This window comes from Agelaius tricolor, unplaced genomic scaffold, assembly GCF_023055355.1.
Source record: "Agelaius tricolor isolate 1412-34295 unplaced genomic scaffold, bAgeTri1.0.p SCAF_5, whole genome shotgun sequence".
Lineage (NCBI taxonomy): Eukaryota > Metazoa > Chordata > Aves > Passeriformes > Icteridae > Agelaius > Agelaius tricolor.
In genome coordinates this window covers 35,024,820-35,271,476 of record NW_027269265.1, presented here as the reverse complement: position 1 = coordinate 35,271,476, position 246,657 = coordinate 35,024,820, and the positions used below count along the sequence as shown (strand labels likewise).

Genomic DNA, 246,657 nt, shown 5'->3' with positions numbered 1-246,657 from the left:
TACTAATGTGAAGCATAACATGGAATAATGGCTTTTGTCAGATGCTTGTGCACAGCTTGAAAACACCTAACCTTTTCTAAAAAAATTAAGGTGCTACAAAGAATGATAAAAGCAAATAGATGTACACTTATATTATCCCACTATTAGGATCAAATGGCATGGGTCATGGAGGAAACAAGAATGAAGTGTCCCCAATCCCCCATCCATGCAACGCCTGCAGCAGAAGCTGGCACTACAGAGGTCTGGGCTGCTCCTCTGGGCAAAGCTGGACTGAGCCAGAAGCTTTGTAAGAGGAAAAGCCAGGCAAGCACACAGGGATTGTTTCTGCTGTGTGTGGGCAGACACCTCCCAGGCATTATCCCTGGCACATTGCAATTTGGGCATGACATAGCTTGTTCCTTCCATACAGCAGAAGTGATCACTGAGCCTCCCAGCTCCAGCTAAGCAAACTCCTTATGGATGTGAGATAGAAAGAGATGCAAATGTGCCTTGGTTCCTTTCACAAAACAAGTGAGCAGTCAAGCTCTTCAATTTTCAATTCAGCCAAGTTCTTCAGTTGCTTGACGCAGTCTTGCCTTTCAGCTCAGCCACAGGCAGACAGCTTTGCTGCCAGGACCATTGGAGCAGCCCCTCTTCCTGCATCAGATCCCGAGAGCAGAACAGTGGTCAGCAGCCACCAGAAAAAGTGAACAAACTGCCGGAAAAGTGCAGGAGAGGTGGGGGAAAACAAGAGGAAAGAACAGAAATAAGCTTTTAAACAGCTCTAGGACAATTCCCTGGTTTTTTGCCCCTGTGGTGTGAAATCTCGTTTTAGTTACTAGTTGGTGGCATTTGCCACTGTCACAACATGAGGTTAGGAAACTACATTTAGTCTTAGTCCTGGAATACATCCTTGTTTCAGTCTCTGACTTCTTTGCATGCCAGCTGAGAGGCTTCTTCAGCTGCCAGGAGCATCCTCTGCCCGCAGCTGTGGCTCCCCAGTATGTGTGTCCTTCTTACAGGCAGCACAGAGTGAAGGACAACCGGGGGCTCAATCTAGGCCCTGAATCAAGCATGAATAAGCAGTACCAAGTACAGAAAAAAGAAATCCCTAGAAATTAATCCGAACTGGACTGTAGGAAGTTGATTAGTGGAGTGGAGCAAACAGTACTTAGCATCCACCAAGCTGCAGGCTTCTCCTTCCTGCCAGGCTCACCAAAGGGAAAATGGCAAATGTGGGTGCTCTGCTGCTGGCTGCAGACAGAGGACATGCTGTGGACTTTCATGGAGGGTACAGACTCCTGTGTCAGAAGCTTTTAGAATGTAGGCAAAACACAGCCTGCATCTGCTGCTGAGGTTACATCTTTCTTCTAATAACCCTGAAAATAGAAACCAAAGTAATGCTTTGCCTAGAAAGACTGTGCATCTCCATGCTCAAAGGTTTTTCTTCAACTCAGCTAGGTAAAGTCCAGAGCAACTGGCTGGACAAGAGACATCCTGAAGATCCTTCTAACCTGAGTTACCTTGTGAGAGATCATAAATTCTGCAGCCCCCAGGCCTGCAGTTTGGTAAGGATGTACAGATTACTGCAGCACACTGGTTTTACTTCCCATAGGAGTTCTTTAATTGTCCACACTTTGCTGTGCCACAGACAGCCCAGTCCACTTTAAATCACTGACACAAAACATTGGGGAAAACACAAGTAGGTTGTGATACTTAGAAATTACCTTCTGAAAGGAGAAAGGTCCATCCATGCAAACACAGGAAAAGCTGATCAGAGGAACTTGCTTCCTGAGACCTTACTTACTGAGAGGGGCAAAACCCTAAAAGGTCCCCAGCAGCTCTGTGTCCTCAAAGCTGACTGATTCCTCAGGCTGCTGCTGTAGAAAGTGTGAGAGGATCTGCCTCTCCCAAACAGTGGCTGCAGCCAGTCTTCCTTACAGAAAGGAGACGTAAGTGGCTGCCATCAGCCACAGCCCGTCTTGGGGCTCCAACAAGTTCAACTCAAACTCCCAGCCCCACTCCCCTCATGGCCAGCCAAAGCTGCTGGGGGAAGGGGATCTTACTGCAGAGCTCTGAATATTTCTATGAGCTTCTTTTCCCCCTAGCATTTCCTTAAAAAGCCCAGTAAGGATTTCCTGACCACTGCCATTATCAGGAAGAGGTGAAGGCATCTGTACAAGCCTCATTATCTCATTGCTCAACTTGCCTCCATTGGTAACTCCCTCAGCACAGCCCATGTCTGCTCCTGTGGAGAAGGGACAGTATCATCTCTCTTCCAAGGAATCCAGCTTTGGATGCCATACCAGTAGATAAACTGCAACCTCCTGTTCCCCTGCTGTGTTGCAGCAAAGCAAGTTGCTCACATACAGGACTAACAGCATGCTGAATTGTCTGCCAGGAGAGAGGTGACTGCTTAAAAAGAGGATTTGTTAGCTGTCAGCCCAAAGGAAGGCACTGAGAGATGAGAGAATTACATAAAGGTTTTAGAAGCAAACCAGTCAATCCTCCCAGGCTGTGCCTGGTTTATGGGGACCTTTCCCTCAAAGAAAGAACTGGGGAAAAGGCTCTCACACTACTTTTTCACTGAGTTGGAACACACCTCCCACAGAAACAAGAAGCTATCATACAGTAACCACACTTTCAGATGAGTGAAACCTGAATGTTTCACCCCATCTCCTCTCCCTTAATCCCATAACAAGCTCCCCCAGGCCCTTTCCCACCAGCCTCTCCCCTCACAACCCCTGCTCCCGTGTGCCTCACAGCTCACTGCTAACCACACCCAGTTACCACCCTCTGGCCTGTTAGCCATGCCCAGCACCACTTTTGGGAAGAGTATTATCCATCATGCAGGCTGGAGCCCCTCTGTGGTGACATCCCCACACCCTGACTGGGGGATTTTGAAAGAAAGTAGATTGCTGCTGCTGTACCAGCCACATCCGGCTATCCAAAAATTTGTCACAGGGAAACAGCATCTTTGCACTGGAACGTAGACAAGGAATAGTAAATTGTTTCCAGAATATAAAACATGGGAGAAACAGGAAGGTTGTCCTTATTACCCACACTGCTCCCACAGCCACCCACCTTCTGCTGAGGCCAGTCACTGCTCCAGCTGCAAGGAGATGCCTGCCAGGTGGATCCTGCCCTGGTCTAGCCTGACCTAGCACTGTGTGTGGTGGAGTGTGGGAACCTCTAGCATAAATTCATTATGAATGTGGACAGGGCAACTCCTTGACCTGAAGGAAGCTTTCTCCTTCAGCTCAGCTACCAGGATCCAATTACAAATGATAAGACAGCATCTAGTTTTCTTTCCAAGATTCAACCTCAATTTTTCATCAGATGTTTCTATTTATTCTTGCTGCTTCACAGCTCTCTTGGTCCAGTAACTTCATGCTAGAAAGAGATGAATTTTCTTTCCCCACATGCCTTGTAGGGATTTATTCAGTGAACTGGAAGACACTTTGCTGCAGACTGACCTAGTTCCACATTTTTAAGTTGTGTGGAATGCTGATCCAGTGGGCCAAAACCACATCTGTTCAAAACACTTCCAAGGTCATCTCCCAGGTGAATGATGGAGATCTGGAAAACAAAACAAACGGATTATTTGCCCCACCCTCCCAAACCTAAAACCTGATGTTGCACACTTGCAGGCTTGGCTCTGGGACACTTAAAGTTCTGTGTGCCCTTAGGCAGATGAGCTAGAACAGTTTGGTTTTCACCTAAATTAGCTTCAGTCCAAGTCAGTTCTAAAATCCTGATAAATTTTTAAAAAACCCACTGCCTCTCCTTTATAACACTCTGGTGAAGCCCGTAGCAACTGTTAAAGGTAGCAAACCCTAGTACACCGGGGAAGAAGATATATTTGTGCAATGATACAAGTAAAAAGACAAGGGATTAAGTGTTTTTTACTTACCAAGTAATGGCCTTCAAAGGGATAAAAATTAGGAATCTAATAGAGAATGGAACTCCTGTATCAATAAGTACTGAGGAAAGTGGTACATGAAGAAAACAGGAAGAAATGGACACTCTGGAAAGTCTTAACAAATCCAACAAAATCAGAAAATGGTTTAGAAGAACCTTTAAAATGAGTTTTATTGTCAGAATTTTACAAGTAGCCTTCAGTGGCATCATACAAGAAGAACTCTGTTGCAAAACTCTAATAAATAGTCTGCCCCAAGTCCCAAAATATTTTTTGAAATAAAATAAAACCAAACTTAAAAATAAAAGAGAATAAAAGCAAGACTTCAGGATGCTCAGAGATGTTAGCAATATTTCCCATTTACAAATAATATCAGGCATCATATAAATCTCCTTCATACAAGTCATTAAAAAACCCAAGACATTCTAAACCTTTACAAAAGCACTCCAGAAATAGTTCCAAAGAGATCCATTTCCATGACAAAACATTAGAGAAGAACTCCATGGGGATTAGCATCACAAATGAAGTTTGAGGTTGAAGTGTAGTGTGCAGCAAGATTAAAGATCGTGAAAAAGGGATTTGAAGAAAGCATGGAAGTCTTTGACAAGACTGTGCCAGTGATTTTAATCTGTTTATTTGAGAATGTGATAAAAGGGGAGTGAGAGGATGCTCTCGAAATTAACCCCCAAATACACTGCACTTTATGGAAGGCAATATTTACTAAGGTAGTAACTAGATCCTCAGAAGGGAGTAGAAAAGGTTTCTCAGCACACTGCACAGTTCAATGCCTGTGCAGACCCCGGTGCTTAAAAGCTGTATTTTGACACCTAAAAGGTATTTTCTGTAGAGGTAACATGTTGTGGCAAGTTAGCTGTTCCTTCAAAAAACAAGAAATCAACTTTGCTGGCATGAAGCAGTTTGGGAAATCTCGTGAGAGACAATTTCACTGGGGACTCAGGATTTCAGAGCTCCAATCCTGTCCCAGTGCTTTGAAAAATACACTTCTCTAATTCCCCTTTACATATTCCTCTATCTTCCATAGTAAAGGATTTATAAGATCTCTCATGCAACAAAACACAACTTGAATAAACTTTTCTCAAATCTGCTGTGATTTGAGAAAGCAAGGGAAACAGAATGGGAGGGCAGGTACACAGTGGTAGTTTGTGTGGTTTTTCATGGTAACATTTCAGGGGGGAGAAAAAAAAAATCTTAATCTCTTTACAACTTCAGCTTAAGTCTCCTGCACGTATGCAAGCACCAGACTCCCCTGGAAGGGGGCAGGGTGCTGTACTTAACTGAGCACTGTTGCTGGATTGCTGATGTCTCAGCCTGCCTGATGTTGTATGAACTGCAGCATGCCTAGTTTTGCTGTTTGTAAAGGTACTTGCAGCCATTGTTTCCACAGGAAACAAAGGCCACCAGAAATGCTAATGCAATCGATGTGTGATAATATGCCTGACCCATGGCTCACCTCTCTAGTCTCTCTCTAAGCTGTGATGCTGGTTGTACTGTACCATACACTATGGACACGCGCTCTCTGCAATGTATGGGAAAGTAGCACTAGTAACCAAGCGCAAATTGCTAAGGAGACACCTAAAACATTGCATTACATCCCCCTGTCTGTGGCATACTTCAGAAAACAATGTTAGAAGAGCAGTAAAGTAAACATTTCTTTCTAATTTTCTAGATGTCATAATATTTGCCAAAGCTGCAAGGAAAAGCAGATTATCTGAAACAGAGAGAAAGGAGTTAATGGAAACAGAGGCAGATGGAACAGCAAGCCTGATCCTGGCCTCCAAATCATTTTGTACATAACAGATAAAGAGACAATGTGCAAAAAATAGACATTCACATTTTAGCAGTTAAACTTTTATTTTTTTATTTTACCTTTTTAAAATTATTTACTTTGTTTTTTCTACAAAAGGCAGACATTGATTGTTGATCTGCAATTGTTCTGAGTGCGCGCAGAGATGCAAAAAAGGGTTATTGGAGGATGAAGAACAGGGAATTGCTCTGACTATACTTTCACATGTCATAATTAAGGTGGCATTAAAGCTTAAGTCCCAGTAATAATATTCATAACAGATAGTTTCCTTCCCCGTACACCGTTCTCAGTTCATATCAATTGTGTTGAAAACCCATTCGGTGAATTTCTTCAGCTTTTCAGTTGCATTCTGGGATTCCTCCTGTAACCTCAAGTTGTCTTCCCGCAAATGTTGCACTTCAGCCTGAAGGCTGGCCTTGTCCTCTTTTTCCTTAAGCACAAGGAAAAATACAGATATTAGTAGAAATTTCCGGTCATGCTTCCTATCTATCTAGAGCAGCAGGAATCTCTTAAGAGAGCTTAAGTCTCGTTCTTTTTAAGGATTTTATGTGCAGTAGCACGCGGGTTTACATCCAAGGGACTTTAGTGATGTTTCCTTGCCCATGTTTTGATTGCATGAACAGGATTTCTTTCTATTAGATCCCAATACAGAAGCTGACTCCCTAGGTGGTCCAATAGAATTGGCCATGAGCTGTTCTGTATGTACAAGTGCTGATGGTTAACTAAGTAAAGGGCAGGGAATCTTCCTGCAAACACTTTCCCAGCTCAGAGACTTCATCTCACTACTGCAGAGCCTTCTTGGACCAAGTAAGTATTGAAACAATACAGGAAGTTTCCACAGCAGAAATTACAGGTTTAGATAACACTGCCAACTTTTCATCAGCAGGATACATTTTTATGGACTAACTTCAAGCCTTTTGCAGTGTCACCTGAATTAGGAGTGGAGGTACTGTGAATCACCCTCCTAATTTAAGCAGAGGAATCAAACGCCTACAAATTCAGACACCCTGTCCCAGCCATGCATAATTAGAAGCCTGAGAAAAGTAGCAAAGAAATGTCTTTTTCTCATACCAGGATGAGACTGTCACAGGCTCAGGCATGGCAAAGCAGGATTACACAGTTATTAGCACCACCAAGCACCAACTAAATACATGTCATATAAATCCTTCTGTAGATGAAATGCTTACCTTCCTTAGATCTTCTTGCAGCATCTTCAGCAAACCTTCCAGTTGGTCCACTTTAGAGGCGAGAGTTGGAGGGGATTCTTTACTGTTGAAAGCAGGAAACAAGAATAGGTATCGATATGATTTCACATGGGGTAGCTAGAAGCTTTGTCTATACCAAGTGCCTTTATGAAGGTATGCATTTGTGTGCACCAAGGGGTCACAAAATAAACATAATAAAGAGTATATGGAACACATGCAGCACATTAAACAACAGAGCAAATTCAACTCATGATTACTTGGGGTCATCCCATCACTTGACTTATTTCTACTTGAAATCACTGTATATGCCTTGAATTAACCATTGCTTTGGACAGTTTCATGAACATCTCAGACAAGAAAAAAACCTGCAGAAAGATTCAACTGGACTTACAATTCTTTTATTTTCACCTCCCAACTCCATCTTCATGAGAACTTCTGAAGAGTTACTGCATGAAGCCTGGAGATGGCTTCCAAATGAAGACATACCTACTCTTTCCCTTGGTTTGTAGCTGGGAAAGCCTGCACATCTGGTGTATTTACTTACCCTGTATAAGGCTTTATCTGTGCAGTAAGCTGGTCCTCAGCCTGATCGCTGCTGGAAGCAGCGCTCACAGGTCTGTGATTTTCATCAGCAGCAGCAAAGAATGAAGCTCGCTGAACTGAGAAGACAAACATACAGAGAAAAACAATGGCAGCAGTAATGATTATTTGCTCATGCATAGCACAACAGCTACACTGCAGCACTTCAGCAATTTCAGTCTGTTTCAAGCAAGGTAAAGTGATGATATGACATACCAATGTCCACTTGATGGAAGCAATCTGGCAGTGCAAGTGTTTGCACCAGGTTTGCCACTGTACTGGAGTCAGGAAGTACTGGCTCTGGCACAAGCAGCACTGTGCAGATCATCCTGGGTATGACTGCATGATACCACCCAATAACTTAGCAACTATATTTCACTTCTTTCACTCTATAAAGAATAGCTTTATCTTGAGGAAAGAAAAGCTCACTGTGTGCAATTTGACCAATGTAATTTTTCAGAACCTGAAATTTTTTCCTTAAGTTTTATAAAACATTTTCAGATTGAAACATGAAACCTCTTTCCTGCCATTTGTGTATTTCTTGTCCTGTAACTGTTCAAATGTTCTTACACATCTCTAAAACACTGTCACATGGTGTGACAGACAGCAGTATAAAAACCTTAGCTTAATAAATTAACCTCAGCAGCTGTTGGGCTCTCACTGGAAACAGAAGAGTATTGTCTTTTTCTGTTTGGCAAATTTTTATACTACAGGTTGGTGTAGCTCAGGCATCCAGGCAGTTTTTCTTTCAGCTGGTACAGATACCACAATTTGTAACTTCAGGGGCTTGTGCTGAGGACACCAATCAGTGGTGGAGAGGAGGTGTTCAGGATCACAAATCAGAATTTAGGTTCCATGGTATGTGTCAATCCCTACTGGCACCTGCCAGAGACTGGGATACTGAGACCAGACAACCAAACACCAATGGAATTATATTGAGATCCTTCTACAAGTCAAATTTGAATGTATTTTTATAGCAGTTAGATGAAGCTGCCAGCTAACACATTACTCCAGCTTTTCTTCATCTGAGCTGTCAGTTTGTTATCTTGACCACAGTGACTGTGTTCACACTTCTGAAGAGAAACACAAGTGAGTCTGGGGCCTACCAAGTGAGGGATTCAGGTTAATGAGGACAGTCAAATAAATCTCACAAAAAATGAGGGGATCCTTTAAAGAGAAACTGCCAACCAGAAGGAAATGTGTTAAAACCTGAGTTTCACCCATATGTGGTGATGAAAAAAAACATCCCTACAAATTCATCTTCTCTTCAGGGCCATTGAATACTCTTCTCAAAACTGTACAGCTCAAATATGAGCCAAGCTGCTCCTACAACTCCTGTGGCAACAGAGCAGAGACACGAGTACTCTGAACACTCAGAGACACCCACTGTCCTAATGATATCTAAGGCTACTACCAGAGAATAGCCAAGAAATCAAATTACTTCACAGACTTCAACTATGTTGAATAAGGTCTAAAAGATTCAAGATAAGTGAAAAAACACTTCCATGAAAGTGGGACATCATTTATGCAGATACTAGGAATGGGCACTTCTGTTTCACACACTTAGAAGATTTTTCCATTGGATTGTAAATTCTAAAGAACATAAATTCTCTTCAGTCTAAACTGCATTTTAAGTTTTAATTTTAAGTTCAAATGTATCTAGACAGTTTGCAGTTCTCTTCAGTTTACCAAGAGTCATGGAAATGGAAAATGCCATAGGATGAAACAACACTTACATGCAAATCTACATCTTCAGGGTATGCAGAGGCAATGAAAAAGTATTTACCAACAAGGCGTATTTCCCAAATTATCTTGTAGCAAACTGCAGCTGCGCAAGATGTCCTTCTCACTAGTGCAGTAAGCAAGCAATCTTTAGTGTGCTTTTCCCCTACTATATGACTTTATTTTTGCACTTTTGTGCCCTTTCCCAGACCAGCTGCCTGCAACTGTTTTACATGAAATGAAAAGTGACCAGTTTCACAAAGATTTGGCCAAACCATACCACTGAGGAATTCCAGTATGAAGAAATGGTATCTGACTATTACATACGAAGTTTCAGGCTCTTGACACTTGAGTCAGTATTTTAAATGAGTTTAAGCTTCAGACTAAGAAGAAAATTAAGAACAAAAAAACTAAAAGTCAGGATTAAAATAAACCCAAACAAGCACAAACCCCACAGTCCTTAATGAAGTGTGCACAAAGACCAGCTTCCTAAGTGTTGTATTGTGAAAACTTACCTTCAAAAGCTTTGGCAGCATCTACCAAGTTTGACCAGTCCAGATCAGAGGCAGAATCAGGCAACGGCATAAGACCAGGGTCTGGCATGGGCTGCCGTCTTTGCTCCTGGATATCCGTGAGGGAGCTGTCCGAGGCAGAAAACTCTCCTGGAGCAATGCAGAATAGATTATAAACTCCATAAAAATACCTGAAAATTCCTTTCTTAATATATTGAATACCCTGTTCTTAACTTTTCTGGTATAGCACTTTTCAAAATCAGCCAAAATTCAGAAGAATGTTTGATCAACTACAGTTCACCAGATACAGCCCTTCACAAAGCAGTTTTCTAAAGCCAGCACATTCAGCTCCTTTCTAACTTGCCTTAATCTTTTCAGCTGAGTACCCCCAAAAAACCCCAAAACCAACCCAAAACTGTGAGGTTTTTTCCTTCCTCTTTACAATCTTGTAAACCAATGGAGCTGAATTAAGCCTACCAAGATGAATCAGAACAAGAAAACCCTTAAAATTACTTCCAGAGCATTGCCCATCTCTCAGCAGTTCAGTGAAACCTTCAGATCTTTACTAAAAAATAGCCACACCTATCTGCTGTAAGCTGTTACACGGCTCACTATGAAAAAAAGCATTGGCAAGCCTGAAAGAAGGATTCAAAATCCCTGTAATTTTTGCACAAATTAAAATAACAGAAGTGAAGCACTTAGATTTTCACCACTAATTAGGGCAACACCAAACTTTCAACCAAGAATTACCTACTTTATTTCAGTTTACTGGCTGGACAACCAAAAAATGTGCAATGCCTGGTCACATGTGTGAGCTCAGAAGCAGCAACAACTTCCTTTCTCATGCCCTCTGTCAAGACGTAAAGAAGTTTTGAAAACTTTGTAGGAGTATTAGAAGAGAAAGATGTGAGAAGATGGACTGGGCAATTGGGAGGAAGCTGCTGAGAAGATAAGGGAAAAGAGTCTGCTTGGATCATACAAAACGGAAAGACAGTGTGACAGGCAGGATACAATCCCAAAATGCCTGAGTTGTGTTGTTTATTTCCCCTTCTCCCCCCTCCCCTTTTTTTTTTGATAGCCTAATAACCATGTAACTTCAATAACTAAAATAATTCATAAAACTTCAGCAAATCATATTGCTGCCTGGGGAACAGTGACCAGAAAAGCTACACTGCATTCACTTCTCGGCTCAGAAATCTTGATTTTTTTTGTGTCTGCGTGTATTTACTTTTTTTAAATGCAATTTTGTTACATTTTATTTTGTTACATTCAGTATTATTAACACTGAGGATTCTTGGCTTAGCTCTCGAAAGGGTTATTTTGGAGGTTGTTAACATGAAAATATTTCCAATTAGTGAAAAGACACATGCAATTAGATGAAACCTAAGTATTTGAAAAGCTACCTGTTTTAAAAATGTTGGATTGTTAAGGCAGATAAACAAATGCGAGCATTTTTAGCTCAACATATTTCCTCTAAAAAAATGGATGTGCTCTGGAATCTTTGAATTTAAAGAATTTTGAGTAACTGGAAGCCAACAAATGCTTGTGATACTAAATATCTAGCTTATTTAATCCTTTTCTCAGCAAAGTGTGTGTGGGAAGACAATTTGTGTGCCAATCAAATAGCTGGTCCTTTTATCATGCAGCTCCTACGTTTTATAGAAAATGGAAAATCTTGTTTTGTTGACAGAGGTAGAAAGGTTATGAGCTAGGAGGAGTTATCAGTTTAGGGTGGAAGAGAACATGATAACAAAAGAAGGTTTTGCAGTTTTCTATTTGGAAAATACAGCATTTAAATGAAAAGAGACAAAGTGCTGCTTTCCACTTGTACTCTAGTGGCATCAATAATCTTCTGACCCGAAGCCCTCAGAAACCAAATCCTCCATCCAGTTACAAGCATAACCAAGTCTACAAAGTTATTTTAGTGCATCTAAAAAATAGAAATGAAAAGAGCTCAGTTTCCTAACTCTTATGCAAGAAACACGTTATACAGACACAACAGCTCAGGAAAATGTCAGGTTCAACACTGAAAACTGATGCCTGGTGATCACAGTCAGATGAAAAGAATTTAAAATAGATTTCTTCATCAGCCTTCACTGTCAAATGCATCCTGTGTAGCTAAATACAGACTGTGCTTAGGGCCCACTATAGTGAGTTAAATCTATTGATAGCCTTGCATTTTCCTCTTGAAACATACTAAAACATGAATAAATCAGAGCAGATATGTACTTCTTCAGAAAACATTGCAGAATCCTACCCTGAGATCTACCTCTATTTCTGGAAAACACACTCAGTTATGAAGTACAGTGGGAACCTGTGAAAATTCCATTTCTCACTGTGACATTCACGTGCAGCGACACACAACCCGTCAAATAATCAGACTGAGACTTTTCAGTAAACTAATGGGAGAAAGCTGAGTGTCTTCTTGACAGCACTTTACAAATAACTTTTTCTGGTTAACTGTGTGACTAAAATAAGTAATTCATGTACTGTAAAATAAATTTGGTACGGGAATTAATTTAAAAACAATTGAACATTTGGCACAATAAAAGCTGTATCTGGTATAGCTGTGTATCTAAATATCACTACTATTTACCCACTTCTCTATCATTTTCCTAATCAAATTTTGTTCCTGGAATCCCACAGTAAGGAACTGACACCTGAAGTTCTCTCTGGTAGATAACCAAGCATACATTATTTGTCCATTGGTCTAACTGATCTAGGTGACTCTTGGAAGAAATGAGAGAAACTTGCAGCCAGTGAGGCAAATTTCTGTGCTCCCTCTACAAGGCAAATGCATGACAAGTCATGCCATCTTACACCCACTGAAGTGGGGGAAAAAAATTAAAAAATTAAATTCCTGTCCTTTTTTACATTTTCAGTCATGTGACTGGACTCTCCTCATCAGAGCAAAATAAAGATGGAACTACCAATTGCTGTGACAAACATTTTCCCCCAAGATGATTCACAAAGAATTCCTCTGGAAGTCAAAAAATGGGAAATCCACTTACCATGCAGTGATTTCATTCCCAAAGTATAGGATGGTCTCCGTAAGGGCAGTGACTTTGGGAGAGAAGGGTAGGTGCTGGTGAACAGAACATCATTTGGCATGGCTTGGTCCAGGAGCGAGGCCCGCGAGGTGAAGAAGTGGTCCCTTTGACCACTGTAAATACTCTCATCTGACAAAGTCCTTTGCAAGGCACGCCTTGTGGTAGGAGTGCTGGGAAAGGGAGACTGACAGGACAGAGTGTGTGACTATACATTCATAAACACAAATAAAAAGAAATGAGAAAAAAATAATCAATAAAGAAACTTGAAATAATTTTTAATTTTTTTTTTTAAGTGAGAAACCAAGTGTTTATATAGCATTTTTCCAGAGTGGACAGGAAAAAGAACTGAAGGAGCTGGCTTTTAAGGAGGTTATAAGTAGATAACATATATAGATTTTTTTTTGCCTATCTCACACTTTTACCTTTAAACACTCTTCAGACTTCTGGAGTGGAAATCTCAGGCAGCCCTTGCTGACTCCAGAGCTGATATGTAGCAGAGAAACGGATACAGAAAGAGCCTGAATGCTGCACAAACCAGAGTTCCCCCGTTGCACAGTACTGGCTGCCTTATTGCAGGCCCAGCACCAGCAAATGCCAGCTAATTAGAAGTCTCCTGTTACTGAACAACAAGGAATACCCACCACTGCTGTGGGTCTTCAGAAGTATTTGAATCAAAAGCACTCCCATGAATAAGAGAGCTTGTGTCTTACCTCCACCATCAGCCCAGCTTCCTCTATGCCCCATACAGGAGAAAGCAGTGCTGGGGTAGCCAGGAGTTTTGCACTCTCAGGCCAGTGCCAGAGAGCTGCTATCATGACCATTCCAACCAGCAGAGACTCTGATTTTCATGAAGCCTATAGCAACATAGCTGTCTTTAAGGTATAACATTTCTTTACCGTTTGGTTGAAATTTGGTCAAAAATTTTTTAGCTGTAAGACTTCTGTAAAATGAAATCTAATTCATACAGTGGGCAGAATTAAGTTGGTTTTAAAATGCCATTTTAGTTTTAAGATGCAATTTATTGGTGTGACAGAATGTTTTTGACTTGCTGAAATTTATCAAAAGTGTGATCAGGAAATAAAGATCGGGGTAAGAACTGATTCATTAATCCCACAGCAGAAAAACAGCAAACTTGGGAAGATATTTTAGAATGAGAACAATTCTCTTGCTTAAAACAATCAACAGGAGGTGTTTGCATCACTCATGTCCCAGTTCCCCTCAGAACTACCACAAGCCTAAGAAAAAGTTATCTTGCCAATAACAAAGCTTTTTTATCTCTGGCCTCAAATGCATCATCTTAAATAATCTGTGCATGGAAGCCACACTTACAAACTTTAACAAGCCACTTCAGGTTTTTACTAGCAAAAAATGAAGTTACAGCTCTCTCTTCTGCATGGTTGCTGTGGAAACAATGTGGGCTCTGGATGACAAGCACTGGCTGTACATGAAGACTAGAAATCAAGACATTCTCTTCTGGATTATGGATTCTAAAAATTAATACATGCACTTACATGTTATTCAACGTATTTTGAAACACATTAGGAAATGTTTCTAACCATTCTGCAAAAAAATAGGCTTTAACTTTAGGGTAACAGGATTAGTGAAGTATAAAAGTGTGCTTTTTGCAAGGAATTTCAGTACTGTCAGTAAGTCACTGTCTAGTGATGCAATCAGAGAAGAACAGTTAAAATACGTAAGACAACACTAGAGGATTTTCCATAACCCAGCAGTACTAAATGTTCTTTGCAAGTTGGCGTATTAGTCTCTTTAAATCAGCACACAAAGTTGTAATAATATTGCCGAGATTGTAATAATGAAACTTTTCAACAAATCGGCTCCCCAGTAATCAGCTACACAGAGATTATTTTCTGTCCATGGTAAGAATTCAGGGATTGCCTTGCATTTTATTTTCCTGCTATGGATGAGAATAGAAAACATCCTCTCTCTCTCTCTTTAACATACCTTAAAATTCTTCTGGGATTCAGGTGTTGGGCTATCAAGATCTATCAATTTCTTCAGCTCTTCTTCGACAGTGGACTTGGACGCTCGTTTTGGGGATGCCCGCAGGTCTCTTGCCGATGCCCGCAGCCGAGGGTGGGCCATTTCATTGCCATCACTCTGGTGACGTCTTAAATGAAATGGAACAGACACATTCAGGTCTCAAAACCCTGGGGCAGGAGGTATGAATGAAACAAGAATTATAGCACCCTCAAGTTTTTAAAAGAAAATATCTAAGTAGAGGGCACAGAGGATGGAAGAAGTTTCACTACTATAGCAGAGACTCACCTTAGTGGATACCTGTGGAAGCACAAAGCTTGTTTAAAAGCATCAACTAGCAATACAATTAAATAATTGAAAGGTTAACGTAATACATTTTCCCAATAAGGGACTGAATCCGTTAAAATAACATGTATTCTATACAAACATAAAAACACATGTCTTCAGTAAACCCATAAACAGCAAATTACCAAGTTTCTTTAATATTTCAACTGGCTTTTTATAATGTAGTTATCACAAAGTTTCACCATTTCCTTTTGACAGTCAGCTATTGGTATCATCTAGGGATACTCTGCCTGACTCAGTAACAGTCAAGGAGGTTTGAATAAATTACTTTGAAATAGGCTTTCTGAACTACTTGCTTTTTGAGTCATACTTAACAATATTTTCACCAGTAAGTTGTTTCTCAATTTCTCTTCCAAAAGAGACGCTTGCATATTGTAAAGCTGAGATATCTTGGCTTGCTTTAAGCTTTAAGCCAGTTAGACTGGATACTGGCAGCAATTTTAACAAGGCAACGTGGAATGCCAGCGTTAATGCACAACATGCACGGTACTACTACATGCATGAGAGGTTTAAGTAAAACTCAGGCTCTACAATAAGAGGATTTTTGATATTTGTTCAAATAGCATTTTGAGTCACCTTTAAGTAGTCCCAAGAAAAGATAAGCTTTAATAGGACTGAAATCCATAGAGCTTTCTAGAAATTATAAAACCCCCAACTTTTACAAGTTAACAGGGAATGAGATTAGCCAACTATCAAATACTTAAACCATACTCCAAGAAGACTAGATTAGAGATTAAGTTCTACAGAAGATGAAGCATTGTATTAAATAGTCTTGAGTTCTTCTCTAAGGAGAACTGTCACAGACCAAAATGTTTCTTTTACAATTAAAGCAAATGATCAAACAAGAAAAGAAAACAGTCTTACTTTCTTGAATCCATAAACCCCACTGAGTTTATCGTCCCTTCTGGCTTTTTCCATCCAATCAGATACTTGCTAGTAGCACCCTGGCGAGGGTAGAAAGTCCTAGGACCAGACGAGGAAGAAGAGGAGGAGGAGAAAGAAGGTGCAAGCTGGGGAGAAGTAGCAGAATGAAGCTCTTCTTTAGGTGAGCTTCTGGCACTGGTGAAAACAACAGGGCTGGCAGAGTGTCGTGAGCTCATGGTACTAGGAGAAGAACATAAAGACAAAAATTGCCTCAAATCTATGTATACAGGCCTGGTTTAATTGATTTTAGAGCAGAACTCTGGGCACAAGAAGTTATTCTTATCAACAGCAGATAGAGTAGCAAAACCAGTCTGCTCTTCTTAAGGGCCTTCCACCAACGTGTCATTAAAAACACCTCACATAGTAATGGAAAAATTTTGCAAGCAACCTTTGGGGATACAATACAACCACCCTTCACAAAATGGGAAACTGGCATTAGGCAGTTTAAAAGTAATACATGAGATTTTAGTTGAATTAGCAAAAAAGAATCGAAGTCTGAATTCTTGCTGGAATTCCTGGCTTTAAAAGAAAACATATTTTGAGGGAATTTAAGCAACAAGAAACATCTCTTTAAAACCCCAAAACAAACTAAAGAAGAAACCAATACAGCTCTCAAAATAGGGCCTCCTGAATTTTACCTCAAAATCATTTATTAAGCATTTGCAAGAAAAAAAAAACCAACAAGCTTAAATTGAGAAGTTAGAGCCAGTCTCCAACATATATTACCATTTGTCAAGACAGAAAATGGAGCTGGGAAGACCAACTGCAGCTTGTTGGGAGAAGGAGAGGGACTTGAGATGGAAGATACTCTTTAGTTATGCTGATGCTCAAATCTGATGAAACTTGTTTCCTATCAGGAGTGCTAGGCCTTGGACAATATTTACTATAACAACCTTAAAAGGTCAGTCATCTATAAGCACAATAACAGGAAATCGTTGTGTACAACTTTAATACTGAAATAACATTATATATCTGGAGATCAGTTTTCTACCAGCTCTCTACACAACTTAGCCACATTTTCATCCCTGGATCCAACACTGCAGTGAAGGAACTTGAAACAGATGGCCCCATGGTAAAGAACAGTTTCTGACTGAGAAATAAAAATTAGCTGGAAGGCTAAATAAAGTCACTGAATAATCTCTTCTTTCTTTGCATAGCAGGAAATTCATCATCAATCTTTTCATAACTTAATAAAACAATGCATTTTAACATCTATCCCTCTTACTGAAACAGAAAAAAAGAATTTAAGGTTAAATTTAATGTTGCCACCTGGGAAAATAATACCACCTACGTTTAGTCTTAAGCAGTCAGTTACCTAATCTATGCCACTTGTCTGGCTCCTGCTCTAGTAGTCCATGAAGAAATATCCCAAGGAGGCGGTTCTTCTTGTCTTAAATTAGAGATCTCAGATATGCAGGATGAATTAATGGTTTGGAGTTTCTTCTGTCTCTTCATTGACAACAGATGGAGTCAAAAGAATAACCCTGAAATCTGTTTCATTTTCATGTGGCTCAAGTTAAGCACCACAATTCCCAGCACTGAAGTGCTGTTGGCTTGATGAACAGTCTGGGGGCACTGCAGTCCAGGGGCATCACAAGAGGGGCAAGATGGACCCTCTCCAGTTCCATACAAATTAAATTGCAATAATACAGATTTTGTATTAAAGAATTATATTTCTTCCTTCCCTCCATCTCTACATGTGAAAGGCCTATACAAAAGACAGCAGACTGAGAAAACACAGGAAGATATTTTCCTGTCCATCAATCCCATATATTTGGTGCTGCACAGCCCAACCTTCATATTTGTAACAGATATAAGCAAGCATAATTTATAGCAAGAAAGCAGAGAAAATTAAGAGCTAGGGGAATAGGCAGTAAATATTTCTCTATTTCCCCTTTGTCTCTTCCAATACTGAAAATATCTCCTACGCATGCTGAGCAAGCCAGCCTATCTGTAAGGTATCACTACCACAGCATAAACTGCCATTTTTACCCCCTCCTAAATACTCTCAAGAAGTAGAAAAGTCTGCTTCAGTGTAGGGAAAAAGGAGAAAGGAATCTCTGTCCACATTTCAGAATTCTTCAACCCATCAAGTATTTCTCAAGGAAGTGCTAGTTGTGACAAATAATTTGTTAATAAAAACCAGTAAAAATAAATATTCAGCTCCTGGATAGGCTACTGGTGTTGACCCTTAATGTTACTGGGGAAAGAAGGCAACAATGATGTTAATTATGCTTGACATAAAATTCATATAAGATGCATATATATGTATAATATTTATTATGTAACATACTGTAAATACACATTGTGCATTTTAGGTCTTATTATTTGAATATTTATTATAATACGCATAATAGGTGCCAAGAGCAGCCTGGTAAATGCTAGGAAAATTAGCATGCAATTTAAAATATGGTTTTCTTGAAGGGGCGTTGCATATTTTGAGGTGTGGTTTTTACAATATAGGATTTTTGGGAGGATATTCTGCTTCAGGACTATGCACAGAATTGTGAATATGACTGAAGCTTTTCATCCTACCAGTAAACACAGGCAGGCCAACAGGATACTGACAGGTATAGAGACACAATTGTTAAATGAGAGCATATTTGGAGAGCAAAAGGCTTTGGATATACTCTACAAAAACTAAATCAGAGCTCAAGCACTATGGTAGTGATGGGAAGTTATTAGAATATTTGACACCAGGAAGCATGCAGAGAATTCATCATACTGCAACAGATGCCTAGACCAGGTTAGTTTTATCTGCAAGAGATTGAGTCTTCTTTCTCAGGACACAGAGATGGTCACTATTGGTCCCTTATCTCCCACTTCAATTATTGAGACACCAAGGACTGAATTATAAAAATCATGCAAATACTACACGACTGTCTGCAAGAATTTCAGATGAGCCATTCATAAAAGCACTCTACAATAAATAATATTTTAAGTATCTTAAAATAATCAGAATTAATAAAAAATGTACTTGATTACAAATAGTCAAGATTATCCTTTTACTTTTGGTAAGAAGACCATAAGAAACTGTATAGCTTAGGTAGAAATGAAAGTTTGATTTCATTTTTTTTTTTTTGTAAGGAACTCATGCCATCAGCACATACTGCTTCATTTAATGACATTCAGCTATAATGATTCCGTATAATTACTGGCCTACATAATGCAGTTCTCCGGGGATGCTATGAGAAATCTGCACAATCATCAGGAAGGACTTTGGGAATGGGGGTGGAAAAGAAAAATAAAACCCAGCCAGAAGCTCTGCTATAAAAGTTAATCACTATAATTTACATTTTGCCACCAGTTCTCAGGTACTAGTTCTTTTATGCACCATTAAATGATCTGAGCAGTAATTATCACTCTTGTCTTCTACAGACACAAACACTCTAATTTGTAGTTATTTTCTTTTCTTTTGTCACAGAGATCTTTTTAGGGCCATATTCCTTTTCTTCTTGCTCAGAAACCTAATTTTAAAGACATTCCAGACATTATGGCATCCACAGGCAAAAGATAAAAAAATGAGAAGCAACAAAGGATAGCAATTTAGAAGCTGATAGAGAAACACACCAATTAAGCTGTTAATTTCTCATGAAAAGTAGCCTGTTCAGAATCTTTCTTTTGTCTCCCCTCCTTCACCTTCGTGAAGCAGGCATCTTCATAATAATCTCCATAATCTGTGCTTGTCATTTGGAAGTGCCACTTTAACCAGCTTCCAGCTCCAAGCTTTTGTGCCTCCACAGAGGAAGCAATGAGAAAGGAGTTGGGAGCAAACAGCTGGATGACCTAGGGTTCCACTGCTGTTCAGTGTGCAACCAACTGAGGATGCCACAAGAAACAAAATCAAAGCTTTTTATCCTAGACTGTGCCTTTGTTTGATTGTGAGGCATCAAATACATCCTCTAGTCTTCAAAATAAGAAGTAATAAAGAAGGAACATGAGTCAATCTGTTTATAATCTGCCACAACAAACGATGTGTGTGCAAGTATTTCTGCATTTCTCAAGTATCATGTCCCACGTGTTCTACAAACTGCTACTACACCTTTTTGCAAAGAGTTGCATTATTAACATCTCAGTTTTAAATGAAACTTGGCCAAAAGAAACCTCAGCTATTTTCTCCAGAATAAAGCCCAGGAAACCTGTATCTGGAAATTTCAGTGACAGCCCCAAATGACAAGGAGAATAATTCCAAAATTCCAATACAATCAGAGAAACATCACGTTAATTAATCCACACCAACTAGAGAAAACACTGTGTTTGGAGACACAATGTTATAATATAATAAATAATGAGACAACAACCTAGACACCAGTTTGCAGGCATGTTGCAAAGTATATTATATATGGAAGAAAAGAACTGTCATGGTGTGCCTGCCCTGCAAAGTGTTTCTTTCTATAAAATTTTCTCAGCTTTTCTGGGGAACTAACCCTATTTGGTGCTTGAAGAAGAAACCAGAATCACAGATATACAAAGATGCCATTCCATTAGGCTTTACAATAAAGTTTCCATGACTTATATACATTTTCCAGGATTCTTTAAGTGGCTTCAGAAAAAATCCTTCCAAATGACAATGCTACTAACTTTATTGCAATCAGCATTTTGTATAATAATCTCAACACTTGATGTCACTTCCAGTTACATTCAGACAAGTACTGCAGGACATGTGATAAATTCTACTGAGTGTTAAAAAATGCACATAAAACATGCTTATCTTAAAATAAAAGGTGTAACACTGCAGACAATCATATAGACTTTTTACCTTCAAGAAAGGGAAACACACAAACATGGCAGAAATCTAAGTAAGTCCCTCTGCAGAGTGTTTTCTCCAGACTTGCTCAAGTTCTTCATGCATATGCAGCTACTGGAAACACACCAGTCTCAAACATCTGGGTGGGATTTCTATCAATTGAGCATGAGCTTTGGTGCCAAAAATGGCCAATGAAGAGAGGCAGTAAACCAGAGGGGACCACCATGAATGGATTATTTAGTGAAAATCACCATGACAAAGCACATGGAGAACATTACAGTCTCTATGACAACCCTTTATTTACAGCTACTGTATGAGGAATTAGTGAACTGTTCTCAAACATCTAGTCTTGCACAGTGGCTTTGTTCAACACAATTACCAGAAATTGGTTTGGACTTCCAGTCTACAGGTATTTTTGCTACACACTCAAAACAGAGGTGTCTTGAAAATAAAAATGCAACAGTCAAGCTCCACAAGGCAAACAAATTATGATGATCCCACATCCTCCCTGAAAGACCTATGGTTTTTTTTCTTGCTGCTAGTATGACAGAGTAGGAATATTTTTTGAAAGCACACTGAATATTTCTTGGAAAATGCGTTAGGAAAATGGTCTAGAATATTTTCTGGTTGTAATAGCACCAATTAACTTGTAAAGTGTGTATCTTCCATTTGAGGTGTTTAAGCACATTACAGATGTACTTGCTATTGCTGATTTTACAAGTGGCAAAACTGAGGGAGAGAGGGAAGGTGACTGTAACCTGTCATACCCACAAGCCTGCAGCAGAATGAGAATTATCTACAAGTTAGCACTCCCAAGCAAATTGCTCTTGCTATTGATCATACCAACTGCGAGCAGATTTCCAAACACAAAGCCTGGGGGAAAGAAATGCAAAACATCTGAAATGAGTACTTACAAGACTAAGAATAAATTCAACATTAAGCTATTCATTAATAACAGGGACAGATCTCCTTTCTGATCCATACATGAACTGCAGTTGTTACAAGATATTCCCCATGAACACATCAGACATGTCTGTCTTACACATAGTTCAGTAGCAGCAGTTTAGTACAGAATATGCTCTTAAAGACTTTTAGTACTGTAAGGAGTAGCAGATGCGAAGACTAAAGATGGTCTTAATTTCAAGCATTCTGCACAGTGAAATCTTTCAAAACACTGATTAACTTAAGTAGAACCTCTTCTCTTCAACATCCACTTCTCACTTTTGATAGGTTAAGAGAGTGAGAATGGGAAAATGATGGGGGAGCAATCATACAAGAGGTGAAATTACCTTGTATGTGAGACGGCATCACTTAAACTGTAAGCACTGTTCTCCCTTGTGAGAGGGTTGGAGGCAGGCTGACTCTTGCTGTGAATATCCAGGCTGAGTGAAGATTCAGCTTTCCGGTCCATGTGGCTGTCCTTTTCCAGTGTCCTGTCTGCAATGGAGACCACTTCACTGGAGCTGTGCCACAGCGGGGCCACCTTCTCCTTGGCCAGGCCTGTGCGGGGCGAGGTGGCAGCCCCCAGGGAGGCGGTGCTGCCGTGGCTGGGCCCATAGGAAGTGGTGTCGATGCCGCTGTCGGCTGACGTCCCTTGAAGGTAGTTGTAGCTGTTGAGCTCTGACTCCGTGCGCTCTCCACTGTCATACCATTTCTCATCGCTGTGAGCACTGGAGGCATTGCTGGAGAGTGTATTGCTGCTGGAATGGCTGGAGTAGTGGCTGTCAGACTACAGAAGAAACAACAAAGTTATGGCAATGGAGAAGAGAAAATAAAGGGTTACAAATGTCACCACTGTACAGTAGGAGCTCTCCTCCCTGGAGGTACTGGATAGATACATTGAGGAGACTAATAAACTCTAAAAGTTGGATTCCAACACAATGCACATCCTCTGTGCTGGGTGCACATAAAAAATGTTTCTTATGGATTTGGAAAGTAGGGAAAGCCTGAGTCTATTATATTTTGTCCCAAAATATCTTGTGGTGGTTCCTTTCAAGCACAGTTCTGCTCAGTCCAGTCCAATGAAAGTGGCTGAACTAGGTCGACTTTGACTTGATTTATAACTACAATAATTAAAAATATTCTAATTTTAAGACTGTAATCTTTTACAACATGAAGCACAACCAATCCACAGAAAGTGAATGCTATTTTAGCAATCCAATTGCCTATCAAAAAGTCAAAGAAGAGCATAGCCACTTCTCTTCCTCCTCTTGGCAGTAGGGTGTCTTACCTCCTCAACAGGAATGTCCTTTGCGAATGACCAGTGAACCATCATTTAACTAATGTGAAACTGCTTTCCAAAAAGCAGAGTTGCATGAAAAGCAGCTTTAATGTAATGCTTTTAAATTATCCCATCAGGTCATGCCAGTGCCTGGCTGGTTTCTATGTCCTGCCCTTGGTCACAGCCCACTATTACAAAGAAACTGAATGTCCTTAATTTCATAGTGGTGGAATATCCCATTTCAAGAATTTCTTTTGTCAGACACTTACTGCTCAGTAGCTCATCTACCTTTGGGGCATTTATAACCATTTGAATTCTACTGAACTTAGATAAGTTCTCATCTACAGAAATGAAGTAGTAGGCAACAGACCTGTTGGATGACCACATGGCCTGGGAAAAAGGGAATTGATGGAAAGGAGACTTAAAAGTTTTCTATTTGTCTACCATTTTACTGAACAGACACACAGTCCTAGACAAATATAAGAAACAGATACTGCTTCTGTTTTCACAAGGAAATAGGGAACAGATGCATACTGAGAACAAGGAATCATCAGTATCCATGTCTTTATTTAATATAAAGAAAGAATTGACAGGAAAATGGGAGAATATGAAGTTGATCTGGACTCCTAGTTATCTCCAATTAAAGTTACTTTTCTTCATTAAGAACTTCATCACTTGCCCATCCATCTGTCCATATAATAAAGACTTACTTTAACAATGACTAAACCAGAATAATGCAAGCATTAATAAATCCAGTGTTTCACTTGGCACTCAAGCTAATGAGTTATGTACTACATCACTATGCAGTCAAATACATCTCATGAAAAACAGGTCAATCTAAATTTAAAAACTAGTCTGTGCTTCTAAGAATACGAAGACAGGTGTGTTACTCTTCGGGTTTCTTTGGTATTTTCTTCTTTAAATAATACATGTGATGCTATGAATTAATAATCTAAAAGCAACACTGCCAATTTCATTGAAAGAATAATGGTGGCAAGCAGGAGCAAATTAAAGACTGGAACCAATTAAAGGCTTTCACACATCTAAATAAATGCAAGTAATACTTTCAGTAACATCATGCAAGACAACTCTGTATTTTAGCCTGCAGTACAAACAAAAAGAAGTAATACAGCTTATTGAGGATTTTAAAGCTTAAAGTGTACTTCTTTTATTACAGTGTCTTCAGTAATTTTCAATACATTTTAAATTTATGAACTTTACTGTATTTATGTATCTCTCTGTATGCAAATTGGGCAGTGACAGTCTCCACAAAGGTATAAATAGTTAACTCTGCAGAGACAGAATTTACTATTTAGAACTTCAAAACAAATAAACCAAGTAAGGTTTTTTTTCAGCAGGATTCCAGGAGACAGACTTCCAACAGTGTATGTTATGAAAAAAGAGAAAATACAAAACAAAAATCACCAGTCTGTCTCAAAAGCAGCAGCTTTCTGGCCATTGCATTAGAAGATACACTAGTTAAACTGCAAGTCTTACATGTGAAGTCTAGGAATAGCTTTGCAAATTTCTACTAATCCTTTACTTCTTACAAGATAACAGACAAGAGGTTGCTGTTCAACTGGCAGCAAATCTTTATTAACTAGTAAATATTACAGTACACAGTGCTGTAAGGATTTAGGCACCAACAGGCCTGCTCTGCTGCATTCTCCATGTTCCAAGGAACAGAATTTTTTTTTCTTTGCTTTTTTTAAAAATTGACATTCTAAATATAACTTAGAAGAACACTTTTGGTATCAAGAGCTTGTAGAGCAAAAGTGACACATTAAATAATTCCTTTTTTGGAATAACTTACATGACCCTGCTTATTTGGAGACAAGTGTACCACAGGATCCTGTCTCATCAGTCTTCCACTGGGGCTCTCTCGGAAGGACGGCAGCACTTTTGAGACTGCTGGGAGATGGCACGTTGGCTCTGCAACACAGCACACACCATGGACTGAGAGAGCAGTGCTACAAGCTAAGAAAAAATCTAACCTTATTTTACACTGCAATTCTTCCAACACTACCTTAGCCAAAATCAGGTACATATTGTGACAGAACACAGGGAAGGAAGTAGGGGCCCATTCCTGCCTGGTGTAAATCATTAAGGCTTCATGAAAAACCAGCTGCCACCATTCTGACTTTGGTTAGAACAACCTGAACAGTATCATGTCCCCACTGTCCAAGAGCACTATATCAGAGCATTTAAACAGCAGACTATTCCCTTTCACAGGGTACTGACATTGGATCTCTAAATGCTTGACACCTGCTGACAAGAGATTTAAAAGACTCAACACCCACATTTCCTTAAATGGCATTCTATGCAAGGCAGGACAATAGCAAGTCTACAGTGATCACTTGAATGAATCCATTTTCCCCAGTACAACTACTACACATATTTCTTACCAAAGTTGAGTTAAAAAAACGTTTTCTATCTTAAACACTGCTGGCTGTAAATGTGGAAACTGCATAGATGTACGAAAGGAATACTTACTAAACTAAACCTGACAAGAGTGAATGGAAGTCAAATCACTCATCTTACATGGATACTCAGAGGAATACACTTCGCCAATAAAACTTATTTTCCCAGGAGATAACTGTGAAGTCTAGAGGGTGTTCAGACACAGCCTGTTAGGTAGGTAATTGCCTTCTCAGAGCCCAAGGTCAGTATTTTAAAAGAATCTCTCTCAGTTATGAGCTTTTACATATACTTCTACATATATTCTGCTCTTCTAAAAATGCTCCTTTTAAGTAGAATATGTGTTGACAAACATCAAGTACTTAACAATATCCATTGTAAATAGTAGTGTTTTCTCCACCACAGCTACAGTTTGTTCATCTTGATCTGCAGCATCATGAGCTTTTTAAAAAACAAATAAAAGCTGTGAGGTTTTTTTAAAAGAATAATAATCATAATACCAGTAATAATATCATCAAACTTGATTTCCCCTCGCAAGTGGTAGCAAGCAGTGTTGGTGAACACAAAACAAACTGCTCTGTAGCAAAGGATAGGCCAGGAAGGTGTCAGTGTGTGGATTCACTACAGCTAAAGCCTTATTTACCCTGAGACAGATTATCCCAAGTGGAAACGTACTTATTTGTCAAAAAACAAACTTTCACCTGGATTCACCAAATTGACAATAAAGTCTCCGATCAGAGATGCAGCTTCCAATTCTATGAAAGCAGGACAATACACAAGAGATAAAATACAGGGATTTTACGTCACTGTGCATTTCTCATCCTTTTCCAAATGCTGGAGTCATCTCTCCTACCATGTAATTTTTCCTGTTCTTTCTGGCTTTCTTTATTTTGCTAATATGTTGACACCTGACACTATAAAACAGAACTTGTTGGCAGCTCCCTCAGTGCCAGCACCAACACCCAACTGTTGGTCTGCAAAAGTAATGCTGAGCAAAAAGATAATTTTTACATGTGTCATTACCATCACACAGCTTCAAAACATATGTGATTAAAATTGTTCTGTCAAAACGAGAACTGCAGATTAGTTTAATCATAGTTTTTTACTGTGAATATGGGGGGAGTTGTGAGGGAGGGACTGACAGATGGCTTTGATGACAAGGCACAGCTTACTGAGGTTGTGAAGGTGTGTGAACCAAGAACATCTTCAGAACCAGAGGCTGGCAGCGTATACCTTAAATTCCTCATGTCACTGAAGCGTATTCTCCCTAGAACATTAGTCCATTTGTACAGTGATGCAATAACAAAGTATGGAATTGTTTAATCTAGGATAAAAAAATTTAGAGAAACACAATCTAGCAACCTTGGCCAGGGTCATCATGTTGGAAAACTACTGTTTGTAGATAGGACATTTTCACTGGTGTCAGTCTTACCAGTAATCCTTTCAAGTCAAGCCATAGTTGTAGCAAAAGGCCTATGTGCAAGAACTTCAAATGAAGGCCTAACAGTATAAATTCTCAGTACCTAGCTGTTTTATGTAGTTAATGTGTTCCCTCAGCTGACAGCTTAATGGCTACATGCAATGAAAACCTATACATTTGTGAAAGGTGATTACCTACTTATAGATTTACTTCACTATTTAAACTTTAATTGCATTTTTTCCATTTTATACATGGTGTTTTTATAGCTTCAATGATCAAACAATCAATTTGCATTTATATAGCACCATTTGAAAAGGAAGCATCACAAGTACTTTAGCTAACTAAGGAAATATTGAACTAAGCCAAGCCACTCAGGAGAGCAGGTAAGGTCAAACAAGTCCTCGGCAGCAAGACAAATTTATAAGTGTGTCTGCTCAGCTGCTTCTAAAAGGACAGAATGTTTCAGGGTAAGAGCACTAAGGCAGATTTAATCCCACAGTCAAATAAGGAAATTAAATCAGTTCTTCCTCAGGTGATTCTCCTAGGTCTCCAGGAAGCAGACTGCAGAAGCTTCAGTGCATGCTCCAGACCTAATTATTCATCCCGATGAACAAGGCTAACTTTGAAAGGCGCTGAAAGCAGCGTCCTTGAGAGGGCTCAGCGTGTGCCAGGAGAGGCAGGGCCAAGGTCAGAGCTCCGTACGTACCCAGCTGGTCAGCGATGCTGTCCTCGCTCCTCTGCCAGCTGGGCGTGGACTTGCCGCTGCCGCCCGTGTCCGACTGCGTGCTCTGCCTGTCAATGGAAGCGGGGGATCTGCGGCTAATTCCAAACCTGTTCTCCCCAAACACAAAGCAGATAAGCATTTTAAATATACATAAACCTTGCACAAGGGGAAAAAAGAGCACTTTTAAGAAGCCAGTGTCAAACAACAGGGCAAACCAATGCACAGCACAAATCCTTGAGGGATTTATAATGCTTTGCCATTTCATTTTTGCGGTAGCTCTCCAGACCCTTTTACCAGCTTTAATGCATACGATTACAATATACATTAATTTATTGAGCATCCTTGGGCAAGAACAACTGGTTACACTGCTACAATTGAAAAAAAAACCAGATCAAAACATCAAGAAAGAAAATTATGCATTTTTATTTACACAGATGTTTACATGAAAAGGTGACCAGACTGTTACATGGTAATAGAAAACTCAACATAGTAAGTAAAATGTAAAAGTTTGGATAAAAACCACATAGGGAAATGAGGTGTGTTTATTGGGAAAAGATCAGATCCTTTCAACTACCTCAAAGCACTACCTCAAACTAGTCAAAGAAAGCATCAGAAAATTTGTTGGGACAATCCCATGTATCTCAGCCACTTCCCTGGGTTCCAATCAAGAGAGTAGTAAGGTCATACCTCTGGGTGATGCAGACATATATGCCAACAACATGGATTTCTTTGGGACAATATTAACACTGCCAAACACGTTAAATAAGCCTCTATAAAGTCGACTGTTGAATACGGATTCCCAAATCCTGGCGTTTGTAAATTCTTAAGTTATTTGATCATAAAATGATTTGAGTGGATTAGTGCAAATTAAATATAGCTGTAATAAGGTAGTGAGACATACACCTATTGCTGTAAAAGAAAGCATACAGGGAAAAATGAAAAGTTCAATGGACTTTGCAAATCCTGTCAGAATAGGCATATGGATTTCAGAAAGATCAATAAAGACAGAATAAACTCAAGGAAATCAAGCTAATGACAAAAGAGACACACAGGGCCCATGTGCCACACTGAGCCTACATGCCTCATATGCCTAAAAGCCTGTAAGACTTGAAATCTACAGTTCTGTATTACATATAAATCACTTATAAGTCTGCAAGAATTATAGCTTGGTTCAGAAATAGCAAATCAGTCATTAAGAATTCATCAAGAACAATGTATTTCTGAGGTTTTTATTTTAATAAGATATACCCTGAAAGAAAAAGAAAATCCTTCTACTTTATGTGCACAGAATAGCACACAAAATAATGATAAGCTGATATATCATCCTTATATCAATGAGTTTCTCTATCTGTAATGTCTAATAAAATGAGAGAAAATGAAATAGCCCACCTGTGATGTCTACTCTATGAGCTACAGACTGCCCTACACAACCTCCAATGTAAGACACCTTCCCAGCTGTCAGAGCTAGCTCAGTGTGCTTATCCCACTTGAAGTTCACACACTTGGTAACTCAAATGAACCCACCACAGCAACATTAATTATATGGCTCAGAACAACAAAATCCCACTCCCATCCTCAAGAACAAGCAGCTGGAACACATTTTTAATGTGCAGCAAACATTGAAATTTCAGCCTTCTAAAAATTCACCCGAACGTGATCATACTCCCCTTTTGTTCACTGCTCCCACTGCTCCCTGATGCAGCCAGCATACATTTTGATGAATTAGGAAAAGTAAGGAAAACCTGTATATATCTGCCTTCTGAATATAAACAATTTACATTGAAATTATGCAAAAAGTAACATTTTTCCTTTTCTATTCACACAGACTAAGTAGGATTTCACTGATCGAATACCTAAATTAAACATGATGATTTCAATACCAATTCAAGATATGTAAAAAACGTCTAAACACAGCATTTCAAAGGTGACTGATTTCTTAAACAATGATCTTTGGTATAACTTTTAAGATTTGTAAAACAAACTCTCATGAGAAGAATGTATTTTCATGATAAAATAACTAGAAGCTGGTATCTAAAAGAAAAGGCCAAAAGCCCAAACAAATCTTGGTGCAATGAAGTTGCACTGCATCAATATTTTGTTTTCTCTTGTGATGTCCTCTTACCTAACCTCCATTATGTTCATATGTATATAAGCTGTCAATCTCTATATGATTAAATTTTACTTTCTACAATAATTTATTGTCAGTGCAATAGCGAACGCACAAACACAGCGTAAGTGTACAGAACACACATAAACACATCAAGATCAATGTGGATATTCTTGAAGGCAGGGAAGTTTTTGTCTAAACCCAGCTTAGTATATGGATCAATAATCTAGAGGCAGCAATTACTGCTTGTACCAATGTCTGACAGAGGCTGGACTCACCATTCTTCTGGTTAGTTAAATTTCACAAACCTTCCAATTGTCACACTGTGTAACAACAAATAAATGTATGCACAAATGGTGAGGTTGAGATTTCCTGCACTGGGAAATCTCAGAGAGTAGTGTACCTAGAGCAAACTGGAACTTCACCTTTGGAAGATGACCTTCAGGACATGGCTCCCTCTTGGCCCTTATTTCAGCCCATCATTCTCTCTAACATCTTAGCAGCTCAATGTTACAATTTCTCTCCCCTACTTTAACAACCTATCCAGGGTAATGGATACCAGCCCTACCTGGGATACCAAACACAGCTGCAGAGCTGCCCTGAACCTGCTCTTTCAGACCAATCTCAACAGAAGATGAACATGGAACTACATCGGCTTTTAGTAAAGGGACAGACATTTAATTCCTTCTTGAGGCAAGGAAAACATTCCTTCACAATCATATTTTTCATGCTTTCCATTTAGTCTTTACATGCTTACCATTCAGGTACATGCTTGGGAAATCCTGAGTAAGTATGATTGATGTGTACAAGGACAGTATGAGAGGCAAACTGCTTTCTTATGGGAATAGAACAAAACAGTAAAATAACCGGAGTCAAGAAATTGGGGTTTTTCTAAAGAGCATCCAATAAAGAATATGCAAAGTTCACCTATTAATTGCTTCTTTCATTATTCCGTTTAAACTGTGTTTCCTTGCACAGAATTAAAACTTCAACTCCAAAATGACAGTACAGCCAATATTTCTAGGACACATCTCCTTGCTGAAATTTCAAAATGCTTGAAGAATGGCATAGAGAACATATATTTATAACTAACTTAAAAGATGGAAAAGGGTTGGGACGGGTACTGGTCTGCTCTGAGGACAATTCAAAACAAACCTTCAAGTGTGCCTGAAAATCCCTTCTTACGCAAGCAGTTTTGCTTGTGGTGGTCAAAGGACATATGGCAGCAATACCTCTTTTGTAGTGCAAATGACGTAGTTGGAAAAGAGCAAACAATAATGGGAGCACAAGCTACTCATCAGAATTCAAGGTAACACAGAAATGCTGCTGGTGTGATGTGAATGAGCCAGAAAGTCTACAGAGGATAAAGAGGTTAAGTGCCTTTTTCCAGCTGCAGAGCCCTGGATAACCTATATCTAGTGTTTCCTCACAGCAAAGTTTAATAGGCTTAAGGGCAAATCTCCTAAAGTCAGTAGGACTTAAGCATAAACATAAACAATAACCAGAAGAGGCCTGATAGTGTCACGAATCAAAGCCTTCATGAAGGTGGGCAGCAGAGAAGAGACTGACTCTTCATAAAACCTCAAACTGAGCTGCAGGAAGGACAGGGGAGGACAAATCTTCAGTGCTGTGGAGCAAGAAGCAGTACTTTTTCAAACACGTGCTCAGAACAGTGTTCTCTGGGATGACACAGAGCACCTAGAGGCAAAAGACAGTGCCCTTGTACTAAGCAGTTCCGGACAATGGCATTTAATCCCACTAATAATGTATCTTTTAAAACAAAGATATTTCTACTTTACAGAAGACCCAAACCAAAATGAATTACACACAATGACCTGGCAAAGTACTCAAGAATACTCCAGAGGCAAGACTTGCAGTGTGAACTATCAGCAGTTTTGTCCTTTTATCTTCTCTATAGGAAGTAATTTGGAATGTAGTTAACAACTCTTCTGCTGCCAATTATTTTTTTTCTCTACGTGGTGATCTTTGATTTATTGGTCCTTTCGATGCTCTCTGAATATGATACAGATTTAATTTCTTCCTCTGCAAGTTGCCCCTTACATTGACACTTCAGAGAGTTTGAAGACTTCTGGAAAGTTGGAAGCTTTAAGACAGAATGACTGTGAATATGTGAAAAAGAAGCTAGCTGTGGATTAATTAGCACTTTTGTGCCTACACATCTTAGCTGCACTCAGTACTACTTTGCTTCAACTATTAACCAACTGCAAAGCCCCAAACCTATTACTTCTTTTCTTTTAGAATCTAAACCTGTGAAAGGAAGCAATTTGCCACGTGAAACCAGCACCTTTAATGAAGGTTTTTAAATATATAGACGTCCTTCTGTGTAGTGACCTGAGCAGCTATAGACTAGGAACAGAGAGAGCAGTTAGGCTGCAAGGTAAGAGTGGAAGCAAAGGATTTTTAAAACTGGCTTTTTCAAGAAGCATGACAGTGTTATTTGAAAACAGCCATGGTTTCATGCATGTAAACAACAGCTGACAGGAGCCTGTGTAAGCACTCCTTGAGCACACATTACAACAAATGGAACAGAGAAGAAAAAATCTGCCGAAACAGAATATGTAAAAAGTCTAGTGCCTACCCTTCTGGCATAGATTTTTGTCTGTACGTGCCCCCAGTAGAGCCGGTGTCACTGGAGGAGGATAAGTTGCTTGGAGAGTTGCGGCACTGCTGCGACCTTGCTAAGGCAATGGAGGAGACGGTGACGTAGACATCGGAGCCAGGGGACAGCCTGTGAGGGACCAAGGGAAGCCTCAAATCAGCAGGGTAACACTGCAAGGCACGCTCAAAAACACCCTGCAAACTGCCACAGCTGCAAGCAATGGCGTCGTGGAGACAGCAGAAATCCCATCAGCTGAAGGATCAGACATTTCCCCCTTATTATCTACTGGAAACCATAAAAATCAACTGTAAAACCCTGGATGCATGGGAAGAAATAAAGGCAATGTGGGAAGAAAATTCTGGCATACATTAGGAAAAGATTCTGGTTTCTAAAGTCTGTTGTTACAGATTGATTGTAAAGACTAATGAAACATTACATTCCTCATCAAAATAGCAAATAGAAGAAAATATTCCTAATTCTCATAGCAAACTCTTGCCTAGAACTTAAACTAAATGTAGCGAACTGCCTATGCAAACTCTTCCAAGAGTATCAAGTTTACCTCTACGCCACCAAACTTGTCCACATTAAAATACAAGGACTAAAAAAATGCAATGAAATCTATACATACCACCTTAAAGCTTAACATTCTAATACAAAACTATCTCAACAGATCAAGAACTCTGTTTGAAAACACAGACCTGAGTCACATAAAGCCTTCACCTGTCAGAATAACCATACAGCAAATAAACAGTCTAGAACTGCAATACATGAAGCTGGGCAGAATGGCTGGAAGCAGCAAGCTTATACTGCCCAACTCATATCCTGTTCTGTAGTCAAAGGCTTTTGTAGATAACTGCTAGCTTTGTGCATTTTGTTTCCCAAACCCCAGCAGAACTCACTGCTGTTAGCTAGTTCTTTGTTCTACTCAGTTGTGACTGAAGCTATTCAAAAGTTTTACAGTGATTTAAGCGAAGTTTGAATTATGCCATTCACAAACATCCAACTCCTACTGTGAACAAAAGCCTTTATTCATTTTATCTAGGAAAACAATAATTTGCACAAGCTAAATAATTTAATATTTGAAAAACAGATAATGACTTCAGTGAAATATATAGATAAATTGCCAGCACCCAGCTCGGGTCTTGGGCTTTAGAAGATCTTAGCCTGGCGATTTAATCTGGATGTCTAAAGGAGTGGCAGATTTTAAATTAGCTCTCACCACAGTAATGTAAAAACTTGAAACGTTTAAAAATCTTTTGGAAATGAAAAACAATTATTGAAAAACAATTATTGATTAATTGTACTTATGTATGCACTTATATCAAAACAGTGTGTGTACATATATTTATATTTACATTTATATCAAATGTGCATTGTCCTCCTAAGTACTTTGCAAGACAGCAGTAAACAAAATCTTAAAATGGAAAGAGCAGTATGACTGGATCAAACATTTTTGCCATCTGGAATTTCATGAAGTGCATATAACTAATAGTTACTCTTTTTCTGAGACAAGAAAGTAATTATCTAAGGCCTGACCATGGTAAGTGCTACACCAATTCCAGTAATGCCTTCCTAGTCTACCAAACATATTTTAACTTATCCCACATTTATCAAGCAACTATTGTGAAATATTTGCTTGCAAAGAACATGGCTGAAGACTTGAAAACTTGGGGACCCATAAGCCAAGCAGTTTATTTTCCCAGAAGCTCTCCTCTAAAAAGAAGAAAAAATCGTTTGGCCACACAAAAATGCACTTTCATTAGCATTCGCTCACATATAAAGGTACACACATTTAAACTCAGTTACACTTGTAGAGCAATACACAGTTTAAAATTATGACCTTTTTTCCCAATGCTAAATTGGAATTGATGGTAAGGAAACCAATTACTTCTCAAATAATTTCTTTGAAATTTTTTCTGTTGAAAAATGCTTACATTTTCATTTCAGATTCAGCTATGCCTTTCTGTTTTCTTCCTAGGCCTTACCAAAAAGTGACAGCACTGTTCAGAAGGAACATCAAGATTTCAGAACTCTATGTCATAGAGTTCTAACTCATTTACAAAGAGGAAAGACCTTGAGGGCAAACAAAATTGTATTAGATATGTGGTCTGAACAATAAAGATGAACAACCAGTGAGGTAGGACATTCTTTTAATTAAAGCAGAAGTATATTTTTGTTCGTACAGTTCACAGTTGCACTAAAACACACTAATGCTATATGACATTTCATTTTGTGAAACATATAAAAGAATTTAAGAGCAAATTAGTTCAAATTGACTTTTTGAACTGCTTTGAAATCTTTTGATGAAAGGCACTTCCCAACACAAGAGGTGCATTGTGTTGTGTTAGCAGTATGCCCCTATAGCTAAAATAATCTGAGCCTGTCTTTTGTTTCTAATTAAAAACCATACTAAAGGAAGCTCTTATCTATTTCAAAAGAGAGTTTTAAAAAGAAATGCCAAAATTGTTAAGTGCATGAGTCCCACAATTGAATTTAAAAATAGGCCAAGCGTCCATTACATTAAACAGATACAATTACATTGAAGTCAATTGAACTGGGATTATCCCATGCATGATTTAGTTCTAACAGATCTAGTTCATCCTGAAAGAACTGGTTGAGTCTTGCCAAATATGGGAAGAACATCATCTTTTGTTAAAGCAGTGAGTGGAATGGGCATACATTTATTTTGTTTAATATGACAACGCTGACATTGAAAGCATCTTATAATAAATTAATTTCTATGTCATTAGCTGTCATTTTCCCCACGTATTCAGGGCACATAGGTATGTAGTACACACATCAGAAGAAAAATGTCAGTCTAGGTCACTTTGTGCCTATGGCCTAAGGCAGTCTAATTAAAAGATCATACACAGGTGCCTTTTCCTGTAAAACTGGCACAGGGCCTATACTGTGCTACAATTTCTCCTGCAAGAGCTGCAGAGCCCAGAAACAAAGGACGGTCAGGCTGGCAGAAGAGGGAAAATGGCCTTACAGTCATTGCTGACTCGGCAAACTGAATTCTTACTTTGCACTTGCTGGAGCACTTGATGTGACCACTACTGTATTTGTTAATGACAATTTTTCATTTGTTGTTGCTAATTTTAGTTTTTCAAAAGGCCTTATTTGATTCTAAGGCCCACTATATCTCTGAGCTGAAATCTTCCTAAAGCAGCTGAAATCAACTGAGGCTATAATTTGAATATACAAAGTATTAACAATGCTGGGTACACTTCCAAATATGAGATGGCCAAAATAAGCAGAACAAATAATTAGAACATAATTTATCTCTTTACCTTTGTTCTAATCTGAAGATGGCGGAAGACATCTCTTCTCACACAGGAATTTTGAAAAGTAAGTTTTAATTAATACCCATGAAGCATTCAGGAACTATAGTAATGGGCACCACTGTAAAGCTTAGAGGGGAATTAGTAATGGCATCTTTACAACAGGATTTGAATGTCATCCAGTAAATAAGGGACAGAGTAATGAAGAGGAAAAGAAAAACTAAATAGCTCTTCTTTAATGAGCTGCATCCACTGTGTGAATTGAATGAGGCAGATGTCCTCTGTTAGAAGAAATTCTTGTAATTTAATCAAAAGAAGCATCTGATACACAGTTACACAAGAGTTCTGAAAAAACAGCAGAGCAAATCTTAATTCTGGCATGCTTACCTTCCATGTGTTTGAGTTTTACCATCCTAGTAATACTGCAAGCCACAACAATTTGCTGCAAACACCGTCTCAAATGCTCTCATGTTTAAAGGAAAACAATCCATTCCATTCAAAAAGGAAAAAAACCCACCAATTTTGAAGAAGGGGATAGTGAATGAAACAGAAAAGGCAATTATGCTGTCATGTTGTACCATCTCAAGTTTTTGGGTTTTTTTCAAGTTGATCATCACCTTTCAGAAAACACATATTGTAACAAGAAAAGACACAGAGGCAGGCAGTGGGACACCAGATGTACAGAAGAGTTTGTGTATGAAGACACACTGAACAAGCCCTGTGGCTCCAGGGATTATAGAGAAACTTATCCTCTCTGCTTCACTTCATCCAAACATAAATTACACTGGACCAAGCAAGCAGTGATTACTCACTATCCCTCATGACAAAAGAACAAGTAGGAGGTCTAGAACTACCAAGAGACCAATTAGCAGGAACCTGGATGAAGAGATAGCAGCCACAGCAGTACAGGTGCACCCAGCTCCAGGCAATCTTACACAGCAGACAGCCAGGGGACTGTCAGACCTGGTAAAGAGTTCCTTTACACTTGTAAGCATTTCTTATGCTTGTCCCTGGTCCCCACTGATGGCCCTTGTCAAACAAGAATGACCAAATCTTGACATGACACAGCATGGCTCTTCTCAGATGCTTTTACTTTGCAAGAGTTTGGCTGCACAGGCATGCATACCAACAAACCTCTGGTTTTTCCACTGCTACATCCAGCTCTAGGTCTCGGAGCTGGTATGAAGTGTGTGGTATATAATTTCATGTTGGTACATGTTTTAATTTGAAGAATGTAATGAGAACATTTAAATAACAAATCTGCAAACCCTGTGAGGTAGGCAGTGCGTGTACTACAATGCTGACTTGACAGGTAGCAAATGAGCACAGACACCTGTTTGTTTATACTTGGAAAAATGTCACTGATGCAAGATACACAGCAGCAGATGAGGATTTTTAGGTAATACAGGAACAGTTTAAAATAGAATCTGCCTGCAGGAGTTAACCTATAAACTACAACTGGCATAATTACTATCACTGACTACATGGGCATCATTCCAATAAGTATGGAGTCTTAGGGCAAGACGGTGCTTCAAAGTCCTCAATGTGACACAAAACCAATCAATGATATTGTTCTGGTACTTCCATACTGCAGAATTTTACTGCCAGTGTGTGTGACTGCAGTCATGCTGTAATTCAGTTTTCCACTTGGTTTAAAATATTGACTGTGCTCAGAAATTTTCTAGTTAAGAGCCTTGAGCTTTCATCCAACAGTACTCAACTACAGACTGAAGTGCTCAAGTTCCAGACCTGAGTCTTCAACATGCTTTCATCACTGATTTCCACACTTTTTCAAATGTCTGTCAATCAAGTTTTAGTGAAAACTGGTTCCAGATTAATTGACAAATCAACTAAGAACAGATAATTATCTGCCATTATCTCCTCTCCTCCTTTCCTTGCACATTGTTTCTTAATAGAGTGTGGAAACCAAGTGTACAAAAAACCTGAAAATTGTGAGGAGGGGGAAAATAAATAAAAAAATCAAGTGCTATAATTACATGTTCTCCAAAAACATTAGCTCTGGTTTACTTCACACATATGTGGTTTATTTTTTTTTCCTTAACCTATCCTGATATTCATTCTGGGTAATAGGCTATATAGTATCCCACATGGTAATGAATATTGTGAAATAAGCCATAACTTGGGATTTATTGAATTTATATTATTAGATTTTGTAGCCTTAATGTTGGAGTAATATTAGAGATTTATTTGAAGATTGATAAAGTTCTGGCTTATTTTTCCTGTCTACAAATACCCACATACCCACTCATATCAATAATGACTGCATTCAAGGATCCTAGTACTGTGAAGATCAGGGAAAATAAGGCAGTAAATTGGATACATGAAGATAATGCAAAGAACGCAAATTCAAGTACTCTGCTGGACTGGGCATCTGTCTGCCTTCCCAGAATGAGGAATTGTCAAGCAACATACTCTCCCATCTGCAATAGCAGTCTCTATGGGGAGACAATGTTTGGATGAATATGAAGTGAAATTCCCCTGTTCTCAAGACTGCTAATGCAGATTTTATTTATTTCCAACATACTTAAATGGACTAAAGGGAGCAAAGCACAGCAGAGCACCATCACTGCTGTCTGCACCAGAAACACGCACAGATTTCAGCACCTCCTCCTCAGTGTTCTTTAGGGCAAATATGAAAACTAGTGGTGAAAAACTAAATGAGATAGCAGTTAAGAGGTCTATGAAAAACCCACCTTTGTTGATTTTAAGACTTTACACAATAAGTATCTGAGCTTTCTGAAATGAAAAGCTTTCTTTTATCATGCAGAGAAAAGACAAATGAGTCTTGCTTATTGTTGAGGTTTTCCTCCTCCTGTATTTCTTTATAATGAAAAAAAAATATTTCCTCCCTTTAACTGGAAAGACATTAACCTCATGCAAGTGATGATATATTTAAACTTGATTTACCCAAGATTAACATGTTTAGCAGACCAGAAAGATGACAGAAGACATTCCTCAAGCATCCAGAAAAATTCCCAGTGAAATTTAGAAGCTACTTTGATAAAATACTTTCAAGGATGAAAAATCCAATAGAACCCTTTTCGAATAATAATAAAAAGAATACTTAAAAGAATGCCTAGAGGAGAAAAAAAAACCACAATCAAAACCAGCTACATGCCCTGAAAATGAAGGAAATGAAAAGTCAAAGTTTCACTTTTTGAAAACAAATACTGACTAAGAAAATGTAATTTTCACTTTGCAAACATTTAGCAGGCCATAACCCCCCTTCTAGAAGCCTCCAGAGACTGGATAAATCTTGAATGCCTGTGTACAATTTTATGCACAAGGAACATACAGTTGTTAATACCCCTTCTCCCAGGGCAGCCAAAGGCTCTTTTTGACATGAGCCAACTCCAGACTGCAGCCAAGTTCTCTGGTTAATGCCAGGATGAGATGGAAGCATCTGGAAAAACTGGCAACTCAACAGAATCCAATAGTCTGTCACTGCCTTAAGCTTTTCCCAGGTATTACTGTGCCTTCTGGAACTACATAAGGAGATTGTTCAGCACTGGAGAGAGCAAAAAACACCACCAGCTCAGCTGCTCTTCCTTCCAGTTCAGCATCTGCCTGTCTTTAGCTCTAAGAGGCAGATATAGCCTGTAGCCATGAAATTTTTATGTTGGTCTAAATACATAATTCGAGAATCAAGTCCAGCATTTCAGTGACCTCTGCAACCTTTTTTAACTGACAGACAATCTAGTCAGGTCATCTATGAAATTATTAGTGCTTTCAGTGTTGCACCTTTTTTCCAGCTCCCACAGATAGGAGCTTTTTAAGTATATATTTAAGAAAAAGAAAGTAAGACTATTTAGTCCTTAGCAACCACTGTAATTTCCTAAAAAGGTATCCAACACAGAAATTCCAGTGTTGGTAGGTCCTTGGTCTTGGCTGTACCATCTTTGAACATGTTTTTCCATCCCCAGTGTTCTTCAAGATGTGAAAAAGATTTTAAGCTGTTTCATTAGAACTCCTACATTTTCCACAATATGCATCTTATGACTACTGCTTTATATTTTTCACCCAAAAAGATGATCAGAACCTATCTAAAGCTTTTTTCCCTAAGAATTGTCCAAAATAAGAAATACAAGCTATTAACTTGCTTTCCTCCACAGATGTCATTGCAAATGCAGAGACAGATTTGTATAGATAATCAAACCAATGACAGTTCATTTGAATGCTATCAAATACATATTTTTCTACAAAAGAATAAAAGCATTGTTACATGATGGACCTGATACCTTTATGCTAACAATCACTTTCTTGTTTAAAGAACTTAAAACAACAAAAAACCCCAAACTACCCTGGAGAAATCCAAAATTAGAAGAATTTCTCCTCTAGCCTAAAATGTCTGAACACTGAACACTCCCCAGTCAGATAAATTTCCTTTCTATACTAGTCAGAATTCTCTTGCTAAAAACCCTGTCAGATACTATTTTTGCTTTGGGAGCTTTAGGCAATTCCACCAAGCCTACGAACAAGATAAATTTTTGATTTACTTTTTCAAAATGCTGACGTTCATGAACACTTAGCTCTAAAACTCTGACTGTAACTCTTTTAAAACTTAAATAACATCACAGCAGTTTCAGAGTACCATCCAACACAGAGAAACATTCCAGCATACTTAGTTTTGTGGTTAATTATGCCAGGAAACGTATTTCCTTTTGATTATTGTTTCACTCATAGTCATGCTGTCTTTTGACTAATTAAAACCAAGATTAAAAGCAGTTTTCAGATACTTAGATAAATTCCTGTGAATTTTCCCAGGCAAGACTCAGAGCAGCAATGAAAAACCATTTGTGAAGAAGACACGTACCTCCGGCTCTCCAACGGGCGCCCATCACTTGAGATGCTTCGGGGAATGTTTGCTCGTTCTGGGGGTGGCATTTTCCCTTCTCCTTTTCCAGAGCTAATCCTAGATGGTACTGGGCTTTGGATTTGAGATGGCACCTGAGCCACATGAGGTCCCTGTCCTTTGCTCGCATTTCGCTGCCATTTGTTATTATTTCTGAAGGGAAACTTGAATTCATACGACATTCCTTCATTCACTTTGTACTCCATCACTGGCATACGGTAGTTTTCTGAAGAACTCCTGGAAATTAAGAAATTAATATGTAGCTGTAAAAAATAAAAACATGTGATATGTTCACAAGAAGAGAAATCTGAAGACAGAAGCTGAACCAATTCTATGAAGTATGAGATTTTAAGAAACGTTTATTTAACAAATTTTAGAAGGCTCAAGAAAAAGGATTAGTGATGTTGAGAGTCTGTCTCTTCATCCTGGTGAGTGATGCACAACAGACTACCATGGACTCTGCCTTGTTGGCCCTTCCCCTGATTCTCACACATTAACAACCCTGTTAAATGTTCCACCATCACTAAGCCCTAACCCAATGCCTGTCCTAGTCAATCCCTCCAGAAGAGTTTATAGCCATCCATTCCAACATTCCAGTTGGTCAAGTTGATACTCTCCATCTGATACTGGGCTAGAAAAACTAAAGATTTGTGAGAAGGGTATCTCCCCTTCTTAAAGCCATGTGTTTTAGAACTTACCTGCACCCAGACAAATAAGACCTGAAATGTTTGTTCTCTTTGAGACACAACTTTCTGATGTACAGACATTAAAAGACAAGAGTCACATGAAATAAGGCACTAGACATAACTTTCAAATACCTTTGGCTTTGGAGTACCTCAGATGATAAATCTGAACATTATGAAAAGACTTGCTAGAAACTGTGTATGCCAAACCCCGAAGATGCCCGTTGCTTCCTGGGGAACAGCACAGCATAAAAATCTGACTAGAACAGGATGTAAGCTAATGCAGCCCACATAAGAAGCAGAGCAAACATCTGCATATATTTCAAATGAGGCACTTGGAAAAAAATTATCTTCTGCTTTAGTAAGGATGAGGCATTTCTCTTGACAAATGTATATATACATCTGAATGAACACTAGGTATGTTTTATCATAATTACTATCTAATTTATCTACATACATCACTCTCTAATGGAAAGAAAAATAAAAAATCAGTGCAAAATTTTGAACCCATAGCTCCTCCTCTAAGCAATTAAACCATTAGGGGTGAAAAATATTAGTATATCTTCCCTGCAAAAAACAAAAAAGAGAACTTGTTATCTGGCCATGCTGACATAAGGAAGTTGTACGGTCTAATAAGAACAGACAAAGTGAAACAGTCAGTGCTGAGGTCTTGCTGCCCACAGTATACATATTCTGTAGTTTTATGCTGGTCTACCCTCTAGTCTTAATGTCCAAATTAAATTATCTGTTGGAAGGCATGAGATGTGCTTCTGAAGCACAAGTAGGTCAGCTTCACCTGAAAGTCTCCCAGGCCCCTCTGATATGATCCACTGCATGCTAGACAGAGATGAGCAGGAGATAAGGCCACTCACAACTGAACTACAATATTGATAATTGATATCCTTTGTTTTTTCTTTTCTCTTCATATTTTATGTCCCTGCTATTCTTTCCCCAGTGCTTAAGTACTTAGTTTGGGTTTCTCTTTTTCCCCCTGCAACATATCTACAATTTAACAAGCAGGAATGCACAATTTCCTCTTAAGGCTGTGTCCTTAGTTTCAAAGTCAGCAATCAGCCCACTAAATGAGTTCAGTGGCAATGTTTTAATAACCATGGTTTAGTAGAGACTTAACCATAACAAGGCCTGCCTCTGCATAGGGCATGAGAATTGGGGTGAATTGGGGTGTTTGGATCTATTTATGAATCTCCTATTGACCTTGTACATGCGCCCATTGCCAAGTCAGCTTATCTAACTGCACCCCAACTTCATGCCAACCAATTTATTAGGATAGGGACTGCTTCTCATATCAATGTAGTATTTCAAGCAGAATGCATCTTCATTTTAGTTATGGTCTGCAGAATTTACTATAGTAGAAATACTCAGTGACCTCCACAGGACATAACGAAAGGACTCCAGTTGCAGAAAATTGATTGTCAAAAGAGAAACTCCTTTGCACAAATATTTAACTGAAGTGTCTAGTAATACATGTAGGATAGCTACAAATTCAAGACACAGTTCTTGAACTTTTATGATTTTGGATAGAGTAAATGGGGGGGATCAAGAGTTGCTTTATGGAATTTTATAGCTAGTAATAATCTACCATGAAGATTTGCTCACTAGACAGCAACAACAAAACTCTGAGTATTTCAAAAAGTGCAGTCATTTCTCTTACTGCTATGGGTTTGGATGCAGTAAAAGTAAGCCTGTTTTTGGCTGTACTTAATTTAGTTCAGAAATAATAGGATCTGTGCTTTTACTGATTTTTCTGCTCTAATCCTTTCATGATGATTGCAGCTGAACTTTCCATTTGCTCGGGCTGCTAAATACTGCTCAAAAGCTTTCCAAATATCTCATGAGTGACCTTATGCCACTCATCATTTTAATCCCTAACATGTATTCAATTTTCCACTGACAGCTGAAGGACAAAAAACTCCTTTTCTCTCTGCTCCTCTTTTGCTAGCATTTACGAAAGGAGTTCATGTTGCTTACAGTAAAAACAAAAACAGATTTTTCTTTTACACAAGTACCGGGTCTTTTCTCAGACACACAATTTCATATATATATAATAAATATGTGTTAATGTTCAGCTCCAATCTTAAATATACAAAGATTTAGCTATTACATCTACAAAGTTGTAGACTGATTAAAAAAGAGCAGTGCAAAAATGCTCACTTAGTCTCTTATTCCAAGGAATCCTCTGAACTTTGGTAACTGTACTTGCTTCTTGGAAAACCTATCCTAAGCCTTCAGCTAGCCTGGGGGCAAATTTATTCTATTATACATCATTCCATTTTAATCATACAGCAGCATTTCCAGGATACAAATACAGGATGTCAGGAATATGCGATGAAGACTTAGCGATGTGGCTGAAGGCTACAGACAATGCTGAGAATTCATAAAAATTATAAAAGCTTTAGTGTGAATTCAGGAAAAATGGAGGGACTTAATGTCCAGTTTAAGAAAAATGCACATATTACTGCTTATTTCTGATGAAGCACCAGTTTTAAACTATAAAATCAGCAATATAAGTGACATGAGCTTCAGGCTTAATATAGATGACAAGTGAGAGAGATGCAACAAGATCTGTGGAGTAAAGAAAAATTTGCAGCAATTTCTCTGGCCAGATCCATACCTTTGAAAAACCCTCATCATTTACGGCCTTACTTATTGTGAAAACAGAAGCATCTAAGTCTATTCCTAGCTTTCAAGAATTATATCCACAGGCATTACAAATTACCAGCAAATGGGAAAGCTGGCAGCAATGTGTACAATCAATTTTTATGCATGCTAAACACACAATTATGACTAAGAAGTTGTTTGATTTCTGTGTTCAATTCCGTGGTTCCATGAACTTCTTCACACATGTTATTATATTTTAGTATTCAACAAATATTTGGGGGGCATGGAGACTGAATGTGGGCAGTTTTTCCTGCTCTCATCTTCCAACCTTAAATACTGGATTCTGTATTATAATTATACCACTTTTTTTTCGAGGCTAACACTCTATGGTGGTTCTCCCCATAAAACAAGATACTATTTCAGAGCAAACACAGCGACTGCAAAATACCTGCGTGGTGTGCAGTCCTCATAGGGAGGGACAATGACGACCTTGACTGTGACTGATGTCCTGAGCAGATCAATCATTTGCTCGTGGCTCAGGGTGGCCACAGCCACCTTGCAGATCTCCACCAGGCGGCTGCCCTGGCGCAGCCCTGCCTGCCAGGCATAGCCATAGGGCTCCACGTCGGCCACGATGCCCTCGTAGTTCACGTGGAAACCCAGCTGGCCCAGGCCATTCCTGCGCAGGGTCATCTCCACGGTTTCACAGCCCTTGGTCACCAGCTGGGAATTGAAATGCAGACAGAATTTAATGCATTCAAACACCTCTGAGGCTAACAGAGGTTTAGGGGCTCAAGTTTTGCACAACCGACTCCCAAGGATCATGGTAGGACACAATAAAGGGATATATACTGCAGTCCTAGGTACATAATCAGCTGAAATGAGTCCTGTTGCTCAAACTAAGATTTTCAGTAGAATCTGGTTACTCAAGTTCTGCCTTGGAATTTTTATTGCAACCACAGGAATTTTAGAAGATACATGGCAGCACACAACAGAAAAACACATGGAGTTACACAGGCATGTCTGTCTTTTACACTTTAGTAACCAACAAAACATTCTCCATTTCTGGCTGTTTCAGGAAATGGCAAAACTACTTCTGTCAGAATGTGGTAACATGCAGCTACTAAGCACAGTAAACTGGGAACTATGCCAACTCTTCCATGTACCATGAGCATCAATGTCATCAAGAGGAATTTAATAGGACCTAAATTTCCTTCTTTTCTGGTAGTTATACAACCACAGTTGTGAAATTACAGGAAAGAGAGTGAAATGTAGAACATTCTTTCATAACTTAATTGGATATAAAATGAGCATGGACAGTATTTTATAGGGAGATACCATGATTCACTGCCTTTTTACTTTATCAGACGCATTCAGAGTATATCTGAAGGTTGCAGTGGGGATTGGCACTGCACTCTGCTGGCAATATAATAAGTTAGTCCCAAAGACATTGCAGATTCATTTGAAACAAGATACTGCAAGTCTATAAAATAGAGAAAGGGAAGGAAAACAAGGAAAAGAAGTAATGTGACACTTCTGTACTTGTTGTGTGGGAGTAACTTATGCATCTGAAGGACCTGGTCTTTTTAATAGATTAATACATTTTTCACACACACACAGCCAGCTGAGACTAGTTGATATCTGATAAAAGTGAAAGCAATATTCAGTTTTGAGAAAGAGAAGCAGGGAAGTCTTCATAAATTTCACAATAAAAAATTTAAACAATTTTAGGAATCCCAGGCATTATTTAAATTGAAGCTTTACCTGGCCAACGGGTGAGAGGAGAAAACAAAGAAGGGGAACCAAACAAGAGAACACATTCTAACCTCCAGCCTTTTGACGATCTCTTTGATGTCATCAATGTTGCTGATGAAGCTCTCCAAAGAAACACATTCACCTCTCTCATAGAATATTTTGATATTTGTGTCTGTTGAAGTCCACCCTATCACATCTCGACAGGAGCAATTGAACACCACGCTTTTTGTGTCCTGTTCAATGAGGACCACAAACTCATTAGAGATGCCTAGGAGACAGTCTATTTCCATACCCTTGCTGTAGTCTTTTGCATGGACACTCCAGACAATAGCACCAGAACTGTAGATCTCTGCTCCTGGATATGGTTTGGACTTTTCCTTCTTTTTTGAAGCAAGTGAGATGAAGGGGAACTTGCCAGAAGGGTCAATGGGTGTGTTGGTGACATTCTTCTCTGCCAAGTCTTTCAAGTACTCTTGCCGGGTCCTGGTGGCCATCGCACGGAACTTCTCTGATTTATGAGCAGCATTCTCTGCATTAATGACTTTGGCCAGTAAGAAGTCCCTGAACACATTTGATTTAGGAAATGTCACACCTTTTGGAATAGGTGGGCCAAAGGATGGTACATCTCTGGATCTTGTCACAGCAACACTAAATGAAATAAAAGAATTCAGAAACACAGTGTTTCACTCTAGGCAAATTCAGCAGTTTTTGCTTACGGACAATACATTCCCTCAATTTTTCTTTTCTCAGCAATATGCCTAAATTTACATATTAATGTTGCCAGTGTGGAGGTTATGCCCCCTTTACTGTATAAACAGAAAGCCACTTTTTTGCATATAGGCATTTTTGACACGTTCTCAGTCCACAGCTTATAAAGAGCTTCAAGTACAAACTGTAGGGCTGGGGGTTTTTTTTATAAGTAATCATTCATGTATGGCAGTTCTGAATTCTGTTTGGTTTTGGTATAAAAAGAAAATTTCTAACTTACACCATGAGAAAGGCTAGCTTAGAATGTAGCTACTTAATGCTGAAAGGCTCATCTGAAAGCAGTGCCAAGTGTGTGATCAACACTAGAAATATAGATTAAATGAACACATGGAAAAGATAAAGGCAATGAAGTCATCTCACTAGGCCAGTTCCATTGAGAAAATGATTTGGTGACTGAATGCATATATACATCACATTACTGTTTTACATTTCTGGACTGAAAACCTCACTAGCTAATATTGCTTGACTCCAAAAATAAAAAACTTCTGAGAAGCCCAGAGATATATAGTAGAAACAAATATGTTCTTTTTCAACTCTTCCTTTTAGTTCCTGCACCAAGTGATGGACTGACAATAAGATTGCCTTAGGCAACAGGGACCAGCTTAGCTATTCTCAATTGTCAATTCTCTTTTGCTATAAATCAGATGCAAGTTGTTTAGAACCTCTGAAGATCTGACATTCCAATCCAGTATCATTCACTTGGCGAACTATCCTAAGAGACTGAAACTCTACTTCGATAGTTTTGTGACAAGAAATGTCCCAACAGTCCAAACAGGACTTAGCACATATCTGTAACTAGATCTGAAAAAGGACTAACTAACTTTGGCAAAGATACCATGGCAATGGAAATAAAGAAGAATAGGATAAAACTTGATCACATTAGGAAAGCATGTGGTGTTTCACTTAGAATGCTGACTGGTATTATTTTCACATTTTCATTTTACCTGAATTCTTAAACATAATCAGAGAACTTCCCCAAAAAAAATCAGTAACTAAGATTTCAGAGTAAATCTTTTGAAGAAGCATATAGGAACACCAAAAATAAAAATTAAGTCACCCAATCTACAGCCATATCTTCTGGTTTTGAGTGGTAGGGTGTTTTGTTTGTTTGTTTTGCTTCTGCTATTCTGAATTGCTTGGGGTGTTTTTTTCCTTTGGTTTTTTGTTTGTTTTTTAATTACTGTATTTTCTAGCAACTTTGAAAGAGGTCATTACTGTCATATTTCCTCCAAAAGTATACCAGTATATCTTAAAGTATGCAACAGGGGGTGCTCATGAAGCAAGTGACTCATCTCCAGTGGTCCTGAAAGGTCTGTTATTAAGAAATGGAAGCCTAAGCATTAAACACAATTACTGGATGCAATGAAAAACTACCAGAAACTACCAGTAAGATTTTGTTTGGTTCAGTTTTCAGTGCCATGAATCACAGGGATAAGAATTCAATCTTTAATACATGCTAGAGAAGTTTTAAAAAGTGAGCAATGCTCAGAGATGCCAGACTTTTGAAATATTGTTTATCTTAGTTGGGAGAGAGAATCACTGGCCAAGACAGTGCTCGACTTTATTCCTTTTATGTAGTTTTTAAATATAAATTCCAGTACATTTTTATACTATATGGTTTCCTGTTTTGTCTAGAATTATGAATCCATGAAACTGTTCCAAATAATTCAGTGAAAAAGAGGTCCAACTTACTTTGAAAAGTCTCCTAGAGAAACTTTTCATAATAGAATTCTACAAATCTAAATCAAGTGTTTGCACTGAGAGGACAGGAAAAAATAGTACCTCAATTTTAAAGACAGTACAGAAAACATAGAATGTTCTGGTGGTCTTGTGTATCAAAATGAACACTGACATTCTCCCAACCATTTATCATACTGTTTCCCCTCCCCTTAAAATTTAAGCCTGTACCATCACTAAAGCCAAAATTACCATTAAGCAACCAATGAGGTTCCAGCCCTTATAGTTATAAACACTTGAAAAATGAGATGATTCACGAGTCTGAAGGTCAAAAATAGAACCCTCAGATACTTGAACTTATTACAGTTTAGCAAGTATCAATCTTTCCCATGCCTTTTTAAAAGGAAGAAAATATATACAGTCATATTTCTTAAAGTAACAGACAAAAGCAGATCTCTGCTGTAATATGCAATTCAAGTGAAAGATGCATCTGCAGCCCTTGTGGATGCATTTCGTACACTCCCTTCAAAATCACTTTCTGTACAGGGTAAGAGCTGAAACATATGTCTAAGAGTTTAAGAACAAGCTGTGCTCACATAAATTATGCAACAGTTGAATTTTTCAATAAGCATCCTGAAAAAGAGTATCCACATGAACATTCTTAGTCCAGGAGAGTTAATACATATACAAAGTTCAGCATCAATTTTAGAAATGCTCTGTGAACTTTACCAGAAACTTCTTAGGAGAGGAAAGCCTTTAACCCATCTATATGTACTCAAAAAATAAAGAATACACCAACTCATACACAGCAGTCTTAGATTTTCCTCTAAATAAGCACTCACCTTAATAAAATACTTAAATGAATATTTGTATTTCAGCAAAAACAAGTTAATTCAAAGGCTACCTCATTTCAAGATACATGCTCTAAATCCACTGGTCTGACATTTCATATTTTAAATGAAACTGCTTTAGAGAAGTTTTCTCAAATGAATCAACATTTAAAAATGAAAATAGTAGAAGAGTTCAGTATATAACAAAGGTAAGAATTTTCACTGATAGTAAAAAAGCATAACTCAGAAATATTTCTATATGCTTGCAATTTAGTTTTAAAAATTATACTAGTAGGAATATGATCTTTCAAGTCTTTATTACATGTTACTATCAATTACCATTTTCTATTTTAATCATATTGACCTTAAGGTCACATTACAACTTTATTTTTTGCTGCATAATTCTGTAATTTCTTTGTTGGACTGAAATGAGATAAGAAATTGAGATATTTCCAAAAGCTTAGCTTCTTCCTGGAAGGCTAAGTCATACTTTTTCACTGTCTTAATTTCAAAAATGGAGCATAAACTCAGATGACCAAATTATCTAACCAAAAAGTGGAAGTGTTTTTTTTCTCTTTGTTCTATTTCTATCGATGCCAAAATGGTCTTCTAGCATTCTCTTAAAGAAGAGAATAAAAAGGAAGTGAGAAGGCAATTCTAAAATAATTTCCAAGTGCTTGATATGCACGTGTGTGTGTCTGTGTGCTGCTGTGACCGCAGCAGCTTCCTCACTGGGCACGTTTCATCTACATATCCGTGTGTCTATTTACTCTTTTAAAGAGTTCTAAATTCACATGACTCAAAACCTCCTTGACCTGCATCTTTCACTACATCTCCATACTGAGAATTTAGGAGGAGAATGGCAGCTGCACTCCAGTTCCCTGTGTTCAGTGGGTGCAGCAGCAGGTACCTGTAACAAACGCTGTCCGTGCAGGGACCGTGCACCCTCACGATGACAAAGACGTGCTGGAAGTGGGAGCGGATGTTTTTTGGGCTGAATGGTTGTGCTCCAGGCTCCTGGAAAACTATTGTCACAATATCATTTCCAATATGCCGTTTTCTCAGAAGCTTTAATGAGGGAAAAAGAAAAAAAATGTTAAATCAGACTTTTCACAAATTTCCAATCATTTATTTCTCATTATTATAAATTACTATTGCTCATTTTCTTTCCCCAAGTGATACTTCAAACTGAAAACTGAAACAATTGGGTGTTCTATAACAAGTACCAGAATTAGTTGTTCACCTAATAAATTTCAGGCATGGTTGTTTTCATAATAATTTCATTTCTATATGTAGCATAGAGGGTCAACTTACAAGGGAAAACTTAGCTAATCAAAGGGGAAAAACAAATCCTGTGAGTATCAAGAGAAAACAGTAATACATGGAAGCAGGAAAACATCCCCCATTTCAAACATTTTTACAAGCCAGTGGTAGGTCCTATTTAAAGTTGAAAACAAGTTGTTATTGTCCTTAAGACACACTATAAATAATTTCCTGGTAGGCTTCTTTTAGTAAATAAAGCAGTTCTGCCCAAACAGAACTGTTTAAAACAGTTTAAAAAAAAATCTTGACAAGATTTTGGCTCATGTACTCTTGTGTAGTGTGCTGGACCACCATTCATTATCTCTCTCATATTACAATGTGCTGAATGCAAACCTTAAAGGGCAATTGACTTAGCTGTAGAAGGTTTAAAATTATTTAAAATCATCAGATACACTAAGGTCCTTCTGACATGTACTAATGACATTACTGCATACTATTCACATCAAAGTAATGCACAATTAAATGGAAAACAATGGAGCAAAATCTATGATGTACCTACAATCATCTACTTTGTTCATCTCCCTGACACAGAGATTGCTACCTTTACTTTTGATTCTTTAAGTGGTTTTTTGCTAGTAATGAATAAAAGTTGCCATAAATACTCAATAGTTCATCTTATTCTGAGCCCATCTTACCTGCTGCTTGTTGTTTGGAGTATATGGCAACATAGTAGAAACATGGAACATGATTTCATAGTCCTTGTATGTTGTGTACAGAGAATGAGTACCTGTTGAATCAGCTGGAGTTAAAGAAGACAAAATAAAAGTATTATTAAAAAAAAATCAAAACCAAAGTTTCATTATTATTAAGAAAAACATCAGCCAAGACAAGATTTTTTATCATCCTCAATCCTAGCTGAATTTTTTTTGCATATAGGCATTTTTGAGTTGTTGAAGTTCTTATACTTGCTGAAATATCAGCAAGTAAGAACTTACTCACAGTTTCTTCACCTGCCAAAGCAAGTGTCACATAAATACAGCCTGTGCACTTTTGCATACTTTTCCCAGACAAAAACTTGTTATGAAGAGGGAGGTGATACCAGAAGACCCTGAAGAAAGCCCACCTAACGTGAAAAGTGAGAACAAAGTCCAAGATAACTTTCAGTTATCAAATATCCACCCAATACCTCAGAGTGAAACTGAACTGTAAAGAATGTGAAAAAGACTTCAGCAAGGCAAGCAGACAGATACTGAAAATGAATACCATGACCAAACACATCATAAACAGCAAAGGACCTATAACCCACAATAACAACAGGATGAGTTCTCCTAAGCATAAACATCGGGACTTTAAATTAACTGTAATGAAATCAGGTAACACCTTCATTAGAAAAACTGCTTTATGGACAGGAACAGTCAAAACCCCAAGTAGGATGCCAGCATGCTTATAACTGTTGATGAAAAAAGCCCACAAAAATGACATTATGATGCTGGTATATTAATCTAAGGTAATCTCACCTGTTTTGATTTCTGGCCACCCTATTTCAAAAGTTATAGAAGAAAGAGAAGGGATCCAGAAACAGGCCACAGAAATAATTAAATGTGGATGGAGAGACTTCCATGTGGAGAGAAAACAATAAAAACTAGGACTATGAAGTTTAGAAAGAAAAAAGAAGAGGGGGATATTACTCAGTTTAAAAAGTGATGGTTGAAAACAACACTTGATTACAGACAAATTGTGAACTTGTTTTCACTTTCTTTCACTCTAAAAAGTGACCTTGAAAAATATGCCATTCATTTAAGCAGTAACACGTTTAAAGATAAAATAGTGAGTATATGCTATTAAATACAACTTATATCCACAGTGCAAAAAGCCTGCTTTCAAACACCACTTGAAAAATAGCCAGTTTTATAAATGGAACAAAACATTCTGGCTATTTGAAGTTATATAAACATGCAACAAAATTATATAATCCCAGTTATTTATAACAATGTATTTTAAAAAGCTGTTAAAAGCTGTATCTTGGCATTTTCATTAGCAGCGAGATCATGTTACTAAGAAGAGAACAGATTTGAGAGTTGTGGTGCATTTACAGTAAAAAATATACAGTTTATTTATCCAGATTTTGAGTATAAACTTTGAGAAGTTTGTTCCCTGTCAGATTCAGAGTAATAAAATAGAGGTAGCTTTAATGTAAATGAAGCACAAAATGATCTATAAAATGAAACTGAAAGTTTTCTACATTATAGCCACATAGAGATTTTGTGCTTCCAAATGACCTATCTATAATAAAATGGGAATCAGAAATAAAAGATTCCTACAATCTAAATATTATTTTAATAATTTAATATTAATATTAAATATGCTAATCGATTTCTTTTAAGTGCTAATTAGAACAGCAGATAGCTGAAAGGGGATCATTTCACCTTGCACTGTTTTCACAGCAGCCTCTGTCCTCTGCCTGATCACTGCAGTGCACACCCAAGGAGGCAGATACACCCAAAAGTCACCTAAACATCAATGCAACTTCCTAACAGCTTTATCTGCTGAACAGTAGATACTTATTTGTACATCATCTTTTAGAAACAGAGCATACAAAAATATGACAAATAATTGGAAAAGGGGAGGAGTAGGTGCAAAAAGATTGGAACGTGAGACAGGGAAAGGCAGGCCCCAAAAGAGGGGAAGGGGCTCAAAAGGTATTGGAATAGAATAAAGCAATTCTGACCAAAAATATTCTAGAACACCTACATATTTAAGCCAAACTTTCAATTTTCCTGGCAGGATTTAATTTTAGGCAGAAAAATGTTTTCTGAGAACAGCACTGATTCTGCAAACGAAATAATCAGGCTACAATCCAAATGACACATTTAATAATTCCAATTATTTCCAAGCACTTTACAGTTAAATATCTCTTATTCAAATCCAACTTCCAACAGAAGTCCATATGCACTATGACTGTGCATCTCTCTCACCATTCAGCTTTTCTGAAGTCCAGAATACTCTTCCTGAAGTACACCACCATAACTGCAGGTGTTTGTTTTAAACCAAATCACAGCTATTGCAATAAAACCCAAGACTGTGTGCTGGAACAACATCCATCATTTCAAGGTCAGAACTGCAAGCCAGCACTGCAATCTACTTCTCTTTAACAGAGGCCTGAGGGATCTTTAAATTCATTAGCACCTTTTTACACTGAAGACATCTCCTCTGGCCACCAGTTTATGGCACAGCTACTCATGATGCTTTCCCAGCCTTGCCCCATTACTGGATCTGGGCACTTAGCTGGGTAGCTGATCCTTTTTCCCTTCCACCATTAATAATCTCCAAAAACCCTCCTTTGTCTTCTGTCCTTCCAATGATTCTCAGCTGTATTCACAAGGATTAACAGACTCACATTTGAAGTGGTTTTTTTTCTAACACACTACTGATAGTGCTCAAAACTGTGGCAGACAACCACCAACATGCTACTGACTGAATCTACAGGACTTTGTCAGCCTGCCTCTATAGCAGTTTAACCTCTGTGCTAGAAAACTCTATAAAAAACCATTATGAGTAGAGAATCTGACCCCCTGTTTCAAAGAAAAACATTCAAAGGAATTGTAGGAGACTGAAAAGTTACACTGATAAGGCAGGACTACCATTACTACAAACTGCAGTAGGGCTCACAATAAAAAGCATAAGAACAAATACTTTCAGAGCTTAATGTTGCTCTCCCTCTACCTTTGCTTTGTCAGCAGCTGTCAAGACTGCTCTTCTGTCATACACAAGGATTATACCAAGCATTCATGATCAACTTCTATAATACCCAAGTTGTTTTCAGACAGAAATGAGGAGGACACAATCTTTTATTTTGTACCATACAAAAGTACATGTGTAACACAAATGCAGAGAAATGCAGATGGACTTCTGCCCACCCTTATTTCTGCTTCTTAAGCAACTTAACATTTTAAGATTTGTTGGTCTCCCAACAGAAGGCTCAGACCCAAGAGTAAGTCTATCATTATTTCCACAAGGCTGGAAAGCTTTTATATAGTGCAAGTTAAGAAGGCAATCTATCTGTATTATTTCTTTACAAACATTGGGGTTTCTTGACAACGCCTAAATGAAATGTCAATTTGAAGTCCATTCATTCCCTAGATTTTATTATCTACTTAATAGCTTATGGTTTTATATTCTTCTGATGTCTCAATCAGAAAATCATGCAGAATATAAATATTTAGTACAGAAACCTACCATTATTAGCTTAGTTTATAATCTTATCAAATTGATAAATTGTGAAATTCCCAGCTCATATTAATCAACTTCCTTTATTTCCCTCATCAACCACACTACCATTCTGTTAGACCCACAGTCCTTGTTACCAGGCCTAGCATTATCAAGCTGATCCCACTTACCAATGTAAAATAAGACTAAGTGAGGGGGAGGGAAATAAAGCATACATTACAACTGGAAAAGAAAGTAAATTGACTGAAGTTATAATTTGAAAGATCACTGTGATGTTTATTACTTTAAAGTGATGCCCATAATCTTCCTAGTCACTGTGGGATAGGTGACATTTTCAAGCTCTATTTCCTATCCAAAGTCTGCAGGCTGCCAGGAGATAGACTGTTTCCCCTCTGGTAATTCTAGAAATAAACAAACAAAACTTGAAAAGTAGCATCTCTTTTTCACAGTGGTACTGGCAGAGATCCAAAACTAAAGCCCTTGAAGGATGCAATACACTTAAACAGGCTTTCAGTTACTAGTATACATGAGATTCCTCCTTTTAAGGAATTGGCTCTGTTATGGACACGTATAATTAGGATCCTAGCTCTAAATTTCTAGTAATAACTGTTCTAAAACTGCCTTTTGCTAAAGCAACTTTACTTTTCTAAATTTTCATAAATTAAAAATATTGTGACTATTTCCAGAGTACATATACAAATCAGCTCATCTCCATGCAGAGAAAAATCTTTCCATGTCTTACATCATGCAACTGCTTTCCACAGCTTAGAAAGTATTGTCAAAGGTACAGAAAGTAGCCAAGTAGTCTACATGGAGTTGACCTTTCTGACAAGTCAATGAACAGACATTTGTTTTTAAGCACATCTTCACAATCAACTATGCTGCCACTGAACACAATCCTGGTGCATGAAAATTTCCTGAGTAGTGAGACTGCAAGAACTATTTCAAGACAGAGCTCTCTAGCAGCAAAAGAGCAGAGAGCTAGAAGATGGAGAACCTCAGTTCCTAGCTGTAGACCTAGCTGTTTCAACAAAACCTATAAACCTAAGTCACAGTAAAAAATCACAACCCCTCCTTTGCAGGTCTCTGTGTTAAGGCCAACACAAAAGGACCAACTGATTACTTAGAGTGGCAACTGAAAATGTATTGCCTGGCTGTATTATGCTCTACATATATATATATATATCTATCTATTCCTTGCACTTGAGATGCAGCTCTTGTGACCATCTCTGGTCTTTAGCATTTCCCCCTACCATTAAGTGGCTTTCCCCCCCCCCCCCCCCATTTCCTGTGTGGAATATGCTCTAAGTGTTTCCAAATGCAGCTATCCAAAGAGCTGAGTGTTGTGCCCCCAAAGCACCTTCTCTTTCAGCATTTCCATCTGTGCTTTGCAGACTGGCAGAAAGGAGAACATACCACCATCAAGATCAAATTAGAAATGTTTGCTGCTATTGTTCACATTTGCTGTTGTCCAGACCTACTCATTAAGAACTCATGCATGCTCACACGTAGTCATGTGTTTTCTCAATAATCCTGCGGGCAATTAACTGGAAAGATTTCAGACAACTTAAAAGAGTTCCTAAGCAGTTCTGGCTGATAAGGTTCCACATATGTGAGGCTGTAAACCTTGACTGAAAGAAAATGTAGGAAATCCTTCATGAAAAGCAGCAGTTTCCACTTAAGCGGATTTCCTGTCCTCTATGGTCACACTGAAGTGTTCACATAAAGACGTTTTGTATTTTTAGATACAGAATGGAGCTCAGTGGGTCTACTGGGCCAAGTGAAAAAGATATGCCAGCTCTCAACATGGAGGAGAAACCTTCATTACAAGAAGATAACTCTCAAAACCAGGAGAGAGTCAGTCAACTTAAAGATTCCATTCAACAGGTGCTAGATTGTAGTCCATAAACTCAAAACCTGACAATATTCTTTCCTCGAGTGAGAAGCAAGAACAAGGAATTCAAAACATCCCTGGAAAATGCTGCTGTTCAGAAGAAAATGCAAAAGTACTTAAAAGACATTTAGAGCTTTCTTGGGTATATTTGAGCAGATGAATCAACTCAATTATATAGCATTTACACATACTAGAAACCAGTGTGTGTGGACTGACAGCAAAATATGGGTTATTTTCCTTTTTTTCATATCTTAACTAACCGGGAAGAAAGGGAAGAGAGGATCTTGCTTTAACAACTGAAAGTAACAATGTCACAGTATAAAACCAGAAGGTAAATAAATGTTTTCTCTGTTTTCCATACCCATGTAATTTTTGACCTATCTCATCTTTATAACCAATAAAATTACAGTTCAGAGCTGCGCAAAAGGAAAACTCACCTTGAGAATTGTAAGTATTTCCTACAAGAGAGCTGATGAGGGACTTCTCCCAAGGACATGTAGTAATAGGACAAGGGGGAATGATTTTAAACTGAAGAAGGGCAGGTTTATATTAGATATTGGGAATAAATTTTTTACTGTAAGGGTGGTGAGGCAGTGGAACAGGTTGCCCAGAGAAGCTGTGAATGCCCCATCCCTGGAAGTGCTCAAGGCCAGGCTGGATGGATCTTTCAGCAACCTGCTCTAGTGGAAGGTGTCCCTGCCCATGGCTGGGGGGGTTGAAATGAGATGATCTTTCAGGTCCCTTCCAACCCAAACTGTTCCTTGTGTCTGTGAAATGCTCTCAAGGGAGGAACTACAACAGAGGGAATATAGGTATTGCAAGTAAAAAAAAGCAGGCTCAATGTTAAATATCTGCAAAATAGGTATTAATTCAGGTTTAAAACCAACGGAGGCTTTAGAACCCTCTGACAATTGATGATTAGACTGGTCAAGAACAGCCTGAGGAGATGGCAATGCAATTGCTGTAGGAATTAAGGACAGAAGATACAATGATGGAGCATTAAAGCACAGCAAGGTACTCTATTTGTTCCAGAAGACCCATGACAAGACCACAGCTTCTGCTGCACTAAAGCTGATTAATGTTTTCCAGCTTTCATGAATCAAACTCCTTATTTCATTTCCTTTGCTACAAGTAAGCCAAATAGCAAAAGATCTCCATAGGAACTGTAGTTCCAGTACTCAAAGAAAAGGAACACAAGACAAAATTTCCCCAAGTAATTCAAGCAGATCTACAAATTGAATGCAGCATGTGCTAGCTGATAAACAGGTATTTCACGTGACTGATTCCAAATGCAGGGAGTTTCTTTTATAGTTACGGTCACCCAAGATCATCTTACCACTGCATTTTGTTGCAATATGTTGTACAGTTAGAGCTGATAACATAGCTGCCAAATCCAGTTCATTTCCATAACTCAAAAAATAAAAAGCACAGAGGGAGGAATACATTTGACAGAATGACTAAGACAAAACTGCCTAGAAGAAAAACTGCATGCAACAGACATCAGAAAAGCAGTATATCAATTTTTCAAGGTGGAGTGACACAGATGGGTTCGTGTCTCATTTTGGAGACAGTCTATAAGTGCATAATTTTAAAAAGAAAAGACATACCAGCTGTATTGATTAGCTTTAAGACAACACACTGATGATAGATTTGCAATATCAATAATTGTTCCATAATTACTGATTACTGGTTTCTTTTTGTAGCTTTATTGATAATTTCATACCAAATCAGTGCAAAAATCAAATTATTATCAGAGTTGTGAGACCATATGAGAGTACAGTTAAATTACACATGTGCTCTGCTTTCACTTATATTAAGCAACTGCCTTCCTACAACTAAGATGTTATTTTTAAGAACTCTTCAAAAAGGCAGTTAGCAACCATACCAAGCATTTTATTCACTTAAGGGGGAAAAAAGAACGAAAAAGTCTTACTTTTTGTATCCAGCTGAGCACGGTACTTGTCAAATCCCTTGAGTCGAACTCGCTCTCCCAAGAGCTGAAGAAACTCCTCAAATGCTGGACCTGCTGATTCATTATTGTACATTTCCTCTTCTGTGCTTTGCCCAGCTTTGCAGTACATGATACCCACCTTAAGCTGGTAACTTAACTGCAAAAGGAAAAAGATGAAAATTTTATGTGTATACCAAGTGATGAAGAAACTTAGGCACTGAATTAATTTCCCACGTTTTCATAAATCCATAATTCACAAATGAAAAAATACCTAATATTCAGTCTAATTTCAAAAGTTAGTCTAGTTCCAAATACTTTCATTGTTTTCTACTGTAACTGCCTCGATGATGGCAGATTTAATCTGAAGATGTCAAAATGCTTTCTGAAGTGAAACAAACATGAACGTTGCTTATTTTCAGGAGGACAACACCACAGCTTTCAAGTGAATGCCCAGCACTGAGCCACATGGGAAGCATTGGCTGAGAAATGCCAGGAACTTGGCACTCACTGACTGCTACCATGGCTGCCATCCTATGCTAAGCCTTCCATGCAGAAGGGTAGGGCACATCATGTGCTTGCTTCTTAAACAAGTGACCAAATGAAGTCTCTCTCATTTCGAGGAGAAGATCGAAATTACTCACCTGTTAGCACGTTCGTCTATTCACAATGATGAAAGACTTCATGGCATTCAGTTGGCCCTCCCTGACTTAAATAGGATGATAATAACAAAAAAAAACCCAGCTAAATTGAAAAATTCTGGTCATACCTTGAAGGTACTATTTACTAGCACAGATCTTCAAATACACTTGTGCTTTTCATTTCCATTTTCCCCTCTAATTTGGTAGTTGATCTTCCTAATATAGCAGAAACTAAAGATGCAAATAAAGTAATTTTTTACCCAACTATAATTGTGATTCCTCAAAGCAAATTGTTTCTACCAATTCCAAATTGATACATACACACACAAAAAAGGAGTACACTGGCATCATTTACATCTGGACTACAGATAGACAAGTCACAGAAGGGAAGAAAGCAGCATCCACAGCCATTTACTGCTGTCTCCAAAACCAATTTCACAGGCAGGAACTCTGATTGAAGGAGCACAAGGGAGAGCCTTGGATTATGTGCATGTAATTCATCCAGTAGAAATGCATCCTTATTGTCCAGTAAATAATCTTTCCTCCCACACATGAATTTTTGCAGAGGCTCTATATCAAATAGACTAACCACATATGCCAGAAAGAAATTGTAAGAAAATCTATCACAACTGGTATAAGATTCACAAGTTTGGACTACAGATTACTGGGAAGTGAAAACAGTTATTTGCAAGTGCACTGGAAGCAAAGTTATCTAAATATACTGTAATTTGCTCTCAGCAGATTCTATCCCAAGCCATGAGGCAAAGGATTTTGAACTTGCTAGGATGATGTGGACACATAATGAAACTGAAATTTACTAATTTTTACCTATTATATTTATGGTGGGATAATTTAAAGGCCCTCAGAAGTGGTCCTAGTCTGTCTCTAAAGAAAGCAAATTTTAAAATTTAAAAACTCAGGACATTGCTATTTTACTGTACTCTTCCTTTACCACAAAGGATGAATGATGATGGGGATTAAAGTATTAGCAGCAGGAAAACAAGGAGGGAAAAAGAAGAGTAAGGATAACCTGGCTTGTTTACTCCTGCTGAAGAAGTCATTATATAAAAGTTACAGTTCTAGGCTGCTTTTTTTTTCCCCACTACAGAATATCCCTTATTTTATCAGCTGACACACTGACTTGCGTCTTCTAAACACATCCAAATTCCTTATGACAAAACTCAAGTACAGCACAAAATCATGAACTGGTTTGGGTTGGAAGAGATCTTAAGGATCATCCAGTTTCTAAAGTCCTGACATGGGCAGCAGGGACACTTTCTACTAGACCAGGTCTGGTCTACTACATCAGACTTACTCAAATTCACATCCAACTTGACTTCTAACACTTTCAGGGATGGGACATGCCCAGCTTGGCAATCTGCTCCAGTGCCTCCTGCTGACACATAGTGAGGGAGGAAGGCTGGTGAGAGGTGGCACTGCTGCCATTCCTGCCAAACAACTGTCATCACTTTCCATACCATCAGTGGCAGGTCCTGTCTTGGACCATTCAGGCATCTGCTGCTCAGATGGGCCTTCTCCAGTCCCACAGAAACAGGATGGATGCAAGTGCTTCATGGAACCACAACACCTTAGCTGTACTGCAAACTACAATACCTTCTAGTAATTTCACTTAAAGAAGTGAGGACAAAGAAAATTATTCTCATGAAACACACTTGCACTATTAAGCTTCAACTTTACTTGAAGGAAGTATTTTCAAGGGCATAAATATAAATGGGATCTGCAGCACCAATGAGCAAGCAAACAACCGTGCTTTATTGCTTTGAAAATGTCAACTAAACAAGGACTATGCAAAGAGCAGGATATGCCTTCTAGCTGTGTTCTTAGATTTGCTAATTTTTTTGGGGGAAAAAAAAGTTTCCTTAAGGACAACGCAAGTTGGCATTTCTGAATCAAAAAGAGCAGATCTGGAGAACAGCATACAGTCCCCATTATTAAACCTTCTGATAAACCTAGTCCTTAGAAGTGTATTAACTACAAGAAAAAGCTAAAAAAGAAGTTGAAGCATGAATTCTGTCGTGGTAAAACTGCTAAAGTAACATCTTCATTTTAATAATCTGAAAGTATTTACATATTTATATACATGGGAAAAGTGCACTTTAAGTATTTATCCAGCACCCAGTAAAGACAGCAGAAAGTATAGCTTGGATTTAATCAGTCAGCAAGTTTCTTTTATGGAGCAGGAATTATATTAAGAACCAAGTGACATTTCACAGTATTTGTGTGAATGAGGAATTGCCATAAAGACTAGCTTCAACTGAAATAAATCAGTAATTGCCCTAATATTCAAATTTTTAAATCATATTTGGAAGCAAAGTTAAGAGTAACCTACCATGAGCTCTGCATTCAAGACAAAGATTAGTAGAAGGTGATTAGCAAAGAAGGCAGTGCAGCCCTAGGAAATGACTGGATTGCTGTTTAACACAGAACTATTCAAATGAATGCATTTTAATAAATCCAATAAAAGAACAGCTAGGTGACAAGCAGTGGGGACCATATGTATGAACAGCAGATGTTACCACTCTAGCAATCTAAGAGGAAGTAAGGAACGAGCAACTTTCACAGACACCACCAGTACAAAACTAGGGCAAGAAAAATATTCCCATTCTAGCACTGAATGACATATGCAGATATTGAAAGAGTAGAAGAGACAGAGCTCAGCCATAAGAGTGATATGAAATGCAGAGAAAATATGTTGCAGTGAAAGACTTGAAAAGTGCAATCTGTTTAGTTTATCATAAACAAGACCAACAGATGATATAATCACTGCATACAAAAACCTTTGCTGGAAAAAAAATCTCACACCAAAATGACTTTTAAAAATGTAGCAGGGAAAAATATCAGAAGTCTTAAAGCTGAAGGCAGATAAATTTAAATAAAGAAGTGTAAATTCTTAATCATGAAAACAAGCAACTGCTTTAAGACCTCACTCAAATATAAAAAAGACATCTTATTCTAATGAAAACCAATGTGTACACATTTGGCTCAGTGAAGGGGTTCCTGGGTGAAATTTAGTGGCTAAGTCAGGCTAAAGGTGACTTTATAATCTTAACTCTTGAATTTACAAAACATTTTATCTGCTATATCAAACAGGCACCTGCTCATGCTGTAATGAAACAGTGTGGCACTCAGCAAGAAGAAGTGATCAACATTCTGTGCACTTAATTAGTAGAGCAGCTGCTACCCAATTTTTGTTAGCTTAGAATTGAAAAAATGCAGCTTATAATTAGTACAGAGTGTACTTATCTTTTTTGCTAGAAGTGTCAAACTGTTTCATTACCACAAAAACAGAAAATACTTTGATGCACATAATAAAAATTCAACTATCACTTGCCCTTAATGATTTTCAAAAGTTTAAGTACTAGAAAGCCATACTATGAGAGCTTAATAACATACAGGATATAAACTAAGAATAATTTAACCTCACAGTTTTCTTAGATGTCATAAAATCATAGAGTGGTTTGGGCTGGAAGGGGACCTTAAAGATCATCCAGCTCCAATCCCCCCGCCATGGGCAGGGACACCTCTCACTAGACCAAGATACTCAGAGCACCATCCAACCTGGCCTTCAACATCTCTAGTAATGGGGCATCCACAGCTTCTCTGGGCAACCTGTTCCAGCTCTCACCACCCTCACAGCAAAGAAAGTTGTCTTTATACCTACTCTAAACCTACTCTCTTTCAGTTTGTAGTTATTTCTCCTTGTCCTGTCACTCTTGTGCTCTTGTAAAAAGTCCCTCTCCCTCTTTCTTACAGGCTCCCTTCAGGTACTGGAAGGCCACACAGTTGGGTCACCCCAAGCCTTCTCTTACAGGGTGTACAATCCCAGTGCTCTCGGCCTTTCCTCACAGTAGAGATGCTCTGTCCCTCTAATCATCTTGCTGGCCTCCTCTGGACTCATTCCAACAGGTCCTTGTCCTTCCTGTGCTGGCACCCAGAGCTGATGCAGCCCTGCAGGTGGGGTTTCAGCAGAGCAGAGGGGCAGAATCCCCTCCCTGGCCCTGCTGCCCACACTGCTCTGGATGCAGCCCAGGACACGTTTGGCTCTCCAGGCTGGGAGTGCCCATGGCTGGGTCATGTCCAGCCTCTCACCCACCAGCACCCCCAAGTCCCTCTGGGCAGGGCTGCTCTCAATCTGTTCAGTCTCCAGCCTGTGAATACCAGAGGTGCAGAATCCAGGTGCAGGACCTTGCCCTTGGTCATCTTAAACCTCCTGAGATTCCTATGGGGCCACTTGCTGAGCTTGTCCACATCCCTCTGGGTAGCATCCCATCATTCAAGCATGGCAACTGCACCACTCAGCTTCCTAATTAGATTGAGTGCACCCTCAGCAATGTCATTAATTAATCGAGATATTAAATCCCACTATGAACCTGAGATACACCAGTTGTCCCTGATGTCCACTGTTACTCTCAGCCATTGACCATTACCCTTTGGATGTGACCATCCAACCAATTCCTTATCTATCTAACAGTCCACTCATCAAATCCATCTTTCTCCAATGCAGAGAAGGATGTTGTGGGGGACCATGTCCAAGGCTTTACAGAAGTCCAGAAGAACAATATCCATAACCCCTCCCTTGTCCACTGATGTAATTACTCCATCTTAGAAGGCCACTGGGTTGGTCAGGCAGGATTTGCCCTTGCTGAAGCTGTGCTGGCTGTCTCAAACCCACCTCTCAGTCCTCCATGTGCCTTAGCAGAGCTTCTAGGAGGAACTGTTCCATGACCTTCCCAGGCACAGAGGGGAGGCTGACAGGGTGACGACTCCCAGGGAATCTTCCTTCCTGCCCTTTTTAAACAGGGGTACAATGTTTCCCCTCTTCAGTTTCCTGGGACTTCCCTTGACTGCCATCACTTTTCAAATGCCATGGAGAGTGGCTTGGCAACTGCATAAGCCAATTCCCTGAGGACTCTGGGACGTATCCCATTAATCCAAATCCCATTACCTACATTCAGTTCATCAGGTGGCCATGAACATGATCTCTGCAGTGGGAGGGACCCAGTCCCCATCCTGGGTCCATCCACTTAAGAGGCATGGGAAGAAAGGTTGCCAGTGAGGACTGAGGCATGCACACAGCTATAAAATGTCACTACTGAAGTTTATAACCATAAAATTCACTTGAGTCATGGACTTCCATTTTTCTAAGTCAAAGCTGTAGTGCTACGGAGCCTTGGTCCTATCTTTAAAAGACAAAGAGACTATCACCTCATTGAAAATTTTTCATATGAAGAAAGTCTTAGAATATTTTGCCATATAGTTTGTTCCAGGGGAAAGAAAAAAAGAACACCAACAAAACAAAACAAGACAGGCAGCACCCTGGTCATGGTTTAGCCAATGCACTATTACAGTGAAACATTTAGCACCATGGGAGACTTCTCTTCTTAGTATAATAGCAATAATAAAACCACACAGTTTTTATAAAAACCTCCTTCCCACAGTCTTTGAAAAACCATGCTGTACTCTCTTTTAAAGGAAATTTAAATTAACAACTGCCATAACATTAATCTAAAAATTTAGGCTACCCAGAGACATGAACTTGATTTCATACATCCCAAATGTTCTGCAAAAGTTGGGGGAAATAAATGCAATATAACTCTCCTTACAGATGACAAGTTTTACTTTAAATGAGAGATTTCAACAGACTTACTCAAATCATATAAACCTAAAAGATCATTTTGCAACTCATAGCAATAATCTGACAGATTAAGATCTTTTGTTTAATTCTGTAACTCTGCACTTACCCCTTGCTCATCAAGCTTCATAAGCTGTTCTGTGACTTTTGGGGTGTTGAAGGCCAGCCTTAAACAATGGATATTCAGCTCAGGAACCACATACTCCAGCACTTCTTTTAGGGGAAGTCCCCTGGCTGTGCAATGCTTTGCAGTAGAAGGGATAGCATCTTCCAGCACGGAGCCTCTTAATGTCATGAGCTATGCATACAAAGGAACAACAGCCCATATATTGAGTTATGCACTGAGACTGACCAGCATTAGCAGTGCAACCAGACCTACTATTTTTCCAATTCTCAGTAGAGATCGAGGACATTAAGGAATTTCTGTTAGCATGAGACCAACACTGATACACAAAAATTCCACTCATTGGTAACAGTAATCAGAATATTTGAAAGAATTAATCGGATTTAAGTTTTACAGGAAACTACTACCTGGGAAAAATCAGTATTACTACAGTATTTCTATACTATAGAGCATTTAAAAGTAAAAATGACATTTCTCAGGTCTACCCACTGCCATACATAAAAGTGAAGAAGGCAATTTCCCTCCTCTTGGCTTGCTTCTAGCTAATATATCTCCTGTAAATTTCTGAAAAATTAACCAAAACAACCATCAGCGTTTCCTCTGTACTGGATGTTACGGAATAACTCACATATATTCTGTGCCAGATAAACATGTAGCATGATTCTGTCAGGAGGTTCCCAGATTATACAGAAATCTATTATCAATGCTGAAAAGCACACACACTCCACATATTGGACCTGGTTTTGCCTTCTCACTTCTAGTTTCTTTTCCTATCCCCCTGGACTGCTTACCTCACTGGTTCTGAATATGATCCGGTAGTTATACTGAGGTCCATTTTCTTTGATTTCCTCAGGCTTCTCTCTTCTTATACTCACAGCTACTGGACCCAGGTTCTCATCTGCCCCAAAATAGTTCCAGTGTTCTTGTATACAAGAGAAAAAAAAAAAAATAGAAGTCTGTCTTACTTCTTACACTTCAACTATATTTCCATGCTTGATTGTTACACTGGAAATAAACTGCCAGCTCCATGGAGCCAATAAGAGCATGTCTTCAAGTGGTACCAGGATGTCATTCTTGTGCTTCACTTCTCTTGTGAGCTCCAATTATACAAAAAGGCTGAAATTCAACATGGCATATCTGCTTAAATAGGCTCAAAACAGGATATACCTCTTTCATCACCTTTTATATTACCATCTGTTGCGTTCACGCTGAACTAAAGAAGCACTGCAAATTTCCCCCCATAAAAACAAAGGGAAGGAAGCTAAATGCACTAAAGTGGGAAACTCAACAACCTATGTTAAAATAGAAATGTCAAACAACTGTACTTAGACAATGATGTAAATTATTTTTGTTTGACTGCTTTTTGCTTTTTCCATACACGTTACTCAGTTCTAAAATGGGAAAAACTGATGAAGCTGAAAAAGAAGTTAAAGGCTTGTTCACAGTAAAAATATCAAATTATAGCACCACAGAAAAATAAAGCACAAGAATAAAATTACTAGCATAAATATTGAACAGTGAAGTATTCAACAACCCTTAAAAGTGCTGAGAGTTCAGTTGAAAACCAGTCCAGTGGGGAAGGCAGCAGAGAGGACAATACAAGATTGGTAAAATCACTCACTAGCTGAACACCAGATTCTTTGAAACACATTTTTATATTTGTCTAACTATAGACATGTAAAGCCAAGCTTTACAAGAAAAAAGTTAGAAAAGCACAAAGTTTCTTTTCATTTTTAGAAAACCTTTACAAAAACCAAAGCTCAACAATTTTAGAAACTGATGTTGAAGGCTCTTCTGTAGAACTTTTTGAGCATTACAAACTATCTTGACAGAGGTATAGCACCATTAATGCAGCAACATATAAACAAAGCTGCAAATATCTTAAGTGACTGCTGAATTTAAACATATATTCCCTAAAAGCAAATGTAAGAGAAAAGTAAAAAAATTGGAGTCAAGCACTGTGCAAGAAAAATAAGTCCCATGTCATCAGTATCCATAAGCTGCATAGAGGAATAAATTTATACATGCACAAAAATAGAAAGTTAGAACCACCTAAAAATACAGCAATTCAAAGAAATGTGAAATTCAGTGATATAAAGAAAAGATGTAACTGCCCTGACAGGAAATGTAACCATATTGCCTTTACTACATATAGATTACTTGTCATTCTTAAAACAACAATTTTAAGTAAGAACTTTAGGAGCAATCCAATATGAGTTATTCTACTACAGAGAGAAAATGTAAAGTATTTTAACATCATCAAGAACTGCATCTTTAAAGATAATAAAAACAGATTATTTCAATATACTCCATCTAAAATGAATAGCAATCATTTTTCCAATTAATAATACAGTTAAAAAATTAGGAGCCTCATTTTTTACTCTAATTCTTTTAAAACTTATAGTTACTGGTTCTTACAAAATCTCCCTCCAACATACTAAGTGCTTTCACACAGCTGTCCAACACTTTAAGCCCTTGGGGGTTCTAGTCAAGTCCCCAGTGTCTGGTATTTTATTATCCTTCACTCAGTGTCTTCTGTTTAAGATTTCAGAGCACGCAAGACAGCATTAAAGACATGCTTGCAGCACTAGAAGACTTGTTTTCTACCAAATTTGTCTGCCAGTTATGAAAAGCCAATACTTTAAACAAAGGTAATTAAAATTCAAAATTCTTTCAGTATCTCTTGGAATATTCTGTAAATATTGTCATTAAACTTTGAGTGGCTGACCTGTGAGTGGGAAAATTAGTAACAAATTAGATTATCTATATAACTAATTACGTTTTCATACTAGTCCACAAATATGAGGCTTGTAAATGCCAGAGATGTTCTGTTGTTCAACATTTCAAACTATCTTACTAGCACCCTAGCCTCTCTTTCTCCTGCATTACCTAGTCTGGCTTTTCACCAGGATGTTTATAGCTCACCAAACAGTTCATAGCAGACAAGGTCAATGCAGAAGCAGCACAGTCCTGGAGAAAGTTAGACTAATTTTTGAATCAGTATATTATGCAGCTTCCAAAACCTGAGGTAACTTGGACATCTCCACACTAAACTGCTTAGTGACTTAAAAACAGTGATGTGGCTTTGCTTTTATGATTGAAAAGCTTAAAGAAAAAAGATATGGAGATCATGCATACTAGAAGGGTCCAAACAATTCATTAGTTTAGTATATTGACAGCCACACAGATGGTAAAACTTGCGTACCCTGCAATCACTCTAGCTTGCAATTCAGATAGAAAATTTTCTCAGGAGAAATTATTCTACATCTTGAAAACTCATTTAAGAAAGGTGGCAAGAGGAATGTTTGAAACTGCATACACATACACAAAATACATACACAATTCTGTATCATTCGATTAAGCTTTTTAATTATTTCCTATTGCTTTGGAAAAATGCATGAAGTAGTGTGGAACTCCACACTTCTCTGCTAAGAGGAAATGTCTTCTATTCTCTTTTCCTTCATTCTGGGCAGTCTCTTTCTTGCTCTCCTTTGCACATCCTTTGCCCTCTCCTCGCCTCTACTCTATATTTACTACTGGGTTGTTCATTCTTTATCTTCATTCTTCCTCCTCCCCTAAACCCCGTATCTGTATTCATTCTGCAAGCTACAATATATCCTTCTGGTACACTTTCTTGTACTTCCATCTGACTTTCCCTTAAATTTTGAATCTCCTTACATCCAAAAATTTTCTCTCTCCAGTGCAGGAAAAGCAGCAGCAGGATTAAAGTGCAAAAAGCTTAATATGCAGTGTAAAGAGAGCTAATTAGTTGTTTTATTGGGAAAATAAGGGCTATGTCACAATTATAATTCAGGAACTTGATGTCAAACATGAATACCATAGAAGACAGCTTATTTCTCCACACCACACAGAAGCTAATTGGAAACAACATTTCTCAAGCTTGACATTTAATCTAAACAACTGTTGAAAAATCATTTAATTAACAGACAATCAGGACAACTAGCAGCAGCCATAAATTAACTTATAAATCCATACCAGAAAAAAAAAAAAAAAGATGACTTCATTGTAGCTGGTCATTAAAAAATAGATACATACTTTTAAAACTAGTTAAATATCTATCATATAACTCAAAAGATACTTTCTGTGAAAGAACCAAAGGTAAAATACTTATTTTCTCGGCAGATATTTATGAGTTTCCTCTGCAATGGAAATCCAAGTACATGCAATTTATTTTAATGGAAAAAGTTCTTTTGTGCTTTCATTATATTTCCCTTTAGATATCGTGTCCAAATGATATTCTGTGTAATTGGACTAGAAATAAAAACCCCATACATTTCTCTTCTGAATGAAACTCACATCAAGTATTTTCCTCTAATCCTAGCTCAGCATTTACAGTGCTGGAAAACTCTGCCCAATACTTCTCTGGAGACAAAAGGGCAGGCAGCATTTTGGGAGCTCTGCAAGTCTAGCCACATACTTGAAAGGCACCAACTCTTGGATAGAATATGCAGCAATTAAAAGCATTAGGGAAAAGGGTATTTTTACTGGCTGACAACAGTTAAAGGAAAGCCAACCAACAGCTCATTTGTTATAAAACCAGTTCGGGAAACTATTTACTTTTCAGTCAAGTCTTTCATTCTAAGCGAGTAACTTACATTTGTCCTAAATGGCAACATTACCAACTACTGCATGAGAAGGATGGAAGCAAAACAGATGCTCTTGGTTCTTTCCATGAGAACTAACTCCCAGAACTGAACAAACAGACTGCTCCTCTGGAGTGACATGATCTCTTTCCTGAACTGCACTCGGACAAGCTGACGGAAACAAATTTTTCTGTCTGTGTGATTTTAATACTGATTGTAAATAAGTCTTTAATAAACACATCTGCAACTTTCACAAATTGGCTCTTGCGCTGGCTTCATGCTCTCCCTCTTTTTTATGCACAAGCTTAACTTATGAATGTCAAGACTTCAAACTTTTGGTTAAGACCTTCTATAAAATATACCTTTTCAAACACACCATTATTTAACCACCTTGTAAATACATTTTGTGAATCATAAGAGGAGCATTCATTTCCTATAAAAATAAATATTTCCATGTGAGTTAGTTATGCATGAGCTTCTGTTAGTGAATTGAGAGAAGTGACTGAAATTCATAAGGTCCTGCAAGGTTCATTTCTCTCCACTGAGTACAAAGCGAGTCTACAAAATTAGTTCAGATATAAAGTGGAGAAACTGAATTCAGCTTCCCATTATAAAGTTCTCTTCTCAATATCTTTTTCTAAGTATAATTTGTCGTACCTCCACTAAACTGTCTCCCCCAGTATTTTCACATTTAGAAGTCTGGACACCAGGCCAGAATAATGTTTATCAGTTCCACTACTTTGTAGAGGGACCAATTTCCTTTACATACAAAAACTCATCCATTTGCATTCATTAAACTTATACAAGACTAATCCATAAATGTCACATGCAAATATTTTACACTAACTAGATTAAAATATTTGAATTAATTTGGACCATGTTAGTAATACTGGAAGCTCACTTATCCTTCCTCCATACACTGCTAAATCTTGAGATGGTTCTATCATCTAAGTAACAGTACCTGTAAAAAATGAGCTATTGATTTCATATAATTAAAGACTTCAGACAAGTTACCATCAGCATTTCACCAAATTACCTTGAAGAAATTAAAAGGACCTACATGAATTCAACGTCTTTCATCCTTTTTTTTAAGACACAAGATGAACTGCATATTTTTTTCTTTTATGTGACAAGACATTTTTCATGAAATCATGCTGACTGGCATCATTGATGATTTTTAACTGGTAGTTCTTTATTGATATAGTTCCAAATTACCTTCTTTGTTATTTCCAGATGGAATGAAAACCACCTCAGCTTACTATTCTCTGGAACATTTCTTTTTATTCTTTGCAAGCTCTAAGGTTACTAGGTGTTCTCCAAGTCCATGACATTTGCCTGGTTTGAGATCTTTAAAAGGTATTGTTGTCAAATCAGAATTCATGTAAGAATAGTTCCAAGACTATTAAATTATACAAAGCCTACTGACTTGATGAGCTGATCCTACTGAAACTTGTGTTTTGGCACTATCTGTTCCGTTCCTAACATCATAAAAATCCAACCTCCTCTTCCAGCAAAAAAATTTCTGCATCATTACTTGCTTCATGTTACATAAAAAATTCAGTTACAACTGGCTTCCTAGATTTTTTCCCCATGATGCTGCTTCAAATTTTATCACTATCCCACCTCATCAGCTTAGTCTAAAGTTTGCTCAGGGAACGATGATACTCTGGGTGGTCAACAAAACGTGTTCTGTACTTGTAGAAAACTGGGGTTTGGGATATTTAATGAGGCTTCTAAAGTACAGCTTTTATGATAAAAATCTCTGGAAGAAACAACATCCCTGGTTTGGACTCTGCTGGACTGAACACAAAAGTGAATTTAAAACCCGTTTTATTGTTTAAGGAAAAGAAATAAAATCACAGCTTCTTCTCCCCATCCAATCCTACTCCATAACACACATTTTTATATCTGGCTGCCCCTCACCAGTACCCTTAGAACTAGATTATGTAGATTTTATCAATTCTTCCTAATTACATCTAAAAAATAATGGAAATGTAATGGTGACTGGAACTGTAGTAGCAAGAGGGTGTGGCTTCCCTTAAGGAGAAGGCAAACCAATAAACTGGTTTTGGCTAAGGGCTGAAATTTCACTCATACCTCCTTCCTCCTCTGCTGTTCACTTCCATCCCCTACCTGGCCATATGGCTTTAGCACTTCTCACTGCAAGGAAATAGTAATATCCCTCACCAGAACTGGAGAGAAATAGTCAAGCAGTAAACCCCAAATTTATTGTGATGGCAAGAATTCTGCTTGTTTGTTCAGTAAACTCAGCTGGTTTATCAAGTTCTCTGAAAACAAGAGAACCGGTACAAGGAAGGGGGGAGAATAATGTCTGTCCCTCTTAGGGCTAAAATGCTGTAAACCAGGTCAGCTGTAACATGAAACTTTAGTTGCTGATTGCAAAACTCACTAGATTGATAAGGAATCAAATTGTTCCAGAGGGAGACAGAGAGGAAGATAATCCCAAAGGTCACAAACCTCAGGCTCTCCCCTCTAAACATACCTTATCCTGTATCACACATCTAGCTTACTTTTCCCAGGAAGCCATTATTTTTCCTAACTCCTATGTCTCCAAAGGATATGGATCAGCACTCTCAAAAAACATGGAGCAAAGGCTACCTCTCAGCCCTAGAAAGAATGCAGAAAGAGGAGACTACAGAAAGAGTAACAAGAGCCACCTAAACAATGGGGAATGCAGGGAGGAAGAGGTGAGAGATGGACATATTTTGAAGGCAAGAGAAAAAGGGGAAATGAGATTATTAGCAATAACATGCAATTAAGAAGCATTAGCTTTTTCTTTTAAAGACCATCAATTTAATTCTAACCAGGCATCCCTGTTGCTTTTATATGTGAGAAACAAGCTCTTTTGACCTGCATTCACTGAAGAAACCAACCCTGATCATTGAAAGGTAAGGAACAAGCACTCTCCAGGTCAGTCATCAGAACAGCTCTATCCATCAGGAAGTACAACACCGTCCTGCAGACTGAACTCTTTCCAAGGACTTTGGTCTGCAATCCTTTTTGATCATTTTCAGAATCATGAGAGGGAGATCTGTACCTCCAATGCCAGTATTATTTTTACTGGGGGGACAGAGAGGGGGAGTATCCTGGGTAATGTTTGGGGCATGCTCCTTTCTATAGGTCAAAAGGCTTTGATCTGTTGCTTTGGGCTTTTTTGTCCCTCCCATATACATCCAATGGAAATCATAATACTTGGTTTCAGGGTAGAACCATGTGATAAGAGAACTGCACTCTGGTTTTTCAGATATATTGTTGGCATTGAAACACAGGTATTTGTGTGTGTACATAAAGTTATATCTGTACATGTCTTCCTTTCTGTATTATTCATTTTGAAAATGAATTCATTATTAAGTTAATTAGTATGTCCAAAGATTATTGTAAATGCTACTTGTCTAAGATGCACATTCCATTAAATCCTCAGTAAATCAACTCCTGGCACAGCGGGAAGAAAGTTCTCGTATTTTAGGATTTTCTTGTTTCAATCTTTCAAGTGTCAACCCCTGCTCACTCCTATGGATACCCAAAGCTGTGTTTCAAGGCATTCATATTTTGTAGCCATTGCTACCGTAGCTATCAGCAATAAAACCCTCAGCATTCTTATACTCTAACACTCTGAAAGACTATTAGATATAGCACATACCATCAGTAAAATACACCATTGAAGAAATCCCTAATTCTTGCAAATACTATTAAGTATCAACTGGATTTTGCATGTTCAGAAAACAAAAAGTCATTCTTAAAGCTCAAGGAGAAATACAATTTACCTACCTTTCTGGTAGAAGAATTTTCGATAATAATATGCACCAAGGTCTACATGTTCAACGATGTATCTTTTCACTCTGTCTAGATGTAAAATCAGATTCTCCTTGGGAACTTCCAGAACTGCAACTCCAGCATTTGTGCAATGAGAACTCAGAGTCGATTCAAATGAGGCACTTTCACACCCACTGAAGGAACCTGAATTAGATTTGGAAAGGCTGATCTTCCTTTCCCCTTCCCCACCAATCTCATTACGAAAATAAGGACAACTCATCACTAGTTCATTGCTTTTATCGTCCCCCTGGTCCATATTAAGACTTCCTTTTGAATTCAGGTCTTCAGTGCTGCCCATTGGAGAATTGAAGCTTGCAGAATGGGACAAGGGTCCAGAGACAAGTGATGCTACAGCAGCAGCAGATGCACCTGTCGTTGTGTTCCTTCTTTTAATAACATTATGCCTATTGATTGCTGCTTCATTTAAATCAAATAAAATACTCTGTACATCATAATGAGCAAAACACTTTGGACAAGTCCAAGGCTTAATGCTATCTTCTGACCTGTTGTCTTCAAGATCTGAAGACTTCCCAAGTTCCCCTTCTCCTTTGGCATTACGCAGCTTACGAAAAATAGATGAATCTCCTGTCTCTGATTTTGAGCGTCTCTTGAGTGGCTTCTCCCTTTCCTTAAACAGTCTCAGGTTTTCCCTTTGAGTAATAGGCCCGTCTATCACGTCTAGAGAGAATCCTGAACCCTTGCTTCCACTGGCAATCAGAAGCTCACCGAGTTTAGCTGAGCCTGGGCTTCTCTGATCAGACTTTTCGTCTTTATAGCCCTTCAATAAGTCAAAAAAACTTTCCCCTGAAGTTCCCTGCTTATCTATGGAAGATGTGCTGCCATACTCTCTGTGCAGAGATGGTCCAGATTTAAATGTGGGTGAAATACATTCATCAAAACTATCCACATCAAGCTCACTTATGGTGATGTCGCTGTTGCTGCGCTGTCGTATTCTGCGAAGAGCTTTCCTTGGGGAACTGGGATAGCCATCGGGTGTAAGAAACCTGGAGTCTAGATTCTCAGATTGTCTGGTCTTGTTTTTAAGTGTGCTCTGAATGCTCTTTAACATGACAGAATCACTAGCATTCAGGTTAACAGAACTTCCCTGACTCCCAGGACTGCTTTTAGAAGACATGCTGTCAAGGCAACTTGACGTTTCAATATCTTGACTAGATCTGCTTGTCTCCTTGATGTTCTCCTTCCTTGGGGGCCAATCAGCAATCCTTGCCCTGACCCCCATTTTAGGGACTCCAGGGGTAGAGGTAACGTGATGGGAGCTCTCATTGCGAGGAGGTCCAACTGGTGCCATGACTGCAGATCCTAAGCTGCCATTCTGTGACCTAAAGCGCCTCATGTAGAAGTCATCCGAGTGGACTTTTGAGGTGCCATCTGTTCCGACTGATACCCCAGTGGCAACAGCCCTTTCGGTCTGGGACCGCTTCAAGCTGGTCATGGTCTTTCAGTATGTTCAACCTTAGTAAGTTCCAAAAAAGCCCACAGTCATTTCTGCTTTTTAAATGCACAGTTCTCTTCTGGAGAATAGTCTCCAAAATATACAATGGTTGCATGAGATCTTAATCATGGACATTTAAGGACACAGTTAAATGCTGAATGTCCCAAAAATTCAGATATTCAGTAGGTTTTGATAAGCAATAATTTCCTTTAACTTCTGCATTTTAAGAAGCAGCCATGCTCCAATACATTCAAATAGTTCTAACATCACTCGAGCTCCAAAATATCAGAGGTGTAATTGAATGGCTTATGCTTCTTTTAAGCCTAGAACAGAAAAAAAAGAGATAGAATAATTAATTCCTTAATACAGAACTTTTTTGGTAACTGATACTATCATATCAATAATTATCAAGGTAATTATTACACATAATTGATATTCTTATAAACATGTTTTTGAATCACATTGATCATCATTGCAAAAATGCAGCACTGCGTTACATGGTGGTGGTGAGTTTTTTAGGTATTGTTGGGTTGCATTCTGAAAAAATAATGCTGGGTTCTGATTCCAACAAATACAAATTTTTCCTTCTGAATTGATTAGTGGTACTTTTTAGCTGGGTTAATGAACAGTGTTACAAAGCACTAGTAGGGAGCTTCTCAGCTAAGGACACATACAGCATACATTTCCCAGAGAAATTATATAACAGCCAGGTCAGGACTCCAATTTTATAATCACTTTAAAGAATTTACCATTTACAAGTCATACATCCTTGGTTGCCATTAGGTATTAACACTTCCTATTCAACTTTCCCATTAGTGTAAATATCTGATATGTTAACTTAAAAAAAAAAAGGGAAGCTAATTAGAATAAAGTGTATAAAATTGTTAGAGAGGATGGTTGTCAACAACATTTTTTTTGTGCTTTACACAGCCTCATCTGCACATTAGCTGCATAGTCCAGAAAGCATGTATTACCTCTGACCAGAGTTTACAACACATAAAAAGGTTAAAGCTTAATAGAAATACATACTTTTAAGTAACTTGAAAAAAGTTTCATTTATTTCCCTGGCTAATAAAATTTTGTCTACCACAGCTCCTGTATTATTACAGCTTCACAAAGTCACAGAAATTAAATGCTTTCCCATACCTCATCAGTACAGAAGTGATTACAAAGCTTTTAGTGCACTGCCCTTTGAGGAGCTAAAAAAAACATAATCCACAAATACATCCTTGCTGGTAGAAGACAAAAGGATGGGATTGTCAAGATAAAATCTTGCATTGCTGTGTACATCCTTTAACACAAAGAAGTTAATAATTTTCCATGGCTGAACCAATCAGACAAAATGTGTCCTTTAAATATTTGCCAAATGCGTGCAGAGATGCTGCTGAACCAGCACAGCATTGACAATACAGTATTGTCTAAAATCAAGGCTTTCTAATGCTTCCAGGAAAACCAGCACTTTCTGCAGTTTCAGAACTACAGTACTTTGCACCACACTAATTAAATACCAAGTGAGGGCACTTACTGCCTCCAAAGGCAGCATGTTTAAATTTCACTTGCCATATAAAGCACTTTAAAATAGCTGCTCTTAATATAAAGCTCAACACATAAGGAATACTTAAAACGCAAGCTACTGCATCACACGTAACAAGAACAGTGCGAGTCCCCCAGGGTACAACTGTATTTGCACAGGCATTTACATAAATGCAGCTCTTCTCCTTGTAATGCTGCTACAGTCTTACAATCATGGAATGGTTTGAGCTAGGAGGGACCTTAAAGATCAACCCGTTCCAACACCCCTGCCACAGGCAGGGATGCCACCCATTAGATCAGGTCTTGAACATCTCCAGGGATGGGCCATCCACAAATCCTCTGGGCAGCCTGTTCCAGTGCCTCATCACCCTCATAGGAAAGAACTTTTTATCATTTAATCTAAATCTTAAATTTTTGAGTTTAAAACTGTTCCCCCTTGTGCTATCACTATTTCCTCAGGTAAAAAGTCTCCATCTTTTTCAAAGCTCTCTTTAAGTACTGAAAGGCTGCAATAAGGTCTCCTCACAGCCTCCTCTTCTCCAGACTGAACAATCCCAGCTCTCTCAATCTGTCTTCTTAGAAGAGTTGCTCAAGCCCTCTTATCTTCATGGCCTTTATGTGGACCTGCTCTAAACAGTTCTACGTTTGTTGTTGTGAAGAATCCAGACCAGGATGCACTGCTCCAGGTGGGGTCTAACATGGACAGAACACAGGGGAGACTAACACCCCTGGCCTTGCCGGGCTTGATGCAGTCCAGAATACGGTTGGATTTCTGCACTTGCAGCATTGTTGACTTCTTACAGCTTTTGTTCACCAGCACCCCTAAGTCCTTCTCCACAGGGCTGCTCTCAAAAAGTTCCTTTCCCAGTCTGTACTCATGTCTAGGACTGCCCTGATCCAGGTGCAGCACCTTGCATTGGACCTGTTGAACCTAATTAGGTTCTCACAGACCCACTCCTTCAGCTTGTCAGTGTCTTCATAGATGGCATCCCTTCCTTCTGTTGTTTCAGCTGCAGCACTCAGCTCTGTGCTGTCAATGATACTGCTGAAATAACAGGGTTTTTTCTAATTAGAATAACTTTAGAAAGGCAGTCTACCCATGCTGCTGTTTGAAAACTACTGAATTCAGTATTCAGCCATAACTTCTTACAATTTTCAAACACTCTCCAGCCTAAGAACTAATCAGGCTGGTGAAACAACTTTGTGCACCATCAGACCAAGGAAGGGAAAATGCAAACACTGTATGCCATGACACAACCTAATCTTCTGCCCATAATTTTCAAAGTATGCCTATCAAAGTGCCTACTTTGCAAGGTGCCTAACAAAGAGTGTTTAAGCACTATTAACCTCTATGAAATGGCAACACTTCACAGCACTTCCTAAAGATCTATACAGATCTTGCTTTTATAGGCAGGACAGAAGGAAAATAGAATGAAAACTGATAAGGATTTAGGGCAGGAGAATGCCAGGCTAAAAGGGATCGTAAAGGAAAAGTCAAGCTGAGGGTTGAACATAAAACATGCAGGAGTTTAAACATAAAACATCCACTACCACAAGCTGGTCTTCACAGTCTGCAGTGAAAGCCAAGATTTGTCCCTCTCTGTTCCCCTTCCACCAACATTAACTCTGAAAGCAAAGTATACACCTCCTCCCCCCCAAATGCTCTTCTACTGAAACACATCACCTACTAGTACAGGTTTGTCATTAACTTCAGGGCATAAGTTCACAGCAGCTCTAAAAACTCCCAAGCTTGGTGTTGACCATATAAGCATCCAAATACCACCAGTTCTCCCTACCTCCCCAAATTATATGTTTTCCCTTAAAAATTTTCAGGACAACAATCCTAAGTACGGATATGGATATACAAACATATCTCGAATCACATGAAAAAATATAACTAAGTGGTCTATGTGACTTACTCTTGACCTGTTGTATACATGGTTTTGTCATTAGTTACATGACCACAAGTGTATTTTCCAAAGGAAATTCTCTGTTCCTGACGCAGCTTTATGCATGTCTCACTCTGGCGACCAGCTTTTTTATGTTCTGCAGGTTTTTGCAGCTGTCCTCCTTCATCTGCTGCAGCAGTTGGAATACAGGCCGTAAATGATTACAGTAATAGTTAATATCATACTCTGAAGAAACTAACTCCGTCATTGACTGTGTCTATATTAATTAAATCACTATTAAGTCAAATTTTTTTTGAGAGTGCAACCACCTGTCCATGTTTATTTCTCTAGACCTTCCCAGCCTGGTGTCTAATTCGAGACCTAACAGCCTGGTGTAAAAAGTTTAATTAGTTTCAGTCAAAATAAAGTGAAAACATTACATTTGATACCAGCAAAAATTCCTAAAGCACAGGTCCTGGGTACACTGGTTATCAGCTTTAATGAAAATAAACAACATCAGCAATCTGTACTTTAACCTTTTCTAGCATTCATTATTTGCAAAACACAACAGCATCAGAGACAGAACAAATCTCACTGGATTTAAAAGACCAGTAACAGGTGTTATTTTGAATAGGAAAACCTGCCAGAACTTAAATATTAAGCAGCAAAAATGCTAACACAGAATATGCAATATATTAAAATTAGTTACAATTACAAGATCAGCAGTATGGTACCTACTTCTAATGCCAAGAGCAACATTTGCAAAGAGTAACAAATCCTACTTTGTTACCATTTCAATATAGAAAAAAATACATCTTAAGATAGAGCTATGAATATCTATGCAAACACAATACGGCAAGGACCAACTAGCATAACCACGAAAATGTACTTTTCCAATTCATCTCAACTTACTGAGGAGGCCAACAAAACAATCAGATGAACAGCTATATATAAAAAATGGAAACCAAATGCAAAGACTACTGAAAGGGTACATGAAAACTTAGTACTGATTATATCAACTAAAAACCTGAATAGAGAGTTAAGAGAATAATCATAAAACCAATTATCTGCTTATCTGGTTCCATACAATAATTAGTAAAGCAATCCAAGTATCTGTTCAAAATAGGTCTCAGATACTTAGAACAATTTTGTTTGCTTTTACCAGTACCAGATGACTAAGCATCTAATCTCAACTCAAAATGAGTAATTCATACTTTTCATTCAAATTCACCTATTTCATACTTTTGCTTTCTACTTATACCTTTTTAAATCAATTTGCTGTCTCCTCCAAAGCCAAAGTTTTAGGTGCAGGAAAAAACCACTCTTACAAAACTTAAAAGGACCCTCTGGATGAACTGCAAGATGGTTTTGCAGACTCCATCATTCTTAAAAGGCAGGGAAGTCAAGGATCTTGATTTCTTATTTGTGATGCCTGAAGTTACACACCCAGAAAAATGAAGACCTACCAGTCAAGATTTCATCTAGAGACCTTTGAAATACAAAGCAGCAAATACAAGTAGTTGATCAAGAAGAACTGTCTCACTCAAATCAGTTCGGGATAGGAAAAAAACCTCAACTACTGCACAGTAATCAGTTTCTATCTTGGATCTAGTTAGACAAAGAAGGTAATTCAACAACTACTTGTTAAGATGAATGGAGGAAAGGAGCTCATGCCTGACACATCAATTCAGATACCTTCTATTACAACTTTTCCTAGCTTTAGTTATGTGGAATCATGCTCTTTTTCCCTGCAAAGTAGTGACTTTGCCCACAACTGAGTCTTACTTGACAAGATTCAGCAATTACTCTTATCTGCTGAGATTATGGGCGCTAATGATCCTAAATGGTCTGATGTTGACAGAGATAGATTTGGGGGGCACCAAATTATTCATGACTCATAACGTTCCAAAGGAAAGACTTCATACTTCACCATCAGCCCTTATTATAAAGTGGCATTTTAAAATTAAACATTTAAAAACAAGTGAATCAGTTTCAACTTATAGGAAAGTCTTGCTTTTGCCAAGCCTCCACACCATGGACCTGCTCCACTCCAAACAGTAAAACATAGTAGAGGGTGGTAAATGCCACATATTGCCAGGGATACTTTAAAATCACCAAAGCTGTAGGATAAGGAGATCAGAATAACATTGTACAGCAAGCAGTTGTGAAAAACTTAACTGATATCTTCTCAGTTCCATGGGGTTTACTAAACCACAGTCAATTCAGGAAATGCAGTGCAACAACACACACATTACTGGCAGCAATCCTTGCTAACTTTTACTGGGAAAAGAAATGCCATCAGTATAAGCTTCTGAAAACTAGAAGCTCCTCTAAAACTAGAAAAAGAAATGAGAACAAGGAAAAATATTTTATATAAGAAAGCTTATCTATTTGTGGCACAAATTCTTACCTGAATTATAACAGATCAAACCCTGGGAGGGAATATTAATTTATCAGCCAATTAAGTTATCATATGTACAAAATAATGTCTAATTGCATAAAATTGATTCATCGGAGGAGAAAAATTCAATTTAGCCTTTTGAAATACTTTATCTGGTTACCTATTATTAACTTTATCCTTTTCTTCCCAGGATTACTTCCATCATTGTAATTGCAGGAAAGCTAAAAGGTTCATCTCTCTGAGGAAGATTTTACAAACTGAAAATTTATTTGAAGAATAGTGTTTGGTATTTTACTAACTTACTGGTTTCTTTTTTTTCAAACTTAGCAGAATTGCTGGCTTTGTGTTACCTGAGTTTGTGATAACTGTCAGTTCTGCATAGACAGACAGATTCCCTCAACCTCCCTTTCTTTTCCCTCCACTTCACCAATTTATGTGTCTACAAAATTTGTCAGTGATTCACAAGTCAGCAAGTCTGCCTTTTTCTCTGAATGTTTCCTTGCATCCTTACCATCAGAAAAAAAAATCTTTGCTCTGAGGACACCAGGTGCCATCTGTTGCTGTACACACAATGATCACCTGCAATGATCTGCTAGGATTTAGCACTGCTTTATTCTTAGATTCATTCTGTGCTGAACTAGGTGATGCAAATAGACATGAACCTAGGCAAGGTTACATGGATTTTAGGGTGTAACAGTAATTACTGTGAGTCACTACCAGCAGCTTCTGCACTCTGCAGTATATGCCTCTCTCCAGACAAAGCCAAGCTCGCTCTGCTTTCACAGTGGAACATGCGGGGGATGCACAGTCACTAGGAAAGGGTGCTGAGCTGAGCACATCACTGTGGCACTCAGCTGAATTTGCTCCCCCAGGTTTCGAGCCCTGGTAACCATGGTGGTAAAGCATCAGCTGGCTCAGAGCACAGAGAACCAGCTGGCCTCCCTGTTGCCAAGACCATGAACTCACAGTCAATAATCATAATCTCCTGCAGTCAGTGGTAAATGCTCGTGACATAACAGGATGGTAAATGAAGCATAATAAAAGCTATCAGACTGAGATAGATATAGCAATGCAGGGGACAGTAATCTCCCACCTGTGCACTTCAGCACATTTTGCTCTGTTATGATTTCCTACTCATTATTCACCAAGCAAACACAACAATATCTCAAAGCCAGAACTGCATCCTCTGTTTTCAAATCCATTTCATATGCATTAATCAAGACATGGATATCACAATTCTCGAGTGTACAAGTAACTGTTGCTGAAACAAATACTTAAAAACTCCTTTTAACTGAGACAGAAAGTAAGACTGAGAAAAGGACTGCACAGTCATTCCTACTTCAACACTAATGTTCCATTTTGATACCAGTGTCAGTCATCTAGTTAATTAAGTGTAGAATCCCATTCCTGGAATGTAATTTACAGGATCTAAAAGACAGATTACAAGTCTTACTGTATCCTATACTGTATTCTATTCCTGGAACAAAATTGTTAATAACAATTTACTTTTGAAAGGAGTGCTTGCTCTCTAGGAAACGAGTCTACATCAGTGGCAATATGAGAGCAAATTATTCCAGCTCACAGATACCATCTCTAAAGAGAGCAACTTTTTACCAACTACAAAACAGTTTGATTTTTAACCCTCCCTCTTCTTATTTTAGAGATGCTTCTTCTCTGTTTCTCAGCTTGTAGCTGTTGCTATATTGCATCCCTGGGTAATGGTCCCAGAAACAGACCGTCCTTCCTGGTGTGTGAACTCTTATAAAAAGTTGCTTTACTGACAAGTATCCAAGTTTATCAATTACCAATAACTGTGACAATCTGACCTATGAAGAGTCCCAAACCAAAATAACAATAACAAAGAGAAAACAGTCCAAGAAACAACCTCCCCCAAAATGGGCTGATATTTCCTGGCCTAGATACAGTTCAGTGGAAAAGCTACAAATTCCAGTACGTGCCACGGGTGCCCTTTCCCGAGGTTTGCACCCTTGCTCATACTTGCATAGCACAAAGGCCCATACAAGTCCTTTCTCCTCCAGTGTGGCCACCATTTGTTTCCAGCATACCTTTGGTACCAGTAGAGAGACAGAATTTAGCCTGTGGTCTCTGAGCTGCTTCCAGTGGCTCCGTTCATGCTGGCCATACTTGGCAAACGAGCACACAGACCTCACCATGTCTCATAACATGCCACAAACATCAGAGTTGAGTGAGACCTCAGTTTGGAAGAGGGGTAAAGAGCGTATTTAACCTACTACCTCTCCAAACTTCCAGGTGCTTCTAAGTAGTCTGGAGTGCAACTCAAAACTAATTTAATTTTTCTTGTAACAGGTGTTGGACTGCATCACTAATTTGTTAAAAAGATTATTTAAAAAATATAAGCCCATAATTTTGCTAGCATTTGAGATCTTTTTCTCAAGACCATTAATATTCCTTTATCACTGCAGTTGCTTCTCCCTAAACTATTGATTTGGTAAAAGATTTGCAAGGAGCTGCTCTGGTGTCTTCATGAAAGTCATCCAGCTCTCAAACCTCCACAAAGCACTGTTTCTCCATAGGTTGGCTGATAATTATGTCATGTGTTTAAGGGAGAAACAAAAGCAGCTTTTCAAGAGCAAAAGTTAAAATTTACCTAAAATTAATAGGCTTTGTTTCCACAAGCCCGATATTAATAATCTAGAGAGCCTTTCATATTCATACACATTCCTGAAGATGCTCTTGCAACTATTGCTCCTGCTTTAAAGGTACTGCTTCAGTGCTGGACAGAATTACAAGCAGAGGGTGTCACCAGACACCAACACCAGAGGCGTTCATCAATTTCTGCACCATCACCACTTTGCTGATGTCCCAGGCCCCTTCAGCAGCCAGTCACACAAAGTCTCCTGTCACTCTAAGCCCAGCTGCTGGTGCTGTCCCCCTGCACAATCCTTCCTTCTCAACCCTGGGACCCTCTGCCATGCAGCTTTTTTTGGCCCCGGTCCCCAGTGGGATAGAACAAACTCCATCAGTTTAGAATTTCAGGCCTCAATTTGCTCCCTCAATGAAAGCCATTCAAAAGACAGCTGAGCATCTCATCAAACAAAATATCATTTCTTCAAGCTTCCAAATAATTCATAGGTGTTAAATGAATTTGCTTCCTTATCAGCTAATGTGAAAATACCAAGTAGATAATTACTTGAATCTGTTACACTTCCTGTATATTAAAAGAAAAGTTAATATATTTTCCCCTAAAATATATCATTTGCTTTTGTGTGTATATACCATGTATATTTTTGTGTATATACATCTACATATATTTACACATAAGATGTTAATGTTATATTTCTAATGTTTCTCTAGAAGAAGTACTTAAATATAACTTTAGCAAACATGGTAATCAACCCTCATGTCATTTTAAGACTTCACACTAGTAAATGTGCTTAATGAACTGCATTCACTATTGCTATATGAAGAAAACAAAATTAAAGCTAAACCTATCAAACATTGACTGTATCTTTCTACAGGAAATTTTGACTCTACTAACCTGGAACATGCCCTGCAGCATGAATCTTTTAGGTATTCAGATTATTCAAACCTTAGGCAAATAAAGACAGCATAAAATAATTACACTGAAAATTACAGTCCAAACTATAAAGTCACACAGGGCTACAGAGAGCAAAAGAGATTCTTTTTACAGTCCACGTGTTTGAACAGATAAGAGAGCACGCAATTTTCAAACAGTCCTTGCAAGAAGAATAGCAGTTTCCATTTCAAGTGACTGCCACATCCAGTCAAGTGTGCAACACCAAGAAAGGAAGTCAATTAGAAAATTCGAAACCTTAGAGAAAGACAGTAATTTGTAGCAAAAACTTAAACTTTTTTTTTAAAACCCTATGATTGTGAACATCTGTAATATTCAAATTGAAATGCACTCAGTGAAACCCTCCACAGCCTCTCACTACAAATCCTTTTGGGAAAAAACTAAAAACTCAGTAATACTCTTTTTATCAATATACCAATTATCTTTTTCGAATTTCAAGTTTTGTATTACTATACTGCTAAGCTCTTGAAAGCATACTGGTGTATCAGTGTAAAGAACTTGACCGAAGAATGCAGATAAACAGAAAGTAAAAATAAACTTCCCCTAATAAAAATAGGTTAAAACAAAAGGTTTAAAGAAAAAAGTTAACTGCTTATTTAGATAATGATCTTAGAAGACAAAACATTAGTAAGCAACAGATTTTATAAGAAAGCAAGAATAATTTTCAGCAACTCTTCATGTTCGCATGTTTTTCATTCTTTTCATTTTGCTCTTAGACCATCGGCTTCATACTTTGCCTGCTATCACTTCACTCACAAACATCCCATTTACAAGCCAAACTCTGGTGTCCTTTCTGTGGAACACTAAAATAGGCTTCAAAATCAGTTATGTATCAATTTCCAAAAGGATTCTAAAACGACTGCCACTAGCAACCACCTAGATCACTGTTAGACTGATATTGATGGATTACTGCATGCTGCATTTCTCCCATATGCTCCACCCCAAAGTGGGAATACTGGGTGCAACCTTCTTTTTGGAACCACATTTTGTCTTTTCTGAAGCCTACTTTATCCATACAAGCAAACAAAAATGACAACCAGATGAAATAACATTTTTCTTCAGACAATTGTTCACATAGAAGGCATGGCAACAGATTCAGTAAGTCACATATTTTTAGAGCAGTGCTTATGGCAACCCCTCCCATTGCTCCAATGCAACAGATCCTCCTAAACTAAAAAGGCTGTGGTCTTTGTCCAAGGAAGATGTTTATTTACTAGTTTGGTTTCATTCATGGTTAAAGATGGGGTCATCCCACAGACCGAAAAAGAAAACCATCTTAAATTACTATTTGACACACATGCTGTGTAAATCTAACTTATGAGGAACCATAAATCCACCAGAATCAAAAAGAAGGCTTTTGGGCTTCTCTAACTCTTATATAACATAAGAAGGTGTGACATCAGAGACCCCTGGGGATAATTCATTTTCCTGTTTTTGACCAAACACATATAAAAAGCTTTTTGTCCTTGACAATCACATTATTTTCTAAATATGTGCATTACATATGTATTTTCAAAAATGCCATATTCATGAATATAAAGGAAAAAAGAGTTCAACCTCCACATAGGATTGTATAGAGCTTTTTTGCTTAATCTTCCTTTAAAATGTCATTTAAAATTGAGACTAAAAGAAGCACGGTTTTAAGTAAGACTTCACCAGTTTTGGGGGCACGAAAATACATCAGAAAAGTATGGATGGAACCATACAACTGACAGGAATTTAAGAGCACTAAGTGCTCTCTCACCATGTGACAAAGATGAGTGTGTTACATCCATTACCGATATCACCTCAAAAACGGCAAAGGACGTCTGAAGCTTTCAAAGTGAAATGCAAAAGAATGACAGATAAACCCGCAAACAGCTCCAAAAACCTAGCAGGGAACAGAGTACAACTACAGAAACCTTGTACTCTGCTAAATGAACAAATATTACAATGGCATTCCCCTTTTCTGTATGGGAATGTACACAAAAACACGAGGCAAAAGCCAGACTGGTAGTACATAAACTATTATTCTACATCTAAAATACTTCAAGTACTGATAATGATGAATAAAACAATGTAGAAAGGGACAACAACCATGAGCAAAAACATGCAGTTACTCAGCAGAAATCTGCATCCTGCATGATTGCAACATTTATGGTTTAGAAAACAATAAAGGTAGATATAAATATTTCAGTTGATTCATTTCTTGTGAGTGCTGTGCTACGAGTGGGTGTTCAGGCTGGATTTCACAGGACTTCGAAGAAGAACTCTTCATCTGCAGAAAACCAAGAAAGGTTACTTGGAAAATTTCTCAGCAGTGACGAACAGGTAGATGAGACCCTTTGATTTGATGATGTGGGTGTGGTATGTTCTACAGTCCTACCATAGACTATATGGTCAAGGCAACTGAGAGCATCCAAGTAGACAGCACTTCTGTTTTAAAGATAGCAACACCAGTCACTCGCTGAGGGCAGAGAGTTATCTCCAGCAACTGCAACAGGAACATAATACATACCTGGCCACCTGCATCAACTCTTCAGGAGTGAATATGAAAGTGTGTGCACACCTCATTATGTGAAGCAACCTACACCAAACTGCAACACCAGGGAGAAGCAAATAAGCAATTCAAGTCATGAATCCAGACAGTCAAGCTGGCAAATCAGGATACAAACTGAGAAGAGCAAGCAAGGTGCCAGCAACATCTAAAAACACACTTTGCAATTTAAATAAGAATCAGTCTATTATAAGCACACATATGCCAGCAGTACTGGCACTTCATCCATATATTGTTAAACCTAAGAATAAAGTTTAGGTAGATGATTGGATACTTCCAGTTACCTCAAAGCATAAGTAAACTTGTGTGTGTTTGACTTGCCCACCTGTCCATGCAGGTCTTCTATCAACTGCCTTTCTAGCCTAAGACCCAAATTACTCCTTAAAAGATTTATTCACTTTTCTGTAAGTTGGGCTACAACAACTCAGAGGTACGACAAAAATAAGCCTCCAGCCAAACATTCCAAATACAGTCCAGCATGTCCATTTGAGATTTTTTTCATTACAATCTAAGGAAGTATGATAAAAAAATCTTCTTGCCTCATGTGATTTTTTTTTCTCCAGTCATGGTCAGTAAAAGGAAATATCTACATCTGTTCCTAGTTCACATGCATGAAAAACATTTTATAAAATGAAAACAGATTTGAAATAATTTAAATTCCAACACTAAACCTTCAAAAGTAAATTACCTACAGAAAGTACATGTGTGGGTGTATTCCTGTTTCACTGCATCAACAGCCTTAATCAGGCTTGCATACTATTTCTGATTATGGTTCATTATATAAAATCACGTTGATAACACTTCAGCAAGAACATTCCTTAACCCTTTCTGAAAAAAGGAAATATCATTCTTGCACCAGTTTTCACCCTTGCTGTCTGTGTTTGGGGATGACTTTCTCCAGGCACCCCTGACCTTGTGGAAGCCATGACAGCCAACTGTAAACCACAGGAATCTCCATCAGTGAAAAGGCTGCGGCTCCTCCCTGTGCTGAGTCTGGTGACTCCTGCAGACGACTCTGCAGCTCCACTTGCCCCTGCAACCCCCAGGTCCTTGCTGATCCTCCCCAAAAAGCAGCCTTTGAAGGCTAATGCACCTCCCTGCTCATGTGAATTCAAAATGATTCCAATTGCAGCAACTGGAGCCACGTATCTCCTGCTCACTAACTGAAGGCCCTGCTCGGAGTTCTGAGGAGTAGTTAGGAATACAAACAACTACTTTGAAGCCCAATGTGCCTTTTTTGATTTGCAGGGCTGCATTTTCCTAAGCACTACAGTTTCTTTTTTTGTTTTGTGTCTATTCCTCTATTACTCCAAAATGGGGATTTTATCAATACACTGTACTTTCTGTTAGCCAGATCAATATCTGAAAACTACTTGAAAGTATCAGCAATTGTGAAGCATAACTTATAATTTCCCAGTAGGATTTCTGACCAGAAAAGGATCATAACTGTGCTCCACAATCTGCTTGTAAATTTCAAGATAAATTGGGTCTTGATTTCATCCTGTAAAGACTAGATGATTTTGAACATTGAGAAACTTTGCTCAGTGATACCATCACTATGAAAAGCAATTGATCTTTCTATATGCAACATGGAATTTTTTTCTAGGAAAAGCTTTCAGGAAAATGGTTGTTTTTTATGACAATTTCAGTGGCTGATTCAGTGAACAGTCTGATGCTAGCACTACTCAGTTTTCATCATAATGCAAAACTTTATACTCTCACTAAAGAAATCCTCTTCAGTAATTACATGAGTTTTAGTCTCTAGGATTTTACAGGAAGATGCAAATATAATTAAGCTGTTTTATGTGCACAAACGTGTTTGGAGGAGGGTTGTGGGGAAAGAAAAAAAAAAGAAAAAAATTTTGAAAAAAATGACCCCATCAGCTCAATTTGGATTGGAGCCCTCAGGAAATGAACTCTATTCTTCAAGCCTACCATGAGCACAGCAATGGGATTAGAGCAGAGAGATCTATTTGGAGCTGGTTGCACACACACACAAAATGTTACAACCTAAAACCACTGTATGGCTAAATCCACAGATACTTATTTTTTTCACCACTTTGTACTTCATGCCAATCATACAGTCATCATTTACCAAATTCAGTGAGTCAGTTTTTGAAGTAGTGAGACATGGCTCAAAATAAGATCACAGTTTTAAAACTGCCTGCTAAGCATAGAATCTGAAGATCACAGAAGTGCTTCAAAATACTAACTTTTATAATGAAAATATTTGGTTTCCTTCCAAGTAAAGTACTTAGGTCAGTTTCTGCCCCCCTATACTTTAATACACTTGCCAGAATTTCCACTGAGGATGAGCACTCATCCTCTCATCCTCCACTCATCCTAGCTGAAAATCTCTCTAAAATGAAACATAAAACTTCTGACAGCCTTGAGTGGTTCAGCTCAAAAGAGGGAGTAAAAGTTTTAGGTGAATCTTTTATTTCATATTAGGAAAAAAAAATACAAGTACTGGAATAAGTTCTACCATGAAACAAAACAAAATAGATTTCTAAAGCTTTACTCTGCTTTTGAAGTTCTGAAGGGGAGGGGGGGGGGACGACGACACAGGACTTGCATGCTAGAAAGTCATGGTGTGACCATTGAAACATTACAGTTCTCTTACCACAGAAACACAGAATTTCTATAAAGCAACTAACAAAAATGCATGATTAGTTATCAATCATAACCATGACTTATGGATGCCAAAACCTATCTAAAAAAAAGTGGTCAGGTAAGTCCATATACTAAAAATGTCATCAGGGGTTTCAAGTGCAAATAGTTCAACATGAAGTTAGGGAAGTTCCTCAGTCAGACTTCTAGAAACTAGGAAAACATAGCTGAGATATGCAACTATTTATTTACCCCTACCTTTCTCTTCCATACAGATACAGCACTTGTCTGATTCAGAACTGCTCTTGGCTATGCTCTTACATAAGATGAAATCACCAAGTTTTATTAGTAAAAGAAATTAGCTTCAGGGAATAATGTTTTTGTATTGCCAACTCAGATGAAAAGCAGGAACTTTTCAGGAGCCTTGAAGACTGGGAACTTGTACTGGTCCAAAGTTTCAGTTAAAAACTTGGTAACTACTTCTGTATTGCAAATCTGTCTCCCAAAATCCACATACTACTCTACTGCAATGGCTTTTTAAAAGCATCATTAGGTCAGAACAGCCCATAAACTAAAACAAACAAAGAAACAGGCAAGGAACATAACAGAAAATGTTTGGGGAGTGTTAGTATAGCCTAATGCAGCTTCTGGAAACTAAATTACTTTCAGAAGTAGGTTGACTTCAAAATACTCATTTAAGACCAATGGCTTAGACATCAGCTATTCACAAGGCTCTCTGTCAAATTACAAAAAATAAGCATTTTCTTGTTTTGCCAATTTGCAAGTATATGCAATCAGAGCATGAGGACTACCATTTTACAGGTTATTTTAAAAGCTAGCTTGAGGACTTTTCCTATGACAACAATTGCTCTATCAAAAAACTCTTTCCTTGAAAAACCCTGTCCTTACTCTACTGAACCTAAAATATGAGCATTTAAGTCAAGTCTTCTCTGAATTGCCCCCCAAAGCAGGCTTTGGGTCTGTCCTTACCGATTATAGATCAAGTCTACAACGCCACACTCTCTAAACTACCATTAATTAGCTGGAGTGGCATTCTTCACCCACAGCTCACAGACAGAAAACCTTCTGACAAAGCCATGGGAGATAATAGGATGATGTAAACCAAAAACAGAAGCGTGGAAAGGCACAAGATTATTTTAGCAGTCAGAGGATCTGAATAAGAAGAAAATAAATATTGAAGGAAAAGGATATGCCTGAAAAGACAAGAAACCTAATACCTTCTTTTCCTTAATGTTATTTATCCATTCATTTATTGCAGCCAATAATGAAACTACTACAAGCCTTCTTTCTAAAACAGAAGAGAAAGCTTTGACTTCAAGGTGAAAAGTACATTATATACCATCAACAGTACCTACCTTAAATTTAAAAATCTGCATACACTAGGAGACGTTACAGAGCTGTGCACTGCTAGTATGCAACAGTACTGTATAACTGATCATGAAGAAAAAAAACAAACTTGCGATTCTGATATATTCTAAATTAACTTTGCAGAGAGGCCACCGGGAACAGACCGGTATCGCCATTTTCCAAACCACGTTGTTTGAGAATCAGTATCTTAACTTCCCACTCACACCAAGTCATTGCATCAACTCCCACTAACTCTATCCTACTTAACTTCAAGCAGAAAAGTCATCAGTTCAAAGTATGCCAAGAGAAAATATTTTAGTTGTGAGTATATGTGGAATGAGAGCAAAATAAGAAAGTGAGAGAAAAAAGCAGAATGTAAGGCTTCATGCAAAGAAACTGGGATGATGTTGCATTAGTGCTAATACATATGAAAACTAAATCAATGGTTCTCCTTCCACTGCTCCTGCAAATCATCACTTACAGATTAAAGCATCTGGGAATCATGGAATAACATCCTTTTAAATACATGTAATAATCTCAGTTATATGATGCTGAAATTCTCAAGTTCATTACACTTCATGGACTGATTATGATGATTATTGCTGCTGTGAGAATTAGGTTTTAGCAATGCTGATTACATCTGAAATCTTTGTGAAAACCATTCACCTTCCCATACAGATGAAGAAAAAAAATTTTGAGGAACAGAAGAGAGTTTTAATTCTTTAGTTCTTACTTAGCACTGTGGTTTCATCTAAATTACATACCCAAAGTAAAGTAATGCAGTCCTAAATTACTAAAGCATTTGAAGAAAGGAATAAATTATAAAACAAATGTTTATGTAAAAGTACAGTGTCCTGGTTTTGGCTGGGTTAATTTTCTTCATAGAGGCTGGTATGGGGATGTGTTTTGGATTGGTGCTGAACACAGGGTTAATGATGTAGACATGTTTTTGTTATTGCTGAGCAGGGCTTACAGAGCCAAGACCTTGTTTGGTTTTGGTACAGCCACACTGGCGAGGAAGTTGGGGGTGCATGGGAGGTTGGGAGGGGACACAGCACAAGGGCAGGTGACCCCAGCTGACCAAAGGGACATTCCAAACCATGTGACATCATGCTCAGTATGTAAAATTGGGGGAAGAAGGAAGAAGGGGGTGCATTTGGAGTGATGGTGTTTGTCTTACTAAGTCTCTGCTGCATATAATGGGGCTCTGTTCTCCTGGAGATGGCTGAACACCTGCCTGCCCTTGGGAAGCACTCAGTTAATTCCCTGTTATGCTCTGCTTGTGTGAACAGCTTCTTCTTTCTTCCCTATTAAACTGTCTTTATCTCAGTCCAGAGGTTTTCTAGCTTTTACCCTTCCAATTCTCTCCCCAAACCTGATGATGGGGGAGTGAGCTAGTGGCTGCATGGGGCTTGGCTGCTGGCTGGGGTTAAACCACAACAGTTTCATTTATTTCCATTGTATGAACACTATTTTTATTTTGATACACTTCCAGCTGCAGTACATTAACCCACAGCCCTAGTGACATACCAGCAGAACCCAACTCACATCAGGAGTAACACATTCCTCCCTGCCTGACATCGCCTCAAACAGGAGGTCAGAGTTCCCTTCAGGTGAGTCCATAGAAGGAAACAAAAGCATCGAGAACACAGACCTAAAATTGAACTTCACAAAGACAGAAGGCAATGGTCAGCGCAGAGATTAAGTAAAACTTGGAAAAACAGAAACTATGATGAGAACTACTTGTGAAGGTAGTCCAAGTACACCCAGGAACATTAGCTTCCAGTTTTAAAAACCACAATGAAAAGTTCAGAAATAAAAAACTAGTTAAAATACTGCTAAAAAAATTTAACTGAGTTATGTATCAGCATAACAGCTACTATACTTAAAATACTGTAAAAACACACCTTTATCATCACCGATAATAGAGGAATTTCTATACAGATAGGCCAAAAATATTAAACCTGCATTTCTGGAAAATGACTCAGCAGGTAACAAATTACTGTACTGTTTTTGACTTGCAGGTAATATGTAGTGCTGTAGCAATCTGGTGAGCAGTCTGAACAGATGCTGACTGATAATGAGAAGACATGGCAGCAGAAAAGTGCTCTGTTTCTAGGGTATTGATCCTTACAAATATGGCTTTAACTCAACAACCTAACTGCCAGCAGAGAGGCTGTATTAGCACATAATTCCTGTGTCTAATGATCAATAGTTAATCAGCAGAGGAGAAAATGAGCAGAGAGAACCCATTAGTGCATACAGAGAATTACCAGATACCTTGAAATACTTGTGCAAAATTAAACATGTTGGTAACGGGAAGACAACAACCCTATACTAAGAAACAGCACTTTCATACATGAACTGGCAACATAAGTAATTTATTATCCAAATCACTATTCAAAGCAGAACATAAGTAAGCAGACAGTACTGCACTACTATATTTTGCAGGTTAAGTAATTCCTCATATAGTGAATACTTAAAAATTACTCTTCTGCATTCTTAGTTGTTTTGGAAATTTTTTAAGTCTTTTGCAAATACTTCCATGGTGTCAGGTAAAAGTTGATAACTGCCAAGCTAAGGGACTCAAGAATGCAGAGTTCCTACAAGTGCCTTTAAAAGCCTTGATTTGGGTAAGAAAAAATACAAAGATTCTCTGCTCCTTCTGGATATACTCAGACCTTAATTATGACTTAGTGATCCTTTTAATCAAACTTGTTTGTCACACACTGCCAACAACTCAATGTCTTCTTTTGAGAGTAGATCATAATGTCCAGTATCTAACCAACATGTTAAGAGTTACAAATCAAAATTCAGGCTTATAAGCACCTGGCTTAAAAAAAAATTGTTTTCAACCAGTACTCACTCTACTATTGTGACAAAAAACCCTTATCAGTAGAAAACATTAATATCATTAATCCTCTTGTTAGACCTAGAAAATGAATGCAGGGATAGGATGAATCTCAGATTTTAAGTGGGTTTTTTTGGCTAATGTAACAAAGACGACTTTTAAGTCAAATATTTTCTTGAAATAACCACTTTGTACACAACCAAACCAACCAGTACACCAGGCTGTCCCACAGAAGATGTGCAATAGCGAGGTATTAAATTCTTTAAGCAAATGGAAAAAAAAGTTCATCACTAAGGAGCTCCCATTATCAACAAGCTACAGTTTTGGCCAGAGAACACATTGCTGCGGTATGCAGTATGGTATGCATTGCTTCTCTGATGAAGTCACTAGTCAGAATAAAAATAGACATCTTAGCAGTATGGATCTCCCTTCAAGACAGGGGTCCATTCTGGATCTTTTTATTTTACATACATAGGAAGAAAGTAAGGCACTGTCAGTCAGTAATGAAAGACTGACAAAAATCTACTGTGAAACAATCCTCAAGTTCATCTTCCATTTAACAAAAAAACATGCAGGTGTATCAAATGTAATTACATACATTTATTTCCAACTGTCTTCCCATTACCTCAAAAACTCATTGTTATTTCCTCTTTCTCCAAAATCGAGGGCCAAAGTTGATTTCTATATCCTTGATGTACACAAGTGTGCATACATTAATAATCAAGAATACGAGGGGGTCTCCTGTGAACTGGAGACAGAAACTTAGTCAATGGCTCTATTAACCTGCACAGCAAGTGTGTTTCCCCTCCACGCTCCTTCCTAAGGATGCATGCAGGAATGTATCAAAAATTTTCACAACAGATAACAAAATGACTCTGACTCACCAAGTAAGAAATTGAAAATAAAAACATGAGAACCAAGTATTTAAAACATGGAGTAGTGAGCTGCAAATGTAGCCTCCTCCTCTATTACTTCCAAATTATGAGATGATTTTTTTTATTCTACTATGTAAGGTGCTAGAATGCATAAGAATTGGGGCATTAATCATGGTATATATCACGCCACCGTCATTTTTAGGTTCAATTTTTGGTATTCCTGTACTACATTTTCATCACAAGTTCCATCTACTTTGTCAATGGCAGGAGATAAGAGTCATCAAAAGACAGTGGTATTTCAACTAGTTATGGCTTTGTCAATGAAGAACTTGCAGCAAGAAGGAAAAATCCAACAAACTGGAGAAGAGCATAAAACAAACTTTTCTCTGCCTTTTGCAGAAGGTTATTCTTTGGCCTGGTGTAGTAAGGGAGAGAGAATTTGCTAGAGATTCAAGAGACTGAAGCACAAGTCCTCTGCACCATTACAAATCCTACTGAGGACATTCATATGTGAGATCCCAATAATGCACAGAACTTGTGCTGGCCATCCCATTAATGTTGAAGATTACAATACAGCAACAGCTTTTATGTGATACCCCATAGCTCTGACAACCAGAGAGAAACAAATAAATAGAATGCATTGAAATTGCCTACACTTTCAATTTTTTCTAAACAAAATGATGTTCCTTACAAACTGAGAACTTAGAGTTTCATAATTTGCATGGTACTGGAGCTGGCTCCTCAGAACGATTATTTAACCAATGCTGTTGTGCTTTAACAACTGCTTCTCATCTACAGAAGTTAAGGCAGTTATGAGCTGGAGGAGAGCATTAATCCTCATTAGCTTTGATCCCATCACCAGAAAGACCTGGATCATCACTCTGCTGAAGATTTCTCAACTCAGTGCTTAGGAGATCCCCTGCTGGGAATTCTTTTGAATTCTTGTCTTGTGCTACCATGAGCTTCCTGAATATCCACATCTGTGTAACACTCTTCTCAGAGAAGCCTGGGAAAAAAGGAATCAATAAACTTTTAGAAGTCTTCTGTCAAATAATTTGTCCTGATCATAGAACTCACAAAAGGAGGAGCAGTTTGAGTAAACTGCAGGATCAGGAACATGCCATATACGGAGCCTGTGTTCTACTTTGTACAGTCTTTTCCTCTCTTTTCCTAAATTCAGTGGGTTTTATGTTTTGGGTTTGAGGGGTTTTTTTAATTGCACTCCAACACAGAGAAACAAAGGTAACTGAGGTGTTTCTATGAAACCAAGCTGTAGGCTCCAACTTTCAAGGTAACTGTACGAATAAACTCCTGAAACACCACTCTTCCCAGTGGAACAAACTGGGCTAAAAAAGAAGAGAACAAAGGATGGAAAGAAACAAAAACCATCGCCTCCCACCCTGCAGCCCTGACTCACATTACCAATGGTTGCTGAAGCCAACAGGCCCCATTTATTAGTAGAGTCCTGATGCTCTCCTCTCCCCAGTAGATGTATCCATACATCCTTTCTGTACATGAAAGCCTAGAGCTGGAACCAAGGCTGCAGATGCACACTGCCTGGCAAAGCAAGTGGCAGCAGCACGTGCAGCCACCCAAGGGCTAGATTTGAGCCAGCTGGTTTCTCAGTGAATGTCTAGACTAACTCCTCACTAAAGCACGAATTCCACAATTTACTCCATACCAAGAACTTGTCATCTCTCATCGATGTGAAATCAGCAGCCATTTAATATCCAAAATGTTGGGTGGATTTTTTTTTTCCCCTTTTGGAGTGAGGGAGGAGGAATAAAAAAGAGGGATTGATGGATGGGCAAATCTAGTCACAAAAGCCTCACTTCCTTAGCAAACAGACTAAATGCAGTTCCCCTACAAGAGATCCCCTTGAAAAATAAGCCAATAGACTAGGGTAAAGATTTACATAGTGAAAATTCTTGTATGTTGACAAAGAACAGAAACTTCAGAAGAAGTACTTGTCAAAAGACCCAATCTAACAGTGCACAAGGTAGGCCAGGAAATCGTGGCATGACAGGGCTGCTTTTCACATGTCTTGAAACGTGAAGCCAGTAGCTGCTAATTGGTAAGAATGGAGGAGATCCCACCCAACACCTGCTACAGCAATTCGGTTTAATAGCAGTCCTTCAAGTAGCTTTGACAATTACTCCCACACTCCCCTGTGAGAGACTAATGGTTTGCTAAAAATAAAACAAGAGAGATTAGCATCTACCCAGCCGCTATTCCACAGAAGGCAATCTTCAACAACCTTGTGGTGAGCTGATGTCCAGATTTCAAAGGTTTTCATCCTGCATCCAGAGACTGGGGTGCCTGGCTAAAATGGCAGGATGCAATATTACTTTTTGTTCATTTTATTCTTTTCAACAGCCTGCATCTTAGCACATAGTAATAATGTTCTTACTTATGCAGAAGGGAATAATCAGTACCAACCTCTATTTGAGCACAGCAGCTGCTAAAAGCTGAAGTTGCCAAGAAACCTAAGATGACAAAGCAAAACACAGCTCTCCTCCCCTCCCCCAGCTGTACCAGCAATTAGTGACATTTTCACTAGTATGTGAATCTTTAGCAAGCAGACCAAGACTTACCACAATGGCAGGCAAGGATGAGAAAAAGAACAAAAAATACCTTTTACATTTTTTCTGAATATGATACATAATATGGTTGTCAAAACCATCAATCAATAGCTTGTATGTAGAATGCAAGTAACAAAAACCAATTCTTCTTCCAAAAGAATTGCTCTTATCTGTTTTAAAATACAGGAACTATCAGACCACAAAAGCAGCCAATATAAAATAAAGCATTTTTTAAAACTACATACTTATTTAGTTCTGTAAGAAAATGCCTGACTCCATGACAAAAAAATATACAGATTAAGTTTTGCCTTACATTAAATACTAAGAAAATAATCTAAATCTACAGTGGGAAAAATTTAATCTTTTGTCAGACACAGAAGGGAAAAAAAGGCCTCCAAGGGCTCCATGCGATGAATAAGATAGTATGTAAAAAAAAAAAAGCCTTACAAACAACCCTGACCTTACTTTATGGAAGCAAGCCAAATTAATTCCATCTTTCAAATCTTCAAGACACTGGTGTCACACAGAAGAAACACTTTACATTAATTATAGTTGCTCTCAAAAGAAAGTAGCCATCATATGAAATTATTATTGTCTTACCTGGTCAAATGGGTTAGATTAAGAAAAGACATCAAGAAGTACAGGTCTGGATTTCTCCCTCAGAAATAACAAGGAAATTTCTGTCTGCCTAGGAGGACAAGAATAGCTAAAATTCCATTTGTTTTTCAGTTGTGTGAAAAACTTCCATTTAAAAAAAATAAGGAGACATCATAGATGAGGCCACTTTCGACAAATATGTCTTCCTGTACAAGTCAGATACTACCAGATCAAAGGTGGCAAGTGTCAGAAGGTGAGGTGAGACAGAACACCTGAAGAATATTCAGGTAACTCCAGAAGAAGAGAAAGGTTCGTGGCTAAGAGGCAAGGGAACTGCAGCCCAGAAATTCTTTCCCTTCAGCCTTGAGATGGAATGACCAAAATCTTGATTTAACAGTCATTGCTTAGAAACAATGTCCATCACTTTCCAGTCACATTTTCTCTAGTACCTTTCATTTGGTTTCATAGCTACCAAATATTTTTAACTATCTCAAATATAAAGATTTATTAAATAGCAAACAGTTCAAAAACCACCAGAAGCAAGACAATTAAAACTTAACATTAATGCATATAAAGAGGATCTTTCATTGTGTGCTTCAGTTGAAAGATGAAGGTATTACATGATATGGATGTGAAGTTCTCAAATAAGGATGTAAAGGTTTCAATCCCACAGAAACTATTGGGTTATGTGTTTGTGCCTCAGCCTTTACACTTGGGCAAGACCCACCAAATAAACTCAGAAGTATGATACTAATGTTTCTTGGCAGTGAAGCTTTCAATGATCTCTTCAGCCTCCATTAAGACATTACGTGCAGCTGAAACTAATGCACAAATTACACACAATTCTTGTCTACATCAGCCAGTAAACTGAATCAATAAAATAATCAACTTTTAAGGCCACGTTTTACATTTCATGATTTTTCTCTAGAAATACTTCCACTGAAAGGACAGCGATAAAAAGGAAACCACCACAGCATCAGAAAACCATTAGTTAAGTGGTTTGCAAGGTTGACATGCATCTCTCTATGAAAAGAACATGTACACAATAATTCCTATTAGGGCAAATGACATTTTACCAGAGAGAAACAAATAACTAAGACCAAATTGGCAAATGTCACTGTTACCACAGAAATTTCTTCTCAGACTGGAGTGAAGAAAAATATCACCAGCTTGTTCACAATGAAGGCCTCCCACATGATTATGTGGCACATGTGAAAATAATTTGTTGATTCTAAAGCTTGTATTGATGCAGAAAATCTGCTTTGTCTCACAAAAATACAGATATGTGCAAAGACATGCCCTTTATTGTATTTTACTATCATACAAAGAGTGTTCCCAATTTCTGATTTATACAGAAAAGCAAATGGCCACTGAATATACCAGTTTATATTCAATTTTGTACACAGTACCACATTTTCTTTTAATCAGCTGGGACTCATTTTAATATTTAACACAGTGGAAGACATGCTTTTATTCCAAACTTGATTGCAATATTGCAGAGTGACAGAGAAAAGCTTTTGACACAGGTACTGCATGGGTCAGTCAAGGCTGATGCACAGCTGGGTCTGCTCTTCACTAACCAGGATAGGCCATGACAGCCTCGACTATGGTGACCAGAAAGAGAGGTGGTTAAGAACCTGGGGAAATGACAAAGAATAGTACAGCACACAAATCTGGACTTTGGAAGAGGTGTTATGTTAAACAGTTACACCTTTGGCTAAACAGTAAAGCCCTGATTGAGTGCAGAGTAAAATAAAACTCTATATAGGAGGCAGAAGCAGGCAGACACTCACAAGGAAGAATTTGGAATCGTCAATTACTACAAAGGTAGTATCAGGAAAATAATGTATCACCACTACATGTAACCATTAGTCATTTAGGATGTATAAGTAACTTGAGATGGGAAAAAAAAAATCACTTCAGTAAGTGGGAATAAGAAATAAACATAAATGCTGACAGACCCAAAAGCATTTAAGAGCAACCTTGCATATTACTGATCCTTATTGCTAGAAATTCCTCCAGATTTTTTCCCTGTTTTCTTTTCCTTTTCTTTCTTTTATGATGGAAACACAACAAACAAATTCCTATACTGGAGATTCTGCATCTCAAAACACTGAATTAACTTCTCTTATCTCCCTCTATCACTTGGATTTCAAGGGTATTCTGCACAGCTCCACATCATGCCCTAACTGTTCCTCTAACAGACCCTGATGGTACTGGTACAAACACACTACATAATCCCCTTCAGAAGCAGCAGATCAGCAGGTATCACACCTCATGGAATACAGCTCAAAGAAACAGATTTTTCCCTTCCCAAAGTGATTATCCAGTCGTTAAAGACATGGGTATACCTTAATTCAAGCAAAGATCAAATACCCTAAAAGTTAACTCTACTTTAGACTTTAAATTATTGCCCATTTGCTAAAAATACTAAAAATTAAAATCCCAGAAGGAAAAGAAAAAAAAATTCACATTGCTGTTTAACCTCTAAGTGACTGTAACTGACCTAGAAAGGCAAGACCTACATTGGAACTTTGACAATCAAACTTGCTATGAGGAAAAGCCTCAAGTTCATTAAAGACTAGCACAGTAATGCAGAGAGAAGGTGACATTGTGGCTGTTTAGATGCAAACTGTTGGCAAGTTGCTGGAAAACCTACACATATTTCTCTTTGAAAAACAAACAAACAAAAAAGCCCAGCAAATACACACAAAATGGTTGCAATTACACTGGCAAATATGGCATAACTAAGTTTTCAGAGTGAGCTGGCAGCAGTGAAAAACTTTATGTACAGCAGAATAATTTTAATTTTCGAAGCTGAAAATTACATGACTCAGCCTGTACTCATCATCTCTATGAAGACATCGTTCTGCTGCTGAAATGTCAGCTCCGCAGCTTCAGCACACAGCAGAAACTGAAGCACAACGTTTGCTTTCTTTTATAACTTAGCTTTTGGCTTGGATTCTCAATAGCTCTGTCCTTTCTGCAAGTTTGAAGTAAAGCCAATGCAACACTCTGCCCACCAGAAAGTCACACAACAAAGAACAGATGTATCTCCCACCGGCACATCCTGCTCCGTGGCGCATTGCTCCGGCTGCCGCTGAGCGCTGTGACCAGCTGTGCTCCCCTCACCTTCACAAGCCAGTGCCACTGAGAGTTCAGCATATTACTAACACCAGTGCTTCTCAGCAGCAACAATATGCTCTCTGTCCTTAAAGGCAATTTTTTCCAGTTTCTACCCTAACACACTAAAAAAAGCAGCTCGTATGCACCAGAAACCAGAATAATTTAGAATCCATTTCATCACGGGGATTTGGGTAGGTATTTCAGATCAGCAATTTTCAGTACTGGCTGGAAGGCAGTCAGGTAAGCATTCAAGTTGCAATTGAGGTAAGTATTCAAGCTGCAGTTTATCACAATGCTACATTTATGTAAGCCCTAGTAACATCTTGGATGGTTTAAGACTTGACATTTTTTAAAGACTGACAATAGATGTGCTATTTTGTATGTGCTCCTTTAGCCTCAATACAGATTTGCACATTAACAAACACTACACGACAAGTTGGCTTCAAAGTAATAAAACCAAGATGCCATTCCCAAATATTACACCATGTTTATCAGTTTAATATTTTAGTTTCAGAACAAAAGCCATTAACAGAATTACCATATTGTTCCATGTTACTCTACATGTAATACACTTTCAAACATAAGTAGCAAAAGAAAAAAAAAAAACCACAAAAATAAACCCAGCCCCCAACATGCATTTAACAATTACCTTGTGTTGTTATGGAAACTAAATATCTATGAAGAAGCAAGAATAAAGGGGCGGGGGAATCCCACTGCGAATCCTCCTGTATATTCTGTAGATACTTTTTTTTCTCTCCATTGCAGATTCAAATGAATGTGGTGCAGTACTGCTCCAAGCATGCCATCCCTCCTTCTTCCCTCCCTTCCCTTACCACTCCCCCCCAAAAACGTAGGTAAACATTTTAAAATGTTACTGGAGATACCAAAGCAGGAAGCTGAAGCAAAACTGGATTTTGCTTCCTCTTTCCGTAAGGAGGATAGTTGCCCAAATCAACTGTTCCATGAGACCATTCAATTCCCAAATCTGTCTTTAAAGAGAACAGATTTGCTTGCTGTTCCAAGCCATCTCCTTGGGCAGTTTCTCTGGAACCCACAGCTGGAAAAACATCAAAACCCTAGAATAGCTGAAAGAGGACAAAACTTTTCTCTTGAAAGATTCTACAGAAAAGAAAGAGGACAAGCCAAGACCTCTCTTTCTGCCTTCTATGCCCCGGCTCCCAAAAGTATTGGTAAACATATCCCAATTTAACTGATATCCAGGAAAACAAAAAACCTAATTAACAAAATACAAATCAAGAATTTGTTCTGCAAAATTTGAGGTAAACATGTCAAAGACATTTATTTGACTGTATCTATTTACTAACTCACCAGTAGGGACAAGTACTTATGTTTTTAAGTGACTATCACAGACTTTAAGCCAATAAATAATATTTTGCCAAGGGGTGTGGTGGGACCTTCTCTGGAAGGAGTTTTCTGGTTTAATTTCAGAATCTCTAAAGCAAGTATCAGAAAAATCTTCACTAGAGAATAAATATATCTGCATGACTATATGAAGAAAGTTGCTCAATTTTCCTGCCTAAGGGAAATCAGGTTAATAGTATGGACAATAGTAGGAAACAGAGAATACAGAGATTGTATTTGCTGATATACTTTTTAACTTTTAAGAGACCTTTTGTCTGAATGCAAACTATTTTTTGAGGCTAACCAAGATCGCTTTTCTGGAAAAATCTGCCTCAGTGAAAAAAGGTCCCATCCCTAACAGCATTTTTCAAATGATAAATTCCTACATGAGGTTTTAAGCACTCATAGTCTAAGTTCAAAGAACAGTACTCTCCTTTTTTTCAAATTTTCACATTAAAAATGAAAAGGAAAAGATTTGATTAGTAAATCACCTGTGCTAAGTTTTAACTGCTTACCCTAGTGCCTGGCACATACTTTACAAACTTGTAAATAACTCATCAGTGAAGGGGGAAGAAAAAGTATTTCTACCATGTACCATCTTCAAACCCATCCAGGATTGTGGAAATGTTACAACATTGCAGCTTAGGCAAGTTGTGCTGCCCCATCACTTTAGGTACCGCTTCAACCAACTTCTTCCAAAACACATTAGCATAATGCGGCACACTGTAGATAAAGTACAATATATTTAAATAACAAAAAAGGTGAGACAGCATCCACAGTTGTGACCCTTAAAGTTACTTTAGCAAGTAGCTCAGACAGAAAAATGCTAGTAACAAATACAACCTTGAAACATGAGAGTAAGAGACAACTATTAATAGAAGGCTCATCTACAGTCTTGCTTTACATAACACAGAAAATCGCATTAAAAATCAAAGTTCACTAACATCAACAATGTACTTGAGAGCTCCACCTCAGCTAACAATAAGCATGAAAAATTAAAGTGTTTTGTCTCTAGAAGAGTTCATTCCTCAGGCCTTTGAAAGCAGCCCTTAGTGAAAATGTGACATGACCAAAGAGAATTTGCTCCTGCTCCTGAAGAAACTAATAGAGTAGTTTTCCTTTTCTTCCTGTTTTCTTGGAGACCCAGTGAAAACAAACCCAGTGATATTGTGGCAAAACAACACCCAACCCTCAACCTAAGCAAAATGCACAAATTCTGGGAGCCATTTTGCAAAACTCTGAGATCACAAATACACTCACAATTTGCATTCACTATGATGTTAATTATCTTTCAAGGAAATACTTAGAACAAGTGGCTCAGGTGTGACTAAGAGCAGAGGTGCTGAGAGAAAGGTTTACTAACACATTTCTAAATATTTTTCAATTTTTCCACCTTTCAGCAAAGATATTATTGGACCCAGAACTGAAGAACAGAAAGCATCACACATTCTCCATCTCTGAGGCTTACAAGATTAGAAACACTTGCTTCAGCTAAGCAAGACAATCTTTAACCATTCACACATACCTATTTTTAACAAATTTGAGATAAATGTTTAAAACTATTTGAGAAATATTTGTTAAAAACTCTAACTACGTAGAGTTCTGGATACCCTTCTAGATCTGCCAGATAGTATCTTCTATACCTTTTAAAAGCTAGCATTTTGAGGTTTGTAGGTAGCACAGGTAGATCACAAATAAGTGAAGAATGGAGGGAAGCTACTGTTTAACTTGATACCAGTTTGATGCTCCAGGCAGTTATACACACATGAAACTACATAAGGCAAATTAGGCAAAGCCTACAAATTACTAAGGATGTCACTCATTCTATTAAACTGGTACTTGATAACTTTAACATTCTTTCAAATTACTACTAGTGACTCAATATCCCCAAAGGCATAACGTTACAAAGCACTTATTTTCAAAGAACTAAGGTGGTTCTCAAAGCTCTCAGAAATCAGTGTACCAAGAAATTATACCAAGCAACAAAATGGTTTCTGCTTATCACTGGATCATGGAAGATACCATCCTGTCTGTCCACTTACAGAAAACATGTTCCAGATTACACACAAATATCTTACTATCTGCCCTATCACTCGGAAAGAGATTGAATTTTTCATTTAATCACATTTCAAACAGGAGCTCTTTACTCTGACCATTTAACTGTTTTTCCTTAGGGAAACATGGACAGTAAGCACCAGAAGTGATGGAACAGGTACATCATTATCACCTACTTCTTAATACAAACAACCATTGGCAAAAAAAAGGTTAAGCCATTTAAACTCTGAACTGGCCCATACAGCTTCCCCAAAACCACTGGAGTTGGATAATCCAACTCCAGTGCTATCCTCAGTGAATCTTACTTCATACTATTAAGTCATCAAGAAACCAAGACAATTCTAAAAAGATCATTAAATGATTAACAGAGTATACCACTCAAAGGTAGAAACAGATTTTTGTCAAGGAAAAATACTATTTAGTAGAGGTTCTAAGGATTCTCAGATTAAGAGACATTTCAGCAACAATCCCCAGGTGACCCATAAAATTTCTTAATTTGCTAGAATATCTTCATATAAATATGAAGAGAACCGTTCATAGCCTAATGCAGCAGAAGCTGGCAAAAGCCATTAATTTCAGCCACACTTAGTCAATTACTAGCATTAAATTTGCAGAATAAAAATGAGCAAAAGTTGTTTTGTTCTACTGTTGAAAATACAAAATATGGAGTAACACACCAATTTTTCTTGACTCTAGAGGTTTCCCTGGTGATCAGAAAAAAACCCCAGTATGTTATTTTAATTCTCACATATTAAACAGCCTGGCTGATTTACTTTGCTGGCAGAATAGATAAGGAGGGTCTTCTCCAAGACAAGCCAAATCTTTCAAATGGAGACTGAAGTGTCTGCTAAATGACAAAACAGATTTCCTGGGGCAGACACATCTTATTTAGGCATGTGATCTAATTTCTTGTCATGAAATACTGGAAGGGTTATTACCTATGATGATTATAGAAAGATAGGCTTCCAAGAACCTTAATGTCTCACAAGCTTTAAGGAGATTACACTACAGATTTTTCTAAAGCTGTATTAATAAAGCAATAGTTGCATAACTGGCTTGTCTACACCAGGGCAGAAATGTAGGATTCAAGTATGCATGCTTAAAGCATATCAAGGAGATGAGATAAATTCTTGGGAAATGGAAAGAAGGTGAAGATTCCTGTGATTCATTTGAAGCAAGGGACATTTCTTCAAACCACAAAAGAAGAATCAATGAGCCCCCATAAACTTGAAGTCATTCTTATGAATTAAAACCAGTTTCATTAATCCAGCAGTTCTAATGTTCCAGACAGACAGGAAAGGAGTCAGTTACCGGGATGTTTCAGCCAGCACTGTGCAATGACACTGTGATCCTGTGAGGTATTAGAGAAGTTGACAGCTCCTCCTATACAAAAATAAAGTCCTGAGGAGAAGAGGTGACAGGGCAAACACCTCCCATCAGCCTGCAGGGAGAGTGGAGCTGCAGGGGTTCCCATGAAATTTCTGACACTCATGTACTGGAACACCAGATCAAAATCAGAAACTTCAACAAACCACCAACTCAAAGGATGCTGAACTATGAGGGGGACAAAAATTGGCTGATTTGAGGTATATAAAAATACTCATAATTTGGTATCTTCCTAAGACATCGAGAGTATTAACAAGCCTGTTTAGAAAACTCAAGTTGTGACTCTGCTCTACACCCTTTTGCTCATTTCAAAGACCTGTCAACCCAGATCACACTGAATCCCTGCATCACGTGGGTTGATTTGCGAATATTTTCATCTGATACAGTGTAAGGTTTCCAAAACTAACATCTCTCTATCAATAAACAGTTACACAGACAAAACTACAGTATTGTTAATGTAAAAAAAACCAAAAAAAACCCAAAAAAAAGACAATCCATATTTTCAGAACAACAATGATATTTAGCAGAGCAAGGCAGGAATAGAAATTTGTTTTTAAGTCCAGCAGCACAAATGTTTCTTTTAACTGATGCCAAATTATCAACAGTTTACATCAAGAATTATTATTAAAAAAAAATCTGAGTACACAACAAAAAATGGTTATGACCAACACTTGAAATATAGCACAGCATACCATACATTAGTTTCCTGATTTTTCAGAACATGCATAGACACAAGCATGGTACAACACAATCCTTTTAAGAAAAGTCACCACACATCAGCTCACACAGCTGACGTTCCAAGGGGGCCGTAAATCCCTTCAAACAGTGGGCAAAGATCAGGGTACATAACTCTACACTGTGCAAAAGTCCTGAGCAGCAGCAGGAGATAAAGCACAAAAGACAGAAAAACAAGCAGAGCATCTCAAAGACAAATGCAGAAAGCCATGGTAAAGGGCACATAGGATTGACACCATAACACAGAGAGAACCGGGCAGAAGTGTATCCAAAGCAGCAGAATTAACCAGGGATACTTCCTCTGTTTTAACTGACATAGCTACCACACAGCAGACAGTGATAAGTGAGCTGGTGGCTATTTTATGTAGATACAGATACAGGATTACTTCCATGCCAATGTGACATTCTGCACCCTGGCTGTAGCTGCCTTCTGAGACTTTTCCATGCAACATGAGCTACACTAAACCAATCCATATGCATCAGAAAAAGTGTGGACATAGGAAACTCAGACATGTTCAGGGTAACTAAAGTTCCACAAGTGACTTGCACAGCAGAAGAGAAATAGAGGTAAATGCCTTATAGCTATTTTCAACATCTGCATCTCAAAACTATAAGATCAAGAGAGTTAATGGTGAAGCAACCAAAACTTCAAATACACTCTTCTGTTTAAAACTAAGATTCCTCCAGTTGAAAGCCCAAGGTGAGAAATGTCAGCATGCCCATCTAGCTTTGTGAACTGCCAAATACATAATACTTTAGGCAAAGATTTTATGGACAACTCATCACAAAGGGTCTTCTGAAGAGTACATCATCAGCATTAAAAGCTGGGATATCAACACTATCTATCATGAGACCATCAAAAACTTCTACAGAACCTCATTTTAGTTGACCATAACTTCCAATCTGAGCAGACATGCTTATAAATTCTTGTTTGTTAATGGAAGATGTCACAGTAATTGCAGTTAAAAAATATTCTCTATATATTATTCTTGTCACATCTCATTTTCCTGCACACCAGACATTGACACTTATTGCAGCTCCTGGGAAAAGACTAGGCACGTGACAAATCTAATAATTGAAGATGTCAATTTGAGAACCTTCAGATAAAAAGCTCTTTATGTTATAACTATCAGAGACATAATATCTACAATTATATTTCTGCACAGATATATCTCTGTAGATATATTCTTGTAGCAGTTAGATCAACTGTTTATATGAAGCAAGATATCCTGCATAACTGACTGAACAACTAAAAGAACATTTCCACCAGACAAGACTTGAACATCACCATACAGCAACCACTTGACAACAATTTCAGTACAGTACAGTATTGGCAAGGACTTCAAAGAAAGTAATGAATAATATATTACAAAGAGAAAAAGGTGGTAGATTTCATGATATATAAAATCTACTGCACAAAGCCAATTTAAGAACCTCTCTAATAAATACAAAGAAGTACTGTAAAATTACTGTACTCATTTAAGAAAAAAAGAGAATCCCCCCCCCAAATCTGGTAAAAATCTTTAAAATCCAGCCTTCTACAGAAGTGCTTCTTCAAGGAGAACAGTCTGATAAATAAATCTATGCAATTAACCAGAAAATTTGGTTAATTTCATTCACATGCACTTTCATTTGGCAGTACGTCAGGATTATACTTCTGCATAAAAAGATCAATTAAAAGTTCTCACATGGATCATAACTTTTATGATGCCTTTAAATTGTAACAAGCAACTGTCACTTTTCATTCTTCTACTGTGTTGTGAATTTTACTGCACATAACTGCATGAAAAGACCAAGTTCTAACACTAGTACCACTGCACTGAATTTCCTTGCAAAAGAATTGCCTATGAAGTATTATCATTAAAGCCATAATTTAATATTACTAAAGCACATTTCTTCAGGAATTAAAGTATTTACTGCGCTGCTCCTCACAACCACCAATGAGAATGACAGTAACAAAGAATCAGGACACCTTTTTCTTTTATGGCATTTCTGTATTAAACTAAGAGCTGCTTAGACATTTAAAACGTCAAATGTTATTTCATAAGAAAACTTCAATGTCAATAAGAAGCTTTAATTGTTTTAAATGAAAGCAAAAAAATTTTGCAGAAAACTTCTTTGAATGCTTTAAGTTCCACAGGGAAACTGCATATACAGAATTCTGACAACAATGACAACTTTGGTAGGGTTTTTACTGAATACAGAAGAACTGTATTAATAAAAGGATTACCCTATGTGTCAGAGAAATGCATTATTGAAATAAATATATAAAATTATATATAATAATATATAGTATAATAAATATATATTTTTATAAATATAAAAAATATAATAAATATATAATTTTAGAATTTTTTTATGGTTACTACTGGTTGGAATCTAATCTTACTGTCCAATTTAGAAATTGACTCAGACCAAACAATTTCTAAAGCAACACAATCCACAAAACATCAAATGCTTTTTTTTCAAGTCCAAGATGCTTAAAATACATCAAAATCCACCTTCCCTGTTACCAAAAATACTTTCCAAGCCATTTGGGTGTGAAGCATAAGAGAGGCAGCAGCTGGAGGCTGGGAGACAGCTGCACATCTGCTGAAATTGATTTCCTTAACACCGTGACATAACACGTGCCATCCATTAGATAGATTATTCACTTCACAGAAGTAATGCAATTTGTTTGCTAGAATCTACTGCTTCAAATGCTGCAAAGTGTCGCTCCTGAGGCATGTGCTATCTTTAGCAGGGGGAACTAAAAAACCCCAAACAGGAACCATGCTCTCCAGCAGCTTCTTTAAGCAGCACTAAAAAGTTCTGCGAACACACTTTCACCAGTGCAACCTGCGGGGCTAACAGTAAATAATCATAATAGCAGCAAATCCCTGAGCTAAAAGCAAAAAATTAGAATGCCATTTCCCCACAGGAAAATAACTGTCTCATTCATTTTTTTAAAAAAATTAATGAAACATGGACATCGATCTTAACACTTCTCTACACGAAGGAATAGATGCAGATCAAAGAATATGTTTTCTCCACACCCTATTCATATGAGAGACACCATATCAAATGAATCAAAAGAGATATTGGTGAATGCTAAATAGCAAAAGGATAGCTTTTAGGGCTTTTCATTCAATATTTTATTGAAATATTTATTTTGAATACTTAAGAAAGAAACAAATAGTTTCCTAACTTTGTTGTAAAGATGAGAACTGGTGAGAGCAACATGCGACATGCCTCTTGAATATCACAGTGCAGTTAAAATAGCTCTTTGCAGGTTAAACAGCTGTAAAAAGTAAGCATCTGATTCACTTAATGGGAAACAGACTCCTGGAACCAGTGTGCAAACACAAGGTTTTGAGACCCATCAATGTACCTCAGTCTTGACACACATACAGTAACCTACTGGATTTGACAGCACTAATTTAATTCCCCAAACTACCAAACGTTTATACTACTAGAATCCTCTTATTTCCTTCTTAGAACCATTCCATTAGGAATTGGCAAACAGCTTTCAGCTGCAGCAATTTTTCCCCCTTTCGATGAGTGACAACATTACTAAGAAAATTTTCTTTGCCAGAGCTCTTAAAAAACACATTAAAGATTAGTTTTGAAGTTTGATTAAATGTTTACAAAGATTCTTGATAAAAGCTTAAAATGCATTTTCATTTAGCCATTAAAAAAGCAAATAGTATTTATTATACATTAAGCATTACAATGCCCTGAGGTTTCTGCTTAGAGCTCTCACATGTAAATGCAACTGATAAAATGAATATGACTTGTTAGCTAAGGAAGAAGCATTAGATAGGGAAATGTTTCATCCTCCCTTGGATGCAACACCGTATCATGCTTCTGCTGTTTCGGATGCTTATGAGTAATTGGTTCCTGGCAGGATGATATTTAATTAGCACCAAAGACATCCACTCATTTTACAAACTGAATAATGCAAACAGCACAGGTAACCTTACACATGATGTGCCATAAAGGTGGTTTCTTCATTGCACAGTAATAGAAAGTCTCAAGGACAAAAGCTGATGCTGTGTCCCCACAGTCAGGGCCAAATTCAAGACCATAAGGAGACTGTGTCCTGTTATTTAACAATGTTGGTTCACCAGCATTTTTAATAGCATTGACTCACACCACTGCATTTCCTTGAATACCTAAAACTACTTCAAAGGAGGTTGTAGCAAAGGTGGGGCTGGTCTCTTTTCCACAGTAACAAGCAACAGGACCTGAGGAAGTGGCTTCAAGTTGTACCAGTTACTTAGACTGGATATTAAGGAAAAACATTGTCCCCAAAAGGACTGACAAGCATTGCAACAGGCTGCCCAGGGAAGTGGTGGAGTCACCATCCATGAAGGTATTTAAAAGATGTCTAAATGAGGCATTTGGGGATGTGGCTTACTGACAAACTTGGGAGTATTAGGTCAAGAGTTGGGCCCAATTAACTTAGCATGCTTTCTGACAAACAACTGTATGAATCTATATCCACAGGTAGCATTTCAGAGAAGATGACAGCGCTGGAGGTGAGAAGCGCATCAGCCACAGCATGGCTCTGAAATGCTCCTGGATGTGAAACAGAAGTCCCCATGTAAAGTATAAAACATAATTAGGTGGAAAGCATACTGCCTTCACTCTTCTCTCAGATGAAAACAGAAGATGAAAGCTTGTGCAAAGGTACACAGTTTTTCACAACAGAAAGGAAAAGCATTAGGCCTATACTGCCACAGGTACTGTGCATGTTAAACATATCACTTACAGAGATAGCACCTTTCTACCCTGTTTTGTGGAGGAGTGCACAACCACTTTCCCAGCTTCAGAGACTGAACACTTGGGAATGCTACTGCATTCCCTGCTTGCAGCTGACACCAGAGGGCAGGTGAGCCTGTGCCCACAAACACACAAAGACAGGAGGCAGCAGCTCAGAAGGGACAGGCCCATTTCGAGGCTGCTGATATGTTACTGCACAAGTAGCAATGATTATTCAGAGTACCAAATTTCATTCAGCCATATGACATTTACATTCAGGCAAGAGCAGAAATCTCTCTCACAGAGGAAAAAAAAAATCAGAACATTTGCTTGAAACACCATGTGAGGGGCCCACAGCATTTTGCTGTAGCCAGACCTCTACTGTTTTGATTACTAAACCTACCAAAGACACTAATCTTCTGACTTTACAACAAAATACATACCACAATTAAGACCTTCCCTTAGGCAAGATGTGTGCAATTTTGGATTCCCTACGCAGCATCCTCAAGGATAAAATTATTAAGGAACTACACGTAGGAAGGGGTGTATGTACAAGACTTAACAAGTTTAATGTTCACAGCAGCAAACCATCCCTTTAATGAAACTTGGTGTAAGTTTTGTATGGAAGATAACTGAAGAGACAGAACTCATCTCATCCATTTAAAAAATTGTGCTTAGTACTCCTTAAAATAAAACTAATTGTCAGAAAAGCATAATTTTCTTTCAAAAATGTTTTAAATACAAGTGGACATTAACCAGCTGCAATCATGCCTAAATCAAAATTTAGACATGTTTTGTTATGTGTGCAAGGAAAAAAATATAGCAATGTAACACATTCATATTGATTTAGCTGGCCATAAGCATTTTGCTCAGTTTTCAGTACTGAATAGCAGCTAATGAATCTCTCCTGACAGATGATAATTTTATTTTAATTTTGAAATTCCTCTTTAGCACTGAGGTTTCACTGCAAAAAAAAAAAAAATCTTCACTTTACTCTCTACGGTAAAGTTCAGAAAGTACATCTCAATAACTTGAAGTGCTTACTGAAGGTCTCTCTGCACGCAGATGCCAACAGAAAAAAAACCTATATTCTCCTCGTTACTTGACCCTTATTTAATTTACCCCTCACACTTTCACCTTTTCCACACATAGAATGCCAAAGTCATTGAACAGTCAGGGTTGGAAGAGACCTTAAAGATGGCCTAGCCCAACACCATTGTCATGGGTAGCGACACCTGCCACAAGACCAGTTTGCTCAAAGTCCCATCCAAGCCAGCCTTGAACACTTCCCAGAATGGAACACCCACAACATCTCTGGGCAACCTGCTCCAGTGCCTCACAGGCACTGCCTGACAGGACAGAATCTCTTCCTAATACATCCTCTAAACCTAACCTGAAGTCTGAAGCCATTTCATACATGAGAAACAACTTAATTGCTCCTATACATCAGGCAATGTAACCTGCAGTAATGTTTGTTACTATAACCCAAAGCTTTTGTATTTTCAGTCCCTTTTTGAAGTTACTCAAGCTTTTTTCAATTATCTTGACTTCAAGAATATGTTATTCAAGCAAAGCCAGAACTCAAACCACAAGAGCAGTTCAGAGACCTGCTACTTCAAGAAATCAGCATGTTTAACTGAAAACCACAACTGGTGATAGCTCGTAAAGACATCTGGTTTTCTGCATCAATAAAAAAGATTTCTTAACACTTTTGTACTCTTCAAAACTTCTGCAATTCATTGTGTTCTGTGATTTCTCAATAACAGTATTTTCAAATTATTACAAATATTTTCATTAACACAAAGTTTTCAATTCACTTGCTTGTTTACATCAATGTTCAAATATCTTCATTGGTGACAGGATGAAATTAAGGTTTGATAAGTTATTAAATACATGCAGATGATTCCTTCCTAGAATATTCAGTAGAACAAAACCTAGTGCCTTAAAAGTAAAAATCAGCAGGAAACCATCATAAAGAGATATGACAACTAAAAGCATTTTAGAAAAGACATTTTAAATGTATAAAAAGGAAGGACTCTTCTACCAAAAAGTTCAAGACCATGCTTGGCATTTTGGTATTTTTTTGTTTTTTCTAGTGAAGCTCTAAAAAATTCATACTTTGTTGAGTTTTTTTAACTAAATCAGGTGTTCCATATATCTTTCAATGGCCCATTATTGCATGCTTGTAAAGAAAATACTCATTGATCTTCAGAAAAAACAGTAAGAACTATCACAGCTGAGGGTCCAACAATGCTGTTGGATGTGGGTTGCTGGCTTCCCTAAACAAGTAGTTCTGAGGAAGACTGATTTCCAATATACATAGTTCATTGTCAATTCACAACCTTATTTACCCTGAAGTTGGAGCCAATGTTTTTTACCTACATTCATTATAACTATTCCTCCCCCTACACTACCTAGTCTGAACTACAGTCCCCTCCAAGGCTTCCACCTCAGATGCTCATCCACATGGTAGTATTTTTCATTTCTGCTTATCCTTCTGAATTTTTAAAGATTCCCCATGAATTCCTGTTACATGTCCCACCTGCCCCATTCAACCTGCCAGCCATACCAAAGGTGCATGAATAGTACTGTAACCACAACAGAGATCAGCACGTTTAGTGACAGCATGGGCATAAAAGTGAAATCCCAAGAGGGTTAAAATAAACAGAAGAAATAGAAAATCAGCCAGCACCACAACAAATCAACAGCAATGTATGACTAGAAAAAAATCTTAAGCTCAAAATCTTAAGTTCAAAGGTTAAGGCTGTACAGCAGCAAGTAGGTAATTTGCAATAAGCACAAATGATAATTAGTCTCTCCTTTGGTTTGTAAGTCTGCTGCAATCACATTTATCTAATTTTAACAGCGCTGCACTAAAACATCCTCTAACACACACTGTGATGCCGCCACCAATACAGAAGTCCAACTCTTGATGAGGTCTAAATCATGAGGTCTTTCACAAAACACAGGCATATCTTCACAATTAGCAAAATTAGCCCACTCATCCGGCAGCTTCAAGGGACTCCCTGCAACTACCAAGAACTCCTAAGCCTAAGTCTGAATCTGCATACCTTTTACAGGAAAAACAATCATATACAACATACATGCTGCTGTCAACTGAAGATCCCTAATTTCCTCATGAAGGTTACTTGAGCATTTCATACAATCTTACATCACTCTCAGCATTCTAGGCACAGAACATTCCCAAGTTGCTCAACATGCAAAATCTTTTAACTGAGCACTCCCAACCCAAATAGCTAGCTCAAGAATTAGATATGTAGATTCTTTAAACAAAAATCTTCAGTAACATTTCAGGGTTTCTGATCCCGAGTAAAAAATTCTTGCAGACTTTGGAATAAATCGCATCTATTGCAAGGCACTTGGTCTCCCCTCCAAGCAGTTGAAAATGAAAGGAATGTTGTTTATCATCCTAAAATAGCTCTCAGTTAAACACTAAAGTCATCACCATTGGTGAAAAAGAAAATTTCAGTCATACGGCGCTTCAAATTTATCTTTAAAATATTGCCACTGTATCTTCAGGTTTGACATGCATTTAAAATTCCTCTTCCCATGATTTCTCAATTTCTCAGTTTCCTAAAAATATCTCACATCTCCTTGGAAACCTGAACACAGCACAACAAAGACGGCTGGCTCTAATGCTCAGAAGCAGGTTAGAAAAACAACTGCATTCCCTTGCTAGTTAGGATAGGGTTCAACACTTCATTTCTCCTCACTAATGTATCTCACAAGAAGATGCCTCTCTCCCCACCATTAAATTTCCTACTTGTCTTCTCAGTCACGGCCCCAAATCCTACCCACTTCCTCACTACTAACTTGCACTCACCTTGAGGTTTCATGACTTTTCTAAGCATCTATGCAGAACATTTTAAGCTATTTAGGGAGGCTGGCAATGTCCAAGCAATACTTCACTAACACTCCCCCTGCAAAACTGGTATGAATGAAGTGAATAAAAGCCCATTTTGCAGAGGTATTTTTGATCCTGATCTACATCAGCTGGTTTCTAGACCAAGTGCTCTTAATTAGCACAAGGTACCCAAAAAGCCCCACAAGTTTCTATTGTGTTCCATGCACAGCTCTAGCTGCCACAACCACTGGCTTGGGAATTGCTGTTTAGATAATAAGGCTGCTGGCTACTACCAAAACCCAGCATTTGACCGCCCCAGTTTGAAAACCTTTTAAGAACTACTCTAGTTGCTGTAAGAAAAAGGAAAGTACTGCTTCTCATTTTGGATGTAGGATTTCTCAGGGAAACATAAGCATCCTCTGAGCCCACCAAAAGGGGCTCTGCCCCAGCCACATAATTGCCTGCAGTAATGTTTCAGGTTTAGCCAACATTTCCCTTGCAAAGCTATCTTCACCATTACAACTCAATTTAAAGCAAAAATTCTGAAGGTATTTCCTAGATATTACACATTTTCAAAAGAATAAAAGTCCTCTCTCCCAAGAACTAACAGAGTGTTTTCTCAGTTGAAACATTGTGAGAATTGGAATCATCCAGTTACTGCCATTTAGTTAAAAGCCTTACAGAGACACAACCCAAGAATAATTAGCAGCATGGAAATATCAATATGAACGGGGAAATCAAGAAGACAGATTTCCCCTGCCCCACCAAGATAGAAAACAGCACACAAAAGGTAGAGAGAAGTTTCTCCTCAGGATACTATAAGAACAAGAGATTATGTTCAGCCAAATGAAAACTGACAAGTTTACCATCAACAAAAAGGGCTGCCTCTTCATGCCTCTACCTAGGTAACAATGCTAAGGATATGGGACTGCAAGCCAAAAGTTTAGCAGCATTAAAGGGAAGCACAGAGGATAAAATTATATTGTAACAAAAAATATTTGAATAACAAAGAGCTAGAATAGATACCAAAGTCTCTGAGTCTTTTGACACAAGTCAAACTAACAGGATCACAGAGATACACCCCAGAGTATATTACTGTCATAACTGCCTATTGTAGATTTTTTTTTTTTCTGCATCATCATCCCAAGCATCTGTTACTGGTCCTAATTAAAGAACAGATGGTCTGACCCACTATGGCAATTCCTAGGACCCTATATTTATTAGCAGGTGGGGAAATTGAGTTTTGAGGTCTGAAGCAGCAAAGAAAGATTAAGAACAGATAGCTAAATAGGTCTCAAAGCCATCTGGTATACCACACTTACTGAAAAAAATATTCTTGAAGAATTCATACATGAATTGTCCACAGTCTCTGTACTGAGAAAAACTGGCTTCCATAAACTCCACCAGATGCAAACTTGACTCAACCCCAGAAAAGCAGACACTATCAAGATAGAGTCCTTTTTCATGTTAAACTAGTGAAGCACAGCTATTCCAGCTGTACAGCAAAATTTGTGGAAGTGAAAGTAAGCATGTTGACACAAAAGTTAGAGTTCATTTTCAGTATAACTTTCTGATAAGATCATTGCACACACCAGTAAACAAAACAAAGAAAACAATGTAAACAAAGGAAATAAAAAGCCTTGAAAGGGTTAGAGTTTAGGGGTTTTTTGCCTATATGTTTTACGTGTGGGTAAAAACACACAGGTGAACTGTGGAAAACTGCATTCCCAAATCTGGTAAAAGATGGAGAAGACAGCTTGAAATAATTAATCTGCCCAAGAAGAGGATGTGAGTGAGACTGATACTGACCAATGAGGCAGGAGTAACTCATGAAAGAAAGTACAGTTCCTTAAGTGGTACAAAAGGGAACTTCCAGTAGTATATGCCTGTAGGGTTTTGGGTTTTTTTAATACTCTATTGGAGAAAAATTTAACTGGATGAAAAGTTCTATGTTCATGAGTCACAGGAACTTCTGATGAGCCTACGTTCTGAAAATGTGCGGGATCAAGCTCATTATGTTGCCAGGAAATACTATTATTGAACCAACATAAATGAAAATTTCCCTTTCCATGTAGAAACAGTGATGGGAATGAGCTAATAAACATTCTTAAATTAAGCCACCTGTTGGAGACCAAAGGAAAAGGAAGCTGGTTACTGGGGCATGCTCTGCAAAGACAAGAAGGATGTTCCTCAGCCTAAATATGAAGCAGGATTAATCTGGTAACAGCAGCCAGTCAAAATGAGAGGACTTCTCCCAGTCCATGCCAGCAAAGCATCTCCTCAAGAACAAATACAGCACTTTGAGCATTTTAAATTAATCTTAACTTTCTCTAAATTAACAAGACAGATGCTGATTTCTTGTACGTGGAGAATTTAATGAAAAAAGCTCCAGAAAATCGCTAAAAAGGAAAGCTTAAGTCTCTAATGTATTCTTACAGTGCAGATTTCCAAGATGGAGAAAGGAAGGCTCTTCTCATACCCATCACCTCTTCCCTCTGGAAATATGAACATCATGAAGCTGCATCACAGAAAAACTGCCCACAACTTCTTGCATTTGTTAGTTCATAAAAATTTCTGCACTTCAGATGAGAAGGTGGGCTCCAGCCATTCATAGTGTTTAATCCCATTTATCTGCCTTTTTAAAAAAAAAAAAACAATTTTCACCACAATCTTGGAAATTATTTACAGATCTATGGTTTTTAGACTGTATATTAATAGAACCTGAAAATACAATACTGGACGTTATTTTCCTCTCCCACTGCCATTTATGTTTTTAGTCCAATATAACAGTTATTATTCTCCTAACCATTCTTCTCCTAATATTTTAAAACCTAAAGTCTCCTAATATTTTAAAACCTACTTCTAACACAACTAGTAAGCTGTGAAATGCTGAACTTTTGTATGACTGTCACTCTGAAGTGTATTCTGAACACATGAAAAACTAGATGTGACTGATTTAAATCAGTCTCACCATCATGTGATTACCTGACACACTTAGGAGAGCTACAGCTTCTGTGCTGAAGCTCATCACAGTGTCAGTTAAAAAGCACCATTCACAGAATCCTTGATCACTGAAGAATAACTTTCCTACTGCATATGTAAATTAAAACACCCCAACTAGAACAAAAATCCATTCCACTGTATGAAGCTAAGCATCTCCTTTGTGCATGTGTGATGGGGCAGAGGGAAGAACAAAACAAAGATAATAACATTTGACTTCAATCCATTAATTAATTTCTTTAATTGAAAAATATTCAAAGATACTCTTAAACATGGAAATTGACATTGAAAAAACAAATAGAAATATTATCTCAAAGCCCCTTAATGGAAAGTGAGTTCAATACACACAAATGATAGTGATTGAATATATGAAATCACACTGTACTGACTTCGTTAAACCACTGCCAGCCCACATATGAATACTCTGATGTAAGGTTAAGACAGTTCTCAATTTATCTTGTTATTTACCAGGAATATTTTTACTTCAGGACTGATCTCATTTTATAAGTTGTAGGAAAAAAGACACTAGACATTCTAAAGTATTTCCTATACTGGATTTATGATTTGACATTTCACAGCATGGACACACAGCTCTGTACCTATGCAAGCTGAAGAAGATACTTGCTTCAAATCAACTGGTTGCCTACAGATTTCTGTATTAATCTAAATACATCTGCATTAAAGTATTGAATTATTGGATAATATTAGAAAAACAGGCCTAATAATGACACCTTTCTGAAATTAAGAAAATAACTCCAAGTGAGCTTTAAAACAAAGTAAACAAACTTAATGCATCCTAACCAGAAAATTTTACTAAAATTCATAAAAAGGGAGCTGTTGTGAAAAAGTAAAAGCTGTGATTGCAGATTTCAAGAGTTCAGTGCAGTTATAAGAAATTAAATGCCCTGCAGCCATCACAGACTCCCCTTTGAACCCAAGCACTGACAGCAGACTACGTTCTCCCCCCCATAAAACGTTTTCAAACTGACACTGTCTACCACAGTTCTTAAGTTACCTAGGACACAAGGAAGTACTATAGATGTAATCAAGGAAAATAAACACCTGCAAAAGGGAGAAAAACAAGAAGTATTCAGCATGTTCTTTCAGGCAATGCTTAAGAGCCTTAAAAATAAAATTAAAACAAAAATCCATACAGCAATAACAAACTAGTAAAAAGCAACATCTACCTCATTTATATATCTTCTATTTAGTATACAGATCCCTGTGTGTTAATGGGATTGTGTCCTGTCCCTTCTGGGTTTTTTTTTTAAGGGTTTCAGAGGTTCTCCTCTTGCACAGACCAAATGCATTCTCAGTTAAAACATACTCTTATGCTAACAACATTGTATGAATTTGCATTTGAAAATTCTTACTGTCTCTCAAATTTGCACTAGTCTCAAAGGGTAAATTTTACATATGTTGTATATCACAGTTAAATATAAATATTGCTCAGGTGAATTAAGACCACAACTCTGTTTTAGCCTACATCTTACTGCATTTGCAATTTTAAAGGATGAAGCCTTTTATGGCTACATTTTTACTCATAAAATATTTAAAAGAAGTTCTCCACTTAAAATATTTTCCCTATGGATATGGTAATTTTTAATGTGTACACATGAAAAGAGCTATGGTGATATGTTGACAGGCATCTGAAAGACACTGACAGCCAGTAGTCCTTCATTAAAAAAGAGCAAAAATTAATTTACGGTGATAATATATGAAAATATCTATAGAACAGGAATATTTGGTTAAACCTACTTAGAATCACTGCAAATCTGACTGTCATAATACAATGATGAAGTTGCTTTCATTTTCTGTAACATTTTAAAATGCTGCTGGTAAGGACCAAGGAAGCACATCAGGTGCAAATGCTCTTACTGACCCCTGCTTTGAGTGCTTGATATAAAACCTCCCATATTCAATGTCTACAAGTGTTAAATACAGCTGTAAGTACTGAAAGTCTAACGACAGGCAAAGCAGATCCACTCCAAAACTGAAAAGTTTCAAACCTTTACAAGAGGCTGATTGAGAAAAAAATCTTACCAAAACAAACCTTAAAGTAGCAATTTTAATTGGCTGTTGTATAAATATCCTTGTGAAACATTATTTGTTACAAAAATACCTGCAAATTCCTACATCTTTTTTTTTTTTTTAAACAAACTGTAACTGGATGATTAGATGAAACTGATGGTAAGAATTAAAACTGGGAAAACAAAATAGCTTTGGTACAAGTAAGTACAGATGTTAACATAAAAGAGGTGGAAGCAAAGAGCTCTCAGTTTTTGTTGCATGCACTTTAAAAAATTCTTTTGTAAAATCATCTCTTAGTTCAAAATCCTTCACATAAATTATTCTCTATAGCTGTACATCTGGAAACCAGATCACTTGAAATACTGTGAAGTCTCTTTATAAAAATATGAGCAATTAAGCCAATAATGAAGGCTTCAACTTCTGTGTCCCTCGTGGCACAGGTGGGTTGTTTTTCTCCAGATGGGACAAAAGGTCAATGGATTTGTGTGGGACACTTCTATTTTTTGTACGTTTCACCACTGGAGGTTTATGCAATCTGTATTTGTCATTCATTCTACATACCAATAAAAGCCTGATGAGAATTTTAAAATTTCAATTATATAGAAAGCTATAAAGGTTAGAACTGGCCTATTAATGGTACCACAGATATGAGCACGAATTTCTTACACCTGCTTTCATAACCACAGGACAGTTCCCTCTCAAAGGATTGTTAGTACAGATAATCCTTTTTTCCCCCATTTCGAGTAGTCTGCAAATGATTCTGACTTTTAGAGAGGCCACCTAGATGCAGTTTTTAACTATAGGTGCTCCACAAACTCTTCAAGTTTCTTTTTTCATACAGTTAGGTGATAGTAGATGGAAATCCTTCCTATTAGCAGATGAGGTCCTGTTTTTAGTACAAGACAAACATTTCTTCACTCTTTTTCCACTTGAAACTTAATAGAAAGAACATCCACTATTCATGAAAAGAAAAACTCATTCACACAATTCTTTCCAAAGACTAGCACATGTACGAAACCACAATTGGGTAAAAGTCATTACTGAAAGGAAAGCACAAAAACAACACACAAGCACAGATGGTTCAATCCAAGCAAGAATCAATCCATTGCCACTGCAGTTCCCAACACCTTCACACTCAGACCTGTCTTCCCTGTCACAGCACAGGGCATTGTAGGGCTGGTACTGACTGGAGACCCCCAGCCCCATAACCTCTCCCAGTTTAACAGCCCAACAGCCTTCTGCACCCCACTTTTCTTCCCCACCCCAATTCCTATAATGCCAGCTGAAGCAGCCCTGGCTTGTGTCTAACCCAACTCCCTCCTTCCAAATTTGGCCTTTCTTGCCTCCTGCTCCCCTTGCCTCAGTGTGGCTTTTCTGGCTTTCAGAAAGAAGAAAGCTATAACCTGAAAAGGTAAAAAGGTAAAAACCCTTCTCCAGTGCATGCTGCATGTCCTCAGAAGGCCCATCCCCTCACAAAAAATTTCAAGACGCCACAGAGGGGTCCTAGCAGGAAGACTCCTCCTGAGCACACAGCAATTAGGAGATACATCACAACACACCATGCAAAAGGAAAGGATTATGGTACTAGACACAGCTCTCACTTTTCCCTGGACTCCCTCAAGTCCAGGAAATTCAATACTTCATCTGAATAGTCCCCTAAAATGTGCTGCACCACAGGATTTCTGAGCATTATTTTACAGCAGGAGAATAAAGAGCTGACTTCTATACTTCCATATGTTTCTGCCTGCAAAACAGCATTGTGTGTGTGTCTCAGCTCTCAGGGTGTCTAAAGGCCTCCCCAATGATCTATCCAATCTGTGTGAGGGACAAAAGAGACACTGGCATCTCTGAGGCCACAGAACGTGTGCTGGGGGCCCACTCTGAGCCCAGAGCTGCAGTTTAACATTCCAGCTTCAGCCCAGTTGGCAGCTGGCCATTGCCAGGAACAGGGAGACTGAACCCTCCCATCTCCATTCCCATCTTCTCTATTTCTGGCCTACAGTCATCTCCTCACATTACAGGCACACTCAGCTTCCAAACCAGCAGAACAAACTATACTATATCCTAAAGATTTTAAGAATGCATGTATGCCTTCCAAGTAGGAGGAGAAAAAGCAAACACGAGCATATAGAAAACTCATGGCTCAACTAAACTGAAATTAACCTGCTTTAGAACCTTCAAAGGAATGTCCCCTTGTGAGGGCAAAATACATCTAGGGGCTAACTTGCCCCACAAATTCCTGTTGAATAGCTATTTGTGAAGGTGTTTATTTCCCTGAAAATGCATTTCTAAATTGGGGAGAAAATTCTCAGAATATCTCTTACTCAAGCTGAAGCAAGCCTTGATACAAACATACACAGTCCTTTATCCATACTGTACCATCTGACATTACACTATGAGTTTCAGAATAAAGACAAAACACAATGTTTAAGGAATTGGTTAATGTATAGAATGTCTCCAGAATGTAAAACTCCATATTTCTAGAAAAGCTGACAACTGGCCTCAACAGTATTCTTATCTGAAGAAACAAATCTACAGTTCAGCAGTCCCAGTAAATCCCTACTTCCACCATTTATTGTTAATAACAGATTTAAGTGAAAATAAAGGCCTCACTGGATGCCTATCTTCATAAACCAAGGTATTTGCCCAGAAATGAATAACCATACCCCTCTGAGGACGTAACTAGTTTGAGACTGCTGGCAAACAAAGTTAATAGGCAGCTTAAGTCCCTCCTTTTTCCTCCTCCTCAAAATTTCTAAGATAGAAAACTAAATCAATCCCTTAACTCTTTTCCAGTATGATTCTTAAAATCCAGAATTGAGCTTTTGGCTTTCCTTCCAGTACTTATTCCCAAAACACAGCTGTAAAGTGTAAAAATCAATTAATAATGTTTTGATACAAGACAGCTCATCCAGACACTAGACAGGACAGATTTACTATTCTCATCATTAAATAAAACATTCAGAAATCTCCAGAGACTTATTTCTCACAAATGTTGACAGAGACAAGTACTGCTTTTATCATCACTGTCTGAGCTTTTAACAGAAGTATACTATTCATTTCAAATGACCAAATGAAAAAGAAAGTAGCTTCCCCTGAGCATCAATCGTTATTCTCAATTATGAATCATGAAAACCATACTATGTACAAAAAGCATCCAGTTTTTAAACATTTGAGACTTCTCTTCACACCCACATTCCTATTAATGCATTCCACTAATTCATGTTTTTAATTTTATGTTCATAGAAAAATCCCCACTTACAGAAGAATGGTTCCTCTTGAAAATACCACAGGCATTTGAAGAAGGATGCAGGTAATCTCTCTTCAAAGAAGCAGCAGCTAGTAAAACTGAAACAAAATATAGAGATAAAATACTCTTGTTCAGGTTAACTAATTCAAGACCTAAATAGCCAACGAGATGGAGAATGATATTCCTGAAAAAAAAGAACCTTCCATTGAGAACACCTGCCACAAAATCCCAGCAGTATCAAACTGCAGTACTTTTCTAGTACTAGTGGGATGGTCCAGGACATCCAGAACTTTTTTAACCCAAACAAGTAATTATTTGCATTTTTTCTATGCTCAGAACCTCCTTTTGTTATTCATTGCTGCTTATAAATCAGTTCTTCTCATCTCTCCTTCTCCTGCTCCCTGCATAGCCCCTTTTTCTCTAAAACACTCTCTGGCTTTCACAGTCTTTGTTCCTCTCATCTGAGAGCTTGCCCTCTGTGTCCCAGCCTAGCATCTCCTCCTTCCTTTCTGCCCCTCAGCCTCTGGTATTTGACTGAGCTGTCTCGTCTCTGCACTGAGCGCTGGATGCCAGCGCGGGCGGTACTGGTGGTACCGCACACATTGTCCCTGCACCCACATTGTCCCTGCACCCCCGCTCCTCCGGGACAGCCTCAGCGCCGGAGGCTGCGACTGCAGCACGGGGCACAGCTCAGGGGCCTCAGCACACCCTGCCAAGCCTCACCACTGTTATAAACTGGGAGTGAGGCAAAACAAAGCTCCTTCACCAAACTTAGCTACTCGAATACCATCAGCCTGTGCAGATTTGACTTGCAACACTACAAACTACAAACCTCAGAAAATTAAAGACTCGCTGATAAGCAACTCTGCCTTTGGCTCAGCAGGGAACATAGCTGTAGGCAGACAACACAAAATATGCTACTTCCATTAATGAGACAGTGTCATTTAGAAAAGGATACATTTTAGGTAGTAAAACCTAATCCCAACACAACAGCTTCAGAAGTCAACTACAGGACAGTTTTCCCAAATGCATCAGAACCAGTACTGCAACACCAACACCAGCCATCATTAAATATTTGATTATCTGAACTAAGAAAAACATCTAAGAGATGCCTTCTGTCTTTAACAAGGCAATACCAAGCTGCATGTGCTGTGCCCTGCAGCTCACACTTCATGCACTCTCCTCTCCCACTATTCCTAGGTGAAAGACCCTGAAGCAACCATCAAATCAGCAGATGGGAAAAGTCTGGACCACCCCTTCCAAAAAGACATCAGTTTAAAAGAATTCAGTGAATTAATGTGTAGGACAAGCTCAAGATTTTTGTTTTCCCATTTGCAACTTCTATTGTGTAAGCTGCCTATTTTATCCTCCAGTGGCTTTCTGTTTTGGTTTTTAATTTTAAATCTGCTTGGGACTTTCAAGGAAACAGAACAACTACAATTTCAGTAGCACACTTAATTATTTCAAGAGCTGTTCGTAAGTGAGATTAATTTCATTAACAATGGGGAAAAAACATAAATAGAAAAGAAAAACCAACCTTCACTGAAAAATGCAACTTTCTCCTAAGATCAGAAACAGAATTATGTTGATTTAGGTCTGGCAATTTTTATTTTTAGTACATATCCTAAAACTTCCTTTCCAATTAAAACAGGTAAACTAATATAAAACTCTGATGCAGAACTACATTGTCAGTCCTCCAGCCATTTGGAATTATTTTCTACTTGTTTTGCACTTAAAATGCCTTCCCAGACATTAGAGATTAAACAGAAGCTCATGTGTCAAGCAGAAGTGATCACAAAACCTACATGGAAAAAAACACTAAACCAGATTGAATTTGCATCTGTATGCTTTCCATTCTTCTTTAATGTCATGAATTTACCAGTATAGTCTATTTCACAGAACTAAATAAAGGAAGAGATAGAGTACCACACTTTGGAGCTAAGATTTTGAGTGTTCTGTTAGAGCCGCGTAATTGGCAGCACCAGCAAAGGATGCTCAGTGCTGGATCAGTAATTCACCAAGAAATTTGTTAAACAGCAATCATTTAGAAGAAAAGTCAGAGATTTCTGCCTCACCTCTGGTCTCCATGGCTTCAGTTCTCAGCACATGTAACTGCATTACGGTTATTTGAACAGACATTTTCAAGCACCGTCCTCCACTAAGTGGTTCCAGCCAGGAACAAGGGGAAACCTTATCAGCAAGACAGTCCCAAGGCCTATGTTACAGGGTACATTTAGAAGATACCTAGCAACACTCTTTGTTCCAGAAGCTACAGCAAGTCTGCTCAAATGACAGATATAGTACAACAAAAATAGTCATAAAAGCCATTCGTTTGTACAGCACTCTATATCTTCGCAAGCCAAGAACCTCCTCTGTGCTCTTTTATACTGTTCTGACTAAGGCAAGAAGACCTTTAAGTCAGTCCTAGTCTTGTCCAAATAGGAACTGCAGAAAAACACCATACACACAAGTAGGTGGTTAGCAATACCAACAGAGAATTAGCTATTCCCTCCAAGTCTTCCTGAGTGAAATACCAGTCCAGAAGAGCTCTGCAAGGTGTCTCTGGGGGCGGTTGGCTACAAATCACACTCCCAATACAACAACAAAGGACAAGCATTATCTCTTTAATTCTGAGAAATACCAACACTGCTCTCCAGTTCATTAAGATTGAGTTGCATAATGGCAGCTTTTCAATAGCATGCTGGCTTGGACGGCCCACACATTGATTCTGGATCTTACCCAGGCTGTCAAAGCCTGCAGAGATAAATAAAATTGTGGTGGCACATACCATTGCCAGCCAATTGTAGAATCTGATCTAGAAAATGAGGGACCCCAATACTCTAAAGCTCCACAAGGAAGAGGCCAAAAAGTTAGCATAAAACACTCGAAATAAATTCTCCTTAAAGAAACCCAAACTGATGTTTGAATTAGAAAAATGAATGCATAGTTTAAGCCAGCTACTTACAATAATGTACACTAGAATATATAAAAGAACTAGTCTAAATTATTTCTAAGGTATTACTGACTTGCTTTGAGGACCAGTAAAAGATAGGGATCCCAGAGCAATATGAAATAGGGTATATGTCTCATAGCAATAGTAGGCAAGTGGGAAATTACTTAAGTAGCAAGACAAACAATGTAGTTCTGATGCTTAGAAAGATTTGGATACATTGCTGGGGGAAAAGAAGAGTGATTTAAGTTAGGGGAGAATGATAACTGATAGTCAGGAAGCCTCAAAACAATACAGTGTTCTCTCTTGGGTAAATGTCTTACTGAAGTAGCAGGTGCAGCTTATGCAAGTTCAACTACTGTTCAACATAACCTGGAGACTCTAAATCCAAAATAATTAGTGTAGATAATGGTAACTACTGGAAGATTCACTTTCAGAAAACCAATGGCTGAGTATAAAAAAATAAACCAAAACAGAAAGGATTTTGGGTTGGTGCAGCTAGAACTTGACCTGTAGCAGATTTTGTTTAGTTTATTAATTTTGGTGACCAAACAGAGGCATCCTTGAAGAATCTACAAATGACACCAAACTAAGGAGGTGGTGGAGAGGGGCAAAGGGGGCAGAAGTTGCAAGGAATATGAAGGAGATGATCCTAAGTGAGCTTAAGAAATCAGGGATTCTAAAACACACTTGATAACATCCATGCAAGCGAGAGCAAAACCAAATATCATAACTCTGAAAAAGATCATTTAACAAAAAACCTACCCACATGCAGAAGCATCCATATTAAGAGTAATAAAGCAGAAAAGAGAAGCTATACAGGATCACAGACTTAAGAGTCATAAACCTGATATTCATCTTGAAAGCCAAATACAATTTGAGAAGGTGATAAGACCACTGAGCACATGAGGTTAAGCTGTTTCAAGTCTAGTCAACACCATTGTCCCAGCATCAAAATACCACATACATCATTCTTGTGTATTCTAAGGAACAAATCCTGAAAATCTAGTTCTAAGACAACTAAAAAGAGATTGATAACAACTGGAAGAAAAAATCCTTTGTCTTCTTAATATAGTTATTTGACTTTCCAAGAGGTGTCTCATCTACAGTAAATGGGAAAAAAACCAGTCTTTATGTATGAACTCATTTCTATGACTTGTTTTAGATGACAGTGCATATTAAAAGATTTCTCCTTCCCTTCACCTTCCCTTCACAAATAGAAAAATTCCTTCCAATTTCAGTTTTCTCCTTTCTTGATCTTCTTGTAAAATTAACATGGAATTTTTAAAATAGAATTGATTTCATACTCGACAGTACTACTGATATTTGTACTAATTCTACTTGGCAATTCACACTTTGCAATTCATTTTAAATGCAGTTAAAATTTAAAACAAGGTTCAATGTGAGGATTTTTTCCTTCTAGACAGCAGTTGCATTCTGACTCCAGCTGGTATCATACCCTTTGTTTACACCATTAATGTAAAACAATTTAGACTTTACTAACAGGTGTGTGTGCACACACTTATTTTGGGTCTGTCACATGTGTATTTTAGCTTTTATTTTATTTTTCAGCTGTCCTGTGAACGAGCAATAAAATTCTAACTCATACTTGACCAAATCCAGTACGTATTTACATCAGACAGACTTCAAGCAATTATTAGAGTTGGAGTGTCAACAGCCCATCCTGAAATATGACACCATCTTTCAGGCCTTTGCAAAAATTCAGAATTCCAGAAATGCTTGTTTAGATTTTAGACAACCACTGTGCCAATGCCTTCAGCAACATTTTTTTCTGCAGAAATGTAAGGCTAGTACATTATTCACATATACACATTAGTTTCTATGAATCCATGTATTGAAACTGAGTGGCAAACACACACACACACCAGTCAGAAAGCCACAAACAGGCAGCATTCCCCTTTTCCTTTAAAAATACGTATGTATATTTACTAGTTCAGAGATCTAAAAGCCAGAATAACATAAAGCTATCTGAAAACCCAAGACTCCTTACATATCATGTGAAAATATTTGCTGAAGGACAGAACAAGACTTTGATTACACCTTCAGGGCTATTCCAAATCATCTGTGAAACCAGACCACGAGACCTGGGTCCAACAGTCACACATGATAAGGAATGCAAAACTCCTCCACTTGCAGAAAGAGTACCCGCAGTACTGCAAGAGGAAAGGAGGCAACCACCGGCCTATGTACAAAAAAAAGTGCTATTGCTCTGATATTATAGGCAAAAGGCAGTGTTTTCAGATGCACTAGCTCCCATTTTCAGAAACAGAACTCAAAACATTCCAATTACCTAACTGGATGTATGGCAGATTTTGTAAAGGTTTAAAAGCAACCCTCACGTTTGCATTTAGAGAGAAAACAAAGAATCTGGCGAACAAGAGAAAAACATTCCACAACATAGTAAAAGTAAAACATGTTAGCTCCACAGATTAGCATATCCACCTGAACAAGGCAGCACTGTTACAACAAAAGGGAGATAAATACTATTGAAAATCAGGAATAGCAATGATTTTACCATTGCCTTACAGCGGGCTGACCTCTCTCCTAACATTGTATTTCCCATCAGGAAACAATTCCCTAAACTATTTGTGTCCTACATTTTGTTATTGTTTGGGAACTTGTGAGACAGAACAAACAGTGGTGAGCTCTTAATTATAGCAACACTCATCTCACTGTCCAACCAGTCTTCACAACCATCAACTCCCAGGTATGATAAATAAATGAAGTGAAGCCCCCTGCCTCCAAAAGGCAAAGAAGTACTTTATGCAGAAATCCCAGCAATTAAAAGAGACAGTAGTATTATTAATCTGTGGCAAGCTGGCAAATTTACAGGTCATGGCTCTTAGTCTAGCACTTCCATTTTCAGACAAGAGGATTTCTACATATCAAGTATATCTTTAAGAATCCTCTCTCTTAACCACAAAACACACAGAAAACAGAACAACATTGTATTAGAGAATCAGTAGATGTTTGGACAGCTGTTTAAGTCCAGAAAATAAATCCTACATTACTGTGAGGATTTTCAATCTTGAAAACATTAGCCAGCAGCCTCAGATCACCATAAATAAAACTCCCTAGAACTTAGGTTTGCTTTTTGTTTTGGGGATGGGGGTAGGGGATGGTTAAGCTTCTTTTGAAAAGTATTTTGTTAGAATAAAGATAATTTTACATTAGACACTTTATTGCAAAAAGTTCGTTCATTACTGAATTTATCAGTGTGTACCTATCCAAATACAAGAAAGCACCATCTGGTCTATATGAACACAAAATATTGGTCTATGTGTTACATTTTATATTGACTGTACTGTGTTACAATAAATGCAAATGATTCTGAGGTTACTCCTGCTCTTACCTGATCTATCATTACCCTGTATACTCTTATCAATATAAATCATGCGTTAGAACACATACTGCAAAACCCCTCAGTCTAATAAAAGGGACTTAGGAAAATAATTATTATTAAACATTAGAGATATAAAGGAGCTTTTTAGCTACTTAAACCAGGCAAAAAATTTCTCCAAATGACCACTGTCCAGTGTAATATTAAATACATTACTTTAAGCAAGAGAAAAGATAATGTCTCTATGCTTCAATACATTTTAAATTTTGCTCCTATGAAACTCAAAATAAACCCTATGCACTCATGTATGCTCCTCTACCACAAAGTACAAACACATTTTGACATAGCTGTTTCTGATTTTTTTTGTACTACTTACCATTAAAAGCACTTCAACATAGTTCTTTAATTCCTTGTCAGTTGTAGTTACTGTTCAAACACTATTTTTCAAACACTAAATGAAAATGGCAGGCCTGGTGCATTTGTGCTACACTAAGCTAGTACTGTAAACCACAAAGTTAACTGTAAAAAAGCAATCAAGTACAGATTAAATAAGAAAAATATGAAAATGGTTTATTTCAGCTGACTTGTCTAGTCATAAAAGCATAAAAGAAGGATATTTTTTAATTCATATCAGCCATGATCAGGATGATCCTGAGCTGCACCAACAATCAAAATGCTAAGCAAGATGTACTGTTTCAAAACTTCACCAGTCCATTTAGAACAGAAGCCCAACCCCTGCACAAGTATTAACAGACTAAAATTGTTTTATAGGTAAACGGTGTTTTCAATTGAGATAACAGAACGTGCAGCAGTCTCTATAAGGCTCACAGCTGGAATAGCAAACCCAAACCTCAGCCTCAAGGATTGGTTTTATTTTAAAAAGGGAAGAGAAAAATGTCAGTTCATGACAGCTTACCAAAGGACAAAAAAAGTCTATTTCTCTCATAATAGAATTTTGGACAAAAAAAATCTGTCAGGAAAAGTACAGAAGCAGTAACAGTAGTCATTTGGTCATAAAATAGCAAGCAGCTTCTCTAGCACCTTCAGATTTTGTATAATGGCCATGTTTGCCCCTTCCATACCAAAATTTCAAAGTATGTACTAATACACTCCTGCAATTTCCCACATGCACAGTAAAGCTCTCTAAAGGGTCTCTGGAGGTTTTCTACATTGATTTGCTCTGGAATCACCTCATTCAAGGAAAAGGCTAAATCTCTGTTTTCATTTAATAGGCAAAATTAGAAAACAGCTTAAATCCTGATTATATAAAAACATTAGAAGATCAGCCACAATCCTCTTTGCTCTGTAAATGAACAACTCCAGAAGTGTCCTCAGAGCACCAAGACCATTTAGTTTATTCTCTGAGGCCCCCTCTGGACTTAAGATATGTAACTGTACAACTATCCCAGAAAAAATTAAGAGTCATATTAGTTGGTGAACATGGAGTAACAGTTGAAATAGGTAACAAAAATGCAGTAGGCACACCTCTGGACACCTTAGTAGAGGTATCATTGATCCAGAGTAAGTTTGGGAGAGTTTAAGCCCTAACCATGACTACAGGAGCCCAACCCTGGAATATTGTACATGCTGCAATGCCTTACAGCCCTGAAGCACCCACAGTTAGGTGGCTGTACCAAACAGATAATCAAATATGAAAATCAAACCCATTTAAATACTACCTGGCATTTCTCAATTCATTGTAGAATTCTTTATATTGAAGACTATGAAGATATTTGTATCCACCAAATTATACTCCAATACTCACAAAAAAAACCCCCAGCAACATAAAACTGCATGCATTGACAGCATTAGGAATTATTCTGAGAAGAACATTGGTTCTCCATCATATCACCATGTAAGACTTCTGCCATCAGTACCACATGCAGTTCTGCTCCTCCAAATTAAAAAAAAACTCTTGCAGAATTAGGAAGTATAAGAGAAAGGCAACAAAGAGCAAAGGATACTGGATTTCCTGATTCAGAAAGTCCTGAGATAGAAGACATTAAGTCTACAGCTACAAATCCTTGCTATCTTCCTCCATTTACATCTGCTGCTGTGCTCTGCCAGATGCAACACACTTGTGGAGAGGGAACTTTGATTTGACCGGAGTAAGCTAACTGGACTTCTGGATGAAGGACAACAATTAAATTTCAGTGTATGAGAAAATGTATCCAACTTGTCCAAATATTTAACCAGCTTTTTGGAATACCCTTGTAATGTCTCTGAAGATGGTCAGGTGCCTCAACATTACCTTCTACATTTTAAGCCATTTTAATAAAAGCAAAGCTAAAAACCCCAGATTAACTTTAGTAATGAAAAAATGACAACTGCTTTGCAAAATAATCCAAGAAAGAGCACTTGGCTCACAACTTAACTCTACAACAAAAATATTAAGTAGCCACTGCATTTACATGCTCTTCTCTCTCTCTCAAATTTTCAGTCTAACCAAATGTTAGACTGAAAACCTCTGCTTCCCTTTTATAGTCAAGAACAGATGCAAGGAGCAAAGATCTCCAATGCACACATCTCTCCCTTTATACTCCCGGCACAGCTAAGCATGTAAACGTTTTGTAAAATGCTATAAGCTTCTGATTCTAAATTAATCCCAGCCAACAACGTCCTCAGGCTTTAGCCATAGTTCATCTTTCTTCCACACAACCTCCTCTCAAGAGCAACTTATCTCAGAGAAGAGAGGTTAAAGCAGTTTTCCCTTCTCAGAGGAGGGAACAGTGCTCTGGTTCTAAACTTCAGCCTTTCTCCTCGGCAAACTTCTGCAAAGAGCTCTAACCTAAGCACCAGAAGGGAGAAAAAGAGGAATAAAAAGTTAAAGATATGCTGAAGAAAATAAATGCTGAAAAGCAGTAGAGAAAAATAAGGGAAAAAAGAGCACAGTAAAAACAGAACAAGAAATAACACAAAGAAAAAGATTAAAATAAACAATGATTGTTCAGTGCTTCCTCATTATCTGAAAAATTATATCTGCACTACCACACAGACATACAAGCTTACTGCACTTCTGGTCTACAGGCTTTAGAAACATTACCAAGAACAAAGCAACAAGAGGAAGTAAGAACAACTGTGGCTGCTTTCCTGAGGTATCACTATCACACAAAGAAATTAAAGTCTTTAAGAGCAATGCTACACCAGTACTGACATGGCTAACTTGAAAAAAATATCACAAGAAGCAGGGGAAAAAAATTAAAATATGTTGTCCTCTCCAGCATTTCTTGTGTCACAGCTACACAAGCAGAAGCATCCAAACACTTCACATGTGCACAACAAAGTAAACAGCTTGGTCCAACAACCAGATGAAGAAGCAGCTTTCCTGCCTTTCTTTTATGTGCAGATGGAATGAAGGAACTAAAGGCTGGCCAGGCCAGCATGCTCTAGGGGCAGCCTTGGACACCTGACACATCCCAACACTGAGCCTCACAAACTATGGGACACTGTTGTGGCTAAAGGAGGGGACCATTCTCACATGATCTCTGAAGGTTTGCATGCACACACACACAGAAAATGCCAACAGCAATAAACCCAAAAAATCCACCATGCCACATCCCAATTTAATTCTATCCAAGCAATTCCTCAACTTTAAAAGTCTTTGCCACCCTAGATTTGCCAGTTTTGAATGTTTTCTAATATGCATATATAAATGCAAAAATGTAACTTGATGAGATTTAATGATGAACCTTGCTTCTTCTCCTTTCATTTTCTATTGCAGATGAGCAGGCATCAGAGACTACAGCTCAAACACATAAAGCCTCTGTAAATATGCTATGCATAAAGCCAAAGCTGATTTTTCAACTACTCTGATGAATCAGAAAATTGAAAGCTTCCTTTGTTAAAAAAAAAATCTATAAGCTGTAAAAGACTCCGTGAAAAGATGTATTAGTGGTATTAAAGGTCAATGTAATAAATAGCATAGCTTTGAGGGACCAAAGAGCTGTGTATTAGTACCAAGCTTTTACACAAGGAATTGACAGAATGAACTAGTGACTGATGACAAATTCATCTACATACACAGGGCGAAAGACTAAAGAGATCAACATGCTATAAAATCTACACACAGCAAGATTATTAGAAAGCACTACTTATTAATTGCATTACTATTACTGCTACAAAGACAACTGAGACTTCCCTCTTCCAAGGAGTCACATGGAAAAGACAAAGGGTAATGGGCACAAGTTGCTTCTGGGGAGATTCCAATTGGACATGAGGGAAAGTTTTCATACTGAGAACCATCAGCCATTGGAATAATCTCCCTAGAGAAGTAGTGTATTTCCCAACATCAGACACTTTTAAGATTTGGAAGGACAGAGTGCTGGGTCATCATTGACTATAGAATTGTGCTTTTGCCAAGAAAGATTGGCCCAGATAATCCTTGAGGTCCCTTCCAACCTGGTATTCTATGCTAAATCTATGCATTTCCATTATGATGTGTACAGACATGCATGCTATGTTTTATACATAAAAAACCATGACTAATGCCTGATGCTGATGGGATCTGTAAAGCTAGCATCACACTGTCTAGTAGGCACTGATCTTTATCTTTCATCAAATGGAGCAGAGTTAAGTTGTGGGTTTGCATTATGCATAAGCAGTGAATACAATTAGGCTGAAAAGCAAGCTGATCTTCTCTGATCTCAAGTGGAAAGTGTGAATTCTGATCTTCACAGGTGACAGCTCTGAGCATCACTCCAATTTACTAGTCAGCTTCCTTGAATCTGTGTTCCCAATAGAAAACTCAAAACACATAGCTGTGGCTAATCTTAAGCCACTACTCTTTAAACAAAAGAACACCAATTAAGAGAGCAAAGCAGTTATTTTACTTTGTCTGGCACAGAGAAATTCGGTTTTATAGCTTAAGAAGGGTACTGAAAAACTGGAGGAAAAAAATTACAATGCATATAAGAAGGGAGCAATCAAGAGAAGGAAGGAATTTGATCAAGGAGAGTTATAAAAGGACTACCACTGAATGGACACCTTTTTGCTTTTAGGTAGTGAAATCATTTAAGAATTGTTCACCTCTGAATTGCCAGAAACATTGTCTTTGAAACTTTCTACAGAAATGTTGTATTTCAAGCTGATGCATCTGTTCAGAAGCATGAATTTAGGAAATCTCATGGTCAGTGCAGTTGTAGTAGCAGAAGTTCCATGTGTTCTTAAAACACTTTACAAATGAATAAAGTATTTGGCTCTCTACAGGTAAAAAAGCAGGGAAATAACACTAGTAGTCCACATTTTGCTGCTCTATTGTCTCTTTTGTCAGGGGTTTGCCAGTTTTTGTTTGTTGCTCTTTGGTTGTGGGGGTTTGTTTTTTTGGAGAGGGACTATTTATTTTTGTTGGTTTCTTTTAGTTTGGGTTTTTCATTGTTGGGTTTTGGTGCTTTATTCAGTATGTGAACTTACTGGGGGGTTTCCTACACTTCCACGTCTGTGGAACTCACAAATTTCACATCCATTCAATGTCTCAGATTTATTTAATTGCTGATTCTTATTACTCACCTGAAACAATGAAAATCTTGAACTGCAAAATTGTGCTGCTATTCAAGTTTAAGAAGCACAGCACAATGTACTTTAGCAATGTGCAAGCTGAACAATGCATAAAAATCAAAACACGACAATTGCTCATTCTTCCCCAGCCAGTCCCATAAAATGTTAAATATAGCAGAATCAGCTGCTTTCCTGTTTAATAAACAGAAAACATCTTGTTTATTAATCAGTATACATGTGTAATCATACAAAGTACTAAGTACATACTTACTAGTTCCAAGTCACACTACTACCACCTTAAGGGGAGAGCTAGGAAAAATTCACAGAATAATGTATGTATTTAATCTACCAACAGCTCTCCACATTTATATGAGCTACAGAACTCAGTTTTACAAAACCCTCAATTTGCAGGGCACAGGATTGCAGTGATTAAGCACCCAGACTTCTAGTGAGCCTCAAATACGCTATGCTAAAATCCATGCTGTTAAATCCTTGCAATCATTTTAAATCCAGGCTAGGTAGATTAATGCTAACTTGGGTGTGCCTAACCATTCTGGAATCAGGAAGTTTGCAGACAGCATGCCTCATTCTTGGCCTGCCTATTCAACAGGTGCCTGTTGCAGGAAAGAGTATGGATTATTACAATCCATACTATTAAATAATCTTTTTGGACTAAGAAAAAACATGTCAAAGCATAAAACCCTCACCAGCTTAGAGATAGCCAAGAATTAATGAGATTCAGGCTTTCCTCTCTTCATTCACTCATATACACTTACCTTCTGAATATCCAACCCCTTCAGTCTCATACACAATGAAATGAAGGTGAGACTTTTATTATGAACACCCATTCCCTACTAAAATGGACATATTTAACTATTGAGAATATTATCCTGTTTTCCTGAAGGATTTTATTGCAATTCTCCAGTTCTCAAATACATTAACTAATCTGTCATCTATCTCATACCAACTTCTACTAATTCACCACACTGTTTTTAAGCATAAAAGAACATAAAAGTAGGCTAAGCACTTTCCACTTCTTTTTCTGCATTTAAACATAATTACTGTAGATAACATTGCAATACCACAGTACAAATACATTGCACAAGGCAATCACTAACTTGGGAACATACACGCATCCAATATATCCATTTTCTTTGACTCACAGGTGCATGTGTGCACAAGTACATGCATTCAAAATATATAAAAGTGCACTCATCAAGGAACACCCTTTTTTTATAAAGAGGCCAATACTGTAAGCACTAATTGCATGGGTTCTTCCTAAATTTCTTCAGACTCCTCAGGGAAGCAACTTGAACTACAAACCTACACAGTCCTAATAACAGAAATCCTTTGTATAATCACCAACTAAACCTTGGGGAAAACACTGGGAAAAAAAAAATTAAAACCTGCAAAATGTAAGGAAGGAACACAATTCTGTACAACTCTGCTCCTGGCTATTCAGAGAAACAGTACCCAAAGAGCTCCTGCCTTCCTTTGCAGGGAACACAGCACTATGTACTCTTAAACACAACCCTGAGAAAAAGCAAGAATCACCAAGGCAAAGCCTTTTCCATTTCAACCCCACCCAACAAAACTTTTTTACTAGTGAACAAATGAAGCCACAGGACTTCAACCTGTCAGCAGGAAAAGAATAGTACAGATAAAACCAACAATATATAACTTAATGTCAACATCAGCCACTTGCACACAGTGGCCATCTCTTCCTCTTCCCTCCCCACAGTCCTCTTCTTCATTTTAAGTTCAGTTCTGAGGTTAAGTTTTATGAAGAATTTGACAAGTTTTAGTCAGCCAGCATCTATAGAACAATGTGGGGAATTAACAAAACTAAGTTGATGCTGCTGAATGTTTTGCACCTAAATATTCTTACAAATCAAATTAAGATTCTGTATTTGAAACAAACATATATCAGCTTTATTGGAGTGTGATACTATTCCTAAAAAAAGCTGCTTGTTAATATGGTTATGTTCAACTTCCAGCTGTAGAACCTGCTGGGAGTTGAACATAACCATATTAAGAAGCAGCTTTCAAGAATTTCAGTAAACAAGACTGGGTTTATAGGACCATGAGCCTATGCATTCATAAACAACCAGTAACCAAAACTGTTGCTGAGGAAATAAATTAGGTTTTAAGTATAACTTTGTATTACTAGATTTGCTATAGTATGGAATTTCAATTTTTTTTAAATTCCACTGAGAAAAATTTCCACTTTGAACAAAAAATTGCATGTGTATAATAAAAAGGAATTTACCAGCTTCGATGTTTCAGTGGTGTAACATGGTAACAGCACTGGCAAAATGAAGTTTAATTACCTCATCATTCTTTACAGAAAGTATGTGACAAGAACCCTAGACTGTGGAATCCAAACATAGTAGGGGGAAAAATACTCATTTACTTTCCATAAGTAAGTTAAACTACTAAGACTGCTCTTCATAACTCAAGACAGCTTTTTTTCACTGCGCATGCCCCAGTACAGTGTTCACTAGTATCATGATTCTAAATAGCCTCTTGGAACCACGAACTTCATTTAAAAAAAAAATTATTTTTTTGTGTGTTGCAAAGGACATGGACACTATTTTCTCCTCTGTGGTAACTTTGAGACCTATATATCAAAAAAAAAAAAAAAAAACCCCAATAATGATTGTGTGTAGAAATCAACACTCAAGATCATGTCAAATGAAAAGGTAAAATTCCTCAAGGGAAAAGACAAAATTAAAAGAGCCTTTTCCAAGGGCCCTGATAGATCTGTGAACAAATACATTTGTTTCCAGTATAGAGGTCCTCTGAAATGTTTTATCACTACCAGAAGTCAAACGTCAGAAGTTCAATCTCTGCCAACAGGATGCAGCAGGCTATGCTGACAGTGTTTCAGAAGGAGAGTTTTAAACTGGTGCTTTTGATACAACAACATCCTTCAAGGCAACTGCAACAACTACAGGGCAGATTGTCTCACATAAGAAACCTATTTGTTTGTTTTGACATCCAACAGACTGATGAATCAATGTTACAAGGGAGGGTTTTTCCTTTGGCAGACCTGTTTTTTCCACTTTTACTTCCAGACTGGACTTCCTTTGCATATCCTATACCTATAGGTTTCACTAGGTGTTAATAAACACATGATTAAAACATGTTCAGTGGAGGGGGTTATGCTTTTACTTCCTCATTGCAAATCTGCTTCAACTAATCTTAATTGAGATCTCCAGTTTTGCTCTCCCTGCAGTCCATAGCAAATCCTGGTCACCTCCCTCCAGGCAGCACTACTGCTTGCACAACCTGTTGAGTTAATTCAGGAAGCTGATCCATCCGAAAACAAATCCAACCCCACCTATCTTTGCAAAACCAACACCACTGCTCGCCATCTCTTGTCCTTCCACACCCCAAACCCATACACTGCAATTTTCCAACCTTCTTCATACACCATCTTGAACCAGGTCATTACACACCTGTCAAGGACTTGCATCTGGCATAATGCAGATGGCAAGGCTGCATGGGCAAAAGTGCAGCATCTCACACTTGTTGCATCCATTTTACCTTTTAATTAATTAGATTACTCTGTGAAAGGACAGATCATGTACTAAAAGCAAGTCTTTTCCAAGGATCAGGCACATCCAGAAGAATCATCCTTTTCTTTCTTACAACGTGAGTTTAGTTTCACAAGTGGATTAAAAGAAACCACGTACAAGAACTGCTGTGTTTCAGAAAACGTGACAAAAGCAGGCATTCTGTCACAGTCTGAACACGGTCCAACCTGCTTTTGCAAACCCTTCTACACATTCCGGGGCAGGGGGTGGGGGGGGGGAATAGCCATCTAGTTCCCTTGCATGTCCCTGTAGAAAAACACTGATGTATAGAGAAAGCATTCAGCAACAGCCTGGGATAGAGTCTGGCACTCTGTGGCAGTCAGACTACCTGGGGTAAAGCATCCTGCTGGAGACCACCCCTTGCACACTGCATGAAACATTACACACTATCAGCAGTCAGACACAACAGTTTGTGACAACTAGCAGCACTCCAAAAGGTCAGAAGGTACAGAAACCAGAACATACCCTCTTACCTATCCAAATTCCTGAGAAAGCAGACATATGCAGCTTCAGCAAAAACTCCCAGTGGACGTCACAATCTACTTCTGATGAATCATACCACAGTGAAACCTAGAAGCAAAAAGATCATGGGCATGAACAAAATTTGAATGGGAAGCAATCAAATGAAATACTTCTCAAAAGGTAAAGGGTATTCTGAAAATTGTGCTTGTGAGAAGCCAGAAGCAACAATGAAGGCTTATAAAACTGTGAATCTATAGATGTTTTTGCACATAGCTTACATATCTGAGAAAGCCTGTATGATAATTTTCTCACTACAACAATCCCAACCCTTCTTTTATCACCCCTTCTCTGAATCGTTATTTTCTTCCAGAACGCATTCTGCCAGGCATTTAGAGATTAAACACACATTTGGCAACGCCTGAAAGAAAGGGGACATTTAGCAGTGCTGTGGCCCACTTTTTTTCTCTCACTGCTCAACATAAAGTCTGTAACACATGCCAAAAACAAGGGAGAGCAGGAGTTTTTATCTAAGTCACCAGCTGCAGTACCCTAAAATTCTCCCAAGTGTAGAAGGAAATGTAAAGGTTTCAGAGCTGGTCCTTGCTATTTACCAGGTCCGGTAAATTATAATCCATATTTTTTCAGAATTACTCTTAACATCTGACCTCTGCCTATTGCTACAGAAGGCTTGCATCTCTAGATGATATGAGTCCTCTAAAATTAGACCGGGCAAACAGATGTAACCATGGAGATTTATGCTGCAGTCCCGAGAACTCCGCAGAGGCACAAGCTGGAGGCAGAGCACATACTGCCAATGAATTTTTGTCTACTCTACTCCCACCAAGCTCACGTGTTAGAGGAGATGTACAGTGAATCATACCAAAGAGAGATTAAGATCCAGCTCTAACTAAGGAGTCTAAAGAAAAAGACCTAGATTCTTCTCCAGCCTGGTTTTCCCCAATCCAGTTCACTGCACAGCTACGTGAGCACCTGAGCTGACATTAGGCAGAAAAGGTATCAGACAGGAGAAGCCGAGAAAGATGGCTCCTTTCAGCTGCAATGGCAGCATGAGCTGCACAGAAAACCAAAATACAAGGGCTATGTGTAATAATTGTTGCTGAAATTTGATAGGTTGATAAGCAAATTTTAAGCTACCCATTGCTACTCTCCCAAAAGTATTTCTTTACAAAGTTGAAGAAACTCAGATAAACTCAGAATACCTACCTGGTGGCAAGAACACTAGCATCAACAAAAATTCTTTAAGAAATGCCAAATAATGTTATCAATAGAACTCAGGAAAATAATCATTGCTGTCTTTTTTGAGCAATTAAAAATACAGCTGAGGGGTTTCTTTTGCAAGTTTAGGCTTATTTAGAAAATACTGTGTGAAATTAAGACCTTGGTGAAATGAGAGGCATCAGCAAAAGAGCTGCAGTACACAAAAAATAATAATGCAGTGCAGCAAAAGCAGTTTATAAAAGGCAGAGAGAACTAAAATCATGTTTAAAATAAGGCAACACTCCCAGAAGAGCTTCATTTTAACTTTCATATTGTCAACAAACTGAGTTTGCCTTTTTTATTAGAATCACATTCTAATTCTAGGATAGAAAAGCTCAATTATAACTTAGTCTAATAAAGCAAGTGTAAGATTTAAAGTCTATTTGTTTGTCATTGTAACTGACATTTTGGCAAATCATTCAGGTAGAATGTGAAACAATTTCACAGGTAGTGAATGGCCTTCTGGTCAAGAGAACCATTTCCCTTTTTTTAAGGTGAAATTCTTTACAAATTCAAGCATTATTAAGACACATCCCAATTCTGACCCAGAACTCTCCATTTCCTTTGGTATTAAATTATAGACCTGCTGTGTAAAGATGATTTTTTTTTTTCATAAAAGATTGCCTGTGAAGCTCAATTGTGATTGGGAAGACCGCCTACACAGCAGAGAGAGTGAGAAAACACACACTTGTAGAGCTGAAAAAACATCACTGTAGGCGTATGTAAGGAGGGAGAGAAGAAAGAACTTGGCTCTACTGAAAAAGGCTATTTTCTGACATCATTCTTGAACAAACCAAAACGTGTTAATTGAAGACAATTCAAGGGTTGTTTGCCATGTTCCAGCTATCAATATGCAGTACTACAAGCAAGAGGAGGAATCCTTGCACATTCATCCCTCTGATCTCAGAATCTGCCACCAACCCAAGGAATGCTTCACTTCCCCCACTTCTCTGCCACAACCTGCAAAAGCTGTTCTCATAAAACAGCAAGTCACCTGCAGAAACAGCAGCTCAAAGCTTTAAAAGTCTTACATAATTAATAACATTAGAAGTATTGAAATTGTAGACAAAGCTTGTTCATAAACATAAGGAGAGAGAATGCTGTCTAAAAACACTAAGAGTAACTAGCATTTAATCTCAGCAGAATCTAACAGTATTTGAAACTGCTGAAAAAATAACCACAAGTTCAGATATCTTTCTCATACAGACTTATAAAAAAACCTTTTCCTTCCTACCTTACCTACCCGTCAGTCCCTTCATCTCCTAAGAGATGTAAGCAGGCCTTTCAGGATGTCCTATTAATGAACTTTGATTTTCAAAAGGAAGAAGGAACAAGCATCATTGGAAAATATCCTTCTCAGTTTACCTTTGGAAGGCACCACCTATGAGTATTATAATTCCTAAATAAAGAAGCCTCTATGAAGTGTTCTCATGCCATCATAAACATATGAAAATATTTTTATTAGCTCTTTCTCTTCAGAATAAAAACAAAAGGCTTTTGACATATAGGCTTTGGCTGATTATTACCACAATTACTACCAGGGGAATAAAGACAGCCAGGACGAGTTTCACCAGTGAACTTCAATAAACATGAGGTGATTCATTGCAGGGAAAAGATGCTGCGATGCTGCTTCTCCCATGGCATTGGACATCAGCCTACAACCTATTTTGCAACCAGTCACAAGGAGACAGAACTTCAGCACCTAATTCCCCAGAGTGTTTGGGCTGGTGACTTCAAAGCCCAATGCCTAGCAGATGTCTGAATTCCTGCACCCACAGAACACTGCCACAGCAGAGAACAGCCCACAGAGCAGTACTCCTGAGAAGCCATCTGCAACCAAAGCTTTCACAGGGTTCTAAGCTTCATCTCCAACCAAATATGCTGTCACTGAAGATGCTGAATTACACAAACTGATAAATAACATTACTACAATGTAAACTCAAGTCTTCTACAACTTTTCAACTATATGATTGTTAAGGGCTAATGCCTATTACACATACACCTCAGAAACACAGGCAGGACAGGATTTTGAAAAGCATCAAGCCTGACCTGACCTAAACTATATGGCAAGCAAAAGCTGTACACTCATCAGAGTCACAACTAACTTGTTAAAATTACTTATAAAATGCTCCAGAGACTCAGGGAAGCACAAATTCTTCTGGGTCAGAAAGACAGATAGGGATGAAGTATCAATGGGAGCTATAAAACTCACCAGCAGGAGAACCTCCTGAAAAAGGAGAATATGAACCAATGAATATGAAATGGCAAAAAACAGAAACAAGAAAAAAAAATAGGGTGATGTAGAAACAAGCACAAAAAATAATGGTCTATAAAAAGTTCTAAGAATTGAAATCCCTCATTCTAGAAAAGGTGGAGTTGTTTATTAAATAAGATGTGTAGATTACTACTAATCTATGAAATCATAGCCATCTTGACTTTCACCTTGGTGAACAGTGAAGTACTATTTGTGACATTAATAAAACCTCTCTCAATACTAATCAACATGTAATTCCAATAAACCAAAAATACATTAAAATATTACACAACAAATGAATCACACCCAGAATTTAAGAAAGTGCATCCCTTCATGCTTGGCTTGTCAAGTTAAAAAACACTTGCCTTAAGAGTCATGGCCAGAATAATCAGATCTCTTGTATTCTCCATAAATTTCACTTTTAGGTAAAAAATGAAATTTTATTTCTTCTTAGTGAGAACATAGCAGCTCAAGGTAGTTTGGAAGGCTGTCTTTTACCTTCAAGCTTTAAGACCTCCAGTCAGACTAAAGTTAGTAGGATAGAAAAAAAAGCTAGAAAACCACAGAGGGCTGTCAGAGGATACTCTGCTGCTGCTGACATCAAAATTCAGAGAAAACATTTACTTTTTGCTTTTCAGACACGAAGACATCCAGGAGTTTCTCAGAGATACAGTATTGACAAGAAAGTAGGCTGAACTAGTGAAACTTTAACTTGCTCACACTCTTTCGTAAAATGGCTCAGGTTGGGGGAGCGTCTGGGTTTTCCCATTCTATGTATTTTTTTCTCTCAAGGGTAGACTAGAAATCTGATGCAGATTTACAGCCTGATAAAAAGTTAAATACCTTTGACACCATAATTATACAGTATCAATCAAAATTAGTACCATTGCATTTAATTCATTAACTACTCTGCTGCCATGTCAACAACAGTCAATTACTGGAATTCTTAACATTTTTTCTCAAAAGCAGTAGTGAAAATTTCATTTAAATTAATTTAACAGGAAAAAGCTCCTAATGTTCACAACATCATTCTCCTGAATTAAGTAGTAACTTTTCCTGATTATTCACAACCACCATGGCTTACAGACTTCTGTGCTGAGGGTAGTTTTTCTAGCCTCTAGTTTTTCTACAGTGTGACTGTAATAGCATACAAGTGGCTTAATGTTTACCTTTACTAACTGTACAGTCTACAAGTAAAATACCAACACAAAGAGGATGCTGCCAAATTGAAAGAGCTCCTTGTCTATGAACTAATGCTTACATCTACACTTGGACTAACTGAAGTGAAATGTTGAGTTTACAGAGCACAACCATGAAAATGTGAACTTTGGAGTTAGTCCTGACAACAGTAAGCACTTGAATGCAAGGAATGCAAATAGACAGTTCATAATGAAGAAAACCATTAAAAAATACACAGAGTTCACTTTTCCCCCTTACATTAGGTAATGACCCATCCTTCATACTAATATTACCTCTTCAAAAGTTAGGTTTTCTCTTCATAGAAGTAATTCTTTTACTTTTCAGTCTAGCAGTCACAGCTAAGCTACAAAAGAAGGACAGGATTTTACAGCATAGAATGAGTTACTGCTGCCAAAGACAGAACTAATAATCTGTCTACAGCAGAAAATACTGGAGAAACATTTAGAAAGGGCAAATTCAGCACAGAATTTGCACATCCACAGTTTGAAAACTCACAACTTTTCCATTCTGCTTTCCCATCCCTTCCCCCAGATAATTTTAATCCATCTATCTGCTGTTAAAAGAAAGACTGAGCTGGTGTCTCAACTGACTTTGCCATTTTAAAGCTGTTTGTCAATAAAAACAGAGGAAGCATCATAGAAAACATGCTGCTGTTAGGATGCTTTTACAGGCTGTAAGTGTTCAAAGTGCCTAGCAGATAAGGTAAATATCATTAAATAAAATGTAAAGGGGAAATCAAGACAAGAGAAGGACAATGAGTTGCCAGGGTCATCCAGCAGCCAAGTGTACATCAAAAATATTGGTCTTCCATCTTCTACCACCCATGGCAAAGGCAAATGACCTCCCTTTATATGAAGGCTTTTCAGCAACATTTTGATAATACACAAAATTTAAGCAAAAACATTAGCTTCACAAATTAGGTGTCCAAAACAAGAAAGCAAAGAGCTACCTAACGGTGAACAGAGTAAAAGCCAAAGTACCATCACTGATTATGTGTCACCAAACAGCACGTGAAATCACATTTGCCCCATCTTTCAAAACATACTGGAAGATTGCAGAAGCTCCATTACACTTGACCCTTTACCACCAAAAAGGCATTTAAGCTAGTAGTATCCAAATGTAGATTCTGGTTACGTGCATTTGTGCTGTAAGCTTCACTTGTGTAAGTCTCCAGCCCCCTTCACAGCACATCAGCAACATCCACCTGCTACAGAAGGAAGCTTCCCAGTCAAAAGTTGTAGAGATGTTTACTGCCTCTAAAAATTCACTAAAAGAGGTATTTACTACATAGTATAGTTTCAAAATATCCAAGACAATATGAAAAATTACACTGTTAAGGAGAATTTATTGTCTTCAAAAGCTGTGAAACTTTATCAAACTGAAAATCCTAGTAATCTCTAAGTTTCACACTCCATAAATCATATCTTCTATCCCTAACTGAAAATTCAACTATAATAACAAGACACAATTTTTTAGCTAGAAAGCTTTTTGCATATGTAACCAAACTTCTGCTCTGCTATGTTACAAGCCTCCATTCATGGGGGGAAAAAAGTCCATCTACAGGGCCTTTGAGATAAAGCAGAACTCATTATTTCCATCGTACAGAAAAAGTCAAAAGTAAGATATTCCAGATATTCTCTCCTGCATTTCACAGAAACTGATCATCTGTCATTTTATAAGACAAGCACCTTAAATCTCCATTCCCATTTGATTCACTTGGCAGACTCAGTCATTTCCATTAGAGTTGAGGTTTCTCTGCCCATTCAAGGACCTTCATGCTTTTTGCCAGATTAAGATAATATTTAAAAGGATTCTTTGTTTCCCCAGCAAACTTGCAAACTGTTTTGTACTCTTCTCAGTAGACGGCTCATTTATTCACTTTTCAAGATATAAAATATTTCATAGTTGTCCTCTTGGTCACATAATGCTTCAGGAAGCAAGAAAAAGTATTCTTCTGTCTGCTTAGATAGTATGAATATTATTACAGCTTGCATTAAAAAAGTTGTGTAAAGAATTTAGTGAAAACAGGCAGTCTAGCAATTTGACCACATGTCTAGAGCTCTGCATAATTCAAACAAGCAATTTTACTTGTCTGCTTTGCAATTTTCCTATTAATGAAAATAATATTTACCTCACAGGGGGTCAGAACGACTAATTTCCATGAAGAGCTTGAATCTGAACCAGAGGATAATTTGATAGATCTCCAAGGAGAAAGGGTAAAGGAAAAACAAATTAGATTTTTATACTCAGTTTCAAATGAGAAAATATTTGAATTGCAGCAGAACCAGCTACTGAATATTAGTAAAATTGCACATAAAAAAAAGAAAAAACTCAGTGCTAATATAATTGTTCTCAAACTACATGCCCAACCATGAACAGCAGCAGCCTTTTCAATGCCAGATTTTTATCTGAACAGACAGTTTTGGAATCTGTCTTGATTCTTGTCCATTTCAGAGTTGCTGCCATTTCATTAATAAAAGGAGATGTTACATTCTAAGAACTTGGTGCTCATTTATCCCTGGGAAGAAAGAGAATTGCAGAACACTCTGAACATAATATTTTTAATAAACCCAAACCAAAAGCAAAATACAAAAAATACCTTGTGAATCCAGAGACTATTATTACAGCTAACTATTATGGATCCATCAAAGTTCATTCCCAGCTTCAAATGCTCAACCCAAGGCCAGAAAAGTTACCCAATTGGTGTCAGTGGACACTGATCCCAACACTAGATCCATAACCTTTAAAAGTACCATGGTCTGAAGCCAAATGAATAATTACAAGACACAACACTGAACTCAAGTTAGAAGATGAAGATATAAGGAAGACAGGGGTCTTCTGCTATGTTTTTGGACTGGGAGTAAAATAGCACATTTGTTTATCTGCAAATGCTGCGGCCAAAACACTTTGTAACTAAAATCCTTGGAGAGAAACATTCACTGCTGAACAATTCATTATTTTATCATAAGAGGAATACTAGACATCCTTGTTTCTAGTGAAACTACAATTCTAGGAAACAAACTCAGAAAATTATTCATATGAGAAATTAGATTAGGAAGAAACAGAATAGTAAGGCTATAGATTCTTAATGAAGTACATTAAACAACCTGAGATTCTACACTTCAGTAATTGTTCATTCATGCTGGGGAAAAACAACCCAGAAGTACAAGAGCAGAAGAGTGACTGATACAATGACAACACAGGTTTGACTTAATAAAACGACAATGTAAGTTTTTTGGGTTTTGTTGTTTTTTTTTTTTAATTTAGATGTAGAAAACAGTTTATTTTTACTTTACAAAAAGATACTCTTTAAGAAAAGGTTCTCCAGTGTTACAAACCGCAGACCTCCAGCACCAGGCCAGTGTATTTGACCAAAAATTACACAAGTTGCAGAAGCTACTGTTAGATGTCCACCTAAAACTAAAAAGGGTGTGTGGAGAACACAACGCTGGCAATAAGGGAGTCTGTGTTTTTTTTCCAAGCCACAGAACCACACAGGAGGAGGTGCAAACACCTCCACCAGCAGCTGCACTCCTCCAGAAGACCGTCATGTTGTTTTCAGCAGCTCAGCCACAGAAGAACACGACTCACCCAGCCAGAAGCACCAACTATCCACATCCAGTTCTTTATCCAGTACACTCTGTATATCAGAGATTCCCATTGAAGAGAAAACTCTAATCTTATACCAAGCTAAAAATTTCAAATGTAAAAGGAGAATTAGTAAGAGAAGCGTAAAACCCATATATACTGCAAATGAACATTTCTTTTTCAGTAATTTCACAATCCAAATAGTATCTTCTGTTTTAGTCCATTTGAGTCATAATCCACCACAGTCAAGAATTCACACAACATATCAATTCTTCATCTGCTTCCCTATATCCTTTTGTGCAGAACATAAACACTCTTCTAAATAAATGCTTTGAAAATGCTGTCGGAATGGTTCATCCAAACAAGCACGCCAGCTAAGGTTTATATTCCACCAGCTGAATGTGAAAATAAATAGTGGCTATAAATCTTGAGGGAAAATATTAACCCATTTTCCCTTAGTTTTTCATAGAATTATTTGTCCATTCATATCCAACAACTGAAAAGTTGCACAACTCAGTCAGAGTGTTAGATATCAATGCTATTAGTTAGAAGTTATGGACTCCACATGACATTCTTCCAAATACGTAGATACAGGAATGTCTCCAGCAAAAAATGTTATTCTCTTACACTAAATAAGAAATCTGAAGTCAAGTAATCATTCTGAAATACTGTCCACATCGTTCTTATCTACAAAAAGCTTTACTGCATGCCTGAAGTAAAATCCAACAATCTTTAATTTTTTTCCATTGCAAGAGAACACACAAAGCTTCAAACAGTTTTACAAATAGGGAAAATGTAGAAAAAGACCATCTCAGATGCACTGTGGCCATTTAAATTCCCTAACAGCATTTTTTTTCCTATACATTTGGAGGCCCACTATGAAAACCCATATGATGCCACTGACAGTGTCTACAACGAGCCTATGCCAGGTCTTAAATTATTTTTATCCAGTCTTAACAATATGACAGCATCATTACTACAATTGCACAATGATTGGCTTCTGGTGGGCTTAAGAAAAGCACGGGAAAGAAAACATTAGTAATGCATTACATGGAATTGAAACAATTTAGAGCAAGAACTTGGGGCACAAGCACAGTTTTAACAAATCCTACTTATAAAAAAACCCCAGACATACCATAAGTGTCAGCAAATTTCAGAAACATCCTATTAAGGCCATACAGGTCCAGTCAAACACATTATAAAGCACGTACTTGCTGCTGACTGGGGAGGGGCAGAGGTCTCTTGCCCCATCTCTGCGAGTGTTGGCTTTTAGCAAGATTGCTCCCTCAACTCAGCCCACCCTGCAGCTGCACACATCTGTAAGCATAGGAGGTAGAAAGGAGCAGCCAGGCTGCAGGAGGACAAAAGCACCATGTGCCCTTCCAGGGGCTATCTGGGCTTGTGCCATGCTGGTGTAGCTGCCCCTGACACCTGGAATTTCCCAGGCAAAAAGTTCTCTGTTTTGCTAGGAAAACACAGATCCCATCCCACCCCATACTGCTCAAACAGCAATCACCAAGAGAGGGCTGAGCTCCAAGACAAACCAATGAAAAATCTCATCCTATTGGCTTTACTAGTTATTTCAGACTACTGTTCATCGCTTTGAGGGAAAAAACACCTGAACTTCACCTGAAACACCAATTTTGTCAGGTACAAGCAATCTTTTCATACTCTCCAACATTAGGCTTCGATGCACTTTTGACTCATTCCAAGTGATTCAGCACAAACATTTGAAAACAATACAGCAGGTTACTGATGTAAAGGGAATTGAAGATGTGCTTCTGCAGCTCTAATGTCTCTTAGGTTGGAGACAAATCAAGCCCAGACTGGAGCACCCTTTTAATGGACCTTTTTCCATTAATATGTATTGCAGATTCATAGAGTATCCTGAGTTGGAAAGGACATACAAGGATTGCTAGCCCTGCACAGGACACCCCAAGACTCACACTACGTGCCTATAAGCATTGTTCAAATGCTTCTTGAACTCTGTCAGAATGGGGCTTTGACCACTTCCCTATTCCAGTTCAACCTGTTCCAGTGCTCAACCACCCTTTCGGTGAAGAACCGTCTCCTAATATTCATCTTCAATCTTTCCTAACACAGCTTCATGCCATTCCCTTGGATCCTGCTACTGGGCATCAGAGAGAAGAGCTCAGTACCTCTCCTGAGAAGTCATAGACTGCAATGAGGTCTCTCCTCAGTCTTCTCCACGCCTAACAAGCCAACTGACTCCAGCTGGTACTTATATGGCTTTCCTTGTAGACTCTCCATTTTGTAGCCCTCCACTCCCTTATAGCTTTGTATCTTTTTTATATTGTGGTGCCCAAAACAGCACGCAGCACTACAAGTGAGGCCACCCCAGGGCAGACAGAGCAGGACAATCCCCTCCCTTGCCATGCTTTGCCTGATTACTCCAGGACACAGTTGGCCCTCCTGGCTGCCAGCGTACTGCTGACCCATACCCAAACTTGCCAACGACCAGGACCCCCAGGTCCCTTTCCACAATGCTGCTCTCCAGCCTCTCTTTACCCAGTCTGCCTGTACACCCAGGGTTGCCCCATCCTGGATGCAGAATCCAGCACTCGTCTTTGTTAAAACTTCATCCAATTGGTGATTTCACAGCCCAGTGATTTGCCCTGGTCTCTCTGCAGGACCTCTCTGTCTTCAAGGAATCGACAGCATCATCAGCCAGCTTACTGACTGGCTTCAAGTATCCCTTTGAGTCCTAGATCCAAGTCATTTTTTAAGATGTTGAAGAGAGCCAGGCCTAAAATGGAGCCCTGCAGAATCCTACTAGTGACCAACCACCAATTTGGTGTAATCCCATTTCCTATAACCCTTCTCTTTTTATAGACACCCACCAAACTGGCTAGCTTCAACTCCAGTTGAGCTTTGGCCACATGAACTTTCTCCCCACAGCGGTAATTCTTCCCATGACAGCAGACACTGCTTCTCCCATGACAGCAGACACTGCTTCCAGTGGACATACACTTTCTCTTTTTGCCTGAGCTCTAACAGAAGATCCCTGCTCAGCCAAGCCAGCCTTCTGTGTTGTCTGATCAATTTCTAGCATTAAAAAAAAACTGAACTAATTTTTAAGAAAGATCAGGAATTATAATCTAGCAATTACATAGAAGAACAATTTCCAGCTCAGTTTCAAATACTTAGAGAACACAGCATTACTGACATGTTAAACCAAAAGATGTTTGGGCTGTAAAATAAGGAGATCCACCATCCCATATCTCACTTCAGTGTCTGGGTACAGAAAAATTAGCAGTTCCAGTCTGGACTCAGTAAACAGAAATGCTATACTTGAGAAGGAAATGTCTGCAAAACTAAAGATATGTATTTTTATTCTGTTTCAGAGGTTTGGTTAGGATGATGGCCTCAAAGGACTTCACCATCACCAGGGTCTCAAGCGCCACAGCACATAAAGTCAATGTGCTAAGGCAACACAACTCCACTGCACGGGGGGGGACACCACACAACAAACCCATATGCAGCACAGGATTACAAGATGCACACATTGTTAACACATTTTTTAAGAATTTTACAAACATTTTCTGCAGACAGATTGGTTGCACACTGAACATCCAAAATAGCTGGTAAGATACCCAAGAACAGCTGTCAGTAATAACACAAAGCTTACTCTAGAGGACAAGAGACTTCTATCATGCTGCTCACTCACTTCTTTCCTTACAGAGCAATAGAGTCTCAATTTACAGTCTTAGGTTGCTTTCAACACCAACATATCTTGATCATAAGTATTCCTCACACTTCTCTAGCTTTTTGGATTGTTTGGGTTTCAACAAAGCCCAAGTAAGGGCCTTTCCTCCTATCTAGACTTTCCTATCACCAACCTCAAAACAAAACCCACCTGTTACCTGAGGGCACTTCTCCAGATAGCAATGTTTGCTTTCAGCCAAAAGAATGTTCTTGTAATCCCTGCACCAGGCAGCAGACTGCACACAGTTTGGCAGAGGAGGAGACAGGAATATCAACACTGTACAAGGCTCCAAAGGAAAACTAACTTCAGCAAAGCGTGCCACCAGCATAGTGAATGCTCACAGACTGACTCTCCTCACTCAAGCACCTCACATTTTGCATTAAACAAGTTACAAAAATAAATCCCAATATGTTGCAAATCAAATCTTAACTAACTGTTCATTAAAAGAGGAAAACTATTAGAGCACATATAAAAGGATCATTTCAGGGGGAAAAAAAAGCTGTAATCTATGGACATCAGATGTAAATAATGTCAATGTGACTAAAAGAAAATATGCCTTTATTTTTAAGGTAACCTACAACAAAAAAAACCCCTTCAGATTCATGATTTCACCACTCAAGAGAAGCCCTGAAACCCTTCCTCCCTGTAGTAAGCAGAGAGAAGAAAGCCCAGAGAAAACTGTGAGGGCCCTGGGAGGACCCTACCCTCTAAGCAAAACCAAGGCAAACTATTCCAAGTCAGCTCACACCCAGAAAAAACACACACTGTAATGGAAGACTAGTTTGGCTGTATGGTAATTAACACAAAATAACTCTGGCTATTGAGAAAATATACTATAGATACTCTCCTCTTGGAAATTGTCTACCAAAATGTGTGTGCACTGTGTTTATTTTTAATTTTCCATCAAGCCAAATTCTGGTTGACATTCACTAATTTGCTAAAAAGTGTGCATAGATCTGGAAGGAAAGAGGGAAAAATGAGAGAACAGCAAGAAGCCAGACCATTACTTAATGAAATTATTGGCTAAAGCTTACTCACTTTGTACTGAATTTTTTGTGGACTTCAAGAAGTTTATAAATACATCCTTCTATGTGAGAAATACAGCCTAAGGATTTCCAACAATTTACCTTTAACTACAGTTGTTAATATTTTTTTAAGCATACTTATATCGAAAGCACAAATACCACACTGGAAGACTCAGAAAGGAAATTTTTTTTGCAGCTGTATTTTTGTTAGGCTTATTTCACAAACCATTTGTTTCTCAGTAAAATGCATACATAATGGGATATCTGCCCTTAAACAAGCTCAAGTAAAAGGTTTTACCTTCCTCCTCTTTCCTTTCAAGCCTTAATTGGCAGATGGTCAAGAGGATGTTTATAGTAATAGAGGATGTTTATTAACCAGCTTTCATAGGTTAGAGAAGCTGGTGCCTTAATAAAAACATTTGACAATGCCTTTTAGCTACCAAAGTACTCAGAATGAAATACATTCAAATAATTCTATTTTAAAAATACTTCAGAAATACTGATCCTGAACTCACACGTGCAAAGCTGCTTTCTTATACTATAGCTCTGTGGGTCTAAATCCTCAAAATACAACCTTCTTTCAATCTCTGTCATATTTAAACATTCCTTCAATTCACAGCAAGTTCCAACAACTCTTAGGGAGTAAACAGTTTCCAGCAACTCACAGGTTTGAGAAGGATACAGTTAATTCCTGGTTGTCCTCAGACTACAATTTTGATGAAACATCCTCTTCTTTTCACCAAACTTTCACTATGTCTTTCACTTATTAACCAGGTCACAAGTCAGATTTGCACAAAATTTACCCAGCTAACCACAGAAACACAAAAGCTATGTTAGCCCACTGGATTTGCATGGATTACAGAAGACATTGCTCAACCTTACAAGCCAGGACTAATCCACACTCAGTATGCAACTTCCTTACTGGAGTCTTCAAACATTTCTCCTTATTACCTTTTTGTGAAACAAAAATGTCCCCACTTCAGAGACATAAATGAGGTAGGCAAACTGAAGGGCAGAGCTACTCACTGGGCATCCGTGGTGCCCTCAGGGCCTCCCCAAGGCAGCCAACCCACAGCAAAGTACCACACTCCTCCTGGAAGAAGCAGGAGCTGCAGAGGGCAGGAGTCTTAGCTTTTTCCACTCTCTCAGCCCTTTCGTGCTCTGTCATCAACTGGCAGCTGATGACCTGGTGAACCAGATCAGGAGAGCCAGCTCAACTGGAACCCAACACATCTTCTCTGGCAGGTTAGCTCTGACACAAAGAGCAATTCCCACTCAAGTCTGCTGAATGCCTCTCAGAATTCCGAGACTAACTTGGGAAACTGCAGGGGATTACAAGACCTCCGTTTTCTGAGTAAATTCAGACTATTAAAATCAGCCAGGGAGCTACAATATTAAATATCTACATTTCTGTTTGTCTTTTTCCAAAGCATCTCATCCTCTTGAGCATCTTAACTGTCTTATGCCCAGTGCCACCTAAACCACCAAAGTGAATCTGGTTTTCAAACACACCATCACACCACCAGGGCCTAATTGAGCACATCCAACCAAATAAATAAAAATGCACCTCACACAGAACAAGAGGACTGTGATCCACATCACTCAGTAAATACAGACACTGCTAGTTCAGAATTCAGGAAGGGGGTGGTAGGACTGGTTATAAGGGTAAATGAGCAATTCTCAGATTTGAGACAGTGCAATTGATTCCCTCCATCCCCCATACCTCTTCTTTTAGTCAATAGATCCAGGAACTGTAATACATGAACTATGACTTAGTATGCACAAACCTGACCATTCACAAAATGACTCACAAAACTGTCTACTGAAGACTTTTGCCTTTAAAAGACATTTAACTGCATTTTAGCTCCTAAAACTACCCAAATACTAACAAAATATTTTTGTACATTTTTATAATAACTATACTAATATATATCTAAAAGGAAGCCTCTAAATAACTCCTAAGCTTAGTATTACTTCTAAAATAAAAATAACATCTATAGAAAACTACCAAATAATGATACAGGAGATACGTTTGGCAACTCTCAAAAACTGGACTATAAGTATAGTTGTCACACATAAATATCACACTAATTGCAAATACCTAACATTTTGCTCTAGGGAACAAATTCATGTTTTCAAAACTTGGGAAATCAAAAGCTTATTAAGGATTTTTAATTGTCTGTGACCTAGACAAGATAACTGGTATACTGCTCACTGGGTATCATTCTTTCTGATTGAAATACCAGTAATTTCCCTGTAGACCAAAGCAGATCTTATCAAATGACTACTATGCCCTGAAGAAGTCATAAATTAGTAACAGTATGCAGTGACTTGATACTGTATAGGGGGAGAAGGAAGGTGGAAAAAGAATACACATTATATCAATGAATTGCAACTCACTCCTGAACACTATGCCGTCACCAGTTCCACCACCTGGTGAAAGGACAGGTGAAACAGGCAAATGACTTGCAGGCTCCTCCAGGAAGACACACGGCCCTTCAAAGAAAGTTTCCATGCAAGTCACATCACGGCAACCCCCCAGCACATAGAAGACATGATTAGTTCTGAAGTTGGTGACAGCAAGTTAAAGCTTTTAAGGACTAACTTGGTTTTACAAAGGGAACCAAATATCTGTACATTTTAAGCCTTGTAAAATAAAGAATTGAGAGCACAGCTAAAACATCTATACAGATACAGAAGACCACCTTGGCAGCACATGTACTATATCAGAGATACAGAAATCTGAAATAAATTCCATGGATCAAAAGACATGCTCCTGCATTATGTTACTCCAATGTTTGGTGTTCACAGCATCTTATTCCAGCATAACTGGCCAGGACAGAGGACTGGATTCCAGGAAACAGGCAGGGATTGTACATCATTCAGATAGAGTGGACACTTTGGGGCACACTAATACAAGAATGACTTGAAAAAAGAGAACTACTTCAAGAAACTCTAAGAAACAGGGCATTAAAAGACGTACAAAATGTCACCACTGGATAGAAGTAACAAATCCAGAGTAATCAAGAAAAAAAAAAGGTTTCTTTTAGGTGCAAAGGCTATAAGCACATACAAAACAAACTGATCCCCAAATTCTTGTGGTGTTCCTATTTCATTCCTTCTGCTTCTAACCTTTTCCCAAATGTTTCATATTTCATGTTTCTCAGCTGTGGTCTCAGTTCTTGCTGGAGGTGAAGCATTCAGTACAACTTCCAGGAAGAATGTTATCTAACTTCACTGTTCTGGAGCAGTGATGTTTACATTTGTAAACCTACATAAAAAAATATTTATACACAAGATGCTGACATGTCAGTCCAGAAATAGTGGATTATTTCCACTTCAGGTTCTGTAGACATTTCATTCACAGCTCTCATTTGTGCCCATGGCCATTCCACACAGCCATTGCTGCACAAATCCATTTACATCAAACTACAGGTTGGTCCACTACGAGGTCACCACTGAAAAAGCCAGGTTTCTTCCTACATTATTTTATTTCTGAGATGTAAAGAAATTATTTATAAATAAAAGGGATTTTCTCCAATTCCCCTCCCCTCCGTTTTTTTTTCATATAACCAAATTTTCATTACATTGATTTAAATCCATGCTCAGATCAAGTTTTATCAGATTTCTTCAAACTTAAATAAAACACACAATGCATCTTCCTTTTTACCTACCAAATAAAATAAAAACATTCAGAAAGTAAATGATTTCTGAAGGGCATTGTAGGACACTGCTGCAGCTCATTTAGAGTTTCCTTTTGGGAAGGTGAAAGAAGGGAAATAATCATTTGAATTCTCATGCAATCCAACCAGCTTGACTCAAATATGTGCATTAATGCAGGCATTACTGTCAGAGTAGGGAGAAAGGCTAAATATCAGCAAAAAGTTAAATCCCACAAAATTATTTTGTTATCAGCATGATTGTGTTATTTTCATATTTAATCAGAAATGTAGAAATCATATTAATTCAAAATACATCCTTCTGCCATGCAGAAAACACCAATAATATTCCTAATCCCAAACTCCAAACAAAAAGGCATTAGAGGAGCTGGTGATCTTGGTCTCTCCTCCCACAAGCTAAGCAGAAAAATCCTAAAACTACAACAAAATGCTAAATAGTAATAGTAAACACTGGATTTAGTGGACTTTGCAAGCAACCATACCTTGATGTCAGATCTCAAAAGCCTACAGGAAATAAACATAAAACATACTAATACATTAATGGCCGTATGAGTTGAGTAAAGAAAGAAACAAAATTATTATTTCTAATTAAGCAGAGATAATTGGAGACTCTGGTAAACAGTGGTAGTTAAGAAGTAAACTTACAACCAACTTAACATGGAATTCTACTTATGTTAACTAATAAAAGTAAACTAGGCATGTTACCCTCCCTGGTTTTAGACATCTGTACGAAGGCAAGGTGTGCATTTACCAAAATTACTTGTAGTTGTATAAGATACCCACTGATATCCACCCCTCTGGAGCTTTCCACCTACCATGCTGATATTCCACTATGCACCAAGCCACTGAAGTGAATATTGCAATGTAAGCCAAGCAGGAGTATCTTAAATATAAGAAAGAGAAAAGGAAGGCAAAAAACAATTCTGCAAACCAAGCTCAAGGAAGAAAATCTTATCCGATCTCAGGGAAGCTGCTGGAGTTTAAAGATCAAATATTTTGGTACACTGGAATGTTTCCATAAACACTTGTTTTCTTTGAAACAAGTGTCTGACCTTTCTTTGCCTCCAACTCATAACCTGCTACATGCTGTCACCTTAAGAGGTACTCTGAGCTCAGAGAGAAGAGAACAAGACTGGAAAAAGCAGGTTCAGCTGGAGCAAGCTGAGAAACAGTACACAGAGACAGCTACTTGCTATGTAATGCTAAAGGCAACAAAATCACAGCTAAGTTCTCCTGCTTATAAGAAAGTGCTCATAAAGGGCATACCCCAAGAAACAATGAAAAAAAGACCTTTATAAAAGGTAATATTTCCATGTCTTGTGAGAAAAGGATTTGCACTATGAAAAGCTTTGTGCACTGAACCTCTGATAGAGGCAAAACAACAAGAGTTGCATACCAATCACATCTGAACATAAATTAAAGGTTCTTGTAGGGTTTTGGCTTTTGTGGCTGGAAGAACTGGTCACTCAGCTTATGCAAGTTTAAAATGAAATAAGAGCCTCAGGTACAGATAACCTCATAACCTCCCAGCTTGGCAACAAGGGAAGCCAGTGCCACAAGAGGCTTGCCATTGTTCTTCACAGTCTCAATAATGTCTCAAAACCTGAACAGAACAAGGTGTTAACAGTTCTCAAGCTGGCTTCCTCCAACAGAACATATTCAGGTAAGTTTTTAATTCTGAAACTTGAGATAACAATGGCACTACTACTTTGAAACATAATACAATGAAAATTCAAAAAAGAGCTGCCCCTCCCCCTCCCCAAATGCTTGAGTAATTTTACTTACAGGAAAACTCTTGCTGAAGTTAACTGGACTGTGCACAGATTAAGAACCCTCATGATGCTGCAACTGGGAACTAACTATGCTCACAGCAGGTAACCCTTAGTGGAAAAAAAGTACTTCCAGTAACTTCTTCATAATCTAAAAACAAGTCAATTGGGGAAAAAGAAAAAAAAAACATCCAAAATGGAATGCATCCTTGCAGTATCCCATCTGCTCATCCATTAGTCTTGCAAAAGTTAACTCATTCATTATTAGCAAATTTTAAAAAGATGACCACAAAATTATCTGGAGACTGGACATGTAAGTATGCACTGTGTAAAACACATCCCAACCCCCTCACAGAAAATACCTGTAAATCAATAGACAATAGGCAACTATATATACCCACCTTGAGAAAACCCTCATCAAGTTTTATTTTGCAAACCTGGTCATGGATGTTGTCTGGAGCACACCTTTAACACATTCACTCATTCCTAATACACTGGGTTGTTCCTGGCTTGTAATTCTAGTTAAGCTTTGCTGCTGACTCTTTAGGTAAAATTAAAATTTCTGCTAAACTACAAACCTGTACATGTTTTTAAAACAGATTAATTCTCTTTCCTGTTTGGGCAAATGACAGCATCTTTGCTTTTGGTCAGCCCTAAATAATTATAATATTATCAAATATTAGCAATTTGGGATGACTTCCAGGTACTCTACTGGAGAAACACTACTTGAGGAAAAAGGCTGCCATTTCACAGCAAGAAATCAATCAAATAATTTAGCTATATGAGTTCTTCCTCTTTTCTCCACCTTTACTTCCATTGTACTAACACAATGATATTCAGTCACACAAGAAGTGGCATCAGAGGCAATGCCAAAATCGTATTTGCAAGACAAAGAAAGTCACATTCACAAAACTATTTCAGGTAAAGAATGCATCAACAGGTGTGCAAGGAATAAAAGCAAGGCATTTAACTGCAATTGCACAGCAATGTTCTTTCTGCATTACCAGCATGATGGAAAACAATCACCCATTCCCTCAGTACTAATGAGCTCTGTAAAATACATTTAAAAATATTCTCAGGATGTCCCAATTCCATAGGCAGGCAGAGATTGCACAAGTCATCTAGAGAAATCTATGTTCTGTAGTACAATTCAGAACCGTGGCTCTACTGGAAACATTATCTGTAGGAAGACACTTTGAGCATAAAACTTACCTTTTCAATTTTTTATGCTGTTTTGATAAAGCTAGAGCAAGAACACAAAGTCTCTTTTGACTTGAAGGTGTATTTTCAAAATAATCTGCTTTCAATTTTTTCAAATGAGAAATGCAATACACTTATTTCAGCACTGGTGGAAAACCCAATCCCAATCCTAATTCAAAAAATCCCATATCTCAGGCACATTGTTTTGTTTTCCCCTTACAGGTATGAGATTTTGGCAAAAAAAAAATACTACTAATTAAACAAATTGGAAATGAAAAATTTACATTGCAGTCCAGGAAAAACATCACCTCACCATGTCTAAAAACCTGCTTATGGTGGGTTTTTCATGAGAGGCTAAAACCTTCTAACTTGTTTTGCCAATAAAATAGAGCTCTTTTATAACTGTTAACCAACAAACAAAGGAACATCCCTTTGCCATCCACATCTCTCCTGGCTGACCTCAGAAATCCACTAGTTATACCAGTCTCCAAATGAGCACTGATCTTTTTTGTGTGAAAACAACTTTTGCATACCTCTCAAATGAGAAGATGAAATTTATCAATAAACAGCCCATTTCCAGTGATGCTGAACTGCTCCTGATCGCAGGCATACGTTCAGAGACAAGCAGCAGTCTGCTTGTGTGGCTGCCACAGTCTCTCCAGGACAGCTATTTGCTCTGGCTCACGTATGCACAGCTGCACCTCTCCCTCTTCCCTCCTAGCTGGCAGCTACACCCAGCCCTGAATAAACAACATTCTGTTTAAATGTCACCATAGTTAATATTCTGAAGTTTGGGCTTGCTGTTTTGTTTTGGGATATTTTATCCTGGTAATTGATTCCAGACTTTCCATTTGTAGAAGATAACTACAGTTTCCTTTTCAGTCCTGTGATCAAGGCAGCTAAGAGTACAAACAGATGAGCTGGGAGATAATTCTTCTCTTCTTAGATAAACTAATGAAACACCACGAGTAGGAGTTACAAACCCCAGATACTCCCTCAGCATACACCCTGGGTGTGTCCATCACATCAATCAGACACGGCACTCCCTGTGGTTGCAGCTCAAATTCATGAGCAGAATCATTGCGGTTGGACAGAAATGAAGAAATAGAGGCTGCAACATTCATTTTTCTCACGTGACCCCCTTAGATTTTGTAGCAAGATGGAGGTGTAGGATATGGTGCATGAGTGCTCCTAATAATTGCACCAGAAGAAATTCCTTCCAGTATACTCCAGAAATGGAACATGCAAGACATGGATCTAATATTGGTCTTGTATTCTCAGATCTTGGTTTTCAAATAACCACTATTTCAGTGAACTCACACCCCATCCACTTAGCATGGAACCTATTTAGTACGTTTTAGAGTAAACAGCTGAGTCACTGAAATCATTACATTCCTTGAGATATTGTGCATTCCAAACTCCCTTCCTGTCCATGAGAAAAAAGCAAACAAGTCAAAAAGATGAATAAATATAACTTGGACCAAAAATAAACCCAGGCCTAAATATTAAGTGCCTATATTTCACTCTCCTTTCAAAAAAGTATATCTCTCAGAATAGAGATTTAAATACATATTAAAAGATAAATGCTGTGGTCCTTCTAACAGCCTTTACATCAAAATATTTAAATGACTATATATATGAGAATTCTAGTGATCAAACTACAAAATACAGGTAATGGAAATAAGCAAATAGATTTGAATCATGATAACCCAAAAAGCAGACAAGTTAATGCTAAACAGCTTGAAGCCTTCAACTTCATATTCTTCCCACGCAGTCACACTGTGGATGCTTTTGGCTCCCACATCACTCACGTTTTTGCCCCCAGTTCTCAGAAATCATGCTTTTCTTCACTTAGGAGTAACCTATGTGTGACCTTATTTTGCTCACAGCCACAACCCCATGACCATTCTCCTGTACCATTGTAGATTTCCTCCTCCTGTGGGCATTTCTGCATCCCTCTGAAGAGGCCTTACAGAGCATCAAGTAAACTTACTCCTGCCTGTGCTATTGCATTGTTTACCCCTGTGACAATTAGTAAGAGAGAACACACACCTGGAGAAAAAATGCACATGTAGACTGCAGAGGAAACAATAACATCATTCACTGAAAAGAATGACAAAATGCTTAGAAATTACAGAACTCTTTTAGAAAGGATCTACAATCAGCTACTCTAAGGTATAAAGACAAACTGGGTTTGGAGATACTAAAGAAAAGGACAGAGTTTCTGTGGCTTGGTCTTGAAGACCTTAACACCATACAGCTTCAGTTGTTTGAACTGGATACTTCCCTAAACTGTCAGTAAACCACCAGGTAGCCCCCAGCACAGCTACAAATCTTTTAGCATTTAGCCCCCAAATAATTTGTTTGCAGACAAAACACACAGCCCATCGATAACAAAAACAAGCCAAAATATTTTGAAATGCAAGTGTACGAAGGCAAGTTTCCACGAGAGATGGGAATGCTGCAACAAGGGTATTACGGGGCAGCCCTTCACAAGAGACCCAACACTTTGATAGGCAATTGCTTTTATTGCACTTCAGAACAAGATTTCTGAATATCTCCTAGAAAGAAATTTTGTCAAAATGGGAAATCCAACACAACACCTTTATTTTAAGGTCCAACTTGAAGAAGAACTTCTTAAAGAAAAACTGACTGGAACCCCCCAGAACTAACACACATTTTCTTACTGAGAAGCAAAACTAAATTGCACATTTCTTTTTCCACAGTGTATCCAACACCAACACAAAGGCCTTCAAGAAGTCTTGACAGTAAGAAACTCATTCTAAAGAGGGGAGAATTGACAGTTTTGAGAACTGCCACATTAGGAAAATTACAAAACCTCTCTTACAAGGTGGGGGGCATGGGGATAAAAACCAAACTGAGGACTATTTTAAATTTCAGACATCCTGTTTTTATGAAAAATAGATAGTATCAAACAGATAGTCTTACCTCTTACATGATCAATTAACAGGTAAAGATTTAATTACCAGGAAAACTTCTTTAAATTTACCGTCTACATCTCTGGCTTCCAAAAACACACAAATAGATGGGAATGCAGTGCCCAGTATTACAAGATTAACAAATCTAGAGGATGTGGACTATAAAAACTTTTGCAATACCAAATTAAATAGGTTTGCCACAGTCGCTTTTAAGAGACCAGCTCTAAAATTGAGGTAAAGATATGATTAAAGCTTCTTGGTTATAGAAAGGTTCTTTCACCTTGTAAAAAAGGCCTGAATCCAGGCTTGAACACCCACATCTGCTCACACAGGAGATCTGCCTTCTCCCATTACTTAAGTTTCAAAGCTTCAGAACCCCACATGTTTCCTGGACTACAATTTTTCCCCACAATATTATCTAACAACTCTGTAGAAGTAGTAACACTAAATTTACTGCCAAATTAAATATTGTTCCTCAGCTCAACAACTTCCTTTCTCTTGGAATATCTCTTGGCTGTTACCATTGACACAGTCACTCTTACACAGCTCTGCAACCTAGACAGTCTTTACAATTCTCTGCTGCAAAGGATACAAAGTCTTTACCATTATCCTCTGTTGCAAGGGCCCAGTTTACACACAAGAATAGCACCAAACATGAAGAATCAGATGTGACTTTTAGCACTAGGCTAAGGTTAAGAATGGCATTGTGCAGGGGCCATCTTCAACCTGAGCATTATAAAAATCAAAGAACTGGATGCATGTCCAACAGCAGAGTGGTTCTACAATTAACTGTGAGTCCTTTTCTTCTAACCAACAGACACCCCCTGCTGGGTGGGAACATTCACCAGTCTAGTTATTCCTCAAGAAAGTACAACCCAAAGAAAGAAACCTGACCTACTAAAATTGGTCTCAAAAGAGCACTTTGCTGGGACACAAGAAGGAAGCCAATTACTGGGAGTTCACAGCTGGAATGCCATGGTTTTCCACATTCAGTCTCCAACAGTGTTCAATATGTTCTGACCACCAACCCAGAACACCAGAACACAAACTTCACAACTTAATATTGCTCAAGGGCCTCTTTTGTTTTGTAAAGAGAAGCATACTACCACTGAATCAAGACAAATAGATTTTTTTTCATTTCTTTACATAGTAGGCATTCCTGCCTTCCTGCAACTACTAAATTCATACTGAGAGCAACCATCCAAGGGGTAACATGGTATTAGGACAGTGACTCTTTCCAGATAAGTATGCTTAGATCAAAGTTGAGGAAACATTAAGTGAATAATTAAGCATATGTTTTTGATATAAGCAGTCTTACTTTGACTGGCTGCTCCATCTCTGTTCATTAGAAGAGAGACAAGCATCCATCCAGAAGAGTTTCTAGATGTGATCAGACAGTTAAGTATCAAAGTAAAAGGGGAAGAGGACTAGTAAATTTGGCAACTGCAAATAAAACATAGCCTGCATTTTCATATACCATAAGATGTATTAAATATTTTCAGAACACATACATTTTGCTTTATCGAAAGAAAAGAGAATGTGAGGTCACAAAGAATAAAATGAGTGTTTCAGGTCAAGTAGGAAGAGTGCTAGAGCACAAGTAATGCTTAACCTTGACAAGTCATTCCAGAGGCTATCAAAAGTCAATTACTTAGTTCTCCATTGTGGATTTCCATCTGTGCACTGTTTTGTACATAAAAGGATCTGGTGTGACTTTCATTCTCAGCACTGAGTGAACCAATCAAATTTGACGTTCAGTCCCAGCTACCTTCTCCACAACTCCAACAGATCCAAAGTTCCTCCAAACCTGAAGCCCAACAAGCAATACCACAGGAAGTCCAGTGCTTTTCAATTCCCACAGACCCCAAGAACCCAAAAGTCTTCATTACTCATACAGAACAAAAATGCCAAAATGAATACAGGGCAACTTGTTTCCTGGACTGGACAGTAACATGGAACATACAACTACAAGCTGCCTAGAGAGTCCATAGAAACTTCACCCCAGGAAACAGTCAATACTTACCTGAAAAAAGTCCTGAACAACCCAGATTAACTTCATCATAGCACTTGACTACACAACTATTACAGGGCCTTTCAAATCATTATCCTTTTAACATCTTTAACATCCTCAATTTCAAATGTCTGCATGATAGAAATCTATTTTCAACAAGCCAAATCTTTCTTTATAGTAGCCAGGCCATGAGTAAACACACATATAATTACACTTAATAACCCACTTGATTTTCTTCTATCAACACTTGGAAAAATACAAATTAGACCAAAACTGTCTTAAGTTTATGGCTACTATCATTAGTTGTAAGTTTTACTACATCAATGGGTTTTCCTAGCTTAAAGTTACTGCATTTACTAACAGGTACTTTCTTCATTAGACAATACCAGTATACATCCAAAAAGCAATAGTAGATACAACTTAATTAATATAAAGTGTTGATCAAGATATGAACAAACAAAAAGAAAATCTAGACTTTTTACTTTCAGGCTCAAGTCATCTGATTTCTATCATAACTAATTAGAAAAGCAACCACTCCTAATTAATTATCTGCACATTTAATGCATGGTAATTCTTCATTACCAATGAAGCACACATTCTGTAACATACAAAACAGAACGAGACCAAAACAATTCTAGAAATATGACTGCTGCAGAAAAGCTTTATGTCAAATGGGTACCTTACTCCAGTGCCAAATCACAGTGCTATTTCAGGATGCAACTATGAATAAAACTCTTTGCCTTGATGTGTCACATTTATTATGACCATATACTTCAGCTCTACGCCATACAAAATTGCATTCAAACTGCATAACAGATAGATATAATAGAAGATAAGGATGTTTTGACAGTATTTGCACCTTCCCTTAGATCAGATCAATGTTGTTGCTCTCAAACCTGAAATAAGACTTGCAGCTGACCAGTTTTTTTTTCCCTTCTACTCCTAGTACCAGGAAGAAAGTGCCTATTCCAACTTGTCTAAGTTTTCTCCAAACAATTAAAATCTCAGTAAAACTTTAGTACTACTAAAAAAGGGCCATGCACTGTTACACAAAAACTGTATCATTATATTGGATTTTGCACTTAATATCAAGAACAGGGGGGTTGGAACTGATCTTTAAGGTTCCTTCCAACATAAACCATTCTATGATTCTGCTCATAAACCAAGACGGACTTCGTCTTTTAAACAACCACTGCATTAATAAAACCTGTACTAGCATAACTCATCTCCAGGTAGGCAGACACATACTTTATGGAAAGAGCTCATTTAGGCTGCCTTTTCTCTTACTTCTGAGATATAGATACACATGTGTGTGTCATAATAAACTCTGTGTGTGTGTGTGTGTATATATACACATCCCAGAATAAAGAAAAAAACTAAATAATCCTTCCCTCTCCTGAATCAAAGCTTTACTCATTGGAACAGGAAACACAGCCAGAGAGGGCTGTGCCACTAGGTAGAAGCATTTTGCCTACTAAACAGAAAGCAAAGCCATGTGAAATTTTGAAGAGTATCCATTCTGAGGATCCTAAGAGCACAGCTATGGTGCTCTATATTTCTCCAAGCTGGAATAGAAGACCAGAAGAAAGACAGGACAGACATCATATAGATTCAGAAATAATTACAATTTCAAGTGCAAAGGTACATGGAAGATTCTGAAAACAGTCTGAAAAGAAAATGTTCCCCCATCTGTGATTCCCAGGACATTTAGCTTAGCTTCATAGAGCTACCTGTTGTGAAGAGACACTAGAAATAAGAAATGTTCTACTAGGGGTCCTCCTATATATCCAGAGAATGGTACAGCCATCCTATACAAAACTCATAGTAAAGTGGATGCTTTTAGCCATCAGGAGCAGCACAGAATTTCCCCTTCTCTTTCATGCGTCAATTACTACCTCTCTCCTTTTCTATGGCATAGTCATTTATGATCTGAACATAGGGCATGTTTGTATTTGAAAGGTTCTTGTGCTGAAGGCTCATGAGAAAAATGTTTTATATTATGTCTTAAAGTTTCAAATCACTTCTTCAAGCACCAACACCACTGGTTCACCTTTTAAAAATATATACTGTTATTTTCAAATCTCAAGTTGAATTAGTAAAACCAAAGGCTCTCTTATTTCACAAAGTTAATTTTACTATATAAACCCTTGTTCCCATGGGTATAAGAGTGAAATACATTAAATGGCCATTCCACTTGGCATTTCTACCTTCACCTTGACCATTAAAGCACAGAACAGAAAGAGCAAGGATAGCATGTTACTTGAGAAGAATCTTTTTATGAGGCTTTTGGTTCAATGAAGGATTTCCTTCATGCATTCTATTTCTAAAAATCCACGAAAGGGGGCTGAAGAGACAGTAAATTTTATTTCTTTCAGGTGTCAGCTGAAATGAGGGGCAAGATTTGCTTTCAGCTTTGCACAGCTTAGCTTGCAGGTCCAGCCCCAAGAGAGGCTTGGCTATTACTCAAATTCACCCATCAGCAATGACATGCCCAACTACCCCTCAATGTGTCAATGAAATACAAGACATGCATTATGCAGTCACACTGGCAAACACCAGGAGAAGGACGTGTGTATGAATAAATACAGCACATCACGATTCTCTCTTCTGGTGAGCTACAAATTCTCATGCAACAAATTACACCACCTGACTGTCAAAATGCAGTCTGTCTTCAGCCAGTCAGGTGGTAAATTAATGCTTTGACACCACATACCATACAGATTTCTGCAAGGTGTACAAGGGTTATGTCTGAAGAGTCACAGAGCAATGTGAGTAATGTGAACACCATGCTCAGGAACAAGAGCTTCATGAAATACAGACTGCAGCGTAAAAGTATTCAGGGTTTTTTTTGTGAAACACAGTACTTAGATTTGTGGAATAAGAGTATCAAAACATTTCTCAAAGGACATGAAAATTCCCTATGATCGTGATTTTAAAGCACACACAGTAAGAATTAAATACTATAAATGCTCCTATTACCACAGTGCATAGCCAATTAAATAAAAATAGGACCTACTTCATACTAGGTGCCACAAATACAAAGCCAGTTCCTGAGATAATTACCTAAACTACTTGTTATACTGCAAGCATTAGGCAATTAATATTGAAACTGTCCTGTCTCTGCCAGAAGGAAGGATGCAATATAGTTAAGGATGTACAAGTTCATCTTCTATCGTGCAATCCCTGTTTGGATTGCTTGTTTCTATCTGATCTGCACAAATTCTATAAAGTCATTTAATTATGCAGTACACAAATCTCCGTGTTTCAGTTGGTTTAACGTCTTGCAGTCAGAACCCAGGAATTCATCATCTCCCTAGTAACACACACCTGATCCAGCAAAGACTCAGGCACAGCAACACAGGCAGGCAAAAGCAATTTCTGGAAGCAACTTTAAAAATACCTCACCTACTAGCAGAGGAAATCTGCTCCAAATGACTGAACTCACAGCCTCTGGCTTCTAAGCCCCCTCCAATCCAACCATGTTCAGAAGTGCTTTTTACCAATCTTGAGCCAAATACCGCAGGCATCCTTGCCTGGCAATGGTAAAAACCAACCTACGTAATGACACCAGGAGCAGTGTTAGCAAGCAAGTTACCCGAGGCCAACTCAGGGTATCCCTGAGAGCTACCTCAGCACACTGACCTGGTGGGCCTCAAGCAGCAGTGCCCAAAAGGACCATGCTGCAGGACAGTGATATCCTCTGCCTTGGCTGTTAAGCATCATTGCAGCTCCAACTCACAGCCCCATTTCCATACCAGAAGCAGTCATTTACTTCGCTTCCCATTTGAGGATGACTCCCAGATACATGCCAATAGATACTGCTGCTAACATTCAGACAGAACATTTGAGTCTTTAATGCCTCCAGACTTCATCTAACATTAACTGAGAACAAGAAGGGAGAGAGGCAACACAGCCCAGGGCCACCATGAGCTCAAATGCCATACAACTCATTGTGCCACCTGAAGATGAATTCCTCCAAAGCTAATGCCCCCCAAGGAAAGATGCATCAGGACTGCAACACATCCAACAGCCCTCAGAAGATATGAGGTTTGAAAAAGAACAGGAACAAAAAATACAGAAAAAATTCAGATGATTTCTGCTTTGTTGTTGGGAAGTCTCGCACTGGAGTGGCACAGGCTCCTAGTAAACAAACTCCCTAGCAAAACAGATGTTGTTTAGTGGTTTTTTTAATATGCAAATATCTCACTTTTAATCAGTTACAACACATCTTCTAATCAAACCCTGTCCTAATACTCAAAAATTGAGCTTTTTTTTTTTTCAAGAAACAAGAGAGATTCTTTCATCATCCAGCCAATTAAAAGAGCTGTGGTTTTTTCTTAGAAAGACAAAAAAATTAATTTCCTTCCCAACAACTCGCATACAGTTTTTCAGCAAAACTCTCGCAATTCAAATCTATTATTCCCACTGAACCACATGTGAATTTCCCCAAAAACGGTCCAGCAGAGTCCCTGTGAAAGGCAAAATATTGATTATGACCACCATCTACAGTGTGAAAAATTAGCTGTCAGAAGAACACTTAATGAATTAGTTCTGCAAACACAAGAAACACACTATTTACAAATTCCAATACTCTGAGTATTTACAACCTCCTAAAATCATCCCAAGGGCCAAATTATTTTATAAGATTAATTAGTGAAAAATCGCAGTGAACCAATTTTATATGTATGCAAGAGTTCTGAAACACATTTTCTTCCTTCTACTCTAAGTAGCAGCTGACCTATTTATCTTTCAGACTTTTTACTACATACTGGGACTGTTTACACACCAACTCTGACAGAATGGAAAATTCATTTTTAAGATAGTTAAAATAAATGAAAAAATCAGAAAAGACTATGTACTTTAACAGTTTAAGATAAGCATTAGAAAACAACATTTAAAAATAACTATATAAAACTTCCATGTTTTGAGCTTATCCTCATAAACACTGTTGGCTAATTCCATTTAATTAGAGAAAGAGAGGTTACAGTATGGGAGAATAACAGATTACCCTACACTTAAAAAAATGTCATCCTTTAAACTTGCAAATATTTATATTTCACCTCTACAAAGACTTCTCCCTACCTGTTGCCATCTCACACACAGGGCCCTCTGTAAAGCACAACTGCCTGCAAACAAGACACACAAAAATCACACCCATCTGTCAAGGCCAAGTGATAAGCACTGATTTCTCCTGGTGAAAGAGTTTAATGGTTCTACTACTGCACCTCAGTTAAGCAAAATACTCTGCTGGCCCCTGTACCATGAAGGTAGGTGGCATTTTCTTAGAGTTACTGCATAATTTTTAGATATATATTCATATATACTAGCAAGATCTAGCAATATTTAGACAGTTGTTAACCATAACAACTGAAAAAAACAAAGGTAACACCAGATCCCTGAGTTTTCAGGCACCTGTTGTGACAGAGCTGTAATTCCCTCCTCTCAATGCTTCAGCACTCCTTTCCACCACCCTTTCTTGGAGAAGACATTTAAAAAAACAAGCTGAATGAAATGTCATCAGTTAAATACACACAGCTGCCCCCAAACAGATGAAGTCAGATTAATCATAGCCACCTTACCCAACAGTTTGCTATTGCCAAAAGCCATAACCTGACAGACAACTTATTTCCTCCCCACCCCATCTTTTTGGGTTATCTTCGCACCAGCCCCAGCTGACCTACACAGAGTGAAGTCAGACACAGACTAACATCATGAGAAAGATGAGATAGGGGAGCAGTAGTCATGGCAGGGTTTCCTAACTCCCTCATCATGGAGTTTGACACATACAGCAAATAGATTAATGCTGGCTTCCCAGGTATCACCTAACAAGTAAACCTGTCAGACTCCAAAAAGGCACATAACACACAGAGGAAAAAGGAACCAACATATGAAATGCTTACACATGCAGGGCTCAAAAAAAATTTACCAACAAGCAAGAAGCAATGGTTTGCAAAGCAGAAAGGTAAAACTGTACAAAACCCAACTTTCAGACTTGTTTTTTTTTTTAAGTCATCCTTAAAAAGAGAAAATTTGAGTTATTTTCAGGGGTCATAAACGCAATGTTATCCGCACTCTAGGTCTCAGGCTTTTGTTCTGATAGGAGCTTCAGGTGACTAGCTTGGAGTTTAATAAAAAGAGACATGCATTTTAAAGAAGAATAAATAATGACTTTTCATTTCAAAACATGGCAAAAGATTACTAGACCAAGTAAAAAGAAGTAAAAATTTCCAAAAGGGCCCCAAGAAAGTTATTTTAACAGTGAAGAGGAAAACAGACACAATAAAATTATATCAATACTAACCATGTTGCTCATGATAATCTAATCTTTCCCTTTTAACATGTAACAAATATTTCATTTTCTTTGAAAGCCCATCTGGCAGATTTTGGTAGACATGAATTTTGGCCTATGAAACAACTCAAGTTTACAAGGAAGCACATCTCTCAGTATAAACAATTCCATTTAAAATCTGATGATTTCTCATCATTACACAAGAAGTGTTAAACCATCTGTTACATCTCATTGCTTTTGTTCCCTGGCCATATAGCATTGACCATGACTGCCCAAACTGCCATTTATAGTCTTTTATCAAGCAGCTAAAACACAGTTCTTTTCTGCTACCCTTTTATCAAATATGTTGGTTATGTTGAACTTCATCAAAGGGAAAAAGTACAAATATTCCAAAACAGATTTTACTGTTGAGTTGCTAAGACTGTGAATAATTTTCATATGATATTGTATTTTCTAACCTTTGTCTTACTTCTGCCTAACCTGGACTTGCCCATCCAAAAATAACTGCAATTCATTTGTTTCCATTGTGATACACAATCCCTTTGGTATGCAAGCATCAGTCAGACTTAAGCAATCTTGAATATGTTGGTTGACAAAACTCAGCACTGTATCTCTGTTGGCTAACTAAACCAAGCTTATATGAATTTTTCCTTTGTTTTCTTCCCAGAACATGAAAAAAACCATGGAGTAAGAAAATCAAGAAATACAATGGAAACAAGCAGGCTGCTAAAATATTTTAATTTCACATAATTTATTCCTGTTACAGTTTAAAAACTACCAAGTGTCAGGAAGAAGGCAAAAAGCTAATCCAATGAAACTAAGTGACAAAATTCCAATTGTTTCTTGGCCACCAGTCTCTGAATTCTGGCACTAACAAGTGTGCAGCAACTGAAAATATAAGTTGGTAATTGCTGTTGGTCTCTGTTTTAAACAACTCCAACATAATCAGCCAGATCTTTCTTTCATCATGAATTAATAGACCTTTTGTTTTCTGTAATTATTGTACATATTGTCCTGCCACTAAACAAGATTTTCTTACTATAGCAATTTCTTACTATAGCAAACTATACTTTCACAGCAAAGCCATCTCTGCATTTCAATTCCAGCAGGAATAGACTGTGCCCATCACAGATGAATGGAATGATGATTTCAAGAGAAACTAGTCCTATGTCCTACTGCAGCACAGAATAAATTTTAAATGGACCAAAAGGTGAATCTACTCTTGAATTTCACTACAATCTGAAAGAAATACACCCTCCTCACCCTTTACCCAGGCAGGCAATAACACAAAAGAAAAAGCAGGTCTTGGCATTCCATTACTAATATAATGGACAGGTTTTAAGGAAAGTCTGAAGTTCATTAAAGAGAAAAATAACCCTGTTGTTGCTGTTGCGCTTTTGTCACAACCTGAAAGACAGACATTCCAAACAAAGCTTGCTTTACAACAGTCCAAGCCATACCTTTACAATCTTGTTTACCTCTGCTTTTCTCATACCCTCCTTTTTGTTGAAATTTCCATTTAATTTTTTGCAGTTATTTGAAAATTCTTGTTTCATCATTTTTTCCCCTTGGTAAGAGAAATGTTAGAAATGTTCACATTCTCTGTATTGTGCACATTCTACGTATCGCAACTTACATATTCCAAGTAAGCAGGAAGGTGTCTTTAATACTATAAATGCCTTCAAAAATATTTCCTTATACATAAAATATGGAGTCTTTGGGAAAAAAAAACCCATAATGGTATCAGTTCCAGCTAAATGCTGTCTCTTTAATGCTAAATTATTTTTAGCAACTTTAAGTGCTCTGAAGAAAGAGTAAAACAAATGCCAATGAAGCATTTTCATAGATATCAGGCTAACCCTCTAACTTAGATTTTTCTTAACTAAATCACATCAGCAAGATACAATCTGTAACTGCCTACTGGCCTCTACTTCACCTGCAATTCATTCTTAGATGACAGGATTTCAACCTTTACCCAAACACCCTTTGAGAAAGTCTGTGAACATGTGCCACTGTGCAGCTGAAATTTTATAACCACACCAAAATGCATTTCACTCAGACAACTTTAATGTGCTAAGGAAGAAGCTGAAGGGGTTGGTTTTGGGAGGCTTTCTTTTTTCCAACAGATTCATATACTTGTTGCTTCATTTCTTCAGTATATATTAGTATTTATTAATAATACCTCTGAGGAGTAAAGCCTTGTTTTTCTCACAAGTTTCCAACACAATTGTGTTCCCATAGAAGTGATGGTTCTCCATAAATATTTTTCATTATATTCCAGCATTAGTATTGACAAAAACTGCAAGCATCAGACTGCATGCTTTCTAGCCACCTACATTCAGCTGATAAACTACAAGTTTCTCTGACAACTTTTGCCAAGATAAGGACTCCATGGTCAGAACTCTGGCAGAGAAGTTTCTAACTTCTCCCACAGGCTTATGCTTCCAGCATGTTATCTGCACCTACTGGATTCCCCCTCCCCCCCTTTTTTTTTTCTTTTTTTTTTTTTTTTTTTTAATACAAACAGTTAGAAACCAGAGTTCTGGGAGAATTTCACCTACTGCTCTTATTTGGGACAGCCCATTTAAATCAACTGCACTACCCTGTAGGAGGCCCTCCATGGTGGAGCAGCCATTTCCAGGACTGCTGCTTTCCTCTGGCCAGGTCCTGGAGCCCAGTGTCCTTGGTCCTCCTAAGCAAGTCTTTCCACCACACCTCCAACAAACTGCCATCCAAATTCCACATCTGTCATCCAAAGCTGGCAGAAACACCTCCTCAGATTAACCACTCAGAAATTACTTTTCTGTTGCAAAAAGAGCTGGGTGCATGTTAAATGCAAAAGCAATTAAAAGAACCTGCAGCCAAGAGGTTACTGGGATGATATGTAGGTCAGAAAAAAATGGGGGGAAGAAGGATATATAGATGTCTAAGGTTAAAAACACCTCAGTTTTAGACTTAGAAGGGCAGAGTACTGCTCTACAGTGTTATGAAGTTAAGTAACCAACACTGAAAAGCCTGCAATTTCACCACTTACTAGTGTCTTTAAACAAAGGAAGGGAGGGAGGAGTAAAAAAGCAGTAATTTTTCATGGATTGAGATGACAGACACTGACTGCAAACTTGGTAAAACCAAAATACAGAAAAAGCAGGGGATTTTTTTACCAATATAACTAGCCCAAACTACCTACCTTAGACTTTTTCTTCCTCCTGTTTTAAAAAGAGACCTGTTTCTCTAATGTTTTGTTATTGATCTGGAAGAAGTAATGACTAAGGGGAAAACAGAAGAAGAAATTATATTTAAATGTAAAGACAGCATATGAAAAAGGTTGGCAATGTAGCTCTTGAAGCACTGTAAAAACTTAAGGCTGTGTTCTCTCTCCTCCTACCCTCTATTATTCTGTGTGATATAATCATGTTGCATACAGTTATTAATCAAAAGCTTCTCAAAGCTTTTCACAAACATCTTGTTAGACCTTATAAAAGAAACAGTAATTTCCATCTTTCCAAACAAGACTTACAGACAGGGACCTGGTCCAAGACAATGCCATGTCTCAACGAAAACCTGTGCATCTACACTGTAGTCACTTCTGTCCAGCCCAGCACCCACCTGGGTGTCCTTTTGGGTCTGCCTCTGACAGCTCTCAAAACACCTACTATATGCATTTAAACACACACTTTAAAACTATTTACCAGACCAATCTAACTGCAGAAAGACTGTTGTTCAAATGAGCTGGAGGGTTTCCTTTGTATTACAACCAAAGCATATTACACAAAGCATTCTAATTACATCTAACAACAGTGCTGCTAAAACAAGCTCTTCACCCCAGGAACAAACATTAAGCTATGCAGAAACTAAACATGCCACAAAGCACAGGAGTTTCATTTGAAGAGAAAATTAAGATTTCAGCCCTTCCTTTCCTTAAAAGCATGCACAGAGAAAATATACCTCTATAACAAATAAAAACCCAAACTCCATTTCAGCAATATTCTGACTAATATTTGAGACCTTTAAATGTCACTTCTGACCATTATATGAACCATTCTAATCAATTAACACGACATAAAATTAGTTAACTAGGAATATCAAATCCATCTCCTGGCATGGGAAAACAGTAGGAGACAAAAGATATACTTTGAAAACAAGGCACTTTGCTTTCTTCCTTAGACATGCTGTTGTCAGATCTGCATATAACAAAGTGACCTTGGTTGCCACGTTGGGTGCTAAAGAGCAGGCGTTGGAAACAGAACCTGCTTAGGACTGAAAAGGAGAAGGGAAAACAACTAACCAAACCTCACTGTGCAAATCCAAGTCCCAGACAAACTTCTTTGTACACAGTCAGTGTAGCTGGGCATACTAAGATCCCAAAGCACTTGCTTTCAGGCAAGGATTTGCCCTCAGTAAGCTCAGTCTCACTTGTAAGGGCAGGCTGGGACAAGAGCCAAGGCGGCCTCAGACAGCACTCACACAATCCCTTGCAGCTGATATGGGGAATATGGGAGGGGGAACTGTTGGGTGGCAGGATAAGCACAGGCCCTTTTTCAAATGTGCCTTTGGTCTGTCTCAATGGAATGTTTTATGACAATTTGGGAAGTCATGCTGCCTTGGAATGAATCAACAGGTGTAGACATCTCTCTCACTCACACAAAGGTATAAAATGAAGAATTGTAGGGTAATGCTAATGAAAGTATCCAGCCAACACTTTGAACCACTTACCATCCTTCCACCTTAATAAAGCTTGCTGAAGACAGGCAGAAAGTAGTCTCTAATAAGGCTGTTTATAGACAAACTCCCCTTTTCACTGTTCTATCATGTTTTATAATTTTAAAAAAACCCACAAGCCCAAAAGTAATTTACCAGATATTAAACATAAAATTAAAAGGCAACACCTTTTTCTTTATGCTGAGCTGACAAAGAAGGTGAACAAACAAGTAAAATTTAAAAAAAAACACAATAAAATTCAAACATTCATTACACTGTATTCCAAGCTATTACTAAATGGTAGCTGAAGACCCAAGGAATACCTTTTATAATAATCAAAATGCAGTTACAACAGAAGCCGTAAGAAACTCAAGGAAATAGGAAATCTTCATGGACATCTCAGAGCAAGCCTAAGCATCCAATCCTTATGTCACTTCTCACTGCTCCTCATCTATTCAGTACCTGTAGAAAACGCAAACACTCAATTACGAGTTAGGTACCACACAAAGGCAAACCTCCTGCCTCCGATTCCAGAACAGGCAGTAGCTTTGAGAGCAAGCAGTCTGTTATGAATAATTTGTGGGGGAAGCTACTGGTCCCCTTCCACACCAACACAGAGGCCAGATAACTCTGGATATAGCCCCCTGTCCCACACCACCCAAAAGTCACTTCAGAGTCTTTAGCCCCATGACAAAAGAAAGCCCTGGATCCTCCAAAACTCAGAGACAAAACTGAATTCCTAATGCAACACTGCATTCAACATCAATGACTGAGCACATTTCATTGCTTTTTTTTTTTAAAACTGGAGAAGAATACATCATTTTCAATAATCCAGTTCTGAGTATCTGCACTATCTTCACTCATGTCCATACTCTGGAAAATTGCCAGGTTTATTTTGTAAAGATATTCATTTAAAAATCACAGTATTTCCATTTCAGTATTCAGTATCAACCACAAGATTTGATCATCTAAGGAGCTGGACAAACAAACTTTAGCAATTTACTTCAGAAGAAGTAATTTTATGTTTTTTAAATGAATATGAGTACTAAGGGAGACTAAGTCAAGTTCCACTTCATAATTACTCATTTCTATGAACATGTGTTGACATTTTTCCGCATATGGCCATTTTTTCTAAAGCAGAATTTGAAGCTAAATTTCACATAAATGACTTAAACTGTTTCCCAGCACTCATGCTTTTTAGTCTTATCTCTACCAGACATAAGACTGCAAGATTTCCTGATATCCACCCACTTAGAATGAAGGGATAGAGAAACCAACACAAATTCAGAGATATTCTGCTGTTCTTACTTTCCAAATGAGGATACTTAGTTCCTAAAACATCTCTACTGAATAGGAAAATAACTTTTTTTAAAAAGCACAAACAGCAAAGGAGGAAGATACACATTCAATGTTATACCACAACATTGTTACACCTCCTAGTCCCAGTCACACAGGGCCCCTACAAATTCGGGACTCTTTCCCTTCAGAGTATGTAAAAGCTGTTTAATCCTCATTACACCTTAGTGTCCAGAGCTGACGCAGGCCCCGTTCTCAACAACCATCCCACGTGCACTTCAGAAATATGGCTAACTGCACTTACTTCCAAGTTCAGTGCAGCTCTCATTTAAAACCATTTGTAATAAGGAACAGTCCAATAACTCACTATCATCAAACCTCTTCATCATAAGATAAAGCATGAGACTACGAAACATAATACCACTCACAAAATTTATGAGAAAGGATGGCAATCCACAAGCATAAACAACCACAGGACATCCTTTCCCTACGAAAGCCAAGGGACAAACAAGTTACACAACACATTTCACAGAGAGCAACAAAGCGAAGGCGCAATACAATAAATCCTTCATGGAGTATAGGAACCAAAACAAAATAACAACCAGGAATATAAAAAGAAAATAATTAATTCAAGATGCAAAAAATGTTGTTTTGAAAGCAATTGCAATTTTGATACTATCTTATGTTACTTTTACTTGAATACATCCCTTCAAAAATACACTGTAATCAGCATAAAATAGGAGCGCTTTCATGCAGATATACTGTATCTATCACTATTTTAAAATTTAGAACTTTTTTTTACTTCCATTTCATAGGCCTTGTAGCCAATGGAGCACTACCTTAAAAATTTTTCTGTATCTGTATAAAAAAATTATACTAACTTATCTAAGTTCTCTGCTTTTTGGAAATAGTGACCAGATACAGAAAAAGTTGATGCAACAAAACTGCAAAAAATTGTTCCCACTGTTTCTATAAAGGAGAAAAAGTAAGAAAGGCAGGCAGGCAAAGAGCTATTCAAAATTGGGAAGCTTTTCTAAAAATATTTCATAACACAAAAACTAAATTCTTATATATCTAGATTATTATATTAAGATGATATGCAAGAGCAAGTTTCAACACCACCATTAACAGTGAAATACTGAAATACAAAAATTTCACTACTCTGTTGGAACCATCCAACACTGCACTGATTGACAGAAGATGCATTCACAGCCACACAACCTCAATCCTCCCTTGTGTTCACACCAACTTAAATAACTTGTGCTGCTCTGGCTGAGAAGCAAAAATAATCCAAAAAGTCAAAACCAAAAAAATCTATGTAGTTCCATGAGCTTCTATAATTCACTGTCTATGCCCACCCATTAGTACTATCAAGAGAGGTAAGTAGAATGCTTCAGCAGAAAGAAATAATGTAGCAGCAGCGCAACTGTAGCCCTGGTTTACTTTAGGCTGAAACCAAAGCTACACAGGACACTCTCAAACTGTAGGCACCGTGGGAGTTGACTTTTGAACAAGATACACCTTTAAAGAACATCTGGAATAAGTCAATTCTGTAACTTAACACAAAGATTAACTCTCATTTTCAATCCAGGTTTTCAGCTTAATTTTAGGACTCTTCACCAAATTTTAACTGAATTGATTTTTTGCTCATGGTTCCAGAGGAATGCATTTCCATGAGGGAAAAAACAATACTCTTGAGTTGGAAGGGACCACAAGGATCATTAAGTCCAGCTCCTGGCCCCACACAGGGCATCCCAAGAGTCACACCCTGTGCCTGAGAGCATTGCCCAAACGCTGGTTGAACTTCCCTGGGGAGCCTGTTCCAGTGCCCAACCACCCTCTGGGTGAATAAGCTTTTCCTGACATCCAACCTAAACCCTCCCTGACGCAGCTTCAAGCCTTTCCTTCAGGTCCTGTCACTGGTGGTCACCACAGAGAACAGATCAGTGTCTGCCCCTCCTCTTCCCCTCACAAAGAGAATCTGTTATTAGCAAACTGTAGTAGGAAACAGGGCATTTACTGAAAACATCATTCTCAGACATCTCAAATCCCACTGCATTCACAAAAAAAATTATTTTCCCTTCACTGTCTTTTCTGCTCACAAAATGTAACTACCTTATACAATTATCACCAAACTTCAGGACTAAGAAGGCAGTGACTTTAATATTATTCCCTCTTGAGATAGCAAGCCAAACTCTGAATTGCAAAGCACCTAATACCTCTAAAATTCCTCTTAAATTCAGTAGCCAAAACTTGGCAAATTTCCTGCTTACTCAGCACACTACCAAAATGGTTAATCTTGTTCTCTTTTAGAAAGCAATCACCCACAAATTTCAAAACATTCTGGAAAAGGTATTAAGTGTCCAAATGTGAAGAAGCATCACAAAACTGTTGGTTTTTATTTTGCACCATTTCTATACTGAAAGACTAACTTATTGATTTTTTTTTTTTTTAATAACAGACTCTGTTACAGTTTTTTCCTTCTACTTTCTGCGGCTTAATCCTGGCATCAAAAAAATTCATCCTAAGGATGGCATTCAGGCTGCCAACAAACATACAGCTTTTGGCAGGCTACAGAGAAGTCAGTGCTTCTCACAGAGCAGCTCTGTGCTGTATAGAGGCTGATGCCAGTAAAACATTAGCCCAAACTGAAGTCTATTACATAAAATATACACAAGCATCAGCATCATACTCTGAAAATTCATTTCTCTTGATGAGTAACAAAGTCTTTAAAGGCCTTATAACTAAAAATAAACCAATTAAGTATAGAGTTGTCTCTACATTTCATTTTAAAGTGGAAAAAACCCACTAAATAATAGAGAAAATATAAAAACACACATGGGAGAGCACAAGCAAAGACAGCCTAGGAGAGCACAAGCAAAGATAGCCTAAAGACTCCAATGCAAGATATTACTCTCAAATGCCTTTAAGTAATTATTGCTTTCTAAGCTCTTTGTCTGTCCTTTGACATTGGAAACAGATGAGGAATTGTATCTCAAGCAGAAAAACTGCTTCATATGAAGGATAAAAAGAACAGCACTGAAGGTCTGTACATTAATTGTACATTCATAAATGCATAGTAAGCAATAGAAGTTTTTCAGTTCAGGTCATCTTCTGCACAGTAACACACTCAGAAGCAGGGTATGGAAACATTAAATGAAACATAGTAGGAGATGCACTGTCCTCTACTTCCCAATTCCTCAAAAGCTGATTCCCTGAAATCCAGTACTTTGACACAGCTGCAAGCTTAACTCATAGCTCAAGCTATTAGATGGACTTTGTTGCTCAGATTTCTGTGGACAGATATTTTCAGGAACTAATGGACTTGTTCAATCAAACAGATTCATTAACCAGCCATGAGAGTAAATAACCTTTATAGGAACTGTAGGCAGCAACTCTTCTGGACTACAAGGACCACAGGCACCATGAAATATGCATATACACATATAAAATACATGGTTATGTACACTTACAATAATATACTTAATGTAGAAGCTGGTCTTAGTGGAATCATGTTAAACACATAAGCTGAGTTCTAATGTAATTTTGCATTACTTCTTGTTCCTATCATTTTTTTCCTAGAAAGTGGCAAAAAAAAAAAAGGCACATTCTCTTTGTTAAATGAACTCTGATGCTTTAAATTCATACCAGATTTTTATGCACTTGCAAGCTGACCAAATCAGGATGAAATTATTCGGCTTCAAAAGATCATCTACCCCTGTTCTATCCTACAAAGTTAAAAAAAAAAAATTACCATGCAAAACACAGGCCTGTGCTCCTCACAAAGAAAAGGCAAAGAGTTATAAGCTAGAGCAATAAATAAAAGCTCAAAGCATATGTTCATGGTCACCATAATCGTACTACACATAAAACCAGCCTTCTGCTCATTATCCATGTAGAACTCTTATCAAGTCAAAATTTTCTAGCATAAATATCTGTGTATTTCCATACAATATTTGCATGCAATTATTCTGGCATCAAGTAGACTTAAAAAGTCATAATACTTTATGAGGTCATCTTTATAGCTGTGGGCTATCTCTTTCTAAAGAATAGTGAAAAGCCATTTTTTCACAGAAGGCAACAGTAACAGAACTCATTTTAGTTCACGTAATACCTCACAAGTCTTGTGTTTGGCGTTTTGCAATACCAGAGCCCAACCAGAAATTTACTTTTATGTATTATCTAGAAATCTCAGAGAAATAATTCTAAAGGCAAGCAGACTAGAAATATTCTGAGCATCTTCCCCCTACTATAACATGGTACCTTTCAAATAACCTTGAAATCCAGTGCAAATGATGATTTCACATTACTATACTGGCTCTCAAATCCTCCCTGCTAGATACCTCTTCACATAGTACATTTCTGACTGCTAGCCAGCCACTGGAATACTGACAGGTCTAAAATACACCTGTATTGCAGCATACCAATTTACCCAGCCAGCAAGGGGGCAAGGAAGAAAGCTGAGGGAAGGCAGCACCCTGGGAGACTTCCCCACCACCTAAATGCAGGCAACAGGCACAAAGAGCTGACCCAGCTCTCTCTCAGTACTATGTACATAGTAAAACTTAAGCGAAGTGACACTTTTTATTCATCAGTTTAAAGTGTTCAAACAAAAGAACCCGTTAAGAAAAGCTGAGATTTACAGTTCTTGTTCCTTTCAAAAACATCATTAAATCAGCTTCTTATTACACAGCAACATTAAGGAACTGTTTACAAATCAAAAATGGACCTTTGTAAGCATAGCAAACAAGTCAGGGTGTGGTTGCCTTGAAACTGGCAGGCAACTTTTGCCCGTCAAATATTTCCAGTTCTACCGTGCAGCAGCTTGGGTTTAAGGCAACATAATGCAACAGGTTAAAACTCATTCAGAGCTCTCATGCCAGTGCCACAACTACAAGGTGTGCCTTTTGGCTCTTCAGGAGCTACTCTCCACTGTTCACCTCACTTTGCTTGCCTGTTCAAAGAAAAACATCCATCATTTCTTCTACAACATGGTACATAGTAAAGCACCCTGACTTCCACAAAGAGCAGTCCAAGCATTTAGGATTTGCTGAAGAGACAATAAGCACACAGAAAAGAGACAATAAGCACACTATTTAATGCAATACATCTGGAAAGTTCAGCAAGATACATGGGGGTTTAATAGAATATTAAGATCTCTCGCTGAAGGGTCTTAAAGAAACCAAACCCTCATAGGATGAGGGCAACAAATTACCTACAGATTACTACTGCTCAACAAATATGAAGGGGGAGAAAAGCAGCAGCAGTAAGCTTTTTTAAATGGTGACCCAATCATTGGAAAAGAAAGGAAGAGGATGATGCACTCAACCTTCCACAAGGATGCATACTTACACTTATAAATATGGATTGAACTGACAGCTACAGAAACTTTCACAAATGTTGTAAAGCTAAAAAGTTTGCTATCCAGTCAGAACAATCTCGTCTCAAAGCCACTGTGGATAGCCACAGAAGGTTTGGACAATAACTGGCTGACTATGAAATAAAATGTTATATTAAATCCATTGCCCATAAATGTAAGAGAATGGAAAAACAACCTCAAGTGGTAACAACTGAAATAGTTTAAAAGAGAAAATAAAACAAAAATATACAACCTAGCATGCATTGCTCAAAAAGATAGAGGGACCAGAGAAAAGGGACAAACAGACACAGCTTGTCTTCCATACAAAAATTACAGATAATTATGGCCTCGGAGGCATTAAAAAGAGCTAAAATCAGCAACATAAAGCAGGAAATAGTTATCCATTTTATACAAGGATTGGTAAAATATCAGTAAGATAACCAGACTTTAGGAATTCAAGAGCAATCTTCTTCCCTACAATATATAATTGTTACCACAGGACAACATCAAGATCAGAATTATAGTTTGATTGTGAATCCACAGAAGATCAGGCACTTTTTAACATAACACCCCAAATTTGTCACCTCCAATGCTGGCAGGTGTTAAGCCAGTATAACACTGTAAAAAGTGCTTGTAGCATCTTATATATGGCTTGTAATAACCTCTTAAAATTTTCCTCTAATATTATTCAAAAAAAAATTGCAAGGGGGGGTGTGCTACATACACCCTGCAGTGTTTAAGGCTTAGATTTACATCCTCAAAACTGATACATGTAAAACAGCATTCGTTAATATATATCTAAGTCACTCTCAAAAGATGAAAAGAACTGTTGCTCTCTCCTTTTTCAGTAGGAAAATGCAGCGTTTCCTGAATATCATGTCAACCTAAAGTTTTCTAGACACCATTTGGAACAGAGGGGAAGGGAGAATGTCACAAGGGTCACAAATGAGTCATCTGAAACTACAGACCAGCAAAGTTAAACAAACTGCTTCATTAAGGAGCCCTAAAAAGCCTGAAATAAATCCCACATATTCCTGAATCATCAGAAGATTCATACTAGGTGGAAATACGCACATAATTGGAAAAAAAAAAAAAAAGAAGCTTTTAAAACAAAGCCTGTGATAACAAAAAGCTACAAGGTTTTTTTTATGCACTTCAAAGCTCCTATTCAATCTTTGAAAACATCTCTTATTTGTAAGCACATAATGTAAGATTACGCAATTGCATTATGGTAGTCCTAAAATATTATGTGCTGAAAACACCAAAGCATTTACAGGCAATGCTTGCCAAACAGTCATTCCATCAAAACCACGACTCAACCACTACTTGAGCTAAACTTGTTTGAACCAAATCGAAATATAGATGCAAAGTAAGTTCATACTAAATTGCAACACAAATTCCAGGAAAACAAAAATAACACACCTGTTGGAATACATGCACAGAAGCAATCTGCCATGCAGAGACCTGCCAGACACATATTTGTAAGAAGAGATGGGGACAAAAAAAAAAATCAGTTTACAAACTATGTTTCATAACAGGAACATACAGAAAATCCATAAATTCCTCAGATCACTGACATGGTATAGGTGGGAACTGCACTGAGAAATGAAAGGAGTGACCTAATACCAACAGAAGAAAAAAAAAAACCCAGAAAACAAGGAAACCAAGGGGTCTGTCACCTATAGATTTCAAGTACAGTTCAAAACATAACTAGATTATTCTCATCCAACAGCTGTGTAATGTGTTGTGAAAGAGACTTTGTCTCATCCCAGTTTCTAGTGTCCAAAACAACCAACAACAGTCTCAATTAACATCCTCATTGCAGAAGGATATAAAATCAAAAGAAATACAGAAGAATTGTTGTGGCTGTGAATTCTCTCAGAATGAGACAACAGCTGTACTCTACTCACGAAGTTGCATTTGTTACAAGCTGTGTTGTTCTTCTTCTCTTACAGATAAAAGTTATACCAGCTCTTTTAAAATGTATTTCCTAGCTTTGCTGGCCTTCAGAGAAGGCAATGTACAAGCACCCGGAAACACCAGAAGTTACAATATTAACTTTTAGGATGAGACTTCATGAGCAAATTTTTGGAGCTAATTGTCCCTCTCATGCCTTCTCAATTTTAGGTATGAGGTGGAGGAGGACTGAGCAACATGACCCCATGCCCTGTGCAGCACTGACATTACATGGGAGGGGGACCCAGAAGCAAAATCTAGCAGTAAGAGAGGCCAGTCATAATGCAGCTCCAGGTGCAAGTCTGACACATAAGGCACCCTAGTTCTTCATTAAGTATATTAGGTTGTACTGCAGGTTCCTTTCCTGGGCTGTCAAACAAAATTTTTAGAGACATCTCTCAATATCAGAACTTCAAAGGAGATTTAAGAAATCCTGCACACACCCCTCCTCCACCACCTACACTTAAGCACATTTCATCTTTTGGTGCTTTTATAACGAAGAGTTTTCAAGTTTTAAAAAAACAACAACAACAACAACAACAAAAAAACACCAAAAACAAAAACAAAAAACACCAAAACCAGTGAAACCAAAGTTCCCCATTCTTCTCTGTCTTAACCACACAGGTCTCCTGTGGGCATGTAAGAATGGCTCACTAACATTCAGGAAAGAGGGTCACTTGCCACACCATAGGTTAACAAGTGCTCTCTCTGCATAATTTAGCTTAGGTAGCAATCATGCAAGAAACTTTGAAAATTCACAAAATACCCTTCAATCACAAACAGTCAAAGACAGAGTCTAAACCATTTTCAGGAAAAATAACTGAACTCATTACACTGAAGAGCCTTCCTAAGCACTCCTCAAAAGATAACACTAACAACAAAGATTATTAACAACAAAGGTTATTAACATCTTCAATAATTTTCTAACCTGCAAGGAAAAAACAGGACCTCAACTACTGTTAGCTTATCTGTAACACTACAGTATGTTTAAACCACCTTTGCTCTTTCCTCATCTGGCTTTAAGAAATATGAAAAAAAAAAATCTACCTGCACACAGGTAAATTCCCCTTGCTCCACTCATCTCAAGCTCAGACACTCTTCACATTTAAAAAGAAAACTTGAGCCAAATCCACGTTAGCATTGCACTGCAGAAATCACATTTTCTTTGGTAGAAACACAAGAGCTTCAAAGTATAAAGCCGCTGTACTAAGTCAAGTTTGCCACAGGATCATTCTTTCTGTCCATCAAAATTTCTTTAAATTCCTACAATTTTTTTAAAAAAAATCATTCTATTTCCATTAACAATTAGAATAAAAGGTCAGAAAATGTTACAATTAATAGCCTAGCTCTGCAGCTAAGGAATTTATCTGGATTTTCCTGTGTAATTTCTCTTACAGTTTAACTGCACATTGTGAAACAGACCTTCAAAAGAAACCAAAGGTTTCTTTCTCAGCCCACTTCCGTTCCATCTTCTGCACAATGTGAGCTTTCTACTGCATGTCAAAAAATTATCAGGCAAAACTTGAATATCTGACAAGAAAAAAGTTATTTAAATTCAAATAAAATACATTTTAAAATATTTCAAACCTAAAGCAACTCCCTGAAGTTATTCCTGAGTAACAATCATGACCTCAATATATTAAACATTTAAACACATTTAAAAACTGCTTCCTCCAAGCTCCACTGTCAACATGGCTCTTCAGTTCTTTTGTTACATTTCAGAATAAACAGGTGTCAAAATTTCACTTCCTTTCCCCTCAGTGTTCTGCCACCATATCTTGGTAATGTGAAATCACTTCATGTATGTCATTTTCCAGGTTTAACTACTCCAAATGATGGTATTTTGCCTTATAATGAAACAGAGACAGACTGAATTTGACTGCTGTCTTTATCCTTCATAATTTCCTGGTTTTTCCACTTATGTAGCAAGAAATGGCACGTTCTGCATTACAGTAGCCAGATACCCACAAGAGTTTTATGTAAGATAAGGGAATTCTTACCCTGCTCATCAATTCCTTTAGATAGCTGTTCTAAAAAAGGTTTACAAAAATCTTCAGATTTTTATTCCTATCGGAACCAACATCTGTTAAGTCCAAATAGTCTTCATCTAAAATATATCAAAAGTAGATCTGATTTAATGGCAACAGCATCATGACAGACATACACACACCAAAAAATCCCTTTTCCCCCAAAATAAGCATTCTAATTTCATTCTCTTCTTTTGTAAAAACCTTACCAAGCAAAATTTTCGTTACAGTTGCAGCCATATAAGCAATGCACAGAGCAAACCGATAAACTGAGCAGGACTACATGGCAAGTTCAATTATGGATGCACCATATGCCTCCATCATCCTTTAGGTAGTACACGAAAGAATCAATTTGTGCAATTTGTTCAAAACACAAAAAGCCCTTTTGGCAAGATCACCCTTCAGCTGAACCAACAGTCTGAACACTTGCCTGCTGTGAACATCACTCGCTCCACACAGAAGCAACAGCACCTTAAACAAGCACAGGAGTTACATGGCTCTGCTACAGAACAGAGCCATGAACATGGTAGGGCAATTCGCCAGATCCCTATGTCTATTAGAAGAAATAACCAGTGGGTTTCTTTTGGTGGTGATATTTTTTCCTAATTAACCTTCCTCTGATACTTAAGGTGACCTTTACCAACATCTCTCAGCAGGGTATAGCAGCAGGCCTGGATGTACAGAGTTGCTTTCAAGTTTTCTAACTCAGTTCTCAATTTACCTCTTACTTTACACACAGCCAGAGCTGCAAATCACTCTAAAAATGAAATGCTTATGGTCCCAGCAAACACATACATTAAGAAAATTCTTACCTACACCTTCACTGAAAGCCATTATCACAATAAGGAACAAAAACCAAAAACACTAATAATATTTGTTATTAGCTTCAATATAAAAATACATAAATCTGAATATACCTTGAACACATATTCCAGTATCAATTCTTACTTCTTTTTGTAGGCTGCAGTTAAGGGTTATCTTTCAGGAGACATGGTGATCAGTAGAGTCACACTAAAAAGCAGTATGCCAAGTAACCACCATTTTTTCCTAGTAAAGACTCTCAACCAGATTATAATCTGGTAGAGGTTCAACAACACTGCATCTCTCCTGCCCATTTTCTCTCCTCTTCCAGTGGTCATTAGCCAGTTGTTCAGCTAATTACTGTTTGATCTACTACTCAGTGTTGCTGCAATTATGCAAAGTGGAGCTTAGCTTTTAAGAACAATCTCCATTTTATCTACTAAAACACATGAAAACAAAGACTAATCAAGTAAGTACTTTATCATATATTATCCCACCAGTGAAAAGGAAAGGCTTCTCAAAAAGATGAAGCTCATTAATTGAAGCAACTTTTACACAAACTTTACTTTTCAAAAGCATCAGCTGGGGAGAAAAATAATAAAAAAAATTAAAAATCAGCAATGCTGACTACCTGCCCATTGAGCATTCAGTTGCCTTTGCAGAAAAGTTTTAATGCCCCACCAGTGCCTCCCACTCCTCAATGCTACACAAATTCTTCTATTCCTGCCAGCTTTTTGGGAAAGAGTGGTGTCTTAAGAGGCTTTTTTAAAGGCATGGAAACCAAAAACTAGAACATATTTATGGATACTAGGTTATTTCTTTGATTTCACCAGTTGGTAAGAAGGAACTAATAAAAAAAAAAAAAAAAAAACAGGACTGCATTCACCTTGGCCACAGCTGCTTTAAAGCAGCTTCACCTTCCATAATTAAACTCACATTTGGTATATACTGAAAGCTAAGTACAACCAGCAAGGTCTTCAGAGTATATCTTCTCAGCAAAAGCAAAAATGAGGCACTAATTCTTAAATTTCAGTCAAGACATATTCTAAATGTTTATCTGGTGTAGATCACTGTCCTAGAAGAAAACTATGACAGAAAGCAGCTTTAGATAATTCCCCCACACAGGCAAACCTCCATCTCCAACTGAAGACTGCCTTAGGCTACAAATCAAGATTTCCAGCCGTATTTCTGCCATTGAAAAAATACTTTTTAAGGGAGGGGAAAAAGCTTAATAATGCACTTTATGGGAAAGAAAGAAAAAATAATTCAAGTTTACTATACCCCAATTTTCTTCAGCTTATCCATTCCACAAGTAATTCCACATACAGAACAGTTCAAACATAAAGGCAACTTCAAGTCTGAAGTAACAGTAATTTTATTTCCCTTCCTTTTATTTTCGTTCCCAATTTCTCAGCATTTCTATTTCAAGATTTGTATTTCCAGGACACCAGACAGACTTTCACCCAGCAACAATAACATATCTATGGCTGCCCTACAGTAATCCCCCTCCAAGCCACCTCTATTTCACTCAAGGCAGAGATTCCCCACCCTAAAATACAGCCTTGCTTTCTCCTAAACTATTTGTGAATTACATATATACACCAAAAGTTAAGCTCCTACAAGTCTAGAAAGGTTTAGCTGACCTACATGTACTATAAATAATATTTCAACAGTAAGGTTGAAGAAGTTGATAACCATGAACACTGGATTTTTTTACAAGTTGTTCTACAAAGAACAAGCTGCAGTTTAGAAAACCCACGCCTGTGACTACAGAAAGTGAGCTGCAGGTACATTATGAAATAAGTTCATCCTGTACAAGTGATTAAAAATATTAAACTTTCCTCATGAAAATAAAACCCTTAAACTTAGAAAACTTGAGTTAGCTGAATCTCCATGCAACAACCCACACAATTTCATGGCAGATTAAATGAATCATTTAAATAATCCAAGAAGCACAAAGCCATTCAAATAGGCACTGTTTACATTTTTATCTCATCTGTGTCCACTGATCAAATTAACAGAAAAAAGTAACACTGGCAAGATAACAAGAGTGTCTCAATTAGATTAATTATGCCTGATAAATCTTTTCCCATGAGGTGTAAGGCAAGACAGCTGTGACAAGCACAGGCTGCAAACTGATTTGTCCTTATGTCTTGAAACACTGTGTGCTATCTTATAAATGAAGCAAGTGATCCTATCTGCTGAGAGCCCATGGCACAAGAGCTGTATTTGCCAGAAAATAAATGTTGTGCAAATCCCAGCAAGTTTTAGTTAGTCTTCAGCAAAAATCAAAGTTATATGACTAAAAGTATTACCACAGGAGAGGTGTGAACCTAAACCAAGAATCCAGTCTCAGGATGATCTGGACTCTGCACCAAAAGAGCTCTATGGCAGCTTGCTTCTGCTCTGGCATTATCATGCAGCCTGCTAGACATCACACGCAGTATGATGAAAGATACAAGTAGCAAGGGCAAAACATCTTTTTTCACTGGTCCATGTAAAAGACTGATTTGCATTTGGACAAAAATATCGTTACTGTCTGTTCTCTGTTCCCTGCCACTACTTCATTTCCCTACTCAGTGTTACTGAGAATGTCCACTTTCATATTTCTCCCATAAGCATTTATTCTGGCATGACTATTACTGACTTAGACACATTAAAATATAGTGCAAAGTGCATCCCTGCATGCAGATCAAGCAAACAGTAATTTATAAACTGGAAGCTGACACCAAAAATAAAAAAGGCAGAAAACTACTTTTTCCACTCAAAGTCAGACAACCACCACAGTTTGCTTGATACCTAGCTTTAAGAAACACAATATAACATGCCACACAAGGCAAAATGCATCAGAAGGGTAACTAAAATGATGTGCAACTTCTACCAGTTCAATTTAGACAGAAAAAAGCTTCAAAGAGCAGAGAACTACATTTAATAGATCTGCAGCTGCATGAAAGAAGCTGGCTATAAGTTAGTTTACTTCAAACTAAACAATGTTAAAAACCCTTTCTGAAAACAGTAATATAGTAAAACATTATTCAAGCTAAGACTCCTCATCCACCTAGGAGTAAAAATAGACATTTCTGAAAATGTACAATCTCAAGCTGTAGATAAGAGCAAGTTAAAAATATCTGCCCTGAAGTGCTTGATGGTGCCCTGTCTAAACCCAGAAGTGACAGTGACTTTTACTCGGCACTAGTGAGATCCCAGCTAAATGAACATGCCTAGTTTTAGCCTGCTCAGTGTAACAAAGATGGACTAAAAGTTCAGCAGAGACCACCAAGCCATTTGGGGACTGAAGTGCACAAGGAACGAGGACAGGCTGCGATACCTGCACTTGCTACTCTGGAGAAGGCTTGAGGGAACATCTTGCTTTCTGCACCTACATAAGGGGAATTTACAGAAAAGACTAAGCTAATGTCACTACCACTGTAAGTTGCTGAAATTCAATAATCAAGGCCAGGAAAGACTCCTCCATTGCAGAATGTTTAAGAAAACAATTTTGTGGCACATGAAACACTAAAAGAAATATCCCTTCCTCAACATTGTTGATAAACACCAGTATTGGGGAGGGAAAAAATTTTAAAAATAGAAACATTTAAATGGAATCTCTATTAAAATAATAAAAAAATGTTAAAACCTGCCATAGTTCAAAATAAAAATAAATCACTTTAGGCCTTGCCTTTAACAAATATTTTGCCAAAAACCACCCAAACATTTTCACAGTTGAATCTCTTCACCCTGCACTTCTGGACACCATAGATTCAGACATATTCCATAGCACCCAAGACACTATTTATGAACCTCAGCATCTCCTATTCTATAGAAATCTGACCCCAGAGCCTATGCTAATTTTTTTTAGTTTTAAAAAAATATACTTAGCCACAAGGCTAGAAGAGTATGCTTTCCCCTTTTGGAAAAGAAAGGTCAAAAGATTTAAGAAGAGCCCAATTCATGTCTTGAAACAAAAATAGCAGCTCATAATAAAATCAGGTCAAATACTGAGAACTTGGAACATGTAAATGTCTTCAGAAGGAGATTCAATTTCCAGACAATGTCTAATAAGACAGATCCAAACAGAACATTTAGGATCCCATTAAAATCTTTTCCTCTAAAGGCCCCTTCTTTTCTTTAGCATTCTCCAGATAAAAAGATTTACAGTCTCATATCTATCAAAAAGATTAAAGAGAATTCAAGAAAAAATCTGCTTCACTAAGACTGAATTATTTTTTCTCTTTTACAAAATTAGAAATAGGCTTTGGGTTTGGCATAACTCTAAGAATGGATGTTGACTAAAAAGATAAATACAATGAAGATCAGTTTACCATGTCTGAAAGCATCCATTCATAACTTCAGACAACAGTGGTTGCACAATGCATGCAAAGACCAACCCTTCTATAACCATTCAAACGCTGCATAAAACTGGTTACTTGCTAGGCACAAAAAAGGTTGAAAAGTACTCTTTCTCAAATATTTGTAGAGATAAAGTTGTCAGGAAGTTACAGGAGATGAAATACTGGTTTCACAAGCATTTACAGCAAACCTCTGCACTATCACATCATCAAACATTATAAATTTGATCCAAATGAGATTCAGGCACATGCTCAAATTTTATCAGGCGTGGCAGAACATGACACCAAACTGGTATCAATGGTAGGGAAGAGCATTAGATCTAATTCAGTATAAAATCATAGTGGTCTAAATAATGAATGTGTAATACAAATAAGTCATGCTGCTACCAGGTAAGTGTTTTGATTTTATTAAAGCAAACAGAATGATTTAAGAGATTGATACTTTACATATGACCACTGTACTTTTGACCCAGTACTGGGAGTCCTAAAGTCCTGCTTGTGGCATCACCAAACCAATGTTCTAACTTAATAACCTGAAGTTTGGATATATATTATTACATACTCTTCACATCAACTTCCATGGCTTTGTACGCTAGTGTTCCTTCCTTCTTTTAGTAAGAAGGAACTTAAATAAATGCATTTTGTGTTGCAGCACTTCTTCAGCCTAGTGTTGATTGATGCTGAATGCCTGAACAAGGGTCAGACTGACAGATACCATCGTCTAAACTGAAAAATCATTACAGCAGCCCCAAAAAGAAGTAATCCTAGAAGATCTGTGAATCACTATCATCTAGTGTTAGGCCGTGCAAATAGTCAGCGCAGGTGAAGAAACCAAGTATTCTCCTCAACTCTAGAAGGAAAGAGCTATCAAAGAGCTCTAATCTCAGGAATAATGGAATGGAAGCAAGAGCTCACTGAGCCCAGCCTGCACATTGCACAGCAGCTGTTGAGATCCCAGAGGCAGAAAGAGGAGTCTGGCCCTGTTACTGCTCCCCACGGTGCCACTGCCACAGACAACCAAGTCAACATGCAGCTTATTCAAAGACTTCTCCTTCTGAGATGCATATAAACACTCAGTTGTGCATCTCTACAACAGGAGAAATCTCAAATTGCAACCTATCTTCTAGTCAATCTTGAGTGCAAAAATAAGTCATTACAAAATTCTGCTTTACCTGCAGCCTTACTGTCCAACAATCAACAGCATTAAAACTGCATAAGATTCTAACTTTGTAAGTCAGGATGCCCTTTGCAGATCCTCCTGTCTCATACCACCTGCCCAGTGAGATCCAAAACAATTAGCCTCTGCATCCCCTGTCTAGATACAGAATGAACCTGCTTAACTTCTCATATAGAACAAAAAAAAATTAAAGGAAAAAATGTTTAAGTTTTGGTCAGACAAGCAAGAGCAAGAATAAAACCATCTTTCACACTCATCCCACCACCTCCTTTCAACTAAGCCTTACAGGCACTTGCCAGTAAGCACAGGCGGTCAGAAAGAAGCCAAAAGTGTCTCTTAAGAGTGAATTGGGAGGGCAGGATCCCATCTGTGTTCATCCTCCTCTGACATTCACAGAATTTTGCAGGGTGAGCCTTAAAACACTCATACATCTCTGTAGCACAATGAAAAGATTCTTCTTGAGGAAAGGCACTATGAAAAAGTTTTTAGTAACCAGTATTTAAATTTTCAACAGTAACACTGGGGTGGGGGGGGGAAAGTAGAGGCGCGTGGTATTTCAAAATTCTCCAGGGGGAAAAAGTCATTTCCTGATACAAAGTGATTTCATTTACAAAAAAAACCACAAAAGTTGCTCACACAGCAGTAGAAGTAACCATCCTGGAGGGAAAGAAAGATCTCATTAGACATTTAGCTACAGAAACTATTGAGCAACCTAAACACCGATACCACCACAGGCTCCCACCACCACATTTCATCTTCTGCACGTTTTCCAGAAGGAAGACTGCACAGAAATCTATACAGAACAAGCAATTACACGGACTGACAAGGTCTTGGTACCTTCAAATCTCTCTCAGATTTGATATATAAAAACACATACACTTCAGCTGAAGTTCCTCCCATGAAATTGTATTCATCACACAGCTTCTCTGGTAGCTTAGAACATCCTGTGTGCTACAGCTCTCACCACTGCTGGGACTCAATCTCACCCACTCATTAGTCTGCCTTTACAAGACCTTTGGACACTAAGACTTCATAAGGGAATAAACCAAAGCCCAGCAAATCCAAAATATTTAGGAAGCTGGGGAGAAGAAAGAGGTGTTAAGGAAAAAAGCAAACTGGAAGGAACACAGAGCATGACCACCCCAGCTGGTTTCCATAGCAAACCAAGAACTCTGAGAGCAACCTTGCCTCAAACCTGTTACAGGAAACGCAGAACACAGCAACTGCAACCTCAGAAGTGACTGCCATGCAGCACAGATACCTAAGCTAGTGCTGAGCTGAACAACACTATCCATGCATTTGCTAGAACTAGAGAAAAGCTAAAATGACAAGTGGCAATGCAAGGCGTGTTGGTTGACTCTCACAGGGTGCAGTGTCAACAAAGACACTCTCTGAAGTACAGCCAGGCAGTACTTCACATGTAACTTTTGAACACAATTTTTTCTGGAGATATCTTGAGAGCCTACACCAGATAGTAATCCAGATTTACAGGAATGCTTTAAAATACATTTTAATGGCCTTAGATTTGACAGTTTCTAAGCATTGCACGCATTCTGTTTGATTCCTCTTGCAGTTTTATGCACCTTCTCATTCTCTATTGCTACAGGTCAAGGTGCAGAAGAGCTCACTAAAACAGGGATATCTAGCAGACAATTAAAATCCAAGGCAATCTATTTCAGTATTACTCTTATTTGCAGCATGCCAGGTACTATGCTTGTACCACTGATCTTCTGACCTTTGAGCTAAAAGTGCTGGACTAATGGCAAACCAGAAAGGCGACAGCCATATTAGCCCAACACTGTCCCTAGGCTTGAAGAGGAAGGCTCACATGCAGTGCTACACTCCTGCCGTTAAATGCTATACACACGCAGCTACAAACTCAGCAGAGCATTACACTGTGCCATGTAGGCACTGGGAGCTACAGCTATAATAATAAATTAAATAAGTCCAGGGCACAGGTTTGAGCATCAATCCATAACTGCCATGGTTTTGTTGAAGCTTACTGAGGGGCCAGGGACTGTTCCCAGCAAACAGCAGGAGTTTCAGCTGAGCAGAGCCACTCTTAGGAGCAAAAAGCAGGCTGCAGACAAGTGCAGATGTAGTCCCTGCCTTCCTTTGAGCTAGCTCAAGTCTCCAGCACAGCTTTACACTAGTTATAAATAAATTTGTCCATAGTAGGATGAAATCTAAAGCCCAAGGCAGCTTCTGCTCTGAACACTACTAGAGATTTCCCGTGTGTGTTAAAACACCTTGCTCAAGGGCACCTGCATTTCCTTACTTCACAAAGTCAGTGAGGTAAACTAATGAAGGAATACAAGGCACTGACATTACAGTAATGTCACATCAAAATGCAATCTCATTAGTATCTCTCATTATAAATAGAGTGCACGCAATGCAGAGCAGCACCACATTAGTTATCTAGATGAGTCTGTATTTTGCCTAAGATGTCCAATTAGGGCTTTGGCCTCTTCCAGTCCATGAGAGTACAGAGACAAGTACAAAATACTTATGTATTGTCAATATTGTAATTATACTGCTTGTTTCATTTCCCCTTTATTATAAATCAAGACAGGTAGAATAGTCTAAAACTAAGTGAGGAGCAGTGAGATATAAAGAAATTAAACTTCATCCCAGAAGTAACTGCTTCTGCCACTAGTACAAACCATTTACAAAACCTTCCCCACAAAAATCCCTTCTTTCCTAGGTGCAAAAAAGGAGCAGATCAGCTGATAGTAACTTTACCAGAAGCAACAGTTTGTTCCTCACATGTAATCAGGAGACTGGACAAGTCATTTGTGTTCACAAGACAAGCAAAGGCCCTGATAAGAGAGTATGCTCAAAGCTGTATATGGCTATTAAACCAGTCCTTCCCCTTGCAGCCAAGTCTCTGACTGTCCAGTGTCTCAGAAGAGGTGACTGAGACCAGATGATCCATTCCCAAGGGACAGCTACACCTGTAAGCCCTTCTCAATTATCTTACTCGTGGGGCAGAGTCAAGCAACTTTTCAGTACAACCATTCAGTGAGATAATGACAATAGCTTAATTTCAGAAGTAGTTTCATTAACACTGCATATGTTCATCTTACTGACATTCAGCACTAATTAACATCATTATAAACTGAACAGCAATGGGACTTCAATAGTATCCTGAGTCTGACTGAAAATTTTGAGCACAGGGATAATAAAACACACAGACTTGCAACCCAGGGTGCCAGTATTTAAGCACCTAACCTGCTTGAAGCTACAATGTATTTCAAGAGCTTTTGGCATCTCAGCTAAGTACCAAGGTGATAACAGAGAGGTTACAGCAAACAAGATATCTACTGCTATTAACATTTTTAAACCAACAGAACAGTCACTCAGCACTAACACTGGATTCAAAACAAAAAAAACACCACCTTCAGAAAGAATTTTTCTACCTGGCAAAACAACCTTGAACATCTAACACAAAGAGGTTTTTGCACCTCCATCACCAATAGGAAAATACTGTAATGCAGAAACCAACCACTACACTTAGGGGTATTTTGCATTATACTACATATACCATTACTTCATTTTCAAAAGTACTATTAAACACTTACAATAAATTATTTTACTTGCAAGCACATAACACCCACATACTGCTGCAGAGTTTTTACTGAAACCTGTAAAATGCCACTGAAATAGCCAGCACCATTTCACAAGTCCTCTTCTTTCCTCATGTAAAAATGTGAACATGAAAAACCACATAAGCTGGTACAATGTCCACACAATCCTCATGTAACTTCTCTGTTACAAGGAATAAAGTTCTAATTTCTAGCTACATTTCAAAAAAGCATTAATTTAGTTCCGTTTTCTGACAACACCTGGAAAAATAAGCTAAGCATTCTGGAAGAAAGCAGGATTCGAATTTGAACTAGTCAGAATTTTAAGCATTAACCTTCATTTTTATCAAGTTGTGCTGATTCTTCTCCCATCTCCCTTCAAACATATCTTTAACTCTTCTCTCACTTTTAAAGCTAGAAAATGAGATCTCTGGACCCTTCTTTTGTAAACTGTAACATTTATGAAGAGGAGAGAAGAAGGGAGAGGCAGAAACAGATTATATGATTCACTTGTTCATATAGTCTTAGCTACAATATTTAAACACACATCAAAAAATTGCTTTCATCAGTACTGTTCTCTACCAAAAACCATTACCCATGCTAACTCTGGATGCTTCTGGATTGCTTTTATCCTCTACAGCACCCCTGGTGTTCACAACACTACCTTCCAATATGTTCCAAACATGTAAGTGATCAAAAAATTACTTGATTTTACATCTGTCCACTAGATCTTCTACAATTACTTCAAGTTTGGCTCTTGTTAATTCTAATTACTTCCTCCTATTACTCGTAACTGGAAGATTAAATGAGGATTTTATCTAAGAATTCCTACAACTGTTCCTTAATTTTAGTACTTGTATCAGTTTGTGAGGTCTGTCTATTTAGCCCTAAGTCACTTAAGGCCAATGCTTCAGTAACACAAAGACAGCTGTCACCTAAAGTTAGACTGCACCACAGTTGGGAATATTTGATCACTACTATCAATTGCTTTGTGGGGTTTTTTTTAAGCAAAGTGCAGGTTTACAAAAAATAAGGAACAGCTAAGCTCTATTCCCTCACCCAGTGCTTCAGTGGTTTTTTTGTCTTTAGGCACTCTGTGCTTCTACAAGAAGCAATGTTTACCTTTCCTGTAATTATTTTTCACATAGCCAGCTCCACACAATTGCAATTAAATGAATTAAAATAACTGCTTCCCCCAACCCCTATTTTCAGAACCAATACATTCTATATCTCAGTTAAAAAGCACATTCACAATATGTGCCCTCTTGCCTTGGCAGGCATAAAGTTGCTGGTAGTCTGAGGCAAGTCATTACACTCAACCTGCACAAACAAAAAGATACATCAACAACGCAAGAATGGAAAACCTCAATTCAGTTGCTCAGGTATGTAAAGTACCAATTTATATACTAAAAAAATATATTTAATGATGTCAGCAATCAGTAGATAATGACTAAATTCTGTTAAAACAACAATGATGAGTACTCTTCGCAACATTTAATAACTGCTTATTATCACACCTTTGTTTTACAGGAGATGTGCTTTAAATTACCAACAAATTTAAAAGTCTTCACTGCATCAACACTACATATACAAGTGATTAAATCTAGAACACAGAGTACATGATTGCATGCTCACACCCAACCCCAAAACTGTTGTTTGGAGACAGAATAATCTGTCCCTGTTCTCAAATGTCATCTTGCATATTAATTAACCTTGAATTTCCAGCTGAAAATAAAAGTACAATAGTACAGGATTACAAAAAAAAAGTCCTGATAATTTCATTTTAGCACATGATAAAAAAGCCTGCATCTGCAGATATTCTGGCTTTACCTAGATAGGGAGGTAATTGTATAATAAGGTAAAAATTAACTTAAGGCTCTCAAATGATTCCACAGTGTATCACAGTTCAAATAGCTGCAGGTAGTTCTCCAGACCACCACAAACACTCATGACACTGTACAGGCAAGCACTAAAAACCCACAGATCTGAATTTTTTTAAAAGCCTTTTCAATTTGAAATAGATGGCATGTTTTAGGATGATACTAGCATTTTCCTTTTGTTTATATTAACAGAGGCATCCTAGCAAAGAATCTCCTACCACCTCTGTATGGCAGTACAATAAACAGTACTAGATTTGGGAATTCCCAGAGCTATGCCGAGTACGAGTCAATGACTACACTGCAAGACAATGCAGAAGTCAGGGAGGGGGAGGAAGGTTAAACAAAACTAGAACTGACTTTCTGTCAATAGCTCCCTCTTCAAAGACTGCAAAAGGAAGGCAAAAGAAGGGAAAGAGTCAAGGGGGGAAAAAAACATCCAAGGAAAGGATAAACTATGTTAGCAGCTTTTACAGAATTATCTCCTTTTATCCTCATTTCAAAATGTTTTCTCCAGCAAAAACTGGGGGAAAACATCGTGGTTCACTCTTTCTTCCAGCTGCTGTATGATCAATACAGTGCAGACTATTGAACTATTTTATTCTGATTCATACAACAAGCTGTTAAATACATTTGGAAAGTAGATTATCAGTGCCAGTATCACGTCATTCATGAAGATACAATTCTTTTCAAGGCATGAAAGTGCCATAACTTTCTTCTGCACAATTATGCAGTTCTTCAGCACAGACTGCAAGCATAAAATCCTATTTCAGCCCTTACAATTTGAAAAGAAAAATACCCCTAGAAATTTCAACTGCATCCAGCAGAAGGAGGGAAGGCCCTCCAGGATTTATTTGTTGAGGTCTAGTATTGTCTTCTATTTGATACATGCAAAAATATTCCAAAAATAGTATCAGACATTTTAGCTTTTATAAATTTTAAAAAATATAGATTGGTAATTCAGAAAGTGAGGAGAGAAGCTTCGTGCACAAAAACCAAATGAGATCTTTAAACAGTTCAGAGATAAGAACTGTAATGACTTTTACATAGCACTAACATGTTTAAGCCTGCAGTCTGAGTTTCATCACCCATTGTCTTCTTTAATTTTTAAACATGCAGACAAAGTTATGTTACACTTCAAAAATGCAAAAAAGAAAAAACTAATGCCTGATCATTGCCAGTTTCTTCAGCAAGAGCAAATTTGTGCTGTGGCCCTGCCAAAAGGCAAATGTTCAAGATGTGTATGTTTCTGCTTACATGAGTCTCTTGAGGAAAAATAAATAAGTAAGTATTCACACAACCCACTGCCCCCCTTGTGTGCCCAGAGATAAAGGAAGGGGGGTTTCCTGTCCCAGGTTGGCAACCTGAGAGCCACCAGCAGTGCCGCTGCTGCCCCTGCAAGAGACACAAAATGGGCTGGCCACCAAAGAAAAAGTGTTTCACATTACTTCAAAAAAGGAAAACCATCCTTATAGCAACCTTTTTTTTTTAAGCTGTACCTACCATAGCACTTCCAGCAGCAGTGCCCTTTGAGGAGCCCTGCAGCCGTCCCCAGCTAGCAGCTGGCAGAGTTTAACCCAGGAGTCCAACCTCCACTGCAGCAGGGCTGGCTGCCACTGTGCTGCCAGGGGCTCATGGCTTTGTCCTGTCAAGCTTTAAAAGTCTCCAATGATGGACATTCACCAATCACTCTAGGGTGGTCTGTTAAATGCTTTGTCACCCTCAGAAGGATTTATTTTAATTTTTATAGGTTTTCTGGCATCCATAAACTGGAACTCTCCTGGAGGAAACTAAGCTAAAAATCCCTGCCCAGAAGTTCACCAAATGTGACCCAACCCTTAATGGTCACAGAGGTCCAAGCCAACAAACCACATCTGCGTAGGCAATATCCGATTCAGGACACCAGACCAAATTCTGCCCGAAGTAAAATTGGTCAAATGCAAAAAGTTTTGATCTGGGAGACTTGGAGGTCCCCACCTTCAGCCAGAGATACATGTCTACTGTGCCAAATTATGTGTTATAGTAAGACCAAGTGACAAAACCATGCATACAAAACAGCAATTTTGAAATCAAATGAAAGTACTCTTTTAAACAGAAAGAAAGGGAAAAAAATGTTTCAAACCAGGAAATAACCTCTTCCATAAACAACAATCAACACAGATCTGCACCAAATACTTCCAGTGACAGTGTGAATTCATTTTGAGTGAGCAAGTAAGACTAGTACCTTATGAAAACAAAACTGCAACCATTTGAAAAAGTTACAAGAACAATGTAAAAATTTTCTTGGGGCTAAGCTGTGGTGCTTAGTTGCTGGCTGGGGTTAAACCACAACAGCAACCTTTGGTCAAATATACAAATACATGTATTAAAAGTATCTGTTAAGTCTTCAGAAAGAACTGTCTGTAGGACTGCCAACACGAAAACCCAAGATATGTACCAAGCTGCTGATGTAAACAACTGGCATACAGAAAGTTCTGCCACCACAGCAGTCATTTTACAGATATATCTGACACTCTTAAAAAAAGGTCTGTATTAATCCTATTTCACATCACATCAGTATACAATAAGCCTGTCATGATTTATTCAAAAATCAAAAGACAACTGATTTAGCTTACAGTGCTGCAAAATGCATCATGACTCAAGAAACTCGGAAAATAGAGCCAGGCTACAAAAGCAGCCCTTGGCACCTCCTGGAGCCTCACTATCCACTGCACAGAGAAGGCAGTAAGGCAGGCTACACAGCAAAGGAAGATGCTTGGCTATTTCCCCCACCCAGAAAAGTAAATATTAAAATCCATAAAATAATCCAGGCAAGCACATTAAACATAAATAAGTCTCACAGGCAGATCTAACAGACAACTTTTCTCCAAGTTATGCTCAACTTCTGAGCAGCCTGGAAGAAGAACTTTTTCCCCAATAATTTTGGCTAGTTGAGATTTTTTCATCCACTATAACATCACAAGTTAGGAAAAACATGATTGTTTTAGGGTTAACTCAAGAAGCTCTCACTAAATGAAAAGTCCATGTTCAAACACAAGTTCAAAGTTAACATCTCACAGCTGCAGTAATAAAGTAAAAACCAGTCTCTCTAAGGTTTATGTGAGTATTTTGAGGTACAAATCCTGTAACCTCAAAAGGTAACTAAACAACACAAAATTTAAACACCTCCAAAAGCTATTTGAGCACTGAAGGTAAACTATACGGATTGATGAAGAACAATCCAACTTTAAACCAACTATATAATACATGCCAGTACCTTCTCTAAGTTTTGAAAACTTATAAAATAAAACTTGATCGTCAAAAATCATTCCACTAATCTCTCCAATCCACCTCAAGAAAGCATTCTTCCCATTCTACAGAGTCCAAAACCAGAAGTAAAAGAATATTAAAACATCAACAAAAAATTCACAGTGCCTAGGCATGAACCACTAGTGCCAGTAACCCCTCCTCCTTCTCTATGATACACTTTCAGAAAAGTTTTCTACACAGCCATTTTTCAGGAACTTGATTTCTCTTGAAAATATGGATGCCTTGAGACATCCATCCACTATGTAGAGAACAAGAGCTATGACTACTGCACTGCAGCATCCAGCAGGAGTTGGAGGAGTGGGAAGACACAGCTTTGCAGGACTCCACTCCACTTACAGACTCAGACCCTTAAAAGAACCATGACGAATACTTGGTTAGCAATCATCCGATTCAACAGCTACCAAGATTATGAAGCGTTCTGTCTCTGCATTCAAAAGAAGTGCTCTTTAAAACATGCTTCCATAAAGAAAACAAAGACATGTAAATGCTCAGCCTCACTTAACACTTAACATAAAAGACATGTGGAAGACTCTCAATCAAATAACTCACTCAGTAAACCATGCCACAAAATCCAATATTAAAGAGACTGAGACAATGACATAATTTAGCTTTACATATGCAAAAAACGGACATCTAAAACCATTTTATCTGCTGATTCATATTCAAAAACACAGTTATAGTCTCTGCAACTCCTAACGGGTTTCCCAAAGTTCACACTGCAAAACTAACACCAAAACTGCTACAGACTCTGTTAGTCTTGCGCTGCATAAGAATTTAAAATAAAAAATTATTGTCATTCAGCCTCACCAATGACCATAATCGGCAGGTTTACAATCGAGCCTTAAGTTCATCCTTGCTGGTAAGGCTGCACCCCCAAAAAACACTGATTGCCTTTCATTAGAGAATATCTCAAGTCTCATAGAGCCATCAAATCCCACTCTATAAACCTCCAGCTTGAGAGTCCTCATTCAAATACTACACTGAACTCTTGTGAAATATGAAGCTTAAGATTATTTAAAAGCTGCAATTTAGGAGAGATATACTTGAAATCAAGTCACTGAAGTCAAATCTCCCTGGAAACATAAAAAACAGAACAACGTAACTTTTTTCACTCACAGAAAGATACTGAACATATGATTAATTTTACATGCCAAATCAACAAAACCCTCACCTAACAGTTCTTAAAATTATGTATTTACACTGATAAAAAAATAACTGCACTTACTATTGCTGTACTCCTGTCATAACTTATTAACAAGTTAAAGAAATGGCTTTCAGAATAAATGAATAAACCAAAAATCTAAAATACAGATGAAGCAGTAAACAGAGAAAATATATTAAAAAATAAGATATTTAAAAAGTCAATAAGACATGATTTAGTTATTTAAATTAAAGAGCTGGGGAGAAATAAAAGGAATCTGCCTGAAGCCAAGAAAGCCACAGAAACAACAGATCAAAACTCTTTGCCAAACAACCAACACTTAGGGTCAATGAGAATAAATTTCAACCTCAACACATCAGCATTAGGGAAACCAACTTGTGTGACTGAAATTTTGATGCAGGCAGAAGCTCTGCTTCTTTATCCCAGTAGGGCATCCTGGATTTCTAACCAGTAGCAGTAAGAACTCAATAGCTTGCAGCAAACCCCTTGCTGAAGGGATTAAACTACTGATATGGAGAAAACTGCTCCTTTTTCTTCTCTACAATAGATATGCTATAGGACAAAACAGAGGAATAGAAAAGAAATTCAACTGGGCCTCAACCCATTCTCTTACTAGCCTACCTCACATTTTCCCTATGTATTTCTAAAATGGTCCTCATGACCTTACTGAACTGAAGTTTAAAATAACCAGTTAGAATATTCTGGTTTTAAGTTTGTTTTCCTACCTTAGAAATAAAAAAATGCCTCCATAGTAGCAAAATTAATAGTTCTGAAATCGACATTTTAAAGGATCTATTTGAGACAGATTTACAAAGCTGAGAAGACAATAAGAGCTACACAACAACAAAATGATCTCCAAGTGCCAGCAGAATGCTATAAGCATGATGAAAAAAAAGCACTCCTTGAAAAGCTGCAGAAGGGGGAAGAGGCCACATTTGAACATAGTTTTTAAAACAACAGCTACCCAAAAGTTAATCCCAAACCTTAAAATAACATTTCAGATAAACATGAGAAGGTGGGAGAAAAAAGCTCTTCAAGCCTAGAACCAATGATGCACAACAATAAAACCTTTTATTATATAAAAAATAGATCATGAATTGCACGTCCTCATACTAAGTCTTCACTTCTGGCTGCAGCTCCACCCTTTCACAGGTCTGTGTCAGTGCCTGCCTCTACACCTGCTAGCCTTTTTCATCAAGCAAATTTTTGCAGCCCTACAATAGTCAGAGCTGACATCCCATTTTTCTTCTGACTTCATGATCTAAGAGGTTTTATGAACCACAACTGAGAGCTAAGTACGCCTATCCCAAACAGCAATGATGAAACTAAGCATTTTATTAGCATCAGTAAAACCTTCTTAATGCAATGTTGAGCAACTAAGTGCACATCCTTTAATCAACTGGGCATAAATAAACACTTTAAATGGCAAAAAAAAAAAAAAATCTTCTGTCCCTAGCTTCCTATCACCAAAATGAGACATAGCATACACATAAAACATTCAGTCAAGAAAATTCTCTTTTTAGCTTTACCTAAATAGAACCTATGGGGTTGTTTTTTTGAAATTAAGAAAAAATTATTAAGTTCCCACATTGTTTCTACATTAATAACTGGTATGGCATCTGATGGCCTAAGGCATAAAAGCCTTGACACTGAAACACAAGAGATCTCTGCGATTACAATTGCCACAAACTTCTACCTTAATACTTTCACACGTCTCTCCCAGCACTTCAGCTGAAGGGGAATGGAGTCTAGCCCAGCAATGCATTCCAAATAAATAAGAACCAAACTCTCCACCTGAGAGAACACCTATACTTGCTACCCAGTTAGTACTTGCAGCAAAACCTCTTTTCCTTTTTACAAAACTGATTCATGCCTTAATTTAAAGGAAACAAGTGCTTAATTCCCATAGTTAGAAAAATAAATAAAAACAATCAATCAAAATCCCATCATGAAAGGGCTGCTTTCTAAAGAAAACACCAATCTTCCTTCATCCATACAGATCTGGAACGTAATGAAATCCGACACCTTTACTCCGAAGACAAATTTGCATTGTATTATCAACTAGGGCTCCGTGCTCACAGATGCACTTCATTCAGCATGCAGTAACGGGTGCATTAAAGCAGCATCACTCAAATTTTTTAAAGCGATTTTGCAGGTAAAATTTTTGAAACACGATTTGGAAAGCAATATTATCCAAAAAATGCCGCTGTTTTATTCTGTGGGTTAAAACGTGCCTCCTCAAACTAAAACATACAGATGTTGTGGCCAAGGTTATACAAGGAGATCTTCATTAAGTTGAGCTATTCCCATTTTGTGTCGCTGCTTTACCAGACATGAATGAGTACATTCCTCATTACATGAGCTGAAGCTGCATCACAGATATCCAGTACAAACAACACAGTTATTTTTAAATATAGCATGAGAACGTTAACATCAGGACTTCAAGCAATACAAAAGAGGGAACGAGCAAACAAACTCGGCTTAGGAAGGTAATCATTCGCCTTCGCATCTACCTTTCCTTGCTTCTCCACCTCCTCCTTCCCCTTAAGATTCAGTTTAAGGCATTCCCTGTTTTCCCACTTTTCCCGGCTCCCAGTGAAGGAATCAACCATCCGCAAACATTTTGTTCCTCCACCCCGCCTCCTCGTGAGCAGAGCATTCAGAACATCCCCACTGGCACTGCCCCCAAATCACCTAATTGTTATCATTACTGCAGTCTCAGCACCGGCTCGGAACAAAACCGGTCCCACTACACCCTCGCTGGCTATAAAAAGTAAAGAAGGAAAAAAAAAAATTAAAGAGGTTTAAGTGCAACTTACGGGGGCGAACAAGAGGCAAGTTATCTAGCGAGCCGTGGGGGCGAGCGACGTGTGCCGCTCCGGGCCGCGAGGGAGCGCGTCCCCCGCCGCAGGGCGCCCTCGGCGCGGCCGCCTCCGCACGGACGGGCAGCGCGGGAGCCGCCGCCTCGGAGCGCAGCGGGCCGGGCCGCCGCCGCTCACCGCCGCCTCCGGCCGCACCGCTCCCGCTCGGGGCTGCCCTTCCTGCGGAGAAAAAAAAAAACACAAATCCGGAACCTAGCACCCGGCACGGCTCGCTGCGGGGGGACCCCCGCCGACCCGCCCCGGAGCTGCCGGCACGGCGGAGCTCCCACCGCCCCGGGGGCGCTCGGGGCAGGCGCCCTCCGAGCAGGCGACCCCCGCCCGGGTCTGGGCGCTGCGGAGGGCGGCAGCTCAGAAGGCCACTTTCACCCGGACCCCGCTGCCCTCGCCCCCGTTAACCCCTGTCGGGCAGGGGGCTGCGCAACCCCGGGGCTGGGGGCCGCTACCCTTCCCCCGCACGCGCACCCACCCACCGCACACCCCTTCGGCCAGCGGCACGGCGGCTCCCCACAGCAGGCTCCGCGGCAGGAAGGAGGGCGTGCAGCGCGCAGCCCGCCTCGGCTCGACGCTCCCGCTCGCAACTCACCCAACAAAGTTGCTGCGGCGGCTGCCGGCGGCTCGGCTCCGCTCCGCTCGCTGGGCTGGGCTGAGCGCGGCGCTCCCCGCCCGCGCAGCCCGGGATGAGCTCACCCCGCGCCCGCCCCGCCGCGCTCCTCCCGCCGCCGCTCTCGCGAGAGGGGCCGCCCGCAGCCCGCCCGCGCTCCGGCGGCGTTCCCATGGCAACAGCCAAGCGCCGGGCCCAGCGGGCGGCTCAGGCCCGCGTCGAGCTCCCCGCATTTTGATTGACTTCTTACCATTTTGATATTTACATCACTTCCCAGCCTCCCGGAGACCTATAGGGAGAAGGTCACTGTAGTTGCTAACACAAGGTCAAAACCTACCGGTACCATACAGATAGTGTATCTCGAGCTCTTTTGCTGCCACTCAAATTAAAATGGATTCTCCCTTAGATATCCATCACAGATAACAAATTAAAAATGTGGGAAGGCACATCTGAAAAATAGCATATGTAAACATCAGCCCTTGTTCTGCAGGAATGCTGCTCTGTTTTCAAATGGCAAGAATTTCGAAAACAAGCTGTGGGTAACACATTCTGGATACTCTGCTAATGGTTGTTACTGTCCTTGGCTTAGCAGAACATTAACAATCTCAGTTAAACCACTTAAAGTGAAGCTTTCCCTGAAATTAGGACATTGTGATTTGTACTGGCGACGTTCCAGCAGTGTGCAGCATGGTGATAGCTAAAGCAACCGAGCTGTGGTGAGCAGCTGCTCTGCAACAGAGATGCTCGCTTCACACCCCATTCACTTTCCAGGAATGTCCTGGAAAGACCAACAAAACTTACATATGGATCCATGTGGCTTGATGTCTTCTGAAGGTGCTCCTAACGGATCTTCAGGAATGATGTTTAAATATCACGGTGTTTGGTACTGTAAAAATATCTGGATGTCCAAAGAGCAATCACTCTTTTACAGGTTCTCAACTTGAAGTCGTGACTCCTGCAGGTGTTATGGGGTCAGCAAAAACAATCCTAATCTCATTTTCCTGAGAAGAAGAAACATTATGTATGGACAAAGAACTGATCCCAGTGCTGCTCTGGCATGGAATAAAAAATAGAATTGACAAGCTAGAAAAAAAAACAGGAACATTTTCAGTATTTAAATATATTTATCTTATGTCACCCACCTGAAGTGATTTTTTTACTTTTAAAAGAATGTGGGGTTTTTTGATTTTCACTTAAATGAAAACTTTTTTATTGGCAGTTGGAGGCCCAGTCCTATAAAGGAAAGTCCAAAGAGGCTTACAGGCCTGAGGTTCATACACACAACAGCACTGGATGTGACTGCAGCATTAGGAACTGTGGTGTGCAGTTATTGAATTTGCATTCATCAGAGGAATTTAGATAGTGAGGCTCTGGCTTGCAAGTTCTTTAATGAGGTTAATGAGGCTAGCACATTCTCAAATGGTTTGTATGATCTTCCTTCACACCCTGCTGCTGTGTCAGATCTTCAGATGAGAAGACATTCAGAAGGGGCACACAGGGAGGGAGAGGCTCTGACGCAGCCCCAGCCCAGCCTGTGTGCTATCTGCACACACCCTTGCCTGCAGTCCAGCCAGGAGCTGGCTCCTGCTCCTGGGCCCCTGTGGCTTCTCCCTGAAACCAGGCCTGAGAGGCTGACATCTGGCTCTGCAGGGGTCCATGTGAGGGCTGCTGCTGTGAGATGCTGTTCTCACCACACTCTCCTTGCATGACTCTCTCCGTCCAGAGCTGTGATTAGAGGCCAGCGGCACTCAAGAGCAATATGTGTTCTCACAGGTGTCAAAATATCCAGAACTCTTTATTTTCTTTTTGTGGAAGTACAAACTTTGCTGTGTCTTTATAATAAGCAGTTATTAATTAGGCTTGAGGCAGAGAGAAAAGGAGAATTTAGAGTTTGCCCCCGGCCTGTGTAAGAAAGTCATCAGAAGAGCTGATCTAAAATAAGACGGATAACAGGGGGTTTACTCCAAAATAATTATCTTGCCTCAATAATGCACATCTAATTCCAGAACAAAAGGACTCTCTCTCTTTTATAGAGCAATCACACACCAGCCTCTGCTTGACTAGCTGTTACAGAATGAAGGATGCACAGCTGGTTTCCCTGTGTAGAGACAAGCCTCAAAAGCTCCAATGATTTTTGAATGCCAACCCTTCTTCTGCCACTAGCTTGCTGTGTTACCATAGGCAAGACACTTAATTTCTGGTTTAGTATTGTCCTTTAAACAAAAAGGGAAAATGATACATTATTTACCTCAGAAGAGCAAGGTGAGCGTAAATTAATTGATATTTATGTCACTCTCTAAAGATTTGGCTTTATGAAAGTGTAAATAGTAGGACTATTTCTGAGCTGGAGCTGTTGGAAGCACAGGGAAAATCTGACTAAGAACCTGAACTACCCTGAAACTGAGTGCGTAATTTATTCACTGATGAACAATGAACATGTGAAAGTTTGTATCCAGCACACCCTTCCAAGAAGCAATACAATTTGGATATAGAGCTCCCCAGAAAAGTAGATGAAGCAATTCACATAGAGATGATTTGACAGAGCCCAAGATCGGTGCATTCCAGGACATTCATGCTCTCAGGAAGTCTCTATATGTGGGGAAGGCTTTAGGTTCTTGGAGTGTTTCTAGCATTACTGCCCTGGGGATTAGAGAACAATCTTTCATATGGATCATTTCAGTGATCCAGTTTAGAGCACATAAACAGTTATACTGCCATAAGGAAAGGCCAGTTGTGCTTTGGGGCACTGGGGACAGGGACAAGAGGCAACTTCTCTAGCCAATGTTTGCAGGAAAAGCAGGATCTTGTGAATTATAACTTCTGTGGCTTTTTCTCTTTTTTTCAATCAAGTAGATATAAACACTCCCTGACTTCACCAGTTATAATTCTAGGTAACTCACACAGTCATTTGAACTCTCTAAGGGACTTCAGAGGCATTTTAAAGCAATGCTCTCTGCAGCATATAAGAATTCATCCTGAAGTAAATCTGTTCCATTTAATTGGCATGGGTAATTAGCAATAGGGCATAAAAGTATTTGAAGTCATTAAAAGTCAATGTGAGAAATACACATTAGCTAGAAGTAGGAAAAATGTATTTTTTTTTATAAATGCAGGGAAATGTTTCACACTTTGGTAAATTTAACATTGTAGAAATATTGAAGGATTTTCCTCAAAAAGGATTTGAAAATAAAGCATGCAGGAGCATTTGCAACAAAGCAGTACATGGAGCAAAGTGTGCAGTTGAACCTGAAGGTTGGTGCGAAGGGACTGTCGAGTAGGAAATACAAAATGAAATGATCAGTGTCAAGTCTGACAGGCCAGAATTGTGACCTCTCAGCTGTGGGCTCACAGAGGCACCCAACCACATTGCTGCTTCCTCCTGCCAAGCCTGTCTGTCCTGCTTTGCAGTCAGCAGCCTCTTTCTCACAATTTGCAAGGATCTGCGTTATTCTTATGCATTTCTATGGTCTGCCAAACCACTGGAATAGAGAAAAAAGCCCACAAACTGTACTAATGGGAGCCACTTAGGACCTAGACAGCTGTAAATTCCTCAGAAAAGAATTGCAAAACACACATTCAGAACATGTCTCAAGTCTGCATTTACAGAGGCATGACATAGCCATTAACTTTATGAATCAAGAAGACTTTTCAATAAAAAAGGCACAGTTAATGATCTTGTCTGAAAGGTTTTTTGTAAAAAAAACCCTGCATTTTATTTGGATGCACATCAGAATACTTAAAAATATTAGTTTGATGTTACCTTTTGATTTTAATTTAGTACCTGGAGCAAGAACATGGCCAGTTAGACCAATGTACAATAAGTCAGCATAATGTGTCAAGTAGTCACAGTACTACAGGCTTAGGAGAAAGTGCAAAAACAGAGAAGGAAAGTTAGAAATTTTCCTTGCCTGACAGGAAGGTAAAACAAAAGGGAAGTTTCTGGAGAGAGGGTTCTTTGTTTCAAATTTGCAAGTGATGTGATACAGTGTCAGCCATTAAATCATACCATTCAAGTATTTTAAAACAACATAAGCAGAATTTCTCTGCCTTATTTAATAAAAATCTCCCTTCCCATGCATTAAAAGATTAGGGATGAAAATTCAAATACTCAAAAGTAATAAATCCCAAATACCATCTGCATATACCTTTATTTCAAATTTCTTTGGCATAGCCACTCTATAATATGAATTGCAATTACATGATTGTATAACTTTCTCCCCAGTTTCTCTGAAACCTGGAAAATCAGAGTGCAGCTCCATGCCTTCCTTTCTGCAAACTATTGTTCTCTAGCCCTGAAGACAGGTGGATGTGTTGCCAGCTAGGTTGATCTGGAGTGTTCATCGGCACAGAGTATTTCACAAAGAGCAACAAATGCATTTTTAGCCCTTTCCTGTAAGGTGATATTGTTATCCCCATTTCATAGATCAAATAGCTACCACCTGGCTTTCTAATGTGGTTAGGATAGCTCTTCTTTTCCAGAAGCACATCTCCCCCGGAATTCACTTGTAATTGTGAATACTGCTGCAAATCAAACCCAGGCTCCCTGGAGTAAGGCTCAAGCAACACAAGATGTCATACACAGGCACTGCTAATGGAAGTAGATCTGTCTACCCCACACTCTGCTCCTTCTTCCTCTTGGTTGCCTGTTCCTGCCCCTGTGCTGCCCCAACCTTTGTGCTTACACAGATGTTCATGTGACTCTGGCAAACTAACTCAGAGATCTGCTCCAGCTAGAAACTAACCCAGCAGGAAAAATAGCCACTAGCGTTCAGACAGATCAGTTTCCTGATGCAGTTTAGACTGTGGCCTCATAAATGTTTGATACAAGATAGGACAAAATACAGGAACAAAAACAAACAGCCGAAAGGGCAGGCAGGTAGGATTCCTTCACTCAGTGGCAGCAGCAGCTTGCTCTGGATAGAAGCGTTTGTTGAACCTCAGAATTTGGGGCACAAACTCATCAGTGCTGTTCCAGGACTAGACTTGAAAGGAAAAGACCTGACTGCAAGAGAGGATGGTAGCAGTGGAAAGGACACAATTTCAGTTCAGCTGCCCTTTTACCTTGAGACTACTGAACTCTCTTTTTTCACTCCTGTTTCCCTTGAGTCTTGCTTCTCTTTGGGACTATGGGACTGTTCTTCACTGATGGGGCTCATACACTGAGTTAAAAATGTAATATTTAAATTGCCATCTCTTCATAGCTTTTCTGAGCACTTTGTAGAGAAGGAGATCCATTTTATTCTGCAAATGAGTGTAATATTTAAGACGAGTGAACTGGAAGGAGGAAATGTGGTTTGATTCTTGCCCCAGAGGTTGTTTCTTTGTTTTTTGAAGAACACAATCTGGATGATGTTCATGTAGAGTCCAAAGTGTCTCAGTACTGACTTTTATGTTCTGGCACCAGAAATCCTTCCTTTCCTTTCTGGGAAATAGCAAAATTTCAGCAGTAGCCATGGAGAACATTCCCACCAAGAATAGCTCACAGCAGCATGCTTATAGCATGTGCCTGGGCAGTGGAACATGTAGTTGGAGACTGATATGGACCAGAGAGAAACATAACCCAAGTGCTCTGTATTCAAGGAAAGTTTAGTCCACACAGAAAAGAGCAGCACCCCTTCTGTTGGCAACATCTCAAAATGAAAGAATGCCCTCTCATTTCTACTTGTAACAAGCATTTCTCTCCAGCAAAGGGTCCGTAGTTGGTCATACTAAGGAATGGAGGTATCTCCTAGTCTTATCTTTGAGGTTAACAGTAGATTCATTTAAAAGGGGAGGAAAACAAAACCCAGTATCCTTAGAAATTTCTAGAAAGTTTGAGCAGCATTCTTAAACAAACTTGAATGATTCATTCTGAAGAAAATATAACATAAAAAGCCCTCAGATACATTTCATTTTTGCGTTTCCATAATTCAAGGTGACTATTTTTAAAAGTATTTTATACACAATTAGTCTGAAATATGGTTTTCTAGCTCTCTGTTTTCTGAGCAAAATATAGAATGACACAGTTATTAACCTTTGGGAAACCTCTCCTACACACAACAGAATTAAATTCAACTGAAAACTGAATAGCATTGGGAGAAATTCCAAATGACTTACCACTCATTTGTTTGATGGATAGTTGGGCTAGCTATCGCTTTTTACAGAGCTGCCAATCACTGAGAGTGCTGGGAAATATTCTGAGAACTGTCTTAGAATCACAAATTATAGTCACAGGGTTCCATGGCTTAAATTACTGAGGAAGAAACAGTTCCATTGCATGAAAAGAGATGATACTGTTACCACGAGAGGATAATATTGTGGTATCAGTAGCTTCCACTTCTCAACAGAGTAAGTTGCTTCTTCTAAAATGACATTCAAAGAGGTATTATTTGTTTGGAAGCCTGTTCTATCTTAGAATTTCAGGACTGATGTTGAAACTCCAACTGAGATCACCGTATTAGATAGAGAGGGAAATTTTTGTATCAGTTTGTTTATTCTGCATTTGGCAACTCTCTAAATACTCAGTTTCATTCTTTCCATAGCAAAGGGTGTTAGTCACTCTGTTGTTTGTCTGAGGATTTCATATAGCAGGAAGAAGAGGGGAGAAAACACTTCATTATTTTTGAAGTCCAAAAACTGACAAAAAGATTCTGGAGCATGGCTAAAACATTAAATTTTTTTCCATGCTATTTTGAAAGAGCTGAGCTACCTATAGTTACTGTACTTATTATAAAAGTATATTTATACTCACTGAGAACATCAATTCAATGAAGCAAGTTATGCTGAGTAGCTACACTTCTGTTTTGGTCGCTCAGTTCCTCATGGCTCATCCTAGATCTCTATGGGTGAATAGATTTTTTTGTAGATCTCAGGCTAGAATTCTACCTTTCTGCTGGGAATAGTTCTTCTCATCTTGTATCCACTCTGTTCAAAAGAAAGATTTGGGTGAGAGGGAGAGGTGTAGAAATCAGAATTTCCTCTCCTCTGGTATCCATTCCATAGGGTTTCCACAAAGAGTGGGATTGCTCCAGCCACCACCCTTTTATGTGTAGCTTCTGCTTCCACAGGGTCTGAAAACCTTGATGTGGGATTCACAAGGCTACTTAGAAGCAACTGATAAATTAAGATCTCATAAGACCACTTTGTGCCATCCAAACCTCAGTGTTCGCCTTCTTCTTCTGTTGCTGTGTGTACATCAGGTTTCAGCTGCTTCAAAGTCATCTTCCAGATATTTTGCCAGAAATCCTGCACTGAAACAGGAGATGTTAGAACTTCAACTGCCATTCAACTTACAACTGCAACTGGAATTCAGCTTAAGAACAAGTAGGAAACTGAAGTGGTCTTTAAAAGATGACTGCAGGGATCTGTAAAGCAAAAGTGCCAGGTATATAGACAGTTATTTTTTCGTTTTATTTTTGCAGCATGTATTTCATATTAAATGCATGAAAGAGGGAAAATTGCACTCTTGTCTTGTGCCATAGAATTTCTTTACCATGACTCTTCAACATGTCATAAATGTTACAAATACGTGTTGCAAGCTTTTTATTAACTAGTTATGTTGTAATGGTACCTATATCAACCTACACCTATAGCCAGTATACTTGCACAAACTCAGGAGTTATTTAAAGTGAATCAATGAGGATGTGAGTATGATGCATTACTTGTCAGCAATATGAGTGCACCAATATAGATTTATATTTGCTGCTAAGGTAGAAAATAGAAGGGTCTGGCCTTGCCTAGAGTTATTCTGTTAAATCATGAAAGCTTTGAATGTATCCTGTGGCCTGAAAACAATCTTCTGTGGGAAAATTCTCTTGCTACTTGATAAATATTTTCTTCTCAAGGGTCAAATATGAAGTCTTGCATACACATCCTTCATCAAGTTTCACAGCAGTTTCACAAGCAGAATCAATAAGATTTTTTTTTATTGTAAATTGTGGTTTCAGAGCACAGAAATCTGGTCTGTTGAGACAAATGTTCGTTCAGTGCTTAATGGTTCTTAAATTAGCTTATATAATCACACAAAAATTATTTACAGGAACAAGCCCAAGTGTATTTGCATAAACTTTAGATAGATGTGGCTACAGACATTGTTGAAGATGAATGCCAGGCTGGATTTTTGAGAGCCTGAAGTACTGTCAATGTTTTAAGACTATCATATCCCAGTGGTATTACAATCACCAGGAAAAAAAAATACACAGGAGCTTGTAAAATGGGACCTTGGGCAATTATTCACAGGAGGGAGCTAAGAAAAAAAGTGACCTGGAGACCCTGTTTTAAGAAAAAAAATCTGCAGTTTTCAAGGGACTAATGAACTATGTCTCAGAATGCCAGCCAAAGCCAAAATGTGCATTTCATTCTGGTGAAAGCAGGGAAGAAATGCACATTTCTTCAGTCTTATCCATTATCAAAACTGAAAAACAACAGATGTTAAGAGTCAAAAGTTTTTTAAACTGAATAAAAGGTAATCTTCAATTTTTATTCAAGAAAAGATAAAAGCCCTACATAATACTGTACAAAACCTATTCAGAAATGATTTGGACTATTTTGCATGTATATGTATATTTCCCTCAATTAAAACTTGGAAGTTCATTACATTCTTATCAGTTCTGATCTAGAGCAGCTGATATACTTGTACTTCAGGTTGTTGTCAAAACTGTAGAATTCCCTGTCCCATGTTCTGGTGAATAAATCCTTATGGTTTTTTCCTCAGTTTTCTAAAAGCTTTCCTGAGATTAAAATCTCAGTCAGTCTGTCTTAATGAGGCATCCTAGTGACATCATTGTGCACACACACACACACATACACAGTCTCCAGATTTACTTTATATTTCTCCTCACTTACTTTACATTTCTCCTCACTTTGGATGGCCTGAAAACCTAATATTTTCAGAATTGGAAGGTATTTTGAGTTTCAACAAACTTCTTCTTTTACAAATTTTAAGCTTGTGTATTAAAAAAGCCCCTAGGAGTTCACATGCCACTTGGCAGAATAATATATGTTCTTTCAGTTCAGTGTCCCCTAAGTCACCTAATGACACAGATGGGTCTGCTGATCTTTTATGAGGCACATGGATTGCAGGACTTCCTGTCTTGACAGAGTATTTGCAAGTTTTATGATTTCTGCCTTTCCCCTGCCCCCACAATTTCAGTTTTGTGTGTTTTATTTGCATATTAAGAATACACACAGAGCTTCCATTCTTGCCCTGCTAGGCAGATATTGCTGTTAAATTTGCAGTGATTGTTTTCTGTAATATTGTTTAGTGGAGTTAATTTCTTGTCTCTGGAAAAAACCCCAAAACACAACCTAGTTAAATTACAGCAACTATGACTCATTAATCTGAGACATCTGTTGATAACCCCTGAAGTCACTCTATTTCAACACTGAAACAATTCATAACCCTCTCACAGAACAAACGGGAAACATTAATGGATTAGTAACTTTTATGTTCTGCCCTCCTGTGATCTCTAGGCTCAATAGAAATGGAAGTGTACTGTAAAAATAGGCAAGCATTAGTTGTCTAGACATCCTAGATGTGGCCATCCTCTCTGGTAGTTGCCCTGGGGTAATCATTAGAAAATCTATATCCAAGCAGACTCAGAGTTCCTTGTAAGGGATGCTGTTGGCAATACTTTCCAAATTGAATGCAATAGATGTAAATGCACCAGTGCATTTTTCCTAGCTGGTACTTCTTGCCTAAATACTTAAATGGCCTTTACTGAGATTGGACTTTCAGAATGACAAGAGATGAGTTTTGTGTACAAATACTTTTTGTCGCTTTTTGTAATTTGCTTTCCACTCTTTATTTCATGTCTATATGAACTCTTAATTACAATTTATTGACAACTAGCATAAAAATGAATTATTTTTCTACTATGACACTGCTTGAAAATGTGCTTATATTAGCAATTTTGAGCCTTGATGAAACAAGTACAACAATTATGTAAGGAACAAATAACACTACACAATTTTGCAAGCAACCAAATAGTTTATGATTGTACAGGATTATTATAACTGAAAATGTACAGGCAAAAATTTTGCAGGTTTTTCCTGCTGTAAATCCTTCAGCATTTTTTTGTTATCTTTATTGCTTCTAAGAAATGGGGAGACAAAAGCTGTTCAGTGAAATCCATCACCAACATAAAATTAAAGTGATGGGGGGTTTTGAGATTTATGCTGGTTTAATAGAAATCAGATTCCTGCTCTAACATCAGAGAAACACATTTGGTTAAAAGTAAGATATGATGGAAAATTCATTTTTGTCTGTTTTTCGAAAAGTCCCTAATGCCCTTCTAAAACTGTAAACCTGCAATTAATGCAAGCACATAGAGTAAAATATTCCTGATGTTATCTTCCAGATGAGAGCTTAAGTCCTGTACAGCTGTGTTGTGTGTGGATATTAAACTTCCCATAACACTTCTGACTGTCTTCAGTATTTTCACTAAAGTCTTTGGCTCAAATTTCCTCTCTTACATTGCCTAATATTAGTTCCATATCGATCTGTCTTCTTCATTTTGCAAGTGGCTGTATTGATCTAGGCCCTTTTTGTGTCAATATGCACATACTGTCACAGCTTAATGCACATCACAGCTCAGATCAGCGAGAGTCACTACTCATCTGAGCCCTGGCAGGAACAGCAGCAGGTTTGTACATTGCTTTATGGGTTTTGGCACACCTTTACTATTTATGGAGTAATTTCTTATTGGCAATAGAAGGATTTCTAGGTGACATGGTAAAGCTGTGTGACACAAGTAACCTTGCTGATGAACCTACCCAGAAATCAATCTTGACACCTTCTAAGTATTTCATGTAAGCTGCATGCAACCCTTTATAGTTTAGTGCTTGCCAGTCACTCCAAAATCACAGTCTGGGACCAGGAAAGAACAAGACACTCTCCCATCTGCTATTCTTTATGACTATCATTATCTTTTATGGCTGGTGGTTTGAAAAATAATATTTAAAAAAATCATATATTGTCATTTACTATATTTTTATAGATTGGCCTTGTGCAGATAGCATTCTGCACAGCTGCCTCGAAAGTCAGTTTTGGTTATTTGATTTTAGGAATGCTACCAGAAGAGCAACTACTCTGTAACTATCTCTGTTGGCTGAGCAAATATGGGTTCTCATGACAGGATGTCCCCTCCCATCTCTTTCCCCAGAGAACAGACACAGGCTTAACTTTACACATGAGTAGCCCTACGACATTTAGTATTTGTCCTACAATTGACATGCTTAGGGCTCAAGTCACTGCGTGCACCTGAAATGGAAAGGTTTAGGGATTGCTGATAGAGGCAAGTGAAGGAGCAACAATTGATACAACCCTCTAAGGGCAGACAAACAGAAAGCAAGCTGAAAAAGCTTACAAACAAGATAAACTGAGAAATGCATACTAAACCGAGTAATGCTTACTCTAAGTGATCTTCAGAAGTCTAAGAGCACTACTGGTAGGAATCAGCCTCCTTTCCAATGGAAACTGCTGCAACTATTGCCATCACAGCATCCTTTTTGCTAGCTGGCCTGGTTGATTGTTTAATCTCCTCTACAGATCCTCTCAATGCTGCTTTAGCAATCAGCTAGCTGCAGGCACTTACCGTGAAGGGCTATGTTAAATCACTTGTCTTCCCTGATGAGCCTGGCTTCCCACTACTCTGAAACTCTGTCTCCCCAACATCCTGCTTTTCTGCTGCCTTTTTTTTTTTTTTTTGCATGGCAACGCAAAGTCCTGCTGGTGTGTCACTAGATGAGCCAATATTTGATCATTTTGGTAAGTTATTTCTGTTATCATACTCCTAAAACACACAGCAATAGCCAAGAGGACCTCACACTTGGACCATGGGGCCTGATTGTCACTTAAAGAAAAATGCCTTTGTGTCTCTGACGGCCTGAAAAGGGGGAGTAAGTGACATACTGAGAGTGCCTTAAAAGGGGCAGTTCAGTGTTTACAAGGGGTCATGTGCATAATGTGCAGCTGATATAATGGTTTAAATCAATATGGGAAAGCAGGAAAGGGAGCAGTGAGATTTGAAAATTGTGTAAGACCTAATAACACACCTTTGAAGGAAGAGCAAGTCTAGTAGGTGATTGGTTATCACAATAAAGGGTGTCAACACGTGAATATCAAAGTAGTAAACCTGAATAAACAGGGAATTGGAACTGTATATTACAACCTAGTAACAGTAAAATTTACTCAGTGATTATTCATTCAGCATCTTTGGCATCTACTACATCACAAGCAAAAGATGTTTTTGTGATACCAAGTTGGATCCAGATAAATCCTGTTCATCCTAAAGAAAGCCTCTTGTGGGCATTACAGTCCTGAAGAGTGGTGCTATTGGCCACAAGGGATTGTTATAAACTACTGGAACAGGTCCCTGTGTAATGTATTAGCAGAGGCTTTAAATATATCACAGCAGGTTCTCTAGAGCAGATAGCATTTCATTCCTTCTGCTGTTTAATTGTCACAACTACTGTGACTGAAAATCCCTCATTAGATATTTATGTGGGCCATCTTTAAAATTTTCCGCTGTGTCATGTATTTCACCAACAAATAAAGTACATAAGTACCTCTTGCAATGTGCTACATATTAAAAACATCAGCCACAAGAATGAAGTGATGCAGCTGTCAGCCAGCTGAGAGCCCACCATCACATGAAGATAAAAAAGTAGCATCTGAGCTCCACGCTCTTCTACAAAGATCTGCTTACTTATGTTTGCCACCATCTCCACACCTGGTCTTGCTGTTGGCTACTTTGCAGTGTACTCTATTTCAGCACATTACAAGAAACACAGTAGAAATAGGAAACTGGAGCTCTTTGTCCAAAACCAGTCTTGCTCGCATTGCAGCATACAGGAAGGAAGCAGCAATGAATATTGCCAGTCATTCGGTTTATTCCACAACCCATCTGAAAAGCACTCCTGCATCAGTACTATCGAGGGAATTACTATTGCAAAATCAGCTTCCACCAATCCTTTCTGAATACCTGCTTGATTCCCTTGAAAGCTCTGGAGCTCAGTTCTACCCATCTTGCCACTGAGTATTTCTTTTACAGCAGACAGGCAGCCCCATTGATTTTGGAAGGACATCTGGGATCAAACCCTCCCCATTTTCAATAAAAACAGCAGACGCTGTCTTTAAACATCTGCTGGCTGCTGGAATGGTTCTCTGATTACAAGCAAGCAATGCCAATGAATGTAAAATTACTTATCAGAAAAAAAAAATGCAAATATTTGAAGAGAGTTACACTAGGGTTGGGGGAAGGCATTTTGGAGAGATCACAAAGACAACATTGTCAAAAATTGATTTGCCTTATTCAAAGCACTAAGATATGTGATTGTGAGAAATTGCAAGATTTCAATTCCCCTATTCAGCTTAGAGTTTCTTTAGATTCTGATTACCACAGCTTAGAAGAAAAGAAAGCAATTGACATAGAAAAAGTGACCTTTTATGGAATCTTGGCACTTAAATCCAGTAAGGTTTGAAAGTGTTATTTTAAGAGTTTATTATACAAAATAATATTATGAGCATTTTATGTTAAATAATTAGAACAAAGTTCCCTTAACTGTGTCAATGGATGCCACCACTTCTGGCCCACAGGGCCACTTGTGATCTTTGAAAATTGTATGCTCTCAGTCGGAGAGAAGAAATATTACATTATTATTACAGGATGGCAACATGTCCTTGGACTTTGTGCTGAAGGTTTTGAAATGCATGATCTAGTCTTGTCACTTCATCCACATGCTGGAGATGTGGAACCCCTCACAAAGCTCCACCAGTGCCAGCTCACCTGGAGCAGTTTAGAAGTAACCCAGCAATGCTGCAGGCGGGGGCTGCCTGTTCTGTGCTGTAGCTGGTTCCTGTGCCTCTGTGGGCTGTTCTGTGTGTCTCAGGGAAGTGGAAATTGCAATGATGGATCACTCAGCTGGTTGCTTCCCATATAATGTAAGGAGGTCTTATAAAAGGCAACATGGAAACCCAACTGATTAGGCTAACAGCAGGGCAAATGCTTTTCCTACAGAACAACCAAGAAAAAGAGCAAATGAGTACTAGAGTCATTTAGGTTTAAAAAGATATTACAGGTTATGAAGCCCAACCATTAAAGTAACACTGCCAAGTCACCACTAAACTATGTCCCTAAATGCCATGTCTACATGTCTTTTAAATATCTCAAGGCAAAGAGAAGCTGATTCCCAACTGTAGAGCTAGCTTTGTGTGGCTGGCAGTCTACTTCTTCAGGACCTGCTGGGAGTGGCAGGAAAATGGGGATTGTCACAAGAATCAGCTGTGAGTTCTCCACTACATTCTGAGAATGCTATCAGTGGTCTTGCAGATGGTTTCTCCTGCCTGTGTCCCTAAAGGATGGGAATGGGAGGGAGAATCTGACCTGTGGCCTTGTAGCTTTTTTCTCTGCAGCCCAGGACTTCTTTTGCCACACTGAGGTGGTTTTGAACCATAACTCATGGACAGTTCAAAGGCTCCTTCAGCGCAGCCAAGTTTCTGTGCCCAACAGATGGCTCTTGGGACCCTGGCCTGCCACTGTCACAGAACGAAGAGCTCATGGCAGGACAGATTCCAAAAGGTGTTAAAGCACAGCTTGCTCCCTCACATACAGAGGAACTGACTTGTCAACAAGACTTGCAGAGATATGTTAACCTCTGGACAGAAGGCAGTTTTATTGCCATTTGACAGGACACTTTCCCGCCATTGTGTGTTACATGGATTACTGCTTCTGTTGCTGCATTGGCAAATTCTGGTATCTTGTCCAATTAAGAAGGGCAGACTGTCCTGAAGACTTCCCCTCAAAACTCTTGAACACTTCAAACACCAGCCATATACCCATATCAGCACAGTGACATGGGCTTTTTAGATGCATTTGAAATTCATATCCAGATTCTATGGCTTGAACTCATCGTAAGTTATAATGTATAACTTAATGGACTAACATGTACTGCTCCATCTTTCCTTTGATAAAACAATTTTTTAAAAGTTAAAGAATGCCTGATTGAATCAGGCACGAGCTTCCCATGGGATAAAATCATCTGCTAGCACTGCGAAGGAAAATGCATCAGTTACCATTGCAATGATTTAAACTTGCAACGTTGAAAAAAGGATCAGCAGCATGAATGCCACAGTAATATTAATTGGAAACCCAAAGCTTAGAAATAAAAGACTTTTGGTTAAATAAAGAGGAATTTAATCTTTCCTTTCTGTATGATCTTGGAGATTTCTTTCTGACAAGAGAGTTTTGTCTTTTTTGGATAACAGCAGTTGATGAGGTGTAAGAAGTTAAAAGGAAAATCTCACCTTCCATTCATTTAGCAGAGCCCTGCATTAGCTGAGAAATCAGCCTGTTACCTCTGCTTCCCTATCATCCGTTTGCAGAAGTTTGTTACTTAATTCCCATTCGTATGGATTCTGTGGAGAATAACAGGCTGATGACATTTCAGTTAATCATAATCTTCCCTGTCTGTGACAACCTGCCAGTAGCCTTTTTAAAAATAAGCTTGCAGAATAAAATTTTTTAAAAGAAGGATTTTTCTTACCCTCATGGAGAAGGGAAAACTGACAAAATAAATAAATGGGAACATTTCACAAATGAAAAAAAATTATTCTGGATTTATTACCATTTCTCTCGCAACACTTTATATGCTATTTCATTGCCCAGGAAATTGTTATTGACATAACTCTACTTGTTTTCCTTTATGCCCTTCAGGGATATACAGGACTTCTATATATAGGACCCCTATTGCCTCTTTAACATACTAGCAAGAAGGACACCTTAAGTTTCCAGGGACTGATTTGAGTATCAGGCAGTGATAGAAGCACAAGTAAAATCATGCCCATGTGGGTGTGCATGCATAGAGAGTATTCTGTATAGGGTAAGAAAGAAGGAAACATTAAGATTTCAAGCCATTGGTGCTACCTATCTTATGTGTAGCACATTCTGATAAATATGACCATTGCAATCCAGTTAACATACCAGTAACAGGGTGGGAGATGGAAGAGTGAATTGGAAAGTCCATGAGAGGGCATGGAGGGTTTGATGTCATCAATGAGCTCACAGGAACCAGCACCAGCAGTTGAACCTACGTGAAGGCAGGTGTTAATCTTGGGTGGAGGCCCCTGAAGCCGAAAGAAATACTATAAGCTGGAGACAAAACCACAGGCAGACATCACTGACAAACAAAGAAAAAGTCAAAGGTGGTCTCATCCACAGTGACAGCTTTTGTGAAAATTCAATCAAACTGCACAAGTGTCAGCACCATTTGTTCATGGCAACAAAAGGCAGGATGTTGAACTATGTGGAAATAGCCTATCTTGTAAACAGATGCAATATTTGAAGAAGAAGAAATTCAAGTTTCTGTCAGCTATGGCATGCTGCCAGCTTAAAGTCAGGAAAAATATCCCTGGATAGGCAAAATGAACAGCTCTTTCATTAGTATGGTGATTTAAACTATGATGTCTGAGCAAAAAGTGCTTTGCTCCATCCTGAAGACCAATCTGCAGTTGATTTTCTTTCCCTTAGAAGTAATATAAAAGTCAAAGACAGTTGCTTTACAAACACTCAGACAGTATTAGCATTGAAATGTATTTCTTTCACAGAACTTTGATTCCAGATCCTTCTGCAGTGGGCATGAAACTCACACCCACCTCACACCCCCAAGGTCTATCCAACGTCTTCACACAATGTACAATGTAATCACTCTACACTTCCACTACAGAAGGTGGCCAACTGTGTGACTGGTAACCATAGCAGCTGCAAGAGCCCAAAAGAAATTTCCAGTGCTAAATGTATGCACAAGTCTGTTGCTTTAGCATCACTTTATTTGCCATGAACAGCATCAACGGGTATGCCTCAAATTGTACTGGTATTTGATGAGGAAAGAGATGCTGTTCATCACCACATGAAAAACAGCATGTCTCGCACAGAAGAATGTTTTCTGTCAGTCTCTTGACTTTTGTAATGTCTGGAGATATTTGTCTGAAGCTGTAATCTCAGACACTCAAGCTAGGATTTCTATTTCTTGTATGGGAAAAATTGGTCCTGGAGAGTTTCCATGCTGGAATCACTGGTCTTTTTCCTGTCATGTGCCGAGTGTTGCCTGCCAGGGACCAAGAACTAATGACAGGCAGTAACATCTTTCCCAGTAACAATTCACAAAACACAGTATCACAATACCACTAGCTGTCTCAATGCTATTAACTCTTTCAGATGGAATAAGTGAACTTTTCACAGGTGGATCATGTGGGCATGGAATTTCTCCCTTTCCTCTACCTAACAGTAACTTTCCAGCTGCTCTGAAGCTTGGGAGAATGTAATTCCTTGGAGAAGGCTGCAGCAAGAAGTGGCTCTCCTCCTAGAGTATCCCACCTTATGGGATCTACCTCCCCAGCACAGCCCTTCTCAAGGGCCTACAGACCCTTGGTGGCCTGCTACATGCAGAAGCTGGCCTGTCAGCTTCTCCCTCCATTGCTGGAGGAGGACATTATGGGTGTACAGGCAGAATGGAGGGAGGAAGTAGAGTAAAAGCAAGAGCGAAAGGAAGCCAAGCAGTGAGGAGCTAAGGCAGTTGCTATAGACATTTTGACAGAATATCCTCTTAGTTTTGGTTAAAATTTACTACTGTGGGCATTTAGAAGCCTGTTAGTATTGCTCTGCTGGTATACACATGAACTATCAAAAGCATTCAGCTCCCAACAGTATGTCACACTTGGACATAACCCAAAGCCAGGGACAGTCTAAGACCTGTGAGTTATAAAGCCAATTCTTGTATGCTTATTTATACTAGAAAGCTCACATTTCAGCCCAAAGCCCAAAAGCAAGATATACCTCAACATACAACAAATTATAGATGACTCATGAAGTCTGAGTTCAAGTCTTTTGGACTTTAGCACAAAATGCTATCACCTCAGCAGCTGCTTGGCTGAAGATTTCCTTTTCACTATGTTTCTTTAAAAAGTAGCGTCCCTAAGAATATCAGGAGCCTCAGAAAATACGGTCCTATTATTTTCAACATATTTTCTTTGCACAGAGGAAACACAGCAAGTGTGGATTAATTACCAAAAAATCTAACACAAAATTTAATGCTGCAAATACGTCTTGGCAAAGATCTAGAGTGCTCAGGTAACATCTTTACAGGGCAGTCTTGTGTTGCTTTTTTATAAAACAGTGCAAACGCATAAGGACATTTGGCCAGCACAGAGAACAGCTGATCTACACAACTCCAGAAAAAAAAGCACGAGTTGCCGTAGTTTTGGTAAAAGTGCTGTGGCTATTAGTTGCAAAAAATATTAATCTTTGCAGATAAGCATAGGAAAAGCTTACCAGTTGCAACCTCTTCTTTGGTTTGCAGCCTCCTCCACCAAAAGGAGCCATAATTTGCTCTCAGGAGACCCAGACAGAGTTGTTTAGGAGAACATAAGCAGGATGTAAACTGCCACCTTCATTCATAAATACAAAAGGACAGGCTCCCCACAAAACTCCTTCCTTGTTAAGCAGGGCAGTGCAGGGGAAAATGAACCAGGAATTTCAGGCTGGAAGGGGCTACTTGAAGAACCCAAAACAAAGGCTTCACAGACACCTCATTATTTAATCCTCTTCCTGGAGTAATCAGCTGAGAAATGTTTCACCCATTGCTCACACTGCAGCTCCCTCAGAGCCTCACCTGAGCAACTCATTTACACCCTTTGGAGGATCTCCCTCTTAGGCAGAGTACACACCATGCCAGAGCCTACCTGGTTTGTTAAAGCTTGGGGTAATGACAAACCACAGTGCTAGGGATGACATTCTCATTGTGTTATTACCAAATATTTTTCATTATTTCTGTAGAATAATACTTGGCCTGTAGACATCAGCATTTTTATATGGCTATGAATAACTCTACCATGAAGCTGAGTTGGGGGAGGTTTAGGCTGGATATCAGGAAAAAGTTCTTCACCCAGAGGGTGGCAGAGCATTGGAACAGGCTCCCCAGGGACTCAGCACTAAATGTGACAGAGTCCAAGAAGCTTTTGAGCAATACTCTCAGGCACAGGGTGTGACTCTTGGGGTGTCCTGTGCAGAGCCAGGAGCAGGACTCAATGATCCTTGTGGGTCTCTTCCAACTTGGCATGTTCTATGACTCTATGAAAAGTTTGCTTACCTTAACGTACTACATGTTTCCATGACTCTCTTGTGTAAGAAAGCTTTTATTTCCACAGACCAACAGTCTCTCAGTTTGTTTTTAATTTTGGAGAAAAAATTAATTTAGAATATCATCTTTCCTCAGAAATTTAGCCAAACCCAAGTTCCTTATTAAAATTAGATTTCCAGTCAAGAAAAGTACAAATATGTCTCTTCTAGCCAGACATTTTCTATTAAGTCATGACTGCCTTTATTCTTCTGTCTTCCACACAGAGCAATAATTACTGGGACAATAAAAAAATAGGTAGTTTAAAGTTTTGCCTTTTATTGAAAAAGTTTGTTACTGTGCTATACTTCTTCAAAACCAAACTTTGCTTGTAAAATTGCATATATTTTAAATATTTGTTGGTATAAGCAGTATCACTACACAGTTTGCATGTAATTAGACAGCTGATAACAGACGTGCTTACATAAGCTCTGATAACATTTCTAAATTAATTTAAAAGAGATTTCATTATGTCTGAAAAAATTATATCCAAAAGCAATTACTTCCCTTGCAGCATTCAGTTTACCTTGCTGTTGAATATGGTCTTCAAATATTAGTATATTACATATTTGGAGAGGAATGGGTGAAGTAATTGCTAGTATAGTGAGAAGTGATCATCATTCATCTTACACTACAGCCTTGCTTTAAAAAGGTAATCTACATATTAAAAATTGTGTGAGAGATTCAGATATTTTATAATTTGGTTGGTTATGAATAATGACTTTCTTTTTGTAACAGATTAAAACAGCCATGGGAAATTATGACACCATGCCTTACTTTAATTTGATATTGGCTGGGAAAATGTGTGGCAGTTGGCTTAGCATCAATTTTTTAATATTCCAAAGAATCAGTAGATACAGATGTGCTTCTTAGAAGAGCCATAGGAAATGCCTGACTCTTCATGTGCTTGTTGCCATTGCAAGAGGAAGCCTTGGTAGTACAAAACGGAGAAGCACTGCATCTGATAACAGGTTTGGAGGGTCTGACTCTCCTTTAGTTGCTGTAATCATTAAGCTGCTCTTTTTATGCATCGTTTCTTCCCATACATGCTCGGCAATAAAATGTAGCAGGGTGTTAAGGATGAAGAGCAATGGAAGCAACTTGTGCTCTTTGATTTGCAATTGGGATAAACCATTTGTGACTGTAACTCACTCGGCGATGCAGTGACTCACACAGATCATACTGTTGAGTTTGACTCTAGCACCAACTCTGAGTAAGACAAGTGGGCTTGAGCCCCTCTCATCAGAGAAGAGAGCCGGAAACAAAACTGGTATCCTCCGAGCACACAGAAACTGACTAAACCCTGCCATAATTGCTCTTCTGTACAGCTCATCATGAGCAGGGTGTGGAGGTTTCCATTTGATTGGCAGTATTTCAGAGGTTGTTCATTCCTTTAAATATAGCACCACCTGGGAACTAAAGCAAGAGAAAGCTTTACAATGGTGTAAGAGCCTCACAGAATTCACAAAAAATTTAATAAGATTTCAGAGGGATTGGATTTTTTTTTTAAATCTGTGAACCCTTAGGAAAAAAATTAGAAATTGGTTTACCTCTGGCTCCACTTACTATGTATGAAGGTTAGGGAGTTGAACTCCGCTCAGTCTTCCTTCCACTTGAAGGATTAGGCTTCAATTACATGCTGCAAATAAGTTAATCATTACTCTGTTTCTCTTTGATCTTGATTATTTTCTATTTATTGCATTGCTTTTACAGTCCATCCTCTTCAGTACTCCGAGTCATATTTTCTTCCTTCTGTGGGTGTGTTCCCTTCCCCCCTCCCTTTCCTCTTACATTGCAGGAAGATTTGCACATTGTTAATATTAGTTTTATCACATTTCTCCTTGCTCCCATTTTAAAAATAATTTTTGCCATGCAAAAACTCTCTTACAAGCTCCAGTCATTGTTCCCAGACCATTGGTCCAATTATCCGAATTCTACTCCCACCACCTAGAGCAATGAAGAGGGTAGAGCTGGGTGTTGAAACAGAGGTTCCTAGAGACTTTCTTAATCTCTCAGCTGTGCAGAGTGGTTTAGAGGCCCTGAGGGCAATACATGCAGCCACCTTCCTTGGGTCTGGTCCAGGAAGGAGCAGTACACAGGATCCTCAGTACCTGCTGCTGCATGCCAAGAGGAAAGCATGATGAGCAGGAAGCTGAATAACCCCTCCAGAGCCAGGGAAAAGGCTCAGGTACCACCTCTCCAACAGCAGGGTGTCCAGTCACAGCCCCAGTTGGCCTTTGCTGTGAGTGGGCTGTAGACCAGAAAATTTCGGGTATCGTCTTCCTGACCTGCCAGTTCACATAAAGAAAGGCAGGATGGAACCCACAGAAGGACCGAACACTGTTTTCACTGTAAAGGACATAACACTGGCCTGGGTTTCTCAGCAGTCAAATATTTGTCTGGTGGGGTGCCTCCAAAGCTGTTTCCAGCAGCTGGGCTAGACTGCTTCCTGCAGCCACAGAGCTCTGCTCCTCCTCTAGCCCATCCCTCCTCTCACACAACATGCCAGGGAGTGTTTAAACATCCACACAGAACCTCATGTTTGAGATTTCATCCAAAATACACCCTTCTACCACCCACTCAGAGGAAGCTCATTTTATTTGTCTAACAAGAACAAAGGGCCAAGCAGGTTAACCCTGCCAAACTTACTGCCAGGAATCCAGACTGACATCCCATTTATAACACCCAAACCCACCCATTCAGCTAATCCTTGCACAACACTGACAAATCATCCCATCTTAGAGGCATCACAGGAACAATTACTTTACTTTTACCAACCACTTAATTTAAAAAAAAAAAAAAAAAAAAAAAAAGAAGGAAAAACAGCCAGTGAAGAGAGGCAGAAGAGGCAGAGACCCCTTTTCTTCTTTGCATTCTGGGAAGGTTTATTCCAGCAGGTGCCAGGGTATACAAAGCAGGACGTGTCAGGTTAGTATACTCATGCCCTGTCCATATTATTAATTATACAGCCAACACATTCCAATTTAAGGAATACAATGACTTTTGTGTTGTTAAATCAGAAAAAAAAACAAAGGGAAAAATATGTGCTTCCAGAATGGATGATTTATTGCAGATTAACAAAAAATGAAAGAATGGAGAAAGAAGATACAAATCTGGACCCAGAATAAACAATGTCTCCATCTTGAATCGGCTCTCAGCCCCATTGCTTGGCAGACAGGGAAGCAGGCTTTTCATTTCAAGGCTGCTACACAGAGAGCATACACTATTCCCACGCAAAGATGACTAAGACCCTAATTGTTCAATTTGCCAAGCCCCTCAAATAATCCTAAGTAAATACACTGCTTTCCAGAACCCCTACAAGGTCAAAAATTTCACAAAGCCTCCCTCGTTGTCCTACTGTTAGCTGATTTCCTTCCAGGAGAAAGCTCATAGCCACTCCAATAATTTTCTATCCAGATGAACTTCAAAGTAGTTATTGATATTTATGTGTCCTTGGAACCAGTTCTCCAACTAGTGCATTTTAGGTATGATTTTTCCATGTGTACTGTATTTTAAGAGTTAGTAACGCACAGAAATTGTTTACAGAAGTGAAGTTGGTTGATAGAGAAGAATTTGCAAATAAGCTACAATTGACAATCTTTTCCAGCCTTTTTCTTTTGTGACAAATATCAAGGAAAAAGAAAAACTTCCAGGTTTATGTCAGCAGAACTAAGGCCGTGGTATAACAGCTGCTCTGCTACCTGCACTTGCTGTGTCTTCCAGTGCTGTGCTTGCACTTCTAATGGTACTCTAGGTATATACCCTTCCTTTATTCACTTTGCAGCAAAGTGGCTTTAAATCCACATTTTTCAATTGTACACACACAAAAAAAGTGAGAGTAGTTCTCACTTCCGCACTGCTGATTGCTTCCAGCTCCCTGCTCATCTGCTTGGCTTCTGGCCTGAGTAGGTTAGAGTAGGTTAGTGCCTGTAGGTCCCTTCATCATCCCCTGGTGCACCACAGATCTAAGATTCTGGTGTAGTAAAGAGCCCATTTTGGTCACAAGACATTTGCCATTTGCAAGCATGAAGGGTCATAGAAGAGCCCAGGTCAAAACTGAGAAGCAGATCCTCATGAAGTGTTACAGCATCACATTCCCTCTACAGAATGGATGCTAGTGTGGGAGCCTAAATTTAAATCTGACTGAAACTTTCCTGGTCTTTAGGGATGCTTGCAGATGGGATTTTGGCATAGTCTATTAGGGAGACAGGATGCACTTTCTTACAAAGAGGAAAACAACCTGAGAGCGTAATCAGCAAGGGGGTAAGGTTGCCTTAAAATTTCTGGTAAATTCATTTTGGTGCTGGAAGAAATACACAAATTCATCTCTCCTGAAGGAACATATCTGGTAAGATTGCATATCTACTTCTTATGCTCCTTCCCATGGGAGGAAATGTGGTGCTTCTTTTCTCCCCTCATCCTGAGGATATCTTCATTATGTTCAACTAAGAGCTTGGCATTACATGATGATGTTGCTAATGAAAGCCTCCAGGCTCCAAAGGGCTGAGTCTCAAGAGCTCTATGATTAAATACAATAATTTGCAGTTCTGCAGTACTTTCCATCAGAAGATCTTGACTGTTTGTACAGATTCCTGTGAATTAAGCTCAGTCTCTCACATGTGAGCTATTTCTGATAAATACCAAATACCCTGGTAGCAAGGACACTTTCCCAAGAGGTCACAGACAGTTTTGAGCATTTCTGACTGGGGTGAAAACTGACCCCAGGAGCCCAGTGTTTTGCAAAGTGTTTTCTACTCTGCAGCAGTATGAGATCCCAACTCACCTTCTGGCAGTTTGGAAAAGAGTGACCTCCTCTCAACCCTTAAAGGGAAAGCCATACATAATGGATCCCAAACAGATGAATATGCCTCCTGGAAGACTCCCAAAGAAGTGGATTTAAGGCTTATGTATCATCAGCATTTCCCGTCTGGTTCTTAGCCGGTTCATCAAAGGCTGAACATAGGAAGCTCCATCCTATGATTTGTTCAAGTCATATTAGAAAGAAAATTTAATTCTCTCCTTGTGCTGCTTGTAGGATGCTCATGTCTAACATAGAGCTCTACATTTTATGTAGTCCATTTGATGTCATCCTCCGTGATTAAATAATTCAAGAAAAGTTACAGAATGGCCTGACAATGGAATGGCATGTTTGTTCTCTTTCTTTTGTGTCTTCTGTTCCAACCACTGCTTCTCCACTTCCAGCAAATGTGATAATTGGCAAAATATTTCCAGATAAGAATGTACACAAGCCGTTAGCTTAAAAATAAATAAATAAATAAAAATAAGCTATCTCTGATTATTCTATCTGCCTTTGTTTCTGGAGCCAAAATTGAGAATAGGTTTAGAACTCTAACCCTAGAAGTAGTATGAAATGCACTAATACCATTAGACTGAAAATTTCACTCCCAAATATCTTATTTAAAGATTTAAACCACCCCCTGTTTCAAAAAGACTTCTCATAAGAGTTTTTGTGAGTGAGATGTTTTTAGTATTAGTGAAGTCATGTGTCAAGTGGATGCATGTTCAAGTCTTCAAGTTCAGATCCCTGTTTGTTCAGTGTTTTCCCACTTTTGTAGTTTTAGCTGTTTTGAACAGGAAATTTCAGTGCATTGGTTTTGAGTGACAAGGTTGGGTTGGGAAGAAGTCCACAGGAGTGGCTACTGTGAGAAGATGCTAGAAGCTTCCTCCATGGCTGACAGAGCCAGTGCTGGCTGGCCCCAAGGTGGACTGACAACTGGGTGGTAGCCCATCGGTGAGGGTGGTAGCACCTCTGGGATAACACAGTTGAGGAGGGGGAAAAGTTAATGCCCAAAAGCAACCATGGACAGGTAAGAGAGGAGCGAGAATGTGGGACAGAAATAGCTCTGTAGTCACCAAGGTCAGTGAAGAAGGAGGGGGAGCAGTTGTTCTAAGTGCCAGAGCAGCAAATCCCCCACAGCCCATGCTGTAGACCATGGTGAAGCAGGATGTCCCCCTGTAGCCCATGGACATCCACAGTGGAGCAGATTCCCCCTGAGGCCCCTGGAGGACCTCATTCTGGAGCAGATGGAGGCTGCAGGACCCCATGGGAGGCCTGTGTTGACCGAACTCCCGGTAGGACCTGTGGGCCCCTGGAAGAAAAGTCCATGCTTGGGCAGGTTTGCTGGCAGAACTTGTGAACCCAGAGGGAACCCATGCTGGAGCAGTCTGTTTCTGAAGGACTTCAGCCTGTAGAAAGGACTCACATTGGAGGAATTTGTGAAGAACTGCAGCCTGTTGGAGAAGTTCATGGAGGATTGTCTACTGGGGAGGGACCCCACATTGAAGGAAGGGAAGAGTGTAAGGAGTCTTCACCCTGAGGAGGATGGAGCAGCAGAGACAAGATGTGATGGACAAGCTGCAGCCCTGCCCATTCCCCATCCCCCTGTGCGGCTGGGGGAAGGAGGGAGTGAAGGTGGGAGAAACATTAAGCCCAGGAAGAAGGGAAAGTTGGGGGGAAGGTGTTTTTAATGTTTGGGTTTATTTTTCATTGTCCTATTCTGATTTGATTGGTAACACATTTCATTGGTAACACAGTCAAGCCTGTTTTGCTTATGACATTAACTGGTGAGTGATCTCTCCCTGTCCTGATCTCAACCCACAAGCCTTTCATTATATTCTCTTTCCTCTGTCCAGCTGAGGAGGAAGAGTGATCAAGCACCTTTGGTGGGCACCTGGTGTCTAGCAAGGGTCAACCCACTACAACCACTGGGCTGTAGGTTGTAGAAAAGCCGAGAAGCAGAATCACAGAATTCAGTGGGGTAGCATTAATTAACAGTATGTTGTTAAGCATACAATGAATCGATAAAATAGACATCAGTCACAAAGGCTGTTTCTGCATTCTTTCTAGCACCGTTTGATAAGTGCTAGAGGCAGAATAACAAAATTTCTTTCAGCAAGATGGGAAGAGAAACACATGGTTGAAACAGGGCAGCTGATGAAATCCTGCCGGAGGGGGAGGTCTGAGACACGTGCGTGTCCAGGCAGCTGGAGGGAAATGCATTTACCCAGCCAATGAGAAAGACTATCCAAAGGTCAAGGGGTAGCTAAGCAACAGAAAGGAGAAAAACCTTCATCACTTCCAGCTGGAAATAAAGCAAAAAAAATATATTTCTGGGATTTAATCACAGTACCGTCCAGTGGGTAGGCCGCAAAGCTATGGGAGCAAGCTGTGTCTAACTTTACTCTGTTTGCAGAGTTGCTATGTGACATTAGCCAAATGAACAATTTTTTGCCTCAGTTTCTCCATTTAAAAAATGCCACAATGTGTATAATTATAACACCTTAACACAATAGCAGGGCCTTAGGAGGTCTCTATTTCTACACCTCTTTAAGACCCAAAGGTAAAAGAAGCTGTAGAAGTTCAGACTAACAGTTATTTTCTGTTTATTTCCAGTAGGTAGACACACAGTAGGAACCATTTTGACATGTGTTAATGTAGGTGGAAATGACTCATTTGGAAATGACTGGAAGCTAACTGCTGTAGACTGGCTGCTGCTACAGTCCTAAATAAATTCCATAAAACAGATCTTGAAAATGAAGCAAATGTTGCTGCTTTGTTACTAATTAACTTAATATTTAACATGTGTACATCTTAATTTATACACATGTGAACATACATACGCTGCCTATATTATATACATTCTTTAAATTACTTGTGGAATGAAGAGTGCCAAAGGCAGATCCAGTGTTTATTTCCCCACTGTATTTACCAACACCATAAGATGACCTAGAAAATACCATACAGAAATTTTCTGAACATTTCCTACCTGCTTTTTAAGAGTCTCATTATATCCAGAAAGGGTTTTAGCATCAGATGTATTGTAATGCTCTGAACAAAAATGTGACAAAACTAAGGCTCAGACTAAGACCAAACAAGCTAAGGAATTAAGATTAGAATTTTATTCCAATTTTATCAGAGGTTCTCTGACTTCTCAAGGAAGAGAGGAGAGACTGTTTGGTCAAGTCACAGCTGGGATGAGCTCCCGTGAATTGCTGTACCAAACAAAAAGTTAATGCCACTCCTCAGGGCATTTCCACCTCCTTACTTTTGCATGGTGCTTGAGCACACACTGTCTAAGGTAGTTATCAGGTACTTATGGGCTGAATTTGTACCTTTAGATGTGCATCTGTCTCCTTTAGGGCAGGGGTGTATCTTTGCCTTTAGGGTAGAGCCTGCAAAGTGTCTCCATGGATAGGCAAAGAAGGATACATTATAAGCAGTAGTCACCATTTCTTTCCACTATGATAGGAAGGCGTGTCACCATTTCAAAAAAGTGGATGTAATCAGCTGACAATGTTTCCTTCTGGCCTTGACAGCTCTCAACCAGCACAGCACCGCATGAGAGCTACAGCAATCAGCATTACCTAGTAAACAAGGAGGCTCTTCCACGGGCTAGCTCGGCTGGGCTCCATCCATATCCCCAGACCCGGAGTGTCCTGAGACACCCGAGCGAGGTGGCAGGATGACACCTGCCCACATGGCCCTCCTGGGTGGGGACAGAGGTGCCCGGCAGGGCTGGGGCTCCGCCAGCCCCTTGGCTGTGCGGGGCAGTGGCGGCCCCGGCGGCCGAGAGCAGTGAGCGCACCGCCCACCTTGGGGAGCGGACAGAGCAGGGCGCGCACATCTCCGCTCGCCTCCCAGGCAAGGCACAGATCCCTGCTCGCCTCCCATGCACACGGCTCCTCCTGCCCGCTCCCACTCGCCAAACTGCGCCCAGGTACTAAAGCAACTGCTAAGAGACAGCTACTCAGAGATGCACTGATTTATGTCACGCCTTACACTGGCAGAAGGAAACTTGGAGGGGCAGGCAAGGACGTTTCAGTGGCAGCATTTCAATAGCAGATTTAAAAATCAGGGCTTAATGTTTCTGTAAAGTAAAACAACCTGATTAGTCAACAGGCTGTGAGAGTTTTCCCGCTAGGAAAGGACTGTAAATGCAAAGCCCTGCTCCAAGGTCTTGAGTTAGGCATCTGGTAACTTAACAAATCTCCCCTTACAGAGTGTCAATGGGTTAAAATACTGAGGAGTGCCTGCAGATAAAGCTGCTCAACTCCACTCCAAGCTACCTCTTGCTACAGAGCCCAGGGGAGTTCACTGAACAGACCTCCTGCCACGGTCCTTGCCTGAAAGGAAAATAAATTCTGTTAACTGTAAAACTACAGTTATATTTTCTGTTTCACACTCACCCACCTTCATAGTCCTTCATGCCGTCCATCAGAGATTCACTTGCCTTGCAAAGGATCTCAGAAAATAGAGCTGGGTTTATGTTTGTATTTTGAATTTACCATTAATATTTTTATAGTTTCAAGTCCCATAGTGTCAAGTCCCATAGTGTCACTTATTTAGCATGCCTAAAAACGCAGGGCACAGAGCAGCGTTTCAGAGGCACCCAATTTCCAGCCTATGTCAACAGAAAGCATTAATTTCTTTAACTTTTTCTTACAGAAAATGTTGCTGTTAAGTTTTTGACTCCCAGGCATTTTGAAAGGAAAGGAATGGATGCATACAACATAGGTCTGAGATCCACCCTCAAGGCCATGTAATCACCCTAGAGGATGTAATCACAAAAACCAGAGCCAGCCTTGGAGCAGGAATGCTCCCTGCACTGAAGAACCACCCCACAGAAAGCCTGTGGCTGTCTGTTCCATATAACTACATTTCCAAGTATTTTCTGCAGCCAAGAGGTCACTCCCGTTTTGGCAAGTGAAATAAACTGACTGACCTGGAGCTGTGTGAGTGGGAAGCAGCTGGGCATATGAGTATGTGACTTGCTAAAATAAGACATAAGCCCTTGAAAACAGCTTAATATAATCTTGCAGGGGGTTGGTCAAGCCTTCTAATGAGAAACTCTTATTTTCCCTTGTGTCCGGCTAGGAGTGTGCTATTACTAATAATGAAAAAAGGATCTTCTTCCTTCATTGATTTGTACTTGTGCTTAGCATCCAAACAGATGAGATTTCAGGCAGTAGCATTGTTTCCCCAGCCTACATTTGCTGCTTCTTCCTCAGGAAAGTACATGACAGTGATCAGGGAAGAGAAAGTGCTTTTCTCTCCGATGGTGTGTGAGGGATAAAGAGAGAAACAATTTAGAAACAAAACTATCCCCAGCTGGAAAGCAAAGGTTAGTCCTGAGAAAAGACAAAGTGAAGAGAAATTGCTAAACTACTGCTGAAAATAATGAAAAACACCTGCAATGTAGCTCCCCACGGAGGGTAATTAAGTGAGAAAGATTGGTGCTTATTGGAACTTACAGACTCTCAGCAGAATTTAAAGTATTATCTCTCACATGACTTATTTCCTTGCTATTTTAGGAAAACATATTTTTCCTTTGTTATACTGATTAGATGACAAGATTGACTTCCTACGTTACTTTGAGTTACTCACATATATCTATACACTCCTAAATAAGTATTCACTAAATTTTTTACAGCTTCTGCTCATCATTACCTAAAAACCTCATTCTTGTGTTCATCATCATAGGTTTGTTCAACCTACTATAGGAGTAGAGTTGTGAGCTCATAAATGGCTTCTTTTCTTGTACAAATACAAATATGCAATCACTATAACACTTTTACTTTAGGCCTCTTACTTTAAGTTTCTCCCATCTAAGCTGGTGGTATTTACCTATTTCACAGGCTGTTCAAATAATTTTGAGCATATGCAGGGTTCTTTGCAAATACAGAAAATGACAGTATCAACCCTAGGGAGTGTAATACAGAAATGATTAAAACATGTAACAGAGAAAAGAAAAGGACAATGTGCAAGTACACAGAGCAATCGTACTGCTAATGCATAACTTACTGGCTTGTTCTTTTTATTTGGCATGTATTTGGCAATACTTTTTTTCAGTTCATTGTACTACTTTATTAGCTGATGCTTCCCTTGCCTCTGTAATCCATGGCCATGTACCTAAAACCTATGGTACATGATGAGTGAGGGAGACTGGCTGGTGTCATGGTTACAGGTGGATGAACATCAAGCTGCACAAATAGATACTGTCCCAATCTGAGACAGAGATATCATATGTGACATTAGCTTAACTCACTCAGACTTTTCAGAGATGGTCAGTAGTTCATTGTTTCCTATGTGCCCAAATCAAGGCTTTGAGGCTTTGAGATTACAGGAGATACTGAAGAACTAAAGGCAAAGCAAGCTGGAGCTAGAGCATGCAAAGTGCCGTGTGTCACCAAGTGCTGTGGAATGTGCAGTTCCACTCTAATACTGGACACTTGAGTGCCTTCAGCTTCTGCTCTCCATTCTTCAGCTCTACATTCATGAAACACAGGTAGTGCCCTGCCATCTCCAAGGGGAAGAAGGAAAACAGATGAGCTAGTATTTGTGAGGCACACAGTTACTATAGCAATAAGCAGCACAAAAAAACTCATGAGGAAAGTAATTGCCTTCCATGCAGATAGTATGCAGTCAGTAAGGCATGGAGACACATTCTGAACAATGAAGGAAAAAAATACTGAGCAGCTGGTCCTTAAATGAGAATCATCCATCTTATGCACTGGGTGCAGCAAGGCCCTGTGGAGTCCTGTGTGACCATAGATTTAACAGTGGCCCTTTAATACACACAGAGACATTCTTAACCCTGCTGTTCCAGCCATTTAAGACCTGACTTTGAAATCTTGCTGGTGAGGCTAGGGAGAGTGCAGTACATAGTTATTCAGACTATAAAAGCAGAAATTTCCTGTTGTAGCATCAGGCTGTTACACATCATCTGTGACACTTAGGTCCCCCTACACAGACCTCTGTTACTTATACCAAGAAAATAACTGACTTTGATGGTAATCCCTCATCCTTGTGATGTGGAACAATGGGAAGGTGATTGCTTACAGAAAGAGATTCTCTACCCATTTTTTCCCTCTGTCCCTTTTTCCAAATTGTCTGTACACTTCCTCCTCTCCCTCTCCTTGCCCAAATTTCTCTCTGAATTCAAGTATGTTCCTGTTGTCAGCTTCACCCATATTTTGGCTGATGCCCAGTTTCCCCTCTAGGGATGCCTGTACAATTCTGTTAGTCATCCCAGGCAGTTTCTTAGCTGCCTCTCCTAAGCCATGGGAACACTGCCTCTTGACCTCTTGTAAGCTCTGTCTTCCTTGCTCTCTGCTTACTTACTCTTTGCCAAGTCAGCTTCAGATTCCTCTTCCCTATCTCCTCTGATTCAGTTTTCATGACCACTCATTTGTTTCTATTTTCAGAAGTGAAGATTCTCCTAAGAAGTCAATTGTAGCAATCCTGGCTAACAAAAATACTTGGTACTGTGAGATGAATTAAAAGTCACAGGTAGTGGTAGCACTGCAGACTTTGACAAACATATTTTTACATGCTAAAAATGCACAAATAAATACTGAAATCAAGTCCTGTTACAGAGTATTGTTGTAAGTGCTCCATTATGGCAGTTTTCTGAGATTTTTTGGTAGGATGCTTTGCATGTTCTGAGTGCAAGGTTGTTGCAAAATTGTTGCAGGCACTCAAGTAATTAGCTCTACATGGCTTTTCTTAAAGACTGTTTCAAGGAAAAAAAGAACGCTTTACTAGAAACTGCAAACTACATTGCTACATTGGAGTTTATGTTGTTTCCTAACACTCCTTGACTTGTCTCCTAAGAGCAGGCTGGCAGTGATGTGAAAGGGGAAAAGTGTCCTTGTTAACCAATCCTTCCCTCCACGTTCAGGACAAAACCATAAGAAGGTGAGGGTGCCAGAAAAGGCCACTGTCTTACTGCCAGTAAGGGATGTTTAGCAAAGGGCAAGCACAGGGTGATTCTTCCCAGAATACTCTCTAGCAAGCTGCAGCTTAAGGACTCCTTCAAATTGCTGTATCCACATCCACTTAAACACCCTTGACAGACCTTTCTGCCACAAATATAGGCAAGAAATTGGGGGTTGTTTTGTTGGGTTGTTTTGTTTTGTTTTTTGTTTTCCCATATATTATCTTTATTTTTGTTTAATCTGGACATTTTTTTAGCATCCAGGGCATACAGAACTCACAGCCATAGATTAATGTGCTACGGTAGAAAGCACTGCTCTCTGTACTTTTGGAACATGTGGACTTTCTGGGCTTGATGCATCAATGTGCACGTAAATGAGTACAGAACTGTAAACACTCAAGAACATAAAGAGAAGAGGGATGCAGGGACTGTAAACTCACCTGAAGAACAATGAGAATGCCCACTGTAATAACTGAGCAGTTCATTACAGAAATATAACAGAGAAAGAAGCATGCTTTTGAGTATAGAAACAATTTTCTGTGAATGCTTCCAGCTTTATTTGCATGCGGCACATTTAATCTGATGTCCTAGTTGGGGTGTTAGAGGAGCAGCCTCCAGAGTTTCATGTAACCATTCCAGCTGCCAAATTAAATTTTGCAGTTTGCAGCTAACAATCCATTATGCTCTACCCAGTGTTTAACTTCTTTTGTTTAGATCATTTGGATAATTAAAGTACCACAAATTCCATGGTGTCAGCGGGTCTCAAACAGACCTCCTGCTGGCTCTGCAATCTCTTTCAGAGATCAAAAATTAAAATAATGAATAATACTAGAAGAAGGAGTCCAAGTAACTCATATTTTATGTTTCATGCTTTCCTAATGACAAGGTCATATAGTCAGCAGTGTGATCAATGCAAATACAATATGCCTTTGGAAAAAGGCCAAAGTCTGCCTGTGGAAAGGGCAATCAAGGGAACTCTTTCGTAATAATACACTTCATGGGCAGATAGCAGGGATCCCAAAGCTCGTAATCAAAAGGAACAAAAGACCAGTGCCTCAAGTCGCCAAGTTAAAAAACAAGTCTATGGCAAGTCCCACATGGGCACGATGTCCTATCCTTTGAATACACATCTCTCTCTCATGCATACTACATTTGTGTCAGCATCATTTTCTGTGGCTCAGAAAGCCTATCCTCAGCAAAAATCTGGAGTTAACAACTGTTCTGCATTTAGTTGACATGCACATGGCCATACTATGCCTGGCCAATCACTGCTATCTCTCCTAAGATGCAGGCAAAAAAAAAAAAATCCACAGATGTTAAATTGTTTCAGCTTGCCTAATTGTTTAAAGTAATTAATTCTGCAGACTATTTCTGACTATGTCTACAAAAATAACATCATTTCTTTCTATTGCTTGTTCTTTGCTTATTGTATATATTGTCTTTTTCCAAATCATTTCCGGGACACAAATTCTGTGGCACACAACACTCTGAGCAAGCAAACTCCCTGATTTACTTAGTCTCCTTGTGGCTTTTCATGATTATGAATAAGAGGCTTCTTTTTGATTATCCATGTGAAGAAGATTTTGGAAGTAGGTAAGATTCACTTATTCAAAATATTCATAGAGTAAACACTCTTGATGACAAAAGTAAAGCTAGGGATGGATAAAACAAGGCTGTAATGAAAAATAAAAAGCTAGAGAAAAGTCCATCAGAGGTCTGAAAAGCCTCTGGAAGCAAACTAGGAGTTTCTGATCATTTATAAATCTGAGCAAAGGAACATTAGAATAGAATGGGGGTTTTATAATTCTTGGATCAGTATTAATAGGATTGCACCAGCTCAGTACTTGGCTCTTTTTTTCTGTCCTTATGGCACACAGGACTCACAAAGAACAGGAGGAAGCCAGAGCACTGCCCCCACGCTCCAGCAGGACAGAGCTCAAATTTAATATGCTCTCGTGACCTTAAAATAGGGATTCAATATAAAAGCGTGGTAGAGTTTGTGAGTAAATGTAACTGTCCATGTAGACAATATTTGTAATCACATCTGCACAGTCCTGGCTCTATTGCTGTCCACAGGCCACTAGAGCGCAATTACACATTTGCATGCTACAGCAGTCGATATGTTTGCTCCCCAAGGACAGGCTCCAAAGTCCAACATTTTCACAGCTTTGTTGACCCCAGGGCCAGCCAGCTGCGTGCCTGTGCAACTCAGGCTCCCAGGGGTGAGCTGATCCCAGCTCCCAGCCTCAGCCACAGCTGTTACCACTGCCCTCACTACAGGGAGCTGGCAGCAAGCAGATGGGGCAGCATCTCTCCCAAATCTCCAACCATCCGGGGCTTTTGGGAAGGACTTGGCTTCTCCTGTTTGCTCAGTCCCCTGCAAAATCAGGCATTAAGGTGCCTGGACCACTTTCTCATCACAATTGCTAGCTGTGGGAATGTTACTCACCAGTTGTTCATCTCCTCCCAGGACTTCAGTGCTAGAGGTTGTCACAAAAAAAGGATTATGTGCTGTTTACAATGCCTCACTAGTGCTCCCAGGAGACACTGTGCTCTGCTCTTTGTAGTTACTTAAGAGACAAAACAGTTATGGGCATCTACAAATAACCACTAATGCTGTTACAGACTTTGGAAACGAAGCTGGGAAACAACAAGTGGTGTTTGCATTGTCATCTTAAGGTGAATTCTGAAATCACTTGGATTTAGTTGGATTGAATTTAAAATCTGCATTCTTTGTCCTCAGAGTCATGAGGGCAGACTACATAATGTGAATTTGGAAAACTCACACACAAAAATTAAATGCAGATGATTACACTCCCTTTTTAAAGTCTCTCCTTTCTTTTCTTTTTCCTTTTTTTTTTTTTTTTTTTGTTTTTTTTTTGTTTATATTGTCTCTGCTGAACCTTATGTTTACTGGACTATTCATCTAAATGTCAGAAGGCTAAACTGTCCACCTAGTAAGCTGGAAATGGATGCAAAGACCATAACTACTGGCAGAAAGGTAAAGCACCATGACATTAGTAGTTTGTGGTCAGGATGCAGTACTCAGCTTGAATAGTAAAAGAGAGGATGCAAAAAAGCTCTTCCTTTGATAAGTGCTAGGATCTTGGAACTAATGAAAAAGTATTTTTAAACATGAAAAACTGAGATTTGAGTTCAATTTCTGTTTGATTCTCCTCACTGTTTTTTCTGGAAAGCTGATTTCCAGTCTTTAGCTCCAACATTACTGGTTGCCTTTTCTTGCATTATATGCTCTTTCATATGATTTCTTTTTCATATGGCTGTCTTCCTTCAGCTGCCTGAAAGCTGCAAAGCTGCTGAACCTGGTTCTCCCATCCCTGTGCACAGTCCAGGCTCCTATGCATCTCATAAAGTGGTACTGGGAGCTTGCAGCGTTCCCTTTGGGCAATTACAGAAAGAGGACAGGATGAGATGGACCAGATAGGTCTAAAGTGTATTTACACATGTTTATAAATGTCTAAGGGAATCCCTTTGACCAGCCAACCATCAAGGGGCAGAAAAGCCCCAACAGACCAAATATGTATATGGAAATATGGAACAGTCTTTGAGCACAAAGGTTAAACAGACAGTGCTGATCCTTCTTGACCAATAGAAAAACAACGAGCTCAACAAAAAATATCTTTGCTTGAGCAGCATTCCTTTATTAGAAACAGGGATCTATCAGGAAAGGGAACTAGGAGAAGCTTTGAGACACATGTAACTCTGCAGAACTAAAACAGTGACCTCCAGCCCCACCCTGTTTTCCCTGCATAGCACAAAAATCACCTTCCAAGGCCAGAGAGGTTTCATGATGTTATTGCACATTCTCACTGTAAATGACTAATGTATGCAATATCACGTTCACCAGTCTCTAGCAGATTACCATGCAGAGCCCAATCCAGTAGAACTCCATCCATCCATCCATCCATCCATCCATCCATCCATCCATCCATCCATCCATCCTGTAGTGAAAGGCCAGTTGAAAATTTGTAAATTCCATACCTGCAGTAGCAAGACATGCACTATACACAGCTTACACAGGAATGTAAAGCCTGGACTGTAATACCAAGTCCATATATATGTGTTGCTTAACCCCAGCTGGCAACTAAACCACAAATAGCCAATTGATCACTCCCCCCTGATGGGATGGGGAGAGAATCAGAAGGGTGAAAATGAGAAAACTGATGGGTTGAAATAAAGGCAGTTTAATAGGAACGCAAAAGCTGTGGGTGTAAGCAAAGCAAAAGAAGGAATTGTTTCACCACTTCCCATGGGCAGGCAGGTGCTCAGCCATCCCCCGGAAAGCACTCCATCATGTGTAATGGTTTCCTGGGAAGACACATGCATCACTCTGAATGTACTCCCTGCCTCCTTCTTCCTACAGTTTTCCATGCTGTGCCTAGTGCCATATCCTGTGGGATATGCCTGTGGTCAGCTGGGGTCAGCTCTCCCAGCTGTGTGCTCTCCCAACTTCTTGAGTTTCTGAAGCCCCTGGCTGGCAGGGTGGTACAAGAAGCAGAAAAGGCCTTGGCTTTGTGTGAGCACAGCTCAGGAGGGACCAAACATCCCTGTATTACCAGCACTGTTTCCAGGACAAATTGAAAACATGGACCCATTCTAGCGACTGTGAAGAAAATTAATTCTACCCCAGCCAAAAGTAGCATAACATGTTACATAACAGATTGCAAAGTGAGGAGTGCTGAGATTAGCTCCATAGCAAGGCCTTATAAGTCATGTGGAGGAGTGAGGAACATTCTGTCACCTTGAGCCAGCCCTGCTCATCACCACTGAGAGAGAGAGACAGGCAAGCAGGGAAACCACGGCACCCTTGCAGCCAAACATCCTCCTCCATGTGACCTCCACAGCACCAACAGCATCTCACGCTGAAGGTACAGGAAGTTTAGTAAGCAACAGGGTTGAAATTCAATGCTGAATTGGCACTGTGAGCACTCCCACCTGGGTGCTTCTTGTAGCAGTTCACTGTGTGTCTGTCCTTGCAAGCCTTCCCTCCGTGTGTCTGTGTGGAACAGATCAGCTTCTCCTGTGGGTTTCACAGGAAGCCGGGTGTGGAAAACTCTTTGCTGGGCATACTGAACCTCAAGTTACTGATGCTAGGCCAAAGCATTCTTTTTTCTTTTTGGTGGAAAAATCCATCGGAGAAGGCCAGGAAAACTGTGTGGTTTCTGCAATAGCTTTCTGTCTCACAATTTTGAACCATTCTCCCTCTCTCCTGAGGCTCACAGGCCAGGTTTTCAGTGGAGTGGGATTGCCACAAGTTCTGCTTCCAGCCACTGCCTTTTTCAGAATCATTTCTGGAGGAAAAACAAGGTTGTATTAATTTGAAGCAGATTCCCAGCTGATGTCCACAAACAGGAGCCTATAGTTAGGTCCCCAGTCACCACAGCTCTTTCTTTCACTGGATGCCTTATGCTGCCCAGTGGGGGTAGGAAAAGGAAGGAGGACTGCAGGAAGGTGGCTGAAGTCCAGGTCTCAGAGACTTAAAAATTCCTCATTTCAAATTGTGCCTAGCAATTTTGCATCAATTCAGAGTTCAGACCCTTCCTGTTGAGTGTTATTTTCCACAATGCTGAAAAAAATGGGTGGCTACAGAAGTGTCAGTTTTGTGGGATTTTTTTTTCCCTTTACCTCATTTGAAAAACAGCAGTCACCAGAATAAATGGCTAATTCAGTCTTTAGACATTTCCATATACTCCCTGATAGATTTTTCAGGGAATTTTGTGCTGTTTGGATAGGCAAACAGCTGCAGTTTTTTACTATTAGTCCTGACATATATATAGTAATACAGACACCCACCATGTACCATGAAATGTTACTCTGTCATCACAAAGAGCACTGAGATGGAGGCTGAAAGGTACCCTTTTGCTGCTATGTAGTGTCCTGATGCATCCACAGCAGCTGAATGCAGCTTAGGTCTCCACATCTCAGGAAGGATGTAGCAGAGTTAGAGAGCAGCAACTAGAGAACAGCTGAGAGGATAGAGAAGCTGACTTAAAGAGACTAAAAAGAGACTTGTGTCCCTCTCTTTGGAGAGAAAATCAAGGCTGAATGAAGATCAAGGAGAAAAGATCAAGGCCTATAAAACTGTGTAGACAGCTTCTCTTAGTGACCTCTTCCAGTGTTTCACCACCCTTAGAGTAGAGAATTTCTTCCTAATATCTAATCTAAATCTATACTCTTTCAGTTTAAAGCCATTTCCCCTGGTCCTATAGCAGGCCCTTGTAAAAAGTCCATCTCCAAGTGTCTTGTAGTCCAATTTAGGTACTGGAAGATGCTATAAGATCTTCCCAGAGCTTTCTCTTCTCCAGGATAAACAACCCCAGACCTCAGCCTATCTTCACAGAAAAGAAGCTCCAACTTCCAGCTCCACGACCCTCCTCTGGATCTGCTCCACCAGCTCCATGTCCTTCTCATGTCAGGGGCCCCAGAGCTGGATCAATTACTCCAAGTGGGATGCCATGAGAGTGAAGTAGAAGGGAAGAATCACCTCCCTTGACCTGCTGACACTTCTTTTGATTCAGCCCAGTATATGGTTGTCTTTAATTTGGCTGGCACATTACCAGTTCATGTTGAGCTTGTTAACCAACATCTTCAAATCCTTCTCCTCAGGGCTGCTCTCAGTCAATTCTCTTCCCAGTCTGTATTTGTCCATGTTTTAATATCAGTAAGTACCCTTAAGGCTTTTAAGCTTCCACCTCATAAAAATTTGCTTTGAATTCTTTTCCTATAAAAAACTACAAGAATATATTTTATCAGATGCCTCAACTAGTCTCTGTTCTTAATGAACATTAAATTAATTAAAAATCAAGGCTCTTGTGGTCAGGGAAAGAAGTAAGTGATATAGGTTACTGAGTAAAAAGAGATCCTTCAACAGTCAGACCTCAGCTGAAATCCTGCAATTACACAAGGTAGTCTCTTTTGAAAGGTCTCAGAGGAACACACATAATTCTCAACACAAAAGCATGCTTCCAGCAAACAAATTAGAGCCCCTGTGCTGCTGTTGCTGCACAGAAAGGGAAGTAAGTGTAACTCGTTTAGGCGTATTGGTGAGAAAAGATAAAAAAGATCACCAAAGCAGATGCCCTTGGAGAGACTTTTAAACCAAACCCATGATCTCTCTGAAGGTGTAAAATGAAAGCCAGGAAGAAGTGAATCAGCAGGCCCCTGGGCCCATCACTCTGCTGTGTAAGTAGTAGCCAGCTGTATGCACTGTATAGCTGCAGTGTATCTGCGCTGATTGACACATCTCTATTCTGTATATTTATTAGAGTTTACTGCATTCTTTGTAATCACATTCTCAGCAAAAATTTGGGTTCTAAGCTGCTCTTATTCACTTGAGACACCCCCCTGACTTGGAAGGGTACAAGCTGACCTTACCAACTTCATGCTGCAGGGCAGGAGCTTGTCATTGTTACTTGTCTACAAAATATCATTCTTTGTTGTTGTCATGGTATTTTATCAGTTGCACAAGTAATTAGCTCCCTGTAGACGTGGTATTGCCAACCCCAGCAATCTTTAATGGCTTAATTAACAGTCTTAGGACAAGAGGCATGGTGTTCGTTGCTGTCTGAGCCATTGTGTTTTGCCTTCACTCATGTCCACATTCAAACAAACTTGGAAAAAAGCAATTGAAAAAAAAAGGCCAGACATTAAATGTATTGTTTTCAAGTCATTTTCTGTGGGAGGTTTAATGGAAACAGAGGGAAATGTAAACTTTTGGATCCAAATCTGAAAGAAGGATCGATCAGTACATCCTCTGTCTTACAAAGGCACATTGCTTTCAAAAATATGGACTGCATTCAGTTCTTCATTGCTACCTGTCCCTTCCTAGATCATAAACAACTGCATGTTTAGTAAAGCTTTACTGTGACATATCTATATGTTTTGTTGTTATAGAGACTGCAAAATACTCCCCTAAAACTATTTTTAGCTTGCTATCCTCATGTTCATTACAAGGAGATTAAAACATGACTACCTCCTTCAGAAACAAATCAAAACAAAGAAAAGCGGGGGGGAGCCAAACCATGAGTCATACATACCTGTGCCTTCCTGACAGCATTGAATCCAGTGTTACACACTACTGCCTTAATAAGGGCTAAAAGTAGTTAATCTGACTTTGCATTAGGTAGCATGGCATTGAATTGCTGGCCAGTGTATTCCCAGCCCAGCAGAGAATAAGTTGCAGAAGAAATGAACAGACCCCTCACCCTCTTCATAAGCTTGGATGTCTGCTATCTATTCCAGATAATTCATCTTTGTCTGCTGTAAAGTACACATCACCTGTACCCCACTCAGTAGCAGTAAACATTTACTCATTGTAAGGAAGAAGATGACCTCTGGCAGATTAATTGCTCTGACTCTCCTCCTTCTTAAGTAAGACACAATCTCCCATTTTTTTCTGGATATGTTTGTTCAGTACTTTACCCCAAACCCTTGGCAGAGAGACAAATGCCCTAGACACTCCTTAAAACACCAAGACTAAGCTTCTCAGTTTATTTAGTATTTTCGTGGGCTTGGGTTAAATAAATACAGTACTTTACAGACCTATAGTTTCAAGGAATTCACTCCATGTTTTTGTTTTTTAATGATTTTCCTAATTTCCTCCTTTTTTGTTTTGTCAAGCAAGTTACATAACAGAAACCTTTCATGAAGATATTTCTGTTCTTGCCTTCTGCATTTTTGCAATACCCTCATAGTGGCTGCAGTTTGAGTTACTTATGGTCACATTGCTGACCTTGAGTCAGCCTGGCACCCATGATAGCAGAAACGCTGTATGATCCACACCTGCCCTGAGCTCATTTCTGTGCAAGGCCTAGCACAAATCACAGACATATAGCAAGTTTTTGATAGTACTGTGGGAGAACATTCTTATCCTTTCTGGATACTTATTCTTTCTGGATGCTTGGCAGAGAATTCTGGGAAAACTGTGGATGACCACAGGTGGTCTAAGGCATTAGCCTGCAGCTACCCTAGAAAGCAGTGTATGTAGGATGTCTGCTTGACCATCTCAGGCAAGAGATCCAAGCTGCAGCAGGGTTTTGTGTACAGATGGCAGCTAAAGTAGGGCAACACCTGTGCTCTAGCTCAAGTTAACATTGCAAAGAGAAACACTTTGAAGTAATAGATAAAAGAAGTTTGAGAAACCATATGGTCAAATGATGACAAAGGAACTGGGTAGGAGCATTTGGATTATCCATCATCAGCCCCAAGTGGGACTTGGCCTGGTGAGTTAGAGGAGAGCATCCACGTGGCTTACTTTAGTGTTCTGCAGAATGGTGCTGTCATGTTTGCTTGTCTTGCAATGTAATTAGGGAAGGCTAATACAGCAATGCAGGATTTGTAAATCTTTTTGAAACCTTTGAGTGACAGGTGCACTCTGACACATGTAACGTTTGTTTCCTGTTCTCAATTTTGCCAGATCATATGCATGGGTAGCCTCAAGTGATGGTGCTTTCTCTTCAGTGACAAATGTCAGTTCCACTTCATCAGTACAGGATGCTGGCTTCATCTCTAACACAAACCCTCTTCCTAGCCCACTCACCTGAGCATGGCAGGCAGGCTCCAACATGGGAAGAACCCTTTCCCTCTGGTCCCTCCCACCAGCACAGCCAGGGAGTTGATAACCTAACCAGTAGGAATCTAAATGATGAACCACACCCAAGGACACCACTCTTCCAATAGCACATGAGATCTCAAGGAGAAACTGAGGTCTTTCCTGGTTTTATAGGCAACCTCAGGGGCTGGGATAGTGCTTATCCCTACCTTACTCTCTTATGCACTTGTATAAGACTTGTTTTGCTACTGGTTTGTCTTTGCTACTTGCCCTTTTATTTTCATGATTGTAACCACTTCCTGGGGAGCTGAACTGTAGCCTCTGAGCTTCAAGTGATTCAGCAGAGCAGTTAATAGACATCAGAAATGGTCACTGGTGCAGCAAGCCAGATCCTTTCCTGGCAGAAGGCACCAGTCTGCCATGCACAGTGCAGAAAGCTGGCACTGCCAAGGGAGCACATCATACCCCTGTAGGCAGTGG

At 38.7% G+C, this 246,657-nt stretch overlaps 1 protein-coding gene across 4 annotated transcripts; it reads right to left on the bottom strand.

Moving 5' to 3' along the window:
• Positions 1 to 4,045: 4,045 nt before the first annotated feature.
• On the bottom strand, positions 4,046 to 204,848 carry SIPA1L1 (signal induced proliferation associated 1 like 1). 4 transcript variants are annotated; one of them, XM_071427211.1, is made up of 24 exons: positions 204,703 to 204,848; positions 204,057 to 204,278; positions 138,694 to 138,790; positions 122,830 to 122,915; positions 72,948 to 74,768; positions 65,346 to 65,476; positions 64,540 to 64,728; positions 58,122 to 58,296; positions 50,763 to 50,866; positions 49,715 to 49,872; positions 45,601 to 46,177; positions 44,223 to 44,497; positions 40,434 to 40,709; positions 32,295 to 32,444; positions 27,571 to 27,695; positions 24,840 to 24,958; positions 22,095 to 22,534; positions 15,999 to 16,238; positions 14,754 to 14,919; positions 12,753 to 12,996; positions 9,745 to 9,891; positions 7,473 to 7,587; positions 6,911 to 6,992; positions 4,046 to 6,153 (listed from the first exon to the last, which is right to left on the bottom strand). In XM_071427211.1, the coding sequence occupies exons 5-24, from the start codon at positions 74,443 to 74,445 to the stop codon at positions 6,010 to 6,012; spliced, it is 5,355 nt and encodes a 1,784-aa protein (XP_071283312.1). In that variant the 5' UTR covers positions 74,446 to 74,768; positions 122,830 to 122,915; positions 138,694 to 138,790; positions 204,057 to 204,278; positions 204,703 to 204,848; the 3' UTR covers positions 4,046 to 6,009. The 4 variants fall into 4 exon arrangements, with proteins under 4 accessions (XP_071283312.1, XP_071283315.1, XP_071283314.1 ...); XM_071427214.1 differs by having other exon boundaries at positions 12,753 to 12,975; XM_071427213.1 differs by lacking the exon at positions 122,830 to 122,915 and having other exon boundaries at positions 138,686 to 138,790.
• Positions 204,849 to 246,657: the final 41,809 nt, after the last annotated feature.

Coding starts and splice junctions, on each gene's coding strand:
- SIPA1L1 (XM_071427213.1), bottom strand. CDS start 74,445: ATGACCAGCTTGAAGCGGTCCCAGACCGAAAGGGCTGTTGCCACTGGG. Junction 58,297..64,539: donor TGAAGCTTGATGAGCAAGGG/GTAAGTGCAGAG, acceptor TTCCTTTTGCAG/TTAAGTTACCAGCTTAAGGT. Junction 49,873..50,762: donor CTCCAAACAACAAGCAGCAG/GTAAGATGGGCT, acceptor CCCTCATTAAAG/CTTCTGAGAAAACGGCATAT.